Source organism: Podarcis cretensis (genome assembly GCF_951804945.1).
Source record: "Podarcis cretensis genome assembly, chromosome: 6".
In the NCBI taxonomy this organism is placed as follows: Eukaryota; Metazoa; Chordata; class Lepidosauria; order Squamata; family Lacertidae; genus Podarcis; species Podarcis cretensis.
This window is the reverse complement of record NC_137175.1, coordinates 47,400,943-47,644,735: the sequence shown is the minus strand read 5'-3', so window position 1 is coordinate 47,644,735 and position 243,793 is coordinate 47,400,943. Positions and strand designations below refer to the sequence as shown.

General features: G+C 43.7%; 5 protein-coding genes across 6 annotated transcripts; 1 reads left to right on the top strand and 4 right to left on the bottom strand.

Annotated features, from left to right (window-relative positions):
- The first annotated feature begins 19,799 nt into the window (after positions 1-19,799).
- On the top strand, positions 19,800-116,600 carry ITPR3 (inositol 1,4,5-trisphosphate receptor type 3). Its single transcript, XM_079980965.1, has 58 exons — positions 19,800-20,269; positions 46,302-46,372; positions 58,056-58,177; positions 63,083-63,169; positions 64,060-64,218; positions 65,479-65,577; positions 66,133-66,216; positions 66,741-66,887; positions 67,905-68,000; positions 69,559-69,603; positions 70,736-70,878; positions 72,106-72,205; positions 73,149-73,309; positions 73,741-73,882; positions 74,806-74,967; positions 75,138-75,310; positions 76,323-76,442; positions 78,076-78,258; positions 79,102-79,353; positions 80,053-80,197; positions 80,468-80,615; positions 81,354-81,550; positions 81,708-81,837; positions 82,659-82,716; positions 82,950-83,115; positions 83,567-83,731; positions 84,240-84,308; positions 84,594-84,719; positions 85,041-85,163; positions 85,748-85,948; positions 87,170-87,421; positions 88,152-88,277; positions 89,542-89,667; positions 90,825-90,945; positions 91,283-91,467; positions 91,856-92,004; positions 92,786-92,894; positions 93,670-93,760; positions 94,473-94,642; positions 95,910-96,084; positions 96,976-97,160; positions 97,281-97,481; positions 97,669-97,779; positions 98,171-98,266; positions 99,856-99,957; positions 100,756-100,842; positions 102,783-102,893; positions 103,911-104,103; positions 105,503-105,628; positions 107,337-107,509; positions 108,103-108,267; positions 108,690-108,882; positions 110,765-110,869; positions 111,556-111,680; positions 112,226-112,391; positions 113,214-113,374; positions 113,863-114,024; positions 115,087-116,600. The coding sequence occupies exons 1-58, from the start codon at positions 20,181-20,183 to the stop codon at positions 115,153-115,155; spliced, it is 7,998 nt and encodes a 2,665-aa protein (XP_079837091.1). The 5' UTR covers positions 19,800-20,180; the 3' UTR covers positions 115,156-116,600.
- Positions 116,601-117,110: 510 nt separating this feature from the next.
- On the bottom strand, positions 117,111-126,199 carry UQCC2 (ubiquinol-cytochrome c reductase complex assembly factor 2). The gene is made up of 4 exons (XM_079980954.1): positions 126,002-126,199; positions 119,674-119,748; positions 118,896-118,965; positions 117,111-117,634 (listed from the first exon to the last, which is right to left on the bottom strand). The coding sequence occupies exons 1-4, from the start codon at positions 126,137-126,139 to the stop codon at positions 117,540-117,542; spliced, it is 378 nt and encodes a 125-aa protein (XP_079837080.1). The 5' UTR covers positions 126,140-126,199; the 3' UTR covers positions 117,111-117,539.
- A 2,883-nt stretch (positions 126,200-129,082) lies between these two features.
- IP6K3 (inositol hexakisphosphate kinase 3) lies at positions 129,083-151,088 on the bottom strand. 2 transcript variants are annotated; one of them, XM_079980902.1, is made up of 6 exons: positions 150,929-151,088; positions 144,541-144,949; positions 134,030-134,240; positions 132,838-133,016; positions 131,604-131,779; positions 129,083-131,111 (listed from the first exon to the last, which is right to left on the bottom strand). In XM_079980902.1, exons 2-6 carry the CDS (start codon positions 144,737-144,739, stop codon positions 130,644-130,646), a joined length of 1,233 nt encoding a protein of 410 aa, XP_079837028.1. In that variant the 5' UTR covers positions 144,740-144,949; positions 150,929-151,088; the 3' UTR covers positions 129,083-130,643. The 2 variants fall into 2 exon arrangements, with proteins under 2 accessions (XP_079837028.1, XP_079837029.1); XM_079980903.1 differs by lacking the exons at positions 144,541-144,949; positions 150,929-151,088 and adding an exon at positions 135,891-135,996.
- A 29,634-nt stretch (positions 151,089-180,722) lies between these two features.
- On the bottom strand, positions 180,723-200,820 carry LEMD2 (LEM domain nuclear envelope protein 2). Its single transcript, XM_079980880.1, has 9 exons — positions 199,666-200,820; positions 198,149-198,189; positions 196,979-197,054; positions 192,154-192,230; positions 191,447-191,526; positions 184,859-185,004; positions 183,393-183,494; positions 183,196-183,298; positions 180,723-182,626 (listed from the first exon to the last, which is right to left on the bottom strand). The coding sequence occupies exons 1-9, from the start codon at positions 200,792-200,794 to the stop codon at positions 182,476-182,478; spliced, it is 1,905 nt and encodes a 634-aa protein (XP_079837006.1). The 5' UTR covers positions 200,795-200,820; the 3' UTR covers positions 180,723-182,475.
- A 20,049-nt stretch (positions 200,821-220,869) lies between these two features.
- Positions 220,870-235,014, bottom strand: MLN (motilin). The gene is made up of 5 exons (XM_079980704.1): positions 234,917-235,014; positions 227,376-227,493; positions 226,309-226,413; positions 223,290-223,395; positions 220,870-220,989 (listed from the first exon to the last, which is right to left on the bottom strand). The coding sequence occupies exons 1-5, from the start codon at positions 234,997-234,999 to the stop codon at positions 220,982-220,984; spliced, it is 420 nt and encodes a 139-aa protein (XP_079836830.1). The 5' UTR covers positions 235,000-235,014; the 3' UTR covers positions 220,870-220,981.
- Positions 235,015-243,793: the final 8,779 nt, after the last annotated feature.

Here is a 243,793-nt window from a genome sequence, read left to right as displayed (position 1 = left end):
ATTTCTTCTTGGCATTGCATGAAATGACTGTACTCAGGTCAAGAAAGTTCATCACACAGAGGTCCATATTACTTTTGTGAAGAGATGCAATTCTTGCACGCCTTATTCCCCAAGTGCTAAAACCTTGTGAGATCCAGATGGGGCCGGATTTAGGTTTGATGAGGTCCTAAGCTACTGGAGGTAATGGGGCCCTTTATATGTCCAGCTGTCCTTTGTCAACAACAAATTGTCGCTTTTTTGTGTTAAATATATGCTATATGGTAATTTATGGACCTAAAGCCATTTGCACATAACAAATAGGAGCCTACACAACACAAAACACTTGCTGTATGTAGGTTTTATTTTATTTGTTTTTTATCTTATACTTTGGAAATGTACATCCAGGTTTTTTTTCCTTTAATTTTTTGGGGGCCCCCAAGAGAGTGGGGCCCTAAGCTATAGCTTGTTTAGCTTATACTGTACGTAAATCCAGCATTAGACCCAGATGTGGAATCAGGAGCAATTCATTCAGCACTTCTGCCTTGTTCAAAACTACATTTGAGGTGCTTGAGATATTTCCCAAATTTGTGGCGAAGCAGTTGCCTGCCTGATTCACCACAAGTATGGCTCACCATGCTGATTCACCATGTCCATACCATGTCATTGCAAGCCTTTAGAAAGCGAACTGAGCAAAGGAATGTTGCAAGCCCTAATTTGTGGTTATGTTGAAGCAAGCAGATGAATGCTTCACCATGAATTTGGTAATCACTGTGAGCACAGTACTCTAGCTGGTAGTGGGGCGGAATGGTCCTAGGAAGCCATATATTTACTGGCCAAATATATGTATGGGCAACCACAATGCCAGTCTCAAACACATTTCCTTGGGAGTGAGACTGGATTCCCAAGTTCTTTTTAGATATGATAAAACCATTGACAGGTGACTCGTACCCATCATTTTTGCAGAATGCGAATTTCTTCTGATCCTGTCCCTAACATGAGGAGATGTTAATGAAATTATTGGAGGTTCTCATAAGATGGTTTTAACTGGCTGAGAACACATTTCATAATGGACATTTTTAAAAAAATTCTTCCTTTGCTCTAGGACTTTGTGATCATGATATAGCGTTCAGCCATGCTTTTAATATCTCTGTCCTTGACTGGTACATCATAAACTGATGGAAGCACTAACTATCATTTAACATGATCCAGAGAAAAGGTTTAAAATTTAATCTGAGGAAAAGGTGCCAGGTTCTTTGGTGATTCATGGGCACATTTCTCATATTGTGTTTGGAACAAACCATAAAACAGATTTAAGAAATGAGCTACAAAATGGATTAGCTGCTCTTCAGGAACAGCTTAGCTGAACTATAATGTAAATAGGCAAGCTGTCAGTTTTGTTCTAGTAGCTGAAAGGTGATAATAACCTTTTTGTGCTTCTTGTTGCTGTTGGAGCAACCTCTTTATCAGAAGCAGTAGAAAATTTAACTTTCACTTCCCCTCAAAGAACCCTGAGAATGGTATTTCTCTCAGAGGTGGACTAGGGATCTTTGCTAGAGAAATCACAATGATAAAACCATAATTCCCAGAGTTCCTTGGGAGAAGCCATGACACTTGCCATTTTTCAGACTGCTTTAACTTTGTAGTACAGATGTGACTGTAGACACAATCAACAGAATTCAAGTAAACGAGTTGCCAGTTCTTGATTTTCTCTAAGCATCTGTTATGTAGTAAGCTTGGATCCTAGAACAATAGGCAAGTAGGATCCTAGAATACAACAAGTGATTGGCCTGCAGTAGCAGCCCAATCAGGCTCCAGGAGGGAAGCAGAATCAACCAGTCAGATGGGACTCATTGTGTAAATAATGTATATAAAGCCTGAGGTTTGGAGGGAACTTCACTCACTGTTTTATGAGCTGCAATAAAGAGCATGAAATCACTATGTGACTCCAGGTATATTTCAGCATCTATTCATACCTAAGGCTGCATCCAAAGGACATCATTCCCCAGCAACTATAGTCTTTAAAATGTAGGGTTTTAGAGTTGATAGTCTGCACCAGGCATAGGCAAACTCGGCCCTCCAGATGTTTTGGGACTACAACTCCCATCATCCCTAGCTAACAGGACCATTGGTCAGGGATGATGGGAGTTGTAGTCCCAAAACATCTGGAGGGCCGAGTTTGCCTATGCCTGGTTTGCACAGTGCCAGTTGTACTGATCCTGCTGGTTCATTTGGACTTAACCAGTCAGCCAGGATGGGGCAGGTTTCATCCCTGCCACATGTGGCTTGTGGGATTCAGGTGCACTGATTCAGTATTCATTGTGCCTGATTCAGCCAAATGAAGTACTGTCTGGAAGCACCTTAAAATCTCAGTGCCGCTTTCTGCTGCTTAGATTTAAGGAACCTTCAGAGCTGTTTCACACATTCTGAAAAGCAACGAAAAGCACTATTTCACAGAATTGTGTGCAAAAGGGAACTTGCATGTCTCTCCCTTGGTAAGTTTCAAATACATGTGGGACTCATGCACTTTGCCATGCCTCCTCCCTTTCCATGTGTCTTAGAGATCTATGGAAATTTTGCAAGTACTCAGGTGCTTTAAATCCAGAATTAGATTTTAAACAGTGTGCAGTCTGCCTTCTAAGAGTTACAAGAAAAAATGGATTACTTACTATTTGTGGGTACTGTAATCTGTTTCCTAAATCCGCATTGAGTGCATCTTACAGAAGTGGCTCCAAAAAACTTAGCATGGTCACAGCTCATTCTAATGTATCCTTTCCATACATGTGTGTTTGTTTTGTGGGTTTACTTCAAGTTGTGATGCTGAGAGTACCAAACATGTTGGAATCAGAAACGTTTAGGTGGTTCACTGTTGTCCATCTGTAACTGATGGCAGGTTTCCAAGGAGCTCAGCCCCAAGTAATATACTAAACAATGGTTTACATGTCTGAAGAAGCTTTGTACCTGGAAGCAGCTGCAATTGCCGTAATGAATTGAATCCCACAGCAGGTTATTTGTTAAATGCTCTTAGGATTCATGCTTGTGGCTTTTTTGCAGTGTGATGTTAGCCTTCCCAGGGTCTTCATAGTCCCATTTGACATATATATATGTGTCAGAGCTGCCTCTAGGTCCCAGCTCACAGAGGACCAACGCTAGGCTGTCGTAATGTACAAAAGTCTTTATTGAAGTTCAATTTCCATTTCAAAGCCGCAGCGCGCAGCCCTACATCTTAAACCCTAGATCGGCGAAGTCCCGTCTGAGTCTCCTCCCCTCTGACACCAGTTTAATATCCTAGCCCTGCTCCACCTTTTCCGCTGCTCTCTCCTCTTCTGGGTCCTCCTGCCCGCTGGGGCATTGCCCTTTCTGGACTCTTCCAACGCTGAGTCGCTTAGCTCCTCCCCCTGCCTCCTGCGGGCTTTAGGACCCGGTTCCCAATCCTCATTCTCTGCTGTCCCGCGCTCCTGTACATTTGAACTTGCCTCTCGCGCCAACCCAGTGACCTTTCTCCTAACCGTTACACTACTTCGGTCACTGCTTCCCTCTTCCGGGATACTGGCCGGATCTGACCTCCCCTCCGTAGTCCAACTTCCTGATGGAGGCATGGTCAGCCCTGCCTCATCTTCTCTCCCTGGTGGGGAATGCACTGGCCTTGATATTTGGGACTCTTCCCCCCCACTCTGCTCTGGTGGGGAAGCTGGTCCTGATTTCCAACTACTGCTCTGGGAGTCCCTGCTGCCCCCTTGCTCCTGGGGCGTTCCCCTTGGGAACCCCCTACCCCTGGCCACTGGCGCCCCCTTCTGTGAATCTTCCGATTCGCTGGAGAGGCTCATGGAATCCCTCGGTCCACTGTCCTCTTCTCCTACGCTCCCCTCAGATTCTTCCCCTTCGCTCTCCATCTCCTCTCTTCCCTGTGCCTCTGCTCCTGAGCCCCTGACAATATGGAAATCTCTTCGAACATTCTAATCAAATTGCATTTCAGTGATGATTGAAGAATGATACCAAGGACTTTTAAATCCTCTGGGATTAAAGGTGCCGTATGAAATATATGTTACCTTCAAGGCATTTTGTTAAAAGGAAGTGTCATGATCCTGTAAACAAAATTCACTAAATGCTCATTTTTATAGGCGATAAACTGAGAAGTGCTACTCATTCTTCAGTTCTCTCCTATAGTTTACAGCTTTGTCAGAACTTTCTGACTGATTTACTGACAAGCAAGCAAGCAAGCAGAGTTTGACGGCTTCATCATAATGTATAATTCCACTCAGGCAATTATGGAGGCTGAATGAGTCAGCGGATGTTCAGGAGCGGCATTGTCCAGTTACTCAAATGGGCTTTGTCAACAACAGGCTTTTATAGTAGGGTCAAATTTCAGACCAAACCTAGTTGACTCACCTGGAGGAGGTATTTCTCATAGTCAGAAAAATAGGTGGGTTTGCAATCTCAGCTGTTCAGGTACATATAATTCGAATCCAAAGGCAGGCTGCTGTCTGGGTCAATATATATATATATACACATCATATCATTTCATGCTTCATGGGCAATTCAAGGTATCCCCTCTTCCTTTGGAGAGTGCTGGAAATGTAAAGAGTCTTTGTACGTACAGATGTATCACTTGAGTTGGTTTTAGAAGTATGCAGATGCAAGGACACAGACAACACCTGATTCATAATAACATCAGCATCGTGGCATTCAAAAGCTAACCTCTCCTATTTAACTCTATTAGCAAAGTTGCAAATTAACCTCAAACTACTACTATTCAGCCCACCCTACCCCTTTCATATATATTGGACTCAAATAAAACTATTTCCATCCCCAATCTGAACAGCTGGAGGTTGCACACAGTCAAATATTTGGAATAGCAAATGCCCATCATTGTTGACTAAGCATTGAATGAGATCTCAAAGGTCTTTTGGTCCAGCAGTGGCGAAGGAAGCCTCTCCGGCACCTAGGGTGGTGCAAACTGTCCATAGGGAGGAATGGGATGGGGCACGCGGCACCCATTCCTGCCTCCACTTCCGTTTTTGCTCGCCTGCCTCCTTCCTGTCATCTCCAAAGCCTGCCTGCCTGCCTCCTCCAGGCGGGAGTGCGGGGTAAGGGCACGCTGCCCCCCACGACTCCCAACCCAGGAGGCGGGGCGATTGCGCCCGGCCGGGGGGGGGGGAATCCGGCCCAGTGGCCAGGCCAGGGGGTGCAATCCGGCACAGCCGCAATCGGGCCCAGACAGGATTTTGTCACCCACCCCTCAGGGATGGCACCCAGGGCGTACCACCCCCACCTTGCTCCGCCTTTGTGGTCCAGCCCCTTGCTAATGTAGGAAGTCCACTACTGCAGCATCCTTGACATTTAGCCACCTAGCCTCTACTTTAAGACTTCCAGTGAAGGAGGACCCAACGCCTTCTGAGGCTGTTCCACTGCTGAACAGCTCATACTGTCATGAACTTCTTGATATAGGAGAAACCTAGAAATGTAGCCTTTTTGCATCACAGAATAGTATGGCTGTCTTGCACTAAATTATTCCAAGCAGTTGTCCAGATACATAAAACTACACCAAGTAGCCCAGTTACAACTTCCCAGAGCATGCACATGGATAAATACGGCCGAAATGAGCATTTATTATGTGTGCATAAGTTTCAAGGTAAATTGTACATCACATTTTCCAGGCCAGAACTTCATAACAGATGAAGCAGCCTCCAATCCACATTACGGACGTTCTCTATTTCCTTATATGTAAATAACCTCTTTTGATCTAGCCATTTTCTAAAGAGCGGAATGTGATGGTGCCGTGATTCAGCAGAACAAGTGATGAAGGAATAGCATCCCCCAAATCTAATGCTTTTAAAACCAGTCTGTCTGTTGTTTTGCCTGGAGGGAAGGAAATTGATTTCCTGTGGGAGCCAAGTGGAGATACGGTTCCTTGACTACTTAGCAGCTAGGGAGGTTTCATTTTCCAGACCCTTGTCCAGCTAGTAGTAACATCAGCAGAAAAAACAAAGCCTTAATCTCCAAGGTCCCTATTCTTTTGAAGTATATGTAGTGTATGAATGAAGCTTACTAGGGCTTCCGGCTGTGAAGAAGATGGTTTTATTCACATCTTCTAGTAGAGGTTATAATAGGGGGGAAAATCTTTTTCAGGGCCACATTCCGTTCTGATCAACTTTCTGAGGGCCAAGAGGCAAAAGTGGATGCATGCAGATTTTCATACCAATGCTCATTTTTTGGTCCGGTGCTCTGTTGTGAGCCAGCTGATTCATGTCAGAGTGTGTGGCCCAAAACCAGCGTCTTTTGGTCCTGAGCTCTTGTGGGAACCAGCTGATTCATGCAAGAGTGTGAGACCAAAAAACAAGCACCTTTTGGTCCTGCGCTCTGCTGCAAGCCAACTGACTCAAATGCCATTGTGCTGGACCAAAAACTGGGACATACCAGGATGCAATCGGAAGCTGAGATGGCTTCTGTAATTCTGGGATGTCCTGCTTCAATCAGGACAGTTGAACGGTATGATTTTTATCTTTGTACAGTAGGCTAGTTTCTATACACACCCATCTCTGTCCTCCATCCAGACAAGCAACAGGTATTGTCAGAGGTCCAGGGCACCTTCCAGGCAGGCAAAAGACTTCAGGTGTGAAACAGTGGCAGGGAGTGTATGGCCTGGGGAGAATTCCAAGGGCAAGAGAAGAAGCTTGGAGGGCCACAGCCTGGAGTTATATCACTGGGAAAGATATTGGTAATAATATAAATACTGAACATGGGGTTGTTAGCGATCCCATTACATTTCACACAGGAACTTCATTCCCTCTTTCTTCTCTACCACTGTAACTGTTCCTTTTATCCCTCCACTCCTCTTACGAGAGGCCAGGACAACTACCAACAGAACTAGAGCATTAGTTCTAGAACTAAAAGCAAAAGTAGAACCACCTTACAGAATCAAATGTAAATAATCACCAACTTTCATTGTACAAATGGCGTCACTCCTGTTATGACCTCAAAGCTGGCAGGAACAAAGCTGCTTCCTGAATGATTGTGCTGTGGGGGACAATCCAATACATATGAGAGGGGTTATGGGGGCTGAACAACAGCAGTTTGAGGTTATTTTGCAAAGTCGCTAACAGAGTTTCAGGGCGGAGGTTGGCATTCTACCACCTCTGTAAGGGAGCCTGTATTGAAAGTTGCAATCTTATAATTGCATATTAGGAAATGGAGTTATAATTTATTTTGGAAATGCATATGAAACCAGTGAAGCGTGCCACATAATACCCATTCCGCATTTCTAAGAACTCGATCAATGAGTGTGGCAGCACCTGCACTTTGCAATTCTCTGCCTACTGAGATCAATAGTACTGTTTTTGGCCCCTGCTGAAAACATTCTTGTTTAGACCACATGTTGCTTTTTTATTTTTAAAAAGCAGAGACATCACCTTGCCAACAAAGGTCAGTATAGTTAAAGCTATGGTTTTCCCAGTAGTGATGTATGGAAGTGAGAACTGGACCATAAAGAAGGCTGATCACCGAAGAATTGATGCTTTTGAATTATGGTGCTGGAGGAGACTCTTGAGAGTCCCATGGACTGCAAGAAGATCAAGGCTATCCATTCTGAAGGAAATCAGCCCTGAGTGCTCACTGGAAGGACAGATCCTGAAGCTGAGACTCCAATATTTTGGCCACCTCATGAGAAGAGAAGACTCCCTGGAAAAGACCCTGATGCTGGGAAAGATGGCACAAGGAGAAGGGGACGACAGGATGAGATGGTTGGACGGTGTTCTCGAAGCTACCAGCATGAGTTTGACCAAACTGCGGGAGACAGGAGTGCCTGGTGTGCTCTGGTCCATGGGATCACGAAGAGTTGGACATGACTAAACGACTAAACAACAACAACAACAACAACCCAGATGTTGAGAAAGTTGATGTTATTTTAATCTGCTTTAGTATTTTAAATTTTGTAAAAGTAAGGTTGTGATTTTTTTCCTCTGTTTGTTTTACCTTTTTGCAAACCGCTTTGAGGTTGTCTTGCTTTTTTGTTTTTTTCCAGCCCCTGTCTGCCTCCTCCAGCCCTGCCGGCAGTGCCTTCCTCCCTAAAAAAGGGTCAACAACTCTGGGAAACAGTGTGTCTGTGTGTGTGCTGGAGGGAGCTTTGCACCACGGTGCCCGATATGCTTAAGAGGCGTATAAATTTTATGAAATAAAGAAATAAAACCACAACACCCTGCTACTTAACGTTATTTCCCCAGTAGTGATAGTGTTTGGCCATGTATATGGAGCTGGTGTGACCTTCGCCCTACAATCAATTCATCTTTCAAGGAAGTAGGAAGCACAAGGAAACTATTAAGGGTGTATATTTACTTCTGATTAAATGAAGGCAAGAGACTTGCGTGCTTAGTGTGGTCCTGACCACGCTGCCAATGGAGTCGCTAGGCATTCGGAATCTAGCTGCTGAAACTTCTGTGCCAGACGAAGCTGGTTAGGATTTCCAATCCCTACTGGATAATGCCTGTCTGCTTCCCCGGCCAGCCTCCCTTTCCATCCGGCTGCGGCCTCCGTCCCACTGCTGGTCAGTCCAGTGGCTGCTAATGGCAGCTGTTAATTGTTCTTCTGTTCCGTGCTATATTTAATTCCTCACTAATTTTTACCCTCCTTAATCGTATTAAAAAGACAGAATTTCCCGAGGGAAGGTTATTGCCTCAACTATGGAAATTTACCTGCAAGTCACACAGAGCCATGCCAAGAGGGGATTGAATGTATTTTAAAACCAGAACTCAAAGTGACTTCATTTCTGAATTTGTTTAACTCTTTATCAAAAAAGAAAAGGAGGATTTGGTACCATATCTACCCTGCCCCCCTGCCACTGACAATAGTTGTCTAATTTCTAAAAAGCCATGCGGTTAGGATTAATTTTATCCAGAAGACAGACTCTAATCCCAAATGTGTTTGCATGTGGCTGTTTGCTCAATGACATGAGAAATACACTCCTTACATGCTCAGAGTTTCTTTTGCCTTATTTCTTCACAGTGTCTGGGATTATTGTGCCTGGGGCTCACAGCTACTTTTCTGAGGGCCAAACTATATGTATGCAGGTACGCCTCTTTCCCTCCCTTTAATTAATGACTGGTGGGATGTGTACACACACACACACACACACACACACACACACAAATTGTTATCAAGATTGTGGCATGAGGAGAGGGAGGTTTATCCCTTTCTTTCTTTACCACCCACAATCAGAATGAAAACCAGAGCACCTCACCCACCAAGCAGCCTTGAGATTAGAAAACAGTTTATGAATTTATATCAGTTTATGAATTTAACAAGTCATTCTGAAAATTCAGCTGCATTTGAGTGTGAATTTCTCGCAACAGACAGATATTTGTAAGCAATTTGTCCTTATATATACATTTTGGGAGAGCAATACTTCCTACAGCATTTGTGTCTGCTATTTTAAATAACAGATGCTTTTAATGCACACTTTAGCATGTTCGTTTTTGTACGAATTACTTGCCTAGAAAACTGCGTTGCAAATTTCGATGGATGACTGTGTTTTGGTTTGCATCTTGTTTTGGAAGAGTGAATTGGGTAAATTTGCCTTTAAATGTGGAATGAACTGAATTTCTCCCCCCTCCCTGCTCTCACCCACCATTTACTGGACTTGTGGCTGTCAATAGCAGTCGGATTCCCTTGCATGTGCCCTGCATTCGTAGCAACATGCACATTTTATATTGTCCATGGGAGACAATGCGCTGCTATTGCTGCCTCCCAATGGAATCAAGTTGCCAACGGCTGTGCTACGCTTGCAAGTGGGCTAGGCTGCCAACCCCTGATAAGGATTGTTCTCCATTGAAGAGTGAGCAGATATAAATTCAGACCAGCCAGCGTGCAAGACTGGGGCAGGAAAACCTCTCGAGAATGGGAGGTTCCTGCACAACATCCTTTTGTCTGGTAACCTCCTCAATAGCTGCCCTGTTTCCTAAAGATTAGCGAGTGGTTGCAATGAAAGTTAGGTCAAGTGCAGCCGTCTGTTGGCCTTGCTGAAAAGAAAGAACTTCAGTGAAAAATACCAGGCCTTGACAGTGGCGTAGCAAGGTCAGGTGGTACCCGGTGCGAAAAATTTCTTCTCACCTCCCACCCCTCGCTCGAGTACAAACTGCAGAGACAGACTTCGGCGGAAAGAAACACACACACACAGTACCTTATCCATACACTCTCCACTACACAGCATTGAGTTCAGCCATGTTTTGTTGCGTTTGTTGACTGAACTAAAAAGTTTCAATACATATTATGTTGACTTGTTGAGGTTAATTAATTGTCAGACGATATTATTAAACTCGTTTTTAATAAATTTTTTTTAAAAAGTGTAGTGAGCCCCGCCCAATTTTTTTTTATTTTAAAAACACATATTTTTGCTATTTTGTCACCCCCCTAAGAGATGACACCTGGGGTGACCCACACCCACCACACACCCCTTCTTACACCACCGGGCCTTGACAACACACAAGGCTGTCCCTCTGTATCTCTGTGTGCTTTGTGCCTGATTCTCTCACTACCTGACAGGAATGGCCTGTCCTGTTTTACCACATGGGACGAAACAGGAAGTGCTGCCTCCTTGCCCCACATTCCACTTCCGCCATGGCAGGGCTCCATCTCTCACCAAACTCAGCGGCAGCCAGGGCACTCCTCCAAGTGTTGTCCCACAAATTGTTGCTACTTGCATGGCTTCTCCTCCTGGGGTCAGGGAAGACAAGCAGCAATGTCGCGTACTAGAACCCTCCTCTCTCAGTGGTGGAAGCAGTGGGGCAGGTGGGCAAAGTGCTGCTTCTTGCACTTCCACTGCCTGAGGCGTTCACTTAACCAGGCATAATGGGCAGGCCAGTTCTGCTACCTGCCTATCAGCATGCAGGTGAAATGTCTACAAGCACCTCTCTCTTAGGCCGGTGATTTAAAAAACCACCTAGTTCCATGGAATGCTTGGCACATTGACTTCTCTGTCACAGAACCCCTGAGTGCTGAAGATGGTAGCAACACCACAGGCCAACCCCAACCCCCCTTATGCAGGACCGTGGGGGATTTGGATTAGCGAAGGGGCCCCCATGACAGTTCAAACTTCAGGGCCCCTGAAATGTAGGTCCGCCACTGACAGTAGGTGGCACCTCAACCAATGGCAGGCAGGGCAACTCAATTTGAGTTTTGTCCCGTGTTTTACAAGAACAACACCAAGACTGATGTTATAGGGACACCCCACAGACTGGCTGTAAGGAAGAAAGGAGGCAGGTCAGTGGGGGTTGGCTGAGGACAAACTAAGATTGGTGGGGCAGCGCCCCATTTGTCTTAATGGAACAGCTTTCACCGCAGCTATGAGTGCCTGAGAGTGAAGCCCCATAATCTCTGCTGACTTTACAAGGAATTCTGTAACACGTGTCAAACTGGTGGCAAAATCCATTGAGCAGGTAGTCCTTTCTCTCTGCTTTCAAGGACTTGCTGCCCTCTCCCTCTCCAATTGACTGCCTTCATCTCTGCATGAGAACCTTCTCCTTTGCATCTCCTCCTATGCAGAACAATATCCCCTGTAACCTGCAGTTTTTTTATTGCCACTCCAAACTTTATTTGGGAACTACAAATGTCACAAAGTGCGGATCTCGTCTGGTGGCCATTTTCCTTCTCTCTCTTTTCCCCCGGATGATAGATTATCACGCTGCACAGCTTCTAGGGGGAGGGTGTGTATGGCATGAGAGATGCTACAGAGAACTCACCCTTCTGAGACTGCATTGTACTTCTGGGTTAACAGCTGAGGGCATTGGGGTGGGAGAAGATTTGTCTCACAGGCCAAGAATTCCTCCTTTTATATTTTCTCTCCCTGGAGAATTCCTTCTCTCCCTGACTTGGCTGTGAAAACAAAGCGTCCAGTGTCTCTTCTGCTCCTTCTAACACAAAGGCAGTTAGAGTCATTTTCACTTTCACATTGAAAGCTACTTCTTCCTCAAATGCTTGCTGGGCAGTGGCTGGCTTACTGATGGCCAGATAACATTGCAGTGCAGAAATACTTGGCTGCACACACTCACATGACTGGCTAGGCTGTGTGGTTGCAGTTGTGGCACCCATGGGTGCAGCTGCATCCTCTACGACTTCCCTGGTGCCCATGAAGTCTCTGACTGCCACCAACCCTCCACTCACTGCACCCTTTCGTTAGGAGGTGGCAAAGCTGGTTCCATTTCCCCCACTTGAAAAGTTTGTCGATTGGAAGATCTTCCAATTCCATGAGCTTTTACAAGGCTCGCATCAGCAGCTGATCAGGAAAGCAGAGCAACTGGGGATAGGAGGGAAAGAGAAATGATCTGAGAGAATGGGAAGCAGGGGAGGGACACAGAGTAGCTGGGGGGGGGGCAGGGAGGCAGGAGGAGAAATCAAATCACCAGCATGAACTGGGAAGAAAGACTTTTTTCTGAAAAGGTGGAGAACTGCTGCCAGTTAGAATAGACAATGCTGAGCTCAGCTAGATGGATTAAAGGTATTATTCAGTATAACACAGCACCTCCACATGCAGGTGCTGATATTATGGCCTTCAAAAAGCCCATCTTGTATTTCTAGGACTCACCTTCCAAGAATGTAGTGCCTCTCTGGGGTGTTTGTTTGACCTCTCCTATGCCTTTCTCAAGCATGTTTTGCAATGTTGTTTGATGCTTGTTCAAGAGAAATCCAGGGTAGGTCTGTTCCACTCACATGTTTAGAACAATTTGCACCCCATTTTCTTTTCCACCTGTCATTTGTTCCACCCCCAAGAAACTGCTCTCTTTTGTCACTGCCTCTGTTGACATCCGCCCACACTTCTACCCTAGTTGTTATTTGGAGTCTAACCCAGTTTCCAGTAGCTGTGAAAGGAGCCTTGCTTTGATGTGTTCCTGCATGACAGCCATGGTGGGCATCATTCCTTCCTATGTGACATCATCCTGCCAGAGGGAGGGCATCTGTGCCTGAGCTTATTGGTGGTCTGTTAAGTTGAGCGAGGACATCTGTTTAAATGCAATGGTGTGAAAAACATGCCGAAACCAAAACTGATCCAAGGAAGGGTGTGCGCGCACTAGGAGTGGGTGGAGAGGCTCTGGTGCCAGAGGAAACTCCAATGTGCTGGGATGGGGAATCCGCAGCTTGAAAAGCTTCCCGTTGATGAACTGCAGCATGGAAAAAGAAGGCAAGCTAGCCAAGAAGAGAGACTGTGCCATGGAGACAGATGACTCTGCTGCCTTAACCACACTGAGTCACACCCAGAAACCTCTTGCAATCACTTCCTTTTCAAAGTTTTCCTGGATCCCCTGGTTAATATACACTGAGAAAGGATGCACATTTATAGTTAGATCCTTTCCCCTTGAATGGTGGGACTGGAGGCAGAGATAGCAGAATGCATGGGGAAAAGAGAAGACAGATGGGATCAGAAAGGTAGCGTAATGATGACTAACTTGAGGAATCACCTCCCAGCAACGCCCTTCCATGCACCACTTTTCTGAGATGATGTCTTAGACTCCCCATCCCCCAAGTTCTCTTTGGGTCACCAAGCCTTTCTGCAAATGTGGTGTGCGTTGTTTTCAAGACACCAAGAAGGCATATCATGCTGTGGCTTCTCCTTTCTCTCCTTCCTCTGACATTGGTCCTTCTGTAATCTCCATATACTCTCATTAATAACCCACTTGACTTGAGGATTCACTAAGGCCCCCCCCCAAAAAAAAACAGGTCTTCTTCTTCTTCTTCTTCTTCTTCTTCTTCTTCTTCTTCTTCTTCGGTTTTATAACCCAAAACAGGTCTTTTAAAACAAATTAGCCCACCAGTTTAAGTTATCCTGAAGCTATAGCTCTTAGTCTCTTTAATTTCTGGCTGGTAAACTTCCAAGATTCAATGGGCTAACCGGAGGTGATGTGGATTAAATGGCAAGGAAAGTGGTACTGGTTAATGAGTAGCTCCTCAGTATTAGAACTCCCTCCACAAATTCATAACTGTGTCCTCAAAGGTCTCTTTGTAAATGGCCATTATGTTATACATTCCAAGGGGCATGGATTTAAAACTTCAGTGCAGGCATAGTGCAAATGACCAAAGGCAAAGAGCAGTGATTCATGGTTGAAATATTGTGGGATTTCTTGTCCATGTTAATGAGAGTTGCTAATTCAGCATAACAAACCTGAATCAATGATTTCTGAAGCAAGATGAGGCATCAAATTCCAGAGGGGATAATCTGCTGCAGCAGCAGAAACAGCAGAAAGTCTTGTGGCACCTTCAATGCTCACAGATTGATTGTGGCATCACCTTTTGTGGACTAGATGCCATGTTGGCAGACAGATGAAGTGTTATTCTGTTGGAAGACACACACACAATGGTAGGGAGGGAGAAAATATTGGCACCAAAAAACACAAAATGCAAGAAATCTGTCTCATGTCTAAGCAAAACTCAAATATGCACAAGCTAAGCACAGTGACAATCAATGTAGTGGTAGTTGGTAACAACACTGTATACCTAGTTTTGAAGTGCTAATTCAGGAGAGAGCAATGTTTTTCAGACCAAGGGCCATCTTTCCTTCTGGACAAGCTTTCAAGGGCCACATGCAAAAGGGGCAAAAGAGGACAGAGCGGCTGATGTAAAATCTGCCTTTGTGCAAGAGCACAACCCCTCTCGACCCACTATCTAGAACAGGGAGGTTCAACTTTTCCTACCAGGTGGGTGGGCTTCCAGCAACTGGTATTCGGAAGCATGACTGCCTTCAGTTGTGGAAGCAGAGCAGAGCCCCCATGGCTCTGCCTTCTGCATGCAGAGCTTGTAAGATAAAATGTCGGAGTTGGCTGTGGTGTACAAAATGGAAACATGTCTACTCACTCCATCAGGGTCCCCCCCCCCAGATCCTTAAAAATCTTCAGGCCTGGACGATAAATTTGCATAAAAACCCACATGCAGATTTAGGGTGACTTTAGGAGGAAAGCCACCATTGTAAGCAACATTTTAAAAAGTAGAATAAAAAAGGGGATAAGGGGCAAAGGCACTGAAGTCCTTGTCAAAAGGTTAGGAGATAAATGTGACAGCTCTTGAGTAGCAGGGGAGAAGAGAGTGTTCAGTGTAGCTCTTAAAAGTGAGACCCAGTTTCAAGAGCAGCGCTGCAGCTAAAAAAGCAGTGAGTTAATTTCTGACTGATTGTTCTCCATCTGGGATAAAAGTTTCTAAATTTGTCTTGCTCTAAAAATGCAGCATTTCCTGACAGACCTGAATTTGCAGTATCCCTACAAAATCAGCATTACATGGTCTCCTAGCTCTGCCATATGTGTTGGTGTGTAATAGATCCCTGAATTATATCGAAGTCTAAAAATTGTTTGCATTCTGGAAGAGAACAGAAGGAAATAGATTTCTATTTTTAAACGTATTTGTTATTACAACAGAGGCAATAGGTAAATTTAAAAGGCAGCACATGGAAATGCAGAGCCATCTGCTGAAGGTACTGTGCCTTCCACATCCACCTGGTGCTGATTTTAATGCCTGGAACCACTCATTTTAAGGCCTGGAATCTGCTCAGAGGTTCAATGACAGAGGCTGGATGACCATCTGTCAAGGACTCTTTAGCTGTGATTCCTGCATAGTAGGGGGTTGGACTAGATGACTCTGGAGATACTTTCCAACACACCAACTCAATGATTTTATGGTGTGTGCAGTCTCCTTCAAAAGATCCACTGTTAATCAACACTGTGGACTATACAAATCAGCAATTCACAGGGCTGACCCAATTTGGCAATTCCTGCCCCTGTGTACTGCCAAGGTAAAGGTAAAGGTAAAGGTACCCCTGCCCGTACGGGCCAGTCTTGACAGACTCTGGGGTTGTGCGCCCATCTCACTTAAGAGGCCAGGGGCCAGCGCTGTCCGGAGACACTTCCGGGTCACGTGGCCAGCGTGACATCGCTGCTCTGGCCAGAGCCAGAGCCAGAGCCAGAGCCAGAGCCGCACACGGAAACGCCGTTTACCTTCCCGCTGGTAAGCGGTCCCTATTTATCTACTTGCACCCGGAGATGCTTTCGAACTGCTAGGTTGGCAGGCGCTGGGACCGAGCAGCGGGAGCGCACCCCGCCGCAGGGATTCGAACCGCCGACCTTTTGATCGGCAAGTCCTAGGCGCTGAGGCTTTAACCCACAGCGCCACCTACTAATTCCTATTTTTTATAAGCTTCCTATGTAGGGATTTTTAGATAGGTTCAATGTTATGCTCAGGGCATCCTTATACCTCCAAAATTCCAGACACGGCAATAACCATAGGCAACAGTTTTCTAATCGGCTATAACAAGAGGACTTGCAACAAAATGTTGCAGTGCCTCCTCCCTCCTAAAATGAGTAATCCTTTTCAGGCAGGAAGGAAGCCAGCCAGCCATTCCCTCCCCACCCCACCCCACTTTCCCCTTTTCTTTTTCTAGATCACTCTAAATACTATGTCTTACTGAGCGTGTTCAGTCCTCATTGGGCTGTTTTAAGTTTTGCTGCCACTTGGGATTTTTGTAAAGCCCCTACCCTTCTGCAAAACTTGTTTTATTTTTTCTACAATCCCTACATTGAATGGCAATGACCATCAACTTTTTTTGAGGGGTGGAGCAGCCCTCTAAAATATTTTATTGGGGCAGGGGCAAAGACCTCTCGGCCCTTAGAAGCTGGCTTCTATGCAAGCAGGTGTGCTGTATTTTGCCTGGTGGGGTTCAGGTGCCTTTAGTGGTTGCAAGGCAGGCAAAAACTTCGATGGTGAAGCTTTCTTCATCATTGTATCTCCACACTTAGTGAAGCTGCGCAGGTGGAGTTTATAGCTGTTAAAGACACAGGAGCCAAAACATATTTATATATGCTGGGGTTTGTGGGTGCAGGTCACCCATAATTCTTAGAACTGGCAAAAGCTAGAATTAATCAAGGTGTGATTAAACTGCCAAACATGGACTTTCCTGGGTTTAGCTCGTTCTAACAAGCCAGGCTGGGACGCAGGTGACGCTGTGGGTTAAAGCCTCAGCGCCTAGGGCTTGCCGATCGAAAGGTCGGCGGTTCGAATCCCTGCGGCGGGGTGCGCTCCCGCTGCTCGGTCCCAGCGCCTGCCAACCTAGCAGTTTGAAAGCACCTCCGGGTGCAAGTAGATAAATAGGGACTGCTTACCAGCGGGAAGGTAAACGGCGTTTCCGTGTGCGGCTCTGGCTCTGGCTCTGGCTCTGGCCAGAGCAGCGATGTCACGCTGGCCACGTGACCCGGAAGTGTCTCCGGACAGCGCTGGCCCCTGGCCTCTTAAGTGAGATGGGCGCACCAACCCCAGAGTCTGGCAAGACTGGCCCGTACGGGCAGGGGTACCTTTACCTTTACCTTTAACAAACTAGGCTAGCTTGACAGGTCTTGCTAAGTGTATGCCAGTGGTTCGCAAACTTTTTTCTCTGGGCCACACTCTCTTAATAAAAATTTGCTCATGTCACACCATTTTTTTTAAATGGTAGGAAATAAATTGCAAAACAAAAAGAAACAACTCCTAGCAATGTTTGATGCATAACAGAACACAACTACAGTACTTTATAATATGATCATGGGACAGCCAGAAAGTATAAAAACAATGTAGCTACAGAAGAGCACAAATTATACTGTTTCTGGTTGTGTCTGTGTATGTATAAATATATAATTTTGATACTATACTACACCATGCTGAAATGTTTATGTTTCTTTGATTGTCCTTGAGTCTTCCCACCCCACTTGCCCTCTCTCCTGCCACACCCTTTCAGAACCACTGGTGCAAGCCATTAAGACACAAAGACTAGTGACAGCTCATCAAGGAAATCATCAAGCAAACACTGCCAGACAAGCTGTGTGATGGTGGGCAGAGAGCAAAGGGGTGTAGGATTTCAGGGTGGATGATGTAAGTGAACAGGGAAAAGGCATCAGTTTTTGCAAATGGCTTGGCAAGCGGGTGGTTGGTTGGTTGGTTGGTTGGGGGGCAACTTGATGTGGGCTGTCTGGAAGAAGCTGTAACAAAGAGACACAGAGGATGGCCTTTTGCTGTTCTTTAAATCCGAAGCTACATTTATGGAGGAAGCCAGGCCTGCTTGGGATGTGAATGCTCTGCAAACCTTTCATCTAAGTTCAGGTTTGTATATATGTGTAAATAAACCATATACAGTGGTACTTTGGAAGCCGAACAGAATCCTTTCCGGAAGTCTGTTCAACTTCCAAGACATTTGGAAATCAATGTGCAGCTTCCGATTGGCTGTAGGAAGCTCCTGCAGCCAATCGGAAGCGGGGTTGGATGTTTGGGTTCCAAAGAACGTTTGAAAACCAGAACAATCACTCCCGGTTTTCAATTGTTTGGCAGCCAAAACCTTCGACTCCCAATGCGTTTGAAAACCAAGGTGCGACTGTATCATAAAGACACTACAGTCTCTGTTGTGCATCGTTGTCCCAAAAGGGATCACAGACTCTGGTAGGTGCACCTGAAACACCTGGAATCTCACACCGCTTGGGAAGATTGTTGTGGTGTGCAACAGCATCCAGCAAGCAACATGAGCATCAGTGTGGTATAGTGATTAGAGTGCCTGACTAGGACCTGGGAGAGCAGGGTTCATATCCCGACTCAGCCATGAAACTCACTGGGTGATCTTGGACTGGTGGTAGCACACTCTCAGCCTAACGTACCTCACAGGGTTGTTGTGAGGATAAAATGGGGAGGAGGAGAAGTCCGTAAGCCACTTTGAGCTCCCTGAAGGAAAGGCGGGATATAAATGCAATAAATAAATAAACTTTGAAAGGAAGCCAGAACTCCCGGCACTACCTAGATGTTTTGGCACAACTCCCTCTCTTTCTGAAAGTGGTAAATAACTGTTGTTTCAAAGAAGTTCTTTTGCGTGTGTCAAATACGGGGATCTGTTAGGTTTTGGTTTTTTTTACAGGGTTAAACTGATGTCAGGTTCCCCTTTTATCTCCGCCCCTCCTCCTTTCCCTGAGTCGAGCAGATTCTGAGAATAAAGGGCCGCGGCCGCTTTAAAAACAACTACCGTAGCTACTCTATAGCCAAGCGAAACAAAAGGGAGAGTTAGCCCGAGCAAGTCTTGGCTTTCTGCTCTCTCTCTCTCTCTCTCTCGCTCGCTCGCTTTCAGCGTGTCGCCGGAGGCTGAGCTGCAGCGCCAACCTCGACAGGAAGCCCGCGCGGCCGCTTGTCCGGACCGCGGCGAGAGCACTGTCGCGCGCAACTCCCGGCTTCAGCGCCACCAACTTTGTCCCCACGTGAAGCAGCGGCGACGAAAGCCTTCGAAGCACGGGTGTGGAGTGAGCTTGTGCGTCTATACACGTGTGCGTATATGCACACGTGCGCTCACTGATGCGCGAATTAAGAGCATTTCTCCTCGGATCGGATTCAAAAGCCCAAGAGAGCGCGTGGTAGGACTGTGAATGAAGAAGATTGGTGTAAGAAGGAAAAAGAGGGGCGTGTGTGTGTGTCTGTTTGTTTTCATTCTTCATTGTCTTTGGCAGGAGCCTCGCGCCGTAATCGTGGGCAGTTCCGGCAAGAACAATCAGATAATGCTCCTTTTTGAGGCTCACCAAACGCACACATACTTCGGGCGAGGGCGGGGAGGTGGAGCAGAGGAAACAATTCATTTCCCTCCCCACCCACCTCCCCAAGTTTCTTGTTCCCTCCACATGCAAGAGAGACGCTTCTTCAGAAGCAAAAGACTTTTTTTTTCTTGCTTTCTCAATGCTGGAAAAGTTTCTTCCGTGGGTGGGAGGGGGCGTGGCCAGCAGGGGTGTGGCTTTTCCGACGCCACCCCCCCCCCCCAGCTCGCAGTCCCAATTTGCATCGAATGTTTCATCAGGACTTCCTGATCGCTTTCTATTGGCTGCAGGTAGAGAGCTGGACGAAAAAGAGAGAGTGTCTCGCTGGGAACTCATGCAAATCTCTGGCCGATCTCCGCCGCCCCCCCCCCCTCCACCGCGCGCCAGCCCCAACTACACAGCCGCGCTTCTTTCCCTCCTCGTTTGCTGCCGAGCCCAGCCGCGCCGCGTCCCGGCGGATAAGCACAAGCACGTGTGAACGGAGGGCGATCCCTTGCCCGGACGCCCCTCGCTGGCGGAGGAGCCTTTGGCCCATTGCATCCTGGTGCCCCGCCGGCCACATGGTGGATCGCCCGGGTGGGAGGTGAACAGCTCGAGAGAGGAGAAGGGGGGCGGCGGGAAAGGCGTCGGGACACCAGCCGAGTTGGAATCATGAATGAGATGTCCAGCTTCTTGCACATTGGGGACATCGTCTCCTTGTACGCCGAAGGGTCGGTCAATGGCTTCATCAGCACTTTGGGGTGAGTTTGCAGCGCCCTTTCCTGCGGGGTTGAGGAGGGTGGGAAGAGAGAGAGCCAGTCCCTGCGGGGAAAGGAGCTCGGCGGCGGCTCTGAGAAGGAAGCGGAGCTGTTTCTAAGGGCTGCGATGGCTTCACTGGTCTCATCGAGGGCGATGCGCGAGTCTCTCGTTAGCCTGAAGTTGAGCTGAAGTTCCGGAGAGCGCCTGAGTTGCACACACCCCATGGCCCGTGGGTTTTTTTTTTGTTTTTTGAGAGTGTTTGGAGCACAGACGCGGGCATGCAAGCACTGCTGAATGGCAGCGGGGATCTCTTTCTGTAGGGCCTGGATCGAGGGTGAAGTGGCTTGTTGTTCGTTTGTTTTGTCCTGCAAGGATCTGCTTGCCGAGCGTGGTCAAAAGCTCGCTGGTGTGGAGCTCGAGATGTCTTCCTGGTTTGGGCTGTAATTTAGTCCCTAGCCAGCAGGGGTCCGGGCTCGATGACAAGGGCAACTCAGCCTCAGAATCGCAGAGTGGGAAGGTACCACGAGAGTCATCCTCCAGTTCACCCCCCCCCGATATTACAGGAATCTTTTACCCAAAGTAGGGCTCGAAACCTGAGTCTCATGCTCTACGGACTGAGCTGACAGTGGGCTTCCTTGAGCCTCTTAAGTTTTTGGGAAAGACAGTTGCTTTGGCCATAAAAGTCAGTGCCTATTCCGGCAACGAGAAGACCAGGAATAAAATTGCTCTGACCTCTGGGCCAATTTACACAATATATTTTTAAGCCACCCAGTTCTTCCTGGGTTTGCACTTGCCTGGGCGGATGTAATTGGTAACAAGTTATCATGCACATTGTCTCCAGAGAGCACCATGACTGTGACAATGGGCGGGGGGGGGGAGGGGGAGTATCTGAACAATCCTGGGGATTGTTGCCGCCCCCATATATGTGATTGCCTGATCAACACATCAAGTGTATGCTTGAAACTGTGGGCATAGCCAAGGAGGAGGCAGGGAGGCAGCAGCCCCCCAAATCAATACAAATCAGAGGTTCTGCCCCCACTAACAAAAACTTGCCTCCCCTAAGAAAAATCCTGGCTATGTTCGTTCTTGAGAGCCCCATTTATCCAGAACTATTTGCTAGGACATAAGATGTACTGAATGAACTAGCCCTAACTGGCATTTTGATCCATGAAGTGGCAGGGATTTACTTTTCTCCTGCTCATCCCTGCCCCTTCTAAAGTTTTCAACAGTGATGTTGACAAATCTTGTTACTTTGGTTCTCACTTGTGATCAACAACACCCCATCCAAAAAAGTGTGACCCAATATCATTAATGCAATTAATACTGTCAGTGTTGTGTAGATGAATGCTAATCTGCAGCAAACAGAATTCCTGCTTTTGCCTTTATTTTAGAAAAACAAACTGTATCACGAACTGTAGACGCCTTTTCCTGAATCACCCTGGCCTCGCCTCCCTAGTGCTGTCTGCTCCCAGCTCACCCTCCCACCCTTGTTCCTCCTCTCTCCAAATCTCTCCCTTCACTTTTGTCCTGTCTTCTGCTTAATACTGTGAGCCTGCTGGGCAGGGACTTTGTCACTTCTGCCTTGTGTGCAGCACCTAGTGCAGGGCTGGCGCTCCATAGCCGCCAATTAACAGCCATGAATCAGTGCCTGTAAACTGTGACATAGCCTGCCAAGTAGCTTGTCAGTGCACAGTACTCAGTAGCTGCTAAGACTGTGCCATCCAGCTGTGCTAATTTATTCTTTGCTCTGGTGGGCTGTATCCTCAGCAGACCCTGTAAGCGTTCCTCTGGAGAAGAAAAGGAACAAAGTAATGTTAGTGGCTGGATGTGGGTAGATTCTTGCTTGCTGTCTGCCAGCCAAGGATCTTGCTTAGAGTTGTGCTGCTTGTAAAAACCATGCAGGATGCCTGCAAATCCAGAGTAGGAGTCAACAGCGATGGCGCTGCCCCAACAACCGGCAGACCCAGGCACTTTTTTAATGGGCCTAGCAGTCTGCTTGTGCCTAGATGGCAGAGTCCTATGTTGATTGCTCTATATAGGGATTTATACATGGGTGCTATGTAGTCAGTGGCTGAGGACAAGAAGAATTTCCTTCCTGTCTAAACTGGAAGTGTTGAAGAAGAGCACTGTGTTAACATCACAGCAGCTGCCATGCAGGCTGTAAACTGCTTTGTGCTTCTTGCAATCTTTGGTAGTTGGGAGGAGGTGCGGCAGAAGGCCCAACAAAGACTATGCAAGTTGGATACACTTCAGAGAAAATGCCCATTAGATGCATTTGGACTGGTGCAAACAGAAGGTGAATGACAAAAGTCACTTTATCCTCCTCTGGAAATAGGCAGGGGGGTTCTGTTATTGCTCTTCACTTGGTTCGAAGAACGGACTATAGAATTCCTTTAAGGGCCTGTAGCACTGTAACCCAGGAAGTTAGGACCAACTTTTAGGAAGCAGCTACTTGGGTCCTGTGTAACTGAGCATTATGTTACCTATACAACGGTCATTGTGGTCTTTGTGGGACACCACAGGATGAAATCAGCTGATACCTTTGTCTTTTCAAGATTCAACTTAATTTATTTATCCACATCCACCTTGTCTCTGCCTCCAAACTTGGGTTGTCATGTGTCTCTTTTTCCAGGACACGTCCTCTTTTTCAGGGGTAAAATTTGAGACAAATGGCATTTATTTGCTTTGAATGGCTGTCATAGTGTTTTTTCTTTTTCAAAATATGGCAACCCTACTCCAAGCACCTTTTCTGGCACCTCAACTGCCTCTCCCAATTCAGATGAAACAGAGAGATAGAGCGAGGTGTCACCTGCTTATTCGTTTCATTTCACTCAGCAACTCATTATGACCGCTCCCAGATCATTCAGGAATTCATCAGATTCCAGAAGTCCCAGAGATCCGTCTCAATTGGTCCCTCATCCCAGCAGTGTCAAGGCATTCGGCCCATACCTCACCAGGAAATGTGGTGGTTGTTCTTATATATCTATTGTCATTTGATGTAAAGAGTTACCACTTAGACACTGCAATATTAAGCAGCATACAAATTATTAAAATCAAAAAAAATAAAATTTGCAAATGTGAATTGCTTTGATGGTCCCATGTAGTGTGGCAACTTACTCACCCCCAAGAAAACAAATCAGGAGACAGATTTGCACAAAACATGCATGGAGATTTAGAAATGCTTGCTTTTATTGATGCATTAATACAGTACCCCAGACTGTCGTGGTTAGGTAACTTGTGTGCCTGCAAGTATGGTATCTAGGCGCTAACTGATAGGCATCTTCAGGGCCCCTCCTGCTTTCCCTTCTAAAGGTTCTTAGGCTTTATATCAGACAACCCTTCAAATAGAGGACTGTCCTCTTTAAAATAGGACACATGACCACCCTAGCCCTATTGCATGGGTAGGCAAACTAAGGCCCAGGGGCCGGATCCGGCCCAATCACCTTCTAAATCCGGCCTGCGGACGGTCCGGGAATCAGCGTGTTTTTACATGAATAGAATGTGTCCTTTTATTTAAAATGTATCTCTGGGTTATTTGTGGGGCATAAGAATTTGTTCATATTCCCCCCCCAAAAAATATAGTCCGGCCCCCCACAAGGTCTGAGCGACAGTGGACCGGCCCCCTGCTGAAACAGTTTGCTGACCCCTGCCCTATTGGAAAGGAGTGGTTCACTGCCTTTGCCATTGCAGTAATGCAGATCAGTGAGAAATGGAATGAACTTTTAGTTGCTCATTTTTTGAAATACTGTAGTTACTTTCTCTCATTGAACTCATTGTTTAAGTGTAGTTGGACTGTGTGTGTGCCCTTTGTGCATAAATTTCAATCGCAGCTCAAGCTCTTTGCTAAGGTTGGTATTGAAAGCCTGCCAAAACACTAAAATTGCATGAAATGACAAGGTTGGAATGAATGCAGGAGACAATTAAAGACTTCTTGCAGAAATGAAAGGCTTGTTCTCCTGCCTGTAACAGAAGAACCCGTTGGTGACCAAACATGTCAAATTACCCTAAGGCTAAATAAAGCTGCCAGTTACACCCTTCCCAATGCATACTTAGTTCTGAAGGCTTTGCGTTAATCTCATCAAAGGTGGAGGGGGTTGGGGAATCTACCAATGATGCAGGATTAAAGCAGCAAACATGAGCACAACTGTGATCACAAGGACAGTTATTAAAGGGGGGCTTATTTCTATTAGCAGATGCAAGCCCTTATTTTGCTCATTCCTGTGTCTCACTGAGGAGTTACCGGTATGTCTGCCCAGATAGCGAACCATTATTGTATAATTACAGTGACAGTAGCTTGGCTGTTGCCATGGCTAAGGAAATGACACTCAGTTGCCACGGAGGTCACAATTCTACATCACATGTGCCTTGCCAGGAAAGGTCTTGCAATAACGTTGCTTTTAATTTGCTTATCTAACAGAAACTTTATTTAGGAAATGCTCCTGATATTTTTTTTTTCTATGTTCAGTTCAAACTCCATACATCCATATTGGCATAATAATTATACCAACAATAGTAAGGGGTTGGGGGGCTAGAGCCTGGAAATACAGGCTGAATAGCTTAATGTCTGTTCCAGAAAAAACTGATGGAAATCATTGTTAAAGACAGAATTACTGAGCATATAGAAGGACAAGTCTTGCTGAAGCAGAACTAGCATGGCTTCTGCATGAGTAGGGCCCATCTCACTAGCCTTCCCAAGTTCTAGGAGAGTGTCAACAAGCATATTGATAGCGGGGTTCCTCCTGCCATGGTGTACTTAGACTTCAAAAAAGAATGTTTAGCAGTGATGGAGTGAGAAAAGTCATATTGTTGATTAGTAACTGATTAACAAACATGACACAGAAAGAAGGAATAACTGGATAGTTCTCCTAATGGAGAGATGTGGAGAATGAAATCCACAAGGATCAATATACCCAGCTTCATGCTCTGGCACCGGGGGGGGGGGGGGCAGAGAGCAGGTGAGAGTGGTGTCCCGGTGGGGTGGTGTGCCGCACGTAGGGGCGTGGTGCACATCCTGGGGGCAGGGCGCCCAGCGCGGGCGGGGGGACAGCCGCGATGGCACCCCACCGGGATTGTGCTGCTGGGGGCAGGGCGCTCCCCCTGCACTCCTCTTCCTCCCCCAGTGAATATACCTGTACCTTTTAACTTTCTATAAGAAGGGAAGATGGGTAAGGTGGACCTAGGGACTGCTTCTGTGTTTGCTCTTTACTAAATTAGGACAGTGGTCTGTGCAGTCCACTTCTGTCTGCCCTGATTGACAACTCCTCTTAGGATGCAGGTCTTTGTGAACCCTTCTGATGGTGATGGACCCCAAGACGTTCTGCATGCTCTTGTCAATGAGTCATGCACATTGTAATCATTTTCAGCCATTTTCAGATAAAGGCACATTCTAATCATTGCCCTGTACAGATGGTCAACTAGGGCATGGAAAGATTGACTTATTTTCAGAGTGTGACTGGACAACAGATTTGGCTTTCAGCTCTTAGTCCTTTGTCCTAATTGTTGCTTCCTTCCTTGCTGCTTAGCCTTGAGCTAAACACACAAAGCTATCTTATATTGAATCTGGCCTTTGTCCCATTAAACCCAGTGCTGTCCATTGGCAGTGGCTCTCCAAGGTGACTTACTTCCCAAATTTGCTACCTAAGGCCCTTTTTAACTAATGATGCCAGGGACTGAATCTGGGGATCCTCTGCCAGCAGCAAAAGGCAGCCCTGCTCTCCAGTGTGGAATTGGGCAAAGGGATCTATACCAGGCATAGGCAAACTCGGCCCTCTAGATGTTTTGGGGCTACAACTCCTATCATCCCTAGCTAACAGGACCAGTGGTCAGGGATGATGGGAATTGTAGTCTCAAAACATCTGGAGGGCTGAGTTTGCCTATGCTTGATCTATACCATTGGTGGTGGTGTGCATGTTTCTTTCCTGACATGCATTGCTAGTGCTGTAATGATGCCAACCATGGCTTGGATCTCAACTCCTCATACTTAGCATAGACCCATTAAAATCAATGGGACTTAAATTTGCTCTAGACATGACAAGGCTGGATCTAGTCCTATAACTCTGGATGGGTATCCAGTGAATCATGAGAATATGGTGAGGGAACTGAGCTAGATCTTCCCTACTGTTACAGTTCCCAGAGTACCTTGGGGAAAGCAAATTACTGTTAAACCTGCAGTGTCAAGACACCCCAAAGCTGACAGGGATAATTATGGCAGAAGTGTGGGCAGAAGCTAAATTGTGACCTATTACCCTGTTTCTGGTGAACCATCTTGTAATGTCTATGGTGGATCTATTCCTTGATCTAGACCAGGATTCCAGAATATAGACTATCCCAGGAACTTGCAGATAATTCTGGGAGGAAGAACACCAGTCCGCACGTAACTGTGAACAAGGAAAATACTCCAAAAGAAACCTTTTCATTTAACAACCATAGTCTCAGTCCATGTTCTGATTTCTAAGGGTCCCAGGCCTCTGAACTCAGCACTCCTAAATCCCTTCTGGTTGCAGGTTGCAAAAAGTGCTGGACTATGTGAACCTTGATTGGCTCCACAGGGCACTACTTATGTCTTTTAGCAAGAATTCTTAGTCATAATTCTCTAACATGATGCCTTAAAAGTTGAGGGAACTCCAACTTAAATAAAGAAATAAATAATTTATGCTTTAACAGTAAATTGGTACATCCATTTCACAATATTCTTCATTATCCTCCTCTCACTTTGAACAGGCAGCTAGTGTTAGTAAATGTTAGTAAAGAAGAAGAAGAAAAAGAAGGTAAAGTCAGTGTAGACCATAGGAAATTACCGTAAACCAACACCTGTTAAAATGTGTTTGGGGCAACACACACGTAGTTTCAGCCAATATTGTAGACGCAATTATTTGAATTAATAATTCTTTACACCACAAACTGCAAACTTACATTCCATCAATGTAGAACTACTTCTGCTTATTGTGAAGAATGGAGCATGCGAACAGTATGTCAGAAAAGAGAGTATGACTGTGTGCTGGATTTGCACTCTGACCTGGTTGAAGAGGAAGGGCTTTGAGTAAACATGGCTGTATAAGTGACTGCTATTTAGTTTTCAATCACACCTTCAGATAACTATTATTGTGGTTGCATGTGGATTTGCAGGGTGGGGCTCCATGGAACAGGATTTAGTACACAGGAAAGCAGCAGCAGCAAGTCTACATGGTGTGAAATATCGTTCTGTCTGCAACAATTAAACAGGCACAATAACATGGCTTTGGCAGTTATTATCTCATGCTATTCCAGTGTTAAGAAAGAATGGGGTCCATTTCAATTGGCTGGTAGGGAGGTAAATGCTCAGAGGGCACAGAAGACTCTTTTATAATGCAAATATTTCCTTCTTATGAGTGGTCAATATTGTCACGAGCCCTGCAGTGCGCAGTCAGAATTTGGTTGGATTGGCAGGCTCTGACTCAGCGGCATAGGCAAACTTGGCCCTCCAGATGTTTTGGGACTACAACTCCCATCATCCCTGGCTAACAGGACCACTGATCAGGGATGATGGGAGTTGTAGTCCCCAAACATCTGGAGGGCCGAGTTTGCCTATGCCTGCTCTGACTCAAGAGAAAGGAGGAAGAAAAGTGTGGGGGGCCCCCTGAATAGTGGGAACACAAGTTGGAGGAGGTAGGATCTCCCCTTTCCACCTTGACTTCAGATGCTTAGGGAAGAGAGAGCAGGGATGCTAGCTTCTCCTCATTTTCCTGTAGAGTGGAGAGTTTCAGTGGAGGCTGGGGAGGGTTTGGAGCAGCCAAGTGGGGAGGCAGAACCAGAGGTAGCAGCAACTGAACAGGAACCTGAGCCGAAGAGTGCAGTCTTGAATCAGGTGCTACCTTCACAGGTGGGAGTAACAGACCCACCCACCCAAAAGGTGGGTCCGACATTCCTGCAAGGCAAAGGTGTTTTGCAAAGGAGAGTGCCACACCTTGTCTTTCAAAGCTTGGTGGGTGAGGCGTGGAAACTTGTTAGGGCATCTTCATTGCTTTCATCCAGTTCTGAACTTCTTGTCCTGCTCTTCAGCTTCTGAGCCATGACTCCTGTTTCTTGTGCCTGCTGCTTAACCTGGACCATTGTTTGCCTGGATAAATATCTCTTTCTTACTTACAAGCAAGAGCCTCTGCTTGGGTGTGTCAGGGTGGCAGCCAGGGCGGATAGCCAATGTTCTCTGGTGCCAGCTTCTTGAGGCACACATGTTTATTAAGCATATGTTGGCTGGTTTGGCTGTAAAGTAGGAATTGGAGGTTGGCTTCTAACATTAAACATAGTGCATGAATGATAGAAACAAAACCCACATCCTTCCTCTCACCCCCTCTCCTACTCTAAAATGGTTTCTCCTACCTCGTTGCAGATACCCGATGTGAGCCAAGGGAAACCACCTTACAGCTGTAGAGCATGGGAAATTATGAGAGAGGGAGGGACAGGTTTCATTCCAGTCCTCTATGCACGTCATTTAATTTTAAAGTTAACTCCTCCTTACCCACCAAGCTGATGTGTTAGAATCTAATCAAATTCTTTCCAGGATTTAAAAATGTACACAAATGCTTTTTGGACTATGTGTGTTCTGTGAAAGAAAGTTTTATATATGCAGATAGTTAAAGAAGACATCAATAGCTACACACATTGTTTGGGTAAGTTCACGTTTTTGGCACCAATACGTGATCTTCTTCAGACATAAAACAATATTTGTTGCAATCAGTACTTCTCATAAGATCATTGAAATAGTCTTAATCAGGTCAGGGTCCTTTGTTCATTTGGACACTGTCTGCAGAGGAGGAATGTTTATTTGAATCTGAACCTTGCTTGCATATGGACTTAAGGGGTTCACTGTAACTAATAATCAGCACATTTAGCCCCTTTGAACATGGACAGGGGTGTGGCCAGGCAGACCAAGTCAGCCCACTGGGCAATGAGGAATGACTGACTTTGCCCACTGGCCAGATCCAGTTCCATAGCTCTGATTTTTCTGATGGTGTTTTATGTGAAAGTGTAAGAAAAGCCATAGAACATCACCGTGTACTTAATGGAACACAACAGTCCTTGAAAATTGCTCATAGCAATTTAAAGCGAATCTGCACACCTAATTGCGGCAATGGCTTGCTAATTTGCATGTGCAAAATTGCCATCTCCTGATGAGTGATGATGATGGTTCATTTGTTCTTACCGCCTCAGGCAATTATTCAACAGGGGCCCCTTCCCTCTCCCCATATCTGCCGTCACCAAATACTCATGGGAAGGGAAGATGGAATCAGGCTTGCTGTCATTGCTCCAGACCTCTGTGCACTTGGTCAAAGGTGTGGTTAGAGCATCTGCGTGTACAAATAGACACACACAGGCTGTGTACATGTACAGGGACCTTGCCTTTTGCAGAATTCACAGTTGCATGGAGAGAGTCTGTGCTTGTTTAGATGCTACAGGCCCTATTCAAGGAACACTCACAGGTTGGAAGTGGGGGCAGAGGGTACAATCCCATTCCTGTCTTCAGAGAATGCATGAAAACAGCTAGGAAGGAGCAACGTTGAAAGGAAAATATGTGTGTCCTGGGTTGTCTCACAGCTTGCCTTAGACTGGATTAGAGTGAATTATCCATTGAAAACATAACAACCAAGATGTGAGGTGCCTTTCAGGATCTCAGTCAGTGATCTGTTGACAGCAGGCCTTTGGCTGTTCACAAGCAGGGTGCACAGAAATGACGGTCTGTGTTTGCCCTCAGCGCCTGGTTTTTTTGTATCCACTGCTGTAGAATGTAATGCTGGCTGGTTGAGCCACTAGTTTCAAAGGACTAGACCTGCTTTCTCCAATACGGTGCCCCCTAGACGTTATTGGATTACAACTCCCATCTGTTCCAGCCAGCATGGCCAGCAGTTAGGTATGATGGGAGTTGTAGTTCAACAGCATCTGGAGGACACCAGGATGAGAAAACTAGAACTAAGTCTGACACCTCAGTGGTGTTTTGTTTTTTTAAAGGCTGAGATCACAAATGCATTCCCATCACTTTATGCTTGCAGCACCGAAAAATGATTTGAATGGAGTTTCATGTTGCATTTGTTTTTGAAGTGTGTCTTAGGCTAGGGCAAAATAAAACAGATTATAGATGGATGTTGATCAAATGGTGGAGAAGCAGGAATTCTGGTGGCAGATGTGTCAGTAGGAAAAGTGCTAAAACCACAGCTTCTATGTTTCCCTTTAGGGATTTTTCCCCCAGGACTGTGTGGTTCATGGTGTGTTGCAAGGCTGCATTTGCAATTTCCATGTCACAGTTCCATTCAAGTGAAAGCTCTTTAGCTAGCTGCCTTAGACACCTAGAGTGGCCAGATGGTGAAGAGGAGAGGACTGCTCTACCTTGAGTAGTTGTATAGAAGAAGGCACTTCAGCAGTTATAGGTCTACTCTACAAAGTCAGCACCGCTGAAGTGCAATGCCTGCCACATATGGATAGCTTGAAGGGGCAAAATCAAAGGGTAGGGCCACATTTTAGTGTTGTGATGTGGGCAAGGGTGCCTGCCTTCAAACTGAACTACTATTTTTTGTGAAGTCCCTGTTTTGTGGACTAGAAATGTCTGAGGGCATCACTGATGAGAGAAAGGAGTACCAGGGAGTGGAGTGCAGTCCCAGAACCATCCTTGGCTGAGAGTCTTGGGTGGGAAATAGCAACCTGGGTGAGAGCCAGAAAGCTGCCCAGAACAACACATGTGTGTGATTGATGGGTGGCAATATCTTAAATATTTTATACGCTTCTGCCAATGCTTTTACTGTTGCTTTGATGTTTTGCTGCAGACTAGATTGAGAGATTGGTGATTAAGAAGGAAGTGTTGGAGAGATTGGGTGGATGGTGCATTTGTGAGTATTGGTGGAGGTGTGGGAGTAATATGGCATGAGTGATAATGGATGGGGGGGGTGTGCTCTGTGATTTGTGTTTATGCAGTGTGAATGGTCTGAGTAAGGAAATCACTTGGGAGTAGGTGGAAGACAGAACTGGGTGTGATGTGCATGTGTTAGTGGGGCTAATACTGCAAATTGCAAGTCTGACTGTGCTTTGGCAAGATGGAGGGTAAAGAGGGAAGGGATGGTGCTCCTATCCAAGTGGTTATAGGCAGGAGACAGCATGGTGAGCAAGGAGGTGGATAAGGTTGGAGGGCTTGAGGGCAGGGTCAGAATAGCTGCAGACAATACCTCTCTCCTCTTCTCCAATCACCTTACTGACACTTGATGGCCAGGCTTTTTTTTTTTTTTTAATAATATTTATTAAATTTTCCAATAAGAACATACAAATACAAAACAACTACAATGAAAACAAACACAAACAAAAAACAGCAAGTATAATTTCAAAACTTATTTTCTCAACCTTATTTCCCCGACTTCCTCATACCTCACCGTTTTGTATTCTAGTTTCATTATCCCAACAGCAACTCCATTCCCTTATTTCCCAAAAGTTTTTTACTAATTCCCTTCCTTTTCTTACTCTAATGTCTCTGAAAACCAATATTTTTAAGTCCATGTCAATCTAACATTCTTTAATCTTGTAATATTTATTAAGATAGTCCTTAAATTTCTTCCAATCTTCTTCCACTGTCTCTTTCTCCTGGTCTCGGATTCTGCCCGTCATCTCTGCAAGTCCCATATAGTCTGTCATCTTCATCTGCCATTCTTCCAGAGTGGGTAGATCTGATGTCTTCCAATACTTTGCGATAAGGATCCTTGCTGCTGTTGTGGCATACAAAAACAAAGTTCTGTCCTTCTTTAACACCACATGGCTGACCATACCCAGGAGAAAGGCCTCTGGTTTCTTCAGGAAAGTGTATTTAAACATCTTTTTCATTTCATTATATATCATTTCCCAGAAAGCCTTAATCCTTGGGCATGTCCACCAGAGGTGAAAGAATGAGCCTTCATTTTCTTTACACTTCCAACATTTGTTGTCTGACAAGTGGTAAATTTTTGCAAGCTTGACTGGGGTCATGTACCACCTATATATCATTTTCATAATATTTTACCTCAAGGCGTTACACGCCGTAAATTTCATGCCGGTGGTCCACAACCTTTCCCAGTCAGCAAACATAATGTTATGACCAATATCTTGCGCCCACTTAATCATAACTGATTTAACTGTTTCATCCTGCGTATTCCATTTCAACAGCAAGTTATACATTTTATGGCTACATTTTATGGCTACTGAGCCATTTCCCCGATTCCTAAAAAGTTTTCTAAGAGTGTTGCTACATTTTGGGTTTCTTTAAAAAATAAAATTGTTTCATCTGTAATTGCAGTCTTAGTTGTATATTGTTATTTCTATTTTGTCTGTCTATCTATCTGTCATCTGCCCCCCCCACTTGTTATCTTTTCATAAACTGCTTAGAGCAGGGGTCAGCAAACTTTTTCAGCAGGGGGCTGGTCCACTGTCTCTCAGACCTTGTGGGGGGGTGGACTATATTTTGGGAAAAAATTAAAAACGAACGAATTCCTATGCCCCACAAATAACCCAGAAATGCATTTTAAATAAAAGGACACTTTCTACTCATGTAAAAACATGCTGATTCCTGGACCATCCGCGGGCTGGATTGAGAAGGCGATTGGGCTGCATCTGGCCCCCAGACCTTAGTTTGCCTATCCCTGGTTTAGATAGCGTTCTAGTATTAAGTAGCATATAAATATATGAAATAAATAAATAGAATAACAGACATTTCAAGTGACCCTATTTTCCAGGGACGTCCTGGTTTCTGATTTGATCCTGGAATATCCTGCTTTTCCTTAGCATGTCCCCCTATTTTCATCGGAGAAATGCTGAAGGGTATGGAATAACACTTGCATTTTGAATCCTAAGCCCAGTGCCTTGCTATCTGGATTGTCCTAGATTAACATCCTGTAGATTCATCCCAACCCTCTGCTCTGTAACTGTACAACAAATGCAGGATTTCTATTTTGGCGAGTTCCCTACTGGGACAATGCAGTGTGAATGCAAGTGCAGCAATGGCCCAGCCTGGACCTGTGCTAATTAAACACTGGTTCAGCTTCCTTAGATCATGATGCACTAATTGCCTGATTCTATCATCTAGATAAGGAACCCTGAATGGCCTAATTACAATACGGTTCTGTGTGCCTCACCTCCTTGCTGAATCTACTCTTGTATTAAATTTCTTGTGTTAACTGTTTCACGTCAGCAACACTTGAGCATGCAATGCGTTGCAGCTAATCCTTGAAGGACATTTCAAGGCAGTGGCGTAGCGTGGGTTGTCAGCACCCGGGGCAAGGCAAGTAATTTGCGCCCCCTAACCCTGGATTTGCGCCCCCTAACCCTAACCCCCAAATGTTGCGCCCAGTGCGGCCAGCCCCCCCTGCACCCCCACGCTACGCCACTGTTTCAAGGGAAAGCAGAAAGGAAAGCAGAAAATGTGTTTGGTTCTCTTCTGACCCTGCTGCCTTTTCATTTCAGGATGCCTTAAAACAACTGCAAATTGACATGAATTTTGTTCTGTTCAGTCATTGTGCTGACCACAGCAGTGACATAACAAGATAATGAAATCAATGTACTACATACATAACATAGAATTGGGGACCACCAAATTCATTATAAAGTAAAAAAAAGTACCCAAGGAAATAAAACAGTTGCCCACTTTAAAAGCAATCATTGACACAGCCTCCCTTTGTCCTCATGAGGCTTTGAGTATCCACAAATTATTGTCACTCAGTGGGCTTAAACAGCACAGCGGGTGCCAGAAAATTGGATAGATACATACTGCGCAAACAGAAGTTACACAACTTCTCTTTGAGCATGTGTAGATCCAAACTTTCTTAATGGTGCAATCCTTTACATGCCTCCTTAGAGTTGGTCCAATTGAGTTCAGTGGGTTTATTCCTAGGTAATTTGGTATAGAACGGCAGTCTAAGTGTCCATTGATTTTCTTTTTTGCTTATTTATGGCATTCAAAGATCAGCAACTTTTAGTAACAGATAATTATGCTCAGTAATTTTAAATTTACACAAAAATGTCAGATACCATGTGAAATGCACCCTTTAGCTTTTGTTTAACAATAACCTCTTGAAAACCTTTCATTGAAATTACTGTAAAAGGTTATTAAATTAAATGTTCTAATGTGCTTGTGATGATGCTTTGATTCGCTCACCTTTGATTTGCAAAGGCAACAAGAGTCAGGATAAGTGAGAACCAATGCAGAGTGTCACTCTTGAGTTAGAAGACCTGGGTTCATATCCACATTAGGCCGTGAAGCTTACTAGCCAACATTGAACCACCAGTCAGTACCTCTCAACCTAACCGACCTCACAGGGTTGTTGTAAGGAGAAAATGCTTGTAGAATGAGTGAGTGAACGAACCAGGTATAATCTTTGGAGGAAAAGTGGTTTAGAAATGCAGTAAGTACAGTGGTACCTCGGGTTACATACACTTCAGGTTACAGACTCCGCTAACCCAGAAATAGTACCTCGGGTTAAGAACTTTGCTTTAGGATGAGAACAGAAATTGTGCTCTGGCGGCGCGGCGGCAGCAGGAGGCCCCATTAGCTAAAGTGGTGCTTCAGGTTAAGAACAGTTTCAGGTCAGGAATGGACCTCTGGAACGAATTAAGTACTTAACCCAAGGTACCACTGTAAATCCTTCTTCCCAGTGAACTCTGGGAAGTGAAAGGCAAGCCAAACACGGAAAGGAGAGAGAGCAGGTTAGTTCCTTACCTGAAAAAATGAGAAGAATGGTATCTGTGCATTTTATCCCATATCTCAGATTCTACAAATGCTAGATATTTATTCTTTTTTAAAATAATGAAAGCTGGCAATCTGGGGATTATGGTTCATCCAATCCAGTGAATGCAGCTGCCTCCTCTTGCTTGCCTTCCCCATGTGGATGACCATGGTGTGGAAATCATTATTATGAAGTTGCCCCCTGGGGAATTAAATATCAGGAGAGGAAATAGACTATAAACAATGTGTCAGGCACACCTTAGTCATCACTGTTTTTGTCTTTGCAAAGTGAATATTGATGACTAATATCCCTGGCATCAAATATGTCTTTGTTTCGTATCATTGAAGAGTGTTCTCTTCTGTCATTATCATGAAATAATAAAATAAAACCAACCATGTTTGCCTTTTTCCAGAGAGGGGAAGTGTCTGGCACTAGCCCCCAATTCCTAAATAATTGTGCGTACTCTTTGGAGGTGGGCATGGTATAAGTGAGATAATAAGACATGACAATTATTCTACAGCACTTTGACATTTTAAAGTCTTTTGCATGCATTATCACAATGTCTTTATGACAAACCCGGTAAGGTAGATCTAATAAACGATGAGCAAAGAGTTTTGTTGTTTCTGAGTCAGACTGGGATTTGGGAGAGGGTGGAAATTCAGAAGTTTCTAGAATGCAAGCTTCATTTCTTAGTCTTTATCTTTCTCTCTAGAGGACTCAGATAGATTGGGAAATAAAAAGTGATTTATATGCATTGTATATGCGATATAACATTGTGACACCAGATGGTGCTGTGGAGTCCCATTTTTCTCTACCCGTTTCCCCTCTTTAAATTTACAATGCGTTTAACTGAAATGCTTCTTTGATGTGTCTAGATCCAGCCTCTGTGTGCTAGTATTCACGGTCACTCACTGTGCTATTGAGTTAACAGTGCACTTCTGAAGAACAATTAAGATTCTCTGTTTGGTGGAGGCAACTCCCAACATTCACCCACCCCTCAATAAAATCAATAGGATTTATGCCCAAATATGAAGAACCATAGAATCACAGAGTTGGAAGGGACCCTGAGGGTCATTTAGTCCAACCCCCTGCAGTGCAGGAAGTTTGCCCACAGCCATCCCTGGATGGACTCAAACCACCAGCCTTCCGGTTAACAGCCAGACACAGTAGCCCATTGCGCCACAGGAGAAGTGTGTGATGGTTTCAGGACAAGCAGAACTTTGAGGCTCGGCACACATTAGCAGCTTGAAACGCAGCAAAGTCTACTCCTGGCCGCTGTGTTTCAAGACACTTTTTAATATTGCTGTTCATACCAGAGAAGGAGTGGAGGTGTCTTCACCCAATCTCTGTTACCTGATTTGTTTCCCCTGCACCAAACTCCAAATCACGGAAGCTGTCATAGGTGCATACGCTATGATCTGTGCAGGCACAACAGCTGCCTGAAATGTACTCACCTTGGTTTACCTGTGGCTTCTGTTTTCTAATCCGATGGAAACTGGCGTGAGAGCATCAAGCAGGAGTATTTCTCAAGAATCAACAGGATGCTTATGGATTATGGCTAAAGTCATAGAATCATAGGACTGTAGCTTTGTGTACTTGGGGCTTTAAACTCTGCATTGATTACTGCAATGTGTTATATGTAGGGCTGCCTCGGAAAACGGTTTGGAAAATTCAGCTGGTGCAGAATTCAGCGATCAGGTTGCTCACTGGAGAAAGATGGTTTGAGCATATTACACCAATCCTGGTGCAACTGCACTGGCTACTGATTAGTTTCCAGGCCCAATTCAAAGTGCTGTTTTTGACCTATAAAGCCTTAAACGGCTCAGGACCGCAATACCTCAAGGACCGCCTCTTTCCATATGAACCTGCTTGGACCCTGAGATCATCTTCTGAGGTCCTCCGGCATATATCTTCTCCTTGAGAGGTCCAGAGGGTGTCAACACAAAAACGAGCCTTTTCTGTGGTGGTTCCCTGCTTGTGGAATGTTATCCCCAGGGAAGTTCGTCTGGTGCCTTCATTATACACCTTTATGCACCCAGCAAAAACGTTCCTTTTTAACTAGGCCTTTGGTTGAGCTGATCAACATCCCATACCCTTTTAAAATGTGGCTCTTTGGGGGGGGGTATTATTGGGTTATTGAATTTATTTTTGTCTTGTATGCTGTGATCTTTTCTGTGAACCGCCCTGAGAGCTCTGGGTATAGGGCAGGATATAAATTCAGTCAGTCCATCCATCCATACATACATACTGTGGTAGTAGGAGCATACTAGAGCCAGAGTAAGTGTTAATGTGTACACAGTTGGAGTTTTGATGTAGGTTAAAAGCAAGCACAGCACATTTGCATTTATCCTTCCCTGCCCCATATCTAATTATTTCCTCTTCCTTCCCCTGCTACAGATGGGCAGCAGAAAGAAGGGGTTGAAGGAAATGTTTGTGCATTAGAAACCTGGGGAATAGCTGATAAGGTTGGGAGGGGACACGCCCCATGTAGTCCATTTAGTTTCATTTTCATGGAGCGTTTATGCCATCCTATCTCTTAAAACAGATAAGATTAGAGATACTGCCTTTTAATAAATAAGAATCAAACAAACCACAAATCAATGAATAAATATGCAAATAGAGCCTGGATGTTAAACTTATGGCTGGGTGGGTTAACAACTGGCCACGTGGCAACCCTAACTTAAACGCATGATATATAGCTGCACTGTGGGCTTTCAGAAGTAGGTCCTGGTTCTTGATGTATGAACAGAAGCAGCACAGGCTATGGAGGTCTGGTGTCATATAAATCCAGGCTGTGTTTCCAGAGCATCTACTACCTTTTTGTTGTGTTAATTAGGTTACACATTGAAATGAATGCTGCAGGAAGCCCATTCGAAAGGAACAGATCCATTAGCCCGTTTGGGAAATGAAACCCCACTAGTCATTGCAGGGCCCATTATGTGGCTGTGAAAGAATGTGATAAGCTGTGTAACCGGGGTGGGAAGAGGTGGTGGAACAATGTGGAAGGACCAGGAAGAGTGAATGGAAAGGTGAACTGACAGCAAGGAAGTTGTGCACGTCAGCAAAAACTGATTGGATGGAAGCCTGATAAATAGAAATAACAAATAGTTTCAGGGTGAAGCATGTGACTGATAGGAATACATGGGGAAGACTCTTGTTGTTCTAGTTGGTCTGCTTCTCTGTGTCTCTTTTCCACTCCATATTTCCTCCTTTCTAATCCATCTCCTGCCTCTATTTTCTCATTCCAAAAGCGGATCCTGGGATAGCAATCTCTTCCCTGATTGAACCTTAGGAACTTAATCCTTCTCTTCACATTGTAGACAGAGTTTCATAATCTCCCCATTGCCCTCATTCACAACTCAGACATCTTCAAAGCCAGGCTGCTGAACACACCCCGTTACTCTCTCATCTTCTTCCTACAAAAGTATATTTTTGTTCTTTTCCTTATTCTTTAGGTTTACATCCTGCCCTTCATCACTTTCGTGATCCCAGAGCGGATTGAAGCGATTTAAAATCTGCACCAAAATTAAAACAAGCCATTTGCTGTGTAAAGCACAATTGTAAATCAGCAGCCAACAGCAACTTATCCCAACAAAGCACAGCAGCAAATATATCAGATCTTCTCCAGCTGCATTACAGCAGCAGGCACATCCATCAAAGTATCTCTCATTAGCCCCTACCAAAAGCCTGGGAGAGTAAATATGTTTTTAATTGGTGTTGAGAAATGCTCAGAGACAACCCTGAATCTCGTTTGGAAGGGAGGGAGTTCCACAGCCAGGATGCTATGACAGAGAAGTGGCCCTATTTTGGGGTCACCACCCCACCCCTTGGTAGAATCCGAAGAAGGGTCTCTCTGGCAGATATTAACACCCAGGCAGGATAATATTGGAAGAGGCCTTGCTGCAACCTGACACCTGCGTAAGCAGAATCACTTGAAAGTTTGCTGCATCCTTCCCCATTCCATTGCAGGACTGTGGCCAGAGACAGACTCCATAGCCAACTCCTCATCCTCTAAACTTGTTTTTTTTAAAAAAATAAAATAAAATATTTATTTATTTATTTATTTATTTGGTTTTTCAGATTAAAGTTTTACAGCCAACTATCCAACATGCAACATAAAAACAAGATTCCAAAGAATCTCCTGGACTTTCCTCCTCCCCTTTGTGGGTCCTATTTTTAACCATTTCCTCCTGCATCTTTTGTAATTATCCAAATCTTTTACATCTCCATTATGTCCAAAGTTCAACATTAAACTACAAGTGTTATTCCAGTCCTACTTATCCTTCGCACCTTGGATTGCTGTTTACTATATAGTCCAGAGTCAAGGAGCTTTTCAGAAGGCTTTGGAGCTGGGTTTCAGAACAGCTGTTCCCCGCCTTCATCAGGACCTCCTGCTGCTCCCCAAGGCTGCCATTTTAATTATGATTGATAATTGTTGGTTATTTATATTTCCAGACATTATTTCATTTACTTGCCTAAGAATTTGGGCTGGAGTTGATGACAACTTTATATGCTCATCAAGGTGCTTTATTATGTTTTAACTAATAAAGATGTGGTCCGAATTTGGATTTTGGGATCCATCTCCCCCTGATGGAACAACGCAGCCAACTTTACTTCTTGAGTTTTCTTCCTGTAATTCTATCTGTCCCTCCTTCTCCTGACTTTCTACTTGATACCATACTTTCACAGGGTTAAAGGTAAAGGTATAGGTACCCCTGCCCATACGGGCCAGTCTTGACAGACTCTGGGGTTGTGCGCCCATCTCACTCAAGAGGCCAGGGGCCAGCGCTGTCCGGAGACACTTCCGGGTCACGTGGCCAGCGTGACATCGCTGCTCTGGCGAGCCAGAGCCGCACACGGAAATGCCGTTTACCTTCCCACTGGTAAGCGGTCCCTATTAATCTACTTGCACCCGGAGGTGCTTTCGAACTGCTAGGTTGGCAGGCGCTGGGACCGAGCAGCGGGAGCGCACCCCGCCGCAGGGATTCGAACCGCCGACCTTTCGATCGGCAAGTCCTAGGCGCTGAGGCTTTAACCCACAGCGCCACCTGCGTCCCCTTTTCACAGGGTTACAGTGTGGCAATTAGTGACAAAGCTGCCAAATGCTCAAATAAACATAACATCTGACCTTTTGGAACTACTACTTCTTCTTTTTGCAGAGGCCCAACCTGTCTTATTTGTATAACAAGTTTTACTTTCTAACCGTGAACATTACAATCACAGATTTTACCAGTTAGGCACCTAAATCAAACCATACAAACATGTTCCATGAAATGCCCCTTTCAGTAGTGCTGGCCCAAACCATTTTGATGTCTTAAAGCAGAGTCCAAACAGCAAACTGTTCCCTCCAATAGTGGTTGATGGGGGAAGTGTTGCTTACCTGGTTTCCCAATGCCAGTCTCACTATGGTTACCAAGAGGGAGACAGGTGAGGCAGCAGGGAGGTTGGTGTAGGAGTATTGCGAGCATCATCAGATTGGCTGCACCTGCATCTCAACAACCTTCCTGCCACCTTGCCCCCCTCCCTGTCAGTAACCAGCATCAACTGGTCTGACATTTATAATCTCATGCAAATCAATGCTTTAATTCTGATGGTTTTAAACATATCTCTCCTAATACAAGTGGTAGTCCATGTACCAAAAAGCTTTTATGGAATGCTTGAAAACAACTTTTAGGTCTTAAGATAACCAGTGCCTACTGTATAATATTGCTTGCTCACTGTCTCAGCTGAATGGAAATTTGTCTCATCAAGAAAAGACCAAGGGCACATCAATTAAGTGCTTGGTAATGACGCTGAAGCACATTCTGATTTCAGCAACCTTGATGTCAGATCAAAGCTGCTATGTTAGCTTCACAGAGATTACACTAGGTGCCGGAAATGAGAATATGTCACCTTTTGCTATATCATATCTGTAGCTCAGTCAGAAGAACGTGACGTGCTTCTTGTCAAGGTTGTGAGTTTGAGCCCCACATTGGGCAAAAAGATTCCTGCACTGCAGGGGGTTGGACTAGATGGCCCTTGTGGTCCCTTCCAACTCTACAATTCTATGATTCTTTGCTTCCTTGCACCTCTGATTTCCAGGATGGTTGCCTATTTTTTTTTGTTACATCCAGGTCTTGGGGATCCAAATGAATTAGAGAATCTAAATACGAAATCCAGTTGGCAGGGCAACAGAAGAGAACGCTCTTCTCAGATTGTGAGAGCAGTTCAAGGGATGGAAAAGGCTTCTTGTACAATCTTCATAATTTGAAGTAGCTTGAAAACACTGAACTGAGAGACGTTAGGCCGTCTATTTCTCTCACTTAAGAACAGAGGCAAACAATGTTTGGTTTCTGGGTTTGTTCCAAAGTACTCAAGAGGCCTCTTGCTGCTTAAGTGCTTGCATCTATTTCCCAGCTCTTCGTTGTTCTCAAAGCCCTTGGGATAAAAGACTGGCTGGTCCTTTGCATGTCAGAGAGGTGAGCAGATTTTCAGTTAGTCGGTCAGTTACACATATCTTTTAGGGAACTCAAGGTGGTAGATGCAGGATTGCCTTTGAAGACAGTTTAGAAACTTCAACTGGTTCAAAGTTCAACAGCAAAAATATTCAATTGTGCAACTGCCAGGACCATATAACAACACTCCTAGAAGATCTACAGAACGCTGGTTAATTCTTTGTTTCTCATTCAAAACAGTATTACTGTTTTGTTTTTTAACCTTTAAAGTGCAGTGCATCCTAGGTCTTGCCCTAGATTATATTGAGATTGTCAGAAAAGTTATTTGAAGTACTGTTGGTCATTATGAGATCTATTATTGAGCCTTTGGAGTCAGATCTTTGCTCCATCTAGCTCACTATTGTCTACATTGGCTGATTGCACTTCTCCAGGATTTCAGACTGGGGACATCCCCACGTGTTGACAGCTGAATCAGTGACTTTCTGCATGCAAAGGAGATGCTCTGCCACTGAGCTATAGCTTTCTGGATGCTGGTACCTTGGCTCCGGTAATCCCTGCCCAAGGAACCCGGGAAGCTGCCTTCTATGGAGTCAGGCCATTGGTCCATCTACTTCATTATGGTCTACACTGACTGGGAAGAGCCTCCCAGGGCTTCAAGGAGGGGACATTTCAACCTGAAGGAGCCTGGTACCTTCTGTAAGCAAGGCAAATGCTCTACCACTGAGCCTTTACCCAAGCTGATGTATATTCCCATGGTTTGCTTTCTACTGGCTTTCAGGTGGCAGATGAACTTCATATTTCTGAATGCTCTTAATTGATATAGGGTTTTTTGGCTGGAATCTGCCAAACTTGGTTTCCTAACTTCTTTAACTTCCCCACCACTCCATAAAATCACTTTACCTTTGTTTGGGACATAGAGTTGTATCCAATCACGTTAGTCCTTTTCAGAGTAAACCCATTAAAATTTCAGGACATGACTAACTTAGGTCTGTTCAATTTACTCTGAGTACAACTTGAGATACAACTCATACTATCTAACTAGGGATGTTTACACCCAAACCTTTCAGGGTGTTTTCACAAGTTGTTGCCTGCCCCCCTTTTCTTTCCTGCATTAACAGACACTGCCCTCCACAAGATTAAAAGCTCTTCTCAGTGTCACTTGTGAAAATGCCCCATACATTTTCACTTGTGCTGTTGGGTGGTAGTGATGGCAGGAAATGCTTTTGAGTAGTGAAGCAGCCAGAGGTGAAAAGGTTAAGTGACTCCCCCTCCTTTTGTAGTTGTTTTGTCTGCTTATGTTTAAAAAAAGAAAGTTGGGGAGGAGAGATGTTTGTGAATGAGCATCACATGTAGTTGGGATCACAGTGTCAGTAGTGAAAACCCTTCTCTGGATTCTTCTGCTTCTTATTCACCAAGGTTCACTGCTGAAGTGTCCACTGTTAGATAATAGTTCAGCAAACAAAAAGAATTACTTTTTGAAATGGAAGAAAAGAACCCTTAAATTTGGATAAGTGTGCAGTATCATTTCATGGAATGCTAATGTCAACATGAATCTGGTGACCCAATATACATTTTTTTATGGTTAGCTGGCACACCCAAAAATGTTGAGCTAGTACTAGCCTCAGTATCTACCATAACCTAGTAATGGATCCTGATCAGTCATGTTAGAATTGCTTGTTGAAGACCATCTCCAGTCTCAAAGAGAAAGGATTACCGCTGTGGGATCCAACCTTCACCCTGAGCCTTCCTGCTGAGGACACCCTGGCAATGTTTGAATGCATTCAGTAAAAACTTGTGTACGTTTAAAATTTTGGCTGCCTGGTTAATGTGCTTCCCTAAGTGCCAGGAGCAGCTAGCTGTTTGTTTCACTACCATAGGAAGAGCTGGAAAGGAGACAGATGGAATGAAGTGCTCTAGCAGGCAGAGCCTGATTCTCTGGAGCAACAGGGTCCCTTGATATGCAAGCAACAGGTTGTTCAACACACAGCTGTTCTCAGATCCTGCTGGAATCCCCATCGCCGCCTTTTGCAACATTCTTCCCAGCATAATGTATTGACAGCCTGTAATATGGCACCGTATTGTTTCTGCGAAGGCAATGGGGGGATTATTGTTGTTTAATCACCTTCCACATATGCCCCAAGGTGATGTACAAAATCTAAAAATAAAAGCTAAAGAACAGTACACAATTAACAGAAGTTGAGTTTAGAAACAATGCAAAATAGAAACCTGTAGCCCAGTTGTATTCATCCAACTGGAAAATGTGCTTTATTAGTAATCTGGGGGGGGGGTCCTAAAATAAGCTTATCACCTACACCCTGGTCATGTTTTCACTTGTACACTGTTGTGTCTGCTGCTCTGGCTCTGACTTACATGGCACGACTAACCTGCATCTCTCTTGCCCAAGGTGTGGTGGCTGGTGCCAAATGGAGTTGGTAGGGTGGCAAGTCGGGGAAGCCGAGCCAATGACGCACAGAATGAACCCTGAGTTTTGTCAATAAGAAGGCAAGCTGGTGGGGGTTTGGCTGAGGCAGACTGAGGTTGGTCAGCCAGTGCCCCCTTTCCCTAATGGACCTGCCTCCCTTGCCTCTGACTCTGAGGACTGTAGCTCAGAAACCCTCATGCAAGGATGGGGAACCTTTGGTCCTCCAGGTTGCTGAACTACAGCTCCCATCATCCCGGCCATTGACCATTCTTGCTGTGGCTGATGGGAATTGCAGTTCAGCAACATCCAGAGGGCCACAAGGGTTTCCTTTCACTCTGTTGAAGCTTATGAGTGCTCAGTCAAGGTGGTCTCCTTTATCATAGAAGGCAGAGGGAGCTAGTCAGAGCTGAAGCTGTCTGAGGTTGGCTGCTGCTGGAACATGTGGACTCTGTTCATATGGATTTTCCAGCCTGGGCACTTAATGGAGCTGTCCAGTCACTGTCGCTGGAGACTTAAGTTGCTTCAGAAGTTATGTGGGCCTTTTCCTAGCTTGGGCTGGTGCAGCAGCTGCAACTGTTCCTGGATCAGGATAATTTGCCTGCAACGATCCATGAGCTAGTAATAATCTCAAGACTGGATTACTGTAACACACTCAATGCTGGGCATGCTTATATGGTCTCCATATCAATGTGCCCTTCCTCCTTGGCTCCACTGTTTAAACAGTGACACATTTGAATGATTAAACATTCAGTTACATGTTTTATCGTTTAAAGCTTGCAGCCATAGTCAAGATAGAAATAAACTTCAAAAAAGGGCAAGATGCATCAGAGTTATTGTGGCTTCTGAAATGAGGGGGTGGGGGTGGGAGCCTTAGGTTTGAGGAGGTACACCCCCAGCATCTGTGTTATACTACTGGCCTCTATTGATTCATGATGACAGTGTTCTGCACTTTGTTGCAAATGGAAGCATACATGCCAAAATACACGGAGGAGTTATGTTATTTTATATACTGAGAGCGATGATGGCAAGTTACCAAACCACCTTCCTCATTAGCATAATGCAGAGGGGTTTCTGTTGACAAATAGGAAATAACTTTTTAATTGCACAGAATGTTTATGTATTAGGTACTGTTGCCTAAGCAGGCTGAATGAATTACAGTGGTACCTCGGGTTACAGATGCTTCAGGTTACAGACTCCACTAACCCAGAAATAGTACCTCGGGTTAAGAACTTTGCTTCAGGATGAGAACAGAAATCGTGCTCTGGCCGCGCGGTGGCATCAGGAGGCCCCATTAGCTAAAGTGGTGCTTCAGGTTAAGAACAGTTTCAGGTTAAGAACAGACCTCCAGAACGAATTAAGTACTTAACCCGAGGTACCACTGTATCAAGGTCCCAGGTTTAACCCCTGGTATCTCCAGCTAAATGGATCTTGGGTAGCAGGCAGAAGAGAGGCCTGGTCTTTCTGTTCTGGTCTAAGACTGCCTCATATGTTTCATATCCAAGCACTCACTGAGTTCTTATATTAGCCAACGTTGAGAAAGTATCCAGTGTGGAGGAAGAGTATGTAGAGAGACAAAAAGCTTCTTCAACATTTAAGATCATATTGAAAAGCGTTCAGAAACATGAAAGGTTATCACTGCTGATGTTGCGTTATTTCCAACATGAAACAAAAAGGAATTGTAATTCTTAGGTTATTGTGGAAATGATTGTGCTTAATAGAGAAGTTAGTTGACACTTAGAATGAAAGTGATTGTTCTCAAATATATGGGCTGTCAGAAAGATGTACCAAATTATGTATTTTGAGTAACTCAGTAGTCTGGTATGAGTAACCCCAAATGTTCAAAATCATGAATTGGCTTCCTCAAAGTCACAAGATTAGACTTAAATTATTCTGCAGTTTCAACACATAACACATTTTGAAGCTTTTGTATTAGCTGTCTGTTTTAGAACATCTTGGCAAATGATAATTTTCAAGTTTAGCTGCACTGCTACAGAATGTTCAAGATTTATTTTTATTCATTTTTTTAAAAAAGGGAATTTTTAATTTATTTTTGAAAGCACATTTGGTCTCTGGTGTGTGTGCACAAACAAAAACAAACAAACCAAACCAGATGCTTGATTGTTTGGATATCCCACCCCAAGGTGCTGCTGGTGTACCATAAAATAATGATGCTATATCCCCAAAATTTACGACTAGGTCTAGGAATCTGTGTTATTGCTTTGAATTATTTTTGCAGCTTTAGCAAACACAAAGCAGGACGTCACCCTGTGTCTCCTGTTCTCTGTGATAAAGGTAAAGGACCCCTGGATGGTTAAGTTCAGTCAAACTTTAATATGGGGTGCAGCACTCATCTCAATTCAGGCTGAGGGAGCTGGCAGAGCAAGGAGACAATAGAACAGATAACTTTTCAGACCATTGAAATCACTGAGTTCAAAGTCAAGTGCCATAACTGAATATTTTCTTGCTTGTTTTTCAGGCTGGTGGATGACCGGTGTGTGGTGGAACCAACAGCTGGTGATTTGGATAATCCACCCAAGAAATTTCGAGGTAAGAGACTAATGAAGCAGTAAAGTCAACACTTTTGCTGGATCAACTGCTTTGAGATTCCCTAAAAACAATTCTCTGCTTAGGTACTGATTTACAGTTGGCTTTAGCATTGAGTGGCACAGTTATCACTGTTACAAGTCTAGCATCATGGGTACTAATTTGGTTGTTATCCACAGTCCTCTCAGAGAAAGACAGTTTGTTGGGATAACCACTAAACTTAAAAATCCTTTCCTTGTCAGCTCTGTCAAAGCAAAACATATTTTAAGCTTTTTATATTTTGGTGCCTTCAGTTTTGCACTCTTTGAGAGAGTCAGTGATATCTTATTGATATCTTTAATTTTTTTATCACATCACATTTATTCACTACATTAGCCCCCTAGGAAACCCTATTATTCATTACTTTATATTTTTATTATCATTATTTTACTTTGGTTTATTACAGTCTTCACATTAAGGTCACTGGATAGGTCCCAACAATTTAAAATACAACATTCAAAACAGTTTAAACAAATCACAAGAACAGGGTGGGTCCCAAAAACATATAACTTAAGTGTCAAAAGCCGGGGTAAAGAGGTGTATCTTCAACACAGACAAAAAGGTGCCAGATATATTTTTGTAGGGAGGGAACTCCACAACCTAGGATCCCTCTCCTGGGCCACCACTCTGAGGGTGGTGGAACTACCAAGAAGACCGTATCTGCTGATGACATCCAATAAGGTTTGTAGGAAATGAAACTGCCTTGCAAGTATTTGGAGCCAGGTCATTAAGGCCTTAAAAGTTAGTGTGAGCATCCTGAATTGGACCAGGAAACAACCAGTGCAGTTCTATAACTAGGGTTGTGTGGGTTCTAAACCAAATCCCAGCCAGTAACCTGACAATTACATTTTTGGATGACTACTTCTTCTTCTTCTTCTTCTTCTTCTTCTTCTTCTTCTTCTTCTTCTTCCAAACTTCATTGACAATTTTAAAAACAATTACCAAGCACAAAGTGTTGTCTTTCAGGACAAATGCAGGTACAGATATTGAAATAGACTTAGAAAATCTTTTACTTTGGAGATTAAGCTCATGTCCCTAGGGTATACTTCAATCGAGTGTTACCATAATTTCTCCATAGTGACTGCTGTGACTGAGACAGAAGGGAAATCACTGTACTATTGTTAATCATTTCTGAATTCAAGGGCAGTCCCATGTTGAGCACATGGCAATAATCCAGTCTGGAAATTACCAGAGCATGGAGGGCTGAAGTGTAGAGTACAGTATAAACAAATAGAAGTGAACGAAATGCTTTTGTTTTCATAAAAGGTCAATAAAAATATTATTTAAAAAACAAACAAATAGAAGTGAATAACAATAAATCTTGACAAGGGTTCACAGCACAGGAGCCAACTCCTAGGGGCCGAGGTCCCTTCGTGCCCCCCCCACCAGTTGATGGGCATTGCCATTCAAATGGTGTGCGCGTGCTGTATCATGTGATCGATTATGTGGGACAGGGTTTCCCTCCCGCAATATTCTACCCAAGTTGGCACCCCTGGTTCACAGTGTATTGTAATTCTAATCTTACTTTTAAGTTTTGGATTGGAGCTGACTTGGATTGTAACAAATGGAAGTATAATCTATTTTTGCTGTATCAAACCAATTGGAGAATTGTATGGATGGATGGGAGGAAGCAAGCAGACAATGACTGCATTTCTTCACCCCACAACCCTGTGAAAGGAGCGAGAGTCACAGGCTCTCCTAAGCCACTGTGGCCATCTCCTCCCCATCCCCATCCCCATCCCCATACCTGGTTTAGAAGGGTGGAGAGGGATGGGCCTTCTGACATCCAGCCTCTCAACGTGGCATTGGCTGGCATGAATGCCCAGGTACGGAAGGGGAGGCTACCTTGGCTTCTTGTGAAAGGCCTTTCTGTGCCTGCTCCCCTTGTACATGGTGTAGGGTTGCAGCTTGTGTGTCTCAGCCAAACGCTGAGCAGCCAAGAAGCCACTCAAGCCAATGCCAAAGCAATAAATTTTATTGGGAGCTTGCATTGGCTCTCTAATGCCGGTTAGATGGCTGGGCTCCCAAGCACATTCAAGTCAGTTGGGAGTTTCTTTTTTAACTGAATGCATTCTCTGATCTCTCTGGCTGATGCATTGACTTGGTTAAAAAAATTATTTGAAGTTAGACCAAGCTGGGGTAGAGGAACATGATTTAAAGACAAAGCAAAATCTGAAACTTAAACTGAAACATGGGGAAGAATGAGTTTTCATATCATATAAAATATAACTCTTGGTTCTCTAGATTCCCCCCTCCCCCTAGCCATATCCTATTGCTAAAGGGAGAATAATACTGAACTTTTTTGTGGTGCTTTCAAAGCTTTTTTTGGTGTTCAAGGCATATTTTTCATATATTATCAGGTTGCAATCCTTACTTGTAAGGTAAGTCAGTATTATTATTAACCTCCATTTAGCAGATGGGAGACTCAGACTGAGAAAGTGGATCTCCCAGTGCTACCCAGTGAGCTCATAGAGTTGTGAGATATGAACCTGGGATGTCCTGATTCACAGGTCGGTTTCTGAACCACCACACAACGCAAGTTGTCTTCTCTGCAATTTGTTTCATTCACTCCGTTCTGGCAGTGTAAGATACTTGGAGGTATGTCAGCTAAGGAAGGGCACTTCAGGAATATAATTAATTTGCTAAGCTTTGTGTATGTTACCTTAGATTATCTTTTAGTCGTCTCTGTGGTGCTTCTTGAGCTCTGTTAATTTATTGGTAACAAGAGTCAGTGGCGTTCTGTCAATCAAACATTAAACATTGTTGGAAATGTAAAGATGAATGTAGGATGTATACCTAGGAAGGTGAAATCAATCTTATTATATTTCAGTTCAAGGAACATTCCCCCAAGGCTATTGGTGGAGTGCCTCTTTCTCACCTCGTTCAGGGATGTTTCCATCTGAGCACTGATGAAAACAAAATTGCAGGTGTGGCTAAATAAACATGGTGCAGAATTACCTAGTCTGTTTTTCTAGTGATTTGAGGGAAACTTTGGGTCAGGGTTATCTAGCCAATGTTTCCTCCATCTTGATTTCTTTGACAGCTACTGTTGATAGGTAGCCATGCTGCCCCCCCACCCAAGAAGATAATTCGGCAGGCTGCCAACAAGAGCAGAGCCACCTCATGCTAGTTGCTAGAACACACAGTGAGAGGCAGGCCCATCCAAGGATATTGGAGCGCTCTCTCTCTCTCTCTCTCTCTCTCTCTCTCTCTCTTGTAATATAGGAGGGTAGGCCCTTAGCTGAGCAGGAGAGCACCTGCTTGGCATGCAAAAAGTCCCCAGTTCAATCCCTGGCATTTCCAAAGAAGGCTGGGCAGGACCTTTGTTTGAAATCCTGGAGAACCACTACCAGTAAGCATAAACAGTACTAAGGTAGATGAACCAATGGCTTCTTGGGATAGCCTAAGGTCCCCCATGATGCTGAATGCTGGTAGTGTGGAAATGTTGTGGGATGGTAGGAGAGGATATATTGATTAAATATTATCCTTCCCCACTCACGCTAGTGAGTCATTAGTAGAGTACAGTCCCCGGTGTATAGCAGGAAGCCAGTTGGTAGATTCCGTTGAATCTCTTTACTTAAACAATCCCATCTGGCTTGTCCAGATTGGGTTTGTTCCTGGTAAATTCCCTTTGTTCCCTCTTAAAAAGAATAAAGACACAAAAGTCTTCTTTTAAAAGTAATGATAAAAAGTTAATTTACATTCAGTTCACAATAGGTTCCCTGAAGGCAGGCATTAGCTTGTAGTTACAGAAAAGGGTTTGAGTTAATCCCATATGGGAATGAGCCCATGTGCTGCTGGGTGAGAGCCAGCAGACAGCAAAATAACATCAATATCAGAAGAGAGTCAAAGAGGAAGATGGCTGCGTGACTGGCCCTCTCACAGGGTCACACCCATCTACCTGGTCACATGCAGGGGGAGGATGCTCCAGACAGGTGTAACAGGAAGTCCTCCTGGCTGGAGTAACATCCCCCTGTGTGTCCATTCTGGGCAAACAGGAAGTATTGTACTTGATTGCTTATGCTACATCCCACAGGAAGAGGACAGACAAAAGGAAGAACTCTCTTCCCACTGTGCATAGTTAAACTATGGAATTCACAGCCACAAGATGAAGCAATGGTTCCCATCACCAACTTTAAAAGAGGCTTTGATAAATCCATGGATGATAAGTCTACCAATGGCCATTGGCTGTGATGATGACTATGTCCTACCTCCAGTATCACAAGAGGTGTTCCTCTGAATACCAATTGCTCAGGTTAGAGTGCTGCCGTGCTCAGGTCCTAATTTTGGGCTTCCCCTTGGCATCTGTCTGGCTGAGAGTACAGGCTGCTGGACTAGATGGGCCTTTGATCTGATGTAGTAGGACTCTGATGTTCTTAGATAATCTGAAAGAAAAAAAAAATAAACAGAAAAGAGCCTTATGAAACTGAAGCCTACCGACACTTGAAGCCCAGTAGGCGTTCAGCATAGATTATCTGCTAAAGGAGCACGACGTGTCACAAACCATAGTATCCGGTGAACGTTGTGGACAGATATGTCACTGCTAATATTTAGGATTGGTGAGTTGCGTTTTGCCAGAGTTTAATCAGGAAACAGTCAGAGCTAGGGGGATGCAGGCAGTTCCACAGAAAGTCAAGCTGGGAGAAGCAATCAAAGCGAGGGCTCAGGCAGCAGTCAGTAGCTTTTAAGTGTCAGATGACTGACTTATTATATCTGGGCTGTGCTGGCAGCTGCATCATCATCATCATCATCATCAATATTTCTTACCTGCCCTTCACCATAAAGTCCTATGGCAGGTTACAGCAATTTAAAAATACAATATTAAAAACAGTTTATAACCAATTACAGTTATGAGACTAGACCAGGAACTAAAATACTGTATGTATATCTATATCTCCGGGTATTTCTATATATCCTGGGTGTCAAATACTAGGGTAAGGCTGTGTAACTTCAACACCTTTGGTACCACTTTCTGGCCATCTCCTGTGGTGATCCGCTTGTGCGCTACCATAGTGGCATTGGGGCTGCCACCAGAGTACTTGGTTTGCGACCTTTATGTGTTATATCAGAAGTGGGGAGGTCCCTCCCCCGGTTGAGGACATCATCGGTGGTGGGGGACCTGTATATCAGTAGTGGCTAGGGCCCAAAGATCAACCCTTCTCTTCTTTCTCCCCATCCATTTTTCTTTCTTTGCCACTCTCCTTTTAGACCTGATACCTGGTGATTTTCTCCCTGGACACACCCATAATATGCAATTCCAGCACCTGTGGAAATGGGCAAAGTGGTATTGAGGCTTTTTTGTGCTCCTGTGCCTTTGATTAAAATGCTATTTACACTTGCTTATGAGTAAGCCCCATTGAACTGGGTGGACTTACTTCTGAGTAGAACTTTAGAGAACTGCGCTGTGGAAATCTCTTTAATGATGTGGACACGGTGCCTGGTGAAGAACTAACCTGAGCCACTCCCGTTTGGCACACTTCAGCCATGCCTTCCGTGACTCAACTTTTGCTAATTGTTTCCTATGCATGTGAGAGCCATGGATTCTCAAGCATGTCTTTGTGGTGTGTTGGCTGCCTGGTGTCCTGTTCCAAAGGGAAAAGGTGATGAGTCAGGGAAAGGGCAGGGCAACTCTTGGCCTGTGAAACAGGATGCCAGGGCCAAAGCACTGGGTTTCTTTCCTAAATCCATCCCTTCTCTTAGTCCTTGTCCATTCCAACAACCCCACTTTCCCTATAAGTATAGTGGCTCATTTCCCTTCTCAACAATTTCTCTTCTGACTTGCCTTGTCACCACACTCTAGCATAAGAATCCTCCTAAACACACCATTTGGGATGGAATTCATATGCTCTGGCTGCCCCTGTGCAGCAGGGACAGCCATCAGGGCTGGCTCTACCATTAAGCAGAGTGAGGAAGCAACTTCAGGTGACAGATTCTGGTGTACGTGGGTTGTTGTTGGTGGCAGCATCTCTCTCAGCTGCTCCTTCTTCTCTCGGGGACAGAGCTGTGTGTGCCCCCCTTGTGTTCCCTAAGCTAGCTAGCTACCTCCTTTCTTCCTTTTGAAACAATTTATTTATCAATACATTACGCAAACATACAGAAATGAATACAAATACAAACATATTAAAAATACAAAAGGTATGGTTCTTAAAAAGGAAGTAGGAGCGGAGGATGGGTATAGAGAAAACTCATAAGAACAGTTATTTAAAACCAGTCATTCTAGAAAAACCGTTACGAAATTCATCCCCATTCTTCTGTCTCCATGTTAAGGAGAAAGCTACATTTCAGGGGGAAGGCAGCCCACAACAAACAAATAGGGAAAGCAAAACTATAACCTGAATTCTTTTGAGACGCAGACTTTTGACCTGTTGCTCAAGCAATGGCACACATTCCAAGCTGCCTATGCGTTTTGCAGCATTGTATAATGGTCATGGGTTGAAAATATCCTCCAGCTATTTGCAAGTTTAAACAGAGTAATTGGCAGCTTGTGTCAGTTTTACTGTGGCTATTAAATTGCTTGTTGCTCTTCCACCACCATTTTATCTAATCTTTTAATCCTTGCCCTTTTGTTTCCAGGAGTATCCTGTACAAGGCAACACTATAGATATAATTGTATGTGGTAGTGATAATGTTTCCTCTATTTGAGATGGAAAGGGTTACAGTTATGCCATTGTCAGAAGTATTGGCTTTTAAACATTTGTGCATTTATTTATTTCAAAATATATCTACGCTGAATTTCTATGCAAAGCCCATCCAAAATGGTTTACAGCAATAGAAGAACTATATCATTTAAATAAAAAATAATAAAACCCATTCTATTTGTTAGGTTTGACTGGCTCATGGTTTTCTGTGTATATATGCATGTGTGCTATGATATTTGTGCTTCTGGAAGTGAAAAATCTCCCTTTGCTCTGCTGTCACTTGTCCTTGTCTTGTTTCCTTTGCCACAGCTCAGAATGGAAACACACAGGAAAACAAAACAGAAATACACTGTATTTGGGTTAGAATGTTTTAAGATCTGCATACACACATTTCTTTTCTGGGGCTTTCTGCATCTTGCCGCATTGGCTATGCAGTGGGTTTTTGAAGCAGAATGGATCTCATATTCTCACAAGGATATGCAACAAACCTAGCATGAATCCTCAGGTGTTTACACTTTGCCATCCTGGGATTCAGCAAATTTGACCCTGAATTCAATGCCAGCAGGGCATGCGCCACTCCAGGGCTGTTTCTTCTCTTGACGTCATAGGATTTCAACAGGAGCAGCTTCAGGTTACTGCAAGGAAACTACTGCAAGTAATAACATCGACTGGTCCAAACACTCAGAAGAATCACACTCTCTTGAAAACTGCTGGAGCTGACACACCTTTGGTGCAGTATTCCAGCTTTCAGGAAAATTCACTCTCAATGAATTTCAGAAGGCTGGTCTATTAACTGCTCAGACAGTGGTTCAGCACTTTTGATATTCTGTGATATAATTATTTACAGCACAAGATTAAAAATGCTATCATCAGCTGCTGGCCTTTGGCACATGTTATCACATCCTTGTGGGTCTTTGAGCTTTTTTGGTCCTAGGACTGTGTAGGGACTTACTGGGGCAATTCTTAGAAATAGAACTCCCCCATTTCAGGTTCAGTTTTTGAGACAAAAACACATGGGCCTAGATTCAACAAAACAGTTGTATCAGCAATGAGTCTGGCTAGTGCAAAGTGGCTTTCCCTCATCTTCTCTCCCCATTTGCCCATGCACCCCCCAATCAACCCCAGAGGGTTGGGAGAATCCCTAGAACAGCACGTGGGAGCAGAAGAGCAAAAAATGGTTGTACTGGCAGAACAATAATAATAGTGTGAAATTGAATTCCTCCCATGGTTTTGCCAAAAAAGAAGAGGCAATCTGTTCGCCAAGCAGCAGACATAGCTCTAGTGGTGACCTGCACCAGACTACCAGACTACTTATGAAACCTCCAAATTAAACTAAACTAAATTGAACGAAGTATATAATACTGAGGCATCGATTTCTTTCCTGCCCTGGTTTGGACCTTGGCATTTCACTGACTGTATTCCTCTGATCCGCCTTAAGTCTCTTTTGTGGATTGGTCTTCAAATATTACTGATGATATTTCACTTCATAGTGAAACTGCCCTGATATTCCTTTTTAAACACCGTCCCCCACCGGACCCATGCAAATGTCAATTAAGGCTTTCCAATGTGCCTCTGTTTGATTGCAAATGACAAACATTCATGCAAATGGAGATTTACTGAATCTGTACATTTCTAGAGAAGCAGACTTCTAAAATGGCATTTGCACACCTCTTCGGAAACAGGTTTTAAGCTGCACATGTTCAAAAAGTCATGTTGGTGGCAGCCCTTAGAATCCAGCTAAAATCACATAGTTCAGCTATGAAGTGTCTGGACTTGGCTGGGCCAACAGAAATGTCTGATCACAGCTTGGCAGTTCCTGCTCCCTGCCCCTTTCCATGCTTTCCCCTGAGGCTCTTTTAGCAAGGCAGATCCCCATGTTTGGACACGTTAGGAGGGAAAAAGCGAAGGTATTCAAATCTTCTACTTCGTCAGAGACATGACAATAAATGCTTTAAGATTTGTTTTATTTTTTAAACACACTGTGGGTGGCTAGCTGGGTGTAACAGACAACATAATTGCACATAATCCCCACCCATTGAGGACACAGCAGCAGGACAGCTGATTCCATTCATATCCTCTGGTCAGAAACAGCTCGGTCTCCAGCAGAATCAGCAGGAAGCAGGGTCATTCCAGTAATGGATTCACACCTCTGCTCTAACTCTGGTGTTCAGTCCTCAGGGAAACTTCCAGCCAAGTCACTGAACTGCTGGTGCAGTTTAACCTTGACACGACTTAATTGCAAGCACATGCATATTCCTTTGGTGATAATGGTAGAGGCAAGGAGTCGGGGACGACGACGACCCTGCACTAAATGATGTGGGATGCATTGTCTACACTGACTGCCGGTGGCTTGCCAGGTTTTGAGTTAGGGTTCTTTACCAGTCCTACCCAGGGATGCGGGTGGCACTGTGGGTTAAACCACAGAGCCTAGGACTTGCCGATCAGAAGGTCGGCGGTTCAAATCCCCACGATGGGGTGAATTCCCATTGCTCGGTCCCTGCTCCTGCCAACCTAGCAGTTTGAAAGCATGTCAAAGTGCAAGTAGATAAATAGGTACTGCTCCGGCGGGAAGGTAAACGGCATTTCTGTGCGCTGCTCTGGTTCACCAGAAGGGGCTTAGTCATGCTGGCCACATGACCCGGAAGCTGTACACCGGCTCCCTCGGCCAATAAAGCGAGATGAGCACCGCAACCCCAGAGTCGGCCAAGACTGGACCTAATGGTTAGGGGTCCCTTTACCTACCTTTACCTTTACCAGTCCTACCCAGAGATGGCAGGGATTGAACTAGAGACCTGCACACAGAGCAGATGCACTACCACTCAGCTACATCCATTCCTTTTGCTGTATCCCTGGTGATGCCAGTGCATTGCTGTACCCTCAAGCTCCATTTATTCTCTGGGTTAACCCTTCTTTATTTAAGTGATGTTCTTTTGTGAGGGTGCAGGGTTGATTTCCAGGTAGGAATTTTGAAACTTTTTGAAGCAGCCCTTACTCTTGTCTGGCCTTCCTCAGAAGTCAAATCGACAATAGCAACAATATATAGGCTCCCAGCTTGTTACCTGGAGAAGAAAATGTATGAAAAACAAGAAATTGTACCATTAATCTCCAGCTCAGGCAATTGATGATGCATTGGGGCACATCAGTTTTTGTACTGAGAGACAGTAAGGACCCACAGTCCCTTCACACACTTGTTCAGTACATGAGAGGTTGTTTTGTGTGAAGCTCCCTCTAGTTTTCTATGTACAAGCATTTGTGTGTGAGGTATGTCTGTGTGTGAATATGGAAATCTGGGCATTTGTCCATCTATGAGCACCTACCATCAGTAGAACAGTACAGACCAGGCAGAGGTTGACCACTCAGTCTGCTGTTTGTGAGAAACTGGTCCTAATTCATGAGGAGGGGACGCGACCTGCTAAAGTGGGGAGTTTCCAATATGATGTTCTCTAGATGCTATTGGATTGTAGCTCCCAGCATCCCTGATGGTTAACCATGCTGTGTGGGGACAATGAGAGTTGGGAGTCCAGCAAAACTGGGGGAGGGGGAAAGGGGGTCACCACATGCATTAACCCCGTGCTAAGGAATTCCCCTGGCATGGGAGGTGAGGTGTCCTTGGTGTGGGACTTGCCAGTAGCAGAAGCAGCCGTGTGGAATGAGACAACCAAAAATGGCTTCCTTCCAGAACTGGTGAGAATAATGTTTTGCGCCTGCTTATTCATCACTCTCTGATGAATAAATGACAGCAGGTTTGCCAGCAACTTGGGACGGGATCCAAGAATGGAAATTATTTTCTTCTAGTGTCTGAAGTTTCTGTGGTGCTATTTTAGGAGCAATTAAGAGCCATCAAGGACTTTGGTTCCATCCACCTGGGACTGTCTTTCTAACAAACAATTGAAATCACTGCTAGGCCAATTTTCAAAGCAATTTTCACATGTTTTGCCAGGGTGGGGCAAAAATATCACTCAAGGATTGGATTAATTTTAAAGCAGGGGAATCTAAGGAACTTTCTAGGGTAGATCTACCTTTAAATACAAGGTTGCTAGTTCCCCCTTTAAAAAAATGGTCACAGTGCAACTCTTCCCCCTGCCCCCAGTGCCCCTGAGAATGGCACTCACACATTGCAAGGCTGATTTTAATTCTTTCTCAACCCTCCTTTATTTTGATAATGCATTTTGTTCAGGGTCAAAAGTGAAGAAGAATTATTCTTACTGCTTAATAGAACTTTTCCATCCTTGCCTAAAAGCTGTACATGCCATTACATTTGCAGGAATTGCTATTTCCTCCTAAAAGATGTATGATAATCTCTTTTCCTAGCATTTGAGAGCTACAGGAGAGATGGCGATAATGAAAAATGGCCCTCTTTTTCTAGCATCTAAAAGGTGTAGAAGGATTTGCATTATCACATAGCTCTTAGACACTAGCAGTGACATAAGGGAAGGTGGACTCCCACAGCTAAGAGTCTTGTCTTTTCCAGACTTCTCAGATATGTAACATTTACTTCGTATTTAACCTGAAAGTTAACGTTAGTAGAAAGAGAATAATTTGGTGAGCAGCAGCTCTTAATAATCAGTGGTGAGCGTTAGAAGAATGTAATGCTTTCAGGCTTCCCACAGGCAATTGGTTGGTCACTGTGAGAACAGGATGTGCTAGATGGGCCATGGGCCTGATCTAACAGGCTCATCTTATGTTCTTATGAATTGTGGTTTTAGCATGCTAACGGTTGCTAACTGTTATGTACTGAAGTTCTCACCCTGGGCCAGCAGGGGGAAACTGTAGATAGTTTTCACTCAGGTCCACATATGCAAATAAGGGATCGAAAGTGACGTTCAGTGATTGGATAGTTACAGAAAATGGTTACTGTTGCGTTCTAGTGGAGCTCTATATAAGCAGGCTGGCTGAACCCTTCAGTTCAGTTCTGTTCTGGCCTGTGAATAAACAAGAGCTGTTTGAAGAATCGCTGTGTCGTCTGATATGTTCACCTACAACTTAACACTAACTTCTTCTCGTTACAGATTGCCTCTTTAGAGTATGTCCCATGAACCGCTACTCCGCCCAGAAACAATACTGGAAAGCCAAACAAACCAAACAGGACAAGGACAAAATAGCCGATGTGGTACTGCTGCAGAAACTTCAGGTATGACAAGCTCCAAAAAACGTATTAACCACATTTCTTTCTGATCTGGCAAGGCTGGAGGACCTTTCCATTGCTTCCTGCTTGAGACCTTGCTGTATTGTCTATCCTCAGCATCACCCTTGCTGGGCAGGAAGTGCAGTGGTGGCTGCTGCCCCCCCTGGAATTGGTAGGGTGGAAGGCAGGCAGACCAACAGTAGGGGGTGCCAGAACCAATGACAGACAGAGCCAACTCAAGAGGGGACCCTCTTGGTTTTTCTGCCACCCTCAGAAGCTCAGCGGTAAGGGATTCTCTGTGGCAAAGCCCAAGCTGTGGAATTCCCTTGCCGCAGAGGTTCATTTAGCAACTTTTATCATATCCTGGTCTCTCTCTCTCTCTCTTGTGTGTGTGTGTGTGTGTGTGTGTGTGTGTGTGTGTGTGTGTGTACATATATATATATATATATGAATGAGATACACTCTATTCTTGTGATAGTAAATTGTTTTTAATGTTGTGTTTTTAAATTGCTATAACCCACCCTGGGAAGAAAAAAATAATAATAGTAATAATAGTAATAGTAATAGTAATAATAGTAATAGTAATAATAATAATAGTAATAATAGTAATAGTAATAGTAATAATAGTAAAAATAATAATAGTAGCTATCCTCCAAATTTATCTTCACTGCTTTATGGCATAAAAACTTTCTTTAAAAAAGAAAGAAAGCTGAGATTCTCAGGATGCTGAATTCTGTGCTCAGAACCATTCCTGCACTTGTGCATTGTGCAGCTGGGAAATGCACAGTGGCCTGATTATAGAAGGGCTTGTATTTGCACTGCCTTATTTTACCCCCCCCCCCATATAATGAGACCCAGCTGTTCTTCTGGTTCCCTGGATCACATCCAGTGCCTCCCCCCCCTGCACCTTGTGGAATGAGATTCTAAGAGTGATTCACACCATCAACAATTGTGGTTAGCCTACATGGAGACAAATGAGTAAATTAATATTTGAAATATAATGGAAGTAGATTTTCTGTGCAAGGAGAGGCATAGCTTGGCTCCATTGTTCCTCACCTCTCCCAGCTGAGGTATTTATGTAACGCATTGATATGCTGCCGCTCAGCCATAATTTCTGAGGAGTGTCCCCAGCAAAACAATAAATAAAAAGAGCAAAGCAAAAATGCAAGTCCAACACCCAAACAAAATAACCCACAACAGAAAAAAAGATTTAAAACAGAGGCAGAAAAACCAGCTCCAACATTCCTGATTCTTCAAAAGTGCTTGTGTGTTTTGAGGCTACAATGCAGCCTTGTTGCAGACAACTTTTAAAAAATGAGGCCTGTTTTCATTTTCCAAGGACATCCTCCTCCCCCTCCCCCACTGACCAGGTTAGGCTTATAACTGTATTTCAATCAGAGGAAATGATTTTCTAAAATAGAAACAGAAAGAACGGAAATCCAGTCTCACTTTTTTTTTTTGAACAATCTGAATTTTGCTGGGGCAATTCTCCCAAATATTTGAAGTTGAATGGCACCATCAGAGCCAGCCTTGCAGCAAAGTTTTGCACGAGTGTACTCAATATCAAGTCTCAGTGAGTTTAGTACACAAATCCCGTTAAACTGTGTATTGGGTTGCAGTCTAAATTCATTTTGGTGGCTTTGGTGAAATAGTAACCCATCTTTAATCATCTTGATTGACTCTGTTATGCTCCATTAGGGAGACCAGAAGGAATTCCTGTCCTCCTTCCCATGTTGAGCCTAGGTGAGACCCTGCGTTCTGAGCCCTTGTTATCTGATGTTCAGGCAGGAACAGCAACATCCTTTAGAGCTTCCCCCTTCTGATTTTGGGCCTTTCATATGGAACACCTTAGCTGACCCAACTCCTTTCTGAGCCTTAGAAGACTGCTTTTTTTTGTTTTAAATTATTATTTATGAAGGCTCTTTGAATTGTTTGGCTGGTGCGGTAGGTGGGATAGAGATAGAGGCTGCTTTTATTCAATCCTTGGCTATTTCCTGATCCCTGCTGGTTATGCCATTGTTTGCTAATTTATTTATTTTGGAAAATATTTATATCTTGCTCTCTGTCCAACCATTTCAAGGTGAGGTATACAACAATCACTAAAACAACAAATACAGCTACAAGTCAGGAGCAGATAAAATACTAAAGTAACAAATAATCTTAACATGCAATACTGGTCATTGCAAAATTAAGACGAGAGATTAACAAACAATTAAATGGCACTGTAATTTTTTATTGTGGGCACAGGCTTTTCGGTGGGTGAGGTTTTTTAGAAATAACATTGATTCATATTAAAAGTAAATAAATGTACAAAATCCTCCTCCTTTACCATGTGGATTGCAGGCTTCCACATGGGAAGATCTGTTCCTATGTGGGCTGCTGGTTCCCCTATGCACTTTGCTTGCTCAGTTCAAGCTCCACTCTTAGCCTAGCCTTCTGAAAATGGGATCCCTTACCTGCTTACTTGTTGAGTTGTGATTCCTTGCCATGAAGGTTATTCCTCAAGCTGTGCTCTGTCTAAGAACCAGTACAGTTATTTAAGGTGGGTCCACCACTTATGCATAATTTACATACATGATCGCAACCTTAGGCGCATGCTCAATTAATGGATGGATGGATGAATGAATGGAGAGTGGGGAAACTGTGCCACTGAAAGAGCTTTTTAAGTCCTCTGCTTTGCTGACCCAACTCTGGGAAGGGCTCTCAAGGGCTCTAGGAACCATGGCAAAGCAGAGTTCCCATTTGTCCAACCCTTGGAGTTGATGTAAAAGGACACCATGACCCATGGTAACGAAATCTGCCAGGTTGAGGAACCAGGTCACACTCCCCCCCCCCCACCTTGCTTCCAACAAAGGTAATCAAGCAGGGAAACCAAAGCTGTTCCAAACTGAACACATTTTAAGCTTAAAATGCAGCTAAGGTCATTCTTATTCTCAATTTGGATCGAAGCTGGCTTGGGGAAAAACACATCAAAACACAGTAATTCCTAAGAAACAACAGGACAGATCTAGATTGTAGCTAATATTGTATGTACACCACTTCCAGACTGCATTGGATGCAGAGTAAAATTCTGACACAAATTCAATCTGGACACAGATTTCAGGCTGGAAGCCAGATTGAAATGGAGCTGCAAATAGCCCTATTGGTTCAAAAATATAATTGTGTCTTTTTAAAAGCTCTACCCTAGGCAGATGCTAAGGGCTGGCTTCCAATAATGCTAGCCAGGGGCTCCTGTTGTTTTTTTATTTGGAGTGGAGATGGGTGGATGGGTTCAATTTGCACCTGTGCTGTGGCACTTCATTGTTCCTGGTGAGCCATAGTTTGTTTTAACTCTGGTTTCTGTTACATGCAAACTAGGCTGTACTATACTTTCTCCAGTCATGGTGTAGAGAAAGAAGCTGCAAGTCACTGAGTTCTCTCCGCAAACAGTGGAAATAATCTGTCACGTTTTTAGTTTCTGAGACTACAAGACGTGCTTCTAAATATTTTTTTAACTGCTGTTAAGGCTAAAAACTTGCATTCAGAAAGCAAGCAAACTAGTAAGAATGGAGATGCCTCTTTCTCCTCTCTCCTCTCCTCTTTCGTTAGGTTTCCCCTTTTCTTGTCTTTTCTTCTTTCTTCCTTTGTTCTATTTTAGACCAAGTAGCTGTTTTATATTAGTATATTATAAAAAGATACTTTGTAATTGGTATGTATTTTTGTATATCTCCGAATAAGTAACAATAAATAAATAATTTATTTTTAAAAAGCAAGCAAGCAAGCAAGCAAGAAGTCTCACAAAACTGAATTTTGCATCTAGTATCTAATTCTACCCTTATGTGCAATTGGGAATATGTGCAGCCCTGAATATAGACCATTGTGCCAGTTTAACCTTTATGGGCTACAGGAAGAGCAAGGACTCCACTGAAGCACAGAGAGAATTTCCAATGGTGCCTTCATTTGCTGTTGTTTCTGATTTCTTCCTAGGATCAGAAGGTTCAATCAGGCACACTTTTCTTTGCCTCGCATACCTAGATCCGTTTCACTATCTGCTCCATCCCATACTTCCTGTACTCTGACCCAGCCCAGGAGCCTCAGGGGTTATTTGCTTATTTTTCTTTCAGTTCCTTTTGCTGCCGGTATTTCTCCTGAGCAGCAGGCTTGTCCCAAACTGTGCATGCTCTGCTTTCCTCCCCTTTGCTACCAGACTGGAAACCGAGTCAAATATTAATCCTGTGTTTTGGAGAGATTAGGGTTTAATTAAATAAAAAGTGCAGCAGCGTTTCTGAGGGCTTTGGATTGCCAGTGAAGCATCCGAGAAGAGCCAGCCTCTGCCAAGGTGGATTTGTGGTCAGGGCACCACCTACTTGGAAGATGGTTTAATTCCATGGCTTGAAGTGGTTGACTCATGGCTAATGGCTCTTCTCTTGCACCGCACAAGCAATTCTCTTTCCTGCAGGGCAACCTCAGAAATCCACCCTCACCGCTCCTTTATCAGATACTCATCTGACCAGCAGTGTCCTTACATTTATATCCCCAATCATCCTGAAGTGAACTGAGAAGTAGCAAAGAGCTTAACAGGCTGAAGGGAAGTTTCCTTGAACATTTCCCCTGAACTGATTTCATTTCAACAGTTCAGTTGTATGCAAAGTGGCATGAACCTATCACACGGGATGAAGAGTGCAGTTGTCATGGACATCAGAGCTGGTGTGAAGGGTTGACATGGATGGGCATCTGCCAGAGGCTTACATCCCGGTGGGGGTCCCACTGACAAGAGCCCCCTGGTCCTGCTTCATCACTGCAAGCTGCCTGCTTGTTCACCTGCCTCTTGCTCTGGCCTCTTGCTCTGACTCTAGATTTGAAGTATTCCCTTCATTCTTTTTGTCATTCCTGGTTTGGATTCATTCTGCTATGGTCTGTGTTTCTGTACAGCATGCTGCACAGATGGAGCAGAAGCAGAACGAAACCGAGAATAAGAAGGTGCATGGGGACGTGGTGAAGTATGGAAGCGTCATACAGGTATGGAAGGTTGTCTTTCTCCTGAGCACTGGAAAAGGTGAAGGAAAGGCAACCCAAAGCTGTTGGGAGGTGGGGCGGGCAGAGCAACTGGCCTACGAGGAAAAGAAAGGTTTAGAGAAAAAAGGTGATTGAGGAGGGATGTGGAAAAGCATGTATGGTGTGGGAAAATGTGGACAGAGAGAGGTTTTTCTCCCAGTCTCATAATACTAGAACCTGGGGCTACCCAAGGAAGCTGAATCTTGGGAGAGTCAGGAAAGAAAGAAAAAGAAATAAAGAAAGAACGAACGAATTCCCTCACACAGTGCATAGTGAAATGATGACATTCACTTCCACAATATGTGGTTATGACCACCAATTTAGAAGGCTTGGCAAGGAGATTAGATTACTTCCTAGAGGGTAAGGCTATCAATGGCTACTAGATATGTTGGCTGGTTATGAGGCGGCATCCCTCTGAATACTATTTTACTTATTGGTTAACAACAACAGTGAGAGAGAGCAATTGCCCTCATCTCCTACCTTTGGACTTCCCATTGGCATTGGGTTGCCTACTGTGGGAAGCAGAATTGGACTGGTCTGATTCAGCAGGGCTCTTATATTTCTGATCCTACATTTTTGTTCCGAGTTTCCTGGGAAGAGTGATTGTTAAGCCAGTCTGGGAATTGTAGCTCTGGGAGGGGTGTGGGGGTTTCCTATCAGCTCTTAGCACCCTTAATGAACTTCAGCTCCCAGAATTATTGGGTAGGGGGCAGCCATGATGGGTTAAAGTGTTATCATAGTGCTTTTAACATATGTTGTGAGCGTGGCCTAAGTTTTCCTCAAGCACTCTGTGTAACTGAGTACCGCACAAGGTTCCAGGTAGGAACTGTCCTTCTTCGTGTTTGGTTATCCAGCTTCTCCACATGAAGAGTAATAAATACCTGACCGTTAACAAGCGCCTCCCTGCCTTATTGGAGAAGAATGCCATGAGGGTGACGCTCGATGCCACAGGCAATGAAGGCTCCTGGCTCTTCATTCAACCCTTCTGGAAACTGAGGAGCAATGGAGATAACGTGAGTGTGTTGTGGGGAGGCAGAAAATAATATGTGACTCTTCCCAGTAATACTGCTATAAGCTTTAGGCCATGTGGTGCCCCCCACATGTGGCTGGACTACAACTCCCATCATCCCTATCCGTGGCCATGCTTTCTGGGGCTGATGGGAGTTGGTAGTCCAACAACATCTAGAGGTCACCTTGTTTGCTATCCCTGCTGTAAGCTATAGATCTCCAAAGGCTTTACAAGCTGAGATTGTTTTAGGATTGTCAACTTCTGGAGCAGGTGCCACTTTTAAGGAGGAGAAATCTCTGAGAGGGGTGGCAACTTGGCTTGAAACGTGCAAGGAATTTGGCGACTGAGCTCCCAGGGTGGATTCTCAGTCCCAAACCTAATTTTCCGGAAAGATATTTGCACATTTTCTGTCAAGAAATTTATTAAAGGAGAGATTGATTTGGGGGTACTATGTCATGGAAAGGAATACATAATCGGGCCAAGTTCACAGATGCCTCTTTATTACTCCGTGGTTGCAGTGTGAAATGATGATTTATGTGTGCGTGGCAACAGCTGCAGACTGAGTTTTCATATCAGCTCGCACAAAGTGCTTTTTGATAGAGGCGGTTCACATTGTTGCAAGTAATTGAATGGTAAGCTATCAACTTAAGAGCTAATGGGTGATATGCATGCATATGCGAATCAGCTCCCCCCCATTGGAAATGTATTTGCAATTCAAACAGATAACTAAAGATTTGGCAGGAAATGTGGGGTTTATTGGCTGCAATCTTACACTTAGTTACCTGGAAGTAAGCCTCATTGTGCTCCTTGGGACTTATCTTTGAGTAGACATGCATAGACATGTGCTACCAGTTCCTCAATTGCCACATTTTATTCATGTTCACTGGAGATATTTTAGGGGACCTTCCATACTTCAGGCCAGCACTCACTAACCCTGAGGTTCTCAGACTGTGGTCCACAGACTACCAGTGGTCTGCTTCATTCAGGTTGTCCATGGTGTGTCTGAAGAACACTTGCATGTTGAATTCTACAGCATTCCAATTGTAAGACAGTAACCTACATACAATATAAGACATCAAAGAAGTGCTAAAAATACAGTTAAAAATCCTACAACATCTAGCACGGCGCATTACAGTTGCTACAGCAGGCAGAAAAGAATCATTAAGTGATCTGCCAAAGTCCTCAGCAACATTTAAGTGGTCGGGGGGGGGGGGAGAAGAGGCTTTGGAAATGCTGTCCTAACTATTATGACATCCTTCCTCAGGTAGTTGTTGGAGACAAAGTGATTCTGAATCCTGTGAATGCTGGGCAGCCACTACATGCCAGCAACTATGAACTCGCTGATAACCCAGGATGCAAAGAGGTACCAGGAATTGGGAGAAGGGAAGTGGTGTGAATATGAGGTGTTAATGATAGTGGCCTGAGCTAGATTGCTATTTTAGATTCCCCCCCCCTACAGGAATTAATTTGGGGCTAGTCATGTGTAACGGATGTGGGTGGTGCTGTGGTCTAAACCACTGAGCCTCTTGGGCTTGCCCATTAGAAGGTTGGCGGTTTGAATCCCCGTGATGGAATGAGCTCCCGTTGCTCTGTCCCAGCTCCTGCCAACCTAGCAGTTCAAAAGCATGCCCGTGCAAGTAGATAAATAGGTACCGCTCTGGCAGGAAGGTAAATGGCATTTCTGTGTGCTCTGGTTTCCATCATGGTGTTCCATTGCACCAGAAGCAGTTTATTCATGCTGGCCACATGACCCGGAAAGTTGTTTGTGGACAAACGCCGGCTTCCTCAGCCTGAAAGTGAGATGAGTGCTGCAACCCCCTAGTTGTCTTTGATTGGACTTAACCGTCCAGGGGTCTTTTACCTTTTACCTTAGTCATGTGTAGCATGTGGATCTTCTAATGGCTCATTGTTTTCCTAGGTGAATTCTGTCAATTGCAACACCAGCTGGAAGATCAACTTGTTTATGCAGTTCCGGGACCACATGGAAGAAGTGCTTAAAGGGGTAATAATGAGTGTCTGTCCATCAGCCTTGAGTCGCTCTGCTGACGACATCTGCTGAGTTGAGTTTGGCTTTCAAAGAACCTTGCTTTAGTGTTTGCTACATATGTAGCGGGGCTCCTGGTTTAAAACAAAATATGGTTTGTCACTAAACAAGCTAATTTCAAACCATAGGCCATGAAGCTGGTTGGTTTAACTTATTGTTGTTTTGAACCAGGAACCCTGGTTTGCACATAATGGTAACTGAAAATTGTTTGAAAGGGAAACTCAGCTTGGCAGAAGTATTCCTCCTAGTCTTGTGGGAAGAGGAGAAGGAAGGAAGGAAGGAAGGAAGGAAGGAAGGAAGGAAGGAAGGAAGGGGGAAGTGTTCAAGCTTGATGTTTTACTTGTCCTTGTTGAAGCTCATCCACAGAGCTCCAAACCATGCTTTAGTGTTACTTGCAGAGTGTACTGTTATTCCCTTGCATTGCGGTTTCTCTAGACAGCAAGGAACTATTTTTGCATATCTTTTTTGTATTTGACTGACAGGGGGATGTGGTCAGGTTGTTCCATGCAGAGCAGGAGAAATTTCTCACCTGTGATGAATACAAAGCCAAGCTGCATGTATTTCTTCGAACTACCTTGCGGCAATCGGCCACATCAGCCACAAGCTCTAATGCACTCTGGGAAGTTGAGGTGAGTGCCAGGGCTATTTGCAGGTTTTTGCTTGCAAAAAGTTCGCTTTCCCTTTCCTTATATTGTTTATTTAATCTGAATGCATTATTACCTTAGCTTACATGGCAGGTCTATGTGTTTTGGTGTCCCAATTTTGTGTCTCCCTGATGATCAACAACAGGAATGTCCTTGGGAGACAGCACTGCATTCTGGGTTGCTTTAAATAGTGACAATGAGGGATTAATTGTGCTCACACGGGCTTAGCCTTGGCATTTACTTTCAAAGCTTTAGACCAACCTTGGAACAAATAATTTTTAGAAATTAAGCACTGGGATAATGTGAAATTTCTCAAGTTTCGAATTATTAGCTAAAATAAAGTGGTCTAAAGATTCCTATTGGATTACTCTGCACACCAGGAGATGGCACATAACTCCTACTGAAGCCTTCGGGGAGCTAGAGAGACCAGGTCTCCTTGCTATTGATGCCTCTGGTGACAAAGAATAGCCTCATCACAAGAGCCAAAGCAAGGCTATAAAAGAAGAGTGTATTCTGAGTAAATGTATAGCAATAGTGTCATCAGATAACGCTTTGTTATTACTCATTGTCAGAGTTTGCCTAACATTTTAAAAGCATCTCAAAGAAGAGAAAGGCTCTTGCTTCACTTTTCAGCAAGCTTTTTTAGTCAAGCTGTCCATGCCACTTGACTAAAGCATTAGTCACCAATGCTGCACAGAAGCCCTCCTTGTGATTGGCTCTGGTCATGGAATTTATAGATTTAAACAAAGGACACATCAACATTTGGTAACATGTTGATGTGTCCTTTGTTTAAATCTATAAATTCCATGACCAGAGCCAATCACAAGGAGGGCTTCTGTGCAGCATTGGTGACTAATGCTTTAGTCAAGTGGCATGGACAGCTCAGGTAGCCAGGTGGCCTTGAAGAGCCAGAGGATTGAAGCATTCCTGTGCTTTGGCCAGCACTTGCAAAAAGGCAAGTATCAGACCTGCGACTTACAACACACTGATTTTGCTTTCCAGGTGGTCCATCATGATCCCTGCCGTGGTGGAGCTGGGCACTGGAATGGCTTATACCGCTTCAAGCACCTTGCCACGGGGAACTATTTGGCAGCAGAGGTGAGAGGAACTGAGTAGACTCTAGCAGGTTCTGTGTAGGCTCTAGTAGGTTGTGGTTTGGGTTCCCTTCACTAATCAGCACTACGTTAAAGCTGAACTTCAAGCTAAAATTTGGGAATATGTTAGGATGAGTCACCTTACTGGCTCCATTTAGGGCAAACTCTAGAGCCATGCCTTTTGATGTAGTATCAGTTTGACCTTTCCTCTTTCTTTAGCAAAGTGTCACAAACCCTAAAGCATTATAACATTCCAGAATTGCAGGCTGCATCACTATCTCCTCTACACATCTTCCCGCCCCTGCAGGCTAAGTTTGACTGGTGGGTAAGGACTCTCACCTGTCAATTACCTGGTGTCCACAATGCTGCCCGGTGACCTGTACTTGCTTCCTTGTTATCCAGGCCTAATTGCCATGCCAGATCCAGGTTCATGCCAGACCTGCCTACCTCACCCCCATCTTTTGCCCTGGTTGCTGTGAGTGTAGGGCTGCTGACGTGGTGATTGTTCTGCCACTTTATAAAACAGTGTTGTACTTGGTGGGGAGTTAGCATTGCACCCTAATTCTGCAGAATGTACTTCATATTTTCAAGATCACAAACTAGGCAGATTTTAGTTTGTGCTTTCATATAAGCACATAAAAATGGAACTAGGTACTCCTGTCATCTGACTATGCCATACTTCTTAAGTGAATGCATTCTCAACAGTATATGTTCCATATAAGTGACATCCTATGGACAATACCCCAGGGCTCTCCTGCACTCTCTATAGAGGGGCCTGCCATTTTTCTTATGCTGGATGGAGACTCTCCAGACTCTTCTCTGATGCTGTTTACATGAACAGCCATTCAGAAGTAGGAGTGTGTGACTGTACTCCAAAGCAGGGTCCACACTCCTATTTCCTCCTTGCTCAAATTCCTCTGTCAGTAGGGAAGTTATGGTGCATTGTGAGGCTTGCTGTGCTGAAGCCACTCTTTATATGAAAACAGCTTAAGGGGAGCCGTCTTCTTTGAAGTGATCTTGCCTTCACTGTTCTAAATGGTTCTTGGGTGACTCTAGGCCGCTCTCATAGCTCTTTCTTGCTTACAGTGATGGACCAGGGCCATAAATAATATTATTGCTGGTCTCTGCTGCTCATGCCAGGCACTTCCCAGCAACTCAAGCCTACTGGTACAGCCTCTTCTGTTATGAAGCCTTTCATCACTTTATAGCCATTTCCCTTTCTCGGCTTGATTAGTGGCTACAGAGGAAGGATTCTCTTTGTTTGTTCACTTTGAGCCAATATCTGCTTTCCCTTTTAGTGGATTATGCTCAGTGTTTAGTAGCTCCAAAAAATGTGGCCTGGCAGGTTGCAGCTCGCTCAAACATCTCTCGTCCAAATCCTGTTTCCTTGTGCCTTTGGATAGTATGGTGATCTGGGCAAAGCAGCTGAAGCAGTTGCACAGGTGTCTCCCGGAGTCTGAATGTGTAGCATTATAAACTATGTTATTCAACCTCTGGGCATTTAGTGTCATATCACGGATAAAAAAATATATGCTGATATTTTTATTTCTTCAACTTTCCAGGAAAACCCCAGTTACAAAGGAGACACAGGAGAACCAAAGTCCACGGTAAGTTGTCTGTTGCATTTGGCTTGCTTGTGATAGTTTGGCTTAGCCAGGCATAGGCAAACTCGGCCCTCCAGATGTTTTGGGACTACAACTCCCATCATCCCTGACCACTGGTCATGTTAGTTAGGGGTGATGGGAGTTGTAGTCCCAAAACATCTGGAGGGCTGAGTTTGCCTATGCCTGGGCTTAGCAGTATGTAGGAGGCAACGTTTTAGATTGGGCTTTTAAAAAGTTCACTTTCCTTTTTAAAACTATATTAAAAAAATAAATAAATTGTCCAGTAGCACGTTAGAGACCAACTAAGTTTGTTCTTGGTATGAGCTTTTGTGTGCATGCACACTTCTTCAGATACACAGTGCTCCTGGACAATTTTTAATTTTTAAAAAATATATTTCTACTGCGTCAGACCCAACATGCCTACCTACCCGAATCTTTTTAAAACTTAAATTCATAAAGTCATTAATTTATTTTTATCAATTTATTTATTACCTACCCTTCACCCTGAGGTCCTGGGGTGGGTGGGTTACAGCATTATAAACAATACTAAAAACAAAACCATGGAGGTGTGAAGCATTCCTCTTAGTAATAGTTTTCACAGAACTCTTACCTCAGTGCCTCTAACTGGGTACCCACATTATCAATGAAATTTCTATGCCAGTGTATGCCACAATGAATTGGCCTGGACAGGTGCCAGTCATTAAGCTTTTTCTCTCTCCCACCCCCCTCTTCTCTCCTTCTCCTCTAGCTTAAATTCCTTTAGAATTTTGTATCCCAAACTCATGGTCGGCAGCTGTGGAATATTAAAACTACATTTTGTTTGCTTTATTCTTCCATTTTAGACTTTTAGGTCGTGTGTGTGTATTGAAAAGGCATGTAAAAATGGCGGAATTTTAAAATTAGGACTAAATAATCAACAGTTCACTGAAATTACAAGAAAAACCACAACACACTGAACAGCAGCAATTACTGCAATAACAAAAACAAAATTGGCTAAATAAATTTTCATACCTGGATTGGCTTGCTGTAGGTTGGTGCTGGGAATTCCCTGAAGATCCCATAGCAAGTTCATGACCATTTTTGGTGGTTTTTGTTCACACATAACTGAAAAAAAGAATACCTTATTTTGGAACAGGCCGGAACAAGTCGCTCCAGTCGGAGATACACAGGGGAAAAGATCAAATATCGACTGGTGGCTGTGCCTCACGGCAATGACATTGCTTCCCTCTTTGAACTAGATCCCACCACACTGCAGAAGACCGACTCTTTTGTCCCACGGTAAGTTGCTTTATCCAGGACGCCCAAAGAATCCAAGCCAGAATGGAGATATAGGACATAATCCAGAGAGAAAGGCATTGCTGTGTGCAAACAGGAGGCATAAGAAAAGAAAGGTTAAGAAGGTCCCTGCTGGATGAGACCAAAGGCCCAGCTAATTCAGCATCTTGTTCTCATAGGGGCCAACTCAATGCCTATGGAAAGTTCACAAGCATGACTTAAATGCAGCAGAATTCTTCCCACTTGTAATCCCCAGCAATTGGTATTAAGAGGTATACAGCCTTAGTTGAGGTAGAACATCACTCCTGCAGGTAGTCATTGAGAAAGCCTTATCACCATGCATTTGTCTCATTCTCTTTGAAAACCATCGAGGTTGGTGACCATCAGTCTACATCTTGTGGGAGCGAATTCCATAGTTCAGCTGTCTGTCCTGAAACTTCTGAGTTCTTGCATTATGAGAGAGGGAGGAAAAGGTTTCTCTATCCACTTTCTCTACATGGGGCATAATCTTACGCACCAGGCAGAACAGGAGTGGAGCAGGCAGAGAATGCACACAACAGAGTAAATGCAAGTATGAAATAGGATTCAGAAGTGATGAGACTGTGGCCCATGGTCTGGCCACACAGCCCAGGAAGCTGTTTTTAGTGGCCTACCACTGATTTCCAAAATGGGGCATAGCACCATTGTTGTAAAGTTGTAGAGAAGCTCAGGAAAGTGGAAGGAGGGCACCTTCGTGTTTCCTCTCTAAAACCTAACAATGATCCTGTGCCAGAAGGAAAAAGCAATGCTTTTTAAAGGGGAGGAAGGACACATGGTTTTTGGAAGGGCTTTCCTCCCCATTACATAGTTGGGGTAAGAGGCTCTTCTCCTAGCCCAGGGTGTGGTGGAGAGCAAAAGTGTTCAAAAAGGTGTCAGTCCAATGAGTGCAGTTTAGAGATGAACTGTAATTCCATTGAAATCAATGGAATTTACGGCTTTAACTGCTTCGGTCTCATTTAAGTCAGTATTTATATACCACTATATCATTAAAAATATCAAAGCAGTTTGCAATAATATCTATTTATAATAAAAACAGATGCAAATTTAAAAGCAAAGAACATCAACTAATAATCATGGAAAGATGTATTAAGTTAAAAGCCTGGCAGAATAGAAAAGTTCTCAGCAGGTGTTTAAAATTTGAAATAGAAGGAGAGAAATATCTTCTTCATTCTTACCTTCTTGTGGTTTCAGGAACTCCTATGTCCGACTGCGTCACCTCTGCACCAACACTTGGATCCAAAGTACCAATGTACCCATTGATGTGGATGAAGAGCGACCCATTCGCCTTATGGTAAGTTTACAGTATTTCTGGGTCGGTGGCTGATTCTGCTATTAACAGAGAACTGGTCCTTGGTGAAGGGAGTGCCAGCTTGTGACAGGAACCAATCTGGCATTTCCACCAGCCCTGTTAGTATCAGGAAGGTGGCCCTGTGGCTTGTCCCACCACAAAGGCTGCTACTGCTTCTGACTGCTAGAAGCCTGTATGGGCAGTTCCACAGTTCTGTTTCTTGTAAGCTATCTTGGAAGCATCCAATACTGACTGCAGCTTAGAGACAGAGTTATGAGCTAGATGGATCGGTTGGTTATATTATTGTGGCAGTATAACGTCATGCTTGATTTTATTAAGACATTTCTTTCTTGCCTCTCTCTAAAAAAAATTGGACATGCAAGGTAGCTCACAATACAATGAAATATATATACATATAAAAATACAGGTAGCTCACAATACAAGGAATACAATGAAATATATATACATATAAAAATACAGTGGCACACTATGCAACACCAACCATAAGAATCAGAAGAATAAAAATGATTTAAAAACAAACCAACCCATGAGCAGATTCATCGGCTAACCCCTCCCCCCGCTCACAAAAAAAGAGTCCAGAACTTATGTCTGTCACCCAAATCAGACACTCACTTGTCCTGGGCACTTTTTGATCTGGCACTGAAAAGAAAGGCTGGGGTGGGTGGCATGTGCCTCTTGGACCAACATATTCTAGGACAGGCATGGCCAAACTTGGCCCTCCAGCTGTTTTGGGACTCCAACTCCCATCATCCCTAGCTAACAGGACCAGTGGTCAGGGATGATGGGAATTGTAGTCCCAAAACAACTGGAGGGCCAAGTTTGGCCATGCCTGTTCTAGGAGGTGTAAATTGCCAAGAAGTGCAGACTTGCTTATTTGGGGGACAAAGCAAACTTTGGTATTGGATGACCAGGTTCTCTTTTTCAGCTTGGCACATGCCCCACCAAGGAGGACAAAGAGGCATTTGCCATTGTCTCCGTGCCAGTGTCAGAAATCCGTGATCTGGACTTTGCCAATGATGCCAGCTACATGTTAGCCAATGTAGTGGAGAAGATGAATGAAGGATTCCTCAGCCAGAATGACCGGAGGTAAAAATACCCCAAGTATTTTGATTCACTGTGTATGAGAAGGCAATGGTGGAATGGGATTCACTGACAGATGCAATCAACATGTGTGGTTTTAGGTCCATCAACTTGAAGAACCAATAGCAGGTTGCAATTGCAGGGAAACAAGTTTCATGTCCACGAGGTAGCCTGAGCATTTTATTTTGATTTGTATAATTTGTCTTGGACACATAATTTGATGTTTCTTGCTGCAGAGTTTGAAAATGTTTGGATGTAGAATTTGGTGTAGATTTGAATTGTAAGGAAACAAGGCAAATTATTAAGTCCATAGTTCACATCTATGTTGATTTGGTTTCTTGTTAACTTCATATGTGGGGTGTGTATGTATCGTGTTAATGACCCTGTTTTTTGGGGGGGTCATTTATTGATGACGCTCACTATAATTTGTCCGGCAGGTTTGTGATCCAACTGCTGGAAGACCTGGTTTTCTTTGTCAGTGATGTGCCCAACAATGGGCAGAATGTTTTGGATATCGTTGTTACCAAGCCCAACCGGGAGAGGCAGAAGCTCATGAGGGAGCAGAACATTCTGAAACAGGTGATTGGGTCTAGAGAGAAAGACTTAAGATGGAGGCAAGATCATTGCGGTATTAAGTGGAATGTTTTACTGCTCTTCCAGCCACAATTCTTTTCCGAGGCTGCAAGGGAGTAAAACACCTTACTTCTGAGTAAACATGTACAGACATGTCCTGTACCTGCACCTTTCTCCAGCCTTTCTCCAACATTGGAGTATGTGGTTATCCTGGAATTTGTTATTCTTCCAAGTTGTTCCAACAGGAAAAGCTTTGCTTTATAACGTTGCAACTTAGCTTTAGAAGCTTTGTCCTTGACAGTTGGAGGAGCAACTGCCCTCTTGTAGCTTCTGACTGCTTGTTCCACTGTGATAGGGCATCAGAGGAGCTCAGTCTCAATTTTCAACATTATTTTGTATTTTTTTGAGCAACAGGCAGGAACCTTTTTCTCCGCACCTGGACCTAGATTAGGTAATCAGAGTAAGGTGAAGGGAGCCTGCCATTACGAATTCCTCAGAATGAAAAGTTTATTCTACTTTGTCTGTTGCCTCAGTTTAAAGAGGGAAGGGGAAGAATGGCCACTTTAGAACAGCGCCTTTCTGGAAGTGCCTCTGTAAACTGTGAGATGTTTTAACTCCCTTGTATATGTACCCCTAATAACTGAAGGGAATGTAGCCCAGTGGATCAAAAAGGTCCTTAATAAAGACACAGAGGCCAAGGTGGAGCATGCTGGAGGCAGGTGCAAGATAGCCATTATCATGAGGTATCTTCCTCACCATCTAGTCCTGGTCCATTTCCATGGATGTTAAAGAGCATGGGGATGGAATAGGACCCATGGGACCCCACAGCACAGCCATCCTGGGGCCTAACAGAAGTCCTCCACGGCCACTGTCCAGAACTGGTTCTGCAGGTTCTTTTCAGTTTGGTAACTTCCATTTCCATTGGGTAGATCTTTGGGATCCTGAAGGCTCCATTCAAGGACAAGGGTGGGGAAGGCCCACTCGTACGACTGGAAGAGCTGTCTGACCAGAAGAATGCTCCCTACCAGTACATGTTCCGGCTCTGCTACAGGGTGTTGCGGCACTCCCAGGAAGACTATCGCAAGAACCAGGTAGGCCTTCACCGACATGAAGACGTAAGTCTGTGGGAGATAGAACTTGGGGGTTCTATTTTACTGAGACCTTTAGGCATAATGATGATGCATGTGGGAAACAAAGCATTCAAACAATGAGGAATTAAGACTTGCAGTTCTAACTCGGGTGCGCTGTCCTTGTCCCGCAGGAACATATTGCCAAGCAGTTTGGCATGATGCAGTCCCAGATTGGCTACGACATCTTGGCCGAGGACACCATCACTGCCCTCTTGCACAACAACCGCAAGCTGCTCGAGAAACACATCACCAAGACGGAGGTGGAGACATTTGTGAGCTTGGTGCGAAAGAACCGGGAACCCAGGTGTGTGTTGCCTCACTGGCAGGGAGGCAGCCAGAGCTGCCAACTTTAGAACCAGGCCTTTTAATCCACAGCAGTTAGCAGGTGATAATATTTATCTCCATGGTAAAGAGTTTTAGCTGCTAAATCAAGCTATTGCTAAAGACTGAAAAATGAGTCTGCCTTTTCTGGCTAGCTGGTGAACCTAGATACAGTTCAGGGTACTAATACGGAGGGAAATGTATTTCCTAATGCTTTTACTTTTTCCTTCCATGTAGTGCCTTCTATGGCAGCTGTATGTTGTGGCAATGCCTCTTGCATGCTTGGATGGAGGCTGGAGATTTGGGCGTGGGTATATGTGAGAACCTCTGAAGGTTGCCATACAAAGGGTCCCACACCTTTTGCTCCCCTTTTGCCTCTGCCTCTGCCCCTGCCATCACTGCCCTGCAGACCCTTGGAAAGTTTCCCCTGAGAGAACGTGGCTGAAAAAGGTTCCCTTCTCCTGCTGTATGGGAACTCTACCCTTTTGTCAGTGTGAAAAACCACAAGCCAGTCACTCTTCTAGGTTTGTTTGACTAAAGGGAACTGAAGTGCTGGGGATATAGTGAGGTTGGCAACAGATTGCTGGAGGGTAGCTGTGTTAGTCATGTAGGTGGAGGAGTTGAAGGAACTGTGGCAGTAAATGCACAGGAAAACTGTTCAAAATGCACAGGAAAACTGTTCAAAAGGATGGTCTGAATCAGACAAGGTGGAAAAAAACCTTACACAGTGAGTGTTGATAGCTGAGATAACAGATGCATCGGGTTCTCCTTAAATATAAAACGTTGGAGCAGGATTTACTTTTATGTATCCCTTTCTATGGTGTTAAGAATGACGTTCTTGATGTTTGATTGCTATGTGTCATTGTGGGGTCAGGAAGATGATTGATTTCCTGCCCATAATCCAGCCAAAAGCAGCTCAGATACACCTGGGCGGAAGGTAGTCCTTGTAGGTTGTTTGGAAGATGATATGATAAAACCTCTCCTATGTCTCCTAGGTTTTTAGACTATCTGTCAGATTTGTGTGTGTCGAACCATGTGGCCATTCCCGTCACTCAGGAACTGATCTGCAAGTGTGTGCTGGACCCCAAGAACACTGACATCCTGATCCAAACTGAGTGAGTATCTAGAGAGCCCTGTTCTTTTGAACACTGGAGTTGCCTTAGTCTTCCGCTTAGAAATTACCTTATCTGAGAAGGGTCACTTTCAGCCCATATCAGTTAAAAATGGGAAGAGCACCCCATATAAATAAAAAAAACCGAGTACCTTGGGTCAATGAACAATGAAAACACGAACTACACGCCTTTTGAATAGTTTCTATCCAAGAGCTCTGATTGCACTAAACAATGATCTCAGGGCCAGTTGTAAGAAATAGCAAGCAGTGAGTAGTAAGGAATGAGATAGGTTTTAGGTTATGCTATGCTTCTAATAGGTTGTGTTATATTCTGGATTATGTATGTTTTAATAGATTATGTCTGAATAGGGTGAGAGTGTTGGAGATACGTGCAAATGTGTATGTGAATCCGGTCTTGGGTGTTTGATTTTCGTTGTTGTGTATACTGTGTATATACGGACAATGACAATAAATTTATCTAATCAATGAGTAAAACAAGTTAATGAAGAAGGTATTGAGAAGAGTTCTAATTTTTTATCTTACTATATACTTGATTTAATATTTGTATGCTGCTTTCCCTACAACAAAAGGGAGCTTCCAGGAAACCTGTTTATTGAGCATTTATGCTGATTCGTTTGCAGGGAGGTTAGAGGATGTGGCATCAAAGGAAGTTTTATCCCACACTTTCTAGTGCATTTCCCCATCACTTTCCTTATTTCAAAAAGTCTGATCCTTTGAGGAAGTGGATTTGTTGCCCAATTAACTTTGACTCTGCAGCCTGAATTTGCCAGATGTCATTGAATCCTATCTGAAAATCGCAAGTCTGAAAGTGCCCTAAGCTGAGCTCTGAGTGGCTGCCAACAGTAACAAATACACAGAGCAATAACAGATAAAAACAACACTTCATCAGTCTAATGATATAAACAAACACAAGAGCATTTCAGTAAGCAAAAGCCAGCAATTCAGTAAAAAAGGACACAGTTCAATACAAACCCGTAATAATTCAGAAACAGTTCACTTTGACAAATTCTAACTGTGGGTTATGATGTTATGTCCAACTCAAGTCTGAGGGTTGCCTTCCAAAACATTTCTCTGTACTGTGAGTGGACGATCAACAAAGTTCAGTTTCTTCCAGATTTAGTTATTTCTCCAGCATGAATGGGGAGAATTACAGACAAATGGTGCTGATTACGGAGAAGGCATTATATTATAGCCTCCCTGAAGGAGTCAGTGTATCCCGAAGATTAAATTACTACATCATAATGTGGCCATTATTGGAGCCTCGTTCTGTAGTCGGAAAGCAAATTAGAAAAATAATGGACAGATTAATAGAAAGACAGGAAGGGGGAAAGACAGGCTATCATTGTCTGCCAGCTGCAATGTCAGTTGCTGGAAATCACAAGCACTGTTGCATTCAGATCCTCTTTGCGGGTTCCTTAAGTCATCAAGTTTGCCACTGTGAGAACAGGATGTAGACTCTTTGTAAGTTCTTATGGGCAGAGAGGAGTCCCTTACCAGCTTTGATGGCTTTAAATGGCATTCGGCAGGTTCCTTTTTTCCTCTTCATTGCCACTCTACCAGTAAAGTGGGGAAAACAATCTTATGAGTTGGTTCAGTGTCCCATTCTGCTTTTCCAGGTTGAGACCTGTGAAGGAGATGTCCCAGACTCATGAGTACTTGAGTATCGAATTTTCTGAGGAGGAGGTGTGGCTGACTTGGAGTGACCGAAACAACGATAACCATGAAAAAAGCATCCGGCAGCTTGCCCAGGAAGCACGAGCAGGCAATGCCCATGACGAGAACGTCTTGAGCTACTATAGGTAACAAGTGGTTCTCCATTGGTATTGGTTCCGCCTGGTCCTCAACCCACCCTTTCCCTCTTTAGCAATTATTGCCTGTTACCCTAAGTCAGGCTTCCTCAAACTCACTCCAGATGTTTTTGGCCTACAACTCCCATGATCCCTAGCTAGCAGGACCAGTGGTCAGGGATGATGGGAATTGTAGTCTCAAAACATCTAGAGGGTCGAGTTTAAGGAATCCTGCCCTTAGTAGCAATCCTAAAACAGTCTTCTGAGCATGTTTGTTTTTAAATAGAACTTTAGCCACTCTGTTGTAATGGTGGTATTTGTAGGCATAATTTGATTTCCCCTCTGTTGTATACATATTGGCTGCATCATGTTGTAGTGTTAATCTTTTAGTGGGGTGGGGTAGGAGCAGTGCTTTTTTTCTGGCGGTACTTAGGGGTACGCACACCCCTAAACATTTTGTCAATCTTTGTACTTTTGTCCATTTACTGTATTTATTTTTCCTGATTTGAACTATAAAATGGTTATTTTCTTGAGTCAAAATGAGAGTGCCTCTAAACATTTTTAAAGAAAAAAAAGCACTGGGTAGGAGTCTTCCTGTTTATAATACTGCATAATGATCACTTTTAGTAAATGTTGCTGTTTTATTCTTTTGACGTTTGTTTCAAACTTTTGCATTTGTAAGTCTTTTTGTTAAACAAGACCAACTGAACTGACAGGGAACTGCCTTGGAAGAGTCTTCGACTTTACTAATTATTAATCTGCTTTTTTTTTACTTTCCACACATGCTCATACTTACGTGACTTTTTCTCTTTTCCCTCTTTGTCTCCTCTCCATCCCTGCTTTTGCCCTTTACAGATACCAGCTGAAGTTGTTTGCCCGCATGTGCATGGATAGGCAATACTTGGCCATTAAGGAAATCTCCAAGCAACTGGGAGTGGAGCTCATCTTCCTCTGCATGGCGGATGAAATGTTGCCCTTTGACCTCCGGGCTTCCTTCTGTCATCTCATGCTGCATGTACATGTGGATAGGGATCCACAAGAGAAGGTGATGCCTGTGAAGTTTGCACGTCTGTGGACTGAGATTCCTACAGCCATCACCATCAAAGAGTAAGGAATATCTGGAGGACAAGGGGATGCATGTATGAGGGGGGACCATAGCAACTAGGACAATGTTCTTCAACATTAGATCTCTGGTGTTGTTGGACTGCAACTCCCACCATCCCTAACCATTGGTTAAACTGGCAGGGGATGATGGGATTTGTAGTCCAGCAACATCTGGAAACCAAGATTGAATAACTCAAATCAAGGAGGTTCTAGGTGCATATCCCACCCTCTTCACTGGCTGCAGTAGTAATAATAATAATAATAATAATAATAATAATAATAATTTTAAATGATGCAAAAATGGTGTACATAGGGGGGAAATAAGAAATGGTTTGAAAATAGTGTGCATGGGGGAAAAGAGGGTGGGAGAGCAGGAAAAAATGGCCAGCAACCTTTGTGAGAATGTTTGGGTGTGGAAGAGGCAGTTGGAGAGGGCGATCGAAGGAGGCCAGAGAGACTTGAGGGGTTTGCAGCAGTTTTAAAAATGGGTTTTTAAATGGTTTTCTAGGGGTTTTTTTATGGTTTTCTAGGGGGTGGTGGTTCTGGCTTTATGCAGGTTTGCTTATATGTGCAATGGCCAGGAACTCAACCTCCCCATAAATTACCTGTAATTCAATGCATTCAGAAAGCCTAGAGTTGATCTGTGCTGGAGATTAGGTACCTCAATCAATCAATCAATCAATCAATCAATCTCCTTTGCAGCTATGATGCCAATGTGAATAGCTCAAGGGATGACAAAAAGAATAAGTTTGCCAGCACCATGGAGTTTGTGGAGGACTATCTCAACAATGTCGTGAGTGAGGCAGTACCCTTTGCTAATGAAGAGAAGAACAAGCTTACTTTTGAGGTCAGTTTCCCTTTGCCATATTCTGGGAGTTTGGCCCTGGCATACCTTGCTGAATGTACGCAGTTCTGGGTCTGATCAGTGCCTGGATGGGAACCCCATGTACATTGCCTTAGATTCTGTGATGGAAAAAAGATGGGATATAAATGCTAGAAAACAAACTAATAAAATAGTTGCACTTGGATGTAGTTTGGGACATTTTTCAAGAGCGTTTTGAAGTTTAGGGTGATTTCATCTTCACTAGTTTGATAAAACCTCTCTCTCTCTCCCCAGGTTGTCAGTCTTGCCCACAATCTCATCTACTTTGGCTTCTATAGCTTTAGTGAGCTGCTGCGCTTGACACGAACTCTTCTTGGCATCATAGACTGTGTTCAGAACCCTCAGCTGATGATGCAGGCCATGTACAATGATGATATGACTGGTATGTCTAGTGAGTCTTCGTCTTATGAGCCAAGGGCAAATGCCATCATTTAAATTAAAAATAACATCCATTTTTAAATACTGCAGTCTAATAAAGTACTGCAAGTGTATGGTGTTAGATAGGGGCTGTTTTTCTTAGGTAGGACAGATGTGTGGCTCTCAGATGTGGCCAAACTTCACCTCCCATCATCCCTGACCATTGCCTGACCAGGAGTTGGTGGTCCTACAACATCTGAAGGGCCACAGATTCCCCATCTCTGTTTTACGAATTACAGAAGAAGCATAATTCATTCCATGAACCTTGCTAGGCCAGAAATGGTTAAAGTAGAACCCCACAATTCACCTTACACATTTCTCTTTTTTGGTTTGTACATCACCTTGATTCACTTAATGGATATGACCATGACTCGCTCTTCATGGCCAGGGGTGTAATTTGGCAAGGATCATATAATGACCTGCACAGAATATTCATACACTGGACGACAATTCAGAAGAAATAAAATGTCGACAGAATAATGAGGGGAAATAACTTGATATTAGCACAGAAATAAAAATGTGCTCTGCTTACCCACCAAGGACTCAGACCAGATATTTTTCAGTTTCATAGTTCTTTCCTTTGGTTTGCTTGTGGAGGTGCATTTTCTGCTGATCTCCAGCAAAAGCTCAGCAAATAGCCATTGCAAGAGGTCTATGTAAGTAGGACCAGCTTTGACCATGATTTTTGTGGTTGCTCTTCCAGGGAAAAATGTCCGGAGGTCCATTCATGGTGTCGGCCAGATGATGTCAACTATGGTGCTGAGCAGGAAGCAGTCCATCTTTGGTCCCTCGAATATGAATGCCGTGGTAGTTCCTGAACCTGCTGATAGGGGAAGGAGCATAGAAAATGAAAACATTGTGGTGATGGAAACGAAGCTGAAAATTCTAGAGATTTTGCAGGTTAGGGCAAATTCCTGAGACCTTGTGACCATGTGACACCAATAGTTGCTCATGATGGACCTTTTCTTGACTTGGGGCTTAAGAAGGGAAAGTGATTATGAAAGGTTGGAAAGGTGTGCAAATTGGATTGATTGATTATCTCTCTGTTCTTCCTCAGTTCATCCTGAATGTACGTCTGGATTACAGGATCTCCTATTTGCTCTCTGTCTTCAAGAAAGAATTTGTAGAGGTCTATCCCATGCAGGACAGTGGAGCTGATGGAACAGCTCCAGCCTTTGACTCCACAAGTAATCTCCTACACCTCCCTTGTATTTTCTCCCTACTTGAACTGTGTCATTGATTCCTTTCTAACTTCATATTGCTTTAATAGACAATACAAAAGCTGGCAGGTGTTTACCTGCAGATCAATGGAACCCGTAACACTGCAGATGTTGTTGGATTACAACACCCATCATACATTACTACTGATGATGCTGACTGATTGATAAGAATCCAGCAACATCTGGAGAGCTACAGATTCCCCATCTGCATTCTAAACAGGAAAGCAATGGTGGGGAACTATTATTATTATTATTATTATTAGCCATTTAGGGTGAATCATGCCCATCTTTCCCATGCCTGGGTGCACTGCTGATTTTCCATCTGCAACCCTAGCTTGCATTTGGTGCTTTTTGAATTCAAGCCACAGCTGCAAATATCTTCCTTTGCATGGCAACAGAAAGGGGCATCAGATTTTAAAAGTCTCAGATTCAAGCTGCAGCTGCGAAGGAGGAATCCCTATTCTTCCTCTGCAGCCTGAGGTTTTCTGCACCTGATGAGGAAATGCCTGACCTCACAGGATGCATCTGATGTCATATGAAATCAGATGATTGAAAGGTGGGCCACCTGCCTGTCAAAGTGGTCCATGGAATGTTGGCCACATTTGGGTCCTGACAAAAGTGGCTCCCCACCTTTGAGACAGAGACAGATGACAGGGTCAGAAATCTGGAGCTGATCAGATGATTAGTTTCCCCTTCCTTTCTTATTTACATTCCCCATTATCATCTCTGAGTTGTCTCCTGATGGTTCACAGCATTGCTCACTTCCTATGCATTTCCTTTTCCTGCAGCTGCAGCAATGAACCTGGACCGGATAGGCGAGCAGGCTGAAGCCATGTTTGGGGTTGGGTAAGTTCTTGTCACTTCCAGCTCTTCTATTAGTGCTCCCAATTGCCCTTTTCAAAGAGCATCTCTTTGTTCATAGCCAAAAGTGTAGGCATAGGAGATAATGAATCACTAGGAGCTACCATAAAAATATATTTTTTAGATAATGCAACACATCAGGATTATTGCATGCAAATCATTATTGAAACTCCAAAACCAGTGTTGGATATGATGTCCTTTTTTTAACTTGGCGGCAGGAAAACAAGCAGCATGTTAGAAGTTGATGACGAAGGAGGCCGGATGTTCCTTCGGGTGCTGATCCATTTGACCATGCACGACTACCCCCCACTTGTCTCAGGTTCCCTTCAGCTCCTCTTCAAACATTTCAGCCAGAGGCAGGAGGTCCTGCACACCTTTAAGCAGGTAACTCTCTGTGACATGTGACTTCTGCCAACCAGCAAGTCACCTACATCTGCTTCCTTTCAGTGTTGTCTTACAATTCTTCCTCGATGGAACTGGCCACTTGGCTGGCATGTTGTGCTTATCTATGCCTCCCCTGTTGCTTCACTTTGTTTGGACCTAGCTGTGAAGGGAACAAGCATTGCCTTGGCACTGTGTGCATCAGGTGGTGCTTGATCCACTAAGATTCTCATCCATCTGAGATCTGTGTGGGGCCAGTGTGTGCCTCCACACATTCTATGTTATGCACAAATTTCATGATTAGTGGCATCATAACCATCTGAGGAACCCTTGAACAAAGTGAGAGAGATACACGTCTCATATGCTATCTTTTAACAGAGCTAGGCCTTCGTCCTGGTTCTTTTTTTGACAGCCAGCAGCATCAGCAGATGTTCTTCACGGTATCTCAATGCAGGTTCAGCTGCTGATCTCGGCTCAGGATGTTGAGAACTACAAAGTGATCAAGTCAGAGCTGGATAAACTACGCATGATGGTGGAGAAGTCTGAGCTCTGGGTGGAAAAGAAGGGCAGCTCCAAGGGAGAAGACGGACAAGAAGGAGAAAAAAAGGAGAAGAAAGAGGTAGAGCTGGAGTGGCTCTGTGCCAGGCAGGGAGCACCTCTGCATTGCTGGTTCAAGTCTGGGTGTGCTTTGAATGATGAATGAATGAGAATCAAGAGCCTGGATTGAGAACATTCCACACATTATTTCATCAGTAACGTTTGCTTTGCCACTGAGTGATCCCTCGACACGGAGCTTTTGCTAATCCTGGATCTCTTGTGAGTATCTATGACAAAACATGGATGGGAAAAGGAGAGCACTCTACTAGGAATGGGTGTGTGTGTGTGTGTGTGTGTGTGTGTGTGTGAAACGATGACACAAGGTAGTCACTTTGAACCAGGTTTGGCTTCACTTATTACACTATAGCATAATATGTACCTAAAAGATTAGTTTGTGTACAATATAGGAAAGCCTGGTTTTTGACTGCTGTGAAGGGAGAGCAGGCTTCGCAGAAAACACGAGGGTGGATTTCTACTTCATTAGCTGATGCAAGAGTGCCTGAATAGTTTTATTTCCTTCCCCTCCCCAGCGTACCACAGATGAGGAGCCGGGGACCCCTGGAGAAAAAAGCAGCGAGAACTACCAGCTGGTTAAAGGGGTAAGCGTTTGCACCTGACATTCCTTCTTGGAAAGTTGTGAGGAAAGAGTGGAGAACCCTGTCCTGAGCTTGTTGGAGGAAGGTTGGGGTGTCAATTAATCCATACAGACACAATATGCCTTGGGCTAAGCAGCATCCCTCGATTCTGGAGAGGCATGTGAGGGCACCTCTCATTTTGCTTCTCTAGAATCAGGGGTTAGATTGCTAGTTGCTTTCTACCACTAATTCATCTCCTGTTGGGCTGTGGTTTATGATTATGTTTTGTTTCAACTTGCTTTCCTTCAGATTCTGGAGCGGCTCAATAAAATGTGTGGGGTTGGTGAGCAGATGCGAAAGAAGCAGCAGCGCTTGCTGAAGAATATGGATGCCCACAAAGTGATGCTGGACCTCCTGCAGATCCCCTATGAGAAGGTGAGGAGGAGGAGGAGGAGGAGATGAATGAGTGGCAGTCATGGTTAGGAGAGCAGAACGTGCTGGGCTGCTGGAGATCTCATGGGGATAATGCTGTTCTAAATCTGTGGGATTGTCAGCAGCGGCATGGGGGAGCCAGCAGTGGGGTAGAGTAGGGTGTGGCGAGGAGGTGAGAAGGGGAGAGCTCCAGGTTGGTGGTGTTGGTGTCCCACACAGGTGTCCCCTGATCTTGATGCCACTTCACCCCACTCATGGTCTACTCAAATTAAGGTACATTAAAGACTTTGCACCAGGGACCTACCTTTTATTCTCCGTGAACAGGGTGACACCAAGATGTTGGAGATCCTGAAGTTAACCCACCAGTTCCTGCAGAAGTTTTGTGCTGGCAACCAAGAAAACCAGGCCCTCCTCCATAAGCAGCTCAGCTTGTTCCTCACCCCTGGGGTAAGAGAAGAAGGAGCAAGTGAAATAAAAGGGGGTCTAAGAAATGTTGTGTGCAGGCAGCGTGCAAGATATAATTTTCCGTAGATCTCCTGTTTCTGTTCAGATTCAGCCAATACAGACTTTACAACAGAGGCTTGTAGTTTCATTGCCCCACTTGGGTTGTGAGGCCATGTCTCCATGGAGCCCAAACTATCCCAGTCTAATCTCACAGGGTTGCTGTGAGGATACAGTTGGAAAACCCTGTCTAGGCCTTTCCTAAAAGCTATGGGTGAAAAATGGGATCTTGTTTATTTTATGCTATTTCTTTACTTCAAAGAGCTCAAGATGGGTTACATGGTTCTCTATCCCTCCCCTGTTTTTAACCCTGTGAGGTAAGTTAGCCTGAGGCTGTCACTGTCCTAACGTCCCTCAGAAGGCTTAATGGGGATATGAGCTCAGTCTTCCCAGTCCTAATCTGACACTGAGCAGACAGAAGAAAGAAATTGGAATATGTTCCAAGAAGCCAACGATCAAGGCCAGATATAGGTATGAGCGACACCTGCTGTGCCTTCTGAGGACTCACCTTTCCTTCTTCTTTGTGCCAGCTTCTGGAAGCAGAGACAATGCAGCACATCTTCCTGAACAACTATCAGCTGTGTTCTGAGATCAACGAGACGGTGCTGCAGCACTTCATCCACTGTCTGGCCACCCACGGACGCCACGTGCAGTACCTGGACTTCCTGCACACCATCATCAAGGCTGAGGGCAAGTACATCAAGAAGTGCCAGGACATGATCATGACTGAGGTGAGGCTCCATCTCTCTCTCTCTCTCTCTCTCTCTCTCTCTCTCTCTCTCTCTCTCTCTTTCTCTCTCCCTCTCCCCTCTCTCCCTCTCTCTCTGGCTGAGCAAAAAGAGGGAGGAGGTGAGGTACAGATCACGACACAAGGAGATTATGGGAAGTCCTGTTCTAGCAGTAAGGAAATTGGGGTTTAAAGCTGGTAGGGTAAATCAGGCAGCCTCAAGTGTAGGCTTCCTTCAGTCCCTAACTGAATCGCCTGCCTGCAGTTCTCCCGTAATTTGAGGGGGAAAGCGTCAAGCTGCATGTTTCTGGCTGGGTTAATGAAGTGCCAGGCCTGTGGCACATGCAGTTACAATCTCATAGAAGGAAAAAACCTGACTTGGCTTGGGGGGAAGGGAAGAAGTGCCATTTTGTGGTAGGAAGGTAATAACAACATCAGTGTCTGTAACAATGCACAGGCCTGAATAGCTGCTGTCTGATTATAATGGCTTTTAAAAAAAGAAGTAAGGAAGGCGCTGTGGTGACCAGCATCAATCCCAGTATCAACCTTGTTGGGTTGCATGTTTGCTTGTGCAGCCCAAGTGCTGATGCAGGGACTGTTTAGCTGCCACCATCACCTACTGCTTTCTGGGTGATCATTTGGGGGCCCAGGTTCTTGAGCTCCACCTCTAGCTATAGTGCTGACCCTACCTCTCAGGTATCTCTCAGACCCAAGTATATGGCTTGATCCCTATTGAGCCTGAGACTATCAGCTTTCCAGCTTGGGCTTCATTCTTCAGACTGATTGTGAAATTATACGAGAGAAAAAAACAGAACACTTAGTGTATTAGCAATGAGGAAGAGGGACTTTCCCATCCAGGAGATGCCATCACAGTGACTGCTGTGCTGTAAAATTGCCATCCTCTCATTGTATCTCAGGTCCTTAGAATTATATTCTCCTTTGGATGAGGCACTCCTCTTTAGCTCTACCACAGCCTATATACAGCTGGTCAGGGGTGCAGTGGGGATGGAGAGGGGCTCAAAACTGACTATTTTTTTGCAGATGTTTGCCAACCTTTTGGAGCAGGGATGGGGAACCTGTGGGCTTCAGACTCCATTGCTCCCAATCATCATGGCCCATGTTCAGGGGCGGTGGGAGTTGAAGTCCTGCAACACCTAGAGAACCACAGATTAGCCACTGTTCTTTCTGGGCTGTGTTGCTTAGCCTCCTTGTCCTTTTCCCACAGCTGACCAATGCTGGGGATGACGTGGTGGTGTTTTACAACGATAAGGCCTCCCTAGCCAACATGTTGGAGATGATGACAGCAGCCCGGGACGGAGTAGAGGAGAACAGCCCCCTCATGTACCACATCTCTCTGGTGGATCTGCTGGCAGCCTGTGCTGAAGGCAAAAATGTCTACACAGAAATCAAGTGCACCTCTCTCCTCCCCTTGGAGGATGTGGTGCGAGTGGTCACTCACGAAGACTGCATCACGGAGGTAAGGGCAGGATGCGGGCAGCTGCTTGAGGTGCAGGCACTGAAAGGCTGTGGCTTTGTGGTTCTTCCTGTATTCCAGGTTGCTGCCCTTCTAGGGAGAGTCACGATTCCAAACAAAGGAAAATCTGCTTTTCAAATGCGTGTGAGATGGTTATTCCCCAGTGTGATGTGGTGGATAGTGTCAGGAATGAACCATTCCCTGCTTGGCCATGATACCCACTGGGCGACCTTATAGCCAGTCACTGTAAGAATAAGCAGCATCCTTCTGGATCAGGCCAGGGGTCCATCAAACCAGCGCCTTGCTTCCTACTGGCCAGCCAGTTGCCTCTGAAGAGCCAGCAAGCAGAGCATGAAGGCAATATTTGTCTCTTGCTATTGGTCTCCAGTAACTGCTACGCGGTGGCATAATTCCTCTGATTATGGAAGCTTCATTTGGCCATCAGGAAGTCTAATCTTCATCATGGAGTTGTAAGAATGCATCTTCATCACCCTTTGCTCTTTGCAGCAGAGTGTTTAGATGCTGAAGTAGCCCCCTTTTCTTTGGCTCAAATCCCCCTTTTCCGTTTTCTTGTACAGATGTGGATGGGGCTTCAGGGAAGCATTTGGGGGTACCAATATAAACAAAGATGCTCCTTTGAAGTCTGAAAGGATAAGTGTGGAGGTTTCTTGCCTTGCCTCTTCTCATCCCACACCAGGCAGGGGCTTCTGACCCATCCCTTCTTCTCTTTCAGGTGAAGATTGCTTACGTCAACTTTGTCAACCATTGCTACGTGGACACAGAGGTGGAGATGAAGGAGATCTATACTAGCAACCACATCTGGACGCTGTTTGAGAACTTCACTCTTGATATGGCCAGGGCAAGTGTTGGTACCTAAATAGCGTGGCTGGGATAATGGGAGGAGGGAGAGAGGTTCCCACTGCCCTTTGTGAAAAGGAAGTCCTTTTGCTCATAGCATAAGCCTGATGTTTCACTGATGGCAGTTATATGAACAGCTAGTTAGCTGAAGAATTGGTGGAAGGAGGAAGTGTCACACAACACCTCATCCATCTGTAGAATTCATTGCTGAAGGTGCTTTGTTAGCCATTAGCAAAAATAGCTGTTTTATTAAAACAAAAACAAAAACGATGGGATTTAGTGACCACATGTGACGGATCGGTCTATTAGTGGCGCTTAGCCATGATGAAAAAGGCAGGGTGGCATTAATGCAAGAATGAGCAGAAGGAACCTCAGAGGGGCACTAAATATAATTTATGGAACCCAATGTGTTTTTGATTACAGTTTTCATTTGGGGCGCTGTAAAACAAAACAGGGCTCTGTATTTTCTTTGTGCTCAGTTGCAAATGGATTAGCTGTAATAGCCAGCATGACTTCAGAGTTTGAAGATGGTAAACCTCTGGCTACCAAATGCCGGAGGCTGTCAGGAGGGAATAGATATCCCTGATATGCCCTGCTTGTGAACTTCCCTTTGGCATGTGGCCAGCTGGAAGGTAGAATGCTGAGCTAGATGGTCTTGGCTCTTCATTACTGTTCAGTGTGCTGGAGCTGGTATGCCGTCCTCCAAGCAGGACGCTGTTTTATTGTCCTTGTATTTTGTCTGACAAGAAATTGCTTCCTCAAATTATACTGTGCCATTATGACTGTAGGCAATGCACATTTGTTCCTGCTTGGCAGTATGCCCCAAGGCTAGGAACTCCCAAGCCAGGGCCTACAATTACAGAATATTGGTAATTCATGGTACAGACAAACTCTGCACAGTTCCCTGACTTTGGGTTTAGGGAAGGAGATGCCAGTCCTCTGTCTCACAGATGCCACCTGGACTCATCTAACTGGAAATATTATCTCCATGCTCTGTTTTTTTTGGTCCCATGAGCTATAATCCACTGCTTCAACAGTTCTGGTGGAATTAAAAGCATGAGCTGGGGAGTCTCAAACTGAGAACTTGTCTCAGCCACAAACTCATTAGGTGGCCTGAAGGAGGCCACTCAGTCACAGCCTCTTATCTGCAATGGGAGGATAATAATATTGACCTACCTTATAGGGTTGTAGTTAGGATTGCTAAGATAATGTTGAAGGAGTGCTTTGAAAAGTGAAGTACTGTTTTTTCATCTCCATCTCCACAGGTGTGCAAGAAGCGTGAGAAGCGCCTGGCGGATCCCTCTTTGGAGAAGTATGTACTCACTGTGGTGCTGGACACAATCCATGCTTTCTTCAGCTCTCCTTTCTCTGAGAACAGCACCTCGCTACAGGTACAAATGGGTAACTTCAGGTTCTCAAATCCGTTCCAGCGTAGGACCATAATTGTGAACTGGCAAGGATGTCACTGGTCCCAGTACTTATAAGGAACAAGATTTGCAGTCTAATTCTGTCTCTACATAGGCCAGCTCTAGCATGCATTTCCCTTCTCTTCTGAGGGACAGATGCATTCATAAGGTGGATGCTACTTGGCTTGGCCTATACTTTGTCGGCTAAAAAGGTATTTGAGAAGCTCAGTGTGACCTGCTGAAGCAGATGTAGAATATTCTCCATAGCTAAAAATTAGGATTCAGTTTGCACACTTTATATTATCATTCTTTTTTTCACTCCCACTTGAATCAGGATAGCAATCAGCAATTGAGTGGATCCTCAACTCAGGTTTAGAATCGAAAAACAAAACCACTGTAAGAGGTTGATTGATAAGCTGCTGTTCTAAGGGTAACTAGACGAGTCAGTGGGAGATCCATGATTGGGTACCTTGCTTAGTTTTTTAAATGTAAATACAGCAAAATCAGATCAGGTCTGTGGAGGGTTGGTAGTGGCGTCCGCCCTGTGGAATACCCTCCCATCAGATATCAAGGAAATAAACAACTATATGACTTTTAGAAGACATTTGAAGGCAGCCCTGTTTAGGGAAGTTTTTAATGTTTGATGTTTTATCATGTTTTTAATATTATGTTGGGAGCTGCCCAGAGTGGCTGGGGAAACCCAGCCAGATGGGCGGGGTATGTATGTATGTATGTATGTACGTATGTATGAATAAATAAATAAATAAATAAACAAGTTATTTCCCTTTTCGCTGACCTTTTCCCTAATCCAATTTGTCCTCCCCCCCCCACCTGCTGCTGCTAGCTTCGTGGCGCAAATATACTTTTTATGTTTCCCTCTGTGAGTTAAACTGCTACTTTGCAATTTTGATTTGGGAAAATGGTATGGGGGAAAAAGGTTAACCCTTCCCCAGTATCACAGCCCTGATCCTGTTCAGGCCTCCCCAGCTGCTGTTACATTCTTTTAAAAGCTCCAGGATCTGTGGATCACCTATAGTCCAATCTCATGGTCCCTTCGTCTCATTGTATCCAAACAGAAGCTGATACAGCAGTGTAAGCAATGTGCTGAAACATTCCCCTTAAATGCCTCACCTCTCTTGCAGACCCACCAGACTATTGTGGTGCAGCTCCTCCAGTCTACCACGAGGCTCTTGGAGTGTCCTTGGCTGCAGCAGCAACACAAGGGCTCAGTAGAAGCTTGCATTCGCACGCTGGCTATGGTTGGTAAGGAACTGTCTTGGGCTGAGTGAGTCAGGGCGACTGTCTGGGCTTTGTTCCCTGAAGTCAACATGAGAAAAAGCCATCAGACTTACATCCTTCAGTGATCTGGTTTGGATGGACTACAGATCTTCTCTCCTTGCAGTTTAGGCACCTGAGATTTTGCATGGCTGAAATTCCTACCAGAGGTGGCCAACTGTGGTCTCCAACATGGGGTCTACTAGTTCTTCAAAGAAGGCTTGGCATGGGTGATCTGCCAGAACCAGGGCTGTAGGATATCACCCAGGTTCCCTGGGTGTACCTTGAGGCGCCTTCCTTGTTTGTAAGCCTTCTCTCCTTTCAGCCAAGAGCCGCTCCATTGTGTTACCCATGGACCTTGATGCCCACGTCAGCTCCCTGCTGAACAGCGCCTCCATCAGCAATGCACAGAGGAATGCCTCCAGCTACAAGACAGCCTCACGCACTTTTCCTCGGGTATCAGCAACAACCAACCAGTGGGACTATAAAAACATCATTGAGAAGCTGCAGGTAGGGACTGAGAAGAGGTTTTGTTTGGAAGGTATCCAGGGTGTGCTTCTCCCCAAGGAATGGCTTAGGGTGCTGTTCTGTCAGAAATAAAAATCTGAACGCCACTCTGAGGAAACTCCCAATTCTGTGTGCCCAAAAGGTGACAGCCTTTCTGAAGCCTGCATAAATGGGAGCTCTGATCTTTCGTATACTTGATATCCTACCCTCTGGCTGTGCCCACACATTTTCAGGTTTCTCTTTGCAGGCTTCAGAACTAGAAATTTGCATCTTCCTTTTTCTACGAAAGCCAAGATATTCAGGATGCTGAATTCTGCGCTCAGTAACAAATGTCACGCTTCTGCAGCATAATCGCATCTAGCTTTGCCCTGACGACACTATGCTTTTCCAGGACATCATCAATTCCTTGGAGGAGCGCTTGCAGCCCCTGGTAGAAGCTGAACTTTCAGTCCTGGTGGATGTCTTGCACCGCCCAGAACTGCTTTTCATGGAAGGCACAGAAGCCTACCAGCGTTGCGAAAGTGGCGGTTTCCTTTCTAAGTAAGTGGGTCTTGGAAGACAGATTCTGGAAAGTGGTCTGGGACAGGTTGGTGGTGACATTGAGGTTAGGGTAGCACGTGAGTGGGGCTTTTACACTGCCTCAACCTCCCTGCTGCCCCCCCCCTATCTTGGTACTGCCATCTTGGTGATGCTGCTGAGAGGCCAGGTGTGCAACACTGCCATGCCCTGCCGGCTACTCCTGGGAGCGGGTGGCACTGTGGTCTAAACCACTGAGCTTCTTGGGCTTGCTGATTGGAAGGTAGGTGGTTCGAATCCCCGCCACGGAGTGTGCTCCCGTTGGTCTGTCCCAGCTCCTGCCAACCTAGCAATTCGAAAGCACATCAAAGTGCAAGTAGATAAATAGGTACCACTCTAGCGGGAAGGTAAACGGTGTTTCCGTGCACTCTGGTTTCCATCACGGTGTTCCGTGGTGCCAGAAGCAGTTTAGTCATGCTGGCCACATGACCCAGAAAGCTGTCTGTGGACAAACGCTGGCTCCCTCGGCCTGAAAGCGAGATGAGTGCCACAACCCCATAGTCGCCTTTGACTGGACTTAACCACCCAGGGGTCCTTTAACCTATTTGACTTTTTACTCCTGGAAGGAGAAGATAAAAAGTGCTGGCATGAAAGAATTAAAGGTTTTGAGACTTGGTTGGCAAGACTGATGTGGCCTGTGGACTTGTCTAGTTAGGAACAGGGTCCTTGGTATTTTGTAACATTCCTTGTGGTTGGGTGTGCATACTGGTAGTGGAAATGAGAGGAATTCTTCTTGTGTTGCTAGATTGGTCCAGCACACCAAAGACCTGATGGAAAGTGAGGAGAAGCTTTGCATTAAGGTGCTGAGGACACTGCAGCAGATGCTGATGAAGAGGAACAAATATGGAGAGAGGGTGAGTGGCTGAGGAGGTTTGGGCTCACATATAAGGTACCTCCACAGCAAACTCGCTTTCTCAGTCTGTTTTCCCTGGTAGACTTGCTGGGCAAAGAGCCAGGCCTGTTTTACCGCGTTCTGAGAGGATCCCCCTTCTTGGTAACAAGACATTGCATCTCTTAACTACACAAAAACTGTCCAGTCACTGCTATTTCACAGAGTTTAACTCATTCACTGAGAGCCTGAATGAAATGGATCATTAATATTAAAGACTTAGGAGGAGTTCTGCTGGCTCAAACCAAAGGTCTATGCAGTCCAGCATCTTGTTCCTTACAGTGGTCAGCTTTCTTCCATACTTACCTACTGGAACCTTAGGATCCTCTTTGGAGGCCCTGCTCCAGGTGCCTCCACTAAATGAAGTAAGGGAGTAATTCTCAGGGAAGGGGCCTTTTTGGTAGTGGCACCACTGTTATGGATCAGCTTTTCAAATGAGATTGCCTGGCATCATCTTTGTTAACTTCTGAGTGCCAGGTGGATACCTTTCTATTTACCTAAGCCTCCTAAACCAGTTATTGGGCCTCTCAGTTTTTTAATCCATGTTTTTAATCATGGAGGGTGTTTATTTTAAATATTTGTTTAATCTTGACTTTGTGCTTTTATGTTTTATATTTCTTTCCTTTCTCCCCCCCTTTTTTTTACTGTAAACCACCCAGATAACTTTGTGTTATGGTTTGAAATACAAAAGATCATGATGATCATGATGAGCAGTTCCTCCCACTTCTTTCTCATGCCAGGGCAACACATTGAGGAAAATGCTTTTGTCTAATTATCTGCAAACCAAGAGGTCTGGCTCCAAAGGGGAGATTGTTGACCCTTCTGGAACTGGTAAGTGGCCTGCAGGTCTGGCTTTCATCTTCCTCATTCTTGTGTCATTTTCTCTCCATCCCTTCTCTGAATCCCTTAAATCCATCTTCTGCCACTCAGATGTGCAGGACACAGATATAGGATGGGCATTTCAGATGTTCTTGAAGGTGCACATGTTGGTTGCATACAGCTTACTGTGGACCAGACTCCTGGTTTATCTAGCTCAGGGTTTCCTGGTGCAGACTAGCAGTGGCCCTCTCATGGTTTCAGCCCTGCCATAGCTTGGATCTGGGGCTTTCTATGTGCAGGAGATGTGCTCTACCACTGAGCCTTGGGCCTTACCTTCCGCTCTTCAAAGCTATCACTGTGAACCAGGGGGCTGTTTATTATCCCTGGCCAAGCAGAGAGAAAACTGATGGATAGAGGAGCCAAGGTAGCAAATACTATTTGCAAATACAAATTATTCACCATCACCAGCTACTTAAGCTGATATGTAGCCCTTCATACAGTTTAATCGCATCAATGGTTTTTGCATCTTTTTGTGCTTGATTGGGCCAAAGTCACATAAACTGCCCGAGGGTAGTAATTAAATGGAGCACCGTATTTTTCCATGTCTGAGGGTGACACATTAACTATTGAATTAGCCTTCCTCCCTGTATTTGTTAAGTTATGATTTTTAAGCTGTTCGGCTGCCTCCACCTCCCTCTTCCCCTAATGTTCTTTTTGCCTACAGGCCAAGATCAGGATTGGTCAGTCATTGCTGCCATTCAGTGCCGGCTGGACAGAGAAGGGGCCACCAAGCTGGTGTCTGACCTCATCATGAACACCAAGAATGAGAAGATTTTTCAGGAAAGCATCCGCCTGGCCATACGGCTGCTGGACGGGGGCAACACAGAGATACAGGTTTGTGTCTGCTGCGACAGCTTCCACTTAAGTTCAGATAACTACCCAAGTGCTCACTTTTTGCCTAGTGTAAATTCAGTTTAACTTCTAATGCCATACTGTGACTGTGGGGTACATATCTCAACCGTGGCAGGGACAGAGCTACCAAATTTGACTGTCCCATGGTGTAATGTGATCCTGCGGCAACAACTTTGGGTGCCCCAGCAAGCGAGCACAAAACATGTTTAGTGGAATTAACCCTTAAAAAAATAATATTGCACCAGTTGGTTGACTATATAATTGGAAGAAGGAATGAGTTGTAAGACATATAGCCAGATTTCTTTAAAATTGTACCCTTGAGATGCCTAACTGTAGTACAGTGGTACCTCTACTTATGAACGCCATCCATTCGGGGTGCTGTTCACAACCTGAAAAGTCCCTAAGTAGAGCGCTGCTACTGCGCGTAGTGTGCAGGTCATTTCTGCACGTGCGGCGAACCCAGAAGTAAACACTTCCGGGTTCGTAACCTGAAAGTTACGTAACCAGAGCAGTATGTAACTAGAGGTATGACTGTAATAGTTTTTCTAAAACAACTTTTGCTCCCTCTACTGTGCATCTTTAAAATAGCATGTTGTGACAACATTTGACTTTACCATTAACATTCCTTTATTTTAGAAATCTGATCTGGGCATAACTAACTTTGAAATGTGCATATCCAACTTTGTTCTAATTTAAGCTTTTCTAAAAGTTTTTGAAAAGCCGATGGGAGTATAATTTTCCTCCACTATAACATGAATCATAAATCTTGTAAGATTTTAACTTCTCTACCTCTGGGGGAAATTGTTGATGAAGCATGATGTCATATTATAAATCCGATGGTGCAGACCAAACCATGGACTTCCTCTGCTGGGTATCCTTCCTTTCTTTGTGGTCATTATTTTTCCCCCTTCTTGATACAATCTGGAAAATGTTAATTTAGTATGAGTCTGGCTTGTGGAAATCTGCAGGATAGGAATTTTGTATTGTTACCATCAGATCCCAATTGTAATATGAAACTTGAGCTGCCTGTCAGAAAACCTTGCGATTGCTAAAGGTAATCCAGATGGCCTTGGAAGAAATGGTTGGTCCTAGCAGGATAAGAACCTAACAGGAGCCCCACTGGGTCAGGCCAAAGGCCCATTAATCCAACATACTGCTCTTTTGCAATGGCTTCCCAAATGCTTATTGGAAGCCTGAACAGAGGACTAAGTGTCTAACCCCTTCCCTGTTCCTCCCACCCTTTCTGAAGAAATCATTCTATAACTTGATGACGGGTGACAAGAAGTCAGAAAAGTTCTTTAAAGTTCTGCATGACCGGATGAAGAAAGCTCAGCAGGAAGTCAAGTCTACAGTGACTGTAAATATGAGCGATATTGGCAACAAACCTCATGAGGACAAAGACTCCCCAGACCATACCAGCAAAGGTATGTGGAAACCCAGTTTATTCTGGGCTCACCAGAGCTTGTCTAGGAAAGCAACAAATGCTCTTGGCAAGAATCTCTAAAAATGGCCACATCTCTCTCAACCCTTGGATTCCCAAATGAAGAATAGTAACTCCCTCTTGAAAAATGTGGGATCTGTGACAGCAGAGAGGAGCATATGGCTTGTGGGTCACATGTAACCCTCAACTTCATGTGGATGACAAGGAGAGAGACAGAGAGATAGAAGTGCCCCAACCACTTTTTGCTCTAACCCACTACCCCACACGCTGACTTTGGCCCTGCCCATCACCAGCAAGCATTCCCCCATAGATTACCCCTGAAGGAATGCAGCCCTCCATGGGAAAATAAAGGTTCCTTGCACTGAGAAACAGTATGGGTACTAATTTTTTATCTCCATCAATCTTTAAGCCAGCTCCCTCAGCATTCTGCAAGTGTAGGGTTAACTTGGTCCTTAATAAACTAAAGCTCCAGGAAACACCCAGCTTAGGTGAAAGGCTGTCTGTCATCCAGACTGGCAATAACTATATTAGGGAAACACCTAATTACTGGGGGCAGGGATCCTTGGTGTGTGTCACTGTTGCCAGCCTAAACCACATGGTATTTCAGCTTCCTGGTAGAAGCCATGCTCCAGAATAGCAAATGGGTGAGCCTTCTGTCAGCACATAACAAGGTCTTCAGTGGCCGAGTCTTCCAGAGTGTCAAAAAGGGGACATCACTTGAGCTGCTGGGTGATGCTTACAGGAAGGGAGAGGCTCAGTGGAACAAAGGGGGATGCCTTTTTCTGAAGAGTCAGACAGACTGGCTTTAGGGCTTCCAGACAGGTTGCCACAGCTCATATGCTAAGCCAGTAACCAAGTGTTGATTTCCTTGCAGAACGAGTCACATCTTTCATGCTGCCCAGCGCCCCATCCCGTTATCCAATGGGTGTAGGGCTCCGGACTGGCCATGATGCAAGGGATAGAAGCCAAAGCAATGAAATGGGTGTGTCTGTTTTGATCATGGAGCCAATTCTTCGCTTTCTGCAGCTGCTGTGTGAGAATCACAACCGGGATCTCCAGGTGGGCATCCTGCCCTGAAATGGGTCCTTTCTGCAGCATATCTCATATCCAAGTGATGTCTGCTTTTGAAAAGCTGCCCGCCACTGAGATGCCTCTTAAACTCTGCTCTTGGTTTTACAGAACTTCCTCCGCTGTCAGAACAATAAAACCAACTACAATCTGGTGTGTGAAACCCTGCAGTTTCTCGATATTATGTGTGGTAGTACCACAGGACGGCTGGGCTTGTTGGGCCTCTACATCAATGAATACAACGTGGCCCTCATCACCCAGACTCTGGAGACACTGACAGAATATTGCCAGGGACCCTGTCATGAGAACCAGGTAACCCCAACTGACTTGTGGATAAAATCGCATTGCTTCCATCATCCAGTGAAATCGTGAGTTCACCTTGATTCACACAAGGTGATGCTGGATAGAGCATCAAATTTATGTCTCAGCATTTGAATAGGAGCAGAGATTTGGAGTCGGCTGTGAGCCAGTTGAGTAACTCCCTTGTATTAACCCACAGAGCTGCATTGTGACCCATGAGTCAAACGGCATAGACATCATCACAGCCCTGATCCTCAATGACATCAGCCCCCTCTGCAAGTACCGAATGGACTTGGTTCTTCAGCTAAAGGTAGATGGCTTGGCTGGAAATGTGGTGATGGGACAAGGAGGGATGGGAGATATGGGATGGCAAGAGATGCTTCATGTTGGAGGTTGACTTCCTGCATGCAATTATTTCATGGTCAGACTAGAACGTATTTGAATGTGATCATTCTAGCTCTTTGCGCCAAAACATGGTTTTGCATGCACCAAGCTTCTTCCACTTCCTGCCTCTCAAATACTGCCCACCCAATCATATTGTGTGTTGGTTCCTCCTTGCTCTCCCTCATCCCTTTGGAGTCCTGACTTCTCTTGTAGCTTTGATGGAGGATTGATCTTCTGCAGAGTGAGTGCGCTCTGGATACATGGTGTGTTGAAACCATCTATCTTTACTGCAGTAGCTTTTTTTTGTTTGTTATAAGGACAATGCCTCCAAGCTTTTGCTGGCCCTGATGGAGAGCAGGCATGACAGTGAGAATGCTGAGCGGATTCTCATCAGCCTTCGGCCTCAGGAATTGGTAAGAAAGTTGAGAGGGCTGGGATAGCTCTGTGTGGTCTTTCCTGCTTTTGAGAGATCTCTTGCACTTCAAATCATTATTGAAATAAAGGGGACCTGGAATTGTGTGGAGCACAATTGGGATATAGGACATCCATCCTTTAAGCAGCTTCTCATCATCCTCTTTATCAGCTTTGCAGTTCCCTCTTGACAGAGCCTTGTAGAAATATAACCTGTTTTACTTCACGTACGTGGAATCCATTTGCTCCTAAGTAACTGGTCTCAGTCTGCACCATGTTAGATGGGTACCATCTCTGAGCACTCTTCAGACAATATGCCAGCTACCTTGCTCCTTGGCAAATTCAGCAGAGGGACGAAGAGAATAATAGATTATAGCAGGGGTGTGGAACATTTTTCAGCCTGAGGACTGCATTTCCTTGCTGGCAACATTCTGGAAGCCTCATGCCAATGGTGGGTAGAGTTTGAGGCAGGAGTATGCAGAGCAATGGATGTGACTCTGCAAAAGTCCAAGGTTTCTGTACCCACTTATCTCCATCTTCCAACAAGACAAGCCGCACACTCTGTCCCAGTTCCAAGAACACATTCCAGCCAGGCAGAAGCCCTCAAGGAGAACGAGAAGCAGGGTCTGTGAGGGACATGGCATGGGAACAGGGGAAGTGACCTGAGGAGAGTGGACACGGCCTCGGGAGATCCCTCACACCCAGTAAATAGGCCTGGAAGGGTCTTCATCAGCTCACAAGCCTGAGGTTTGCCCAGACCATAATACAGTAGGGTCAAAATTGAGACACTAGCTGGTCAGTTGACAAACATTTGCCTTGCTGCCCTTTGGTTTCCATACTACTTGGAAACATTTGGCAAAGACTAGAATGGAATGACTAGAATAGAATGGAAAGACTAGAGTAGAATGGGGACGCGGGTGGCACTGTGGGTTAAACCACAGAGCCTAGGACTTGCTGATCAGAAGGTCAGCGGTTCGAATCCCTGCGACGGGGTGAGCTCCCATTGCTCGGTCCCTGCTCCTGCCCACCTAGCAGTTCGAAAGCACGTCAAAGTGCAAGTAAATAAATAGGTACCGCTCCGGCGGGAAGGTAAACGGCATTTCTGTGCACTGCTCTGGTTCACCAGAAGCAGCTTAGTCATGCTGGCCACATGACCCGGAAGCTGTACACCAACTCCCTCAGCCAATAAAGCGAGATGAGCGCCACAACCCCAGAGTCGGCCAAGACTGGATCTAATGGTCAGGGGTCCTTTACCTTTAGAATGGAATAAGGGTTTGGTGAGGTGGGTTGGAATTTGTGGACTGTAGGATGGGGCAGCTATGTGGGAGAGAAAAAGACTCAGGGCATTATTTTCAACCCTTTTGAATTCTGAGATTTTTAGTCCATTTCTCTACAAGAGCTAGTAACAGTAAGGCTGTCCATTTTCTTATTAAAAATGAAAGCTGTGATTCTCAGGACACCAATTCTTCACAGAATAGCAGATTCTTTGCTCATACAGCAAGCCTACCTGTTTACTATGCTATTGCTATAGCCTTGCCTATAGCAGATTCCTGCTTTAGTGACCAGGACTTATGTGTGAAATATTTCACAGGTTGATGTCATTAAGAAAGCCTATGTTCAAGAAGAAGAGTGTGAGAACTCTGATGTTTCTCCTCGGGAAGTTGGACACAACATCTACATTTTAGCCCTACAGGTATCCTTTGTATGAATGCTTTACTGCTTGATAAAGATTCCTTTCCCTTTTCCTAGGCACTGGGGCCCTTGAGGATGAAGGATGGATTAGAAAGGGTTACTCTTCCCACATTCTCCCCCCAGACCAATTAAAATAGTTTCTCAAGCACAACATTGGAAGATTTCAGCCTCAGTTGATAGGTGGATGGAGCTGCAGTCTTGACCCGCATGCAATACAACACACTTCCAACAGAAAGAAATAGACATCTGGGGTTTTGTTCTCTCTTCAAGCCCAAATCTGCTTTACCCTTCAGTTTTTATTCCTTCTTTCTCCACACAAACCCAGATCAAGGAAGTACATTGGTTTTTTTGTGTGTGTACCATACTCTCATCCCACAGCTCCATATAAACCTTTAAATGGGGAGGAGGAAGCAATGGTACAACTGATGGGCAGAGCAATTTAAAAACCCAATCTGCTGTGCTGGAGGGAGTTTAGATGTGATGGAGGTATCCTTCCACCCAGCCCGGCTTGGCTCTCCTAACCTTTGCTATGGAGGTTGCTCCATCATTGGTGGGAAAGCCCTGCCAGCAAGGAGCATCCCAATGTTTCTGTCCAAATGATGGGCACAAGCGCTACTTTTGGTTGAACTGGTGATGTGCATTCTGAAAGGATGCACTGATGCAAATACTTTTTTTTTCAATGATTGTAACTGAGTGATATTAGGCTTCAAAGCAAACAAGCTTTCACCTATCCACAAATGACTTTGTAGTCAGCTGTTAGGCTCTGGCAATTCATTGTTTGTTTTCTTTATGTTTTCAGCTGTCTCGGCACAACAAGCAGCTCCAGCATCTCTTAAGACCTGTGAAACGAATTCAGGAGGAGGAGGAAGAAGGGATCTCTTCTATGGTATGTGTATGCTCCCTATTGAAACAGGAAGGTGCTTAGGAAGTACTGCTGACATATTGCATCAGTCCTGGTAAGGGACAGTTCTGCAGCTGTTTCCCATAATTTAATTTTTCATCTGTTTACATTTTCCCATGAGGTGAAATGTGGAGATGGGGAAGCTACACAAGCCTTCAATAATCCAAATCCATAAGGATGTTAACTAAGGACATTGCTACTTTGCCAGTTTACAAAGGATTTTATTAAAACACTGTTGTAATGCTTTTGAGATGTTTTGTGCTAGTGAAATCAAGGGCTGTGATTGAGAAACATTTATGCCATGGAATGTTCACAAGCATTTATTTTTTTTAAACTGCAGAGGTAGTGAAGCTGTCTACACCAGCATTTTGGCAAAAAGTCTGTTTGTGAGGGAAATCAAATAGTTTTCTGGGATTAAAATTGTGTACAGGCCCAAGGGCAATGTGGCTAAGGGAAGGAAGCAGAGTTGGCAGTGGACCAAAAAACAGAAACTTAAAGATAGATAGAAGAGACAGAGGCTATGGGAAAAGGTGGTTGAGGAAGAGAAGCAGATATGAAACAGAGCTGTGGGTTGCAGGCAAACTTCAAACATCACTGAGTGGCTGGATGGCTAGAGCATGGCAGTTGGCTCTACTTAAGAAACTTTACTCACTGTTGTGGAGGTACACACACATCAGAACAGGTTTGTGGACATATGCCTTATATTAGTGGCTATTTTTGTTGTATATATTATGATTTATATGGTGTTTTTACTGTTTGATTGTACTATTGGTTTTTGCTGTTTGACCCTATTGGATTTGTTAGCTGCCCAGAGTGACCCAAGGTGCATGGTTAAGAGTCAGGGTAGCCAGAGGGCCCAGGGAGGAATAGGCAATGGCTTAACAATAAAAGCTAAAAAGAAAAAAGGTGAAGGACCCCTGGATGGTTAAGTCCAGTCAAAGGAGACTATAGGGTGCAGAGCTCATCTCACTTCAGGCCGAGGGAGCTGGCACTTGTCCAGCTTTCTGGGTCATGTGGCCAGCATGACTAAACTGCTTCCGGAGCAATGGAACACCATGATGGAAACCAGAGCGCATGGAAACGCCGTTTACCTTTTCGCTGTCGTGGTACCTATTTATTTACTTGTGCTGCTTGCTTTCGAACTGCTAGGTTGGCAGGAGTTGCGGCAAAGCAATGGGAGCTCACCCCATCGTGAGGATTCAAACTGCCGACCTTCTGATTGGCAAGCCCAAGAGGCTCAGTGGTTTAGACCACAGCGCCACCCGCATCCCTGGGTTCACAATAGGTCACGGAGGCACAGAATAGAACAATGAAAGGGCCTTACTTCTTGGCCTTCAGATCAAGAACAGGGGAGAAAGCTTTTGAGCGATAGTATGTTACACTAGAAGGGGTGGGGGGAAACCCCATACACCAAAGTGGGAAATCTACTGGATGATTGTACAGCTTTGTGTTGCTTTCCTGTGGGCATAGTAGTCTCTGGATACACTTTCCCTCACCTCCCAGTAGTTCTTTATACAGCAGTGCAGGTGAGTTTTCCCTGTGGTACAACCAACATTGCTTTTATTTTTCAGAGATAGCCACATTGACTGCTTGGCTGTGAGCTTGTTTGCTCACATTGCACAGTCTAAGGCCACAATCATTACCCAGTTATAATTCAATTTCTGTGTGGGGATTTATGGGCAGTGATTTGTAATTTACAGATTAGTGGTCTTTGGCTGTTAATTAGTGTGCTGAATTGAATGGCTGTCTCCCAGGGGAAGCGCAGGCCCTGTCTACCCTGACTATATATGCTCCCCTCACCCCCCAGAGCTTGTCATACCTAGTAAATACAAGGAAATGTATTGCTAATACATAGCTGAAAGAGATCCCCCCCCCGGGCCTTTACAAGCCGAGGTTATAGTATTTTCCCCTTCTCTTTCTCACAGCTCATTCTACACAACAAACAGCTGACCCAGATGCTGAAATCAACAACTCCTGTCCAAGAGGAAGAGGAAGATCCACTAGCGTATTATGAGAAGCACACATCCCAGATAGAGGTGGGGTTGACTTTTTTCATAGCTATCTCTACACGTTTTCAAATCTGTGTGTAATTAGAATTTTTAGGGGTCATGTCTGGTATCCGGATTTCTCTATCAGATGACCTAAACGGTGTAATATACAGTTCTGCATTTCATTATCTAACAGCATGTGGATGACCTGCTATGAAATCTCCATAAGAGGCTTGTGAGGGGGCCTTGGATACTGTGATTCCAAGGCCTCCCCTGATTTGCCCTCACAAATGGCAAAAATGTACACCAGTTCTGAAGTTAGCATAATTGTTTTCTCTTCCATTAGTGTCAATAGTGGGAAAACTACTTTTCATGAAAGCTGAATGAAGGCAGTACACAATAGAAAACCTCCAGCTCTGGCTGGTGTGAGCCAGTAGGCTTTAGGAAATGGTGGTTTCTCCTCTACAGAATTTCTCTCCTCATCCTCAACTTTAGGATGGCTCTATTCGGCACCAGAGCTGCTGCTTTTGTAGCTTTTAAGTTGCGTAACCAATTTTTCAAGAGCTCAGGCTCGTGCCTGTCAGCTGTCATCCCATTAGTTGTAAGGAATTGTGCCGGAATACACTAATGTAGCCTCCTCCCTTGTGACTAGCAAATCTCTTTGAAAAATGCCCTGTGGTTGACTCGCTCAAGATTCCACCTAGTCATGTCCTTTCTCTACCTTATCCTGAGCCATATAAAAACCTTTATGATGCCGCATCTGGTGATGCTAACTCTTGCCTGCCAATGTTGAAGCACTGGCCCATGCTGTTTGCTGGTGCAGCGTCCTGGATTAGCTGCAACTCTAGCAGACATTGTGCCCCACCCCAGATGCTTATTTCCTGGGTTTCGCTGCTGGGGGTGACTGTCACATATACAGATGCACTGCTTTTAGCTGTATATTTTATACATACGGTTTTCAACTGCTTTGACCCATACTTAAGCTACCAGGATAAAGCGGGGAAAAGACCTAGGTCCCATCCAGGATATGAACCAAAGACTCCTCAAATCTCTGCTTTCTCCCAGATTGTGCGCCTGGACCGCAGCATGGAGCAGATCATCTTCCCGGTGCCCAGCATCTGCGAGTTTGTGACCAAAGAGACGAAATACCGCCTGTTCACCACAACAGAGCAGGATGACCAGGGCAGCAAAGTCAGTGACTTCTTTGAGCAGTCGTCCTTCCTCCACAACGAGATGGAATGGCAGAAGAAACTGCGCAGTAAGACTAGAACAAGGCAGGAGGCTGTTTGTACAGATAATAATTTAGAATGCCAAATTGTATGTCAGCTCAAGCCCCTGAAGCACCTGTTGAGGAGCGTGGATAGTCAAGTGATGTTCACTGGGCTCCACTGACCCTGTCCTGAAGGTGGCACCCAATTCATTCCCTGCAGCTCCCCAGAGAATCATGGGGCCGTGCAGACTCCATAGCCCTGGAGAGGGCGCTTTGGAGCGATCATTTCAATAGCCGTTTCTGTTTCACAGTGAGACCACAGCTTTTTCAGGAGTGCCAACCACGTCAATCAGGAAACCCCCTAGATGATCCAATAATCCATTGAATTCTATAAGTCTCTGGGGCAGACCATCTTATTTTATTTTTTCTTTAAATTTGTATCTTGCCCTTCCTCCCAAAGCAACCCAGGGGCAGTCAACAAGTAGTAAAACAAAAAAGGAAATATTTAAAACAATTCCAGTACAGGTGCAGACTGGGAAAGATTTCAATGCAAATGTCTTGTTGAAAGTGGAAGGTCTTCAGCTGTTGCCAAAAAGACAAGAGATGGCGCCTGTTTAATATTCAGTAGTTCCACACCCCTGCAGGAGGATATTACTGTTGCCAGTCCAAGTGTCATCAAGGAATGATCTACCCATGACAATGAGCTCACTGCAAACTCTCTCTGCAGCCACTCACTCTATAGCAAAGACCAGTTCAAGAGTGTGCCCTTCCACTTGTTCGGGGCCTGTGATGAACTGAGATAGCCCCATAGTAGTCATTAAGGCCACGATGAGCTGAATCTGTAGAGGTAGCCCCTGCATGGACATTGACATCTCCCAACGCTGCTGTGTGGGGATTCTCAGAGACTACCAGTCAGGGAGGCTGCGGGGTGGGTGGCACATCTGCAGCATCCCTATTCCTTAGCTCTGAGAGAGCTAGTTGGATGTCCCTTTAAATCAACAGTGGCTAACCCGTAGCTGCCCAGACTACAACTCCCATCATCCTTGCCATTGGCCATGCTGGCTGGGGCTGATGGGAGTTGGAGTCCAATAAGATATGGAGGGCTGCTGTTTCACCCTCCCTGCTTAACGTGTTAGCATTGAAAATCTTAGTGAGTTTTTCTACAGAAAACAGAGGTAGAAAGAATGAAATGAGGACATGATCCCGGACCAGTTTTATGTGCTGCAGTCCACTGAAATGTGGTGAGCACAAATATGAGGTATCATTTGAAAATTATGTCCCAGTTTCTGGCAATTGATAGTGTTTGCAACTGGGCTGGGGAAACAAGAGCATTGATCCCTGGCTCTATAAATAATTGCACTGAGATTGCTGGGTCTTTGGAGAGTTCTGTGCTACTTTCCAAAAGCATACAAGATATACTCAGCTTTGCCTTTCTTTCTTCTCATAGGCAATCCACTGATGTACTGGTTCTCCCGCAGAATGACACTCTGGGGAAGTATTTCCTTCAACCTGGCTGTCTTCATAAACATCATCATTGCTTTATTCTATCCTTACGTCGAGGCATCCTCAATGGGTATATGTTCCATCAGGCTCACTTTGATTTTTATACAACCACTGCCAGCATTCATGGATCCCTTTGCAGGGATACTCTGTCCACTTGGTATTCATGCAGTGAAAATGCTATCTGAGGCCCTGTGGTTCTTCAGTCAATTTTGCCAGCTAGGCCTTTGCAGCCAACTCGCTAGCAGTTCTTTACCTTGAATAAGCTATCATTTCAAAAACTCTAATCACTTATCTTTTTGTGAACATTAAAAATAAACCCCCTTTGGAAAGAACCTTTCTGCAAAACCTTTGGTAAACCAGTTCCCAGTACGAAGTTGTGTTCTGTTTGTATATTATGAGTGTTTTTGGAAACAAACAAGCATGCAGATCAGTGGTTTTCAACCAGTGTGCCATGGCACCCTGGGGTGCCTTGAATGATTGTCAGAGGTGCCAAAGGCAACACTGGCCTCTGTCCATCTTTCCTTCCCTCCTTCCTCTGATGCCCTCTTGCATCTCTGCCTCCCAAAGGCTTGCATAGCTGTTTGTTGTAGCAGTCCTGGCTACAAACTCCCTAGGTGAATGGTGCTTCTGGGGGGGTGCTGGTTGCCAGGAGCTGAAGCAGCCTTGGAGTAAGAGAGAGCTGGGCGAGGGAGCCCAGCCAGGCAGTCCCCCAGCCCTTGCTGTTGGGAATGGACAGACAAGTCCCAGGCCCCTGTAGGGCAGTGTGAGGAAACACCACTCTTTGGGGCTGGGCAGTTCAGAGACCAAGGGCGGCAGCAGCAGCTGCCCAGAGGACTCCCAAGGAGAGGGGAGAGGAGGCTGAGGGAGCACTCCACAAGGGAGGCTGTTTGAAAAAGGGTGAGAGGCTGCCAGCTCTGCAGGCAAGGGGTGACATAACTGGGTTCCTGAGCCCCACAGGGGTGCCGCAGAAAGCATATCGTTGGTCAAGGGAGCTATGGACTCAAAAGGGTTGAAAACCTTTGATGTAGATGACACTCATGGTAGACTATACATACCCTGATGTGGTCTCCTAAAAGAAATGCATCCCTTTAGATCTGGGTGCTCAGATCTTGGATTGAAAACAGATGAGGCAGGATGTGGGCCACTGAGCAGCTGTGCTGTTGGGGAATGGCTAGCAGTGCCTGTGTGGGTACAGGGTGATGGCATCTTTGGTTCCCACTAGGCATTGCAGGTTATGCATTAGTAGCACATCTGCATCATCCTGGGCAAGGAGGCATCTCCAGTTCTCCTCCCTGTCAGCTGCAGTTCTTTGCAGAAAATCCGACTGACGTTTGTTCCAGTTCAGCAGTAAACTGCAGATTTTCTGACAAGCCTAGAAATCACAAACGAAAGCGTGGATGAGCCCTAACAGCAATGGCATTCACTGCCTTCTGCTTTGCCTCGCTGGCTGCTGCTATGCAAGTGCTTTAATGCTGTGTGCTCGCGAAGCTTGTTTCTTCTCACCTAATGCTGTGTGACGTGATCAGTAGTGGGGCATGCAGAGCTCCACTTCTGTCACTTGGGAGGTGTTGGGTGGGACAGGACGGTGGCAAGGTCCGGGCTGGTGGGGGTGTGTGTGCATCCAAACCTCACCCTTCCCCACCCCTGCACCTTCCAGGTAAGTCTCAGCGATGCCAGTGTCAGGAGAGCAGTTCTGCTCCATCACAGCAGCTGCTGCTGAAGGTTATGTTACAAACAAATGTCTTGGCTACTTAATGAATTAATTTGTGAATTTCCAGGGCTGTTGGATTCTCCACTGATCCCCCTGCTCTCCTGGCTTTTAATCTGCTTCTCCATCATGGCGCTCTTTACCCGACGCTACGGGATCCGACCGCTCCTTGTGGCATTGATCCTGCGATCCATCTACCACCTGGGCATTGGACTCACTCTGAACATACTGGGAGCTCTCAATGTAAGTCACTTGGCTAACCTCAGGCCAGACTCTGGCTGCAGTCTTGTACATATTTAACTGGGAATGAGTTCCATTGAACTACCATAAACTGTGCAACCCCTTGCCTATTGAGATCAAGTAGGCGTCTTTGCTGTACTCTTTTCGGCACCTGTTAAAAACATTCTTGTTTAAATATGCCTATCTAGATGCTTAGAAAATCGAAGTAATTTTAATCTAGTTTAGTATTTTAACTTTTGTGTGCTTTTAAGTTTGGTTGTGAAATTTTCTTGATTTTACTGTTGTATCTTTTGTAAAATGCTGAGGTTTTTTTGGTTTTTTTTTTACAATCAAGCAGTGTATAAATTTTATTAAGGAGACAAACCAACCAAGCAACAAAACAAACAAAAAAGCAAGTTGTTTTAGGTACTGGCACCATGCCTAGAGCTAAGACCAGTTTGACTTTGCAAATCTAATGGCAATGGATTTATATCAGTGTTAACTGAAAGCAGAAGATTGCTGTCAGTAAAGCTAAAGTAGCATAATAAACAGCATAAACTCACTCCGGAAAGTAACTGCTTGCCTCTTTTCCCCTCTGCTTTGTGCTTGTTCCACAGCTGACAAATAAGATTGTGTTTGTGGTGAGCTTTGTTGGAAACCGTGGAACATTCATCCGAGGATATAAGGCCATGATCATGGATATGGAATTTCTCTATCATGTTGCCTATATCTTGACCAGCGTCTTGGGGCTCTTTGTGCATGAACTATTCTACAGCATCTTGGTATGTTAATTTCTTCTGTATTATCTACCTGTTGTATGCATAACATTTCACCTCTTTTATGTCTGCTTTGTTCTCCCTAGCTGGCTAGGATTGCAATTATTCATTTTATGAAGTGGGCAAGAAAGAAATACAAATCATTGACTAGATGGGATGGTTTGGTACTGTCAAGCAACACCAAACCAATTCCTGTTCCGAGAAGTTGCTAGGCTCTTGAAGCAAGAGTCCAAAGGGCTTCTTGTTCCTTTATGGAAAAGAACGTTCACATTTATCTGTGAGAAAAGTGGGGATGTTGGTGATTAGATGAATGAATGGCAATCATTCTCCTGCTAATAAATACTATGTGCCTGAAGGACTACCACAGAATGCCTGTTCTCTTCAGACTGATTCTATATAAGCAAGTTATTATTATTTTTCTGTTTCAGCTGTTTGACTTGATCTACCGGGAGGAGACCTTATTTAATGTCATCAAAAGTGTGACACGCAACGGACGCTCCATTCTTCTGACAGCCCTTCTGGCTCTCATCCTCGTCTACCTCTTCTCCATTGTAGGCTTTCTCTTTCTGAAAGATGACTTCATCCTTGAAGTAGACCCGCTGCCCAACATTAAATCGAAAGGTTTGCTCCCCCCCCCCCCCGCTATCTCTCAAGTTTTATATTTAACAATAGTGGTTTAAATAGAAAGGATTTTAAGATTTGCTGACTTCTGAAGCAACCCATTTGTCTTCACCGGGGTTCAGCCAATTACACCAGAAACCTGTATGTTCCCTCCTGCGTTTATTTAAGGATTGGTTTTCACCTTGATTTTGTACTAGACCTTTCAACCAAGAATGAATAACTGGTAATGGGCAAGCTAAATCCACTCCAGCGTGTTTATGTCCTTAAGGCTTGCAATTTGGAGGCTTTGACGTTCAGCGCTGCACTTAAGGGAAGTGCAATTTGAGACTCCTGGATTGGGCACCTTTTAAGGGTATAAATAGCAGCTTTTACCAGCAAAGTACTGCAACTGTGAAAGAACTGGCTTATATATGTTTTGCATGGCAGTCTCTTCCCCCAATTCAAAATACAACATATAAAGACTCTTCTGTTCAAGTGTGTAGATTTCAGTGGGTTCAGATGCTTCACTTCAGGGTTTGCCAACATGGCATCTTTGGGCATCAGTGTATCTCCCATGGCACCTGCAGAAGGTCTCTGTAAATAATCTCAAAACGTTCAATGCTTGAGACTTTGCTCTTCCTTCTTCATTCATGTTTTCACCTGATCAACTCCTCCTAGACTGAACATGCCCCCCTGTCAGGCTTTGGGGAATCGGCTTCCTCCCCTCGTTTCAGGAGATAAAAATATAAAAGAAAGGAATGTCTTACCAGTTAGGAACTTTAATAATCACAGTGAGAGAAGAACACTTCTCCTAGAAATGGTGGTGCTCCTAATTAAGGATCACACACTCCCCCATCCCTATTAATCTACGTCACTCCTCCGTCTTGTAATCTGAGTTTGTACCCTCTGCGCTTTCTGTTCTGAGACTTTCTGAGCTCTTTGTGACTTTGGGGAGACCAGAGGAATGCTGTCCAAAGACTGTGAATCTGTTAACCCTCTCTCTTCCAGTGTTTCTTCTCCTAGCTGTTCCCCATCCAGTATTTCCCAGCTTCTGCCTTCTGATCTAGGCCCTTCTGCAAACCACTGTTCCAAATCTATACTGTCCTCCTGCTCCTGGGAAGATTCAGGGTCAGGGGGTCGCTCCCACCATTCCTCCTCAGCACAGCAATCCTCAGCATGGTCCCTGAGAACCCTTAAACATGTCCACGTTTCATTGAGTGCTTGGACTGGACACCCTACCTCCCTTCTGTTCTGAAGAGATGCAAAGAGCTTCTATTGGTGTGTGCATTCGATGCTGGCTGATGTAGATGCATTTCCCCCTCTTCTATTGACACAATCACTCCTAAGTGCTCTCTACAGCCATGGGGTATCTGGAAGGCTCCTTGGTTTACTGAGGAGCCCTGAGTGATGAAGCAGGCCAGACATCAGCTAGTGCAAGTCCCGGCATGAATCTGACTGAATTGAGGTACAAGTACATAGCTGTTCATACCACAGATAGTGTATCTCTTGGCCTCCAGAAGAGCTATTCAAAGTGGTTGGCCCAGATCAGTATGGCATCATTAACAGACCACTCAATAGTCTCCTGTGAGAGATTTGTGAATTAGTTTGAGGGTAACATTACTTGGCTCTGTGCTGAACACCATTAGTTCATGCTTGTTGGAGGTCCTTGGAGCATCATTCAAGTATAGCTTGTGGGATCGGTTACAGTTCAAGGATGTGGACAGGATGCTTGTGGTGGTGAGGCTAAGTGGCACTGGGTAGATAGCAACCTAGAACAAGAACATCATGATGGGAGATACTTTTTGGCATGGCCTCAGTCAAAGGAACAACTTTTCTAGACTTTGTCATTGTTATGAATTGAAAGATGATGTTTTGACACTTCTGCCGCCTCCTGTCCTTCCAGGTACTCCTTTGGGGATGCAAGCAGACATGGACGCTTTTATGGAGACATGCAGTAGCGACAAAATGAGCTGCTCTTCTGGTGTTGCTAAGCCCAAAGTGATAGAAGGTAGTTGGGGTGGCTGAAGCAACATTCTCTAATTCAGATGCTTGTGGGAGTGAAGAGAAACTTTGCATATTTTATCTGGCACCTTGAGAAGGCAACTAGGATGAAATTGATCTGTGTCTCGGAAGTCAGCACAAGATGCTGTAAGATCTAATGTCCAAGTTAAGATGCAAGATTACTTTGTTAGTACTTATCCACAGCATCTTACTGGGACTTGGGGCCACTCTATGTAAGTAAATCAGGATGGCAGCCAACTAACTTATTTCTGCCACGGCAAGGAATTCTGCTTGCACAATGGAACTCTTTTCCTCTCTTATCCCCCTTTGCCCTCCTCAGGTCTGCTTCAGAAGATCATGAGAACTCCCAGAAAAGATTTTTGGGGCAAACACGGGAGGAGAGGAAATTTCGTTTGCAAGTGGAGATCCTTGCACTGACGGAAAGAGTTGGATAGTGCCCTAACAATATAATGCAGGGTGAATTTTAGAAACAAGCAGAGCTGTTGCCCGTGGTTATTGGAAATGTCTCTGCTATTTTCTTCCATCTTCTAAAAAGGGAGGATGAGGCAGAACAGCCAGGTATTTTCTGCATATAGTTAATGAAGCTAAGAAATATGGATTTCACAATACTGAAAGCTAATCATAGGTGCTCTGTTTGTGTTCCTGCTGAGTGCACTTTTGCTTGCATTCCAGAAGCGGAGGAAGATAATTCAGAACGTGCCTGTGACACACTGCTCATGTGCATTGTCACTGTCCTGAATCATGGCCTCAGAAACGGAGGTGGTGTGGGTGACATCCTCAGGAAGCCATCCAAAGATGTGAGTTAATTTGGAGGCAACCCATGTTAGGCAACGCTGGCTAGGAGTCTAAACCAGCACACCAAAGGGTGCCTGTGCCCTACTGAAATCAGTGCATACCAGTGTGGTGTGCATATTTGGATTTATCCAACAGTTTGTCTATTGTGACATAGCGCAGGGGCACCTATGCTAAATACCAAATGCCGAACGCTACATTATGAGGCAAATGGGGTCCCCAGCCTGAGGGGTGTGACAGATCTTGTCACATTGGTTTGCTACCTTCCCTTCTCACATTTCTGACTTTTAAAATTCAGATGATCTTTTCTCACAAATTCACCTTTTGTGAGATCTTACAATACCAACATTATGCACACCTAACACAATCAATCCTTCCAAATATTTTCTTCATTGTTTACAAAACAAATCTATTCATCTTGTAGCCACTGGCATGCTGGCAACTTGTCTGCCAATTTCTAGAGGGAAATGTTTGGGATTTTTCAGCAAAGCACCGGATAAGAGAAGCCATGCTTTCTTTTAATGGCTGCCCTTGTCTTTCTGTCCTAAAGGAGTCTCTTTTCCCTGCTCGAGTGATCTACGACCTCCTGTTCTTCTTCATTGTCATAATCATAGTCCTCAACCTCATATTTGGTGTAATCATCGACACCTTTGCAGATCTGAGGAGCGAGAAGCAGAAAAAAGAAGAAATCCTGAAGACAACATGTTTTATATGTGGTAATTGCCCAGGGAAACTATTTATCCGGGAAATACCCTCATATATTCAGCAAATATCCAACAAGATCATTGCCTATCTGGTGGAGGAACTATCCCCTTCTCCAAAAGTAAACTAAGTATTCAGGGGATATTCTGCAGGCTCCTACAGAAAGGAGAGTTAGGCTCTGGGTGTTCATTTGACTGCAGCAGCTGAAACTGCCCACAATACAAACATACAGGATCCAAAACACAGCAGAAATGTATCCCATCTTAGTGCATTCAAATTTTTCACAATTTCACTTTCAAAGCAAATTTTTATTGGCTTCTGATGGTCTGTCAGTGGGTGCAAAATGGCAGAAGTGCAGTTATCACTTGAGATAATATGCATAATATCTCAGCTTTCCTATTTTACACAATTAACGTTGGTGTTTAGATTTCAAGAGGTCTCTTGAAGTGGTTATAAACTACTCCATCCATCTTTTCTTTTAAGGCATGTCTTCAATTTTACAGAGATTTCCTTAAGTGCCCAAAACAGGTACACTAATTTGAAATTTAACTGCTCAGCCGTGAACATTAGGCACTAGCCATTTTCTGCTCAAGACCTGCTAAAATTAGATTGGAAGAACCCCAAAGGCTTTCTCTTCCAGTTCCCTGCTGTGAACATGACCACCCATCCATTAGCACCCCACTGACCAACTTAGGCTGTTCATATTTCTGTATGCTACAAGTGGAGGTCAAGTAGAGAAAAATGCGTGCAGAATCAGTCTCTTTAATGGGACTTAGGGATGGGTGCAGCAGTTGCTAGATAACATAGCATTCTCCTTTTCTTCATTACTTCCTTAGGACTCGAAAGGGACAAGTTTGACAACAAGACTGTATCTTTTGAGGAGCACATTAAATTTGAACACAACATGTGGAATTACCTGTATTTCATAGTGCTGGTGCGAGTCAAAAACAAGACTGACTACACAGGGCCTGAGAGCTACGTAGCACAAATGATAAAGGTAAAGGCTCTTGCATGGTGGGAAGTTTCACTTTGGAAAAAGGCAGTTTTAGTGGGCAGCCTGTGTGTGATGTATATAATCTCAAATAAAATCAGTTGCCCTGGGTCTACTTCCCTTCAGTTTTGCAATCTGGCCTCTGCCAGTGGCCAGATGTATGAGAGGATGTAACTTCAAGAATTGGTACCTGTACTGGCTTGTAAGCAAGGACTGCCTTGGTTTTTAATTTCTATATAGTGCTTTTGAAGGGATGCTATTAATACACTGGGTGCTCTAACTTTATTGCAGAATCGCTCCTCCATCAGTGGAAGGATAACTCCTCTCTCTTGCTCCAACAGGCATCTCTTAGCACCAGAGTCTTTGTTCTTGACAGTTCAGTTAACTGCCCTCTCTTAGGTTCTGCCCTACCTGTTTTGCGGCGCCAGGCTACTTTTGTTCTGATTAGTTATTCCTTCCCTTAAAACACTTGTTTCCTGCAATGACTGTTCCAGAACAAGAACCTGGACTGGTTCCCTCGGATGCGAGCCATGTCACTGGTCAGCAACGAAGGTGAAGGTGAGCAGAACGAGATCCGGTGTCTACAGGATAAACTGAATTCCACCATGAAATTGGTATCCCATCTCACATCACAGCTGAATGAGCTGAAGGAGCAGGTATGAGAAACTTTAAGAACGGGGTGCTTTGGGGAGGGACTAAGGGAATGAACTAAGAGAAGTAGCGCCTTTTGGGAACTTTGGGATGTCATAGAATTAGACCACGTTTGCTAACCCTTCAACTAAATAATGCTCTCTGGGGGGGAAATCCTGTTGTCTGAATGCAATTGCTTTTAGATGAAGCACAGAGCAGCCCTGGCAACATTCATAGAAATGCAAAGGTATCTTATTGCTTTGAATTTTGTGCAGGCTGTCCAGAGGGCATGGTTAATAACTGTCAAAATAAATAAGTAAAATGTTAGGATTACAATTAACAATGTGGCAAACAGCTAGCCTTTGCCAGCCCTGAGATTCAAACTATTCCTCTCGTATATTCCAAGCACACAATCCAACTCCTAGCTATTGCCACAGTTAGTCTTTTCAAATGCTGTTCTGCAAAGAACTCTTAATTGGTGAAAGCTAATAGCAGGTTGCCCCAAAAAGATTAACAGTAGAGGATGCATTGTCCCAAAGATAACATCTGCCTTAACTGATCTCTTTCTACAATGGGGGTGGAGAACCTTTATGGGCCACATCTTCATCTCCCCCACCCAACAGGACCACCCATCTGTCATAGTTGGCCCACAGGCAACGGGGGGGGGGGGAAGAGCCACTATGGATTGAATTCTCTGTGCATCAGCTGATGAATGGGCAGCTTAATCCCCCCTGAAATTTTTAAGCATAGGCAATGCCATTCAAATAGTGTGTGCCTACAGTGTCTTGTAATTAATCGGGGTAGGGCATACTTGCCCTTCCCCCATATTTTATTCAAGTTGGCATCCCTGGCCTGTGGCTGAAGGTTACCCCCCTCCCTGCTCTACAACATGTAGGTCAGGGAGGTGTGGGCACATTTCTACACGAGTAATGCCAGTTAGCTGAGTACACCTAACGAAAGACCTCACAAGCTTCAACATGCAGGGGTTTGTGGCAGAGAACACTTGTAAATTTGATAAAAGAATGGTGTTGTGAATTCAACTGAAGAAATGAAAACCATCTTTTAAATCCCCCGTTTTTATATTCCAGATGACAGAGCAAAGGAAGCGAAGGCAGCGGATGGGCTTTGTGGATGTCCAGAACAGTCTGAACCACTGAGACAGCAGAATCAACTTCACCAAGCTAAAACTCTACTTTACATATGCACTTCCTGAGGGGGATATTTGGTACTAGGTTGCCAGCACAGATCTCATCCATCAAAGAAAGCCGATTCATGTCATGATGATTCATATTTTGGCATTCCGGCACCACCTTCTGTTCATCTCCAGCAGGGCTGATTGCATTTTATTCAAGAGAGAGACCTGAAGCTGACGACTAGTATGATTTGTCGCTTTGTGCGGATTCATAGTTTACCATACATTTGGGAGCTTTGCTGCTCCTTATGATAGCTCTGTTGCTATAACATGGGTTATCTGTCTCCATGCACTACATTTTGATGGCTTCGCAGCCAGGTGCAAATAGGATTGACACTGTTACTAGCAAGTAGTAGTTGCTATATTTTAACTTATTTTAACAGAGTCCATGAAATTCAACATACATGGATCTCTCTTTACAAGCTTGTCATCTCAGTTTTCCTGGAGTCACTGGCATTTTTCTTCATCTCTAGAATCCTATCTAACCCAAGAAGAAACTAAGAAAATCTACTATTAGCTTAACACTTCGACTGAAGACGAGCAGCAGATTCCATTGTTGAGAAATGCAATGGCATTTTGTTCCATGGAGAGACTTTTATCAGCGTTAGCGGAAGATTGCATGTTTGTGCTGCACTGTGAAAGAGCAATCTCTTCCCTCTCTTGCCCACACAATAGGTTAGAAGACAGTACACACTTAGGTGTTAGCCTGCTTCTGGGAAGGTTAAAAGGTGGTAGAACTGGATTATTTCAGTTGGTTAATGCAAGGTAGCAGTAATATTTCAACTATCATCAGAATGGACATTGAAGGGTCATTAGTTAGTGTAAGAAAACAAGTTTGGGGAGAAGGATGGAGAGAAAAAAAAGAGTACATTATAAAAGTCCTGAGATGTAAATTAACTACACCTCTATCAGCCCTGCTATGCTGGCTGGGGCTGGTGTGAACTGGAGGGCACCACACTGCGAAAGACTTGTTTTAGAATTTCCCTAACCAACATACACTGCCCCAGAGCGTTTCCCCAACCATTTAGAAGCATTGCAAGTTCAACTTCAACAGCCAGGCTACAACTCAAACTCAACTGTAAATAAAACAAAGTACATTAGGTACAGGTTTGTCTAACTGTGAGAGTGGCCACTAGAGGGAGATGATTAGGGAGAGATGATGACAGTTCCTTGTTCCAGCCCCCATATGCTTTTCCATTCCTTTCTGACCCAAGCAGGGTGTTCCTCGAGGGTACATATTACAGTGCAGGTTGAAGGGGGCGGGGAAAAGATTTCATTAATCAAGAGTGCAGCTTTGCAATTTGTCTTGCTCTGGAATATTTTACAAATATTGTTTTAAGTTTTAATGTGGTAACTTCCTTAAGTTAACACAAACAGAACCAAATACAATAAAATGGAAGGGGGAAGGAATCACCTCTTGATATGCTTGTTGGTAAAGCTACAAACTTGTCGGACATAAATACGACTGAGCAGATTTTTTTAAAGATCTGTTGCATTAATTGGATTCTGCTTGATACTGAAGCTATTTAAGCAAATATTTCAGACATACCATTTTTGGTAGGTTTTCATGAAATGCTCTGACTAGCCCGATTAATCTTGCCACAAGATTCCAGGGTGTTCCTAGGCTCATTCTAGGGTGAATTCCATGTTTGCACAGAATGCTGGAAGACCTACTGGCCTTAACTGTTTCTCATGCTAGATGAGAACAGATGCTGCTTGTACTGCAGGGGCAGATTATGGTGAACCGTTTGTTTTTAGAAACTTGTCTACTATTGCCCATTTTTTTACAGCAAAAACTGGTATTTTACAGAACAAATAGCTTAAAAATGAGTGCTCTGCTGCAACAATTTTGCACCAACATATGGCAGTTGTGCCTTCCTTGAATAAGTGGTGGCATTCCAGTAAAACACACAAGACATCTATATGCTATAGCGCCTGTATTTGTTTGGGAATATTCTGAATTCTAAAAAGCCATGAAATACAATTCAGTGATATCAACTGCATACCAGCTGTGTTCCAACAGCATATAGCCTTTCCCTAAAGAACATGCAAATACCTAGATATGCCAAAGAGTGGCAACCACGTCAATATATTTAAAGGCTTTCTAACATCTTCCTATAAACCAATGTAATCAAGAAGGGCTTGCTTGTCCCATTCCAGAATAGCGTCACCAATACTGAAGCGTTGTTCCCTGAGATAGAAATGGTTCTGAGATGAGATGTCAAAACCAGATCTCTTTGCTTTAAAAAGTCTGACAACATCCTAGGTAAGCAAATGAAACAAACAAACTTCTGTTTCAAGGAGGCAAAATATAGAGCTTTAGGAAAATTGGCTAGTGTCACAAAGTTATCATTTGGAATCTTCTTCAGGATTCTTGGCAGAAAATTTCTCACGTAACTTTGTCCATTTTCCTTTCTTTGCTTCTTCCATCTGCTTCAAGCTAGCTGCATTAAAAGGAAGTCAGAAAAGACAAAAAATAATAATAGGGTTTTCATTATAAAAGCAATTTTCTTTCAGAGGTTGCTTAAACAGTAACATGGTGATATATGCATGTTTGCCATCATGTATACATGTGACAGAAAGCCACAGCCAGTCCTAGTTCCTTGGCACATGTGCCTGTGCAGTTCACATGCCTGAACACTCACATTAATCATGTCCAACCACTCCATTTAAAGTACACTCTAAAAACCATAAGGTGTGAAACAACCATTCATTTTCATCTCAATAAGTTTATGTTTTGCTGCCTGGGGCAGACCTGCTCTCCTTAGTCAGAACAGTACATGTGGAGCCAGCGAAGACTAGCATTTTCTATGCACTGCAGCCAGAACATAAGACTGCTATTTAGCTTCAGGACACTTCAGGAATGTTTAAATTTACTGTTTCTATAAAGGCTGTTTGTCTCAATACAGCTAGCTTAGATAAATCATAGTATAATAGAAAACTCTTGAACTGTAAAAAGTGAAACCAAGCAGAGAAAGCATCTTCTACACAGGTTAATTTAGACTGTTCTTTATCTTATTTCTTGTTCCCAAGCAGAAACCACAAATGCAGGAAGAATGGAAAGCAACAAAATCAGTTGATTACTGATGTCTATTGTGGGAGTGACCGGGAGTCTTAATTTGAGGCTCATTAGCTCTGGGAACACACACTCCCTTCTTCAGACTTGTGTGTCTCAAATGAAGGGCAATTAAACACTGAAAACCCCAATTCTGTACTGAAAGGATTGGAGGCAAAACAGGGCTGATGAGAAACAAGAGAGCAGTATTAGCATACTTCAGGTGGACCCTGAAGTATTCAGTAGTACAAATTATTATTGTAAAAAAACCAAGAGGCAGCACTCCATACAACTTGCAAGAGAAGGAATGGCTGGCACCTTGAACAGCTGTTAGGGAACGAGAAATTGCAGGTCCCACTTGCATCTATATCCTAGACTAAGCTCAACTTCTTGGGACACAAAATCCATTTATTATGGTGTGCCACATTCCTCAACGTGTTACTCTTAGCACTAACATTAAAGACTGAATACAACTGGTGCATTACAAACAGCTTTTGCATAATGTTTTGCTCATGGGAAGGCTATTTATGGGAAGGAGGGAGGGAGGAAACTCCTGTGCGCAAAGCAGGGGGGATGTAAAGGGCAGCTGAATCATTTTAGCCAACCAGATACAGAACAGTAAATGGATAAAGTATAGTTTGCCCAAATACCTGTTGCAAGGACTAGCTTGCATTCTTCAACTGTCACCCCAGTAAAGCTTGTATCTTTCAAACGTGGATACTATGCAAACAAACAGAAAAATATATATAAATATAGCAGCCTCCTGCTTCCCCTGAGAACAATGTTCTCTTAATGTTTCTTCTCATATGGCATCAAAATTGTATGCTGAAGTAAATTTGCTAAATGCTATAGCACGAACATGCTCACTGCTGTTGCATATATATATATATATATATATATATATATATATATATATATATATATGCATGCATTTCTGAAATAGCAGGGATGGCTAACGTGGTCCTCCAAATGCATGACTACAACTCCCATCAAGCATAGCCAGTAGCGTTGGATTGGGGCAATTGTAGTCTTAACACTAGGAGAGCCACAGGTTTGCCACTCCAATTTACACAGTAAAAGGTGAACTGGCTTGCTCAAGAAAAAGCAAAGACACTGTGGTAGATAATATGGTGCCCTCTGGATATTATTGGACTTCAACTCCCATTAACCCTGATAATGGAATAATTATCAGGGGGTTGGACTAGATGACCCTTGTGGTCGCTTCCAACTTTACAATGCTATGATTTTATTGGACATGCTGGCTAGGGCTGATGGGAGCTGGAGTCAAACAACATCTAGAAGATGCCGTGTTGGCTTCCCCTGCTAAAGATAAATCAGAAGGGTCTTAGTATCAGGATTACAAAACATATCCCAGAGGCAGCTGTCAGATTCTAACACTGGGTACCTGGTCACCATGATAGGACTTACCTTGTTTTTATAGTAATTGGTATGGATTTTGGCTAAACTCTCAAACATTTCATCACAGGTCACTGGATCAGAAATCTGCAAGAGTACAAAAGTACAGTGAAATTATTCCTAGAGTGCAAACAACACTTCCATTGAACAGAAATTTTATATTACCAGTGTTGTATTACTAGTTACATTACATTTTAAAATGCAAACTAGTTTTGTTCTTCATATCCATTCCAAAAGAGTCACTGAATTAAGATACAACCAGAAGCCCATCCCTGAGCAAAAACCTATCTAAGCTCCAGCTCTTTCACATATCAACCCAAAAGTCCTGAATATACTGTGAACAGAGGAAGCTGTCTGTTGAGGGAAGGGGGCATTTTCTTACTTACTAAAAATGACAAAACCCAAATTCCATGTTAATGGCAAATTCTAAACCCAGGCCCTGCCACCATTCAGTCTCACTTATTTCCTTTGAACCCTTAGCTTACCAATATCCCATAAATCTGGGGTACAGTCATGGTACAAAGCCAGTCAGATACAGATAATTAACAGATATAATTACATTAATTTATTATATGATTATTAAGTGCAAAAGTTTTTCTGGTTACTTCAAAAATAGGACTTTAGATTATACTTTTTAAACTTCTTACTGTCACTTTAAATACCAATAGCTTACATCCAGCTAAGACAGCTTTAAAGGAACAGTAAATTGGATAGCTCAGTCAGTAGAGTAAGAGACTCTTAATCTCAGGGTTGTGGGTTCAAGCCCCACAATGGGCAAAAGAGATTCTTGCATTGCAGGGGGTTGGACTAGATGACCCTCATGGTCCCTTCCAACTCTAGAGTTTATGATTAAAGCCCTTTAGCCAAATTGCTTTTGTATTCTCCCCACCCCAGTTAACACTATAACTGAGGACTCTGTTGGAAGCCTCTTCATCCAACCCTTTACTGACCTATTGAAGAGATTGGTTTTGCTGCATTGCCCTGGAAATCTGCCCTCTCCTGCCAGTCACCAGAGACCAACGTTCAGGTTCTCCCTTTTCCTCCTCAGCCTAAGCCAAGTGATTCAGCTACGCACAGCAAGTTATCAGACAACAAGGCATTCTGTCCTTCCCTGACCCCCTTCCTCTGCTGTCACTGACCACCCTTAATGCCGAGTCTCCAGCCCACTCCAATTTTCAATTAACTAACTGCTGACCAGCACCCAGCCATTTACACACACGCGCGTGCACACACACGCACACACACACTACTGCAGACATTTATTCTGGCCACTCAACTCCAGCTCCACCCAATCCCACTGTCTAACTGAAAATTCCAAGCTTGCACCCAGCAAACAAAATATGCATACTCTCTCTCCCTCCCTCCTGAATACTAAAAATTCTCTCTCGGCTGTCAGTTAAGGCCCCATGCAACAGTTAAAACTAGTTTTCACCAGACGAGACAGAAAACTTCCTACATCAAATACATTACAAAGCACAGTACGATACAAATGTCAGAACACATTACACAATACCCATTACAACTTAATTCAAATAAACAGGACTTCTTCACACTGCGTTACACTGATGTGCTGCAAAGAAGTGTTTGCAGAATAAACAGCTCCAAAATATGCCAAACAGATCAACAAACATGAGCAAACCTCTTCACGGGGGGGGGGGGAATGCATTTAATCCAAGATACTGTCAATAGCTGTGGCCCAGATGCACTAGATAAGAGGACAAAGCACACTTCAAGGTCATGTGGAAGGTGTGTCATCTAACTATCATATTCATTTCTAAGTTTTATTATACAGTGGTGCCTCGCAAGACGAAAAGAATCCGTTCCGCGATTCTCTTCATCTAGTGGTTTTTTCGTCTTGCGAAGCAAGCCCATTGACGGCTTATCGGCTTAGCGCTATTAGCGGTTTAGCGGCTTATCGGCTTAGCGGATAAGCGGCTTAGAAAAAGTGGGGGGGGGAGGGAAAAAAAGTCGGAAAAACTCGCAAGACATTTCGTCTTGCGAAGCAAGCCCATAGGGAAATTCGTTTTGCGAAGCGCCTCCAAAACGGAAAGCCCTTTCGTCTAGCGGGTTTTTCGTCTTGCGAGGCATTCGTCTTGCAGGGCACCACTGTACTTGGTCTTCTCAGACAGAAAAAATGATGCATAAATATATGTTTTTAATGAAAGATTTGGGGGGGGGGAATGTGACATAAACTACAAGAATGAAATCTAGTCATGTAATGATCAAACGGCATCTTGGAAAGCAATAATCGGCTGCATGACTTATGCAAGTCAGAATAATATGACGTGTCCTTTCTTCCACACCCCAAGATATTGGCCGATGTTCAAATCAGAAAAATGGGGCAGGCCGCTTGTATAATACTGAGTTTTACATATTTTTGTATTCACACTGAAAAACCCTGATAGTGTTGCAGCTATCATGTGGAAAGCAGAAATAGCTTTTCAAAAAAGAAAAAATGCCCCAGCACATCTCATTACACATGGATAAAACAGACATTAGACTTACAAAGTACCTTTATATCTCTGACTCTGCTCTTTATGCATCCCTCCTGCTATTTGGCAAAAAATAATAATCTCTTTACTATATAAAGTATTTTATACATACAAATTGATATCAGCGCTGCAAGCATCAATTTAAATTTTTCAAAACCGATGACAGTTTTGGAAAATTAAGGTAGGAATCAGCTGCTCTGAGCACAAAAAGAAAGGAAAAGCACGTTCTGAAGTGCATGCAGCAGACAAAAGTAACAGAATAGTCCTGCTCTGAGGATGCTCAGAAGATAGTGACACTCTTAAAAATGAGTGTCTGCCATAGATTTATTTCATTAATTTTTGCAAAGTATGCATTCTTCTTCCATGGAGACCATTATGTGGTGATGTACTACCACAATGCATACATACACTGATGTCCCAGGCATTAAGAACTGACTCCAAAACATTTTCAGTGCTGAACAAATCATGACTTGAAATCAAGAAAAGTTCAAGGCCATAGAAATGGTCTCTATCAGTTAAGTAACCTGGAAATAATCCAGCAAAAGCTGATACATCCTGCAAACAAAATGAACGTTTTAAACCGGCATCAACCTGGAGGGCAAGGGAACCTAACAATTTTTGGCACTTGACTGCAGCACAGAAAGAGGGCTATCAGTTCAGCTAAGAGACCAGCTGCCTTTTGGCATGTTCCTCCACTGAACTGTTTCCAATGAAACTTATGGTTATAAAAACTAAATTTAAGAACTGGTCCCTGAGTTTCCTTATTTTTCTCTTCCCTTCCTTCCCCCTTTTTTGTTTTTGTGTTGTGTCTTTTACACTGTAAGCTTGTGGGCTCAGACTGTCTTTGCTTTACTCTGTGTATAGCCTTTGGATACTTTTAGGTACTTCAAAAATGAAAAAGAATAATTTTTGAAAGCATCAGAGCCAGCAGAAAACCTAGCTCTGCCTGGAAATCAGAGACAAAAGACTTTAGTGAGAAACTAGGGAACTCTTTAAGTCAGATCCAGATACCTACTATTCATTTCATCTGGCCCTAACTTCAAGTTCCCCACTGCACCAAGGTTCACATCATATACTAAATTTCTGAAAAGGAACTTTCATGTAAGAATTAATATGACACCCATTTGTAGAGCACTGTGATGATAATACACATAAAGAGTATATTTTACTGAAGTCAGTCAAAAGAGGGAATTTCAACATGTGCAGCTCTTTTCACCACCACTGCATGTCGAAATGTACTTGCCAAAAGTCTCTATGCTATTAAAGCCACAGCCTTAACCTCTTAAGCCACCTGGAACAAGAAGTGTGTTCCTGTGATTGTTTCTTTAGCGCTAGGGATGGGTCTTTTCAAAAACTGTGCTATAATTCAGAGAAAAACAGAGGCTATGGACATTACACAGCAGTCATGGTAAGTGGCTTGGGGAGAAGTGAATTTATCTAAGTATTTTTATACAGCACTTCAGTCATTTACTCCTGCCAAGAGCAGTTTATCAGAGAATTTCATGCAACTGATATCATAATTACATTTATATTCTTCCTTGCCGCATGCTGCGGTGGAGATCAATCCCACCTTACACAGGAAAAAACTGAAGAACTTTCTAACTTGTCACCCCATTTCCAATGGAATCTTCATTCTGAAGTGTCAAAAACCCACACAGTGAAGCAACCTGCATATTAAAGTTGTAACTCAACCCTCACTCCTGCTGCTTACATGGCTAATACTGCATTCGGAGCCCTGGTGCAAACAGTGACTGAGGTAGAGGGGGCAGTACAATTGCAACATACAACTGGATTGGGCCTCATGCTGTTGCACAGCAGCAGTGAGATCGGCTCAAGCCCAGGAATACCCCATTTGGGGATCTTCCGCACTGTTACTGGATATCCCATCAATGGCACTCCTGCCCATTTAGCTTAGCCTTCCCAGCCCATTGCAAGAGGGGTGCAGATTGCTCTGCCTTTGTCACCAAGTCCCATTTAACAAAGAGTGAGGTCTCAAATAAGATATATACATATATATTAAAAACATTTAGATGGCTTGAGCTCTAAAATGGAGTTAATTCTCCTGGAAACCTGATAGCAGAGTGGTCAGATGCACAGTGCTGGCTCTAATATTAGGCAGCACAAGAGGCAGCTGATTTTGAGAGTCATGAAAGGGTACCAAACTGTGATGCATTTATTATTTTATTTTACTGCCAGAACAGGGGAGAGATGCTTGTAGGATTTTCTGCCTCAGCTGCCCAAATAACAACATGACTGGCCTTGGCGTACTGAACCTCTTGACTTGGGCAGGGAAGGATTCACCTCAGGCATCAGAATGTCTTGGACGAGGCCCATAGATATAAAAGGCAGGTTTTCTGCACCTTAAAAATTGCTTGCATGGCAGGGACACCTGCCAAAAGCACCCCTCTTCTGAACAACTATTAAAGTTGCAAGGGCCCCACCCTGTGTTCGAATCTGGCTACTCTAGCAGGGCCGGCCTCTAGCATGAGGCAACCACCTCAGGGAGCAGGATCCACAGGGTAGCATACACTGATAAAGAGCTTTCTTCTCCTGTTGTCCCTGATGTAGATCTTCACGCCCCCTTCTTCCCTGGCCTGGAAAGTGGGGGCATCCTCTTAATGGTTCACCTCAGGTGCTAAAATGTCTTGGGCTGGCCCTGAGCACAGGCATGACTCACCTTAGGGCCTGCTTGATTCAGGCTACAATCCTGTGCACTCTTACCTGGGGAGTAAGCCTCACTGAAGACACAGAAATACAGTTGTACCTTAAAAGCCGATCGCCTTGGCACTTGTACGTTTTGGCTTCCAAACACCGCAAACCCAGAAGTGTTCCAGTTTGCGAATGTTCTTTGGAAGCTGGAACGTCCGACGTGGCTTCTGCAGCTTCCGATTGGCTGTAGGAGCTTCCTGCAGCCAATCAGAAGCCGCAATTTGGTTTCTGAATGTTTTGGAAGTCGAACGGACTTCCGGAATGAGTTATGTTTGGCTTCCAAGGTACGACTATATTTGGGAATAAGCACCCAGAGGCCAGTGCCATCTCTTCACCATTACGCTACGTGAACATCCAGTGCCGGATTTACATATAAGCTAAATAAGCTATAACTTAGGGCCCCACCCTCTTGGGGGCCCAAAAAAATTTAAAGAAAAAAAATGGATGTACATTTCCAAAATATAAGATAAAAAATAAATAAAACCTACATACAGTGAGAGCTTAATAATAGTATCACTATTCATATACTTCTTCATTGTATTTCAGTTCAACAATTACTTTGATAAAATACATATTTTGTTATGTGCAAATGGCTTTAGATACCTATTAGGTCCATAAATCATATATTCAACACAAAAAACAGTGACAATTTGTTGTTGACAAAGGACAGCTGTACATATAAAGGGCCCCATTACCGTCAGTAGCTTAGGGCCTCATCAAACCTAAATCCGGCCCTGCAAGCATCACACAGAGGCACAAACACACATGGGTTGCCACCCCTCCTGTTTAATACAGGACTGTTCCATATTTCATGCAAAGTTACCCCCAAGTTACGGGTCCTCTCGAAATGCACGTGTTGGAAAGGGCGTGCGAAAGGTCATGTGCTTAAGCACAGACAGGTTTACAAATTCACGTGTATGTATGCACGTGTGACAAGTTCCAGAGGGGCTGTTCGTCTGAAATAGATTGTATTGCTTTGAAGTCACTTCAGCACCAGATCAAACCGCCCTGTATTTTGCCAGAACAAGGGTGGCCACCCTAAACACGCTACATAAATGTGGATTAAATAATGCGGGGACCACCAGCTGCCCAGGGCGCCCACCTTCCCCCTCCCCCTCCGGGGGTCGCCCCCGCCCCACCTGCGTGTTCTCTCCCTCGCGGAAGGCCTGCGCCACCCTCTGCCGAAGGAAAGTGCCCAAGTCCCGCCCGCGCTTGGTCTCCTCCACGGGCCACTCCTCGCAGAGCTTCAAGAAGCGCCGGTACCGCGTCACCGCCATCTTGGCAAACGCCTGCGCGACACCATTGGCGCGTGGCTCACGTGGTCCGGGCTATGCTAATCCCGTTATTAGTATTCCCAACGGAGGCGCGGCGATTGGCTCCTCCGACTCTCTAGTTCCTCTCTAGTTACAGCGGAGACAGCGGATTGGTACCTGCGCAGATGGAACAAGAAAGCTTCTCAGACCCGCGGGGCCGCAGAGATAAGAAAAATAGAGAGGCGCCTCTCTTTTTCAGGATGACAACATTCCGGGTTTACATTGGCGAAACGGATTCATGGAAAGGAACGGAGAAATCTGGGATACGGTCGCTGTGATTGAGCAGCTGGGTCGTGCCCACCGAAAACTAAGAGTTAGCGGCAAAGGGACTTCATGCGCCTCCTCCTGACTCGGGACTAATTGAGCATTTGTAAAGTAGCCCTGCCAATGCAAATTCCAAATGCCAAGCATCATTTCCCGAAGTTGGAAAATGTGCGGTTGAGACCAGCGCTTTATGACAGCTCTGCGGGCTTGCACTTTGGAGTTCAGCCTGAGACTTGCTTGGATTATTTTTTTTTTTGGGGGGGGGGGGGAGGAAAAGAAAAGAGAAAGATTCACGCCAAACACCCCCAAATTGCAGCCAAAGTCGATCTCCCTAAATTCCTCCAGTAGCATACAGAAGCTTGCCTGCAGAGACTTTGCATTAATAAATGTTCAGAAACTTAACTGCATTCGTTTGTCACAATAAGAAACAAGTCCCGAATTACAAAGAGCACGACTCCTATCTTTGCTGCTATCTTTTGAAATTTCTTTTGCCGCCCAATGACAGCTGCGGTCAAATCCAGAATTTCTCTATAGGTTTCTGTAGGTTTGCGCAAGGGGTGCGGAGTCCATAGACACCAGAAATCTGGCAACATGTTACATCGTTTTTTTCCCTATCTCTATGAAGATTCGTTGGATTGGGAAGACTTTAGGGATGGCGCTCATTCTTCGGTATTTGCGGGTGCGCCCGTGTTGGGAGTGGAGAAGGATTGGTAGGGGTGTCGTCTTATGCAAAGGAGACGGGCGCAAGTTTGAGTTTGATTAACACTTGATTTCTCCCAAAGAATTCTGGGAATTGTAGTTTATCCTTCACAGAGCAGCAATTCCCAGTACCCTTAACAAACTCAAATTCCCAGTATTCTTTGGGGGAAGCCACGTGCTTTACATGACTAGTTGGAGGCGATCTTTTTCTTACTCCCCTCTATGAGATGCATAGTACGTTTTAGGGGTTAATTCAGAAGTGAGTCTCATTTAATGCAGTGGGACTTAGTCTTTCGGAAGCAAGTTCAGGACCGCACCTATGCTATACCATCCTATTCATGCTTACTCCAAAGTAAGAATTCATTGGGATTCACTGTGAAGTGAATGTTGACAGAATTGCAGTCTTAGTCTGCACAGCCACACATAATTTTAAGGCTCTTCTTTCCAAGATGCAATCATATGGTTAACACAGAAGGGCTAGTTGGATAGCCCACAATATGTGAAATGCACAGTTGTTGTCTGACTCTTGGCAGAAAATGAACTACATTTGCATCTGATGATGTGGGCTCAAGTCCATGAAACTCCATGCCATAATAAAATGTGTTAGGATCAGTGGCGTAGCGTGGGTTATCAGCACCCGGGGCAAGGCAAGTAATTTGCGCCCCCTAACCCATGGATTTGTGCCCCCTAACCCGTGGATTTGCGCCCCCTAACCCGTGGATTTCCCTAACCCCCAGATGTTGCGCCCGGTGCGGCCGGCCCCCCCTGCACCCCCCACACTACGCCACTGGTTAGGATGGTATCTGGTGGTCACAGTAGACCCATTAAAATCAATAGATATAACTTGGCTAACTTAAAGGTAAAAGTACCCCTGCCCGTACGGGCCAGTCTTGACAGACTCTAGGGTTGTGCACTCATCTCACTCTATAGTCTGGGAGCCAGCGCTGTCCGCAGACACTTCCGGGTCACGTGGCCAGCGTGACAAGCTGCATCTGGCGAGCCAGCGCAGCACACGGAACGCCATTTACCTTCCCGCTGGTAAGCGGTCCCTATTTATCTATTTGCACCCGGGGGTGCTTTCGAACTGCTAGGTTGGCAGGCGCTGGGACCGAACGACGGGAGCGCACCCCGCCGCGGGGATTCGAACCGCCGACCATGCGATTGGCAAGTCCTAGGCGCTGAGGTTTTACCCACAGCACCACCCGCTAACTTAAGTGCATGGATTTCAGTGGGTTTACTCTGCAAATAAAACATTTTAAATGTGTTGTAAAGTGCAATATACAAGTGTGACACGAGATGGGGAGACTGAGCTATGCAAAATTCAATTTATTTTTCAAAACATTTTTTAAAAAAGCATTTTCACAGCTTTTTTAAATGTGTATGCGGCTTCCATATGACTGCTCTGAGTACTACATTGCCAGATGGCACCTGTAGCTTTTAAGTCCCCACAATACTCTTGGTTATTTTTGCAGCAACTAAAATGGCTATCCCTCTGGAAACTTCGATTTGCATTAATTACTTTTTGAAGGGGTGGGGAAGAGTGATTCTTTTTTCTTTTTACATGTAACAAGGATTTGAATTCTATGAGAAGTGCAAATGAAGACAACAGCTATTTGTGCCTGGAGACTTTGACACCTCAAATGCTTCTGCTCCGGATGCTCGCTGTCAGTTGCATGTTAGCAATATTTGGTATTGTGAACTACTTCTTTTAGCAATTTCCTGCAGCTGGAGAGCAGTCTAAGCGGAGCATGTACTGGGCCTAATGATTTAATCTTCCTGTCACAATCTGCGGCTATTCGCAAGCCACAGGCAACACATAGGCAGCAAAAGGATTTCCCTGGAGGCCTGAAATTTAAACGAGGGGAAACGATGATTTTTACAGCAATTATGCAAATGCCAACAGATCTTTAAGAAACAGCAGAAAGGAAACACAGACTTAACCAGTTTGTTACACGGCCTATGCAATTTATTTACAGTTTGACATTCCCATTTTGGGCTTCTCTCTATTTAAACATATTCTAACAGTTTCCCCATGTGACATAAGACACAGGAAGGAATCGATTATATGGTGGTTCCATATTCACAAAGATTCACAAAGTCTGTAAACATTTTGTCAAGTTTTGTCGGCGTGCACACACATGCACAGAAATGTAACACAAAACATCTAGATGACACTTGGGCACTAACAGGGGCAGAGGAAGGGGGCCGGGGGCAGACCGCCTCAGGTGTCATCACTGAGGAGGGTGACATTCGACGTGGCGGCCACCCGTGACTCCCAAGCCTACCCCGAGCCGTTGGGGGAAGGGGCGGAGGTGCGCTGCCTTGCTAGCGGCCTTCCCCCTTCGTTTTGACAACTTGGGGGAGGTTTGGGAGTTGCGTTTGGGTGGTGCGCCATTGCCCCCTGCTACCAGACCGCTTCCTGGGGGGGGAGCCTCCCCCAAGCTGGCAAAAGGTAGAGGGAAGGGAGGAAGGCTCCTGGCAAAGTGGCGCGGGTCCCTTCTCCCCCTGTAAGCAGCCCGCTATGGGCGGCTCGCTCCACCCCCCATGGGCAGCTCACTCTGCCCCCATGGGCATCTCTCCCCTTGAGATGCTTGCCCCGCCCCCATGGGCCTGCCCCCAGGTGCACAGCATGTGTGCCGCTCTGGGTGCCGGAGCAGCTAGCTCCGCCTCTGGGCCCTAACCCTGATATCTGTGCACACATGTCTTCAAGGCCTGTCTAATTCCTCAGGTGACGTCTCTCCAATATAAAAAGCCATGACATGAATTCATTTATGGCTGTTATTCCACAGATTTTGCACCCTCTCCGTAACAACCCTTCTAGCTCTTCCATCAGAGAACCTTGGAAAGCACTGCCTTATTCCAGGAGGGGCTATCTCGCCCCTGCCTGCTTCTGCGCCTGCTTTTTATTGCTTTACTCACTCACTCCTTTCGGCTGACACATAGATTCCTTGGAGAATACTCCCCCCCCCCACACACACTCTGGTATGGAATATAAAGAATCAAGGAATTGATCTACAGCCCATTTTTAAAGTGCCAGAGTTTGGTGGCGGCTGAGCCTGTGGAGCATGGTTGTCATATGATTGCTTTATTGAAAGTCCTTGGCCCATCAAACAGTGAATTAAAATGCAAAGCTGGAGGTTTTTCAGGACTTGCTAAACTATCTACACCACCCTTTTCATGAGCACGGCATGTGTTTGGCCTCTGTCGGCCTTGCAAGTCTAAATGGTACTTTATGAACAAGTCCTAAAATGATTTTCAAGTAACATTTCCTTCTAGCTGAGAATGGACAACGTTAAAGAAGGGCAATAACCTTCTTATGGATCGCAGGTATGATGGATTCTGTGTAATCCACAGTAGCATTTAGTATCTTCAGAGATTTTCCTAATATGCCATCAGTTCACCCCCTGAAAACTCTGGCTGTGACATAGTTGCTGGGAGAGCCATTGCTCTGAAGTACGGGGTGTGCCTTTTACAACCACAAGGTCTCTCCGTAGTTCAGTCGTTGTCATTCTCCCACAGAGATACTCTGAAAAGTTTTTATTAGGTTTTCTAGACCGAAAATGTAGCCATGATCTGGTCCCTCATAGATGGTGTGATTAAACCTAGAGCCTTTGTTGGTTGTATGAGCAAAGTCTATCATACGGACATCCACTTTGGGGTGGCTGTTTCCATGTGGAACAGAGCAGCTAGTATGCTGACAGTGTCCCTGAGGGTGATTGTCTGAAGGCGTTGCTTTCTCCAGACCCTCATAGTTTATGAGAAGCGAGCTGGAGTAGAACCGGTAAGAGTTCTGCTTTTTGATGACTGACAGCAGAGCCTTCAACTGAGACACAATGGGTTCCACAAGATCTGTTCGGAGGCGATTCCCATTATGAAGGAACTGCAAGAGGGCTTGCCTGAAGCCGTCTGGTGAGAGTTTTCGCCCATAGTACTTATCTTTGCAGAGATATTGAACAGTGTCTGCCTGGTAGACCTTGGGGAAAAAGAACAAAGGACAACACATTAGACGTTTGAGAAGTTATTTTCGATAGGCTGTTCTTATTTTTAGGGTGTTACAGGAATCTTAATTGTTTTAGCAACAACAGCTACTCTGAGGGGATTTTGTTATTGGTTTTCAACAACATGAGGACTGTACTCTGTTTTTGCATAAAGAAGTAGGAAGTGTTTTTTTTTTAAAGCTATAATATTTAGGAGGTATCTTTCACCTTTCTATGCCAGACAACCTTCACAAATCAACAAATATTTCAGGTTTATTATCTCAATTTTTTTTTTTTACAAAGGAAATAGTCAGGCTAAAGCTGAGCTGTAAAATCAATAATGTTATTTTTTCTAACACTACATTCTCAGTTGGTATATATTATAGTTTCATTCCAATCCCTATTTCTTTGTTGAAGAATGTACTCTCTGATGACACACCTGTGTGCTTCTTTTCTTATTCTGAAACACTAGAATGAGCTGTTCTTACCTGCATCCCACAAATACGGGCTCCAAGGGATGCTGATGTGCTCTGTTCACACTTCTTTATTTGGCGTGCTTTCTTCTCTTCTGATGCATCATCACCATGCTGTCTGGTTCCCATCTTTAAGTCCAGAATGCAAGGGCATTTATATTTGGATACCACATTTTCAAGCAACAAAAATTCTGGACACATGAGTTAAGGAAATCAATTTTTTTACTTAGGTTTACAACTGTAGCAAAACTTTGCAGTCCACCTGCGCTAGCTCCCCTGACCAGCTTTTTGTTTCCATCTCAACTCATTTATCCTGGGGGTGTTCTACTGCCTCTGAGCTGTCCATCATTTTCAGTCACTGCTAAAGGCTGGTGGGGGCTTTCCAGGTATAAAGGACACCAACCAATGCATAAAGGTTGCTAGGAAGTTCTTATTACATGATTGGGCTTTGAGATGTGTATCAGGAGCTGGGTCTTACATGACTTCAGACAGATTTTTGTGCATGTAGACTCTTTTTCCCCCCTTTTTCACTGAGTGACATAAAGTGGAGCTGAAAGGAAAATCAGAGCAAATCCAGACTGCTTAAAACTTCCCTTTGAAACTTTTACATTTGAATGCATAGCTTTTAAATATTGTCAAAGTGATATTAGAGGAGTGCAAAACTCAGGTTTTCATATTCTGAAACTCAGCTTCCTATACATGAAATAAAAGAGTGAAGCTAAAAATCTATGAGATGCAATTCTCCTCCCTCCAATTTTGTGAACATGGCACATTGTGACAGAGAACTTCTGTTATAAGGTGGACTAGAAATAATATAAATAAACATTTATTTGCATTTTTTCGATTTATTGTTTCAGTATTTTTGAGACAAGGTTCATACAGATCTTGGGAATATGGGCAAAATCCAGCATATATTAGTTGTGACTAACACTGTGATACTTGCCTGCTTGTAAGTATGTCTGATTGAGTTCCATGCACTTACTCCCAAGTAAGTGTTCCAGCCCTAGTCCCACTGAAACAAATATCATTACTTATTATGACTAAATTGTACGGGATTGTTCCTTATGTATTTCTACTTTATCCAGTACTGCTAGAGCCTAAAATTAGAACAAGTTATCCACAATATATATATGTATGTTGAAATGCTCATCTATTATTAAAAGTGAAAGGGATACTGGGAGTTCTGCATTGCAACCTTGGGATTATAAAAATAAAATAAAATGTAGAAAAACAGCTAGGAAAAAGATACGATGAAGTTTGTTCTCATTATACTTCGAAGACATGCGGTTTAGATGCTGTTTATGGCAGTACAGTCCCCAGGGATTATAGCTGTTCTTTTCTGGCTGGTTCCCATTGGCATCCTCCATAATTGAAGACACGTCTCTGTGGTACTGAAGGTCTGTCTGTAATACCGCTTTCCCCTGGCAGCTACGCACAATGCAAAAGAAAAAGAAAAAGGAGGGGGGATATGATTAGCCTACTATCTAGAAGTAATAGCCTATCATCTGACCCTAAACATGTTTGCAGGTAACTCACAGGGGTTACGTTCTGGAGATGGCATGTATACACAAAAGCATGTATAGTCCAAGCAACCCTTTGGAACTGCCACATGGGCAATCTTACCTTATGGAGATGGCATGCTGGTCTTACCTCCCACCCTCCCAGCAAGGCTTTTAAGCTCTCCACCTTGCCCTAGAGGCTCTCAAGTGGATTTTTATATGCACTGGGAAAACCCTGCACAGAAAGAGCTCTGAAGCTCTCTGCGTTCCATGCATTTGATTTGTGTGATTTCGACCGGTTTGTTTGCAATCATGCAAAGTTGAAATTGTGTAAATTCAACATGTGTAAGTGCCAGTGACACCAGTAAAACTTAGTGCATATTTCTAAGCCTGGCTGGAATGTGTCCTTGAACTCTGATGATGCCTCTTGCATGTCTGCATAGAGAATAAAAAGGTGTGTGCAGAAACTACCCAACAAAGGTAACATATATGTTACCATATATACCATTGCCATGTCCAATTTTCCCTCTGGCCCCAACCACTACTGCCATGGAAGGTTGCCCAGACAGGAATGCAGCCCTCAGACAACATGGTTCTTCATTCCTGGTTTAGTTTATGAGGGAAGGAGATATGGCCCCTTACTGAAGCCAAGTGCACTAACTTCTGTTCAACATGTGATGCTTTAAACAAGGACTTTGCCACTGAAAAGAGTTACTTCCCTCGGTGTGAAAGCTGAATGCGTTTCCAATTGCTCTCAGTGCTTTTGCATCCCTTGGGATAGACTAATGTTAAGTGCAGTTCCTATTTCCATGTGGAATTCCCATTTCTTGAGCTACCCTTGATGATGAGGACAACCTGAGATCAACCCAGGTGTGTTCACTGCTGCTTTGTGAAGCAAGGGAATTGCACAGGTGCATGTTTTGCTGGAGGTGGGCTCCTTACCTGTCCTTGGCGGTGTTTGTGAGTGGGCCATGATTCCATTTGACAAACGTGTGGTCACCACTGCTGGTGTTTGCCTGGTTGAGCTTCTGCCAAATTGTCATTGAAGACTCCTTGGAGGCATTGTCCAGGGAACTGCGGTTATCCGTTTGTGGGCAGGCTATGAGGCTCAAATTGCCCATGCTGTCCTTCTTGAGGTGTACAGAAACAATACCTTTAAAGGAAAGACAAAAATGAAAATGTGAGAGATATAAGTTCAGTATATTGGTGCTGGGAGGAGCAAAAAAAGTTCACAATTAAGCACTTTTAACGAGACAGTCAGTCACCGTTCCAATTTACTTCCGCTGAGAACCTCTGCAAATATTGGTTTCCTCCAAATTACTTAGGGTGGAATTCACCTAATAAGCCCCATTTGCACAACAGGGATTCGCCTCCCCCAATGGACCCCCCCCAAATTAGCTCTGGAGAAGTCAGGGGAACCCCTAATAATGTGAGGTGGGGTGAGGGGGGTTGCTCCATCTGGCAAGCTGAAATGCTTGTGCAGATGTAACATTCATCACAATGCAATGTTGGATCCCACCCTTTGTTTGTGAATTTGGTTAGTATGCTATAGATAATTTGTGAAGCCATTACCTACGTTTGGTTAGGGCAAATATGAAATTACTGTGGTTTCTTGGGATGCTATGATACAATCACAGAATTGTAGAGTTGGAAGGGACCACAAGGGTCAAAAAAATGCAGGAATCTTTTGCCCACAGTGGGGCTCAAACTCAGGACACTGAGATTAAGAATCTCATGCTCTACCAGCTGAGCTGTCCCAGCAGTATTGTGTGAAGCACACTTAGCTTTGGAGGTCACCTGGGCCTCTAGCAACAAAGATGGATCCAGAAGCACCCTCAGACTATGAACCTGCTCTTTGTGGGGAGTGTGGCTATATTGTGTGAAGAGAACTTACGAAAGCATTTGTAGTTGCATAGGAAGCTACAGACAGTTCTTAGCTAGTTCTATTTAGATCTTTGACTTTCAGGAGTCAAGCATGTTCCCTGGCATGCATCAGAAAACAGTACTTGACCTCTCTGAAATGCCTTTTCCTTTCATCTCCATTCCAACACTGTACTTCATATGAAATCTATCCTATAAACTGGAGCGTGGGGCAATTGACCTAAAGTGCAGCATGGGTGTGTGTGTGTGAGAGAAGTGAGTGCTGAATCCTCCCCTAACCTGAAGCTGCTTTTCCTATCTCTGCCTCTCTCAGTGGAAGTTACATCCAGTATTTCCACTGGGGGAAATGGCTAGGGGAGCTGTTTTAAGAGAATAAAGTATGAGTTCAGTGTTCTCCTCCTGCACTTCAAATTGATCCCAGCTCCTGCTTTACAGGAATTCAGCAACAGTTTGATTTTAAGGCATGGCTCTCCTGCCATAAAGGTAAAGGTAAAGGTACCCCTGCCCATACGGGCCAGTCTTGACAGACTCTGGGGTTGTGCGCCCATCTCACTCAAGAGGCCGGGGGCCAGCGCTGTCCGGAGACACTTCCGGGTCACGTGGCCAGCGTGACATCGCTGCTCTGGCGAGCCAGAGCCGCACACGGAAACGCCGTTTACCTTCCCGCTGGTAAGCGGTCCCTATTTATCTATTTGCACCCGGAGGTGCTTTCGAACTGCTAGGTTGGCAGGCGCTGGGACCGAGCAGCGGGAGCGCACCCCGCCGCAGGGATTTGAACTGCCGACCTTTCGATCGGCAAGTCCTAGGCGCTGAGGCTTTAACCCACAGCGCCACCTGCGTCAGTAACTGTTCCTGTGCAGAACCCAAACCTTTAAATAAGACAATCAGATAAAAAACCAGTTCCTGAAACCAGGAAACTAACAAGCGTTCTTAAAGCTTTATTGTGTCCCGTCCCCCCGACCTCTGCTGCCCTCTCATCTGTAACTGGGACTAAAGCAGTGGTAAGTGGTCTTATTATCTACCCTTTACCCTTTCCTTTATATATGAGATCTGCTGCTTTGCATGTTCTAGAATAGCACAGGCCCTTACCCACATTGCTCAGATTTCACATGTGTGGCAATAGGTATTGCCCTAAAATAAAACACCATGGAAAACGAAAGCAAGGTCTGGCATACTTAAGACAGCGGATCTTGTTGTCGGCATATTTTAGAGCAGGATATTCCAAGCAGGAACAAGTGTGACGGCATCGTACCAAAATAGCCCTCATTATTGTTTATTTGTTTATTTGGGTTTTAATTTGCCATGTCCCAAAGGCTAAAAGCTCAGAATAGTCCATGGGCAGAGTGTCTGTTCTTATCCCTGATCCTTAAACCCGTGAGAGCCATTGTGGTGTAGTGGTTAGAGTGCTGGAGACCAGAGTTCAAATCCTCACTTGGCCATGAAGTTCCCTGACCAGTCGCTGCCTTTAAACCTAAGCTTCCTCAGAGGGTTGTTGCCAGGATTAAATGAGGAGGGGGTAGAACCATGTATGCCACCTGGAGCTCCTTGGATAAAAGATGGCATATAAATGCAATAATAATAATTAACCACAGTAATAATAGTTTGGGAGGGCAGTAGTTCCAAATTAGTTGTCTGCTACACCTGTGATGCTTCAGCTGAGGTTTTTGTTGTTGTAAAAAGAAGCAAACAGATGCTGTATCGATGTGGTTTTTGAAATGCATGCTTGCACAATTGAAAAGCTGCCTTGCACTAACTGCAGAGTGGCAGAGTACTTTCAAGATCCCTGCCCCAAAAACTGCATCTACATTTTCTTTTTGTTTTATCTAGAGCCATTCAGAAACAACATAAGCCAAAATGACATGTTCTTTCCTGAAGGAAAAACAAAGGTGATAAAGCAAGAGAAAGAGGGAAGAAAGAGAAGAGGCTCATCTAACAAGGGCTGGTTGTAGAGATCAGATAAATTCCAGCCCAAATGCCTTTTCTCCCCCTCTCCCCCTCCCCTTGGAGGGTAGAACTTCAGGTTTGCAAGTGGTGCTATACCAGAAGAATTGTGGCCTGTATGAATGGATAAACCTTCAATATCCTACATCCAAATTGGGGCTGCGAGGCAACCACCTGGAGAGCCTTCCCATACTGTGAAAATCAGGACTAAGGTATAGGATTAAGCCATGGGTTGTGACAAGGCAGCCCCAAAGAGAGAGTCCCTGCGCCAAACTTGCACCCTGTATTTCAGTGAAGTTCCTTCCTGCTGACTTTAATGGGACTCACATGGCTGAAGTGCCAGATGGGTAACCTTTTATATATTTACTCCACTCCCAATAAAGCCTGAGTGATCACACTTGCAGCCCAGAACATCTCAAATGACAGATTGCTTTCGGGCATGGCTTGCAGAGGAGGCAGCTTTGACCTTTGGAAGAAAGGCCAGCGGCAGTTGTCCCTCTTCCTTCAGGCACAGCCACACTGCGCTTTTCATCCCCAGCTCCGACTTCTGCACTGTGGGGCCAGCTGAAGAGTCTTTTGCATAGCGACTGCCCTTGAGGATTAGTCAGGACTCCTCTGGGCCATGTGAGCTGCTCACAGCAGTGACCAGAGGCCTCCAAATCTTCTGGTGGGAACTCGGGACAGAGCAGGGTTGCCAACTGATGACCCTCTGCCCTGCGGCTGTGTGTTGGCAGCCATTTTACAGAAGTTGCTCCACATATTAGCCCCTTCCACAGATACCGAGTGCGGGAGATTTGATGAAGCATGAGGACCTGGTTTTCTTCTCTATTCCAAAACCTGGAGATAGCCAACACCCCCGATTCTGTCAATATTTCATGAGTGGCAGAGGAATCCAAACCCGGCCAAGCAGTGGTGAGATATGATGGAGGAACAGAGCCTGGATGGCGCCTGACGCCATCAAAGGGCAACAGTGAGTCTGGCTAAGGATGCAGCAGATCCTGAGCCTGCTCAGTAGCTCACCTGCCCCTCAACGCCCCATTTTGGGGCTTTCCCTAAGCTGCCAGAAGCTGGAAGCCCACCGGCAGAACTTCCACCTGCCAGCGGCTTCAGCAGACAGAGCTCTCTTTGCACATGCTAGCAGAGCTATTATGGGCTGGGTGGATGGAGACTTCTACCCCATCCAATATCCTCCTCCAGCAGGGCAGATTGAGGGTTTGGATTGCACCCTAAATGTATTTTTGTAGGTAATCTCCTGCACCGTTAACTCCAGGAGCTGTTATCTGTCCACTGTCTTACAGGGGGGAAAATGCTCATAAAGCACAGCATCTTCTTACTCTACTAACCTAGTTCTGCATGTATTTCACATTCAAGATGCTTCCCTAGCCTGACTCAGATATCCTAAGCAGCTGTTGTCTCTTGGTGATCAGCATTAAGACTCTTGGGGCCCTCCTCTTTTTCACAGCTGCTCAAAATATAAGACCAGCACAGATATATGGCTGTGCTTGAATGGCTGCTCCCATAGCAGATTGCAGCACAGAAGCTGAGTTAAACCAAAAGCAGAGACAGAAGTACTGAAAGGTCTCTTATTTTCAGCAGAATTGGCCAGTGTTGGACAATCTGAGATCAGTATGATTTCCACCTCTTGATTATGGGGTATTGGGAATGCTGAACTAACATGCTCTCAGCATGCATAAATTCTTGGTCCTGACTCTGGCTATATACCTTAAGAGGTGTGTGTGTGGGGGGGGGGGGAACACCAGATCTATTTTTGTTCATGAATCAATTAGTGTTTTTTTTGTGTGTGTCTCTATGTGTTTGCCAAACAAGGAGGAGGGAATAGACACTGAATGGCTGCATAACGTAACACTTATTTTGTCCAAGACCAAGAAGTCTTAAACATAACCTAAAACTCATGCACCAAAACAGAATCAGAAATTTTGGAAGGGATCTGAAGGACCATGCAGTCTAATCTGAGGCAAAGCATCCTATTCTGTAGGCATATGTAATGAATGCCAGCTCAATTCTTCTTGAAAATCTCTGAAGGAGAGGTTCTGTACTCTACCTATACTTGTTAAACTTTGTTCCCAATGATCAATAAGCTAGTGGCAAAACCCTGACATTTCCAAAGTGAGTTGACCTTTCATAGGTTAAAGCAGCAGTGAGGGAGCCACTTCCCTATAGTTTATTTCCATGTCACAACAGTTACATTTGGAGGTTTGGGACCAATTGGTTGGGACCCACACTTTTTGCAAATACAACCTATTTCTCTTGACCTGATGCAATTGGTGTATACTAATTGGAATGGCCAACCAGTATTTTTATGGCAAAGCTCAGTCGAAGAATGGGCTAGAGAATTAATTGTCACATATTTCAGAGAAGGGGGGGACGCGCATGTTAATCTGTTGCAACAAAACTAGCCAAGAGTTTCATGGCACCTCATTTCACTGGTATGTGCAACATATGATCAAAAAAACCACCAGCACATGTAACTTGGTTTCAGTGCATGAGCTTCTGCAATGGGCTTTGCTACAGTTTAGAATATATCACCGAAGGGGCAAAAGCTGTTACCAGATTTCTACATCCTGAAGGCTTGGTTTAGCCTTCATTTTGGTACCCCTGGTGTTTCAGTTGGGGTATGTGTATAGCAAATTAGTCAGGCAGAGAGTATTTATAGAAGGTATCAGCATGCTAGAAGCATCTCAGCAATTCTCAGAAGCTGTTTTGCTATGTAGCTCCCTAGCTCCATTCTTGTGTGTATATTTTTAAATTAATAGGCACATTTATTTACTGCCATGTGCAATATGAATCTGGGCAGAACCTGGCCTGAAAAACAAATCTGTAATTTCACAGTAGTTCTCAGCAGGCAGCTTTGGGAAAGAGAGAGAGAGACAAGCAAACTTGTCTCAAGGTCATTTTTTCCTGTTGGAAATGCATAAAAGGAGCTGTCGTCTCTGTAAACAGGCACTGCAATTCTATGCATGTTTACTCTGAAGTAAGTCCCACTGAACTCCTAAGTACATATGGTTGCAGCCTAGATTGTAGCAATAGTCAAGCAAAGTTTTGCAAAATGGCATTCTTATGCAATGGTCCCTAGGCCTCTGTGAAGCCTTCAGGGTGTATAAAAATATCACCTCGCCTATCGAAGACAAAACATTGGCAAGAGGCTGAGCTAAAAGAAGCCTTAAAATGCAGGTGCTCTCTCTAAAACCTCTATATGTTATGCTGCCATGGAAATCTGCCAGCCCAGGGCATGAGGGAAATGCTTTTTATCTTGCCTCAGAGAGAGAGAAAGGTGGAGGCATAAGGAGTTTGGGCTGGGGCAGCGTTGTCTTCTGTTGCTTTACTTACAGTCACTAGGGGGGAGTTAATTAATAACGGTGGAGGAAGTGTGTGAGCTGAACTGCTTTTAACGTGCTTTAGAAAAAATAATGGGAGTGAGCGAAATATTAACTTTTTGGTTAAGGCAGGCAGCAAAGCGTTTGATAGAAGAACATCAGTTTAAGAGCCTCTTATCCTATTATACATATTGATAGTTCACTTCCCTGATCCTATTTTGAAAATGTATTGATTACAAGCTCTTTTAGATCTTTAAGGCTCTCTCTTCTTTCACAGATGTTTCATTCGAAATACATTTTATCGCCTGTCTGTGTAAATTAGAGTAACAAAATTTTGTTTTTAGATTTTAAGAAGCATGCTTCCAGATTCCTAATTTGTTTCTTTTTAATCTCTTAACTATGTATAAGCGTCTCTATTCTTTCCTAAGTACTGGTTCTCGGGGCAGCTTGTAATAGAATTAAAAACAAGCTAAAATTTCATACATTTGAATAAAACACGTGGGACCGGTAATAGGGACTCAGAAACTAGCTGATTAAAAATCCCAGGAAAAGGTCTTTGCTTGGCACCAAAAATTCAGTGCGGTTCAACTCATCCAGTTTATGAATTGCTTCACACAGGAAAAGTCCCAAAGCAATTTACAACAACAACCCTATAAAATCCTTTAAAGCAAAACAAACACACTAAACATGTTCATCCACATAAAACAAAGAACATAAAATCAGCCATGAAGCCCATGTAAGGATGAACACCGAAAACCAGGTCACAGCTAAAAATCAGAAAAGATGCCAAGGCTGGCATTTCACAGCTAGGGTACCACCATTGAAAAAGCACTTTCCCCAGTAAAAACCCACTATACCTCACTCAGCAGGGGCACCTGGAGAAGGCCCTTCAAAGAGAATTTTAAGGTTTGGGTAGCTTCAAGTGGTGATGGACAATTCTTCAGGTACCCTGGTCCCAAACTGTGTAATACTTTCAAAGGTCAACACTACCATTTTTAATTGGTCTCAGAAACAGTTTGGGAGCCAGTGAGGACAGGGAAGCACAGGTGTGATATGCTCATATAGACTTTTTCCTGGGCGTAGCCAGGATTTATGTTGGGAGGGGGCAGGCTTCATCTTAGAGAGGGCAGAACCTCAGTTAAGTATTGGCTGTGCCCATGCCTGTATATATTTGAGGTCCTCTTCAGAGGCCCAGTTCTGAGCACCCCCACCTAGTGAAGTGAGGGAGAGGGTCTTTTCAGGCACGAACCCCTAGCTATGGAATCCCCTCCCCTGAGAGGTTTGCCTGGTACCTTTTTAATAGTCTTTTCAGCATCAGATGAAGAACTTTTCCTTCTCCCAGGCTTAAAAAAGAAGTCAGAACTTCCCCACCTGGCACTTTAGAGCAAGCATGACTGTTTGGTGAGCTGAGAGATAGTGGAATTTGCCTTCTGGAGCATGCACTACCTCTCTGGGAGAGAGGAGATGACGTCAGCTCTAGACACATGATCCCCAGTGCCAGTTAGATTCAGACAAGATGCCTGGTGTCCTGTATCTTGGCTCACCTTACAATGTGACTTAGGAGAGCAGGAAATGGGCAAAGATCAATGCTGAGTGTTAATGTTGTTTAGACTGATTATGATTCCATCTGCCTGCCCTGCCCCCATGACTTTGCTTTCTAAGACCTTGGATTTCACATCTAAACAAGCACAGCCTTCCAGCAAATTGCTAATGGAGAGGAGGGGAGATCCCACATTAACCTTTCGTTAATGATAAATAGCATGTACAGTGGTAATTCGTTCTGGAGGTCCGTTCTTAACCTGAAACTGTTCTTAACCTGAGGTACCACTTTAGCTAATGGGGCCTCCCACTGCTGCTGCGCTGCCACCGCGTGATTTCTGTTCTCATCCTGAAGCAAAGTTCTTAACCTGAGGTACTTTTTCTGGGTTAGTGGAGTCTGTAACCTGAAGCATCTGTAACCCGAGGTACCACTGTATATAGCGCTTAATGGAGTATTTTAAAGCTTTACATCACTTACATAGGGTTGTATCCAATGCTAGTCCAACTCAGAGCAGATCTTAGTTGGATGCAATCCATTATTATCAGTAATCCTGACAACAACCCCATGTTGCAAGCTGGGAGGAGGAGTAGCTGAAGCTGACGTGGTTGATCTGCCTAAGACCACCTAGTGAGTTAATAGAAGAGGCGTCATTTGGCCTTCCCAGGTCATGCTCTTCTTAGTCACAGAAGTGCACCAGCTTATTTGAGTACAGCAACATGAATATATTAACCTTATGCAAGAAGACTCACTGATTCGGGGGGTTCCTGCCAAGAAGAGGGACTGTCAAACAAGCACCTGTTTCTCTCTAAACCAATTCAAAGGGGCAGCCTAGCTCTGTAGGGGAACCCTTGGGGTCTCATTAAAGAAAAAGATCAAATTATTGCTGAGCAAGGGGATGGAAGTGCTTCTGGAATGGTCTCAGTTTGCTTGATGAAAGATCTGTGCCAGATCACAAAGAAATGGCAATATAACAGTGTAACTGCATAAGAACACTACAGTGGTACCTCAGTTTATGAACTTAATCCGTTCCGGAAGTCTGTTCTTAAATCAAAACCGTTATTAAACCGAGGCGCACTTTCCCTAATGAGGCCTCCCGCTGCTGGTGCCCTTCCACCATTCGGATTCCGTTCTTAGACCAAGGCAAAGTACTCAAACCAAGACACTAATTCCGGTTTTGTGGAGTTTGTAAACCAAATCGTTCTTAAACCGGACTGTTCTTAAACTGAGGTATCACTGTATTCAGAAGAGAGGGGTGGACAATTAAAATTGCAACCTTAAGAACAAACCAACCCACCATTGTCAACAAGTAGCACTCATTGTCAGAATTAAAACTAAAAGTGCATGTATACTGAAGGGTTGGGGTGGCTTGTAACAGTAGCTGTTGCTGTTGCAGTTTCAAAGACATTTTATCAACAAAAAGTGTGTCTATTAATGCTCAGCTATAGGCCTGTTTTTCTCATTCTCAGATGCAGTCTCATTATGGGAGGTGAAATGTGCACAGATGGCCTCCTCAAATGGAAATAAACACCATGAATCCCAGGCAGTATTACTTACAAACAGACATTGCAACAAGTGAGATATTTGCAGTGTCAACAGGGAAATTCTAAATGAGGAGGACACCAGAGGCCTCGCCTTTTAAATGGGTTTCCCCTTCTCTTCCTGTTTCTGTATCTTTGAAAGGAGCTTGATCCACCCCCTTGTCTTCCATCCTCTTTCCCTCCTGTTTTTTCATGTCTCGTTCCCAGATGTACCTGTGAAGTTTCCTGACCGTCTGAGATTGCAATCCTGACAGGTACATCTGGGAACGAGACATGAAAGTAATATGGGTTGTAGCCTGACCTGATAAAACAGCAATGGGAAAACTGTGTCTCTCCAAATGCTGCTGGCCTACAACTCCCATTATCCTTGACCATTGGTCAGAGGGCTACAAGTTCCCATCCCTGCTGTACAAAAAGTTGGCAACATTTTATAATGGTGAAGTCACCTCTTCTTGCTTTCACCTTCACAGCTTAATCATGGTTTTTGTTTTCAAATCAGATGGAAGGTGAGAGAAAGTGTACTAGTCACACATACATGGCTTCAAACACCAGCAGTGGGAGCCCATTGGAGTCACAGTAAACAGTAATGCGTACACAACCTTAGCCTGACGAATGTTAGATCTAGCCCCATGTTTTCACTTGTGTATCAAATTTCATTTTCCCTCACAAGCAGCAAACAACAACTGGCCTACGTATTTTGGCTACTTTTCAGCAGCAAATAATTTCTCCATGGCACAGGTGTTTTTGTACTGCAGAAAGCAATCTTGTAATTGTAGACCGAGCAGTTTCTAGTTCTGCTTGCACAAGGTCTTCGGCTACAGGCTGTGACTGTGAGACTGACGCAGGCACAGCACTGATAGTGGAGTACTGAGCACTGACAATCCTGTAACCCTGATCAGACGGCAGTAAAAATTATTAGTGGTCTGATCTGCATGGGGAAGAAGGGGATGGCAAGCCTCCCTCACCAAAATGCATTATTGGCAAAGTCCATCACCACTGTTGCTGTTCCTCCCACCACACTCTTTTCTTTCAGCTTTGGTAACTTATGATGAGGAACCACAGATGGCACCCCTCTGGGAACCATGCAATAAACTCCAATCACTGAATGCAAACCCTCTTTCTTGCATTAACGTTGAATCTTGCGGCCTGATTTCAATTATGTTTACTCAGCATTCAAAGGGACCTACTTTCCAGTAGATGCTGGGGTCTTGAGCCTACCTTTGTACTGAGGTGTGAATCGTTTCATTGCTGCAGGGAGAGTTTCATAGAACCACTGCTCCTGGGAGACGAGGGGTTTACAGACAGTGTAGTCATCATACTTCATCATGCTCATGTGGCCTCCAACCTGGTGGATAAATGGCTCCAGTATAATCCATTTTCTAGAATCCCCGAGGTCCAGATTATTCTGCACCACCATGGTGCAGCAGAGGCACTGGAGCACCTCTCTGTGTGTCTCTGCCCGTCTCTCTTAGATGCTAAGCCACGAATGGAGAAACAACCCGACTTTCGTTCTCTCTAGCTGGGAATAGAAGATGGCTTGAGGCTCTTCACGCCAGCAAGTGAGCTCAGTTCTAAAGCGTCTGTGCCTTCTGGCTGCTGAGTAATCCTCTGAGAACTTTTCTGTAACCTAAAGCATAAATTAAGCAGGTCAGAAAACAGGAACAAATTGCTTCCTCGCTCCCTATTCTCCATCATCCAATGCAATTCCCATAAAGGTCAGACACTTCACAAGCATTATATGTGCTGATTTCTGGGCTAAGGGAAGGCTATATAGCCAGGAAATGAATGCATATTCCACATAACACACTTTTAGAGACATAGTTACAGGCTGCGTTCCAAGGCCTGAGGTATGTATCCAAGGTGGACCCAATTTAGATTGCATGGATAAGGTTGGCAGAGCAGAAAGGTAAGGAAACATGACCTAGGAGAGCTATCAGGTTAATGTGGCTCCCCTGAAAGCAGCTAGATCAGGGCATTCCTACTGCCAGCTAACATAAAGTTATTAATAAGCACCTTCTTTCTCCTTATGGAGACTCCTGGTTGGGAGAACAATCTCCACTTGCTTACCGGGGAGCTGCTAATGAGCTTTTCTACTTTGTCTCTGGGACCCCAGGATCAGGACGTCCCCTGCCAATAAAGTGGCACATTGGGGAACCCACATAGGACATTCCTCACCCATTAACATCTTGGCATCAACAAAAGTGGTTTTTGCCTTTCCCTCATGGAATCGCTTCACCTCCCGACACCCACATCTTCCTGAAAGAAACCTCAGATCAGGATGTTCCACATCTCCTAACACTACGACACAGGGGAAGGTTTCCTTTTTCCTTGTAAAGTCACAGGACAGTACTTTTCTTTATTTTTAACCTCCTCCTGCAAGGACAATATATTTATATATGCCCTGATGTGACTTCGTGAGGCAAGGGGGAAAGGAAAATGTTTGCTGATGTCTTTTTATTGACTGGTGTGGTATGTCCTGATCTGAGTTTTTTTAATAGAAAAACCGAGGAGGGCACACAGAGAGAGAGGTGGACTGTCTGTCTTCCCTTGCTCTCCTCAAGGCACCCTCCCAAGATACAGCATGCACCCCTGACCACAAGGAAGGCCCACCCCATGACCAGCAGCAGTGACTAGAGGATGTTGTTGGCTGTTCTTCCATGAGATTGCTCACCAACTTATTCTATGCAAGCTCCAGGACAGACAGTTATGCAACAGGTGAAGGTGGAGCTGGTGCCACAAGAGGCACTGAATCCACTATCCTTGCTGTCCGTTGAGCCACTGTCAAAGGTGAAAGAACCCTGCTGGGTTGACTAGTTGGCAACCCACCCATGTATCTTTTCCATTTGAGATCTGGTTCATGTTGGATGCTGCTCAACAGATGCTTTGACTTTGTCTCATGTGTTGTTTCTTCATTGTTTGGGATTTATCAGAATCCTGTACTGACAACCAATATGATCTGGCTACACCTGGCCTTAGGGTGGGACTTGGAGCGGTGCAGGCAAGGAGCTTGCTGGATTCAGGGCTAGTGACACCTCCACTGTCCACTGACTCAGGTAGAGGTTCTCTTGGCATTGTTCCACCAGCACCAAAAAATGGTGTATAGGAATACTTTGCTCATGTCATAAAACATCCTCCCACTTTGGGAACAATTTTGATTTATTTTTTTGCAGATTTAATATTTACCTGCTTCTTGAAAACATTAACTACCCTACACATGTCTATATGTTTAGATCCATCAGATGTTATAAAGTGTTCTGTTTTAAAGTCAAGAAAGAAGCAAATGTGTCACCCAAACAGTAATGGAAAAATATATATACTAATTTTAGCCAGTAGAGGGCAAGGATGTACGCAACTGGTTCTGTACAATCGGCCTTAAATATCAGGCACAGGGGCAGATCCACACAGTGCAATCTAGTAAAATACACTGGGGCTTCTAAGAAAACAGGATGAGGGTTGGGGTGCAATACTGCCATTTTAAAATGTATTATAATATATTTATTGCATCCTGATCTTTATTTGTATTTGTACTTTAAAATGTCTGCAAATCACTTGTGCAAAATGTTATGTGGTATAGACATTTTCTAAATAAATGAATTTGAGCCTGACAAACTGAAAGAAAGTCCCACTGAAATAAGGAAGAGTTTTTTTCAATTAGATATGCTGATTTAAAATATCACCGCCTGATCCTTTTAGACTTGGCCATTAAGTAGACATGGTTTCTATCCTCCCAGAGGTTGCAGACACAGATAGAATAGAAATTTGGCATATTCAATCAAAATGCAAACAATCGCCCAAAGCTATTAATCACACACAAAATGGTTAAAGTTTGAAATAATTTAAGTGGCTAAAATATCTACTTTTATAATCCACACGTAGTCCCTAAAGATGTCAATATGCTTATCTTAAAAGCATTGAGAGTTGGGCTTCCACAAGCCTTACAAAATCACTTTATACAACAAAATAGTGCCTCTGGGACTCCTCAGATCCATTTCTACTTTTCCATGCACTTAAAATACGGAATTTACCACCATAGAATGTGGTGGTGGCCACCAACTTAGACAATGGCTTTAAATGAAGATTACACAAATCCATTGAGGATTAAGCAACCCATGGCTAGTTAGGATGCCTATATATCATTCTCTGCTGTCAGAAGTAGCAGGCCTCTGAATGCCAGTTGCTGGGGCTTTTGTGGACTACCTGTGGGCACCTGGCTGGCCACTGTGGGAAAGAGGATGCTAGACTAGAGAGACCTTTGCTCTGATCCAGTGGGGCTCTTCTTCTGTTCTTACTGAGTTCCAAAATTAATTGTTACATCAGTGGCTGGATGGGACACCATGGGCGGCTTCACCAAGAGGCAGTAAGCTAATCAGCCAGTTTAGCCTATCGTACTGTTATGAGTTTGGGTGGGAGGAACTAGGTTGTATGCAAGATCCTTCTAACGCCTGGAACCAGCAAGTGTTAAAACATAAGCCAGGCTATGTTGAGGAGATTGCTTGGGTGATGGACCATTAAGAGAACAAAGGAAAGAGAAGTGCAGCACAAAAGGAAGCCCTTAGTGAATGGCCCCATCCTTTCCCAGCCCACAAGAGCTGCAGCCTCTATTGCCTCTGAATACCAGTTATAGGAGTCACGAGTGGGGAGAGGACTCAGGTCCTGTTTGCAGGCTTTCACATTGGATGGGCTAGATGGGCTTTGGTCTGATTCAGCAGGGCTTTTTAATGTTCTTAACACATTGATAATGGCCCTTCCCACTTGTACCATTACAGCCCATTAGGTAAATTTGCTCCCAGCTGATGAACTAAGCAAGCCACTAGCCACATATTGTAGCAAGGCACTTATTCCAAATCAAAAAATTGCAAGCAAAGGAACCCATTTCAGAACGAAGCAAGGAGGACTGTAATGGGCAAAGTAAGTTGCTATGAGTACTGTGGCAAATGCAGGGTTATTTTTTGGTGAACAGCAGGGTGTTAAAGCAGTGGTCTCTGTTGCTGCTAGGTGGCACAAATAGTTACACATCCAACTTTGCAGTCATATATGTATATTAAGACTTGAAAGCAAACGTTAGTTAGCCTATTCCCAAAGGCCAGATTTGCAGCAGAATTGAGAGTGCAGAGTAAATGGAGCCCCTTTGGTAGTCCTAAAAATAGCCAACTGATTTAAATCTGCTTCCCCCATTGTGTGTCATTGCAGCCTGAGACATTTCAGACAGACAGACAGACAGACAGACAGACACGTCTCTCTGTTGCTTTGTTGAAAGATTGCCCTAGTATCCGATGGAAAGCCCCCTGCAGATATTGGGGAAAGATTTGGTTGACTTCAGCTAGCTCTTTGCTTATTTCCATACAGACATTTCATGCACAAAGACGGGATGTGTAGCATTAGTCCTCAGTGTATTTCTAAATCTACTTTGGCTCCTTTTCCTTCATCTGAAAGAATAACTGTCTTGGGTGACAGAGTGCTGAAAATGAAAAGCTTCATTCTCTGTGAGGAGTCAAGTTCCAGCACCAAGGCCATAAATCCTTGTGTGCACAGACTCTGAGCCCTTTTAATCTTGTATTTCCTTTCCTGAAAGAATATGATGTTCATAAAGTTTATGTCTGGTCCCAGCATCCCTCATGTACAAGAAGGAAAGATACAGTTTGCTTCACTGAAGGATTTATATGGTTGCTCTGCAAAGCTGGAGGATTGCAGACAGCAAGGATGGGAGAGGCATTAGCCAGGATTGATATGCTGCTAAAATGCTGCATCTCTTTGCCTGTGATTGCTTGGGCATTTGGGATAATGGAGGAACTGCTGTTGCTTTGGCAGGTGGTTTGTGTACCTTTAGTAAATTTTCTGTAGCTGTCCCTCGGTCTCCCCCCTGCCATAAGATATATCTGAATAAGTGCCAATATTTTGGGGTGTGTGGCTATAAAAGCTTCCCCCACTTCCTGCACTATAGTTGGCAGCTTCTAGCTACCATCATAAAAATGCCTTTGGCTTTCAGTTTTTTCATTTCAATATGGATCTAGGCCAGTTTGGCACTAAGTTCTGTGATCACCCTTTGCTAATTTAGGCAAAGGGAGGGTATTTTGCAAATATGCATATAGTACAGAACTACGAATAGGAATCTCCCTTGCTCTAACCTTTAGGGGGCTGAGCATATGGCCTGGAATGAACTCAAAAGGTACTGTGAAGCTGATCTCCAATTGCAAGGCTTTTCTGTGCCTTAGTCTTAATTGACTTTAATATAAGGTTACCAGATTTTTTTTCAATGAATCCGGGAACACTTTTCAATTTCAGTAGGAATGTTAGGATTTTGTCAGGGGACTGATTTATAAATCTGGTGACTGTCCCTGGGAAACGGGGACATCTGATAACCTTACTTTAATAATGCTTGCAATCAGACCAAATTGTGATCTGAATTTGGTGGCAGCACCAGGGTGGGAAAATCACTTTTTAATGGGGGCATAGGAAGGGCAAGAAGTTTGTCCCCAGTGACAGATTTCTGAAAGAGAAAAATATATTTCACTTCAACACTCTGGTGTTAACACATTTTCCTCTGTAGTCAATCATATTGATTTTGAAGAAGCCAACTTTCAAGTAAACATGCTTACAGCTGCAGCTTTATTTTAAATCCCAGTGTAATTAGTATGTGAAAAGTGACTTTCCTTCAAGTAGCGGTCCATGGAGAACAAGTACCAGAGATTAAGTTACTTGTCCGGTGTGTGGGTGTGTGCTTCTCCTCTTCCCTCCTCCTCCTCCTCATCCAGCATCAGCTAGGTCTGAAATATTCTGCTATGAACTGGAGGTTACATCATGGGTTTATTGACAGTCAATACAGATTTATTAGGCTAGCTACCTCTCATGTTGTACCGCAAAACAAATTTGATCTCAAAGGCAGCGATTTTTTTAACCAGAGAGTAGCGGATTGGTCAAAATGTTCCATCACCAAGAGAGTTTTTTAATGGAATGAACTGGTCACATCATAACAAATACTCCCTCTTTACCACCACAGCAACATTAAGGTTAAGATATGAGGAACATACCCCTCAGCCTAAGAGTTTAGGGTTTCAGCCAAAGACTGCTATCATACAATCTACTCAGCTGTGTAAGCAGATCTCATGGCCTTGGGCTTAGATCTCAAAGGCCTGCTAGTTAGAGACCCCTCTATAATTTTCAATGGGAATAATACCCTTTTTGTGCATGTTATAATATATTTATAGAAGACAAGGTCTAATATTCTAAATTCTGTGCACTTAAGATTGAAATACATTTGCAGTTCAGCAAATATTTGGCAGCCTTTTCCCCACTCAGGAGCAATATGGGGATGCTGTAGAAAGTGGGAACTAGAGAAGAATATTCAGAATGCCCTAAATTCTCTCTAACATGAACAGCAATGCAGTGAACTTTTGTAGAACTGAACTTAGTAGATTTCACTTATTCAACCTCCTTGATTCATATTCCATCCTCATTGTCTAAGTCTGACCCTTTCTGATCCAAATGAAGGCTGTATACCCAAGTTTAAAGATCAACCACAACAGTCTATAATTTCAGAGCAAAATCAGAACCTTCCCTCTCTAGAGCTAAAAGAAGACCTTGGTGAATGCACAAAATAGTTACTCACTCAGCTGTTCCTTTGATAATCACCAGTATATGCAAAGGATATGGTGGTTCACAACTATCCCAGATTCATCCGAGATGTTGATCTGCTTGGTTTGCTTGCTCTAATGCAGCCTTGCTTGGAAGTCCAGCCTCAGTATGTGAGTTGGGCTGTAAGGGAGGGAAGCGAATTGGAACACAAGGTGTCACCTGATCTTCTTGGAAATTCTTGACAAGCATCTGATATGTGCAGCCGACAGCTGACGCAACTGGGCTTGGAGGGGGTTAAATGGCGACAAGGAGAAGGAAGAAAAACACTTGTGACATTGATAGGGAAAAACCTGTGACTGTGGGCTGCTTTTGATATTTTGCATTTCCTACAAAGGACACTGCTCTGTCTAAGTCAGTGCTACTCAAAGTGGTTGTCCATGGACTGTTGCCAGTCTGTGAGCCATTGGCTGCTGGTCCATGGCGACTCCACCACAGCCCAAGTTGGGTGGGACACTTTGTCCCTGGCACATTTTTTTTTTTGGGGGGGGGGCATTGCCAGTCTAGGACATCAGACAGCTTGAGAAGCACTGATCTTTGTGAGAAAATGAACACTGCATGCAGATCGCCATATACATGTGCTCACATGTATTAGCATTTGCCACAGCTTTTTAACATGTGCACAGCTCATGTGTATGAAATAACATGAAATGGGCATTATGGTCAAACACAATGACCCCCAGGTCCCCCACCGACTGTCATTGTTACTTGGAACTCTTCTATAATTCAAGTGAGCAATATATTTATCGTAATATTCGAATCAGATTAAGGGACATGGAAAAACGAAGCATTGAGTCAGCTGTAAATGAAATTTGCTCCCCCAAGTTTTATGGTTTAAATCCAACAGATAACAAGGTCACTTAGATTGCAAAATGAAAAATTCTAGTCCAATGCAGGGCCTTTATGTTACCCCATAGCTTTTGTCAAGGGCAGATATTTAAACATCCCCAGAAATGATAGACATTGCAGATGTTTTTTGAACGTGCTAGACACAGTAGAACATATTCTCTTCTACTGTCCATTGTATACCCAGCTACGCAAACACATGCTATCCCCTTTTCTGGGTAGTCTAACATTATAGCACAATGAAAATATATGATTCTATCTGTCTTACATTAACCCAGAAGTAACTGCAAGGGTGGCCGAGTTTTTATCAATAGTATCTCTTAGAGTGGTGAATGGCACTATTTAGCGGGAAGAAACACCAATGAAAATCCTCGTTCTTACATATTTTTACATGGCTGTTTATTTGTATATATGTTAACATTTTATATATGGGTGTTTTATGATAGCCTTTATTTGTAATGCCTAATAAAGGTTTGGATAAGAAATAGACTGTCATTGTTACCTAGAACAGCTTGCCTTTGGGGGAAAAGCGAAGCATCTGATGCAGCTCAGAGATGGTTAATGTAATAACTGCTGAAAGTTGCTGGTACCATCTTAGGTAGATGGATGCATAGGCTTGATTAAAATAGCACAGTCAGAATGAAGGTTCTTGCTCAGTTTCACAGTTGGCATCTCCCAGAATATCCCTTCCTTGCTCCAGGCACAAAGGTGAGATGTGTGTAGTAGCAAGTTGAACGAAAGCAGTAGCATACACCAGACAGCAAGTGTGATCTGCATGCTTTTAGAAGGGTCAAGCCTTGTCACATGACTTGAGGTGGCCCATTGCCTTTCAAGAGTCTTCTCTGCTCGTCTTGCTGGTTACCCTGAACTTTTCTTCTTTGGACAGAGCTGGTGCTGGCACGCAGATTGAATCTGCCTGACACCCCTCAGATTCCAAATTCAGGAGTCATTGCAAGCTTGAATCCTGATACTTGTCCTCCCTACCGCTCTTCCAGCCAGGCATGACTTTCAAGAACATTCTGTGCATTCTAGGTGGCTGCAAATGGTGGATACTGCCCACAAGTTTGGTGGTGCTCAAAACCTACCTTTAACAAACAAATCCAAAGTAAAAACAAAAACCAGACTTCACATTATCACACTCATGTAGTTGAATTAGCACCCTCTAAATGCTGCACTTTCTGTCACTAAAGTGAATTAGCACATCCATTTCACCCATAAACACACATTGAAAGGATGGGGAAAACATCATACTTCTTCACAACTTTGACTGATCCTACAACAGGATAGTAAAATGGTTTTTAGAGGTAGCCTGAGGAATGCAAAACAATGTAAGGTTGCATCTGCAACATTAAAGCACATTGTTTCCCTCATAGAATCCTGGGAATTGTAGCTCCATGAGGGTAATCTACAGCTCCCATGCTTATTTGGAGGAAACCATGTGCTTTAAATGTATGGTGTGGATATTTCTTATTCCTTCTCAGTCCCCAGTGAACACATTTCAAATTGTTGAGGGCTCTTAGTCCAATAATTAGTAATAGAATACTACATAAAAACTTTGAGAAGCAAAAATATCCGGATTTAATGGAGTGATTTCAATAGAAATTTTGGCCTCAGATTTTGTTGCTACTGTTGCGATGATAGAAAGGTAGGACTATAGATATATAATCCTGGTGTATCACAAGTATTGAGAGAGACAGAGAGCTCATCCACGCTTCTGCTTGTACCACCACTTCCCCCCCAGAAAATCCCCTCCTTAATGTTGAATCGGAGCAAACATTAGCTGAGTTTTCTGCAGATTGATATTTGCTCTGATCAGGGCTGGTCCAAGACATTTTGGCACCTGAGGCAAACCACAAAATGGTGCACCCACTCCCCATCAGGGAAGAAGGGGTGAGTGAAGTTCTACATCAGGAACAAGTGTGTGTGTGTGGGGGGGGATAAAGATCTACTTTGGGATTTGCTGCTCCTTTGGATCCTGCCACCTGAGGTGGTTGCCTCAACTTGCCACATGGGTGGGCCAGCCCTGTCTCCAATTCAGCAATAAAGAGTTCATTTTCTCAGGGAAAGTGGTGGGACAAAGAGAAAACTGCCCAGATCCATGCATATGGGGCACAGGACAAGAGGAAGTGTGGATGAGCCCAGAGAGAGATTGCACTCAAATTAAATCCCAGTTTCAGTTGGGTGCTGCAGTCAAGAGTCTATTAAAGAAAGATGTTGCATCCAACCTAGGATGCATGGATGAACAAGAGAACAAATTGCTGGAGCAGAATTCCACAGTCCTGGTCTTCACTGCCAGTTACACCCCCTTCCGGTTAGTTTCCCTGGGTAGCGCTCTACTAGCCTTCAGTTCTTTGAACTAAATATTCTTCATATATATTCTGCCTTTTTATTGTGTTTTGGGACTCCCAGATGTTATCATAACACACGGATCACTGCTAATAATTAGCACTACACAAAGTGATTCATGTGGCAGAAGCAAATTGAGTTTTGCATGATGGGGAAGAAAAGTATTCTGTGGTGGGAGGGAGAGGTCATATATAAGCCAGGCTCTGGGAACACAGGGACAGATTAAACAGTTCTTTGAACTAGGATGCCTTGTTCGTTTGCTGGGAAATATATCAAACCCAACCCGTGTCTTCCCCTCTGCATAGCCCGAGGAACCCTGCTCATATCCAGATGTCATTTCTGATCTGACTCCTCAGTCCTTACCTTTAATGTTTTGCTTATGAATTGCTTTTTAAACATTTAAGTTATGTGGATCTGGAGAACTCCCTTTGAATAACTTTACCTCAGGCTACAGAGGGAGGGAGAGCAAGGTTTTTGCTTGGTTTAAATGATTCTAAAGACCCACTCTGCTGCTTGGGGTGGTGGCAGCGGCAATTTGGCTGCATAAACAGCATCGCTCATAGACTAAATATTGGAAAGAAAAGGAAAGATGAGGACTCCAGGTGACATTAATACATATTTTCTGATGTTACCACATGCATCAGACTGAGATGACGGAACAGACAGTATCTCTTCAAATGTTAGATTGGGGATACCTCTTTTGAAAGCTTTCCTAAGTTTTAAAAAAATTCCCTACAGATAGGAAACTAGCATATGAGGGAGAAGTGTTCTAGTGTAGCCCTTTGCTTGCTTACTACTTAAAGGGAGTAACTGATTTAAAGAAACATTTAAAAATGTAATCTCCTACCTAGAAGCTGAAGTACCGCAGTCTGTTCTTCAACCACAGCATTTTATTCCTTCATTTTACTGCACAGAGCAGCCTAAGTCACAATGCACTGCAACGGGGATTCATTTAATCAATTTTATTTAATCCAGATTTATATTTGCATGCCAATTAGCCATGGCCAAACTCAAGGGGTCTGCATCTGTTTTACTGCCAAATATCACTAGTCCAAGGCCTGCCTTGAAATAACAAGAAGCAAGTAGAAATTGTTCACCTAACTCAACATGTTCTGTCTGACTTTCACTCTTTTTTTCTTGGGTGTGAGTGACAAAACAACTTCAATCATTGCTATAATTCAGTAAAGGTAAAGGTACCCCTGCCCGTACAGGCCAGTCTTGACAGACTCTAGGGATGTGCGCTCATCTCACTCTAGAGGCCGGGGGGCCAGCGCTGTCCGGAGACACTTCCGGGTCACGTGGTCAGCGTGACGAAGCTGCTCCGGCGAACCGGCACCAGCGCAGCACACGGAAACGCCGTTTACCTTCACGCTATAAAGCGGTACCTATTTATCTACTTGCACTTAAGGGTGCTTTCGAACTGCTAGGTGGGCAGGAGCTGGGACCAAACGACGGGAGCTCACCCCGCCGCAGGGATTCGAACTGCTGACCATGCGATCGGCAAGTCCTAGGCGCTGAGGTTTTACCCACAGCGCCACCCACGTCCCTACCCGCTATAATTCAGTAGGGCTGCTCAATTCCCCAGGATGTTTCTCAGTTAGGTAGGGCTGCTAAATTCACTGAAATGTTTCTCCTCAAACTGCTGGCTCAGTTCTGCAAAATTTTAGTAGAATCAGTGTTTATCGCCAACTAGCCTGCTTTTGAGCTTGGGATCCTGTTTGTACGAAGCATGTGTTCCACCACTGTAGTATGGCCTAACTCTAAGGGTAGAGCTCTCACTTTGAGGATAAAATGTTCCACTTTAATGTCATGGCTGATGAGGTCCAATGCAGTGCTAATACGATCTGTGTAGTCCATGGATGTGGTTTTCTGTGTTGAGCTTAGGAGAGCCTTAAGGCTTCCCACCAAGTCTAGGCTCCACCAGGACCTACTGCCAGGCAGCACTGCCAAAGCCTTTAGGATAGGACAATGAAGAAACCTAAATGCAGCCTACATGACCTTTTTTCAAATGAGGACCCTAATATTAAAAACAGGAACAAATCATCTATCTTTTTTGGCCACTATTGGAATAATCTGTGAATATTCAAACTATTTGAATAGTTTGAATAATCTTGACTTCTGGTACTTGACTTCTTGACTTCCAGTATGGCAAACAGCCATATTGGAAAAGAAACTTAAAAGAAGACAGAGGACAAAGTATGACTTTTTTCCAATTTAGTTTTCCTTTATTTCCTATACAAATAAATTTGAACACAACCACGTCACCCCACTCCTATGGTGTATCAAGTTATTTGGTTACAAAAAGCTTATAAAGATCGACTGCTTTGCTTTATGTACATATTTCTTTGCCACACACACATTTTTACTCTGTATTGTATAGATTTTCCTGTTATATACTATTTGTTTTATGTTTGTTATTGAAAAGCAATAGAAACTTACATTAGAAATAAATAAAGTTTACAGCAGGAGGCTCTCGGCATTAAGTTTACTGGACTGTATAACAAGGCTTCACATCTGAAAGCTGCAAAAGACTTATCAGTCCTGCATAGATAGTAGAATTATAGAATCACAGAACCATAGAACTGCAGGGTTTCTGAGGGTCATCTAGAACAACCCCTGAAATGCAGCCAGCAGTGATTTATTTAGTCCAAATATTCAAGCTGGCCTTTTCTTTAAAAAGGAAAAAGAATGCATGTCATACAATGAAAACGATCGTTAATCCCCTATTCATTTATCTTTGTTCAGAAGCGTCTACTAATGTCAGGGTGACAGTGTTTTTGCTTTCCTTAATAGACTTTGGCAACTCAAGGATAATATTGCCCGACTATGGAAAGTGAGTATCTTTCCCTGCGCCACAGTACTTTTCCTAGTGATTTCATCTCTTTTTATATCTCAGTGACCAGAATAGAGAAATGGAGATTCCAGACAGCACTTCGCAGTATTCTCCGTGGCATTCACTTGTGTAAACCCAATGCGAGTCTCTAAATAGTTTCTAACAAAGGTTTCTGACCTCTTCTTTCACCACCACCCCTGCTTCGCTGAAGGCTGGCTGTAGGATTTGTTGGTCTGGTCTCCTGGCCACACCATGATGTGTGTTGACTAGCTGTACAACATATACACTACTAGCAGAACTCAATGGAGTCCCATGTGATTCAAGGGGTCTCTGCAGATTCTGTGTGCAAAGGGTCAGCATTCAATCTACACAGGCAGGAAAGGGATCCATGTGTAGATTACAATGATCTTTAAAACCTATTCTTCATAAATGCAGCCAAAGGGGGAACAGACCTCTAACCCAGACTGTCAACATTCCATCTTGGACCTCAGGATTGCTTCACCTAAAAGGAAATATTTCAGAATGCAGTTGCTGCCAGGGGAACCAATATTTCCGCATCATTGCATAGCTATGTGATGGCCCTGTTCATGAGCTGAATAAAGAGCATTATGACTCTCTCATGCTAAAAAGTCACCATCTCCCATTCAGCAATGCACTGCATTCATGTCTAGCATAAATTGCTTGGTTTATGTACTCCGCTAAACGTACAGAGTATGTATTGTCGGATGGTATTTTGTATTCCCATTACTTTTTGTTCTTTCTTACACTTTGGCTTACTATTATTATGAAGCAGCCGAAGACCCATCACACTGAATGCTCAATTCCATATATATGTATCAGATACATCTAGCATGCTGCTTACAAAAAGCTCATGTCAAATAATGAGTAAACATCTCTAGAACCATACAGGGGTGGGGTGTTTTTTTCTCCCACCACATTGGTATAAACAAACAATGCAGCTATTTGGAATTTGTCCCTAAATTTCTTTTTACATAGTCTGTTTCAGATACGATGAATCTTCTTTTTCACTGAAGGCTGTATGCCCTTGAGGAAAATCTTTGGGTGGGTCTTATGCCCATAGTGGGGAGCCAGAGCCCATATTGGGAGGGACACAATTGCTCCTTTTCTCTCTCTTTTTGTCATCTCCCTTTCCCCCCTATTCCCTCCCTCCATGCCATAACACAGGCATGGCCAAACTTGGCCCTCCAGCTGTTTGGGGACTACAGCTCCCATCACCCCTAGCTAACAGGAGCAGTGGTCAGGGATGATGGGAATTGTAGTCCCCAAACAGCTGGAGGGCCAAGTTTGGCCATGCCTGGATTAGGCTGAGGGCTCCAGGTTAGAAAAAGGAACCCTTCGATGGATGGAATTTTCTGTTTGCTGGTCATAGAAGCCTCCCTCTTTGTGGAGATCTAAGCCTAAGGCAATATTTAGCCGTGTGTTTGTATTTTGTATTAACCCCTGAAAGTGAAGATCCTGTCAAAATCTGTCATGTTGCAATTAAGATTTCATCAGGGTCTTCAATGTTTCTTTTTATTTCTGCTGTTGACTATGTTAGCTTGCAACTGTTACTTAACACACGTCAGTCCTCCTCTGTACTTGTGCAGTGACATAACTCACATGTCTGTGATAGAAGGAAGCAGACACATTGGCAGCTGGTGGCTTATTGAAACAGCAAGGCTCAACATTCGCCACATGCTGTGGGAGGGAAGGATCCATAGGGAGACAAAGGTCCCTTTGAGAGGTGCAAACAGGTGTTAAAAGGCTTTCAGGCTCATGTCTATAGGCTTGGGGCAGGACCAGAGTTCCCCTTGCTCTTTAATGAAGCCATTGATAACTATGCAAGATAGGTGTAAAAATTACCATCGTGTTTTATACTTTCTTCATAGGGCTGCAACAGATGTGTAGGCTTGAGGAAAACTCAGCAGCCAAAATCAGAGTTGAGGGGAAAATGCATTAAAAATACAGGATTCTCTATTACAATAAAACAATTGTCATATATACAAAAAGGCAAATAATAAAGCCTTACTAGGCCAAATCCTATGCAGTATATTTTAGAAGTATTTTAATAAATCCTTAATAGGCCAGATCCTGTGCTGCATATTTTTTAAATATGCTGCAAAGGATTTGGCCTGTTAAGAATTGATTACTGAAACATTTGCAGATATTATAATTATGTTACTGCAAGAAGTAAAATAAAATCTGTAGTTTTTAAAATACATTTTTTTTATTGACTAGGGTTTTTTGTGTGTGTTAAGGACCATTTGTGCTTCAGTTCTTTGCATATTTATGTTAAGGAGAATTCAACCCACATTCAGAGTCTGGCATGTGAACGATAAGTACCGGAGCTGCAAAACTGTAAGTACTGGATTAGTACTGGAGCTGCCAGACTTACAACTAAATAACAGAACATTGTCCCCACACATTGCCTTCTCTTGTAAAAAGCAATTGTTCCAGATTCCTGCCCTAAACCCTATTTACTGCATGAATGGAAATGTTATCCTTAAAAATCTTCTAAATGGTCAAATAATTGCTACATAGAACAGCCTGGTTTTCATTTCTTTAAGAAAAATGTTTTTAAATAGAACTTCATTCTGCATTTAGAAATTGCACAAATAATTCCCCATCATCTCCCAACCCACGCCCCTGTTTCCAGCTACAGGCTGATTCATTCTAGCACACCAAGCCTTACATCCTGTATGCTGAGTCATGATCCAACCCTATAAATGCCAACACTAGTGGAAAGAGCCAGGCTGACAACTTTCCTCTCAGGGCCAGTTCAATCATGTGTGCTTTTCCCTTTCTTTCTTTCCCTGTCCATGTGTGAGCAGTCTTAGCTATCCTGGGGCAAGAAGTCATGTGGACAAATGTAGCATGCAAATTCAGAGCTCATACTTAAGTCTGCAACAATTCCCATGGTGCAGCAGTGCAAAATTGCTATGCCTGTCTATTTCAAGTAACACGAATGCCAAGTAAAGTCCAAGGATGGTCGGGACTATTCAAGTGTACACAAAAAGAGTGCCGCAATTAAGTGCAATGGGGAAGAAGTTGTTCATGGGCGAAGAGATTTACGCTTGATAAAGATAATCATTTCCTCAGGTGAAAGCAGTGTTGCCCTATTCTGGTCTGAACATACCAGGGAAATATTTGATAAATCCGCCATTGGCCAGGGAGTAAATAGCAAATTGGAATGAAATTGTGGTGATATTATGATCTAATTATAAATGCTGCACAGGGACATTCTATGCCAACAACAAAGAACAGGCTCATTTTAATAGTTAGCTCCAAGTTATCTGAAGTGTTTAGAACATTATTTCAACCAAGTGTGAAAATTACAGCATGCTTAGTACCTCTTGCTTCTATGCTTCTATTAATAACAGTGCTGTGGCTCCCCTAAAGCTATAATCTGTGACCCTATGTGTCCCTAAAATGGCTGTCATCCTTCTACTTTTGAGTCCACATTTTACCTATCACGCTTTATTTATGACTGGATTAGATCTTATGATTTACCTATCCTACCAAAGGCTGGATGCCTTTGAAATTCCCCACAAATGGAAGCATGGTAGATGTTATGACATAGACAGAGAGGGTGGCCATTTTGTCAGCCGAGGAGAAACTGATAATATAAACAACAGGTTTAGCACAAGAGCAATGGGCATGGGCTTCATCTTATTTCACATTTCTGATATGGCATAAGTGTTTCTGTATATGTGTGCTCCCTGAGTGCCTTTGATAGATATAGTGGCAACTTAGGAACATAAAAACAGCCCTTCTGGATCCAACCAAAGGCCAGTCTGGTCCTATTTCTCACAGTAGTCAAACAGATGCCTCTCTGGGAAACCTCCTGTTGTTTCACAGCGACTGGAATTCAGTGCAGCACCCAAATGCAGTAGGACTGGTGGTGTATCAGTGCTATAACAATGTTACATGATCTTACCAGAGTCGGCTAAAGACATTTTTCTTGTGGAACAGCACATGTCCCCCGTCAATCTCCCTGTCCCCTCAAGTCAGGATGTAGGATGTACCTCAGGCTGGTCAAGTTACATTGAGGCAGATAACCACACCAATTCTTCACTTCTTCCTTGGCAGTGAGAAAAGAACAATAATAACTTTAACAACAACAACAACTTCACAAATTAAAAAACTAACACCTTGATACCCTTTCAAGACATCCAAAAACAACTGCCTGAGGTGGCTGCCTCACTCTATTTAAGGACTGCTTCCTTGATACTAGCTGGGCTATAAATTTATAATTTGACATTTTCTCTCACAGCAACTAGAATCACAGGCACCAAACAGCTTGCTTACCGTCCCCTAGTGACAGCTTCTGGGCCATTTATTTGTGCAGCTACTGCGACACACCAGATGGTGCTGAGGTGTTGCTTAGAGTGATATTTTAGCTGGTCTTTATCCAGGCCAAGAAAAAGCAACTACATAACTAGGCCAAATACTGGTGATAATCTCTGACTTGCCCATATCAGCCACTGGGCTTTTAAAGCAGTCTTGTCAGATGGAATTGAAGGTGCTTCGGTTAGAAGGCAGTTTCTTTAATGCACCAAGAGACTGATCTCTTCACAATGAAGGGTGAATACAGCCCCCCTCACCTTTCTGACCACTGCAAGCTCTACACAGAGTAGTTCCATAACTGCTCCACCACAGCTCCAGCTGACAGGAATCAGATACAGAATGAAACATTTGCTTTCCCACCTTCCTGCCTCCAGCCTAACAGCCTGGTACCTCCATAAAACATCATAACTGGCGCATGCACTGCTGTAGGTAACTTGAAGACTGGTTCCCTTTTCATACCAGTAATGCTAAGGTTTAGATGGAGGTGAGCGAACAATTCCTTATTCTGCTTTCATAGCTTAATGTTAATGTTTACATATTGTAATGGTGTTATGCAATAAAAACATTTTTAACTATTATTATTTTAAAATTTTATTAAACAGCAACAACAACTATAATGAGGCATCTAATCATAAGCCTGCATTTTTATCAAGCTTATATTTTGATCAGGGCCTGTATTTTAAAATGAGCTTAAAGATTTTCAAATGTTCATGCCAGGCAGAAGAGCATCTGCCTAAGAACCTTGGCAAGATGTTTATTCTCCTGGACAAGGGGGCCCCCTGATTTATAGCAGAAAACAATTCTCAAAGTAAAAAAGGGAATTACAGGCTGAGAGCGAGGACACTGACCCTACATATTACAGAAGATAAAAAAAGCAGAGATAAACATAATTAAGAGTGGGTAAATAGTAAAATAAAACCATGTGCCTCCCATTAAACTTGAGCCATATTTTCCTAAGGTTGAAAGGTCAAGAGCAGTGAAAAAGGCAACTGGCTTGGCTGGAGAAGAGGTTTTCTTTCTATCTTATTTTGAGGCTGTAAAATGTTCCTTCTTTTTTTACTTTGAAAAGGTTTATTCTTCTAAAAAGCTATCTATGTTATGTATTAAATATATTGGCTTAAATGTAATTATGCAAAGGAATTAGAAGCTAAGAAATGTTAAATCCTTATGCTAGATTCTTATTTCATGTGGTTGGAGGAGATCACGGGGTCCATCAGCCACCAGCCCGGCCCCCCTGCCGGGCGGGGGGCATCATTAGAGCACACATATGGTTATCTGTTTAAAGACCTTCAAGAGAAGGAGATCTTTCAATGATGATGTGAACTCAAGATCCTTGACATCTGTTTAAGATAAAAATTTGAGATTAAACCATCTGTTTTGGAGGGCAATAGGGCGAGGTGAGCTGGTAATTAAGGTTCCTTGTTGAGACACATGTAAGATATATTACTACTTATTTGTCATTTATAGATAGAAGAATATATAGCTTTTTGTTTCCCATAAAAGGACAAGAGGAAATGGGTGTATCTTTTGTGATTGGTTCTAGCAAACAGCCAATAGGAATTTCATCCAGGCTGATTGGACAGAGGCAGCCACAGGAGGAGCAAGGGGGCTGGATTAAGGAAATATAAGTGCTGGCCAGAATGGCAGGAGGCCAGGCCAGAGCTTGGTAACCATATACCACTATGCCTCATATTTATTTGTCTGACAAATAAATTATTATTTTAATTTCTCTATTGCTGCGTTGAATATTTCATTCCAGCTAAGCGTTAACCACAAGCAGGGTGCTACAATACAACAACAACAACAACAGTTCTGAAGATGAATTTCTAAACAAAAGCTTGCCTCCATTACTTTATGGACTAGCCAGTCCAGTCAAAGCTCCAATCCACTATCTCTCTTTCTCTTCCTAATATGAGGGATGCTTCTTGCAGACTAAAATGAATGACCTGTGAAATACCTGTGGCACCTGTTGGACATGGAAAGAAATAGCACAGCACCTTGTTCCACTGCAGCAAAAAGAGCGGTTGCAGCAAGTCTAGTCTCGGAAAATAAGACAAGGGGACCAGCTTCACTTTAAAGACTATTGCAGCAGAGTTGCTCATCTGGAAGAAACCTGCCAGCACTTTCCTATCACCCAGCCATTAGAGAGTCCCTCAGATGCAGGAGGAGGCAGGAGGGACAGCAAGCCAAATGACCATGCACAGATGTGAATTTGGGGATATGCGAGCACTGCAGTTGCATTGGGCACACAGTAGAGGAGGAGGCCTTCTCAAAGCCCAGTTAATGCTTGCCCAGCTTTGAGAAGGAGGTGTGAGGGCTCTGCCAAGGACCTAGACTCCTCCTTTCCAAAGCCAGCCAAGCACTTACCAGGACCCTGACAGAGCCTCACGCCTCCTTCCCAAAGCACGGCTTAAACTGGTGCCACAAGGCTGGAGGAAGTTGTCTAATGGCCTTGCACAGGGCGGCATATTACCATGGTCTGCCCTTGCCATGCATCAAGGGAAGGGGCAGATACCCTTGCCAGCCAGTTACCTCCATTTCCCCACTGTGCAGGGGAGTGTAGGACCCATCCACTACACGCCTTATAATGTCCTTATAATACACGCCTTATAATGTCCTGAGCCAACTGCATATATTCCAATATTCAGAGCTTTATGGTAAAACACAGGCTTCAGCCAGCCTGCTGTTGTCCCTTGAGTTTTGTCATGTCCTTAATTCGGTCATGACACCCTGCAATGTGAAAATGTGTGTGTGTGTGTGTGTGTGTGAAACCACCATAATTTTCCAGTATCTTCCTGTTCACATCATTGATATGGCTTTGCTACTGAGAAGTTTCACATTGCCGGAACAGTCATCATCTCAGTGGCAACACCTGTAATAGTGAGCTTTACTTACAGCCTCAAAATCAAATAAAACAGTGGCTCTGGATTCCGAACCACCTGATTCATGCTAACGGGCGGAGCTGGGATTGGTATGTAATCTGCATTTGCTCTGAACAGTAGTTTTCGAAGTTGGCTTACAATCATGCCCACAAACGTGCCATGGATGGAATTTTGCTGCAGTTGGAAACTGAAAAAGTTCCTTAACAAGGCTCATTATGGTGGCTGCAGGTGCCCTGGGCTCAGAATTATGAACGCCAGAGGTTCATTTTCACCCCACATGTAATTGTCACCTCATCAGAGCCTCCTTCAACCCACCAAGCTGCCTGAATGTAATTATAGATTAACTTGACAGACTAACACTCCCTACCATAGCCTCCTGGGTAAAACAGCTGCACATCTAGGGGGAAAAAAGGTCACGAGATAACTTTCATTCTGCTGCCACTTCAGATTCTGCTGCGTGCTGTGGGCTTCAGAATAACCACAGTCCCTTGTTGAATTGCAGTGTCCCAAGCACAGCGGAATGATGAGGAGTACGTGCCACATACTTTACTTTACTTTATTTGCACTTCAAAGCTGGTAGATTACAGAAAAGCATCTTGCTTCTGCCGGAGCAGAGAAAGCATCCTCTCTCCTCTAAAGCACGGAGAGAACAGCTTGAGAACAGTGAAAAACAGGAAACCAGTGTATGTCACATCCAGTCTCCTTTCCCGTGAGAAAACCCAACAGCAACTGACTGTGGAATGTAAACACCTGTCTCGTGACAAGCACTTCGCTGCACAGTGAAAGAAAGCAGAAACCAACATCCCTGGCCCTGCAAGTGATAAATTAATAGCTGTAAAACTCTAACTTGCTTCAGTCAATCTCACATAAACTGGTAAAGAGAGATGATGATGAGCTTCTGTGCTCTGGCTGCCAGAGTGTCATTAGCTTTTTGTTACATCAAATAAGCACCCTGGAAAGGAGTCTGAGATGAGCTTGTGGCATTGCCATCATCTCATGTTTGTACTGATATGAGCACACATTTCTTCACTGATTGTTCTCCTACTCCCTCTGCACTATGGAAGAACAAGTATAGATGTGTCACCACGTGAGTGGATGAGATTATTATTTTTTAAATGTTCCTGCTGCCTGCTATAGCGGTGACAGACGGTTCTAACATTTCCCTTTGAGAAACAGATAGTGTGGAAGCGATGCTTTACAGCAAAAGTGCCCATGCCAACTTGATTCAGTTGCTTTGAATGGGGCGAGTCCAGACTTCTTGTTTCCACTGGGCTGTATCCAATGCACTAAGTCACACAGTGGAATACTTGCTACACTGGTGATTCCCCCCCCCCCCCCCCGTGCCAGCAGAATATTGATGCATGAGGGAATGCATAAGCAGGTTTCTGGTAACCTGGTTGCACAATAGATTGTGCAATCTGCTGCCCAACGAGTTTCTGCTGGTGCAACTGTTGTGTTGGAGCCCTTCCTCCAGAGCTCAGCAAAACCACCCTGCCAGGAGTGCCAGCTTGACCCTGCAACCATGGGTGTCTGGGGCTGTGGGTGCCATGCAGCATGCATGGCCCTGGCACCAAAATTTGTGGGCGTCCAGCCCCTTTGTAGGATTTTTTTTGGGTGCTCTGGTACCCAACGCCCCAGGGAGTTGGCACCTATGCATCCTGCCCTGCCTCTCCTTATCTCCTAAGCTGTAAAGGTGTCACAAGAGTCTTAGTTGTTTTTAGCAGGTACATTGTGTATACAGTGGTACCTTGGGTTACATACACTTCAGGTTACATACGCTTCAGGTTACAGACTCTGCTAACCCAAAAATAGTACCTCGGGTTAAGAACTCTGCTTCAGGATGAGAAGAGAAATCGTGCTCCGGTGGCGTGGCAGCAGCAGGAGGCCCCATTAGCTAAAGTGGTGCTTCAGGTTAAGAACAGTTTCAGGTTAAGAACAGACCTCTGGAATGAATTAAGTACTTAATCCGAGGTACCACTGTGTGTGTGTGTGTGTGTGTGTGTGTGTGTGTGTGTGTGTATTACTGGTTTTTTTTTCCTTTTTAAAAGGGTCATAGAGATGCTTTATTGTTTGAGCCCATTATTTGCTACTTTGGAGACCAAAGACTTGAAAGGTGGTGTATAGTTGGAAATAATGAATAAACACACTGTATAAAGAAATGTTGGCTTAATTATGCACTAAGAGGTATTGCGTAGGGAATGTTGTGGCACCTCAGGGTTTTCATGCTCTAAATCCATGCAACGAAACCACACTCTTATGTGAGCTTGTGCATGCCTACAATCCCCTGCACAAAGTTTCAAAAGAAATACAAAGGAAAAGGGAACATAACCCCTAGAGGTTGTAAATGAATCCCAGATAAAATATAGCATCTCTGGCACAGTTGTGCCAAGTAGGGCTCAAGCACACCTCGTTAGATCTGAGTCTAGCTTGTTAAGCACACTTAGTGCTGTTTCAAAATGGTTGCCTCAGAAACCCTCTGCTTTTATGAGTGATAAGCTGGCTTATTTATAGACCAAACATGCACCTGCATGAGAGCCCTGTTCAGCCAGTATTATTTGCAGACTCCTACATTTGAGGAGTGGAAGAAAAACACAACTTGAAATTAGCTCTTCTTGAAGCCTACAAGATGCAAGCTGAGGTGAGCTACTGTAGTGCAGTGGAGCTGGACAGCTCCTCCTGTTTCTTCCTTGTAATTGTTAGTCCCTCTTTGCCAAACTCTGCATCTCTTTCTCCATGTGCCGTGAGCTGGCTCTCTTCAGCCAATTGAAATCAGCAGAGCCTCTGTGGTTTCAGTGGCATGAACTGCCAATGTACAGATATGTGGTCTGTCGACTTGTCTAGCTCACCTTCATAACAAATGCTGTGGTGTGAGAGAGAGGACATGTAGACTTCGTGAGCCCTCTCTCCCCTGCAAGAGTCCACTTCCCATTCCTTAGCAGCACCTATCACAGGGGTTTTCAGTTAGTCCAGGTCCCATTTTTTCACAATGCTTTTTATTCCTTGTGAAAACCCTAGTCCATATCCTTAAACAGGCAGACAGACAGGTGACAGACACCACAGGGACAACTAGACACCCCCCCATTGAGATTTCACTTCTCTTATCAAGTTAGGCTTAAAAACCCCCACAAAGTTGAGAGCTTTCCATTGGCCCCATTCATAACTGAGGGCACAACCCTGCCTTGCGCTCGTGCAATTTCATGCAATTCCATTGAGCCCCATGGAGTCCCCTCTCTGGCTCTGTAACCAGCCAGGGCAGGAGTCCAGCATATTTTCTGTTCCCCATCCAAGCTTTCTACTCCAACACAGCATCCCAGCCTGGGATTTACTCAGGTTTGAAATTAATCCTGCACTGGCCCTTGCCCTTTAAAAAGGGTCTCTACTGCACCTTCTGATGGCCCCTCAGCAAGTGCAGGGCTGAACTCACAGCAGGATGGATGGTGCTGAGTTTCAAAAGCAACACCCAACCAAGATGGAGCAGGTTCTTCTCTCAAACCACAACAGCCCATTTTATGAGTCAAGACAGAATTCCAACTGGATTTGGGCTTTCTTTTGCCCAGCCAGTACCCACTAGAGTTTTCAAAGGACTTGTCAGAAGCTACACCAGGTTTTGTTAGATTTCCATTGGCTGAGGCCTGACAACACATGGACAAAGGTCTTTAAGCACCAGTGACATCAGTATGTGCCACTGCCTAAAGGAGCCAGAATCTAGTACTGAAAGGGTTTTGGAACTAATCCAGGAATTTGGTCAGGAATTTGGTCAGGTGGCAGGTTTTAAGCTGAATAAGTTAAAAACCAAGGTTTTAGAGAAAAATTTAACACCAATTGAGAAAGAGAGGTTTCAGAAGGAGACAGGTTTAACACTGGTAAAAAAAGTAAAATACCTAGGGGTGAATATGACTTCTAAGAATGTGAACTTGTTTAAAGATAACTATGAGAAATGTTGGTCAGAAGTGAAAAAAGATCTTGAAATATTGTCAAGCCTGAAGCTTTCCTTCTTAGGCCGAATTGCTGTTATCAAAATGAATGTATTGCCAAGAATGCTTTTTTTATTTCAATCACTGCAAATTATAGACAAGATGGACTGTTTCAAGAAGTGGCAGAGAGATATTTCTAAATTTGTCTGGCAGGGCAAGAAGCCTAGAATAAAATTTAAAATACTTACGGATGCAAAGGACAGAGGTGGTTTTGCCCTGCCAGACCTGAGACTGTATTACGAATCAGCAGCTTTTTGCTGGTTGAAAGAATGGCTGCTTCTTGAGAACACTGACATCTTGGACTTAGAAGGTTTTGATAATGTTTTTGGGTGGCATGCATATTTGTGGTATGACAAGGTTAAAGCACATAAGGCATTTAAAAATCATATTGTCAGAAAAGCATTGTTTAATGTTTGGACAAAATACAAAGACTTACTTGAAAATAAAACCCCAAGATGGCTATCACCTATGGAAGCGAAGGCTCTGAAAAAACTTAATATGGAGACCAATTGGCCAAAATATTGGGAAATTCTGGAACAGGAGGGTGACAAATTGAAATTGCAGAGTTATGAGAAGCTTAAAGATAAGGTGCGAGACTGGCTTCATTATTTTCAAATAAGGGAGGCTTATAATTTGGATAAAAAAATCGGCTTCCAGGTGGAAAAATCAAAATTAGAAACAGAACTGTTAGAACCCAAAGCTAAGACACTATCAAGAATGTATAACTTGCTGTTGAAATGGAATACTGAGGATGAAACGGTAAAATCTGCTATGATAAAATGGGCACAAGATATCGGGCATAACATTATGTTTGCTGACTGGGAGCAGTTGTGGACCACAGGTATGAAATTTACGGCATGTAATGCCCTAAGAGAGAATATTATGAAAATGATGTACAGGTGGTACATGACCCCAGTCAAGCTTGCAAAAATTTATCATTTGCGCGAAAATAAGTGTTGGAAATGTAAAGAAAATGAAGGTACATTCTTTCACCTTTGGTGGACTTGCCCAAGGATTAAGGCTTTCTGGGAGATGATCTATAATGAAATGAAAAAGGTATTTAAATATACCTTCTTAAAGAAACCAGAGGCCTTTCTCCTGGGCTTGGTCGGCCAATTGGTGCCAAAGAAGGCTAGAACTTTTTTTATGTATGCTACAGCAGCAGCAAGAATACTCATCGCAAAGCATTGGAAGACACAAGACCTACCCACCTTGGAAGAATGGCAGATGCAAGTAATGGACTATATGGAAATGGCGGAAATGACTGGCAGAATCCGAGACCAGGGAGAAGAGTTGGTGGAAGAAGATTGGAAGAAATTTAAAATCTACTTACAGAAACATTGTAAAATTTTTGAATGTTGATGACGTTGAAATGAAAATAAGGGGTTCTAGTAATAAGGTAAAATAAGAATATGCAAGAATGGATTGATATTAGATGAATATTTGAAGCTATAATATATGAGGATAAATAATTAAGGGTAAATTAAGAAGTATGAATTTGCTGAACTAATTTTTAAATGGAATACAAAAAAGGGAGGTGTGAGGAAGTCAGGAAAATAAGTTAATGAACGGTGAGAAATTAAAAAGAGGGATTTTTACTTTTTTATTTTTCTTGGTTTTGTGTTGGATAATGGTTTTTGTATTTTTTGTATTTTCTTGTGTTTTCCTTTTTTTCCTTTTTTATTGTATTGTAACTCTTTGTTTTTTCTGTTAAAAAATCTTAATAAAATATCATTTTTTTTAAAAAAAGGCTTTGGTGCAGACTCCATCTCACATGGAGGCTACAGAGTGGCAGCACTGGTGGTGGTGGTTTGGTATGTGTGCAGAAAAGTCCTAGTTCGTGTGGCACAAGCTACAGTTTGCACTGGAAAGCCCTGACTAATCATCTTTTCTCAGAAGGAATCTCTCCCTGGCGCAAAAAAGACATGTGTGCAATCAAAGCATGATAATCTAAATGTGATTTCACACAATTCCCTACACACAATGTCTGAAGAGGCATTCCTGCTATACTTGGTAAGGAATTATATTCTGTGTCTCCACTACTGTCTAGCTTCCAATGACCCTAAGATTACAGTACATAGTGTATCTCTTACATCAGTGAGATGTGGTGTTAGATAATCCACTGCTGACACTGCTCCTCACAACACATAATATAGACTTGGACATTACAATTGCACTAGCAACCACACTCATCTGTGGCACTGGTTACTCAGGTATTCTGCATGGATCTGCTACAGATCCATAGATTGGCACTAGTGGAGATTTCCCCCTTATTTCCATTTAGCAGCAATCCTAATGGAACTCTGATTCCTTTTGTAGAACTTGGTTAGACACTTGTGGGGCAGCTCCTGTGCCAAGCCAAATGAATGTAACATTGTGTGCATTTTATAATGTATGATTATTTGAAGAGATTAAATTTTCATGTCGAGTACATTGTGGTGCCAAGAGACGTGTCCTTTGCAAGTTATTATATCATTAAGACATGCAGAGCTGAGGATTGCTGAACAAGAAGTCTATGAAATATGGGGAGGTTGTGGCCTCTGCAAGGTCCCTGGGGCAGCTGGCCATGCAGAGTACCACAGCTGAAGGAGTCACAAAGCACCAGAGCCAATTACTCAGCCACTTGTCAAAAGCACAGCACTCTAAGGGGAGACCAGGCCTGCTTTTGATTCAAAGTATGCTAATAAGCACTAATTATAGGCACAAAGATATTATTACTCTTGGCCATTGGCAGCCCAGAGTAGTCTGCATTATGTTCTTGGCACTTGGAGCTGCTAAGGTAGGAGACTCTAGATCTGTAGCTTGTGCTCTGTTGCTGTGCGGCCTATTTGGCTAGAGCATCCTAGCTGTGTTTGCAGCAACGTCTTATTTGGGGCTGAGACTTTCAGTCAGAGTTTTTAGTTACCAGATTTCATCTGAAGACAAGTTATGCAAGTGACTTGGGCTCTACTTGTACAAACACCTAACGATTCTGGACTCAGTGAAATCTGGCCTCTGACCCTAGGCCTTGTCCATGTGCCACAATTAAATAACAAAAACAAAAGCTGGCAACCAAAATATGCACCGGCTTGTTATGGCAGTTTGAATTGGTGCTCTGAGTAATGACCAATTATATCCAAACCACCCTTGTGCTGTCAACTGGAGCTTGGACTATTGAGGCATCACTGTCATTGTGAAATCATGCAGACTAAACTATTGTACACTGATAACTAGGGACAGGTGAATCTGTCAATTTCAGTTTCTCATTTTTACTCTCTTAAGTTCTTTTCTCCCCATTTCCACATCAGTTTGTGAATTTTTAAAAAAGAAAATAAGTCCTCAAGAAAATTTAGCAGCATTTTAGTGTGAATTTCTCCTAATATGCACATCTTTAATTGGAACTTTACCTGATGCACACACTTTTGAAAAGCAATTTCCCATAATGTAATACATTTCTGTAGGCTATTTTTGGAAATATATGCATTTTATGGAAACTTTACCTTAGTATCTGCATGTTTGAGCACATCGCTTTGCTGAAGAACTACACTGCAAAATTCAGAGAAGTGCAAATTTCACAGGGTTGCGTTGTTTCAGTTTGTGTATCATTTTGGAAAATGCAAATTAGGTAAGTTTGCCTAAAAATGTGAACCTTTCTCACATCCCTGTTAAGCCACACTAAAGCATACCTTTCTTCCAACTGGCGGCTTAGACACACTTAACCTTTCCCTCACTTTCCCCAGGCATGGTCCACTATTTAAATCTCCATGTTTAAGAGCCCTTTTCTTTTTTGCCCTGAGCGTTCTCTTTGAAAACTCATTCTTTAAAGCTATATTGGAGCAAACTTCAATCCGTGGGAAACCTGAATTGATGTTTGCTCTGATTCCGCTTTAAAGAGCTGGTTTTCATGGGGGAAACCTCTGGGCAATAAATAAATAAAAATAAATGCTTGGGTATGGAGCATTAAAGTGCAGACCTCTTCCTGGAAAAAACAAGTGTGGAGAAGCCCTGGGTTGACTTCAGCCCTTTAAACAGATATTTACAGACACAACTACCTGGGAGCAAGTCTTATTAAATGCAGTGAGGCTTACTTCTGAGTAGAGCAGTATAAGCTAGCCATTAGAATAGGAATCTGTTTACATACCCATCAGAAATTTTATTCCATCCCACATTGATGGTGAAATTAATTTCCCAGGTTTCAATCTGCATGATCTCAGGAAATTTATTAATAACAATCAAGTCCCACCCAGGAAACCTTATCCAGGATGTGTGTTTGGAGCTGTGCGTGGGTTGTGTAATCCTGTTTCTAGGCTTCATAAGCAGGTCTGCTCGTCCTTATCTGACCCATGTGGCTATCCTGTTTTGCTGGAATGCTAATTTTAGTTGTGTGGCAGAAGAGGGCTGAAAATATGTCCCACAATTTGGACTATAAAACTTTTATTTTTAAAGTGATCGTAATAATAGCAGCCCAAACCAAGGCACCATCTGAAAGGGCAAATTCAGAGACCCAGGATAACACATTGTTCAGTGCATTGAAGACCACTGATTTCAGTGTACTTCAGCATGCTTAACATTGTGTTGGACTGTGGCCCAGGTATGTAGCTAGGCATGTGGCTGCCATAGCTAATGTCTGAAGAAGGGTTATATTTGTATGACAAAAATGGGTGCAATCTATGTTTGGCTGCCTTTGCAATGTTATATGTGCTATAAAACTCATATATAGACAAACACATGTAACTGTAGCTCCGGTGACATTAGCATTTGACCTGGACATTTGGAATGAAAAGCTGAAATCTCCAAGGCACGTTGCTTGGATGGCCCTGATAAATCTCCCCAAACCCTCAGTTTTAAAATCCTCTGCAAAATCATTCTCTCAGCAACCCTTATCATTTGGACTGTAAGAGCCTTCAGTGAAGTTTGTTCAATTCAGGCATATCTTGTTATTTTCAGATATATGGGTGCTTTTAGCTAAAGGGTGAGAAATTGACCATTTCCCAATATGGCAGCTTTCCATTACCCTGGATATTTTGGATCTTTCATATGCTTGTCACAGCTGTAAAATAAACACCCCCTACAATTTTCAGCTTTATATTCTAAACATTCAGAATGGGCCTAAACTTTTCCTAAGTATATTGGACTGCTAAGTATTAGTTCACACATTCTGCAGAGACATGCCTGAGCCAATGCATTTCCAAACACCTGTTTGATGCAAGCACACTTTCCTTATTTAGCTGAACATTTTAAAACAAAATCCTAGATGTATACAGTATCTAATGTGTGAAGGAGCCCTTAGCATTGAAGTCTTACACATGAGTCACTTCCACATGGGAATGAAACCATTATCTGCAGCAATGCTATCCATCTGCCTTGTAAGCTCTCGTTCCCTTGGGTGATGAGAATGTCATGGATTAATGCCTTCTAGGAATTGTTTATACAGACCTATTTGCCATGTGCTATCTCTTACAAAGCACGTTGCAAGAACCATGTTCAAACTTCTGTTCTGCAAGGAGAATTTAGTTAGTGTAAAGGGGACGGTGGACATGTCTACTGACTTTTTTTTTAGGCAAGTTAATTGAGTGTCACAGCCCTTCTCAGTTTTATTTGCTCTGCTTTTCAGAAGGACATGATTTAGTTCATCCTTAATCCACCTGGTTGGGCCTGATAGGAGCTGTACTCCAAAACTCCAAGTTGGGGAAGGCTGGTTTAGTGGAACGCTGCTTGCATCCATTTGCTTAACTTCTAAGGTTTGTCAGCCACCATGCCTTATGCTGGGTGCCATCATGGCCAGGAGTCTGGCATTTGTAGAAATATGTTTAGAAGGTGCTACTTGGCTCCAATACTTTCCAAAACAAAGGATGAGTACCTTCTGGAAACTTAAAACACACTTGGACAGACATTACCTGAAAGCAAGCACAGTCGTACCTTGGAAGTCAAACGGAATCTGTTCCGGAAGTCCGTTCGACTTCCAAAACATTTGGAAACCAAAGTGCGGCTTCTGATTGGCTGCAGGAAGCTCCTGCAGCCAATTGTAAGCTGCGGAAGCCCCACTGGATGTTCAGGTTCCAAAGAAGGTTCACAAACCAGAACACTCACTTCTGGGTTTGCGGCATTCAGGAGCCAAAACGTTCAACTCACAAGGTGTTCGGGATCCAAGGCACGACTGTATTGTGTTACGGTGTGTATGTGTTGTTTTACAGACCAACCTTGGACCTTAAACGCACCTGACCAGCTGTAAAAATGATAAAATCATTATCATCATCTGAACTACTGTATAATAAATGGCTGTTATTTGGCACTTTGATTAGCCTTTTTTTAAAAAAAAAACAATCAGGTCAGTTATGCCTGTTTGCCCAGTGATGATCATCCTATGCGTGCAGGAGAGGCTTTTTGATGTCTGGACATGCTAAACCCTCTTTCACATGATGAAGGAGGCAGTTCCAAGTAGTTGCACTCCACACATGCAGGCTGTTGTTGGTTACTGCTGGTGTGGGCATACGGATGTGCAGGCCAATGCAATTTAGGCAGTGCAGTTCTGTCCTCCCTTGCATACAGGATGGCTGGGAGCGTGCTTACGCATCCGTCTGTCAGTGGGGATGTAGAGCTGCCAGCTCTGCATCTGATGTCTATGTGGACACAGCTTTTCCACTCAGCTAGCTGCGAACAACTTCCTGAGCATCTGAGCATCTCTGAATCAGGACGACTGCTGTGATTTACCATAGAATCAAAACACATTCGTTCTGGGCTGTGTACTGACTCATTGCTAAAGGGAATGAGCATTTCTTGATTTGCCCAAGCATTTGTCTCTAACAGTTTTCCTCTCGTTTGTTCTAAGCTGAGAGATAATCCAGACAGACATTGAAATAAGCAAGAAGAATGGCCATATTTAAAAAAAGTGTTTTCTGAGTTTCACAGCCCTTCAGACAGATTTTATTTGCTTTGCTTTTCAAAAGGACACGATTTAGTGCATCATTCGCCAACCTCATGCCTTTCAGATATCCACGAGATATGCATTAGATATGCATTAAAAGAAGCAAGAAACTTGAGGCATATGATGAACTATTGCTTAGCAGAACAGCTATTGGATCTGGTACTGTATGTTAAGGAATGTTAAGGTGCAAGAAAGTGTCAGCTTTGGTGGGGAAGTATGTGATACAATCAGGAATGAAAGCACGCTCTGGAGATAAGAGATGACAAGCCAGAGCGATACTTTGCCATTCCTTCTGCAACTTATGTAGAACACCCAGAATCATATTACTACCTTGACCGATTCATTAATCCCCCATCCGAGCAGAGAACACAACCAATATCACTACCTTTTTACAGAGCTTTCCAGACAGAGGAAATCAGAGCCAGATCAGTCTCCTTCCTTTTGCAGCTGGGATGCCTTTTGCAGATGGTGTTGGCTGCCAGTGAGCTGCCAAGCCTGTGTAATTGTATAGTCAGGTCCTCCTCGTGGCTAGGCAAGTGAAATGAGACTGACACGTGGCCTTGTGCAATGGCAATAATTTACTAGGGAAAGCGACTTAAGGCTCAAATTCATGTGTAGACTCCAAGCATGATTTACCTAACAGTTGTTTTGTGTGTTGCTACTGTATGCTGCCATGTCCAGTGCTGCTTAATGCATCTATGCACACATGTAGTAGCCTCTCCATGAAGATCTGCCAGCTAACGGAACTAAAATATTATTTTTGCACCCAACATGCTGACCTACTGCTTGGAGTCCTAGCCAGTTTTTCTCTTTTGTGTAGAGAATTTCCCTTCTATACCCAAAGATCCATTCATTTCCTTCAGAGCAGCTGCAAATATTCTATGATTGACCCATGTGCTATTCTCAGACACCACAGCAGAGACCTATGTTCCTGTGTGTGCAAGGAGCAAAAATTACTAGTCTGCAAATTTACTGGAAGCTTGTAGAAAACTTACTGAGGCTTGGCTTGGGCTTCTAACCCTGTTACAGCTTGAGCATTTATAGGATGAGCATCGCTCACACAGTAAGACAGTTCTGTTAGGGTTAACTATATGCAACCATATGAAAAAAATGCCACAGGTCCAAGGATGACAGTGCTTTTTTTTTGCCTAGAGAGCAGAGACAATCTTTTTAAGGAGTATGGAAAGTGATACAATAGGGGCATCATGTCTTGTGATGTATACATCACCTGGAAAAACCTTCCCTGCAAACAGAGAAAAGTGTGGGATGAATGTTCACCATGGGCAACGTTGCTTCTAATATCTAACAAGCCACCTTCAGCTCTCTCTCTCTCTGCCCACCAGAATGAATGAGTTTTGATTGTACACACAGAGCAGTAGGGACAAGGTGGGTGGTGATTCATTATGTGTGGAAATCCTTGGCGTTGACGCTGAGTCTTTTTATCTCTCCTGTGCAGAGTCTGAAGCTTGGTTTCCAGCATCACTCAAGAGGTTTGAGGAAGAGCCTCAATTTTTGATCAGGAAGAATAATTGTCACCAGCCTTGGCAAAAGCAAGTGGAAGGACAGCTCATACTCAGCAGTAGCTCCAGTAAGAAGTGCATGAAGAAGCTCCTCTTCAGTGACGGAAACGTGGGGCATCTGCTGCCTCTTGTCTGATCAAACACTGAACGGCAAGCAAGTCCTTCAGTGCTGACAAAGCACCAAAGCCTATAGCTATATTTTGCTTGCTTTGGGGTTGTGGACGGGGTTTTAGAATTTGTGTTAATGGATTTGTGTTCTTTTATTGCAGTAGGTTTGCATTGCCTCCCTACCAATTTGATTGTTATTGGGGGGAAATAAACCTTGTAGAACTGCTAAGCCTGCTGCCAATTAAAAGGATCAGCTAGCTAGGTTTGTAATATAAACGTACGTCTTTGAGGTTCTTTGTACAACTGTATATTCTGCTGTGCAAATTCTCCAGTTCTCTTAAAACAGCTTTTAAAAAATCTATAAAGGAGCAGACAAACCCCCATACCGCTGGAGTTCAGGAAGAAAACTCAAGACAAAAGGCTGGCGGGGGGGGGGGGGGGGAGAACATTGCCATTTTAAAATGGACTTATCTACAGCTGTAGAGAACAAGGGTTGTCTTTATGATCTAACACTAATTTTAAAAATTGACTGAGTTATCATATCTACCCAAAAACTCCAATGGTCAATGCCCTGAATGATAGCCTTTCCAGTTTATTTATATTGGTGTATGTGCATGATAGGGATGTGGGTGGCGCTGTGGTCTAAACCACTGAGCCTAGGGCTTGCTGATCGGAAGGTTGGTGGTTCGAATCCCCGTGATGGGGTGAGCTCCTGTTGCTTGGTCCCAGCTCCTGAGGAGATTTCACCCCTCCCATATCCAAGAATCTGATGATGATGAGTCTGCTGATTCTCCAGAGAGGAGGGGGCGGTTTCTGCTCTCTACTTATTCCGCTCCAGCACCACATCAAAGAGTCAGTCAGTGTGTCGGACCTTAGAGCTCATTTAGCTCTGTATATAGTTGTATAATAGTTGCAGATAGAATAAAGAAGATATTCTACAGAGCTGCCCTCCGAGTCGTTTATGCTCTGCTATACTCTGCTGTGCGATGACTGTCTTCTTGTGGGAGTGAATCCGGTGCTCACAACACTAAGCTGTGAGTCCACAGCACTTTGACCTATTCCTGTGCAGAAGGTGGTCTCTGGAAGTGCTACCCAGCTCGCCTAGCCCAGTCGGGGTTGAAGTGGATGAGTCCAGTTAGTGTCACTGGCTCAAGGGCGATGCTGACAGCTCCTGCCAACCTAGCAGTTTGAAAGCACTACCCAATACATGCCTATAATAGCAGAAAACATATGCACTTGCAACAATGGAGACGTTCCAGAGGAAAGAACAGCATTTTCCTAACAATAAAATGGCAGTGGGAGAATGTGAGCTATCCCCAGATTAAAAGGACTACCAGTGGGAAAGAGAGTTGCATCCCATGCAATAAATGCACAGCCATCACACTGAAGACTGATTATCTGAAAGGGAACAATGGACCTACCATTGCCATTCAGGGGACAAACCTTAAGCTCACTCTGCTTGTTTGACCTTTTGCTGGAAGGTAACTTCTGCACACCTAGCAGTTCAAAAGCACGCCAAAGATAAATAGGTACCGCTCTGGTGGGAAGGTAAACGGCGTTTCCATGCATTGCTCTGGTTCGCCAGAAGTGGTTTAGTCATGCTGGCCACATGATCCGGAAGCTGTACGACGGCTCCCTTGGCCAATAAAGTGGGATGAGCACCACAACCCCAGAGTTGTCCGCGACTGGGCCTATGGTCAGGGGTCCCTTTACCTTCTGCACACAGAACATAAACTATGGACTTCACTCCCAACAAGATATGGTGACGGTTTCCACCCTGGAAGGCTTTAAAAGATTAGACAAAGTCATAGAAGATACCACTGCTGATGGCTACTAGACAGCAAGCAAGTGAATATTCCCCTTTGGATGTCATAGTTCTGACTCCCCCTGCCCCATTATATAAAGTAAAAGTGTAAACATGTAAAGTCCATTTATGCATTTTGCGTACCATCTAATTTGGCCTAAGTGTTTGAAGGTTACAGTCCAGGCCTTTGCGAAATGAGATGCTTTGGGCACATTTCACCGCCTGTACCTTTTTATTATTTACTTCATGCTGGTTTTCCCAGTAGAACTGGCACTGTTCCCAAACTAGGCTCCCATAAATAGAAAACAGCATCAGCTGTCATGTCAGTGGGAGACAAAACATTTAATATGAAAAGCCTTTAATGGAAATGGAAAATAAAAAAGATAAAGGGCAAATTTTATTTTAGATGCTTAGTTGGTGCATATTTTTTCTTTCTTTTTGACAGTAAGAGGACGCAATGGCATTATCAACCCAGATTTCTGAGATTTATAAATAGTCTCCCTAGCGTGTGTCACAGTGACAGAAGAAAACAGTCAATGGAAACTCGAAACTGCCCCAACACAAGGCAACTAACTCTTGCTGAAAAGGTGCATTTGGATGAACAGGCTAACTAATACATGTGCCTGCACATCAGCACCTCAGTACTTTTAGAAAGGCATAAAAACAGGGCATGCATCCAACACCCTAAAATAACTTTCAACAGAGCAGCTGCAGACAGTACCTTTGAAGCACAAACCATTTTAAACTAAGATCTGTAAAACTTTGTCTGCTACATCACAGATCAGGATAGGGCGATGTAGAAGCAGGGGCTACCCCAATATTTCATTAATGGCGAAGGAGGACAAAAAGAAAAACTCAGTGCTGGCTGCATTCAGTTTTTGTTTTCTCTTCGAGCCCCTCACTAGTGGCTTAGGTGACATTTTCTGTACAGTGAAGGAATTGGGTTCAGATCCCCAGCTTTGTTTATAAGTTACAGTCTTTCAGGGCAAAGTTCATTGCTTGCATTTTCATTTTGCAAGGGGTCCATTTTGTCTTACAAGTTATTTCAGTACATTCTGAAAACCAGGTCTTTTAAGCTGGAAACGAACCATAGCCTTGTTTGCATAAGACCCCTAAGCCAAACATGACTGTGAGATGTAAGGGCCCCTGGGTAGAAGCTTGCATCCATTTTGCTCCTCGTCATTTTTTGCAGCTGCACTAAGCAAGGCCAGGGCTTGGTGCTATTTCGATGTTTTGTATTTTATTGTTAGGCATTGTTTCAGCATTTATTAACATGAGATGTTTGTTTGCCCTAGTGATTATGTGATGTTTTGTTTAAATTGTGTTATAGTAACTGTTAATGTATTATTTAATTGTGCTTATATTTTATTCTGTATGTTGTCCTGAGCTACTTTGAGCATGGTTCTACCATGGAAACCTGGCATACAAAAAATTCATGACGATGATGATGGTGTGCCATCCAACCTGATACTTGTGGTTAAAGCTCTCTCTTGACTAACCATGAACTGTAAATGAGAATCTCTGTTACAGCTTGTGGCTAGTGAAGAGAGTGCTTAACAACAAACTTGTCTGGTTGGCACGCTAAGCCAAACCTTAGCTAGGAGGACCAAAAAAGAGCGAAGTGGCTGCAAGTTCCTCCCCAGAAGCCAGCATATTCACATGCTCTCTCACTAAGCTAAAGCCCAGCTTAGTGAGTTAGGGTGTTGCGGGAAACCAGGTGAAAGTCTTAAGAGTTTAAAGCAGTTTGAGAGATTTTTATCCCACTATCACTTCTTGGTCAAACAGGCTTAACAAGTGTTTACCGGGGCAAAAGCAGGATGATCTCTCTTCCAAATCCATTATGAAAACCTATCATTTCCCTTCAACTTTTAAAATTCTCAGACATTGTGGATGTTTGTAAATTGTTTCTGAAGGCTGGAGTTTAGCTTTGGTTATTTGCAGGCCAGTGTAGTACCCTCCAGATGTTGTTGGAATCAGGCTCTCATCAGCCCTAGCCAGCATGGCCAATGGTCAGGGATGATGGGACCCCACCCTAAGGCCTTAGTTTTTACAAGTACTATTGTGCTTGTCCAGTGCTGTCTATAACTCATTGCAACCCAATATGATGAAGTTCAGTTCAGGAGTGCTTTCAGCATTAAATATCCAGGGAATCAAACTGCCTGCTTCTGCCTTGTCAGGAGATGGTACTCGTTACCAATACCAGTCAGTCCCATTTGTAGCAAATTTTTATTTTGCAAGATAAAATGGACAGAGACAAAATGTATAATAAATAGCACCAGCCCATCTACATAAAAATAAATGAACAGCTTAGTCAACTGTACATAATATTGTTTGGCGTTTCCTCTTGAGAGTCTGATGGTAAAAAATACCCACAAATGTTTCGTTTAAAGCCCTAAGAATGCAGGCACTGTGGAATTTTTTGCAAACATCAGCAGAAATTAAGAATACATTAAAAGCAATAATTTGATTATCTGCTTCAACAGTATAAGGGGAGTGTTTGTGTGTAAAAAAAAAAAGGATTGCTAATGTCACGGAGACATCTGTTACATCTCTTCTTTTGCTCTAAGACACCGCCTACGCTACAGATGGCAACATGTGGGGATAAAATTCAAATGAATGCAAGATTTTCTTCTACTTAACCAATAAGACCTCCTGGTGCTTTGTTTTTGGAGGCTGCTTTTCTTTGCACTGATTTCAGCACTGATGAATCAGCAGGAGGCACATAATGAATTGCTGCATGCTGCTAAAACAGCCTCGAAGGGCACCTAGGTGAAAACTCCAATCCGTCAGTTTTTCAGCTCTGCCAGCAGGGGGAGTAAAAGGGCAAACTTCCAAGTTCAGGCTACCACCCACTTGCAAATAAATATGTCAGTTGAAACAAAACATGTCATAAAAGGTACCATAAAGGCTCAGCTCATTTTACTTAGAGCGGCTCAAATGTGCAACTTTATTCCAAGTTCATATGCCACTTGCTATATCCTCCGGACAGAGGTGAAGTTCATGATGAGTTAAGTGGATGCCCTGAACCAATAATGGAATGACGTGCCATCATGCCAAAGCCTCGGACTTTATGACATCACTGAAGAGGTGCATGGCAATTTTGGTGCGTTTCTCCCCCTCACAAACAAACCAGCATGAACTTGGACCAACTAAGGTGCTATATGCGCAAAACATGTTACTATATTGGCTGAATAAAAGATTTCCACTCCTTGGGCAATCCTGTAAACACTTGATTTGTGAGGAGTTGATTCTGTACCAAAGACTGTTGGTGCCCCATCTGCTCTCTAGTATGGCACACGACCTAAAAGCACAGCTGTTGCTTTCCGGTGCTCCCCACCAAGCCATTTTAAGACTGAATGCTTTCTACCGCTTTCGTAAGAAAATGTGCTCACCTACCACTGCCTAAGGAAAAAAGCTTTAAGCCCCTCCCACCTTGCCTTCAAAGGTTCAAGACCTGGCCCTCTCAGTCCCACCCATCACCCAATAAACAATGCCAGCAGATTATTCCTGATCAGTTTCTAAGAACAAATATGCCTCGCATATTTGCTGTCCACTCTTATCCACAGTGCTTCTGTAATGAACACCTTTACAAAGCATCTTTTAGTGGTCTTAGCACCGACATTCTGAGTAGATGGTCAGATACAGGCTTCCCTAATACCAAAGCAAAACTATCAATGGCATATTTCAATTAGGGCAAGGAATCCTGTTTCTTCTTTTTTAATTGTTACGTTATGGAAGCCAAATATATGCCATGAGAGTAACTTTGGTGTGCACCTGCATTTCAACATTTATATTCCTTACAGAAAATGATCACCCCCAAGGAGTCATTCTACAGCTCTCACACACATGTACAGTAGTATCAGGGGTTCACCTGAGTATGGGCAACAGGACATTCCCTAGCTAGAAGAGGGCACATTGCCCTGCACAGTGTTAAACCAATGGCTTGGCCTCTGGTCAGAGCTAATGATCTGAATCAGAGAGGTAAGAAGGCTGCGTCCAACGCCACACCAGCATATCCTCTCCTGCCACCCTGTGTGACTCGGTCTGAATACGTGACTCATTTGAAGCGAGGAAGTCCACTGCTCGGTCCCAAACCCGCTTCATTTTTTTCCTGGGGATAAAAAAAGAGCACTGTAACCAAAGCTGAGCATTTGTGCAATGCAGGAAAATGGTGGTCTAATCTAATGCTTAGAGCACGATCAACCAAGGATCATTACATTGTAGCAGCCAACATTTGAAGGTACAAAAGGGGGGAAAGGCCCCTTTCCAACTTTCCACGTCATTGTCCATCTCTCTCTCTCTCTCTCTCTCTCTCTAAATACTGGAACTCAAAAGACATCATATGCAAAAGCGTCAGGCCAAGCAGAAGGAAATATTCATTTGACTCATGAACAATCAACTTATAGAACTCATTGCTGCAGGTTATCGTGTTCCTGAGCGTAGATGGCTTGAAATGATCAGGCACATCCCTGAAGGACTAGTCCTATCAGTGGCTATTATCTATATTTGGAGGAAAATAGTTCTTAGGCATTCCAAATATTGGTGACAAATATGAGGGGATACTTGCTTCCTCAGCCTGCTTCTCAGGGACAACTGGTTAGCCACCTTTTTGGAAGAATGATCCCACATCTTACACGGTAACTTAATCAGGACCATTAATAAAGTCAAAGAAAAACTCACCTGTCTTGTGGTGGGATGAGTGTGTCTCTGATGTGAAGGATGCCTACATATGGGTACCGTTCCAGATTCTGCTCCCATTCTTTGTAGTGACCTTGGACGGCAGCTGTTGAGAGAACAATGCATGCAGTCAGACAAATAAGCAAACTGATGAAATTGAGAGAATTTTACCTATAATTTGACTAGCAGGTGAATGCTACCTATGATTTTCTGCACCATTTTATACATGTCCCGTTCCTCTTCTTCCCTTTTCCGCCAGTAATACTTTAGAAGAATCAGAATCCCCCAAAGGAAAGCTAAACCTGTGAGGAAGGAAGTACAGAGATGAAATCTTCCGAATACACATGAGCTAGCCTGAAATATTTCATTGCAATCCTTAAGATCCCATCCATGCACCCAGCATATAGCAAAGGTAAGGTAACTTAATTCAAACTTCAGAAGACAACATGGCATGGAAGCAATCGAACAGTTACTAGTACTCTGGCTTTGTCCCAACAGCATCTTTCTATCTTCAGGTTTAAGAAGCTTTGGGGAAAAGCATTAGGACAGTTCCCCCAGTGAATATAGCCATTATGTAGAGACGTGTTTGTTGGAAGGTGCTACACAGCTATGAGACTTTCTTCACTTGGAGACCCAATAAAGCCTGAACACCATTTGCAATCTTTGTAGATTAAAAACAAAATACAATCAGACTAGCTTTGCTAGTTCAAGGGGTATCTCTATGCTTCGGCAAACAAAGTTAAATTACTATTAAGACTTCAGTGAAGGATTGAGCTACAAATACGACAAAATAACACGTTGTTTTCACCAGCTTGGCAGATCATCACAGTATTTCACTTTTTCAGCAAAGAAATTCAGAGCTATCCCATTTTATCCTGACAATTCATAGTGACTTGCCCAAGCAAACTTTATGACTGAGGGGGAATTTGAAATTTTGTCTCCCCTTCCCAAGTCTAAATCCAAACAACATCCACTATAACACACTAGCTGCGTAAAGGCTGACTACTGGTATTTTCCTCTTAAATCCTGTTCCCATTTATATCATTCACATGCACATTCTTTGCAGGCAATTCCCACTACAACAGGAGACACCCAATGATGTCTGTCCATCTGTGCAACGAAAATCCTCTTGCACAGTGGGGTTCTAGGTTTTGCTTCTTCTTCATGCAGCTCCCAAAATTTCCTTTGGGGGGGGCAACCTTCTGGAGGTTTGAGGGGGAGAACAGATGGCTGCAGGAGAAAGAGAAGAAGCAGAAACCCTGCTGCATGAATGTATGCCTAACCACACTACTTTGGATCTCACCTAATGTGTGTGCGTGATCTGTGCTTAGTCAGCAATGCATGACTAAGAATAATACTGTGACTGTTAAGGAAGCAGGGTATTAATAGTGCCTTGTGAGGAGGAGGGCAGAATTTATTGGGGTAAATGCCAGAGCACAAATGCATGAGGTTGTGGTGCACACAGAGAGACCTACACGGGATGATTTTCATGAAATGGCAAACACCCACAGTGCATGAGCCAGTCTCAAGACTGCTTCTTGCTGTTAGGCCCAAGATTAAATATTCAGCAATTTCATTCATTATTCCCTCAACCTTCCAGAATCTCACACTGTACAAGACTGTTGGGAGATCTTGGCTGTCACAGATAAAGTAAGGGAAAACTTACTCCAAAAGAATATAAATAGGTTAGTAATTGCTGTATTCAGTGCCCGGCGGAAACGGCAGCCTAAGCCCATTCGGGGACGGGTGGATTCGAGACAAACCACTTGGCTCACTGCGGTAACTGTTTCGGAACTCTCATCGCCTTGTAACCTGAAAGGATGAAGCAGAAAGATTCCTTGACTGAACAATGCAAAGAAGTTGATGGTCCATATTTATTATAAACATGCTATCCTCTCCATCACACTCCTTAGTTTCTTGCTCCCAACCTTCTCAGAATATTCCAGCAGTGGCTCATTAACAGCAGATTGAGGAGGATATGAGAGGAGAGCAAACAAAGATAGCACACTAGCAAGGTAGTCCTCTTCTATAGTATTTTTGTTTCTTCTGACAGCACCTCTTAGTACAGTATACAGGAGATTAAACTTTTAAACTGGATTCCCTCCTCCAGTGACTGCACAGAGATCAAGTGAAAAGTATGCATGCATGTTGAGTCTATTTACCTTGAAACAAATTCCAGCAGTTAATTTTGTTGGGAAAAATGTTAAGTTCACCTGCATTAAATGTTGGTGCATCTTTGGAAAAGGATGAGGGGAAAGCCTACAATTATACGCACACCAAATTTATTCTGTGCAAAATCTGCAATAAGGAAAAACCTCACCCTGCAAAATGAGAAAACACTGGAAATGGCCACTAGGATAATTCCAGCTCCTAATCCCCACAAAAAGATAGTTTGGCTAACTGTGCCAGAGGAGAAACGAAACGAAACGAAACGAAACAAAACAAAACAAATAAATTCTTTCCAGTAGCACCTTAGAGACCAACTAAGTTAGTTACTGGTATGAGGTTTCGTGTGAATGCATACTTCCTCAGATACCAGAGGGGCTTTACAGGAACTTGGCTTCCCATGGACCCAGCAGAGAAAACAGTGATAAGAGAGTCTCAATGCAAGAGATGATTGACTCAGGATATTTGGTAACTGGGCATGGAGTGCATTCAAACCATGCAGTTGAGTAAATGGACTTGCATGACAGCAGAATGTGTAAATATAGAATTTAAGAGTCTGTACATGCTAGGCCTGGGAGATATATCAATTTATCACCCAGGACCGGTATGAGGAGAAGACCGTGACATCAGTTTCACTCAGCGTTATATCACTGGTGAAACCGCCACCGCTCCTGAGTCCCTCTGCTAGCAGCATCCACTAGCAGAGGGACTCAGGAGCAGTGGTGGTTTCCCCAATGATATATCACTGAGTGAAACTGCGATTCTACTCTGCCGTCGGGCCCCGATACAGCTTGTTCCTCCCTCTGCATCTTTAAACTGTTCGACTGAGGAGTGTGCAGCTGCCCTTGCCGCAGTTAAAGGAGCCCCTAGCCCAGCCCTGGCTCACACAAGCCTGCAACAGGGTGGGGGTTCTGTGAAACTGTTCAGCTGAGGGGAGTGTGTTTGCCGTTCTCTGTAGTGAACAGTTAAAGGAGCCCCAATGCTTTGCCTGTGCAAGAGCACGGGGCAATCTCAGCTGGGGGAAGTGACGTTCCCTCCCCCCAGCTGAGCTGCGCAAAGCAGCCCCAATGCTTCTGTTGCTTGTGTGCGAGTGGCAGGAGCACTGGGTTTGTCTCAGCTGGGAGGGGGACCTTTCATCCTCCCAGCTGAGTGGCGCAAACAAGCTGAATTGTCCCACCCTGTGAGCCTGGGTGCAACTCGAAGTGAGAGCTGGGGCAGTTTCACCTGGTGTCTTGCACGCAGAGGCCAATGCATCTTTTTCCCCCCAACACTGTGGTATATCGCCAAACCATGTTTGCAATGTTGAAAAGCTGATACTGCCCAGTCCTAGCACATGCTGGTAAAATGCCTGTGAAAACCTCTCTCAGCACTTGAAGGCAGATAAAGGAATTACCGCAAAACAGAAAGATGGAAGAAGTACAGCAATTACTGCACTTTGACTCTAGTTTCTGCAGGCTCACTAAAGGAAATCTGGAAGAGCCCTGCTGTAGAATTCCCAGTCTCCAGGCCTTTTCAATCAGTGTATATAAAAAAAAAATCCAGGTGATCACATTTTTGGCAGCTAACTGATGTCACACCAGGTTTGCAATTAATAGCTCATCATACAGATAGTCCAAATCAGTTGTCTAAGAAACACTGCTGAGCAATGCATATAAGCTCCTGATATGCTGCATCACACTCAACCTTTTACCCATCCCCATGGATTATTTGGATCCCAAGTTTCTGAAAGATCTTAAAATATGCAGCAGGGTTTCCAAGCACAGCTGTCTTATTTGGTTCTGCTCTTAACAGAACAGTGTCAAATAAGTTCGCACAACATTTGTTGGAAAGCCTGCAGCAGGTCTTTAGTATGCTGTACATTCTTATTGAGTTTCATATTGAGCTGCCAGAACAGGATCCATTTGCTCAAGTGTTGATGAAACTCTTAATTATGGTGAATACAAAACTGGGGAGTGTATTTTACGCTTCCAGGCTATGACTTGTAACAGTGAAGAAAATCTTAATTAGAAAGCACTGAATTCCATCCCACCAGCAATTCTAAGCATGTCCCTAAGGGAACAGTGTTTAGCAGTGTGGAGTCTTCCTATACAAAGAATGGAAAAATGGAACACGTTTTCGAACATTAGGTTACAGCAGTGTTTTAGATAATGAGATTAGGGGAGGAGAGTATTTTGTTGTTGCTCACAGCCTCGGGCTTGTTGAATTATTCTGCAGCAGTGAGAGAGTTAAGAAGGCCTCAAAATTATGTCTGAAATCCAATAAACACTACTGAACTGAGGCATTGGCATCTACCAACTTACATGAAAACACAGCAAGACTGTACTTTTGGGATCACTTTCAAAACATTACGTAGAACTGTATTCCATACTAAAATAATTAAAATCTGGTACCTGACATTCTATGCAAATTTGTGCACTAATCTCACTGGCTTCAAAAAGGATACATATAGAGGCAAATTGTTTTACTCTTCTATCATTTTACCTTGATAAAAGATTGAATCTGATATAATTTTAACAACAATGGCTTCCCCCAACAAACTCGAGGAATTATAGTTATTTATTTATTTATTATTATTTTTATATCCATTTTTATATATTTTTATATCCTTTCCTCCAAGGAACTCAAGATAGAATACATGATTCTCCCCCTACCCATTTCATCCTCACAACAACTCTGTGAGGCTGAGAAGCAGTGACCAGCCCAAGGTCACCCAGCAAGTTTCACAGCCTATTGGTGATTTGAACCCTAGTACCCCAAGTCTGAGCCCAACACTTTAATCACTACATCACGCTTATAAGTGTGCTGGGACTTCTGTGAAAGGCTGAAAGGGCTAATTTAAAACAATCTTTCTCAATATCTTTGGTTAGACTGAAGCCACAGTGCCTGAACAGATTTAAAATCTGTTGTGAAAACAGGGTCCTAACAGGCTAACCCTACCCAAAAAGACTGAACTGAGACATGACTACAAGCTCCATGAGAAACAGTAAGTCATTTGAGGCCTATGGGAATTTCAACAGTAACTTTTGTAGACAGGACTTCAAATGGAGAGTCTCAAATAAAGAATTCTACACCATACAGAAATAACTAAGATGAGTGTGGATGGAATAATCTTAGCACACTAGCTGGCGTGAATCCCTGGTAACTGCAAAGGAATGCATTTCAAATTGCTATTATCCATCCTTTCTTGCTCACCAAAATAATTGTGTTTTCAAATAGCACATCTGTATTAGAGAGTTTGAAAATATATTTATATGGGCTCCCTGCCGGCAGCAAGTAGCTCTTGATATCTCCCTCACAGTTCAAGAGAGTAATCTATAATATCGGGACGAGACAGGCAAGGAAGTCCTTATAAATATATAATAGGCACTCAGAGAGATGGCATGATTTTTCAAAGAGCTGAAATGATTTGCACAGGGTGATGTTTGCTCTCCAGACACAGTCTGCAGCCACCATTTACAATTAAACAAACTCATCTGCTGGAAAAAAAGCTTATTCTGTTCTTCCAGAACCAACTGAAGACAGCAAGGATATTGCCCTTTATGCCAGTGAGCAAGTTAGCTACTCTGAAGATGTGACCAAGATCATCCAAATTTTGTGTGTTATAGATGCCTTAAAGAGCATAAAACTTCCCTTTAATATAACTACATTTACTTCGAGCACAAGAGAACGAGAACAAATGCTCTGTGCATCTCCTGAATTTAAACCACATGAAAGCTAGGCCAGCACAACCAAGCTCATATTTCAACCACCTGCATGGTATTCAGTATCAATCTCGTAAAACAAAATAAAATTAATAAATTTCAGAGGACTGGAATCAGTTTTACAGTCCACCTGAAAGACCAGAAATGGCACAGTGTACCCTAGTTCTATAACTAAGAGATCACTGCATTCTGAACTGCTGGTTTTCAAGCAACACCCTGGTATTAGCAGGGAGAGAGTCTCAGGTTTCTCAGTTATGATGTGCCAAAATATTGCTAACCTCATATAATCCAATGAGGTTTCAGATTGAGAAATGACAGCCAGTCTATGTACTGAGTTATATTCAGAGCAGTGCTAAATAAGCATCCTGTCAGCACAAGGATTTCTGAGTGTGCAGTGGGACTTCCCCTACCTTCCCCCTGTAGGGTAGGCTGTTATCATCTCCATATTACAGGTATGAATGTGAGAGCAACTGTCCTAAGGAGATGTGAGATTTGAACCAGGAAGTCCCCTTCATTACACCACACTACTTTCCACAAATAAAAAAGAAATAAAGTGTAACAGCCAAGCATTACAAGTCAGGCCTGAACAGATCATCAAGGCCACATTAAGGCAGTTGGAGGGCTGGTGAAGCTCACCAAACAGCACCCCCCCCCCACTCCTCCCAAAAGGAATGCATGAAATAGAGTACCAGAAAATATGTCAATATATTTTTAAAAGACTCACAAATTTATTATTACTTTCATGGACTATGAAATAAATACTCTGAGCATGTGCAGTTTTACAGCTCTCAGCAAAACACGAAAATTTTGACAACCAACAAAATGAATACACACGCGTTTTCATATTATATACTCAAATCTCATTGGTTTTGCTCACTTCCTAACCTGGGTCAGTCAGTGAAACCTGTTTCGCATGCCTGTTGTGGAAATACAGGAGGAGGAATTAAATGGCTACAAAAGGGGACTGGGTGCTTTTATCATAGGTGTCAACTTTTGGTTCCTTTAACCAGAGCGATGCACCTTTGTACTACCAAAGGGCCAGATTTTTCTGCCCACTCCCACTTAAATATACCTCCAAGGCTTCAACCAATACTAACCTGGCCAGATGGTTGGATGCTTTAGATGCACAATTCCACTTGTGTTCAGCTGTGATTGCTCCCAGGTTAGAGTGCACAATAGATTTATTCCTAAGGAGTTATTTTAGACCTATATCCAGTGTTAGGAACTGATAAATGAAAGCTAGGAGCTAAATGGCATCTTAAACCTAGGTTATGTCTAGGCACACTTTTTTATAACAAAACTACAAAGCTGAAAATGAATTAACTGCTGCTAAAATATTATGTTCATTTTTCAGATAGTCTAGTCCTTTCCCTGCCCACCCCCTAATATTTTTAAAAGGGTCTCTTCTCTAGCCTTCAGAGTAGCTGGAAGTGGGGAGGCAGAAAAAGTCCTCTTTCCACTCTGCAGTTTTAATCTGAAATCTTAGGTGCAGTTCTGTGCCCAGAGCTCAGAAAACTGCTTGCACTAATGAAATTCCTTGTCACAAAATGCACCTAGAACAATGGGAGTTTCGAACACTAGCTATAGCCACTGGGGGTAGGGGATTGTGGAGAGCAGATCAGTTTTCTTTCATTTTAAAAAGGAACAAAATGGAATGGAAAGAAACTATAGAAATCCCAAGGACAGAAGCAGGAAAGGAAAGCACACTCTAACAGGGAGAGGAGAAAAGCAGCTCTTTAGAACTACAGGGATTCCTGTACTATGTTGTCCAAATAACTCACTCATCACAGTTCTGACTTCATTCATAGACTACAAACACTGAAAATTGGGAGTAGCCAGGCTGGCTTATCTCAGAAATTGCTTAAAATGGTGTTTGCACATCTTGCTTTATAAGATGTAGGGGGCACTGAAGAGGAGGAGGAGGAGGAGGAGGAGGAGAGAAAGGAATCTCAGTCCAAGCCCCCTTGCAGGCATTGGGCCCTGGTACAACTGCACTTTTATAAATCCAGCCTTTCATTTCTTTGAGAGTTATGGAGCTGCAAAGCTAGCAACTATGACCTTCCAGATGCCCGTCAACCCATGTTTTGGCAATCTCAGGCAGAAAGCAAAAGGGGGTGAATTACCAAACCACAGGTGGGCAACTTGGTGGGTATCAAATTCTGCAGATCAAATGCAAATCTAAATAAAAACATCTTACAGTGCCAGGCTTAGAAGAACACTTGTAGTTAGCTGGTTCTAGAAGCCTGGGGGTCTTCCTAGGGAAAGTCTTACACTGCTTGTTTTTCAACATTCACTTATGGTTCCCTGAGTCACATCTCCACTGAATCTCATGGGATAGTGAACAGATATGGAGATAAATTTAACACAGGTCATTCCAATGAACTTACCATATGCCTGAGTCTCTGTGATTGTCCAGTAACCGCTGCAAAGCATCTGCAAACCTTTGTGCACTGTAGGCAGTCACATTCTGTAAGGAAGTGGGCCCCAAGATGTAAATTCTGCATTCAACTAGCAGTGAGACTTTTCTGTAAATACATTCTTTCCATATTATTTATTATATTTATATTCCACCTGCTTTTCCACGGAATTTGAGAAAATATACGTAGGGCACCCACCCAGGTAGTCTCCTATTTACAGCACAATTAGTTTAGCAATGCTTTAAATACATTAAAATGAGTGTTAGGATTCTATTCAGTTTTCCAAGTAGCTAAGACTATAATTTTATGATCATATTTGATGCAGGAACACACTCCATAGGTGTGCATAACTATAGTATACTAACAATCCTTTTCTATAGAGATACAAAAAAGAAAAGAGGAAAGCAATGTGTTTACTACTGCTTTGTAAGCAACGACTTTAAAATGCTGGAAGATTTTGGTTTCTCAAATGGAAAAAGAAACAGCAAGTCTCAGCAGTCATATTATTTAGGTTTTCCAACGCAACAACCCAAAATAAAAAAATGCCAACCAAGTAACAGCCAAAATAATAATAACAGAATTACTGAAGGGAAAAAATAAAATAGAGGTAGTTTTAATGCACTAAATAGCAGATACACATATATACAATAACAGAAAAATGTCATGACCTTGCTTACCTCTATATATTCCTTTGCCACACTAACTGGAATGCATTTACTTTCTAGATTATCAGGGTTTCCACACTCAAAGTTGCCTAGTGGTGGTGGTGGTGGGAGAGACAGAAAATGTTATTGACATGGAAATCATGAAACTTGCCAAATAGTACAGAAGCACTGAGCTAAGTTCCTTTTTAAAGCACTATTAATGCTAGCCAAAATGTTTTTACAGAATATTGACCTGGTTTAGTTTTATGACTTAATAAAATTTGCAGTGCTGTATAAACGCTAGCATAAGGCAATCAAACCTCACATTTATTCCATGAGAGCAGCTCATACCTTTGAAGAAATGCGTGTATGTGTTCCTCCTTTGTGTAACTGTACCTTGCCTAATGCTTTGGGTTAACAGGATATTATTAAACAGTGCCTGAAAAATTTACTGAATTATACAAAGATTTATAACATGTCTGAGGAAACCCCCACATGCCCCTTTAAAAAAATGCTTTCATGATGATTCACATTTGGGATGGGATCAGGGATGTTACACGTTGACCGGCTTCCAATGTTGAAAAAGTTTTAGGGTGGGCCTGCCACTTAGCTACTGGTCAGGTTATGTTCTGTGGTTCACCTGATGCCTTCATTACAAATCTTATGTGCCAGGCGAAAACATTTCTCTATAACCAGGCTTTGGCTGATTAACATTCTATGGCCCTTAAAATGTGCTTGTGGGAGGAGGGCTAATGCTTTGTTCTTGTTTTTATTATGTATTTTGTTTTCTCATTTTGTTGTTGCCATTTTGTTGTGACTGCCCTGTGATCTTTGGAAGAAGGGTGGCATACTACTACGAAAAGAAGTGCCATGGTCTGATCACTTCCTGGTGCAACTGGACTTCTCTGCGACCCATCCCCTCTGCAGGGAGGTGGGACCAATTCGGATGGTCCGCCCCCGCCACTTAATGGATCCAAATGGTTTCCAGAGAATGGTAGGGGATGCTTTATCCCATGTTGATGGCCTTTCAGCTGATTCCCTGGTGGCCCGCTGGAATGTGGAGCTAACCAGGGCTATTGACTGTTTGGCTCCGAAGCGCCCTCTCCGATTGCATGGAGCCCGGACAGCCCCGTGGTTTTCCACGGATCTGAGGGCAATGAAACAATCGTTGAGACGGCTAGAGCGCCGGTGGCGGATAACTCATTCCGAATCTGACCAGACACAGGTTAGAGCTCAACGTCGAGCCTACCAAGTGGCGATAGCGACGGCGAAGAAGAATTTCTTCACCGCCTCTATTGCATCTGCAGAAAACAGCAGCAGGAGACTTTTTCAGGTGGTTCACAATTTAGCGGAACCACCTGCAACATCGGGGCCCAGTACAGGCCACATGTTCTCCTGCAATGATTTTGCAAAGTTTTTTGCAGATAAAATCGCTCAGATTCAGGAAGAAGTAGACTCCACCGTGGGAGCAGTGCCGGGGCGGGAGAGTGCTAGAGTTCTGTCTAGTCAAGTTGAGTGGGATCAATTCCAATCTGTTACCTCCGAGGATGTGGACAGGCTGCTTGGACGAGTGAAACCAACCACCTGTCTCCTGGATCCTTGCCCATCCTGGCTTATAAAAGCTAGCCGGGAAGGACTGGGCGATGGGCTTCGTGGGGTGGTGAATGCTTCCCTCCATGAGGGAGCCTTCCCAGACCCGCTGAAAGAGGCGGTTATTAAACCGCTTCTTAAAAAAACATCTTTAGATGCAGCCACGATGGCCAACTATCGCCCAGTCTCAAATCTTCCATTCTTGGGCAAGGTGATTGAGCGAGCGGTTGCCAAACAACTCCAGGCACGCCTGGAAGAAGCGGACCATTTGGATCCCTTCCAGTCGGGATTCAGGCCTCATCATGGGACTGAAACTGCCTTGGTCGCACTGGTTGATGATCTCCGGCGGGCTAGGAAAAAGGTGAGAGCTGTTTCCTAGTTCTGCTGGATCTCTCAGCGGCATTTGATACCATCGACCATAACATCCTTCTGGACCGTCTTGGGGGGCTGGGAGCTGGGGGCATTGTCATACAGTGGTTCCACTCCTTCCTCCTGGGCCGTGTTCAGAAAGTGGTGGTGGGGGATGAGTGTTCAGACCCCTGGGCCCTCACTTGTGGGGTGCCTCAGGGTTCTGTCCTCTCCCCCATGCTTTTCAACATTTACATGCAGCCGCTGGGAGAGATCATCAGGAGGTTTGGGCTGGGTGTTGATCAGTATGCGGATGATACCCAGCTCTACCTCTCTTTTAAATCAGAACCAGTGAAGGCGGTGAAGGTCCTGTGTGAGTGTCTGGAGGCGGTTGGAGGATGGATGGCGGCTAACAGATTGAGGTTGAATCCTGACAAGACAGAAGTACTGTTTTGGGGGGACAGGAGGCGGGCAGGTGTGGATTCCCTGGTCCTGAATGGGGTAACTGTGCCCCTGAAGGACCAGGTGCGCAGCCTGGGAGTCATTTTGGACTCACAGCTGTCCATGGAGGCACAGGTCAAATCTGTGTCCAGGGCAGCTGTTTACCAGCTCCATCTGATACGTAGGCTGAGACCCTATCTGCCTGCGGACTGTCTCACCAGAGTGGTGCATGCTCTGGTTATCTCCCGCTTGGACTACTGCAATGCACTCTATGTGGGGCTACCTTTGAAGGTGACTCGGAAACTACAACTAATCCAGAATGCGGCAGCTAGACTGGTGACTGGGGGCGGCCGCTGAGACCATATAACACCGGTCTTGAAAGACCTACATTGGCTCCCAGTACGTTTCCGAGCACAATTCAAAGTGTTGGTGCTGACCTTTAAAGCCCTAAACGGCCTCGGTCCAGTATACCTGAAGGAGCGTCTCCACCCCCATCATTCTGCCCGGACGCTGAGGTCCAGCGCCGAGGGCCTTCTGGCGGTTCCCTCATTGCGAGAAACAAAGCTACAGGGAACCAGGCAGAGGGCCTTCTTGGTAGTGGCGCCCGCCCTATGGAACGCCCTTCCAGCAGATGTCAAAGCGATAAACAACTACCTGACATTCAGAAGACATCTTAAGGCAGCCCTGTTCTGGGAAGTTTTTAACGTGTGATTTTACTGTATTTTTGGTTTCTATGGAAGCCGCCCAGAGTGGCTGGGGAGGCCCAGCCAGATGGGCGGGGTATAAATAATAAATTATTATTAATTATTATTATTATTATTATTACTACTACTACTACTACTACTACTATAACTTTCACAATAAACACCAGAGGGGAGTGAGACGGGATTGCTGCCTATCGTAATGGACACTCTAAGGTACAGCCTGACACTTAAGCAGTTGTCCAGTGCCAGTTTTCTTTTGAAAACTGGTTTCTCATCTGCAAGGCCATGAAGCCATCAAGAACACTTTGATATTTCCACCACATGCTGATGACACAACCCAATTTTAAGCTTAAACTTCAAAATCTGAACTGAAAAGCAGCCAAATTCTTCAGGAGTGCAAGCAGTTTATGCACCGCCCCCCACTGTGAATGTACAGCACTGTGGTTATAAAGAACATAACCAGACATTGATTTTTAGTTCAAAAGACTTTTAAGTATCCTTCCCTGCAGAGTGGCCACAAGGTAAGAAAATGTGATGTACAAAGAACAAACAAATTAATTTCAACAAAGCTTAAGAACCACTGAAATTCAGGAAACAAGCCTACTATATGAAACAGTGGCATAAAACCCCTACCATCCACTGCCCACACAGTAGTTTTGGCCAGCTATTAAAATGTCTGTTGTGTTGACAGCTGCAAAAAAAATTAATGTTGAAGATACAAACTATCTTGAAAACTACGCAAGAAGTTATTTAACAGTGCAATCCTTTGCATTCTGATTTGAAAGTCCCACTGTGTCCAATGTGTGCAGAGGATTACAGCCTACTGCATCTAGGACCTTGTCAACGTTAAAGAAAGGCTGCCTAGTAGTGACCTCCAAAGGTTTTTCCAGACACAGTTCAGTTCTGCAATGCAGACTGGGATACACACAGAGAAACGTAACGCTTAATGATATAAAATGGGCCAGCCTGGTGGAAAGGGGGCATATACATTGCTGTGATCAGGGAACTCATTCCTGGAAACATTCCATATATCCAGAATGAGATGGGTGAAGGATGAGCTCACCATCAGCACACAACTATGGCTTTCACAGGGGAAAGCGTATCAATATCCCTTGGGATATTTTGATTAGTCATCTGCTAAATGTAACAGTGTTCTGGAAAATGTTGGATTGTGTTGGCCAGCCCTTTAAAACTACGCTGTGTATCTGTGAAAGCTAGAGGAAGGTCTTGAACTTAACTTGTGAACTGCATCTTTATTTTGGACATGGAGTGGGCGTCACATCAGGAAAGCACACCTGAGAACTGAAATGCTTGACATAGCGCAAAGGATATGTTAGCATAAGGATTTTCCTTACTTGATGGAACCTTGTCCCCCTCTCTTCTCATCAAATCTGTACTGTGCTTTCCCCCATCCTCCCGGAGCTGATTTGGGAATGGCACAGCGTATGTGCAGGGGGAGGAAAGGAGGCAATTCCCATTGTGCTAGTGGGAATCCTTTCATGGTCTCACACTACCACAATGGATTAGTTGAATATGACCCTAAATCTCATTTTATCTATGTGAAAACATCAGTGCCATACTAGGGGGTCATTGTTTTAATGATAATGCAGCTCAGATTTAGAAAGGCTGTTTTTCCTACATTCCTCTGCAGCCTTTGAAGGGAAACAAAACAGTCCTCGCTCTTTTAAATTCAAATTAAGGTTGAAAATACCTAGCTAGTATACACCTATTTTCTTTGAACAAAGTGATTGGTAAAAAGATAAATAAGAACTCACCAGCTTGAACTGCAAGATAATTGTATAGTTCATACAGAATGGTCATTACCATTTCTTCATGTTTTTCCTGACAGTACTGAAAAATTAAGAGAGAAAATTATTCAACAGATCTTTAATTCAACCAACTACAAAAATTACAACTAACTATTAAATAGAACATTTCTCATGCGCTCTAATTTAGCTACTGAAAACTAAGGATGGACTCATAAGACCTCATTTCTTGCCAGAAGTTTATTTTTTTCTGCAAATGTCATTGCTAAGGTATATCATTTTGTATGATGACGGGGAGAATGAGCAGACTCAATATATATCAGTTCCCTTCACTGCAGTCACTATCAGAATAAAATCCATCACATCCTGTGGATTATGTGCACTGTAAAACACTGGATTCTGGGGTGGGGGGTACAAAAACTATACAGCCCTCAGATCTCAAATTCTTATATTCTAAGTAAGTTTGATGATAAATAACCTTAAATCTACGTATATACAAAAAACAAATCAAGGGCTTTCATTTTAATTATATGCACTATATTGTATAACAAGGTCTGTCTTATTCAGCTACATGTTATAGAAAAAGTTACAACTACATGCGCACATCAGGAGATTAAAGGCTCTTAGCTCTATTAAGCTTGTTATTGAAAAGTAGCTTTACAGATGAAATCCTTGTCACAAATCAGTCTCACCTTTGTTACAACTGACTAACGAATATTTCTGTAAGATAAGAAGGATTTAGATTTGCAGCAGCTTAGATTTACACGGTCTGAATTACTAATCTATAACAAGATGTCTGTTAATTGCACATCAATAAATCATTAGATTTCTCTTGGAAAATAGCAGAGGCTTACTTCTGTAGCAACACAGACACTAAGTGACCTGTGGCCAGTGCTTTTTTCTAAAAAAAATGTTTAGGGGTACTCTCATTTTCCTACTCATAATGAAATACTGTCCCTCAATGAGGCCAAACTTAAGACTCACAAAATGTTTAGGGTTCTGCGTCACCCCCAGAAAAAAAGCACTGCCTGTGGCCCTCCAGATATTGTTGGACCAAACTCCTCATCATCTCTAGCCTTTGGCCAAACTGGCTGGGGCTGATAGCAGTCACAGGTAAGCTGTACATTGTAGTTATTAACCAAATTTAACATTGGAGATAGTAAGAAGATTCAAACTTACACCTTCTTTAGTTCTTTCACAATCCATGGGCAATAGGTTAACTGTGAACGAGAAGAAAGGGATTTTTTTTTTTTAAAAGAGTCTTGTAGCATCTTCAAAACTAACAGATTCATTGTGGCATAAACTTTTGCAGATTAAATCCCACTTCGTTTTGTTACAGAACATGGACATGGCTACCCTTCTGAAATTTATTCTCTAAGCATTTTATTTTGTTAAACCTGCAATACGAACCTAATAATGTTCCTTGGAAGTGCCCCATTTTGTTCAATGGGACTTACTGCAAAGTTAAGCACCCACAGATTTCCCATCAAAAGGAAATGATTTACATAACATAGTAACAAGACAAGAGAAATAACTATTCTGCATTCATGTCAAAATAAGCACATTTGTTTACTTTGCAGAGTATCTGGGGTTTTGATTCTGAATATAACTACAGACAGAAAATGTGATTTAGCTTCTTGAACACTTATGGATTAAAACATAGTGCAGACAAAGCTTGACTGAGACAGTATTTTGCTATCATACTGTAGGAAAAGTTACTTTGTAATGCTGGTGAAAGGATGCTAGACTGATTTCTGGAATGAGTAAGAACATCCCACTACCTCATCATAAACCTGTAACATAAGGGTAACAGCCAATATACCGGCATACTGCCACATAAAAGTTCACCAGATTTTAAAATACAAGTGGGTGGGAAGAGTCTTTTACACATTTTCCCACAATGCTTTGCAAAAACAAAGTGACCAGAAAAACTGTCCAATTGATCATGAATTTGTAGTCACTGAAGTAACTGTTATGACTTTTGGAGTGGTAGTCTAAGACAGTGAAGGAAACATCCTATTAGTAACAACCATGTCCACCTCCCACTTGTCATTCTAAAGTCATACAAGAGAATTATTATTTGATACATCAGGAGAATTCAGTCTATCCTTTTCAAAAAGGTAGAAAGAACCCTTTCATCTGCTTAATCTCTTTGGTGTGTGCAACTATTAAACATTTCAAGATCAGTAGTTGCTAGGCAGCCAGTCTGAAAGACATAATAAAGCTTTCTCTTGACAACATATCCTTAGAACCTGGGCCAGGATAATCTTCCTGTAAAGGTTATTTGAAAAGGTATTCATCCTTAGGCTATGCACACACTATAACTTTAAAGCACATTGCAACTACATTCTTTCCCTCAAAGGATTCTGGGTACTGCAGTTAATCCATCATTGCATTACAATTCCTAGCAACCCTTAACAAACTACAGCGCCTAGAATTCATTGAGGGGGGAAATGTGCTTTGAAGACATAGTGAGCATGCAGCCTCAGTCATTTTTGTATATTGATTATGAGCTTTTGAAGGAACGGATGCTAACTTTTGCCACAAAAAGCTCTACAAGTTGTGTTTCTGTAAGCAACAAGCTGAAAAGAAAAGGGACTGGAACAACAAAACTCTAAATGAGGCTATCTGTAAGAGGAAGAAGAGATGGAAGCGGGGTTGAAGAGGAAAAGCAGCATTACATCCCGCACACGTACAATTCTCAGGCCCTTCCAGTCGGGGAGGTCCCATCATCTTCACCCAAAGGATGCCCAGGAAAATGACCAGCAGCCCTATGGTTGCCAGCCACAGGAACCAGGAGAGATAAAATTCTAGGCCTCTGCCTTTCCTCCTTATGCCCTGAGCTTGGGGTTTCAAGCCTACATGCTGGCGCGTCCCATCCCAGCGTGTCTCCCTACTCAACTCTCTTGCCCCCCATGGCGGTGTTTTCAAACTCCTGGGCGCGAGCCCCACCTCCTTCTGCGCCCTCCACGGGGACCTGTAGGTCAGCCCCTCTTCGCTCCTTTGGGTCAGCGACCCCAAATAGGAGCTTGGGGTGACCCTCCTTTCGGCCTCTAGGTGGGCCCTGTTACTGAAGGAGCTTGGGGTGACCCCCCTTTCGGCCTCTAGCTGGGCCCTGTTACTGAAGCCTGCAGCACTGCCCCCCACCACGGAGGGCTTCCAGGAAAGGCTGGGGCTCACGCTCTGCTCGTTTTCCCACCACTTGCTGGGACTTAACCCTATTCCACCTCCTGGGGATGCTGCTCCCCACGAAGGGCTGGAGGTAAACCTGGGCGCCGCCGCCGCCGCCGCCTCCCTTTGGTAAGGGGCCTCGAAGCCTTCTCCCGCCTCCAACCGGGCTCTCCTCGAAGCCAACCCGCTACTGCCCTCCTCCCAGCGGCTGCTCGGCGTCGCTCCCTCCCGAGCCGTCAACTGGGGCCTCCGGGCGGCGGCGAGCCCGCTGTCTGCCCGCCAGTCATTGCTCTGAGGCAGCAGCCCTCGACTCCCGCTCGCCGCCTCCCGATGAGGCGGCTCGTAGTCGTTCCCTTCTTCTTCCTCCTCCTCATCCTCCTCCTCGCTCTCCTCCCTCCTAACCGGGACGCGGGGCCCCCGGGGAGCCGCCTTGGGCCCGGCCGCGGCCTTGGGCCTCGCGGGGCCGCTCGGGCCCTGAGGGTGTGTCCGGGCGGCGCTGCCGCGGCTCCTCAGCCCAGCGGCCACCTCGGCCCTCAGCCGGGTGAGTTTCTTGGCGTAGAGCTTGCGGGTGGAATCGGTAATGGGCCCCGGCTGGTAGCCGAGGGCCAGCAGCTCCGCCCGCAGCTCTGCGTCTGACAGACCCGCTGCGGCCATAGCCAGAGAGGAGCGGAGGAGCGCCAGCCGGAAGTGATACCTTCTCCGGCGAGGAAGGGCTTTCCGCCATCTTGGTAGGGGCAAGCAGGTGTCTCTCTTCCAGCTGCCATCATGTGGAGGTCAGGGCCGCCTCCGACGCGGCCGCCATCTTGAGAGGGTCGCTTATGGCGCTCCGAGAGGCTGCATTCCTTTTTATACGCTTGCCTGGGAGAAAGTGCTTTTGAGCTCAGGAGGGCTTGCTTCCGAGTAGACGTCTATACTAGGATTGTACTGCAAACTGGCCAGGCCCTTGTAGCGAGATAAATAAACAAAAAAGAAAGCAAAAAGCACCTACGAGTACACTGCGGACTTGCCCCCCATCCCCCAATCTCTGTTGCACCTTAAATATTGTTATTGTTTAAAGTCCTTCCATCTTTAATTCCGAAATGTGGAAAGATGATTATTTCTTTATTTTAGTACAGCCTGACTTCTGTCTGGCCTCTTGCCTTCCTTCCTTCCTTAAATATGCCTTAGGGATGCATTCCGGTGCATGTGTTTCTGCCTGTAAGGCTAACTGAACGCAGCGGGGCTTACTTCCATGTAAGCTCGTATCGGATTGTGGCGCAAGATTGCTTTTATTGGTTTTCAGCTTCGTGGGAAAAGGCTCGCAGGCGGCGCAATGCACCCAGTGCGCCACTGGGGCAAGGAATAACGATATTAATGAAGAGCCGATGAGAACGATCCCTTTTCTTTGTTCATTCCCGTGCCTTGGCGATCTCAGCCCTCGTTCGTTAGGAGGACGTGTTTTAGAGGGGTTGCAGCAAACTTGGATACAAATAAAACTAAAACGACCCTTTATTGTTGCGTTTCATTCCACCAGCTGGAAATTGGGTAGCCAATAGAACTGTTCACCTTCCTCTAAAACTTTATCTAAAGAAATACTGTAACTGTAAAACAGAATTTTGTATCCTGCCAGCTCAAGAATTTGCGGCTATAACTTTCTGTTTTTTACCTGATCTGGGGCCAAGAGGGTTTAAACTGGCCTGGAAAAGGTCAAGAATGTAATGAAATAAACTGAGGAAATAAATTCAGAATAGACAATGTAAAGTGTATATATCCTGTGTATGGAGAAAACCTTGCTCTTCAGTTAATGAGCTTAACATTTTGCCCAGGCTGCTATGTATTAGTATTATTATACCTTAGAAAAATTCCCTTTTTAACTTGCATCAAATATAGTGTAACCATCGAATGCATTTCTAGTGAGGCAAAACATTACTGGATCCCCTTTGGTTCCAAAGGAGAAAATTACTTTCTGGGCACATTTTTCCTATTTGTATGATGGGCTATAACAAATTTAACATTGGCTATTATGTACTTGATGTCAAATACTGGTATGATATACTACTAAGTATTCAGCCGACATCCAGGGCTGTATTAGAGTAGATTCATTAAAGGTATGATCAAGGCTGGAACCCTAACCACATTTATCTGTGAGTAAGCTCCATTGCATTCAGTAGGACTTACTTCTGAGTAGGCATGTCTAGGAGTGTGCTATTAGTTAGGATCCAACCCTCAGTCTCCGAAGCTGCAGTAGAATTTTTTTGATAAGGATTTAGGGCGCAGGATTCATTTCAGCACTAATGTAAGGGGCATTTGTCAAGGGGAACACAGATATGCCACTTCTATTGTCAGTTTACAAATCTCTGGACCCCCTCCGTGTAGAATTCTTAACCAATGTCACCTTGCTCCCCTTTACAATTTACTGCACTTGATCATCTAACACAGAAGTTTACAGGAGCAGGAATAGGACTGAATTAAGGGGGGGGGGGGAGAGACTTGGTGCTCATAATTAAATAAGAAAAAAGGCGTGATTTGAAAATTAAATTTAGCACATCAGAGATGTAGAGTAATTGCTTTCCCTGCTGCTCTATATAAAAAATAAATGAAAACAGCTGAAATATTGCTGCTTAATATTTGAATTTAATTAAAGATAATGCAGAAATAGTGACTAATGTTCCTCATAACAGCAACAATATAAGGATCTTGTAAACATACCTTGGGCACTCATTGAGCTCTTCATGTCCTATTGGGGGGGTGTCTTTGAGTAGTGATACCCACTTTCAGAGTTCTGAAAATAAGAGGCAGACTTTCTGACAGAAGTAATGTGAGGGAAAGATTGAACTACTCTTTACTCTTTCACCATGCCAAACTTTTCATTTTGTGATTTGATTGGGCTAGGATGTTGAACAACCTTCCCAAGACAAAAAGTCTCATTCTGGGAGGTACGTACCAGCGAAAAGCCGGGCCAGGCGCAAACGTTGATAGAACAATGGAAGGGACCTGTTTGTGACTACATCCTGCCACGCGAAACCCAGAGGTTTCTACACAGGATTTGACTTAGGGAGAGTATCAAGGGCCCTCTGCCTAGTTGCCCTTCTGCAGCTGCCTCTGCCTCTACACCTGCTGGGCTGCCAGCCACTGCTTCTTGCTTGCTACTGCTGTCCCCACTCATCCTGGTCCATTGTGGCATGACCTCTAGGAGCATTGCTGTGGTGGTGGCATCCCTAAAGTGCTTTCTGGAATGGTAACTACTGTCAGGGACTGGACTGAGCAGGAATGGTGGGAGCCCCTACCTGCTTTTCCTAAATCTTCCCAAGGGCAGGAGGACAGTATTGATTTAGAACAGTGGTTTGCAGAAGGGCATAGTCCAGAGGGGGAAAGCTGGGAAATACTGGGTGAGGAAGAGCTAGAAGAGGAAATGTCACGAGAGAGACAGCTGGCAGAGTCAGTGTCCTTGGACAGCATTCCTGACCGTGCCCCCCTTGCTAAAACTAGACGGGCTTGGAAAGTGATAGAACAGAAAGCACAGCAGTAACAAGCTCAGATTACCCGGCGTAGGCGTGACGTAGATTAATGGGGACGGAGGGGGCAAATCTTTACTGGGAGCAACGCCATTTTTTAGAGAGAGATGCATTCCTTTGTCTCTTGCTGTGATTATTAAAGAACTTATCTGGTAAGACTGCTCCTTTCATTTGATCTGCTTATTTACTGCCACCAGGTAAGGGATCCGATTCCCCGAAGCTTGACCCCTACGCCTTGATCTGAGGAAGGGTTGTTCCTCAGAGTGAGGCATGTGGGCAAGGTGGCCCAGGCAGGACCTCTTTAAAGTTTAAATGTTGACTACTGTGAAACATAGAGCTTGTTCACCCTGGAGTTGAATATGGATTTGAAGCTAATTGCTTGCTTGTTTTTATTTATTATTACATTCATATCCCATATTTCCACCAAAGAGCCCAAGGTGGTCTATATTTCTCCTCTACATATTACCCTCGCAACAACCCCCTGAAGTAGGTTGTGTCTCTTCCATTTTGTGGCATCCACAAAATGCTCTTATCCAAGTAGCAGTTCCTACTTCCCTTCCACTAATTTCAGATTTTCCTGATCTGCGAATAACCTGATAAAGGAAGAAAATTCAATATAAAATTGAATGCTACCTGACTGTGAATGAGCTGTAGTGCATTGTATGGGTAGGCCTTTCAACATATGTAATAATGTTTAATTGGGTGCTTTCTATAGCACCCCCAGCCGTTTCCTTTCCACCACCCCAAAAGAAAGGATGGAGCCTGCCCTTTTCCACTGATGGTTGCTGAAGGCACATTTGTGGTATTTTTATTTTTAAAACATCTCTTTGGTGCAGAACATTTATTGCACAAAACAGCTGTATTACAAATAAAAATTTCCCTTGCAGGTATAGGAGGCTGGAAAAGAAAAAGAAGGAAAGGAAGCAGCAGCCTTTAATGCGAGCAACTCCAAATCCTTGCCTTCCTTGGAGCAACACACGTCCTTAAAAAAAACCACAAAAAACAAAAAAAATGGATTGCTCATTTGTGCAAATCTGGTATATTGGAAAACACATACCTAAACACATGCCACAATGGACCTCACGTACCCTGTTTTGAAATAATATTTTTCTTTATTTTTTAAAGAAGTATTGCTCCTGTGTGCAAATCTGGTATTTTGGAAAACCTGAATTTCAAAAAAAGCTTTGCAGAACATATGGTGATGGTGTGGAGTACTAATGGAGGAAGGGTTCAACAACACACAGTGCAAATATATCAATATATCTCTATATAATAAATAATAATAATAATAATTTATTATTTGTACCCCGCCCATCTGGCTGGGTCTCCGCAGCCACTCTGGGCGGCTTCCATAAAAACCAAAAATACACTAAAATATCACAGATTAAAAACTTCCCTAAACAGGGCTGCCTTAAGATGTCTTCTGAATGTCAAGTAGTTATTTATTGCTTTGACATCTGATGGGAGGGCGTTCCACAGGGCAGGCGCCACGACCGAGAAGGCCCTCTGCCTGGTTCCCTGTAGCTTTGCTTCTCGCAATGAAGGAACCGCCAGGAGGCCCTTGGCGCTGGACCTCAGCGTCCGGGCAGAACGATGGGGGTGGAGACGCTCCTTCAGGTATACTGGGCCGAGGCCGTTTAGGGCTTTAAAGGTCAACACCAGCACTTTGAATTGTGCTCGGAAACGTACTGGGAGCCAATGTAGGTCTTTCAAGACCGGTGTTATGTGGTCTCGGCGGCCGCCCCCAGTCACCAGTCTAGCTGCCGCATTCTGGATTAGTTGTAGTTTCCGAGTCACCTTCAAAGGTAGCCCCACGTAGAGTGCATTGCAGTAGTCCAAGCGGGAGATAACTAGAGCATGCACCACTCTGGCGAGACAGTCTGCAGGCAGGTAGGGTCTCAGCCTGCGTACCAGGTGGAGTTGGTAGACAGCTGCCCTGGATACAGAATTGACCTGCGCCTCCATGGACAGCTGTGAGTCCAAAATGACTCCCAGGCTGCGCACCTGGTCCTTCAGGGGCACAGTTACCCTATTCAGGACCAGGGAGTCCTCCACACCAGCCCGCCCCCTGTCCCCCAAAAACAGTACTTCTGTCTTGTCAGGATTCAACCTCAATCTGTTAGCCGCCATCCATCCTCCAACCGCCTCCAGGCACTCACACAGGACCTTCACCGCCTTCACTGGTTCTGATTTGAAAGAGAGGTAGAGCTGGGTATCATCTGCATATTGATGGACACCCAGCCCAAACCCCCTGATGATCTCTCCCAGCGGCTTCATATAGATGTTAAAAAGCATGGGGGAGAGGACAGAACCTTGAGGCACCCCACCACCACTTTCTGAACACGGCCCAGGAGGAAGGAGCGAAACCACTGTATAACAGTGCCCCCAGCTCCCAGCCCCTCTAGACGGTCCAGAAGGATGTTATGGTCGATTGTATCAAAGGCCGCTGAGAGATCCAGCAGAACTAGGAAACAACTCTCACCTTTGTCCCTAGCTCGCCGGAGATCATCAACCAGTGCGACCAAGGCAGTTTCAGTCCCATGATGAGGCCTGAATCCCGATTGTTTTTTTTTTTTTTTAATAAATATTTATTGAGATTTTTTTAAATACAAAATGCAAAAATAATAAACAATATAACATGTATCATAACACATTTTTCAGAACTTCTTTGGACTCCCTCACGTCTCCCACTCCCACTTACATCATTATAAATTTTTTCCAGCAATTTAGCATCTTATTTATGTTCTTAAATCTTGTTCAGTTAATTTAATCTAATCTCCAAAAATTTTGTGTTTCCCTCAATCTCACTTATCGTCAAATTCAAATCTAATTCAATGGTAGGCAATTATTTATGATCTAGCATCCTTCTTAGCATTCAACCAAATTACAATACTTTTGTAGATAAATCTTGAATTTCTTCCAGTCTTCTTCAACCCTCTCTTCTCCCAGGTCTCGAATTCTGCCAGTCATCTCGGCCAGTTGCATATAGTCCATCAGCTGCATCTGCCACTCTTCCAGTGTGGGTAGATCTTGAGTTTTCCAGCTCTTAGCGATGAGTATCCTTGCTGCCGTTGTTGCATACATAAAAAATGTTCGGTCCTTCTTTAACACCTTCTGGCCGACAATGCCCAGAAGGAAGGCCTCTGGTTTCTTAGTGAAGGTATACTTAAATACCTTTTTCAACTCATTATATATCATTTCCCAGAAGGCCTTCACTCTAGGGCAAGTCCACCAGAGGTGAAAGAATGTTCCTTCGTGTTCTTTACATTTCCAACATTTATTATCAGACAAATGGTATATTTTGGCAAGTTTAACTGGGGTCATGTACCATCTATATATCATTTTCATTACATTTTCCTTCAAAGCATTACATGCAGTGAAGTTCAGCCCAGTGGTCCACAACCTTTCCCAATCCTCAAACATAATATTATGCCCAATATCCTGAGCCCACTTTATCATAACCGATTTAACCATTTCGTCTTGTGTATTCCATTTCAGCAGCAAGTTATACATTCTTGATAATACCTTAGTTTTTGGTTCTAACAATTCTGTTTCCAACTTCGATTTCTCCACCTGGAACCCTACCTTTTTGTCATTTTTAAAAACTTCTTTAATCTGAGCGTAATGTAACCAGTCTCGCACTTTATCCTTCATTTTCTCCAAACTCTGCAATTTCCAATTATCTCCGTCTTTTTCTAATATTTCCCAATATTTTGGCCATTTGGCCTCCATATTGGGTCTTTTTCGGGCCTTAGCTTCCAGAGGTGAAAGCCACCTCGGAGTTTTGTTTTCCAGTAAGTCTTTGTATTTTGTCCAGACATTAAAGACTGCTTTCCTGACAATATGGTTCTTGAAGACCTTATTGATCTTAACCTTATCGTACCATAGATATGCATGCCAACCAAAAGCATTGTTAAACCCTTCCAAATCCAATACGTCAGTGTCTTCGAGAAGTAGCCAGTCTTTTAGCCAGCAAAAGGCTGCGGCTTCATAGTACAACTTTAAGTCCGGCAGGGCAAAGCCCCCTCTTTCTTTCGCATCAGTTAGTATCTTAAACTTAATTCTGGGCTTTTTGCCCTGCCAGACAAATTTAGATATATCTCTCTGCCACTTCCGGAAGCACTCTGTTTTATCCACAATCTGCAATGTTTGAAACAAAAACAACATCCTTGGCAATACATTCATCTTAACAGCAGCAATTCGGCCTAGCAAAGAAAGCTTCAATTTTGTCCAACTATCCAAATCTCTCTTAATTTCAAACCAACATTTTTCATAGTTATCCTTAAATAGACTCAGATTTTTTGCTGTTATGTTTACCCCTAGGTACTTTACTTTTTTAACCATAGTTAGTTCTGTTTCTCTCTGAAACTGTTCCGACTCTACATCTGTCAGATTTTTCCCCAACACCTTAGTTTTCTGTTTATTTAGTTTAAATCCCGCCACCCGACCAAAATCTTGGATCAGTTGTAATACTCTTTTTGTACTAGATTCTGGCTCCTGCAGGGTCAGAACTAGGTCATCTGCAAAAGCTTTAAGTTTATATTGTTTCGCTCCGACCTGAATCCCTTCCACCAACCGGTCCCCTCTAATCATATTCAAGAGCACCTCCAGAACTGATATAAATAACAAAGGGGAGATCGGGCAGCCTTGTCGTGTTCCTTTTTCAATTTTAAACTCTTCAGTGACCACATTGTTTACTATCAATTTAGCCTTTTGTTCTGAATATATTGCATCAATCCCATTCTCAAAACCCCGACCCACTCCCATTTCTTTTAAATTTCCCTTCATAAATTTCCAAGAGATATTATCAAAGGCCTTCTCCGCATCTATAAAGATTAGCACTGCTTTTGTATTTATATCAGTTTGCAAAAGTTCCAAAATGTCAATAATGTTCCTTGTATTGGCAAACATGTGTCTACCTGGGAGAAAGCCTGCCTGGTCTTTATGAATTACTTCGTTTAAAACTTTTTTAAGTCTACTTGCCAAAACATCTGCAAATATTTTGTAATCCACATTTAAAAGGGAGATGGGACGGTAGTTCTTAAGTTGTGTCTTTTCAGCTTCCGATTTTGGTATCAATGTGATGAAAGCTTCCTTACACGATTCCGGCGCCCTCCTCCCCTCCATAATTTCATTGCTAACCTCCATCAGTGGTTGTATCAAATGGTCTTTTAATGTCTTATAATACTTGGAGGTTAGCCCATCTGGCCCTGGAGATTTGCCCAGTTTCATGTTTTGAATGGCTTGTTCAATTTCTTGACATGTTATTTTACTGTTCAGGAGAGATCTATTTTCTTGTGACAACTTTTTAAGTCCATTTTTCTCCAAAAATTGTTTAATCTCAACCTCATTCTGCGGCCCTTGGGTGTATAATTTTTTGAAGTATTTCCAAAAACACTTTCTAATCTCCATGGGGTTCTGAATATTTCTTCCTTCAGAGGCCTGAATCCCGATTGGAAGGGATCCAAATGGTCCGCATCCTCCAGGCGTGCCTGGAGTTTGGCAACCACGCGCTCAATCACCTTGCCCAAGAAAGGAAGATTTGAGACTGGGTGATAGTTGACCATACTGGCCGGGTCTAAAGATGGTTTTTTAAGAAGCGGTTTAATGACCGCCTCTTTCAGCGGATCTGGGAATGTTCCCTCACAGAGGGAAGCATTCACCACCCCGCAGAGCCCATCGCCCAGCCCTTCCCGGCTTGCTTTTATTAGCCAGGATGGGCAAGGATCCAGGAGACAGGTGGTTGGTTTCACGCGTCCAAGCAGCCTGTCCACATCCTCGGAGGTAACAGATTGGAATTGATCCCACTCAACTTGACTAGACAGAACTCTAGCACTCTCCCGCCCCGGCACTGCTCCCACGGTAGTGTCTAGCTCCTTCCGAATATGAGTGATTTTATCTGCAAAAAACTTTGCAAAATCGTTGCAGGAGATCTTGGGGTCTTTACAAGGCCCCGGTGGTAAAGGTGGTTCCGTTAAATTACGAACCACCTGAAAGAGTCTCCTGCTACTATTTTCTGCAGATGCAATAGAGGCGGTGAAGAAAGTCTTCTTCGCCGTCGCTATCGCCACTTGGTAGGCTCGACGTTGAGCTCTAACCTGTGTCCGGTCAGATTCGGAGTGAGTTTTTTGCCACTGACGCTCTAGCCGTCTCAGCGATTGTTTCATCGTCCTCAGCTCCGAAGAAAACCACGGAGCTGTCCGGGCTCCATGCAATCGGAGAGGGCGCTTCGGAGCCAGACAGTCGATAGCCCTGGTTAACTCCGCATTCCAGCGGGCCACCAGGGAATCAGCTGAAAGGCCATCAACATGGGATAAAGCATCCCCTACCACTCTCTGGAAACCATTTGGATCCATTAAGTGGCGGGGGCGGACCATCCGAATTGGTCCCACCTCCCTGCAGAGGGGAAGGGTCGCGGAGAAGTCCAGTTGCACCAGGAAGTGATCTGACCATGGCACTTCTTTTGTTTCACTTTTACTTAGTGTCACGTCACTAGAGGTGAACACCAGGTCTAAGGCATGTCCATGACTATGAGTTGGGCCAAACTTATTCAGGGACAGCCCCATGGAGGCCATGCTTTCCACGAAGTCCCGAGCAGCCCCTTGTAAGGTCGTGTCGGCATGGATGTCAAAATCTCCTAGGACAACCAAACTAGGTGTCTCCAGGAGAAAATCCGCCACGACCTGAAGCAGCTCAGACAGGGAATCCTTGGTGCAGCGGGGAGGTCGGTACACCAAAAGGAATCCTGTACTGCCCCTATTGCCCAACTTCCAGAACATGCACTCAGAAAACTGGATCTTCCCAGTAGGAAAAAACAAAACACAAACTATACAGAACCAATAAAACAACAACAACAAAAAGAAACAGAACAATTATATCTATCTATCTATCTATCATCTATCTATCTATCATCTATCTATCTATCTATCTATCTATCTATATCTATCTATCTATCTATCTATCTATCTATCTATCTATCTATCATCTATCTATCTATCATCTATCTATCTATCATCTATCTATCTATCTATCTATCTATCTATCTATCATCTATCATCTATCTATCTCTCATCTATGGGAAACATTGAGATGGATTTCAGAGGCGTAAAACTGGATAAAGGTGCTTAAATGGAAATACCAGCCCATATATGCACGAATACCCTGGTGTGTGCATACACTTACTTGCTTTTGCTGCAACAAATATTGTTTAAGATTTCACAGCAGCATTTGCCGCTGCTGCAAAATGGTGGCAGAGCTGGCACTGCCTGGGGCGACCTCACCCATGGTACCTCTGAAGAACGACTCTTCCCCATGGAGATATTGTGTGATGAGATGGTCTCCGAACACCTGTGCTGCTGCTGTTAATGTGGGAGCAAAAATTGGGGGAAGAAGGAGCCATTGGAGAAGGAGCCAGTGTTGGTGGTAAGTCCACCTGTCTTGAGCACTTCAGTGTGTGCAGGCCCACGTGAGACAAGGGGCACATGCCTTGTCTTCTGTGTGGTCTTTTGACTGTAATCCTATTATAGGCGCTTACTACTAGTCAGGCTTATGAATCAGGTCAAATGGCAAGCTGTGTGAGGTATCAAATGCCCTTTAGGTCGGATAGTGTTTAACTGAACTGTCTCCATTCCTGCCCCTGGCATAGCTTTTCTTCCAGTCCTTTCTGTGCTACATAACAGTTTTGGGGACTTCCACTGTGCTTCAGCAGACAGTGGTGGCTGCTGATGCTGTACATGGGCATCAGCCTAGGTTGGATTGTGACCAAAGTACAGCTCCCTTCATTGCCGTGAGGCAGACATCATGGTTCCCTGTCTAATATTTATATGGTTTACCCTAGTTGGTGTCTGGTGAAAAAGGAAGCCCAGGTTGCTTCATTATGATTTGGTCCTCTATTAGGGCCTCTTGCTTTTCTTCAGGAGAACGTGACTGCCGAACTGGAGCAAACATCAATTGGGTTTTCTGTAGATTGATGTTTGCTCTGATTCAGAGGTAATGAGCAGGTTTTGCCAGGAAAACTGGCAGGGCAAACGGAAAACCGCTTGGACTCGTTTTTTCTAGGCATGGGACAAGTGAAGTGTGGCCAAGCTCACATATCACACTGTAAAGAAACCGATTGTCCAGTCTTCAGACTCCACAGTGTTTCAGTGGTTGCAGCACTAAGAGTGGCTCCTGACTGTAGTACTTAACATGGTTACTAGTGGAGCACCAGTCCTGTTGGACTCAGTGAAAATGGTGGCATAGCTCCACCCCTTCCCCTTTATGCTACTTTCAGACATTGCCCAGGGTCTCTTGTCCTCTGTTCTGTTCAGATGAAGGACACATTCAGGCCATATATTTAAATGATGACTCTTTAAACAGTCATGGCTTCCCTCAAAGAATTCTGGGACCTGCAGTTTGTTAAGGGTGCTGAGAGTTGTTAGGGATCTCTGATTCCTCTTCCAGAGCTACGATTCCCAGAGTGGTTTAACAATCAATCCTTCTTCACAGGGAACTCTGGGAATTGTAGCATTTTTCAGGGTGTGCACAAGGAGGGAGGAGATGGTGGGGAAGGTCCTGTTGCACAAGAGGAAATCCTTGCATTGATGAGATGTGTTACAGTTAGTTGAATACCACCCATCATTCCAGAGAATGATGTCCAGGACTTTCTGCTGCCTTTCATAGGAGTGGGCCATTAAGTTGCCACCTGAGCAATCAGCGTCATTGGCACTTCTATGATCAGTGTTGTGCCCTGTGCTTCTGCACTGATTCTAACCCCTCTCCCTAGCTGTGAACCCCTGAAACAACCCCCTCAGCAACTAGAGCTGAAAAAGTATTCTATTGGCTCTAGTAGATGGCTTTTACCAAGCCCAATTGTAGTGGAGGAGGAGATGCTAAGGGCCAAACAGGGTAAGCCTCAAGGGCCACATTTGGCCTTTGGGCTGGTAGTTCCCTACCTCTGTTCTAAATAAATGTTCAACAGTGGCAGTAACAATCAACATAATGCTTGTTTTATGTAATTTCAGCCAATAATATAAATCAATTTTTATTTTTAAGCTTTTTGTTTTTATAGATTTACTTCTTCGGAGCTCTGATAAATGATCAGCTTTAAGCATCTTTTTCATTTGTATGCATCGCGAGTGCCTAAATGGAGAAATTATGGTTGGAGCTCTCTCCCTTCCCTTTATTTATTTATTTATAAAATTGGGAAAGAGAGTTTTAACTGCCAGGTTTTTATTTGCATTTATTTATGAGAGTTTTTTGTACTTTGTTTTATTTCTATAAATTTAGATGTTTACAGTTGCTGAAAATTATGGACTTGGATAATAATTATTTGATTATAGGAGATGCTGAGATTGGTATAGCCTTAGTCTTCATAAAAACCATTAAAGCTCTGAACCATGAGTCATTTTTTTGTGGTCTGAGCTGTAAAACACAAATTGTCAACCCTGCATGACAAAACGTACAAAATACATAACTTTAAACCATCAAATTGCATTTTCTTTTCTTACCTATTTTGTATTAGGCAGATATGTTAATAGGTACTATTCATTACTTTGCCTTACTATAACTTCTGGTAAGCAAGGGAACTCCTGGAGAAGTATATATTGGTTTGTGTATGGATGTATTTGAAATAATAATAAAATAAAAGAGTTTATCAGGTTCCGCTTGCACAACGAGGATAATATTTGTGCATTTTATGAGTATCCCTGCTTGTGCAATCAATCCTTGTGTGTGTGCAGCCTGCTCTGACTGAAAGTTCTCTCTACCTTCATGTACACAGGAAGGCCTGTGAGGGGAGATAAGTGCTTGGGGGCCTGTGTGTGTCAGTGAAAGAGGGGAGCTAATGGTTCACATATTGTAAAGATAAGAACCATGTAGAGTTGAAAGGGGCCGCAAGGTTCTTCTAGCTTAACGCTCTGCAGTGCTAGAATCACAACAGGAAAAGATGGGCATCCAACCTCTGTTTAAAAATCTCCAACAAAGGTGAGTCCACCACCTTCTGAGGTAGTTGGAATATATATTAAAGGTAAAGGGACCCCTGACCATTAGGTCCAGTCATGGCCGACTCTGGGGTTGTGGCGCTCATTTCGCTTTACTGGCTGAGGGAGCCGGAGTACAGCTTCCGGGTCATGCGGCCAGCATGACTAAGCTGCTTCTGGTGAACCAGAGCAGCACACGGAAACACCGTTTACCTTCCCGCCGGAGTGGTACCTATTTATCTACTTGCACTTTGACATGCATTCGAACTGCTAGGTTGGCAGGAGCAAGGACCGAGCAACGGGAGCTCACCCTGTCATGGGGATTCGAACCGCCGACCTTCTGATCGGCAAGTCCTAGGCTCTGTGCCACCTTCGTCCCTGTTGGAATATATATTACTGAGATTATTTATGCCAGCAGTGTGGAACCTCAGGCCTGGGAACCAAATGTAGCACTCCAGATCTCTATTTGGCCCTCAAAATGCTTTTCAGACCACACCCTCACTGGTCTTGCTTTGCAGCCCAGCTTCTTTTGCTTGGCTGGAATGTGCCCTTGAATTCTGGCTTTCAGTTTTTATATGGTTTTTATTGTGGTTGTAAACCTCTTGGATTTTTTTTTAGTGAGCAGCAGTATACAAACACTTTTATCAATATATAACAATACACGTTGCTTGTCTGAACAGATGAAAGAGAGAGTGCATGTGAGGGATGTGTAGGAGCTAGCCTACTGTACAAAATATGTGGTGTGCAGTCCTTGGAGGATTCCAGAAGGAAATGTGGTCCTTGGGCTGAAAAAAGCTCCCCAGACCTGATCTATGCAACTACAGAAGTTTAGCATTTAGCCCTCAAGCTCTGTAAGAAATGAAAACCTTGCATTTTGGAGAGTCATCTTTTCTTTTTCAGAGGCATGCCAGTGGGACATATTGCCTCATTTCACATGTCCCTCTCTGGTTATTCATTTTAAACACCCTTCGTCCCAAGTTCTTCCAAGTTATGTAAATTGTAATAATTACTAGCGCTGCTTGAGGGGGAAAATGGAATTGTATGTGGTGTATGTATTATTTAGCTTTCTGTAGCACCCCTTTGAGTCATTAGAGCAACGCAGAGTATAAGCTGACAGGGTGTTGCTAGACCGCTCATACATAAAAAAGCCTTGTGTGGTTGGTCCCATCAGCGGAGAAATCCTCCTCCTCTCATTTACGCAGTTTATATTCCCTTTTAAGATGTGTGAAGACCTTTGAAGTTGAGAAATTTCATCTGGATTCTACTGGGTGCAGTCGTAAGGGGAGAACATGCAGCCTTTTATAGAGTTGTGTCAGCTGATTAGAAGATGCATTTTGGTGCTATTTCAGTGAGCAATTGTGCCTTTGATTTTAATGAAAGCATTAAAGTATGGAGGGGGGGTGGAGTTGGTTGTGATGCTTCCGCCTCCTGGTGCCTTACTTTCAAAGCCACTCTGCTCTCATCACTTACTCTAATTCGGGGCATCAGGATCAAGCCATGCTCAACTTTCTTTCTTTATTAAAGGAGGTGCCTGCAAATTATAGTGCAATTTCTTAATCCATTTAGCAGCTGCAAGTGTATGTTTAACAAAGGATAGCGTCTGGTCTGAGGGGAAAAGCCCGGGAGCGTGAGGGTAAAGTTGTGTCTTGTCTTAACTGGAAAGCACAAATAGCAGCTAATAGGATGGAGCAGGAACTAATATAAATATGGTATTAAAGTGCTACCTCCTTCTTTCACAGAGATTCTTAACTCGGTATTTAGTCTCCGGGCCTTCAAATTGTGTGGGTTAAGCAGACAAATTTGATCAGTGTAACCAGGCAGGCTTCCAGACGGATGCTATTTTCTGGCGGGATTCAGCCAATTTTGCTTGTACAACTATATTTTATTATTACTATTTAATTAATTTTATTAGATGCTTTTTCTTGCCACAGGCAACTCAAGGCGACTTTTAGCAAAAACAAAACAACAAACAAACATTAAAACCAAGAAAAAATACATTAAAATGAATACAAAGTATTCAAACTCTTGCACAACTTATCCGTGTTCCCAAATGACTAGAATTTTTGTGTTTAGGGAAATGATAGGAAACTGCAATGAAAAGTGCCAGACATCACTTGCTTGGGTTCATTGTCATCTAACCTCCCTGCAGATGTAGCAGAATGAATGCTCATTAAATAGCCAACATCATCTAATCTCCCTGCGGACAAATCAGTATATATATATATATATATATATATATATATATATATATTAATCTGGAAGGGCCCCAAATAAACTTTCCCTTCTCTGTTAAAAGTGTTTTCTTCTAGACAGGACCTTTACTGATTGCCATTTTGAGTATCATTTCACTTTTGCCCCTCATTGGCCTGGTATTACTCTTCATACATTTACCATTTCAATGCCATAACAACAACAACAACAACAACAATAACAATAACAACAATAATTTATTATTTATACCCCGCCCATCTGGCTGAGTTTCCCCAGCCACTCTGGGCGGCTCCCAATCAAGTATTAAAAACAATACAGCGTTAAATGTTAAAAGCTTCCCTGAACAGGGCTGCCTTCAGATGTCTTTTGAAGATAGGATAGCTACTTATTTCCTTCACATCTGAAGGGAGAGTGTTCCACAGGGTGGGCGCCACTACCGAGAAGGCCCTCTGTCTGGTTCCCTGTAACCTCACTTCTCGCATAATAATAATACAAATGCTATTATGTAGTTTGAAGTGAAACAATGCCATCATTGACATAATAGGCATTGATGGTACGTTGATGTTTCCAGAGTTACCCAAAGAGGCTTATTCAAAGGTTTTGATGGCTAGAACTGTGGTTCCCAACGTGGGGCAATTTGATTTTTAAGGGGGGCAATTTGAGAATGAGTTATTAACAGTTATTGGCCTTCCTCCATGTGCCTAGGAGTTCACTTTTTGAATAATAAGAATCATATGTCATGGGGTGTGTGTGGAATCAGGATTTTAGAGATGCTTGGGTGCCAGTTACGAAGCATCCTTTAAGGCACTAGCATTTGATCAACAAAACTATTGAGTTGGTGCATTATTATTAATCTGTTATAAGTAACTTTTTTTCTTTAAGAAATAATGGGGTCATAATTTAGATTTTTTTGCTCCAGCTGATGACATTTTAAAGGCTGGCATTAACTGGGATTCTGTTTTTATTTCCGCCTCATTACAAGTCCTGTGGTCTGCCCAAAGTTTATTTTAGTGGCATTTCCCTCTCTTTTTGTCCCAGTCTCATCTAAGGAGGGGGCAGGATTGTGATAAATCTCTTTGGAGGCCTGTTTGCAGCTAGCCATGTATTCTTGGAACAGCAAATGGAGTTTGCCGTCCCAGAAACTGGATGAGCTGCTGCTGGTAAAAATAAATGATTAGAGCCGATGGAGAACAATTGAATGCTGATGATTGGGGTGACTGTGGGAAGAAAGGCTTCTGAACAGTGAGATGGGCTGCTCTGCATACAGATGGAGAATACAACCTGATTCCTGCTCTGGCTCATTAGAGAGGAAGGCATCAGAGACAAGCAATGGCAGGGAATGGAAGACAAAATGTGTGTTTATATACAGAAATGGAAAATAGGTGGCAGGAACTGACTGTAGCCAAATGTTTGCAAAAATTAGGCTCTTCTATGCCATAATTTCAGATTTATGTTGACTGGTAAGGACACTGTGAAAATTATATTGTTTTGCTTTTCAAATTAGGCTGCATTTATAACAGCAGAATCCCACACATGTCTGGTCTGAAACAAGGCTCTTGAAGCTCAGTGGGACTTATTTGCAGGTACCATAGAACTGTAGATTTGGAAGGGATCCCAAGAGTCATGTAGTCCAACCCCGGCAATGCAGGAATCCTGCCTACAGCCATCCCTGTGTGGGCTCAAACCACCAACCCTCTGGGTATGACCCATTGTAACTGTGTGCATACAGTATTGCAATGCATGTTGCATCCTTCAAAACAACTCACTTCCAGGAAAAAGTGCTCTAGAAAAGCAGATTCTGGGTGATGCCATATCAATAGGAAAGAATCCAGAAATGTTCTATCTGTTCAAATTCTCTCTGTATTGGTTCCCCCCTTGCCAAAGCAATCCTTTTATGCATATTACCTTAACAATGAAGAGTGAAAATATATGTGAATGCTATTCAGTTAATATGGAAATGGTGTCCACCATTGGTGACCATAGGAATCAATTAGACCCTCGGAGGGTTCTCATTGAGACTGGCATCCATAGCAAAGTGCAGAGCTGATCGAATGGCATGTATGCCATTTTGGCAGCAATACTTGAGCTCGCTCAATGATTCAGAGTGACAGAAGAATTCACATTAACTTGGAAGTACGAAATTGGATTGGAATTGAATCTGTGTCACACATATCATTTGTCATGGTGCTTCTCTCTCCCCCCCCCCTCCACCTTTCAAACCTTGCTGCTGTTAAGAGCGTGTGCCACCTAGAGAGTGACAGCTCTTCGTCAAATGTCAGGCCTTTAAGTGGCTAGCAATTAATGTAAAATTGAAGCATATCTAAGTTTTCCCCCCAGCAGATTTGTTTACAGGGTTGAAATAAGCACCAGTGTGCATTCCTAGATCCTATAACACCAGGCAAACCATGTTGGCAGGGGAAGACATGAGGGAAGCCTAGAAAGCTGAGAGCTTGTAATAATGATATAGAGTTGATACTCTCGTGAATTGCATGTTCATGGAAAGTCACACGTGGTTAACATAACACCTCAATTCTTCCCTGTTTAGGGAAGTATTAATGTTTGATGTTTTATCATGTTTTTAATATTCTGTTGGGAGCCACCCAGATTGGCTGAGTAGGGCTGACCAGATGGGTGGGGTATAAGTAATTTATTATTATTATTATTATTATTATTATTATTATTATTATTATTAATGCACACAGCTGTGAAAATTGATTTCAAAACGTGTATTTGGCATCCACTGTGAGACAAGTAGGGGAGGTTTGTCCTGCTATACTATTGGCCACTAGAAGCAAAACTATTCTTTGGTCACCACTTGGTGTTAGAGTCTGATGTGCAGGGTTGATTCAGCTGGCTCAACAATAGTGGAAATATCTTTGGAAAGGTGCTTGAGCCTGGAATCCATTCTGACATGCTGCCTTATCTCTCCACACCCATGAACATACTATGCAATAGCTTTGCATGACACCACAATGCCACATCTTAGGATGGTAGCTGTTGCCCTTTTGTCAGCCCATCTGATAACATTGACATAACATCTTGGGTCAGCTTGAACTGCCAAAGATACTCGTTAACACTGGTATCACACATTTAAATGGTTCACATATTGTAGCTCAATAATTTACAAGATAGTTTTGTAAAGGCAGGGCAGGATTGTGTGTGGAGGCTGGCACAATAGCAGTTTCCCTAAAGATGCAGTGAGCTTATCGCTGCAGTGAAATTTGAGCCAGGGACATTCTACCACTGTGATACCCTAGCTCTAATGTAATATGAGCATACACAGTTATTTCTGGTGTGAAGGTTCATGGGATCAGTCAGGAAGCAGGACAATGTTCCTTATTAGCTGAAGGAAAGTTTAGAAGTCAGGACGCTTGTCAGGTGAAGGATGAAAGATCTCTCCATAACTGTGACACCCTCTTTTCTTCCCTCTTAACTTCCCTGTTCCACAGTCTAACAAGCTCACTAATGTTTCGGCTGAAAGCAGAGTAAAATGAGATTGTATGGGACCTTGGTGCTTTGTGGGGAAAATAGGCAGGGATGGATAGTTGTGGATTCTTGACAGCAAATTGTATGGTATGTTTTCAAAACCTTTAGTTAGTTTTCATTATTTAACTCAGAATACTGGTAAAGCATTATGAGAGTTCAGGAAAGCATGGAATCCACTGTCCACGATAAACCACACTTTAGGTCCTCATCTCTCTGACCCATCAACTTGACTTTCCTAGTCCAGCATTTGCAAATGGGAGCATAAGACGCAGGGCCAGATTTAGGTATAATGAGGCCCTAAACTACTGAAAGGGATGTGGGTGGCACTGTGGTCAAAACCACAGAGCCTAGGACTTGCCAATCAGAAGGTTAGTGGTTCGAATCCCCGCGATGGGGTGAGCTCCTGTTGCTTGGTCCCTGCTCCTGCCAACCTAGCAGTTCGAAAGCACGTCAAAGTGCAAGTAGATAAATAGGTACCACTCTGGCGGGAAGGTAAACGGTGTTTCTGCGGCTTGGTCATGCTTTCCACATGACCCAGAAGCTGTATGCTGGCTCCCGCGGCCAATAAAGCGAGATGAGCGCCGCAACCCCAGAGTCGGCCACGACTGGACCTAATGGCCAGGGTTCCCTTTACCTTTAAGCTACTGAAGGTAATGGGGCCCATTATATGTTCAGCTTTTCTTTGTCAACAACAAATTGTCGCTGTTTTTTGTGTTGAATATATGCTATATGGTAATTTTTGGGGCCCTCAAGAGAGTGGGGCCCTAAGCTATAGCTTATTTAGCTTATACGTAAATCTGGCACTGATAAGATGTGGCACTTTGGTGGCCTGCAAAGCTGTTTTATAGCATATACATGAGTTGAGAAATAAGAATGGTATGTCAGGATGGGTTCAGGACTCAAGCTCCATTTACTAGCACAACTGTAAAGGGACCCCTGACCGTTAGGTTCAGTAGCGGACACCTCTGGGGTTTCGGTGCTCATCCCGCTTTATTGGCCGAGGGAGTCGGCATACAGCTTCCGGGTCATGTGGCCAGCATGACTAAGCTGCTTCTGGCGAACCAGAGCAGCGCACGGAATCACTGTTTACCTTCCCGCCGGAGTGGTACCTATTTATTTACTTGCACTTTGACATGCTTTCGAACTGCTAGGTTGGCAGAAGCAGGGACCGAGCAACTGGAGCTCACCCTGTCACAGGGATTCGATCCACCATCCTTCTGATCAGCAAGCCCTAGGCTCTGTGGTTTAGACCACAGCGCCACCCGCGTCCAACTGTAAATATGCACAAATATGCACAGGCAAGCTTTCCTCTCTTCCTGAAGTTGCTGACACTAGGGCTTTATGCCTCATTATAATCATCATAATACATTAGGCCCTGAGAATGGTACAGAGGACAAGCTCTTAATTGCTTGGGATTTGCAAAGTATTTTGATGTTGGTGGAAGGAAGTTAATGTATGTTGCATATGCAGAGTGACTTGTAGTGACATCTTCCTTTCATGTTCTCAGATGTCATTTGGGTCAATCTTTTCAAATGAACTTTGAACAAACTAATCATATATTTAAGTTTCATGCTTTATTATCTTGCATAAGTATTTCCCCCCCCCCCCCACTCCTGACAGCCTTTCTGTTAAGTGGAATCTTGCAAATTTGCAGTTTAGTCTTTCGCTCTTGTCTTCTCATTCCGAGAACATCAATTAACTATAAAGAGAGGAGACAGAAACAACAATGTAAGTTTGTGAATCGATACTGTACAAGATCAAATTTGGATTTTCTTAATCCATCAAATGAAGAAACAAAAGGTGGTTTCAACAATAAAAATGGTTTGAAACTAAGTAGATTTTCGTAACAATTCTCTGTGATAATTACATGGTGTTATTCAGAAGTTTGCTGGAACAAACGAGGTCATAAACTGTGGATAGTGTTCTTGAGGGTAGGGAGGCTTCTTAGTGTGTTCAAGTAAATGCACTTTGAAACCCTCTACAGACCTTTGTGTTAATTGCCTGGCGGTCTAAAGAGGAACATGTGCAGAGACATGGGGGTGGGGAGTTGCATGTGTGTTTTACGATGTTGCATTTCTGGGGGAATGGCTAAACATGTCTATGATGTTAAACTGATCCGCATTTTCAAACAGCAGTAGTAAGCCCTGCTCAGCCCACATGTGTAGGACAGACTACAATCCTACTCTATTAGGCTATTGGGAGTTCTGATTACGATATTCTGAGATTTTAATTAAATTTTCAAAAGAGCTAAGTTGGCACATGTCTTTGAGTACCTGGCTCCAGTTGTGGATGCAGAGGTAATTTGAATATTTTGTCACATCCTATCCAAATGTCTTTAGCTATTCAGTAGAATCCTGGGACTAGTATTTTAATTCCCCATTCCCGCTTTGCATAGCTTGGAACTTTTCAGCAAGATGAGGCTCTCTGATCGTGCCCAAGCTCATGTACATAAACTCCCTTTGATTTCAAGGCTGAAAGATAAGCAATCCTAAAGAGTTATTAACAGCAATATCTTTTTACAAACCCACAGTGTAATTCATTTCCAAGTTTATTATCAGTTCCAGAGAGAAACAGGAATAGCTCACATGAAAATAATGCATAGTCCAGTCTGAAGCCCTTGATTCATTGCGTACCATAACCACACAAAACTCCAGGTTTGCCACAGAAGTGCAATATAGGAGAGCAACTCCACAGTTGATAAAAATGGGCACAGAACAATGGTAGGGTGTGTTTTTTTTGGTCACATATACGATTTTCAGTAGGGACGCAGGTGGCACTGTGGGTTAAAGCCTCAGTGCCTAGGACTTACCGATCGAAAGGTCGGCGGTTCGAATCCCTGCGGCGGGGTGCGCTCCCGCTGCTCGGTCCCAGCGCCTGCCAACCTAGCAGTTTGAAAGCACCTCCGGGTGCAAGTAGATAAATAGGGACCGCTTACCAGCGGGAAGGTAAACGGCATTTCCGTGTGCGGCTCTGGCTTGCCAGAGCAGCGATGTCACGCTGGCCACGTGACCCGGAAGTGTCTCCGGACAGCGCTGGCCCCTGGCCTCTTAAGTGAGATGGGCGCACAACCCCAGAGTCTGTCAAGACTGGCCCGTACGGGCAGGGGTACCTTTACCTTTACCTTTACGATTTTCAGTAGCTGATGTATTGCCACAGGTCCAAGCAGGTTTTTTTTTGCTTGACCCATACTTTCTAGGCATGGATCTGAGTGGTTTCCCCCTTGCCTTGCTCCTTTACCCAAGGAAAACCTGACGCAGGTGGCACTGTGGTCTAAACCACTGAGTCTCTTGGGCTTGCTGAATCCCCGGTTTGAATTCCCATGACGGGGTGAGCTCCCATTGCTCTGTCCCAGCTCCTGCCAACCTAGCAGTTTGAAAGCATACTAGTGCAAGTAGATACCACTGTGGCGGGAAGGTAAATGGTGTTTCCATGCGCTCTGGCACTCGTCATGGTCCTCCAGTAGCGGTTTAGTCATGCTGGCCACATGACCCAGAAAACTGTCTGTGGACATACACCGGCTCCCTTGGCCTGAAAACGAGATGAGCGCTGCAACCCCATAGTTACCTTTGACTGGACTTAACCATGCAGGGGTCCTCTGCCTTACCTTTTACCTAGGCATGGGTCTGAGTGGTTTCCCCCTTGCCTCACTCCTTTACTCAAGGAAAACCTGATCTTTAGTGCTAAATTGGAGCAAATGTCAATTGAGTGGATAACCATATTGCTGTTTGCTCTGATTGAATGCCAAAGGAGTGGTTTTCCCTGGAGGAAAGCAGTAGGACAAAAGGCCACGTGGATGAGGCCTAAGTGGGAAAGCATTGTGCCAATGAAAAATGTGGCTGGGGTGTACTTTTTCTTGACTGCAATCACTGCTGATAGAAGAAGGATTTCTGATCTTTGGTCAGGAGTTTTCTAAAAGCAAGTCAACATGACACAAAAGCTATTCCTGGAATTTCTGCGCCGAGGACTTCCAAGGAAAGGGAGAGACAGATAATATCGTACCATTCTGAGTATTGGGTAACATCTCTGTTAGGAGTTCCTTCAGGACATCTTGATATTTTTCCAGCTGTTTGGACAGATGTATTCCTATTTCTACTGGAGCAATCAGCTGTGAAGAAAAGCAGGGTTAAAATGCAAGGAAAAAGCAATGTTTCCACAACTTTCTGCCTCACACACGCTGAAGGAATCATTAGTGTTGAATCATTTGTTATTGCTTAAAGGTATTTCCTGATCCAGTATTTTAGCATTTGACTTTGTGACCTGTGGAGCAGGGTTAAGTTGCTCATTGAAAGGGAGGTTGCAAAAGCCAATGCCAGTTGTTTCTCATCTTGTAAGTCTTGACAATTTATCAAGTTTTTAAAAGCTCAAAGCTGCAGTCCAGTACACCATGCACCATTTGAAATCAGTGGAACTGTGATCTGGATTGTGGTTGAGCCATAGGCCTTAAATTAAAATATGTCAAGAATCTCACATAAGGAAATATCCGGTCCGCATAGATGCAGACAAATTCCTGAAAAACAGAACTTCAGGATAAGACTTCTGGGAGCAAAATTAAATAATATGAACTCCATATTTAGTCATGCTACCCAGTTTCATGATTTTAAAGCACTTCCAATAGGCAATCCAGCTAGATGGATTAGAAGAATGAAGATTTTGGTGTGGTAAATCTGAGATGGATGGGAACTTGATCACAGGTCTTGAGTGGTTGGACAAGCTTAATTTATAAAATTACTCAACTACAAAAAAGTCTTCATCTACTGAGGCTTGCCAATATTGAATAGAGGGTAGTACCTATACTTTAGGGACATGGGAAGCCACATTATCCTGAGTTAGACCACTGGTCCATCACTTTGGTATTGTCCACACTGGCTGAAAGCATCTCTTCATGGCTTTAGGTAGGGGTTTTTCCTAGCCCCACCTGAAAACATCAAGGATTAAACCTGCAACTTTCTGCTCTACTCCTGAGCCACAACCATTTCCATTTTCAGAACACCTTTGCTTGCAGTAAGATCAGTGAGAGGGATGTGGAGGTAAATTTGGCCTTGGAAAAAAAGACACCTGTCTACATTTTTGAGGTTTGCCATTAACATAGTGTTGCTTCTGGAAGAGTTAGTGGAAATTTCACATCACAATATGAACATAAAGTATATTAATGATTATGAAGGAGACTAAACAATGAAGTAGATGAGAGATGCATAAACAGTAGATATGAAGCAAGTGTTGCAGTTAATCAGTAAGCTGGTGGTTGGGGGAGACAATTTCCTAAGCCAAGTTGTAATTCACAATAGTAGCTAGGAAGGACAGCTCCTGAAGCCTTTGTAGCTTTGTAATTCTTAAAAAGGCCAATTTGTATGTGTGACTTGACTGTATCACATCCTGTTAGGATTTCAGCTGTACAGAACACATTAAAGCACACACCTTTTACGTAGGCACAATATTTCAACAAATATAAACTGGCATTTCAGACTGCTCTCAAGCCATTTCCCTACTTTCATTTAGATTGTTTAAGGAAATTAGTCAACTTCATATAAATAATCTCAGGGACCTGTATTTGAATAAGAGGAACAGTCATATTTTTCTTGTGATTTTTGATAATTTCTCTTTCATTCAGCTCTAGTGCCATTCTAGGGACTAAGTGATAGTTTTGATATAAGTAAAAAAGCTGCTCCTTTTCCCTTATGGGGTACCCAAGAGCCCATATAGAGTTCTTTTGTAGGTTCTGATCTTTGCAACATTGTGCTCCCCCACATACAACAGGAGGAGGCCCCAGAGCCACGCGTGCAAGCCCTTCTATAGACATTTTAAATTGCCCGCCCTGGAGTCCAAGACCACCCCCCAGATACATCATACCTACATTATAGAAAAGGCGGTCTACAACAGAAATCTGAGTGCGTTTTTTTATCTCCTGTCTGACAAGTTACCTGATTGCATTATCTGGGTTTTGGCCACTCTTTGGTTATTATAACTACTTAATTCCTGAACCTAGGTCACAGGTCACAGGCTCACACTCTGTTCATATCTTGAATGTGCCCTTAAAACAGGATTTGTGAGGACAGGATTTGTGAGGAAAGAGACAATGGGGAGGTTTCCCACTCTGACCTTGCAGAGAAATATTTGAGGTCAATTTGTTCAGGACCTAATCTGTGGGGTTTCAGACATGTGGTTTATATATACAGTTATATATATATATATATATATATATATATATATATGACCTTAAAATTCTTATAAGAGTTTGTTGTAATAATAGCATTTGTTGAAATTGATTGTCCCACAGATTCCCTTGGAATCTTGCAAGGCATTGGATGGATGGATGGATGGATGGATGATACAAATGAATAATAAAAAGTTACAGAGAAGTGAGGACAACAGTGAATTTTTACCAATGAAAGCAGAGATTCTGCCCAATGAGAATTGAAATAAGCTTGCCTCTTCATCAGTATTTAACCTCCTAATCAGTATGATGCTTTGTCTCATATGTTAGAAGAACTACCTGCCTGTACCTGTCTTGTTTGTTTGTTTGAAAGCATTTGTAAGCCACTTAATACTTTTAAAATCTCTAAGTGGTATGCAATACAAGAAACAAGCAATATCATTAAAATGTAGCAGCCTAAAACCACAGAAAAGCAAATAACACAAAAATCAAGGGAACTGAATCACATAAAACAGAGTATAACCTTGTGGGTCAGGGAAAGCCAGGACAAAAAGTTCATGAATGGTATTCAACTAAGTTTGGACCCCCCCCCCCAGCACAGGTATCATATATGCACATCTATGTGCTTCATTCAGCAACTTGGCTGCAGCATTCTGCACCATCTGTAGCTTCCGGTCCAATCCCAGTTGTAGTCCACAGACTCACTCATATAGTCTCTGTCTTACCAGGATTCAATCTCATCCAGCCCACCACTGCATCTAGGCACTGTTTTAAAAAAGTCATGGCCTCTCATAATTAAGGTGCAAAAGAGAAATAGAGCTGGGTGTCATCAGTGTAATGGCTGACATAATTTGGAGCACAATTTACCTTGATGATCTGTCCTTCATCTTCTGAAAGCTCAGGAAAATCTCCTGTGTCTGATTGCTGCTGCAAAGTCAGAGATTTCTTCTGTGCTCGGTTCCTCTCTTTCTCCTAGGGCCAAACGACAAGAGATATTAAGAATGGCACTTTGGGGTGGGTCACTGTATGAGAACCAAGTTGGCTATGTTGCCATTTCAAATGAATATAACAATGGTGACAGGCAATAGCAACTGGTCACAGCATCTCTGTCAACAAAATCTGGCTAAAGCTCACTGCTTGAGCAGTGTCACTGCCCTGAACCAAAATTCTTCAGATGCAAAGACTTCCTACAACATCATTTCCAAGGAGAAGCTTGCTCCACTCCATGGTCCTTTGAATTTAAGTCCGATGGCACTGGGGTCCTCATCTCATTCCTTGAACCCCGAGAAGATATCACTGCTACATTACTCTGATTACTGGATCACAGACTCTTCTGATGATCAGGAGAGCCCCAATGAGCTTTCTCCAAAGCAGTCCCCACAGCTTGAAACCCCACTGCCTAGAAAAAGCCAACAGCTGCAGCAAAAGGCACTGGCGTTTTAACTGGCAAGATCTGGCACTCATGGACTACGCTGGTCAGATTGTAGAACTTTGCCAGCTGCTCTAAAACACTGCTGAGACAGCTTGCATTTTCTGTCCATGGTTCTGAACCAGCAGCTTCACCCTTATTCAGGGTCCTGACCTTGCCTTACTTTTCTGTCTGTTCCTGGGCTTATTGAACTCCTGTGGGCTTGGGCCAGAACTTCCATTGGTGGTGGACATCACCATGGATCATGCCAAGCAGGAGGTGGAGAAACAGTTGCAGAATGGTGAGCATATAAGACTTCCCAGTACTCTTTTTAATTCTGTCATAGGAATATATGAAGCTCAGTAGACTGGCAGTAGCTCTCTGATGATTCAGACAGGAACTTTATTCCAGCCCTGTCTGGAGATACCCAAGACTGAACCTGGGACCTTTTGTATACAAATCATGCATGTTAACATTGAATTGTGGCATTTCCTGAACACTGGCACACTGTTTTCCAGATACCAACCTGCATTTTTCTGAAGTCATCAGGAGTGTAGAAGGCAAGATACCCTTCACTCTGTTTAGCCAGCATGGCTACCATGTAGAGGAACAGAAGAGTTACCACCACCTTTCTTGGAACCATCCTAGAGCATGACAAAAATAAACAAATAAAAATACATGTGATTGGCCATAGACTTGCCAGATACCACATGTGACTTTCCAATCCAGGTTTGGTGGTCTTTTCCACCATGAGAATCTACATGCCAGAAATTATGGTCACAGTTAAGGCTGAGCGGCACTCTCTGGCGAGTTCGGCTGGACATGATTGTGGCAGCTCAACCAGCCAGAGCTGCAAAGAATCTTGCACAAAAGTGATGTCCATGCGTCCCACTATAGGTTTTCCAGTCCTCTATACCAGGAATGTGAAACCTTTGAACATCCCAATGCCACTCTACTACAACTTCCACCAGCCCCAGCAAACATGACCAATGGCCAGGTTTGGTAAGAGTTATAGTTTGGCAACATTGGGCCAAACACCAGATTATTTTGTTTTTATTTATGGCATTTCTATCTCACTCTTCATCACACATAATCTAGGGACAGGTCACAGCAAGCTGAAATATAACACCCGATAAGAACAAAATGGAAAGTGCTTAAAAATATTACCACCCCTCCTCTGTTAAATACGTTAGTCAGAATAGCCATGTAACACAGCGTAATACAACAAAGAAGTGTTTGGTAAGCTGGACTCTTCAGCAGGAATGGGGAACCTGTGCCTCTTTTCATGTGGAACTCTAAATTCCTTCAACCCCAGACAGTGTTGCCAATGGGCAGGGTTGATGGGAGCTGGAATTCAAAAATGTCTGGGGGGCGGGGCTACAGGTCCCCTGCCCTTGCTCTAAAAGATGAAATAGAAAGCTGGTTCCCTGTTTAGAACATGGAAAGCACTATATAGGGAGAGCAAAATATGATCTGATGGCTGATGATTAATAAGCATTTATTAGTTATTCAGCAAGTCAGCTGAAAAGCGTTCATAAATCTGCAATTTACAGGCGAAACTGCACACCATCTGAAACTGCTATTATATTGCTTAGGACTTTGCTTGCTAGAATTGAGATAATGAAGCAGGAATGTGATGCAGTAAAGTGTATCTGGAACTACATCTTTTGCCTAATAAAAAACCCACCTCTTTTCTCAGTGGCCATTCATATTCCAGAAAGTAAGTCATCAGAGCAACTGTATAGGTAGGGGAATTGACTCTGGACTTCTTCTAATAGTTTGAGAGCCTAAAGCTGCAATCCTATACTCACTCAATAATAAACCACATCAAACTGAACGGGGGCTTACTTCTGAGTATACACACACACAGGAGTGCACTGTTTTTGTAGCATTCAAATTCATGCTCCTCAGGAAATGGCAACTGGATGACTCAAGATGCAAAGTTCTGGAACACAACCCAGACAACCTTCTTTGCTCACATGCCAAGTGGATTCACACACAGCCATTTCCACTTCTGTGATCGTGGGGCTTGTGTGCTCCTGTGTTACCTCTTCCTGCATCTTGGTGCCATTATTCCCAACACCTGTGGGCAGCATCTCAAGATCCATTTGAGAAAGCTGACCTGTGCTTGCTGGCACTTCAATGGAATTATGAAATTGTGTTTCATGTGAACTGATGCATTGTCCTGAGCTGAAACAAGGACTTGGGGGAGACCTTGGTTGTGTTTTCTTCTCTAGCTACCAGATTACACCAAGACCCAGGGGTATTGACAGGAAGCTTTTATAACAGTTGACCAACACCACTGGCTTGTTATAAGGAAAAAACCTACTGCATTTATAACCGAATCTCCAGGAGTTTTAAATTGCTGTTCAATGTTGCTAGCTATGCTGTAGATTTATAGCTGTGTTTCAGAAATCTAATCATTCAAGTACGGGAATGTGCATGAGGGTTTTGCATCTTTCCTCCTTACCATTTGTCCCCTGATGAGAAAGCTCTACTGGTTTTGGCAGAGAAACATATTGCTTTCCCTATTAGTATTATTATAATTCCCCCCTTTTTTTCTTTTCCTCCGTAAGCCTCACAGAGGGGAAGAAAAAAATCAGACAGCTGTGTCACAGTCCCTAATCTTATAAGAGACCTAATAAGCTCATCTGGTCAATTCCCATTGGTGCGCTGAGCTCCTTAATAAACCTTGATAGGTTGTACAGAGCTAAGAACATGGTTTGTCACTCTCACTCTATGGGAGCCTGACTTTAAGGGGCTGCTGCAAACCAGTTTTCGACTTGACTGGACAGCAATACCACATCACAAGGAGGATTTATATAAACATTCAAGAGCCTTTTAATTATTAAATGCTCTTTGTTGAACAAATTTAATGAAGCATGGTCCAAGTACTTAGAAGCTTTGCTCATTTTTATCCTGAGACTTAATTAATTTTTTTAAAAGTGCTTTTGGCATTATTCAAGTACTGCTCTTGGGTCAGATTTAGTTCTAAACCAAGCCTTTATGTACCAATAAAATTGTGCAGGATCTGAAACCAATATTGTACAGCACCTAAAAACTAATTCTTCTGGTGCATTTATTACCCAGATGTATTAAGGCATGGAAGATGAAAAAGAACTGAGCATGGTGCCATTTATATGACATTCCTCTGTGGAGTTTTGGGGGAGTACTTTAATTTAGTACATCAAAAATCCAAAATTTTCATTGCACCCAGGAATCTTGATCTCACACCTACCTGCTCAGGTGCTACAGGGTCACCCAGGATGTGCTGCAGTACTCACATGAAAAGTTGAAAAGCTAGTGCAAGAAATGTTGCACCTCATTGTGCACAATGCACATTTTTGACTGCACACAAGAGCACAAACCTGAGAAGTATCTGATGTAATTACACCTTTAACATGGATGAGGTGGGTTTCACTTCTATTCTTGGATCATGTTCCATCTAGATCAGAGATAGGGAAGCTGTGGCCCTTCAGATGTTGCAGACCTCTAACTCTCATCTGCCCCAGTCAGCATGGTCATTAGTTGGGGATATCGGGAGTGTCCAACAATATCTAGAGGACCACAGGTTTTCCATCCCTGATATAGATACTGGTCCAGATCACATGTTCAAATGCAGAATAATAAAGGAAATTGTGTCACAACAACTGCATGGCTACAGATGCACAAGGTGTTATGATCCCCGAATCCAGCAACAATTCAGACACAGAACTGGAGGCTGCAGAGGCACCAGCTAAGGAGCTAGATCAAGGAGCAGGGCTCTAAACAGACTGCTCAACATCAGGAGACCACTAGAAGTCCCCAGAAGAACCTTTCATTACACCAGGGCTTGTAGAACCAGAGCCAGAATCCTCAAGGGCACCATCCCATGAGCCTGAGGAACCAAATGCCTCCCACACTACCTCACTGGTACAGCAGTGCAGGGCACACATCAGTCAGGAGGGCATAGAATGGAAGAGAAGCACCTTTCTTCAAGCCAGAGGGTTCAGCCTTTAAGAACTTGAAGTTCTCCACATAGGGGCAGAGCCTAGGAGAAGCAGTCTGGAGTCAAAGGCTTAGAAATCTCAGCCTGCTGTCAGTTTCTGTTATAGCAAGCTACCTACATGGAACTATCCAACATTAAATCCCTCACTACAGGGGAGGCCCATCCCATTTCACCACCTGAGGCACTCCCCCCCTCCCCCATCAAAGCCTTTCTTACCAGGATTGCATGGTGGTGGCTTCTGGCAATTTCTCATGAGAGTTCCGCGAGATCTCACGAGATCTCATCAGAAGCTGCCACCTTCTCTCCTCACTTCTCCAGCGGCAGCAGGGGCAGGTGGGGCATCCGTGGGGCAGATTCTGCCACCAGGGCAGCTGCCTCAGTCTACCTTATGGGCTGCCCAGCCCTGCTCACAACTCTCTGAAACATTGAAGAACTGTTTCCAATGTGGACAATACTGATCTAGATGGATCAATGGTCTGACTATATAAAGCAGATTTTTTTGTGATCCTACCATAAGGCTCCCAATGCATATTTGCAGGGGCAAATACCCTTTTGAAATCCTGCAGATGATAAAGCAGCTTGGAGGTCAATGTAGAGTGGAGAGGTGGCTGACAAGGAAAGGGGTAAGCACCCACTGGCCCCAACACTACACCATTACTTCACAAAGCTGCATTCTCTGCAGGTAGGTGGATATGAAAGGGCCACTAGGAGTTTGTTACACACTTAGACATGCAATGTCTAATTTGTCACTGAGCAGCCAAGTGCAAAGGAAGACTGAGCTTTTGTTGCTCTAATAGTAGAATCTAACCAGTCCTCATCAAGTCACACAAAAACTGGGCTAGTGGGAGCATGTCAGGGAGGAAGTTATACTTTTAGTAATTGTCCCTGCTTCTCTCGTAGAGCTGTTGCCACGATCCTGGAACTCCTGCACCTGTATCTGTATATTCAGTGGGAGAAAAAGCAGTCATTTGCATATTTAGTTCGTAATGCACTGTTTGTGCCAATTAGTGCCCCCCTCCAACCCCCTCCGATTGCTACTGGGAACCAACAGATTGCAATAAATCACTATTTTGCATGTGCTCTTTATTTGCAAACCACTTAACCGCTGCCGTTATCTTCTTTTTACATTAGCACTTCCATCCTTCGTTGGAACATTTGGAGCAACCTTCATTCATTTCAAATGGTGCCCTTAAATAAACCCATTTCTTTAAATAATTGCTGTGTTTAGTCCCCCCCCCCCAAGAACCTGACAGTTCAGAACTATTATTTTGGCTATTTTTGAACCCAGTGATGATGAGCTTTGTTTCCATTCTGCTGCACATTTGGCTGTGCATTATTTCAATGGACACAGTGTGCACAGCACATCAGAAACCGGAAAACGTCCAGTTTCTAAAAGATTAAAATAAAATGTCTTCCTTGAATAGGAAGAGAGACAAAAGGTCGACATTTTTCATCAGGTAAAAAAAGAAGCAGCAGCATATATTCTATTTCCTGACCAGCTGTCATGCCTGCAAATTGTTGCTAGGGACCAGAACCCCAGAGTAAATTTGTGGATTCTGCTTCGAGCCAATTGCACCATAAGGTTGAGGGAAGTGTGGTTTGCTATGATTTGAAAGGGTGCTGCCCAGATCTATATAACACAATCTGCCTCTCTTTCTTTGCACAATGTTACCTTTGCATGATTGTGCTTTCGTGCTACTTTCTTTGTAATTTCAGCATAACACTGCAGAGCCTCAAAGCCAGTTAGCTTCCCCCTTGCTCTTGACTAGCCTTGCTGTTTCTCTGCTACCGGGGAAAGAGCCCCTAGTTTTTCTGTTGTTTGATTGGTGAGACTACGGATTGCCCCTTCCTTGTTTTGCAAACAGGGCACGTCTTTCAAACATTAACACTGCAGCTCGGTGCCTCCCAAGGCGAATAGTGTGTTTGCTGTTTGTAAATTAGCTGCACTGGTAACATTTTGAAAAGGTGTGATTCAAAATTGGACATCTTCGGGGCCTGATTCCCTTTCTCTGACCATTTTTTCCAGGTGTCATCGTGCACATTGGTACAAAACAAGGGGGAAATTAATGTGGAGGCAGAGAAGGAATTGTAGGCCAACACTGTCTCTTTTGTTTAAACATTTGCTTTTCCCCCTCTCCTCTACCCAGAAAGATTAGAATTGGGGAGCCAAACTAGACATAACATTTGCCAGGTTCATTTTTCTTTAACAAATAGGCAACTTGGGGAGGGGGAGCTGAATTCGGACCAGGTCAGGGAGGCATGGGAGTGTTAACCCTTTGTCCACACCATGGCCTGGGGTTGAAATCAGACTGTTTCCCATGCCTGCCTTTTGCAATGGGAATAAAACTCCCATCAGTGTCAAGGAGGGATTTCTTCCTATTGAAAATAGCAGGTGTGGGGGTGAACAATTCCAAGTGGGAAACTGGTGGGGGCAAAGGGTTAAAGGTCTCTGCCCATAGTGGCAAGGTCCCCCAATTCAGCTTTTTGTTGAGGAAAAAAATCAACCATGCAAGGGCAAGCAATGTGTCAAACATCACATTTATTTTGGACCAACGTTGTTCCTACTCTTAAGCAATTTTTGATAGTCTGTTTTCTTCTTTTTCCAAATTCTGTACCTTGAAAGAGTTGCACATTGCTTCTCTGTTTATGATTGCCTTGCCTTCCCCTATTGTTCCCCTCGTGTTGGATTTCAGATTGTATGCTCCTTGGGGCAGCTGGGACCTGTGCTATTGTGCTCTGTGAAGTGCCACACACATTGATGATAATTTTTTAGCCATGTTCAGTCAGCAGAAACTCTCCCCATGATCAGAAACGGTGGTAAGTCAGGATTCTCACTCTTATGGAGGTTTCTCATACCTTCATGCTAATCATGCAAAGATCTGAAGCACAACCTGCTTGTGCCTGAGGACACTGGGGATGGTACTTAAGTTCATGCATGCCCCTGCCCTCATCAGCAGTTTAACATTTCCCTGGTTTAACATTTTGCGTGCTCAGGCAAATGCCTGGATATAGCTTTAGTGTTGGGGTTAAATGACATAGCATCACAAATGTGTGGCTGCTGCCAATTCACATTGCCTTGCAGATCTCCTGGGTGATTTTAATTAAAGAAGATGCATTACATGATAATGTGGAGCTTGTTATTTCCCTTCTCTACTGCAGTGCCTGCTCCTTAGAATGGGACATAGAAACTCTGAAACAGTGAATGATAATGGGGATTCTGTGACCCACCCTGGGTATTGCTGGACTACAACTCCCATCAGTCTCAACCAGCTTGGCCAATGGTCAGGGATAATGGGAGCTGGAATCCAGCAACAACATTTGGAGGGTCACAGCTTCCCCATACTTGGTGTAAGGGATGGGGGAGAAGGGGCCAAATGTGGGAATGCAAGTAGCTTTCCAAAAACGATAAAATAAAAAGTCATATTTAGATTTGACCTTCTGTCCAAAACTAACCACAGTCCTCATTGCAATGTGATAGTTGCTTTAAAATGGTTTTTATTCTTATAAACTGCTCAGAAGACCATTTGGGCAATGGAGGTGGCTATAACTACAAGCAATGAAAGTTCAGAAGAGATAAGTGTATAGAAAAGCAATGCATATGTGCCAGAGACTCTGTTTTAATAAGGCATCAGCTTTTACAGGTAAGGATTTAATTTATCAGGTACACAAAGTGGACTGTGACACTGAGAAGATGCAGATGTGATGGGATGTTCTAACTGCAGAGTCCCAATCATTGTAATAATATTGGTGTGGACACAATGGTAGCCTTTCTTGACATCACTAGAGTGAAATTCACCCATACTTTGAGCCTCCACAGAAGATCTGTGCATTGTCAAGAATTTTCTAAAGTATGCTTACATTGCACAGAGATCGAAAATGGTTTTTTCAATTATTATTCACACAGGGAAAGAAGCCAGAAGCCCATTCTTGTTCAGTTGTCCTGGGCTTACAGAGTGAACATTCTGGGCCACAAAACAGAATGAAATATCCATATAAGGAGACATCTGAGATCCCTAAACTCCACTGTCTCTCCACGGAAGATTTACATTGCATAGAAATGAATGGGCAGAAATGCTTACCTAGTGAATGTGCTGCCTCCTTGTCTGTGGAACAGTGCTCTGCAGATTCCCCTTGCCTGTTCTTCTCCCTGGTCTGATCTCATTGGCCTTTATATAACCATTACCAGCTCCTAATGACATCAACAGCCCTTGTCAGTATTCATGGCCCTTGAATACATTGGATTGATTGGAAATGTAGGAACATAGAAATGGTTTTGTTGCACATACCAGGTAAGAATCCTGAGTTTCCAAGGAGCGTTGCTTCCCTTGGTTGCTGCCACTGGGAATTCTGGGCTGTGCTTTCATCCCCATCCCTTTCCTCGCCTCCTTCCCAGTGATTTTGTTAAAATGTTTGATCCACAATCCTAAATAATTGTAAACACTCACAACGCCATTTGAATTCAAGGAATGGCCTTTTCATCTTAGTGACAAAGCTCTTGCTGAGCGTCTCTTAATGCAACATTACATATTTTGGAGCACATCTTAAAAACGTACACTGTGAATGCAACAAATATGTTTGCAAATACAAGTTTATGCAGAGGTATACGCATCAGAATGCCAGGCTTGGCTGCAGCTCCCTGACAACTTGCTGACAAACCCAAGTTTACTTTGGGTAACAGGGGTGGGGAATCTCAGACTTGAAAGCCAAATGTGGTCCTTCAAGCCCCTCTATCTAGCCCTCAGCATTGTCCCCAGAGCACAACTGAATGTGCTCCTTGCCTGTTGTCTGGCTCAAATGTGTGATGATGCCTCTTGCTTGACTGGATAGAGGTTGCAGAGGTGGCTGTGTCGAAACCTGTGACTTTTGCTTGGCTGGAATGTAGCTTGCCACACATGCTCTGCCCAGTTTTGTATCTGGTCCTGAGCACCACGGACATGTGCCCCCACCCCCCAGAAGGTGGTCCATGAATAAATGTGGCCATGGGCTGAAAGAAGGGGTTTCCTTTCCTTGCTGTAGAACATGGGCCAGGCTTCAAGCCCGTGAATCTTGTCGACCATTTTCTGTGTTCTAGAGTAGCTGGCTTGATTTCCTGTTACTTAATCTGCTAAGTCTTAATATCTATAATTAGGCTGTGCAGAATTTCATACCAACAGAGAGTACATCCATGTTTGTTTGTAAAGGAAGTCTTTCAGTGTTTATCAGTTTGGATGAATTGTGGAAAATTACAGCTTTTAAGCATTTTTTTTTAACCACTTACCCATATCTTTTAAGTATTACAGAAAATTAAGGTGTCACTCCATAATTATGTAAACACTGAGATTCTGAAAGTTAAATCTTTACCACTGTCAGAAATGATAACTCACATTACTTACACAAAGCTGTGCCAAATAAACATTTTTAATTCAATGTATCATCATCTGGAGTGTGCAATTCATTTTTCCCCCTCATGGATTACTTTGCCTAGACATACATGACACTGATTTATGATGAACCTTTCTATTTAATGCTTTGTACATACATGGTAAAAGTTACTTACAAATGGGTAGATCTTCCAAGTCTGCATTTCATTCTGTTATTGAACTATTGCCCTGGGGGGCTATTCTTTGAAGCCCAGACACTTGAAACTGTAATCTCAGCTTTCTTCCTTTCATTAGTCTAAGTGAGTGTGTGTAGCCCTGAGGTGAGTGGGAAAATGCATCAACGTATGAAGGTAGCAAACTTCCTCTGAGACTATCTATCTATATCTATCTATGTATCTATCTAATCAGTCAGCCACTTCCATTTCTTGATACACTGTACAGTGGAACTGTCTGAGTGCAGATGGCCTGGAAAATCTGATGTGACCAACAGAGGACCCCCATTGCCTCCAAAGGTGACTCCCTCAGTGTTATCCCATTGTTATGGGAAGAAGCAACCACAATGGAGTTTGGCTGGAGAAGCCACAACTCTGGACACAAAGGCTTCCAAATATATCTCAGTTCTGATTAATAGCAGCTGGGTTATTTCCCCTGTTCATAAGAGGTTACCAGAGAGACTTGCCTGGTTTATTTTATTTTATTTATTTGCCAGGTGAATTCATCTTAGCCTTCCAAAGTAGCCTGCATTTTATGCTGGGTTTTAAAAACCTTTTAGATGTTGGCCCTAATTGCTGCTTTTATTATGATTATCTGTTTGGTTCAATTATTTATTATCGGTTGCATCTATCCTTGATTGCATTTGTAAGGTGCTCTGGAAGCCTTGTCGACCAAAGCGTAGGGCAGACGTATCTAAAATAAATGACAAATAAATAACAGATTCTTTCTTTATTTATTTCAAGGAACATTTCTCCTGCTGTGTATGGATTCCGAGCATTCTCTCTGCTTTCCAGATACAAGGGGGTTGGAGACGTGGGCTGCTTAAAAGAGTTTTCCTCATCTGCTTTGGCTGACAGCGTCTCAATGCAAACACGTTCAACTATAGAATTTCGCCCAAGTTTTATGACACGTTCCCAGTTATCATCCCAGTCAATAATGTCATCTTTGATCAAAACACACCCTAGAAATGTGCTGGTAGTTAAGGCACTCCCCAGAGCCCTTTGTATTTATGATAGGTTATTGTAAATCCTGTGAAGGGGGCCCAGCTGTAAACCTCCAGGAGGGGTCAAATGGCTTTGCTGCTCAGAACTTTGTGCCTTCCCCTGACAAATTTGTGACACCAGTTTTCATTTTAATTGAGCTTTAATTTTTTTTACAGCAATGATGGATGTGGCTGCGAGACAGCAGATGGTGTTGGGAACAGCAAATTAATTATCAGGAAAGGTCATTCTTTGAAAGCACAAAACTTTCATATCTTTCTCCCTTTTTTGTGCCAGTGAAATGTGTCTACCAGCCAGCATGAGGGACAGTTTTAAAAATAAAAATAAAATGGTTAGATCAATCATATTTGTATCAATTAGATGTCAGAGGACAAATTAACTATGCCGATGTGGTTTCCACGGCATGTGTTTGTAGAGCTGCTGCTGGAGCACAACCAACGCTCTTCAAAAGACATACCTGGTGGAAACTGCTGAGGAATCATTAATTACAGTGAGGCGATGCTTGTTTTCAACACGTGAAGATGAGATCAATAGTCTTCTGATGGAGGAGGACTCACAGCTCCTGAAATCCACTGCTAAATTCACTGTTTCAGTTTAAATGGAGCTGAGTTTTGGGACCAAAAGTTTGGATTAGCGCCGTAGCAGACGGTGCAGTGGGGCTGTGCTGCTTACCTGGCCAAATTGCTGCTGCTGCATACTGTGACGGAAAGGAATGAAGTGGAAGCATGGGCAGCATGGTGCAAATGTCCCGGCAGGAGCACCAGATTGGCTCCAACGGTGTGTTTGCACTGCACCAATCTTGCTACCCTCTCTGTCATGGTATGCAGCAGGGACTTGGCAGGAGGGAGGTCGGCAAGCAACACAGCCTGACTACATCATCAGCTACTGAGCATGTCCAGTCCCTACTATCTCCAGAGAAAGGATCAGAGAGCAGGTGATGGGAGATTTCTCAGACAAAGGTTCTGGAGAGCCGCATGGGCTACATCAAGCATGGGGAACCTTTAGCCCTCCAGAAGTTTCTGAATTACAACTTCCATGATCTCTGGCCATTAGCTATGTTTGCAAGGGCTGTTGGGAGTAGTAGTTCAGCAACATCTGGGGGGGGGCAAAGATCCCACTCCTAAGCTAGATGGGCAAAACTCTCGTCTGTAGCTTCCTATGACATGATGCTCAAACAGAATGGTTATTGGAGATTATCTCCATTGCCCAGCGGATGCATTCAGATGATTGCCAAAGGCTTCCTAGCCATGGCATACAAAGCTGTGAATGAACACCATAACTGTGTGCCCTTCTCTTAATCCTTCCTGGCCCTCTTCCTGTTGTGCTCGCTTCTGCATTAAGAGCCTGTTTTGAGTTAAGCCAGGGTTCCCTGTTGCATCTGAACAGGCTGATGTGACATCTGTTCTGTCTATGATCCTGGCTTATTTTCCTGGTTTGTTAACTGGCATGAACCCTGAGTTCCTGGGTTCAGATATAACAGGAAACTCGGCTTAATGCCGAACCCAGAGTGCAATAGAAGGATGGCAGTGTAGAGGAGGGGGGAGTGAGGAGCAAACAGCCTTGGTGCTCATCCACACCTCCATAAACCATGGTTTATAAAACCTTTGCAGACCATCTAAACTCAGCCATTGAGTCCTTGGACCAAAATTATATATTCAAGTTGCTTCTCCTCTTTTCCTGAAAATCCACAATTCTTTGGATGGTTAGGTGATGGAGGACCAATTCATGCAATCCCTGAGCACGTAGAGTAGGTGGTACTATAGAAATAAATACAATTAACATGGGTGGCTGCTTTTTCTTGATTGCACCATGATTAACAAATGATTTGTTGTCAACACAAATTGTGATTTGGCACATCTCTGCTCAACTCTCATTAAGTTGATTTGTGCATAAATCACAGCATAAAGGGTTTGTGTGTGTGGTGGGGATCCATGTGCTGTCTGTTCATGAGAACTAGCATTTATTTAAATATCAAGCTGTGTTTGGTAACCAAACTCAAGGAAAACACAGCTACACCACAGATTTCTAACACTGCGTGTGCACACACCTTGCTCAGAATTCTAGGTAATGCAGACACATCATCTTACAGAGGTTTGTTTTAGAGGCACCCATCTTGTCCACTGGATCAAGCCCACACAAAACTCCTATTTTAATTCCTCTGTTTGCAAATGATTTGATCTGTGGTGTAAAACAGAGCATATTCTTATCCAAGCAGCATTTGCAAACGGGTGCCAGTGAATGCACAGATGCATTCTGGACAACAGCCGCCACCACCGCTATCTGTGGGTGTTCAGCTTTGCTAATGAAGAAAAGTGCCTTTGGCAACTTTTAATACATTTTTCTTAATATTAGATTTTGTCCCCCTGCATACATAAATATTTGAAATTCAGAGGGTTTAAATACATGTTCACTCACAGCATAAATATTTTAAATGCACAGCCTTTAACTTGTGTTTCTATTCTTCCCTGCAGACTGGTTACATTTCTCCCAACTTCTCAGCAATGTAATTCATGTTAATTCACTGGAGCATAGCCGGGTTGGAAAGAGACAATCAATAGTAAGATTTAACTCCTGCTGGGTTCAGACCATATTGCGTACTCTGGCTCTTGGCCGGGGAAAGCAATGTCAGATTAATGGGTAATTCGGTGGGGGGTTTGTCACTTTCCTGGATTAACATTAAACTCTCACTTTCCCTGTCTTCTCAGATCCATGCCAAAAGCCCTGTGATCCTGGTTCTAATTTCAGCTGGGAATGTTTACTGATCCTAACAAGAGCTGATTCATTTTCCATGAGAGACCATGGTCCCCTACAGATTGTGGCATCTTGTCATCTTGTGCTCCCCCATAAACAACAAACTGATTTTGGCTACACCATTAATCAGATGCCAATGGCTGCCCCAGGCATGTGATAATGAAGGATATCAGAAGTGAGGTTTCATCCTGTCTGTGAGTGCTACATAACCTGCTATGTACTCCTGATTCAGATGGAAGATCAGTGACAGGCACATTGATTCAGCGTACCTGACACTCATAAGCCATATAAGAATGGTGCCAAATCCTGGGCTGATCTCCATTAGGCCAGGTACCACACCTGAGGGTATCAGGGACTGGCGGGGCTCTGAAGTAGAGGCAGGGGGCTAGGAGAATGACCCAGGAATGGGGGCCAGCGATTTAAGGGGTTGGGTGCTGGTCGCAAGGCAGCAACCAGGCCAGGGTGCACAGTATGTGGCAGAGGAAAAAGGGACAGTTCAGGTGAGGGATGGGTTAGTACTGTCCTCACCTTCCCCCACCCCACTGTCTCCTTGAACCAGGAGGGGCTTGAAAAGGGAAGAGCAGTGATGACTTCCATGCAGGATAAATCTCAGGTTTCAGGCATGCAACCCATCAGAGGAAGGTATATAACCCGGAAGGAATGGCCCTGCTGTTGCTGCAACTTCTCCATGGGGTCCAGACCATGGACAGCTGCCTAGCGACTAGAAGCGTACGTGCATGTATATCCAGAGCACTGTGGGAGCTGATGTTCCATACTTCTCCATGTATAAGACAAGGTTTTTTTCTTTAAAATTTTTGGTAAAAAGTGGGGGTCATCTTATACATGGATAGTGCATAGGGTGGATGTTTGATTGGTTGCTGCCATGTCTGTCAGTGTTTATTGGGTGTGCTATTGATTGCTGATTCAATGGCTGGTGTTGATTGCAGTGTCAGCAGCAATTGGGCAGGTGATTGACAGGTTCTGCTGGCAAGGGGGCAGATGAGAGGCGGATTTTGTGATGCATGTGGGTGAGCGATTTCTGGGTAATCCTCCGCAAAAAAAGCTCAACAACTCTGGGCAATCCTCCCCCCCCCCAAAGTTCAACAACTCTGTGCCATCTCCCTCCATTTTCTTAAATTTGAGTCCCCCCAAATTTATACATGGGGGCGTCTTATACACAGAAAATTATGACAATTGTTTTTCTTGCCAATAAAGAGTTAACTATCAGATGTGTGCCTTCCTTGTCTGGGGGGGGGCTGTGACAGAGGCAATAGCAAGACAGGCTTGGGTTGTATAGACCCCGTCAAGCACACTTGCAGTTGGGCTTGGGATTCATCTCCTGAAGCCACATTATCTGTTCCTACCCAACTTACAGAGCAATCCTAATGAGGGGGTGTGCAGACTGGCAAATCTACAGCTGCATCCAAAGCTCTGCCAGCTCATGCTGGCCAGGGTAAAAGGTGGGGTTCCCTCTCTTGATCTGCCAGTGGTATAGTTGAGAGGCCAAAGATTCAACCCTTCAGGGGATCCATGAGGCTTTGGATCCAGCAGATTCCTCCCAGTGCCCCATTTGGGGACTTTCTGGTGGTTATCACTAGCTGGAAAACTTCTGGTTTTCATGCCCACTAGGCCTGTGCTATTCCTCTTTGCAAGTGGAGGCTAATGGAAAGAAGCTTGTGTGCTATTCTCCCTGCCCCCAGCACCAACAAAGGGGAGAGCATCACTCCACTCTTAGTAAAAGTGTAGGAAAAACAAGCAATGCTTAGTTTCACTTGTAAGGAAAAGAAGCAATGAAGATCCTTTCGTATTTCATATGAACTTTATTGTGTTGGTATTTGGGGAACTGCTTCCTGGGTTGGGCTTCTCAAACAGAATATTGGGAACTGCCTTTTACTCATACAGATGGTCCATTTACAGATATAGATGAATGGAACTGTCAATTCCAGTTCTCTCCATTTCTCATTTTTCCAATCTTAAATTTATTTCTCCACTCTTCTATAGCAATCTGCATTACAAAAATCCCCATGAATATTTGTCAGCATTTTAGTGCAAAATTATCCTGGGGGGGGGTACGCATTCATATGCAGTTTTGACTAATGCATTGACAAGGAATTTCTCCTAATATAACGCATTTTGCACATTGTTTTCACATGTGTTCCTCATTATGCATCTTTGTAAACATTGGTTGGTTGGAGCATTGCATTGCAAAATTCAGAGGAGTATAAATTTCAAAGAATGGCTGTGTTTTGGGTCTTGTATTGTTTTTGAGAGTGCGAATTAGGTAGGTTTAAATGCAAACTGAATAGAATTCCTTCCACATCCCTATTGACAGGCCACCTGACAGGCACATTGGTGACTTTTAATCATTTTACTTGTTCTTTCCCTCCTTTCCCTCTTGCACATTCTCAACAGCAGCATACCAAACTGAAATATATTAAGCTAAACGTAACAAGATAAAATACCACAGAACCAGGAAGGACATTAACTATGTCTTTGTAAGTTGCCTGTACAATCAAATGAGTAAGACAATGATGTATGATACCCAAGTCCCTATTGACAAAGGATGAAAAATTGGCTTTAAAAAAAGGAAGCAGAAAAAATGACGAGGCTGTCTTCTGAGTCCTGAGTGACCAAGGTCTTTTTGCTCACATAGATTTCTTACAGAAACCAATGGATATTTTGCCTGGGTAAGAAGTGTGAGACCCTTGGATTCAACTTTACCACCCAAGTCTTGTCAGTAGATATTAGCTGTCACGGTAAGAGAGGTGTACAATGAAAAGAAATAGCTGTTCTCACTGCTGTACAATTCCCTGGAGATTTTCTGATAACAGGAATTGGATTAAATCAGGCTTTGATGCTTTAGATTTTATCAGCATTTTTGACTGACAGTTGCGTGTTTTGTTCGCAAAATTCTGTGCTGTCGACCTTACTATTTATCTGCAACTATTAGCATTTGTTTGTTTGTGAAGATTAGTGGGGCAGCCATTCGTTCAGCATTGACACACGGATGAGGAACAATGCTTCCACCCCCAACCCCCACAGACGGTGCTGCCCTCATTAGCGCTATCACAGCAGTAGCAATGTAGTAATATTTCTTCATTAAAATAATGTTTAGATCACTTCCCAACCACGGATCCTGAAGCTGTTTAAAGAATAAAATTCTAGCACTAAAATGTTAAAAAGATATAAAATCAACTGAGTATTCAAATATGCACACAAAAAACCCCAACAGTGAACAATAAAGAATGTCAGGGATGTGCATCATCTTCATCATCATCATCATCATCATCATTTATTTATACCCCACCCATCTGGCTGAGTTTCTCCAGCCACTCTGGGCGGCTTCCAGCAAAATATTAAAATACAATAATTTATCAAATATTAAAAGCTTCTCTATACAGGGCTGCCTTCAGATGTCTTCTAAAAGTCAGATAGTTGTTTATTTCCTTGACATCTGATGGGAGGGCGTTCCACAGGGTGGGCGCCACCACCAAGAAGGCCCTCTGCCTGGTTCCCTGTAACTTTGCTTCTCACAGTGAGGGAACCCCCAGAAGGCCCTCGGCGCTGGACCTCAGTGTCCAGGCTGAACGATGGGGGTGGAGACGCTCCTTCAGGTATACTGGGCCAAGGC

Excerpts from the sequence above, each read along its gene's own strand:
- ITPR3 (XM_079980965.1), top strand. The coding sequence starts at position 20,181 with ATGAATGAGATGTCCAGCTTCTTGCACATTGGGGACATCGTCTCCTTG. Across the intron at positions 79,354-80,052 it reads ACAGCCATCACCATCAAAGA|CTATGATGCCAATGTGAATA; the intron begins GTAAGGAATATC and ends TCTCCTTTGCAG. Across the intron at positions 97,161-97,280 it reads ATCACAACCGGGATCTCCAG|AACTTCCTCCGCTGTCAGAA; the intron begins GTGGGCATCCTG and ends TTGGTTTTACAG.
- UQCC2 (XM_079980954.1), bottom strand. The coding sequence starts at position 126,139 with ATGGCGGTGACGCGGTACCGGCGCTTCTTGAAGCTCTGCGAGGAGTGG. Across the intron at positions 119,749-126,001 it reads GCGAGGGAGAGAACACGCAG|ATTTCTGATCCAGTGACCTG; the intron begins GTGGGGCGGGGG and ends GTACTCTTGCAG. Across the intron at positions 117,635-118,895 it reads CAAGCTAGTCCTTGCAACAG|CTAGCTTGAAGCAGATGGAA; the intron begins GTATTTGGGCAA and ends CTTTTAATGCAG.
- IP6K3 (XM_079980902.1), bottom strand. The coding sequence starts at position 144,739 with ATGGTGGTGCAGAATAATCTGGACCTCGGGGATTCTAGAAAATGGATT. Across the intron at positions 131,780-132,837 it reads TAATGAGAACAAACTTCATC|AATTTTTGTTGCTTGAAAAT; the intron begins GTATCTTTTTCC and ends TCATGTGTCCAG. Across the intron at positions 131,112-131,603 it reads CCCGTATTTGTGGGATGCAG|GTCTACCAGGCAGACACTGT; the intron begins GTAAGAACAGCT and ends TTTTTCCCCAAG.
- LEMD2 (XM_079980880.1), bottom strand. The coding sequence starts at position 200,794 with ATGGCCGCAGCGGGTCTGTCAGACGCAGAGCTGCGGGCGGAGCTGCTG. Across the intron at positions 191,527-192,153 it reads TGGCAAAGGAATATATAGAG|AATGTGACTGCCTACAGTGC; the intron begins GTAAGCAAGGTC and ends ACTTCCTTACAG. Across the intron at positions 185,005-191,446 it reads CACAGAGACTCAGGCATATG|GTTACAAGGCGATGAGAGTT; the intron begins GTAAGTTCATTG and ends TCATCCTTTCAG.
- MLN (XM_079980704.1), bottom strand. The coding sequence starts at position 234,999 with ATGAGATCAGACCAGGGAGAAGAACAGGCAAGGGGAATCTGCAGAGCA. Across the intron at positions 226,414-227,375 it reads ATGACTTCAGAAAAATGCAG|GAGAAAGAGAGGAACCGAGC; the intron begins GTTGGTATCTGG and ends GTTTGGCCCTAG. Across the intron at positions 223,396-226,308 it reads ATGAAGGACAGATCATCAAG|CTGATTGCTCCAGTAGAAAT; the intron begins GTAAATTGTGCT and ends TTTTCTTCACAG.